This window comes from Metopolophium dirhodum, chromosome 2 (assembly GCF_019925205.1).
Source record: "Metopolophium dirhodum isolate CAU chromosome 2, ASM1992520v1, whole genome shotgun sequence".
NCBI lineage: Eukaryota > Metazoa > Arthropoda > Insecta > Hemiptera > Aphididae > Metopolophium > Metopolophium dirhodum.
In genome coordinates, this window is record NC_083561.1 from 25,031,334 (window position 1) to 25,319,691 (window position 288,358).

Below are 288,358 nucleotides of genomic sequence, written 5' to 3' on the forward strand. Positions count from 1 at the left end.
AGGCTATAGGCTATATAACACTACGCTACGACCAATTAATAGAAGTGCTCAAACAGGGATTTTGAGATTTACGATGGAAATATTTATTTAAAAATGGTTGCTATTGGTTAATCGGGCAGATCAGGTACAAACATGCATCAAATCGAATTTTCACACATTGCCTACCAGGGTGGATGAGTTGCACTTACTGCAGTGAGTTACACCAAAAAGGAGTTGAACAATCACAATTTGTATAAGAGTTGTCATTTTTTACGGGACACAAAGTGCGCAGGATCAGCTATAGCCTATATTATATATAAATTAATGTTTGTGTGCAGATCTCTGGGAAGAAGATAGGCTAATTTAAAAAGGATTAAATTTGGTATTTTTATTTGTCGGAATTTAGTACGGTTAGGTTAGGTTAGGATTATGTATTAATTGATTACATTAATCCACCGTATTATATTATCAAAATAAACTTGGTATAACTTTGATACTTTAGAGTTAAACCATACACTTACGTACAAACCGCACTGGGTCCGCGATCTACCACAGGTAGATTGCCTACCTGATAATATATTGCTGCAAATCAAAATTTTCATTCCAGGCAACAGAAAAGTTAAGATAAATTTTGAACACCGTACACCGAATATTAAATAACTAATTGAATAAAGTTTGAATTATACAGAGTTGGTACATTTAACAGGCAACGAAGTGCACAGAATCAGCTAGTATAATGTGTGTACTGTGTAGTACCTAACTATATACCTCTGCTGCGTTTATATATGAGTAAACCACTATATACCTATATAGCTCAGAATATGTATCTATTATAGCGGAAATGTGTTTCACTTTAAAATACATGCTCAACTTATAATACAAAAAATATGTGCTGCATCTTGCTAATACAACGTGTTGCTGTGTTGGTAATATATAAATTATATACCTATATTATATATATGCGTATAAACATTACACGTTTTTTATGATTTGGATCCTGCAGCTATATAAAAAGTGGTGGATATTATAATAATATGTAGCTGCAGTGCAATTTATCATCGAATTTAGGCGTCACGATGTCGATAAAAATTATTCTATGTATTGTAGGTATGTATAGGTATAGGTATAACGTACAATATTATTAGATACATACATAATTACAGACCGCATATTAGAGTATATTTAGGTACCTATACTTATAGTACCTACAATTATACTCGCTGTGTATACAACATACAATATAATATGCAATAAAAGGTGCTGCAGGACGCTGCAATATCAGTGTTAATAACACGGACAGGTATTATGATATTATTTTATATTAGTCTCTATGTAGTACTATAACCTATGAATCTTCGTATATTCTGGATGACTGAATACCTATATATTACTTTTATAATATATCATAATTTATAACGATTTATATATATAGATAGGTATCTATAGATTTACCAACAGGTATACACTTACAGACTCTCTGTCTATATTTATGTACACTGCAGCGAAACTTACAAACTTACATATTTAACAAAATACTTTTGAACACTTTATAACCAAGCAAGGACCAAATTATGTATGACCAATGTATTTATACTTCTAATTGATGAACTTTTCTATGGGTAATTGTTTTTTGTTGTCCTTCGAGACATAAATATGGAAGTTTCACTAATATTGTGTGTATAATGTTTATGTGTATGCGCAATGCAGTTCAGTGGCGGCTTGTGGTATAATACACCCATACAATATAATAAATAATAATATACCTTTAACCTAACCCGCGTCAAAATTCGCCCCTCTCATCCCAATGGGACCAATGGCCGCTGTAAACCGGATTGTTAACATTCTTCGGGTCGCGTGTGTGCATATATATATAACGAGCTGCGAGATATTCACCTCATATATAGGTACATATAAGTGCATTCTCATTGCACACACACGAACATTTTATTATAATTTAATAAATGTATTATATGGGTACCATCCTATATTATAATATGCGTGTATATACAGTATATATCTAATATATGCACCAGGCGCGAACAAATAATTCTTTTTTATTGGACCTTGTAGTTAAACGTGCAGTATAATACGCGTGTACCTACGATCCGTTGTTGTTTTTCTTTCCGTTTTATATATCACCCCGGCCACTGTTTTATATTTTTTTATATGTATTGTGTATGTAGCATGCATAATAATATTATACATAATATCTATACTAGCACAACAGCACTGCAATACAGCCACAATACGCTTTGCGATCTGCAGCGTATGCAATGCAGAATAATTCGAGTAAACGAGAGTATAAAAAAATATGAGTGGATGAACGTAGACACCTATGTAGTACATAATACATTATATATATTATAGCCATATAGAACGCCTAACACAGAAAAAAGTGTAAGTCGAGTTAAATGAAAAAACTACATACCTAGTTATTGCGTTGCATGAACACTGTACTTACCTATATAATATTATATATATAGTTACTCAAGTCACACTTACATATTATTGTATGTTACGTAATATTTTCAGTTTACTGCAATAAAATATATAGGTATATGGATATGAATAAATGGTTATACTTATTTACAAAATGTTGTAATCATATCTTGAAAATTATAAAAAAAAAATAATAGTGATTCAATTTTTAGATCAAACACATATTTTTACATAATAACATGGTAATAGTCTACTTTTACTTTGCATTTTGAATAGTATTCTTTCATTTAAAAATATATGATACATTATTGATAACCCTAAAACTGTAAACATATTATAGACACTTGCAGGGCTTTGAATTTATTTAATTGTAAATTATACAAATATCGACGAAATGTATATAATGCGGTTTATAACATAAACGTTTTTATACAACTATATGATAATATTATACATTATGACAACAATGTATTGAGCTATTGCATTAAATTAATATTGATTATTAATTTATTATTAGATTTATAGGTAGTATTCGAATCTATATAACGCTATGCGCGATATATCGTCTTTATTATAATGATATAATATAGGTTTGCGTGGTACCTATATATACTATACATTATTATATAATGGTTTCGAATGGCAACGAATATGTTTTCTATATTTTCTATATCATAATATAATAATATGTTATTTCCCTAAGACCAATTATTTTATAATCACTGTACCAAAGTATACGGTTATTTGGAAAACGTCACACAGTATAGGTAGGTACAATATTACAATATAATTATTATGATATGACCGTGGTGAGATCAATCGCATCATGTTGCCTGATAGAAATAATATATACACGTACAACAGTCAACAACTCTGTCCATAATACAGATTATAAAATATATTATTACATGAAACTAAAATCGTACTAATGTCTCTGATTATAGACATTTAATGAGGGCTCATTGCAGCGGGTGTACTGGCTTATCATATTATTATAATTACACGCGTGCTGCATTATAACATAGCATTCGAAATTTTGAACTATAGATAATACGTGATAGATCAACGGTATACGGTCGCGGTCGGTCCCTGTAGGATACAATATTATTAAAGACGCATCTGATAACATTTTATTGAACTGATAATACGATAATATAATAATATATATATATATTATGTACCTACATTATAATAGTGTTATATAATAATATGAAGCCAATTAAAATTGAAAACGATTAATTTGACTTTTCATGACACGCGTTATCGCGGACTATTATTGACTTATAAATTATCTCCAGCTCTGCACATTATAAGTATAATACAGAATGTAATAATTATAATACTAGGGATTTAAATGTGTTATTTTATTTTGCGTTTTGAGCACCACCGCTTGCGGATTATTATTACCGGTAATACCTATATTATACAGCGACGATTTAAAAGTATTTTAGGTACCTATACGTGGGTATAGAAAAGAAATAAGAATAAAGTTTCAAGGAAAATTAAACTATCCTAAAGTCTAGTTATGTATTTACATAATGTCAATACAATCTGAGTAATTTTAGTATATTATATTATTCGTACAAGTATAATAATATATATTATTTGACAAAAATATCAATAGGTATGTTATGATTTAAATGTTGAAATTACAAATCTACAAAAAACTCACAACAAGTAAATATTTATCAAAAATGGCTCTGCGTAAGGTTTACTACATCATAATATCATATATATATATATGGTTCCTAAATCATTATGTATCAGCATTCAACAGTATACTCAGTATACTATACTGTTATGTGTATGTATATTGTTCATAAATCACATTCATAAAATTATCATAACATAAAATTTATTAAAATCAGTGATTGCTTACCTATTTTTAATTTAAAAAAAACTATTTTTGAATGCTATTTATAAACATTAATTTATATTTACTAGGAAAAAAGATACAAAAATATAGTTGGACTAGACAACTTTAGAGTTCTGTGTTTTATGAATTCAACACACTATTTAATTTGTTATATATTTTGATTTATTAATAGACCAAAATCCCATTAAATCGCTAAAAAAATATACAAATCCGACGTGTAATATGCTGAATATTTTATTCACATGACATGTGTTTATAAGTTCAAGCTTCATTCAAGAATTTATACTAGTAGAACTTCGTAACAATTTTTAGTTTCTACGTAATAAGCTCATAAAAAATGAGTTAATAATAAACGTATTAAGCTACATTTTTTAACATACCTATATAGTATTATTATGGTAAATAAATGATTTCATGATTGATGTTATTTTTAGACACATTGCGTTACAATATATACAATCAGTGCAGTGCAATGTTAACTTTTTAAGTCCCACACAGTGGAAGAATATTGAAATGCCCATCTTGTCTGCAGTCGAGTGTGATAGGAATACAAGACATATTTTGGAAAAAAATAATTAAGTAAGTATTATTCTCTCATAATTAACCTTCGTTGAATTAAAAAATCATCGGGTTAAGGATTAACTAAAACAAAAACATTTACTTGAAAACACATACCGCAAGGTAGAAATATATGTGATATAATACTATATGCACTATGACATGCGCGAGATTTACTTTGAACAATTTCCATATAATTGTTATTTATAGTTCATTGTGTTTTTTCGCATCACGTAATAGTGAGGCAGGACAATGGGCGCAAACAGACAGCAACGCAACTTCAATTTTTCCACTGATTTAAACGTGAAAAATAAAAACTAGTCTCGACGAAACTCCTATCCTGAACATATGCGGTATTTATGAATGTATATAATAATATGCAAGCATACTGTATGAAATATAATATAAACAATTTCTAACAATATTTAATATGTCACCGCAGTGTGCACATTCACGTAAAACCCATTAAAACAATGAATAATATACATAGTGTATAACGCGTTAAATATCCATGTCGGCGTCTTAGTTAATTGAAATAATGACGAAAAATCTGTCGTTTTCGTCGTCTAAAAAACCACAGCGGATATACATAATATATAGGTAATAAGTATAGTTATCCTAACATGGTATATACCTACAACCTACTACCTACATATTACATGAAGGTTATAGTATATACCAGGGGTGGTCACTAACCTTAATTTTGGGAGCCGCAAATTTATAAAGCTAATTCGAGGCAGCCACATCATAAAGCGATGTATATAAAATTAAGAAACATTTTTAATTTTATATCAATTTATTTTTGACACTACAAATACACACTACTATATTTAGATTTAATGAATTTAACTATTTAAGCGTTGTGTACAATGATTCACATATATAAGTAGTCCCATTGATTGAAATAAGTCTCTTATTAGCACTGCACTCTTTTATTACTGGGTATTTTTCTTCTGGAACATTGGCTACACAATTTGGGCTACACATACTAAAATTCACCGCCGCCGTTCTAATCTATAATAATGACTGCAATGATAACGAAACCGACGGCGATAAAAACACTACCTTACGATTCTAACGGAATTATATTTATTAATTTTAGTCTAAGCTTGGTTCAAGAGCCACACGAAACTGATTTAAGAGCCGCATGCAGAGCCTTCCTCTTATATATAGGTTATATACTTATATATGAATATATTTACTAAACGCCCAAATAGCAAATAGTATGATTTTTATGTCTGATGGTTGATGCATCATTAACCATGGTTGAGAAGGGCGGAAAAGTTAATTTTTAAAATATTAATTTGATGAAAATTGAATCCGAAAGAATATAACATATTGTATTCTAACTGACCATAGGTATTTGCACGTTTTGCACTTTCTACTACAGCCCTGCAGTTTTTACTGTCTGTTGCCTATATAGCTCGTATATAACACATTTGAAAACAACAATATATTGAATATATATGTAATAATCTATGCATTTGTAAATGACTATAATATATTCGCTATAATTATATATTAAATGGTTTAAAGTTACGATTTCTAGTTATACGTATATGCTAATATGGTATTTTAGATACATGCGCGTATCGGTATTTAATATAGGTATATAGACGTATGGTATAAAATGTAATAAATGTATCCACTAAAAAAGGGAACTCTCTATAATTTAATTACCCATATTGTTCAGTACCCTACGCACATATTTTGAATTCTATTTTTGGGGCATGGAACTAGACTATTGGATCATCAATTTCCCGCAGACAGAATTCTAAAATATGTATAGGGTACTGAGTAATATGTAGGTAATTGGGTTATATAGTGTACCCAGTTTTCGTGGACATACAGTGTATATATGTACCAAAAGTAAATACTCGTGTGTTGTGTATTTGCTGCAAGTCTGGGCCAGATCTCTGCATCGACGGTGGCGAGAAGGCCCTCGATCAGTCCAAATATTATTACAATCTATTATACGACTTTATATAGCTCTCGTGCAGCGTATCTATATACGAAATGTTTGTATACTAAACACTCACAGCCGACAAATAACAGACCGCTGTGTACGATACATAATACTTTATAATATTATACACGTCTGCCGATGTGTGATGCCATAGATCCGACAGATCGAATTAATTTATTGCGAGTTATTATTGGTTGCATATTATTCATAGACAGCGGGCAAAAACTTAAACACATCAACCTTATCGTCCCAGCCTAATACGATAGGGAGTTGGGGACCAGGGAAAGGAGTATAACACTATATTATATATTACAACCACACGAAAATGTATGCATATACCGTATACAGTACCTATATACTTCGATGTAGGAATTTGATGGAAACCGCACACGAAGTGATAACTTAACAGACTGCACGTGCAATAAATATAGCGGTAAGATAATTATGTTATTTTCAGATACTGAAAATATGAATTTAACCGTTATTTTTTTTTTATGTTCTAATCAGAGTTTTTAGAAACGGTGCCAAATATAATAACAATATCTAAATATTATATGGGTGCATATATCATCACTAGCGCATAGGAGAAGATATGGGGCAAAACAGACACGCTAAGGATTTCATATGGCTAAATTGTTTATACATATATCACCACCAGCGTCCAGTATACACAATTAAATTACCACTCCAGCAGTGATGCTAAGTTTCAGAAATTTAATTTTTGGGAATATTTTTAAAAATACATTTCCTAAGATTTTATAATTCCAATAAACCTATTTAATAGGTTGTTGTTGGGTCTAATTCAAATTAAAAATATAATCCAATTATATAAAAGGCACTTATTGTTACGTATCAAAATATTAAGAAACATTTTTTTTTAATTGAATGCATAATAAGTACAACTTTTCACTGCAGTCTGCAATAATATGTGCACTTTGCAAGTATAGATATACATATATATGGTATATTTGTTGCAACGATACCACTACCGTGTCTATTATTTAATACATCAAAACTGAAATTATATACGACAAATAAAAATATTATTGTTGAATAAATTAAATAAATAGTTTTATATTCTATATGTAATAAATAATAAAACCAGTCGTACTTATATTTATTATATAATATATATATTACATAATATTATTTACGTTACTTTGTACAGTTTATGGCATTTAAATACTTTATAATTTATACAACTGTATTATATTATACCTACTAACGTTAATGAAATACATCGTTATAAGACGGAAAATAAAATTACTATAATATTATAGTTAAACAAATTATAGTAAATATAACTATTTAATAGGTAAAATAACTAAAATGATTTACTTATTATTACTATATAAATATAGCTATTAGTTGTGGTTAGGGTTACTATATTTTATAGTTAATGCAGTTTTTAATGTTTAAATTAACTAAAAAATATAGTTAAAATAGCATATTTCAGTTCGAATAACTATAATAACTTGACTATAATATTTTAGTAAATCTGATTAATCTTATAACTATCCCTATAGCAATTATAATGTACAGTCAATCCTACTAATTTTTATAGTACAAATAACTGTTTTATTTTTTCCATGAATGGCAATTATATGATTATTCAAGCATATTAACCTACCTAATTTACTTATTTACGCCAAACGACATTTTGCCACACATCATAACAAATATCAATAATAGAAATTTAATGAAATAAAATAAACAACCGGTATAACAATTTAATATAATAGGCACTATACAGTTTAAGGTGGTCAATGGTCAAAAGTATATAGATAATAGCTTACAAATTTAAAAAAATGTAATATTTATCTACTAATAAAATTTTAAATGTAGGTAACCGAAAATATTGTTGTATACATAGGTGGATATTGTGAAGATTTAAAAAAGATATATTAATGTACAATATAGTATTTTAATTCTGTTCGTGTTTTATGAATGTTGAAATAATTTTATTTGAATACATTTTATATTATACGGTGTATATATGTACATATTAGGTTAACTATAAATATTATAATATGATATGAATATGCTATATGACTATATCTGTAGACTCTATTTGTATAAAATATATAGTTATTTAAATATATTTAAAAGAGTTAATGCCGTAAAACTGGGTCAAACACTCAAATAACCAAATGTAACAAGACATATATGTACAACCATAAAGTCGAGAGGGAATCTTCTTTTTTTTGCACCGTGTTTTGGGTTATTCTTCACGGTATTTGTATAAGAACCGCATAATGTTAGCCTTTCGGGTCACGGGTTATCGTAAACATAATATTATATTTTTTTTGTTTCTTTCAAATAAAGTGTAGGTACGCGTTTATATATATATATTATATATACACACAAATATACCACATATCCACATTCCACATGATATATAATATTATTTTTTTTATATCATATTATACATTATTTTCCATTGACTTGACCTAGTTTCAAGATATTTCAAAGAGTGCAATAAACCTAACCTAACATACCTCACCTACCCTTACACGAAAACAAAAAAAAAATTATTTCCGATCATGTCTGCAGATAACGTTAAATTACTTAATGTGGAACAGATTATATCAAAATTATGAAACTGTTAAAGCTTAATAATTTTGAAGATTAAAAATATTAAAATGTTCGTAACTATGTAATTTTTAATCTAATAAATCATTCTTGTATATAGGCACACGATAATATATAGACAATCTACACTCATTAAAAATTATATAAATCCATAGTAGGTAGGTATATATTAGCAAGTATTATAAATTACAAAAAAACATTTCCAAATTTATAAGTTGACAGCTGTAAAATACAGTATATTATCATGCTGATAGCTGTGTACACTAATATGTTAATAAGTAAATATAAAGTACAATTTTTTGTTTAAAAAAATAAAATACTAATCCGTTTAATATAAGTTGGTGGAAAGGTAAAATTACAGGTACATAATTTAAACTTTACAAAGCTACATACGCAGTTACGCCAGACCGCATTTAAATTCAAATTATTTTAAAAAGTAGGTAGGTACTAAATATATTTACCAACTAGTTGGTATATTAGAATTTAGAATATTATGCATTGTCACTTGTCAGTATTCTTATAATGCAATATACACAGCTTTTCTATATCTTCATTTTATACCAATGACTATAGCTGATAAAATCTACTAGACGCGTTAAACTGTATAACGCTTAATTTTATAATATATAAGTATTAAGTACGTCAAATATCTGTAATTAGATAAGTAAGGTAGTATATTATTATACTGGTGTAAGACCGACATGTATATAGATAACTAACCTGCTCAGCTGAAAATTTCCTTTAAATGCCAAGAAGTATCGATAAGAAATTGTTTACTCGTTTGAACAAACCGAATTGAGTATACGCTATAACAAAACACAGTCGGATGAAAATCATTCAAGCACAAAAATACGGTTAAAAACAAATTTAAATTAAGAAAAATTCATTAAAACAGAGATTAAATTGTCTAATATACTTCACGTTGAAATACTAAAATTTATTATAAACGTAAATCGTAAAGCGAAACAATCAAAAATGAACTATAATTCGAATGGATAGGTCGTAACTGCGATCGCGATGCACTTTATATTTACATCTATGTGACGGTGGACTAAAATATAATGTAATTAATCTCATATACATTTCAAATGTATTCGTATAAAATGTAAATCCAATTCAAGGTTTTATATAAGTATCTACATACGATTGCCGGTACTATATTATAATATATACAAGAGGGAAGGTTAAATTTCGTGTCCGGTTATGTCCGTTTCTGTGCATACAATATTATGTATTTATATACATTTATATGCGTATACAACGTGTTTTGGGTGACTGCGCAGGTTTCCAAGTTTATTAGTAATAATCTAAGACTTTCGAAATTCTTAAAAAAAATAACAATGACAGTACATACTATACTACAGTCTTAAACGAGTGTTTTGGAAAACCTGCGATTTCGTTACACACATAAGCATACGGGTATTATCGGGAGGAGTGATGTGATGGGAATATGATATCTCTCATTGTATAGTATGCAACACGGATACAAGATATTTTAAATTTAGTACAAAATGATGTAATTAATAAATTGTTTATATTATTGTATTCTCATTTAACAAGATAATATTAAATGGTTGTAATATAGGCAATATACTTAATATACTATATACTCAATAGCCATGATGGACGCAGTTTTCCAAATTTCACCAAACCACCAAAATATGTCGCAAACACCAGATGTAATGATAACTATTATAGTTTATTTAAACTATAAATATACTACTCATACATAGAACTATTAGTTATAGATGCCTATATGCACATAATTATATTGTAACTTTACTCGTAGGTACTCATGTTATAAGTCCCGCGTCTTATAGTGACTCCTACCTAAACAGAATTATTGAAAAATGCATATGCAATATACGTATACTCCATTTAATGTATATATGACACAAGAATGTGTATGGAAAACATTATTGCGCGCGTAATACGAAGACGATCATCGCGCACGATGGACGACCGGTTTCGAAGGTTTATACACGCGTCGTGGTTATAGGTATACGTGGTATGCGGCGTATGTAGAAAATAATATATGTATTATTATGATTTATATAGAAGACTGTATATAGAGGTACGTCGTCGACCTAGAAAACCAACACTCAAGAAAATCGCACACCATATGTATATTGTATATGCTCAGGCACGAGCGGTGCAGACCTCGCAGAAGACCTCTCTGGACGAATGGCAACGGTGAGAGGGAGTCGGACATGATTATAAGTAAAAAAATAAACTCGAGTAACTTCGAATATACAATATTATACGGCGCAAGATAACTTCTCCTACTACAATAATCCTCCTCCTACCACTATACTTAACTCCTACTACTACTACTCCTCGTCGCCGTACGCTCGTATTATATATGACTTTTTGACACCGTGTACGACGCGCGAGTATTGTAGGTACGCGTGCAATACCGCGAAGACGTCGATCACTAAAGTATCACAGTAGAAGACGCTTATTATCAGGAACACGGTAATTTATACAATCGCTTTATCGAAACAAAATGTCTAGGGTCGGGCCCGGCCTATTACAAATAGATAAACAATCGGCTAATATCGACACATTTCACCTTGGTCCAAAAGTGTTCCTAATAAGCGCCTTCTACTGTATACCTATTTATATGGGTACGAAACATGTTTGTAAAAATGCGGAAAATAAGTGTTTGTATAGGTACTTACCAAGAGCCTTTGCCGAGTAGTGGTATCCACGGGGTTGCGGCGCGTTTACACCACTGGAGGTATAGCCGCGGTGTGTAATGAGGTGCGTACGAAGACCGCGACGGTCGACGTGTGCAGCGGCGTCGGCGTCGGGGTTGGCGTCCACGCGCGTCCGGGGTGCCAATAAACCGAGTAGTGAGCGACGGTGGCGATGGCGGAAAAACGCGCGCGCTGTGGAACCCGTCGTCGTCGTCGTCGTCGTTCTCGTCCTCATCGTCGTCGCGCCATCCCCTGTGGGGCGGCGTCGGCGGCGGGTAAGTGGAATACGATGGAGGGGGGAGGGGGCGCGAAAACCCTAAGGGGGTTGTTGTAAGACACCGCGACCGCCACCGCGTGCGTTTGCGCGCGCGCGCGCTTGTGTCAGTGGCGACTCGATGCGAGCGATACAACGCAGTCGTGTAGCGTGTGTGTGTGCGTGCGGTATATACATTTATAATATAATATTATTATGTCGGTAGCGTATAAAGGCGTCGCGAGCGCGCGCGCGCGCGCTCAAGTGTGTCTGTGTGTGTGCGTGCGAGCGGGAGTCGTAAAATTTCAAAAACGTCGAGGGGGCCTTTTTACGACCCCCTCTTGGCGGCGGCGGTGGCAACCCCCATTTTTCTTCCTTTTTTTTCCCATTTCGTCTCGCGTCTCGTCTCATTTTTTCGTTCCTTTCCCACCGCCGCCGCCCGGGGGTCACAAACGCACACTCACACACACACACACACACACACAGAAACACACACACACACACATACACACGCAGACATCACCGTCGGGTTCGCCGTGTCATAGGAGAGACGGCTGTAAAATCCGTAACCAGGGGAGGCGGCGGTGTACGGGGTTTTAATGTCCGCCGCCGCTATACATAGACGCGCGACGTGTAAGCATAATGTTATATATATGCACGACAACATGCGCGCGCGACCCCTCTCCACCGCCGAGTAGCGGTTTGCTGGTTGGACCAAAGTCCATAAAAATAATAAAATACAAAAAAAAAAACCGTCGATTTACGCAACTAACCCCCCTCTTGCCGCCGCGGGTAGTTCGCTTTTTCGTCTTCTCGCCGCCGCCGTCCGCTTCGGGTTAGAGAGCCGGTCTCTGCGGCAGTATGCATAACTATATACGCGCATATAGGATTAAATAATATTTACCGCGAGCGTAGTATGCCCTTCGTGCACATAATATGATACGATGATGCATGTATAATATATGGGCAAAACGATTTATGCGATTTATCGAGGACACGGAAAGTGTAAAAATATATATTATAATATTATAATAGTAGTTACCTAGGTGTAATATGCGTGTGAACGATAGCGGTTCTATACACAACACAAGTCATCTGAATGTGCGTCGAGGTATTTCCGGCACGGATTTTTTTCAGACGTGATATTTATACAAGTTTATATGACGATTTTAGGTGCATTATATTTTTATTATTTTTTTTGGACATATTTTAGGACATTTTCCTCGACAACAATTTCAAAAATGTTGTTTAATTTTTCCTAAACCAATGATATTCATGCAGATAATATACGATATATCCCTCATATTTATTAATTATTCTGTTTATATTAGCGACATAATATTCTTCAAATTTCTAAACCATAATGAATGTTTTAATAAATTCAATATCTCTATGCTATTGCAATAGTTAAATTTATGGTAGGTAGGTCATGTAACAAATGTCAAATTCAATCTTAATATCTATACTGTACCTATATATGTATACATATTACTTTATAATATTAATAATTGAAGTTTTACTATAGAAACCTAATCTCTTGTTTACATAAATATGAGTATTCATAATTATAAAATATTAGTCTGATATGTTTGCCCGACATTATTTTTCTGACTATGCAATTTCCCCACAGTATATTTTCCCGATAATTTTTTCTGTAATTGTGTATTATTGTCGGTCACAATCTTGAATGCTATTTTGCGATATTCGATCCCGAGGAAGCTGATAGGCGTCATGTGTAATCGACAGTAACGACTGTTGGTTTGATACATTATTTTTTTATTCGCCTCTCATTAGTATAGTAATAACACAATCCAATCGTTCGCCATGCCACTTTAATATTATACCCATTTAGGCCTATAAAATACTTAAATAAATGTAACGTGCATTTTCGGCAAATTAGCATTTCTGTTTGATTACGATTGTCATTCGTCATTACCACAGTGTAACAAATTTGTATAAAAATTGGAATACTGCAGACACTTGTCGCGTAACTGTTTCATAAAATATAAGCAATATAAAATTTGGTATCAGCAATCGTTACATAATGTCAAAATACAAAATATGGAGTTGATTTATATTATTGGTGTTGTGAACTAAAAAAATTTGGTTGAAATGGACTAGGAACTCCAAGAACTTAAAACCGTGTAAAAGCATGTGGCACAGGGGATTTAGAACTATCTTTGGAAAATGACATGTTGGTGTTTCTACAATTATCGGAGAGATTAAAAAAAAACAAATTCAAGTCGATCGAAGAGCTGAAGAAATAGTTCGTGGTAGGGTACATTATCTATTTGAGAGAATACCTACATTGAACGATAAAAACGTATTGTTGCTTTAAATGATAGAGAAAATCGTTAAAACTTATTATTTTTAAAAAGAATCGCTCATAATATTAAATTGTAAATTGTATATTTTATTATTTTAATACAATATTGATACACTCGTCATGTCGATGTATAGTAAACCTAAATGTCTACTGAATTATTTTGTGACAACTTTTTTAATATTTTTAAATCCCTGTGTACTTATAATAATATATAATAATAATAATAGATAGTTAAATTATTTTTACAAAATATAATATTAATAAGTATAAATAATAAGTATAAGTAGCTATCTAGTTCTCTTGTCGGACAAATTTATAGTCGAGAAAATACCTTGTCCGACAAATTATGTCATCAAATGAAGTGTCTGGAAAGGTATGTATACCAATCACATAAAATATTACAGTCAGTATTTAATACTATCTATACATATTTTATAATACAATACATTAATATACATATTTATATATCTAGTAGAGATGATCTCTACGTCTCATTCGAATAACAACAACAAAATTATCAATATATAATAACATATATTTAATATTTAAATTAGTCGTAATCTGTAGGCTAAATTTGTTCCATTATAACATTTTATAGCCTATAACATTAATTTGTTAATTATCATGTATAACACTTGTTATGGTGATTAAACTACATAACAATAATTTATTTTTTAACATTAGGCAGGTTCATACAGAGTTATACATTTGCTTTAAGCCTAAAACATTTTAGTAAAGTCTATATGAGACCAATTACATATATCGATGTAGGTATCACATATATTCATACATCGTTATATTATTATCATAATATTACAGTTATAGTAAAAGTTAACATTTCTATTGTGTACAAGCTGAAAAAGTGTGTATAATAATATGGCTGTCTAATAGAACATAAAACAGTTAGACCATATTTTAATAGAATAGTTTTAGTTAAATACTTAAATACATATAAATAGTTATACACGCAATTAACTACTTATAATAAAATCCGAACCTATGTATATACCTAATCTACGCTCATAGCAGTTATATATAATATAGCTTATGAATATACCCTACCTAACAGAACAAAAAATATATTATGATTTATGACACCACATTTTTTAATTCCCCAAAACACAGAAAACTATGGCATATACTAGATTATTCTGAAGTAGACAAATATTTTAAATAAACGATTGAATATACTAACCGTAATAATTAAACTTAAATACAACTATACATAAATCCAACACCCATAATTAAAATAGGTATAGATACGTAATATAATAACCATGATTATTATTTACATATCCCGTATTAAATAAAATATAAATTTTGTTTTTATTTTTTTAGTTCAATAAACCTACTGTAGGCGAGAAACCTAAAGAAATTTAGATAATTAAAATAAGTTAGGTATTGAGAAATAAAAAATGAAAAATAATGATAATAAATCTATAAGAGTACCTCTATATATAAGACAAGCAAAGTAAGGTACAGTTAGGTTGGCAATAATATATTATTATTTTCTTTTTCGACTATTTATAACTAAATCTTTAATTACCTATAGTCGTTTAAATTTGTCTATATTTGAAAGTTACTTACTTAAGCTATTATCACTTAAACCACGAATGTCGATCCCAAAAGTTAGCTGAATGTTTGATAATATTGAGTTAGGGATAAATAAGTATATAATATACAGTAATAATGGAAAATGTGTAACGTGAATCGATCGAATTAGTTTTGGAGAAGACCTTATACATATGAAGTACTTAAAAAGTTCAAGTGATATAAATATATATAGGTATGTCGTGCCACCTATACCTACCTAATTGCGATGGTGGTAATAGTTTGTTATTGGCACTTTAATATATAGGACAGGTAGTCAATATCGATAATATATATTGTATCGATATACCTACATAAATACATAATACGTCTGTAGGCATAAGATATTGTGGAACTATTAACTAAATGAAAAGAGTAGAATATTTTAAGTGAATATGTTATATTAATTGATTCGGCCCACTATATCAAAACCTTGATTTAAAGTTAGCCACTGGTTCAAAAATAAATAGGCAACTATAATATTTACGCATGCAGCCTAATTTATTTTTATATCGCTATCACACATGTAATACAATAAATAGGTACCTACCTACAGTTTTTAAATACTCAATTATTGAATTATGTCGGTGCATGATATAAATTATGGTATGTAAGTATACTGTGTATTCTACGCGTGAACTGGTGAACTACATAATTATGTATAATATATTTTTATTATTGATACAAATCGATAACCTCAGCCTTTTCCATTAGTTTATTATTATACTCAATACCATTTACAAATTAGATATTTTTAACTCTAATAAATGTCTAATAAGAAACAAAATACAATAGAATAGTATACTTATATAATATACCAATGCATAGTATTATACTTATATTATACTCTGCAGATAATAGATATATTATACTTGATTCACGATAAAAGGAAATCGCCCTGTATAAAATATATTATGTACGCGCCTATATTATAAGTGTGCGGGACGGTCGGCGAGCCGTTCGCAATTCAATTACCCCTCCACCCACCACCAGAAGCTGCCCAAACTCAATATATCCATATAAATATATATAAAAGGTTTTGTGCTATCGTCGGGCCCCGGGAGGTTGCTCATCGGGAGGGGGGGGGGGAGGTTCCGGAACTGCGCGTAGCTATAGATTTCGTGGGGGAGGGGGTGGTAAGCGGAAACAAAGGTCGATCCGCATTGGACGCGGGCCCGTTAAAAGCATTATTGCGCACCCGGGGCACAGTGCACATACACTGCCAAAGGTCATGCGCCACCCTCGGCCGCGCGATACCTACGCACACACACACACACCCACACCCACACACACATATATATATACATCGAGTGTGCAGCGCGAAACGACCGCATTCGCATATATTACGTGGGTGGGGATCGTGTGCGAGGACGGCGGCGGGGGTAGGATAGATTAAACTTGCGCGGGCGCTTTCGAAAATATTTATTCATAACTTTACGACGTGCAGCACACGACACACGCGCCGTGACGTATATTACATACATATATCACGCCGTAGAGCGTTTGCGCGTGTGTGTTGCGGGTCTTTGGTTATACATACGCGTATATAGTACATACGAATATATATTATACATCATATTCTAAATTATATATATAATATAATATGTATATTGTATATGTATTTGGGTACACGCATTGTGCACGGCCATTATGCAAATTCCGGACGGCTCGGGGACGACGCGCACATATACATCGTATTATACCGTTATAATTAACCCGCCGCCGCGTAGTGTAAAAGCGCCGCGAGCTTACGGTATAATATTATAATACGTGTATATATTGTATGTATATATATATATATATGTATGTATATCGTTCGCAGATTAAATTTTGCCGCGAGGGATCGTAAATCGGCGGTGGCGGCTCGTTTATCATTTTCTCGCGCGCGTAGTAATATAATATGCGATATGCATAATATAATATAATAAATAATAATACAATATAATATTATAATATTATGTGTGTGATAATTAATAAATATCACGTATATTTTGTGCTGAAATTTAATATCGGCGTACTATATAATATGAAAATACCGAATGCTCGCCATGCTCGTATTGTATTAATATATAATATACGAACGACACTGCGCTATTGTGTTTAATTCATATTACTCTATATCGATATGAGAAGCTCACGCCGAATTGGGTGGTGATGCATCGGAATCAGGTTCTAGTTTTCAATCTCAAGACCGACTCACTCAAAATTAAATTTTCATTCGTTAAGTTCCTCCACGGCATGTCGCTTCATTGTATTTTGGAAACCCGAGAACATATAACATATAACAATTTTTCGACTTAGCAGTGTTTTGCAGACCTTCGACTTATGATTAGTAAACACTTCTTATGGCATAATAATCAATATTAAAATCATTAGGTTGGTTAGAAACATTCACAAAATAATATTACAAGAGTGCATTCATATTAGTTTCCGATAGTAAATCTATTTAATTAATAAAAAAACTGTATTAAATTAAGTTTTGTTATAAAAAAACGTGGGTCACGAAAAGAATAAACAATTTTAGAATTTTTTTTACAAACTATACACTTTGATTAAATATGGTGGAAGGCGCGGTGGCAACCTGCAGACAGTATGTATAATGAATGATTTTGAATTACTTGAATTACCACTCATTGAAAATTCTTATAATATTATTGAGATATATATAAAAACACGACATATGAATCAAACAACAGAACATAATTAACCACAAGTTTTGAGGGAAAAACGAGTACCTAACTGTATTATGATATTAAGAAAACAAGATATGGTTGTTCTTGAAACTTTATATATTTTTTTAAGAATGGTTTTATTCGTGTCCATTGGCCGGCATGGTGTATAGGCAATTTCGGTACATCGACATTTAGGTGGCTTTTGAATGATATCCCGCTTTATTTTTTATAAACAATAATTAATAACACATTTTTATGAGAGTTTTTCGTTGCGATGAGAATAACACGCTTATAAGGTAAATATATATAGTTACTATACCCACATGAACACGTGCGGTTATTATTGTGTAGTGAACGACATCAAATTCAAAAATTTTCAAAACTGTCGATTATTGGTAGTATTGTTCAAGTTATGCCACAACTAAGTTTTTGTAATTAACAAGATATGGAGTTATAGATTCAGTGTGGCTTAACACTAGGTATAGTGAAACGCCATCTCAACGTTGAATGAATTGTAATAAAAATAAATTACTTAATTATACAATGCACCATTAGGTATTAAACGAATGTTGTTATTATAATTTTTCGGTAGTGATCGATCGTCGTTTCAATAATAAATAGATAAGCAACGCTATTGAACATAAAATAGTGTTGTGCTGGTGCTTAATATGTACTGGTGAAGATACGCTGTTCAACACCGTAGGCTGTTATGAAGCATTATTTAAGCTACCAGTGGTGGAAGAACACGTGAACCATCATTATATTCTGTGTAATTAAGTCATAGTATATTATTATTATAAAATATTGATGAGCCGCTTTAAAATTAACTTAATATTTACTTAGTTTAACATACTGTATAGATTGACAATAGTTTGTTGTTTGCCAACACTATACATCACTACACTACACTACACTACAACAGTACACTCCAACACAGTACCTATATATTATAATTTATAAACATCGGCAGCTACTATACTACTTCAAAGGTAAACTTACATATATTTGTACCATTTGTGGCACGTTTATGAAAAATATAAGTACGCAATTATTATTACATTATTATCGCAAATTGATAACCGTTTTAATGACTTTTGTTTCCATTGGGAGACATCTATAGACATATATCATAATAGTTTGTTAACAATGAGTTTTTATCGTCGCGGTTTCAACTTTAAGATTATAATAATATGTCAGACCATTGTGCGCCAGCGATATGTGCAGACCTGCGGATTCCTAAAACTGTGAAATTGATTTCAAACGCCGACTTTAAATGTGCCGTGGCCGATAAGTAGCCGTACCTATGTACGTAAGTATATGTGACATACCGTTAAACACGGAGACCTGCAGCCACCACAGTTCACGAATGTATGTACGATTGAAAGAAACGGTTTTTTTTTTTAGATAGACGAAAAGTGCGAGTTTTGAAAACTATAGTGGTATACCTGGTATGATTTAAAAAAATTAATCGGTACCGGTTAACCGTGATTATTTAGTTACCCCAGTGAATTTTTAAATTATTTTATTTTAATCAATTATTATTATTATTGTTATTATTATTATTATTATTCGTTTATTTAAACGGCTGAATCCGATTACAATTATAGACATACGTGTAGGATTTACAATAATATTTTGTTATTATAGTTACTAACTTACTATTAATCTCAAATATAATACAGAAAGACGAAAGTACAAATAGTAATATAATTGGTATATACATAGGTTTAAATATAATAATATATGCGATGTTGTAAAACATTTATAACAGGAATAATTCTCTTAAAGAAAATGGTTAAAAAATATATGAAAAAATTTTAAGATAATAATTAAATATTGACATAGAATGTAACGTTCATCCAGTCAAAAGACTATTTAGATAAATTTTTAAATCATTTATTGAGATACAGGAAAACAGATCAATATTTAAATAGATAACAAGTTGCATTAGTCTATTTTTAGGGGCATTTTAATAATTAATATATCAATACATTACAAAAATTAACTAATTATTATATTATTCACACTCATCGTTAAGAAATTAACTTTGGTAATTTAGAAATGTTTAGAATATAAAAAAAATTTAAAAAAGTAAAGAGTGAAATATTACCATTGGTAAATAGTTATCTTTAGTGAAATTTTACCACCAAATATTTTACCCAAAAATATTTGCTAATAAAATTTACAAATGTATGAACACTTCCACACGGTACATAATAATATAATTACTGGTACACCGGTGTCGCGTCGTTTGTAATTTAGAATCCTCGTCAATCTTGCTCTGCAGCGGCGATCATTCAGCTTGTATTGTTATTAATATTATATGTACATTGTACATTCTATAATAATATTACATTATTACCTAACTAATAAATATATTATGTTGTAAGACTGGACCACTATAAAGGGTTATAAATTATCAATAAAAATAAAATATCTTTGACGGGTTCAATAGGAGTATACCCGATATTTAGTATGAAAATTGGATATTAACTATTATAATTCTAACGTACGACACTAATTATTTCAAAAACTTGTATCGTTTTTTAGTTTTTGCAAGTATTTTTCAACTTAGTTTGAATATATTTTCTTAAAAAACAATATTTTTTTTTAAATTGAAAATATTTATAAGTCATATAAACAGATAAGTCATATTATAAATACACGCATTACTGGAATATAAAAACCAAACAAATCCAAGCTTGGACATTCTATATCTAAGTAGATAATAATATATTATTGTAGTTTTAAAACGATACGTCAAAACGTCATATTTATTGTTCAGTACATTTTACGTTGTATATTACCATACAATATATTTTTTGTAAATATACATTTAATTTCGACCGTCATCTTGATTATTCACCATACGAACATCAATACATCAATAAAATTTAAGTCACTAACGCTCGTTAATTGTTACACAATAATTAAGCAGTACAAAAATATGATTTTATAATATTCTATGTAATTAAATAATTTCAACAGCACTAATATATAGATGGATATATAGTTATTATAGTTTTATAACTACCTATTTTAGAATACAATAAATATCATCGTGTTTGGTTAAAAACTATTAGTTTTGTACTTGCACTGCCGTACTATTGCAATAATATTATAATATTATTATTATAGAGCCGAACAATAATATCATTTTATCAGCAATAAACATGAAAATTAAAATACATGACTGTTTATATATTGCGTTTTATGAAATAAAAAGGGGTAAATATTAAGTAAACATGTGACATAAGAGAACCATGTGGGATGATTTATCATTCTTTTCAAACCCGATAAAACGAAAACTCCACTGTCCTACGCGGGATCGAACGCAGCCAGTCAATATAAATATATAATAACATAGTTAAATGCCATTAAATCGATTTAATTGACATTTTAAATTAACCAAATTAGTCATATATTGTAGGAAGTACTAATATCTAAATAAAATAAATTACGAATTGTATTAATAAAATAATAAATTAGCTTAGTTGTAAAAACATCTTTAATACATAAACATTTCTAAGCGATTTGGTTTGATTAGTTCTCATTTAACAATAATCGTTTGAATTGTATTAAATTGAATTTTAATGCGGTGGCAATTTATTCATTTAAATTTATCTATACAATAGTTCATCATACATTTCAAAATACATAATACATGTTCTTATTAACATGATATAGTTTGTCCGAGGTCCACGGACGCTCGGAGTAAATCAATTACATAATTAAGTCGGAATTAAGACTTACTTAAAACGAAATTTTAAACCACTCATTAGAGTATTTACTATACGTGTCGGTTGAAATATTATATTGGACATGATAATTTATTAATGATATCCAATACGGTTGCTCTTGTCCGAATCACGGGTCACCGGTCTATTGTGCTGAGAAATCACCATAACATTGCGAAAGTTTGTTCCGTTTCGGTTAGGTTAGGGTTAAGGTTAAGGTTAAATAGTCAAAATTCAGAACGTATTAGTATACATAATAATACAATAATACTATACACACATAAGTACATAACTATATTATTATGCGAATTACCCGTACAAATCGATCGAGTTATGCTTAATATGTCCAATGATTTTTAAACATAATATTATTATTTATTGTACTGGTGTAGTGTTGTAGACTGAAGTTTCAAAAATCGCCAGAATGAAAATTCTTAGCACCGCCGCGACGGTGTGCAATAATATAACGTTTTACGGTCGACACGTAGGTATAGGTAACCTACCTATGCTATATTATGTATATTGAAGGATATCACGAAACGCTATATGTATATATTATTGTACGGTTCGTGCGTATCGCCTAGTTTTACGCTTATACTTTTTTACGCTGTTATCGGACTTTTAAAAAGAAAGAAAAAAAGCTCCATATTAATATATTTATCGAGAAAACCATAATAATGTGCTCATACTGGCATACCTACGCTCCACTCGGATAATGTTATGAATGTGTACCGCTCGCCAACTTCGTCAACTATCGCACCGATAGTTATTGTTATACCTCTATACCGCCGACACAACATCGAGGTTATGTTTTATGATATCGTATACGAATTTTCAACGATGGATTTCACTTGGGGAGACGGAAAATCGGAAAATCCTGAGGTCTATTCTCGAGTTCGATAAGACCTGTGGAATTTCATGAAACATCACGGTCACTGCAATGGTGACAACCCGACCGCCGTCGAAATCAAAAGTCGTTCACTATTAAGCAGAACGAAAAACAAAATAAAATGAAGAATAACGAAATAAAATAATGACGAAAAACGAGGAGAAATTCGAGCGCAATATATTCGCAGACAATACGATACGTTCCCGTATCGGTTGAATTGATATTCCCGTCAAGAGGACGCTACACCCGCATGTGTTGTCTCCGTCTTACAATTAATGTACAATATAGCAAAAACTGTTTTGCGCGGGAAAAAACCGATGAGAAGGCTACAGTCATAACTAAGAAACGAGATTTTCACCACATACAAAGGAGAGTCTTGGCTGTGCAACGTTGTTTTTATTTATTTGATATCATTTATGTGAAAAAAGTTTTTCAAGTTTGAAAAGTACAAACAATAATGATTTTTGAAACAGTAAGAACTTTTTTCATATAAGTGATATCAAAAAAATAAAAACAACGTTGCACAGCCAAAGTCCTCCTTTTTATGTGGTGCAAATCTCGTTTCTTAGTTATGACTGTGGCCTTCCGGGTTCTTTCCCGCGCAAAACAGTTGTTGCTATGTTGTACATATTTTGTAAGACGGAGACAACACACGCGGGTCCTCTTAAAAGACCGCTGTCCGGCTGTGTCGGGGGGACGCTCGAAAGCGATGCGCTCGCCGAGGACCAGGACCGCATGAAATAAGGATTAAGACAAAATAATATGACTATCAAGGACGCGCAGAGAAAACAGAGAGAGCTCCGTGGTGACGATTTTTATGCCTCCGTAGCTACCAGGACCGCATGTGCCCCGGTCGTCGTCACTGCCGCCGCGGCCGCCGCCGAAACTGCCACTGCCGCCACAGCAAAATAATAATAACACGATAATATTATTATTATTTTATAATAATTTATAATAATATCGAGTGTGAACACAAGTCGCACAATGTTAGTGTTAGAAAAATATGTTATGGGCGGCCAAAATATTATATCACATAACGTTTTGTTCATTTTATACGTTACGTGTACGGGAAACAAACAGAAACATAATATTAATATTCTCTCGGAAAAACGTGCCCGAACGCGATTTTCGTGTTCAATCCCGACACACTTGCCAGCGATTGTTTCACAGGAACAATAATTATTACTATTCGTTTCCACAAAATGCCTACGCAGCTACGCGTTTCGTATGTTTCGTATATATTATATAAATTATTATATAATTACTCGGCTTACAACTTACTGTTGAACTATAATAGTACGTATCGTTGTATAATAGTAATATTATTATACGAAGCGGCTCAAACCTGCCGCGGTGACTTGAAATAAATCGGTAACTATTTTAGGCATCAATATGATATACTTATTGAACTACTTATACTACTATTGAACGGCGGAAGTCTTTGAAAATATTAAACCTGCAAATCGTATAGTAAAATAATATCTTCTGGGGACTATTTTATATAGGCTCGTCTTGAATCCTAGAATCAAAAATATTTATAAATATCAATATAATTATTAATTAAGTATTCCGACCGGTTCTCTTCGTGAATAAATTAACGTAAAATTATATTTTAAACGATTTCAACCTGTAAATAATCGTTGAAATCCAGACTGATACAATATAAATTGTGTGCATCTTACTTTTGAATCAAAATTTAAGTTTTAGTTTTATTATAAAACGATAAAATGCATAGGTATTAATGTATCGTATACATACTTTACTGGAAGAAAAAATTAATTCGCTGGAAATACCGGAAAATACCTAAAATGTTGCCGCACCGAAATTTACATTTAGTATAATATCTATCAGATAGATTCTATCTGTTTATTATATAATTTCCTCATTTATTTGTTATCATTGATATGTTACCTATAATAGCTATAATATTATTTGTCATATGACGTACTCTCCTCTGGAAAAAGAAAAATTAAAACCATAAAACATATTGAATTTCCTAAAACGTGTTTTTATGGAAAATATTGTCAACGTTATATGATGGAGTTGCGTCGTGACATCTACGTCGTTAAGCCGTGACAAAATCTTGCAGTTAATGAAGTACAAATCCGGATTCAATACGAAATCGTAGTATTATTACTATGAAATAAATAGATTTATTTTTCTCTAAACTTGGAAAAATAACTCGCGTCAACATAATAATATGGCTCAAACACGTATTATTGCAACTTGAACGACTATTTAATATTCGTTTATAATCCGAACTGTTGTTAGTTACAAATTATTTTTATTATAAATTATTTCCGAGTATTAATATACAGTAATGCATACACCGAGGTCTGAACATATTTTTATTGGCTCTATATTACAATATAGAAGGTATATGTTAGGTATATATATTATGTTAGCCGTTAGGTATACCATATAATTTGTACGGGTATTCTCGATAGTTACAATATTTTGTATGTTAATTGTTAGCGATTGCCTATTTATTTTTAATAATAGATTTTCTTTTCAAATTTGACGTGATATAGTGAACAAATTACATATTCAGACGACGAACGACTGCTACTGATTGACACAACATAATAGAGTATCATCATTGTGGAATTTAAATCATAAATAATTAACATTTAGTGTTAATGATAATAATATTATAAATTATAAATGTGTCCTCAATTTTTGATTGAAAAAACATCGATGCACATTTTACAGCACATTTTTTCGCTGTCGGTTACGTCTTTTGGCTGAGTTTCGTGATCAGGGGCCAAGCAAGACACGCGTGGCGTGGCGTTCGTGTACCTTCGATAGTGCAATCTTGAAACTTATTTGTATAAAATCGACTATAATAATAATTGCAGTCGTGTTTCTATTGTTGTATGTGTCTATTTCGCTTGGTGAACCGTTGTTTTTGGTGGTTTTGATAAGGACCTTTTTAATGGTGTTTATTCCGTAACAATTATGGTATTATCATTGTTAAACGAAATGCTTTTGTTTAAATCAGTCATTATCGGTAGGGTTGTCATAATCAATATTAGATATAGGTAATAGGTACTAGACACTAGTATTTAAATACTTAGCATAAAAGACAATGCAAAAGCCGACCAGGAAGCATTTAAATGAGGTATTTCCTCTACTGATACTCCAATTGTAAATTTAAACACGTACGCTGACACAAAAAAAGTCTACAAATTATGCTCAACCACTTATGAAAAATCTATCAGATTAAAAACAATAATAAAAAAAGGTGGATAAGTGTATGTCGCTCTGCTGTACAGTGGGTTACAAGAGGGTCACTGTAATGGATGGTGTTAAATTTGAATGCAATGATATAATATCATTGTATAAGAAAAACGATTCTGAGCGAAAACGGTCAGTCAGCCTATGATTTTACCAAGTATATTTGATGATATTATTGTGAATAAAGTAATTTATATATAACCTATTTACGTGGAGCCTTGTTTTAAATTTTCAATCCTTAGCCATAAAAGTTAAACATTTTATACATTTTTAACCACAAAATAATTATAAATTATAAATTTGATAAATGTTGTCAAAATTTGAACTTTAAATGCATATAAAAAAAAATTGTACCTATGTATTTTTAATATTTTTCAACTGCTATTAGAACGATATATCAGGAACCTTATATTAAATTTTCACGCTTTTTTACCCAACAAAAAAATTTTTATTGATATTTATAGAAAAAAAACTAAAAAAATTGAAAACTGACAATGTCCGTAAACCGCTCAAAAAGAGTCAAAATATTTTGTAAATTTTATGGTGTATAGAAAATGCTAATATAAAAAAAAGTTCAGCAGACCAAAATAATAATTATTACAAAATTTGTACTTTTATTAATTTTAATTAACAATTTTATTGTGTATAGGAAATGCAATTATAAACATTCAGTCAAAATTTCATGTCCCTACGGTCATTTGTTTTAGAGTTACACCAAAAACCAAAATCGATTTTATCGAAAACAGATTTTGCGTAAAAATTCCCGTTTTTTCTTAATTTTTCTTTTGTTTTTCACGTCGCTTTTGAAAACTACTGGGAAATTTTTACTTTTAACCCCCCAAAGTACCAACTAGATTCACTTTCCTATCAGAAAAGTTACTGTTAAAGAAAATTCCAAGTACTTTTACTGTCCTAAAAGGTGATGACAGACACAAAATTAAAAAAAAAACACAAATCATTGTAAAATCAATACATTCATCGCTTCGCTCAGAATCTAAAAATACACAAATATGGTATAATCCGTATGTTAAAAATGAAAAATGAAACTAACAGGTGATAATGATGCACCCGTGAATAGGACACATCATATTCATATAACATACGACTAGATTACGTCAAATACAAACTATGCCTATAGTAGTATACAGTGTTGTAAAGTACTTGAATAAAAGTTTTCAACTTTTTAAGTATATACTCAAATACGTATTTTAAATACTTTTGAAAAAAATACTTTAACAAAGTACCTATTTTAAATTATTTCTTAAAGTTATCTGAATTTAAATTAAGCACTAATTTTCAAGTATGTTAAATAACTATTTTTAGTTTATATATTATTTTCTATTTGGAATAAATTGTAAAACTATTGAAAAACAAAAATAAAAATGGAGAATATATAGGCACCTCTTAGTAATATATTTTTTTACTGTGAATTCTACTCAACCGAAAATCAAATACTTCGACAAAGAAAACAGTTGTGTGATTTAAAGTTCCACCGAATGATACGGTATAAAATATATGGTCTATAAAACTAAAGTAAAACATGATTATCGGTTCAGTTAATTTAGAAGGTGAAAAAAAATATTTTATAGAAAATTTGAAAGTATTTGCATTTGTACTGAAATACTTTTTCTGCTGAATATTCAAATACGTATTTTAAATACTTTTCAAAATAATTATGAATCTGTACTTGAATATTTTTTAAAAGTATCTTTTACAAGAGCTTATATGTATATATGCTTATATGTGAAACGTGTGGAGTAAATAACACATTGAAACATGGTCAACGAATACCAGACATATACGAGGAGGACACAAGAAATAAACACCACATTCCACAACAGATCGGACTACCTCTGGGACCGGATTTACAATCAATTAATTTTCTAATAGCAACCAAACTAGGCAATTCTATTTAATGTATAACCTGCAAATACTGTTAATTTTATAAATAAAAAAATATGTTATGCTTATAATTATTTATATGAACCAATCTTGTAAAATATATATTATACATACACTACAAACTATTATAAAAGCTGCAGATTTCTGCATGTTGGGTATATATTTCTAATCAACAAAAAAAAAGTTGCTCTTCTGTTGTAGATGTAGTAGGTTTAGAAGAGTGAATATATATTATGATATTTATTATTCAAGAATATAATGGGCCTCACTGAACACCTTCGTAGGTAACGTTGAATCGGTCACAATAATAGATGAATTATATTTAAATTCAATATTATGTTAAATTATCGCATTTACGAAAAACCATTCTGGGCGGAGACACGCAATCGACCTCATCTATACTCTATTTCTAAGGATATTTGTTAATTTATCAATATAACTATTAGTTATTTATTTTTATATATTATATTGTATAGTACCACGGTACGTTCTGATTTTAGGCTCTATCAGGGAACAGTGGTGGATATATCCTAGTTTTGAGGGGGGGGGGGGTAGGTTAAATTAAATTTCAAATGACGTGCAAACCCCTCCCATTTCTTATATTTGGAAAGATATAACTATAATCGGTATAAAAATATAAATAACAACACTTTTTTTTCAATATAAATATTTATTTAAAATGTAATAAAAGTCAATATTTTTAGGTATTACATGATAAAATAAAAAAATACGTATTGAATATAATACAAAAATGTATATTAATAGGTAAGTAAAATTGAAAATAAAAATATTTGCAATATAAAATTTTTATTCCGGTTTTTCATTTTTGCAAACATGTAAATTACATTCTTAATAGTAATGTCAATGTCTCTATGCACATGCAACATAGCCAAACTACTAAGACGTTAATTTCCCATTTAGGAGCGTAACCATGTTTTCAGTCTAAATAAGCAAAGCAAAACGCGAAGAAAAAGTAATAATCGCATGTGAAGTACCTATAATAACCTATTAGATTCATTTCATGCATCAACATACTATTAAGTATTATCTTATTATAAGCAAAGAGTTAAGCCAAGCTATATGTTAATATTATTAACAGTACATAATATGTTTTTTTTTATATTTATCTTCTGTGTGTAGAAAAGGTGCGCTCAGCAGATGCTACACTGATTGACAGTGAGCATATAATACACAAAACTCCATGTAGAATAGGAAAAACATCATGATGACACTCATCTAATGCATTTTTACCTAAAAAAATAAACATAATATTTATATAATATTAATTTTATAAATAGCACAAAAACCAATTATAAGGCAGGTACCTTCTGTTTCTCGTTTACTCTATTTAGCATACAATCCAAGAGATCTTTTGATCCAGAATTTATATTCCCTCTATGAGTTTGAAGACCAACAAGCCTAGGCAATTTAATTTCTACATCAAGTTTCTCAAAAATTAACTTGCTTTCTTCAAATAAACATTTGAACTTGTCTTCACAGCTTGACCGATACGTTTGAATCATTTGAATACTTTTGAATAAAAAACAATAATTTTGTACAAGCGAAAAATCAATCAGCAGCTAGATAACACCAGTATATAAATATTTAAATATTTATAATCAATGATTATAGCCAATATTGTCATAATGTATGGTCCACAAATTACCCCCCATCCCCCGATATCAGCCACTGTTAGGGAACTTGAAAATTGAATATAAGATCCCACACAAGTGTTGTTCTTATAAAGCAATTTAAAAGTATTAAAAATACATAGTCACAGTTTTGTAATCGGAAGAAGTTCAACAAATTCCAACGAATAATTTGTTTTAAAATTAAAAAAGCTATTTTAATAATTTTGTTTTATTTCAAAAAATATTAATCGTAAGGACATTCTTCACCACTATATATATAAATATATGGTGGACGTCATTAGTGGTTGTAGATATACGTACCTATTTTTTTTTCACCGGGAAACAAACAATTCGTGTTTAAATATCTATAAAAATAGATAAACCATTTGTACGTCAGTATAGCATCGTCGATCTAAAGATGTATTTTGACTAAATAAGCTCTCCAAAAGCTAAACCCTCCGAAGCCAACTACTGAAGGCGTAAGTGCCGCGCTGGAGAGTTAGATTAGAATGCCACATCTCTTTTTTACATTTTTCAGTTGTACGTTTTAGAAAAAAATGGTTATTTAATCCGTGTTATGTGAAATCAATCGATTTTAATCAACAGGTAATTAAAGTATACTGTTTGATTCCCGCCTAAAGACGAATTTTTTAAATTTTTTTTCAATATAGAATAATTATAATAATTAATTTCGGTAAGAAGTATACTTATACCAGAATCGTTCGATTAGAACCCCCATATTTCTTTTATACATGTTTTGTCAGATAAAAATAACAAAATAAATTATTTTATAAGTTATCATATTATAGAACACCTCAGAAAAAATATCATGTTTCAAAGTATTAGATTTATGTATATATTATAATATTATATAATATGCTTATTTTCAAAAAAATTTAAAAAATTACAATCTAAATAGAAGCAATAATAATATATATTATTTTAATTTGTTCGTAAAATACTGTCTTGAAATAGTTTAAGAAAGAGATTTTCAAAACCGTTACCTAATACTTTTAGAGATAATGCGAGTGTTTTTCTTAATCGTTCAGCAGTACCTACCTACCTATTTATGTTTATTATATCATGTAAATAATAATTTTTTTTTTACCTTTTCCTACATTAATTGATCAATCTGTAATCGACCGGTTGCGTAACACATTACCAGCAACCTGTACTATTAGGTACCTACCTATAATATGTCGCAGTATTAGCTGCCAGCTAGCAGTAGCTACTTCCAATCCTGCGTATATGAACTATATAGGTATATTAGAAATAATGTATAAAGATTGTAAACATCGTGGCGTGGTAATGTACATACGAGTTCAAAGTAGGAATATCATTGCTATATATATATAATATACTATATACATAAATAAAAATGTACCTATGGTGCAGTAGGTACACTAGAATTTATCATAGATATCATCGATTTTATTCGGTATAAACATAACATTTACAACGAGTTAGATCGAAATCTGTGTCTAATTCAGGGTCTTTTAGCCATTTCAAATTAATAATATGATCTCGCATGTTTTGCATACTTGAGATGTATGTGTAAATAAATTTATAAATACATAATATTGTATGGATAGGTACCTACACATTTTATTTTTCATTTATTTCGAACTTAATTAAAGAAGATGTCCATTACCATATAACTAATGTAAAATATTTCGTTTAGCTGCATGTAGCTAAAAATGATAAGATTATAATATTATATATTGGTATACTCGCGTACTTACCCTTAACATTAATTCAATACCTAATAATATATTATGTTCCATATTTTTGTACAAAACATTACATTTCTTTTAAGTAATATGTATATATTTATATTTTTACTCCTAATTGTATCTCCTGTTCCGCATTTTATGATCTTGTAATTTTATAACTTATTATCTAAAAATGTCTCAAAATATTACCACCGTGATATTGTTATTTTGTATCTAATCGATGTAATATACAGTAAAAAGTGCAAACATTTAAGGACTACCAAGACTCACAAAACTGTGAATATATTATTATTTATTAGTTATAATAATTTAATTTTAATTTGTTAATTATTATTATTTTGAAAAAAAAAATAATGTAATCTATGCTAGGTAGTATAGGTACCCTTAATTAATTAGTTCTAAACATTCCAGACTGTATTAAATTTTATTTTATTATATAATAGATATATTTTATTGTGTGATTGAATTATAATAATTATCATCATAACTGCATAATATATTATATAAAAATTATATTTATACATATAAGATTTACAGATAATAAAGGCGACGAATTTAAAATTTAAATAATTCTGTTATATTCTTCATTGACATACCTACTTGAGAACGGAATAAAAATACGCTCATGTATTAGATATTATATCGAAATAATAATATATTATAATACTTGTCAAAAATAATTTAAACTGCACGTATTATAGATAAAATACTATTACCATTTACCAGGCTTTACTTCATATTTTGATTCTTGCGTTTACTTGCAGTATAATTATATATGTAATAATATATTGTGGTATCGATAGTGTTGTCTTTTGAACTTTGCCGGGCGATCTTAGCACTCGTAAGTGGTTTCCTAAATAATATTGATATACACTCGTATATATTATTAAATTTTCCGCAAAATATAATGTAGGTATGATTTAGAAAAATTATGAGGACTGCCGGTGAATATTTTAATCATGTCAAGGTCACCTGGATTTAGCCTTACCCATATTAGATATGATATCTTAACAGTATAATAAATATATATTATATACGCACCTGCGTCTCAGAATGGTTCGTTATTTACCAATCGTGACTCTGTGTTATTAAAAAATGCCTTACACAAAAATATCTAGCGCAGTATTACCCAGTAATCTACATACCAATAATATTATGTAGGTATACCAATAACACCTATGTATCTTCGACAATTTATACGCCATAGCACACATTGCAATGTATATCTATAGGTTCCTTAATATAGTGGTGGAGTGGTGGCGCTAGGATTTTGCGTGGGAGGTCCGATCTTGGTCCATCTAATATAGATCTAGTATTGATCACGAAAAAGAGGTGAAGGGGGAGGGTATTGACCACCTCAAAAATCAGTAAAAACGATAAAATTATAATAGGATAAGATAATAACATATTTGGTATACAATAACAATATTATCAACTTTGAATATTTACAATTTTGTAGGTTTATGCTTTAATTATTAAACGCATAAATTCTGAATTCGTATAGAAACAATCTTAAGTCTTACAACGCGCGTTAGGGAAAAAATATCATGATATGTAGGGCGTAGGTATATTATATACATATGTACTTATATAGTATATATATATATAATTATATTAAATATACGTTGCCGGAACACGAGTGGTGTTTCATAATATCTTAATAAAGAATAATAATGACAAACGACAATCAGTGTATAGTTATTGTTTGGAAGAAACTGGTATTTTTTTTTTTATTAGCGTTTTATCATTATTTTATAACCGATTAAAATTTTGGGCCTAACGAATCGTAGTCATATTATAACTATATTATAATATATAAGTAAAGTTACGCCTGCAATATTTATATTAACACGACACGTCTTACAGAATATCATAATAAAATAATACGCACACGATATAAACGCAATAATACTGCAGGGTGTGGGTGTCTCGTCATTTTCGTCTCCGTCATTAATTTTTTTTTCAATCGATATTTTTGAAATCGTATTTCGAATAATATTATCACGTCGTCGGGGAGCCACAACCGTTATAGTACGTCCAACTTTTTAGATTACTCAGACAGTTAAAACAAAATAAACTATGAGTTATAACATAATATACGTACTTCGCTCTCGAGTTTCTCAACCTACTTCTTAGATTTAAGCTGCAACACTTTAGTAGGTATATTTAAATACAATTTATTTTAAAAGTTTAACCATTACCGACTTATTTCTATCAGAGTATAACGTATAGTCCCATATATAGCATCGCAAGTCTTAAACTTTGGATAGGAGGCGGGTAGAACACGATGTGTATAATAATAATATTATGTATGAGGACAAACACGCGGTGGTACATCGTATATACCGTCTCGTATATATATATATTAAGGTTTCGCGGGTTATTATACGCGTTTATTGCCGAAAGATATGTACAAGGATTAAAGGATTACGTTGGTTTTTGGCTCTCGTACTTCGGCGTGCGTATAATAATAATATATAATATAATAATAATACAGTGATACGCGACCGTAAACTCGTTCGTCCGGCGGATTCCGTGCGTGGTATTATTATGCGCGAGTGTCGGTTATTTATATAATAATATAATGTTATTATTATGATCATCGTCGTGCAATGGTATAGCCAATGGGAATATTATTAACGATATACCTATAATACCTATATACGACGCCGGCCTACGTCCGGAGGAAACAAACGACCGAATAAATCCTTTTTACCGATTCGCACGCGTTTATTTCCGTCCACGGACGTGTGTGTTCGGTTCCAGTTATTTACGTTCCACGCTCCTGGTGCTGCTACCGGTATTATATTATATAGGTGCATAGGTACCTACCAACGTGTTATAGGTGGTATCTGGTTTTTCTGACGTCCCGTCGTCGACTGAGCAGCTCGGTTGTAATAAATAACGATATTAGACTTGAGGCTGACTGTACGCAACCACGACGGAAATGATGTTGATGTGATGATGACGACGACGACGATGATGATGATGATGATGACGAAGACGACGACACGAATTTTACGCGTTTATATATAGGCGTGCATAGTTAAGATATCGTATTTCCGACCCACCTGTGATCCTCGCTCGTCGTCGTCGTCGTTGCCGATCTGGAAAACCTAGATGGCGCTAGAAATCGGTACAAGACCGACGACTAAATCCCAATAAAAAAGACTGCGTCCATGTAGTGTGTATAGTGTGTAGAACATTATATAACGTTGTTACGCGGGTACGTGACAATGTGACATGGTCTACTGGTGTACAGATGCAGATTTTCGCTGCGATTAAACCCGGTTTCGAAAAAAAACTTAGCCAGAAACCACATTCCGTATCGACTGCAGCAGTCAATCCAGGCGATGTATAGGTAGTTTGATATAATTCCCATAGATAATAATATATTATAGTATAATATATAGTATATTACTGTCCATGGTTAATTACCGTCGAAGACTATTCTGTATACGGAGACGCGAACGGACTTTTCTTTCTGTCACGTCGTACATTTGAAATAAATTACAAACGATTAGAAACAATCCCTGTGTATACAGAACAGTATCGGCGGTCAAAAATTATTTAAATTATAAATTAATGTAAATGGCCCAATAAAACGCATTGTAAATCTATCTAGACGGTTTCCTCAGACCCACTACGTCTACAATCAGGGATGGTCACAGGGTGCAAATTATTATCATTGTATCCTATACCAATCAATTAAATGTGAATTCTGCGTCCACATCAGCTCTCAACAATTAAACTATTTTATTTTTAGTTTAGCATAAGTATATACTTACTGGGTTGACTGTAAGGGGAAACCCTTTAAGAGTTAAAAAAAAAAATTGGTGAATTCAAAAAAGTATAAATACCATGTTCAAAAACATTTTAAAAGCCTCTACATGTCCACATGTATATACAGCATGACTCTATGACCTATACACGAAACGATTGTTCATAATTAATACCTTTTTAAGTGCGAATTTTTGTTAATTATCACTGCAGCATCTACCATAGCTGGCACTATATAAACTAATAAACTAAAGAAAAAATTAAAATTGTTCGTTTTCGAGTCACTCACAAATTATAAATGACCTTGTTCGTTGGCTAATCGACCTCGGTATTCAAATCAAGTCTAGCCGAGAGGAGAGCGTACTTACTACTTACCTATACGTATCTATATATCAAGTGTAATATGTATCTTACTGCAAATAGCAGTCGATATGCCACCGAGCCGATTGCCGAGAACAAACACGCGACTTGATGCATCGAGGGAGCTACAATTTTTGCAGATAGATACAAACTTACAATCCACAAGCATAATAATATGATTTATGTGTACCGTTGGTAGTGGTTGTAAATTTATATTACAATGTTTATTTTATAGTATTTAATATAAGAGCGATCACCATCCATGTAAATTGATAATATGTATGTAGGCCACATGGCGTAATCGCAGGTATTGAGGTATACCTTAAACCTAAATATAAATGCCCAATAGTGCAATGCATTGTTTTTCCTGTTTTCCCAGGTTTACCCGGTATGGATTGTAATAAATTGGTTTATTTTGTTATATACATTATTATGTTAACACTTAACGGGAATAACTCGCGTTACCACCAAAACTGTACATTCCCCTTTCCACTATATATAAGCGACTTGTATAATACGCACGCATGACACAAATTAATATTTAAATTCAGTGACATGTGCCGCGGAAAAAATATAAAACTTGTTTGATTTTTAAACTATATATTTGCAGGTTTTAATGCAGAAAATAGAATTTGTTAATGTTCTACTATTACTATTACTATTACTTTACCTGTATCATGCGACTATACGTTGACAAAATCCAAGTCAATGTCGATCGAGACAAAAGTATTTATTATATTATATTATTATACTTACGTGGGGTATAGTGGGTGACATCCTCGAGTACGAGGATACACGATATGTATTATACATATGATATTATTTTGTCGGTGTCCGTTCAAGGTCCAATCGTCACATCACGCGAAACAATAATCGCGACGATTTACTATTATTATAATATAATATATGACTGCACGGTAGTTGGACGCGGTTATTAATAAAATATTACCTATATTATTCTTATACATATTTATGCGCGCGTTTCCTACACGCCACATACGCGATACGCTTCGTTTCAACGATTATAATAATAATAATAATAATAATAATAATTATTATTATTATTATTATTGTTAATTAACGATATGTATGCATAGACGTCGACGTCGGACACCCACAGCTGCAATTCTGCCCACCGACTCTGAAGGTAAGTATAATAATATTATATATATATAATATTATGTATTACGTAGGTACCTACCTAGGGGGGGGGACGGCTGAATCGCGGCGGTGGTCTTGGAAAATATTTCTGCGCACACTCCGAATCCGACTGTCGCATGACGATGTTTAATTATTGTATATTATTATTATAATCAAACAATAATGTATACCACGTTGTGTATTATCTAATGCGTGTAAATAACAACACCAATGGTTAACGCTGATTTTTTTTCTTATTAAAATACTAATATAACAAATCGGGTTAATATATTTAGGACAAATAGTAAATAATATATAATAATATGTAAATAGCAAATTTTGAAATAGAATTCAATTTACACGTAATTATAATAATAATAATAATATGTAGTCTACTTATTAGCAAAAAACAAAAAAAAAATTACACTAACTTACAAATAAATCAAAATTTACAAGGTACAATATTAATAATAAAAAATTATTATCCGTTTCGTTTTTTTTAAACATTAGTACATATAGAATTGACGCGAACCGACTATAATCAAAATTTTCGGTTTTTCATATTGCCCATATTACATTATTACTATGCGTAAGTATTGTAATATATTATAATATATAATATTATAATTACGCTCGAATAACATTAAATTATTAGTATACTTAGGTCGATACACAGATGACGATACATAGTAATATTGAAAATAACATTTCGGTCGCGTAAGTTCGTTCATTAGGTAATACAATGTCATAATAAATTACAAAATTTTTTTTTTTTACTTTTTATATTCCCATAATCTATAATATCAATATATACAATAAAATCATTTTTTTCCTGAAATCTATTTTAAAAAGAAAAACTTGAGTGCATTCGTTTTTTGTATAATATAATATTTGCTTACCTATATAAAATATAACGACGGCACATTAAAAATACCTATTATATATTTATAATATATATATACGTTCTACGCGACGATTTAAGCGTGATCAGAGGGATGGGAGGGGGGGGTGGTCACATTAAAAACAATAATAAAATAGATTTTGGCACCAATAAATAATGTTTAAACACTAAAGTCGAATCGAACGAAAAAAAAAATTATAATAATTATACGATGAAAATAATTATAATAATAATAATAATAATAATAATAATAAAAATAATAATAATAATAATAATAATAATGAAACTAATACAACAAAATAATAGTCATACATAACCAGAACACAAAAAAACGTAAAAAAAAAGAACAATAGAAAGAAAAAATACATGTTTGTTTATTTTTCAGATGTATTTCACACATAAATCGCGATGTATAATAAATTAATAAGACTTTAGTCGTATAATTATTATTATTTGTAACGAAAAATGTGTGTATAATATCTATTATACAAAGGATTGCACGTTTGCAATATAATGCCGTAGTTATAATGTGTAAAGAAAAAACTTAACAAAACGAAAGCCGCGATAAACCGTTTGTCGTGTAGCTATTGTATTTTTGTTATTCATTTATATTGTCATATATCAATAAATTCTGAAATTATTTTAGGTATATTTATATAGGTATTCGTGTGTGTGAAAAACGTTTTATAATATTAATACTATAGGGGAAAGATTGATAAATCGAAAAAACTGACTACTATCTATCGACTGCAGTATAAATTAGACATAATAATATTATAATATTATGCATACGACTTGTATACGATATCTATAATATGCGTAATGCGTATAAATATTATATATTTAGTTATTATTTAGTCATTATATATTACATATTTACACGTCACATTTATTATTTATATATTAGAAAAAAAATATAAGAAAACGCTAAAACTTGCTTAAAGACGGAGATCGATAGTTTTTTATCTAAAAAAAAAAATTATAATAATAATAATAATAACTATATTAAAACCACTGGTTATGTTTCGAGAAACGATCTATATAGTTTTATGTATATCATTATAATCATTATATTATTACCATTACATTTATTATTATTTAAGTTAGATGCTAAATAAAAAAAAAAAAAAGAAAAAGAAACGACAACACTTTTTTAAATAAAATACCTACGACGATGCTATAATAATAACAATATCATCGCATCACACTCGAACGCGTCCAACTCGGGGACTACTATTATTATATTCTACATCATTATATTGCGGCATATACACGTTTCGTTAAATACACATATACATAATATCTATAATATAGTAAAAACACATTGCGTTATGTATTGTATATTTAGCCTAATAGTATAATCTCATATATTTTATATAATACATAAACGTAGTAACTTAAATTGTATTTTATGTATATATAATATATAATATGTATGTACACGTTGAAACATTATGAATTTTATAACATAATATTATAAAATGTCGACACTCTGGAGCCGATGTATGTATTTTTTTTTTTAAATATACACCTAAAAATATGCTAAGACAATACACAATAATATTATCAACCGCATACGATTAAAATATGTGTATGCCTGCGTACCACGTTTACCCCACCGTTTTGGAATGTCATACCTATATTATTATAAGTATGTATATCATATTTTGTTTTCTAGTGATGAGTTTTATTTTTCCGACAGATTGACTACATAAAATATATATGAAATTGTTTTTGAGCGAGATTCGGGATAAGAGACGGAGCTCGTCTGGTTTATGGAAGAACTATGAATATAATATATAATATATATATATATATACGAATAGCCGAGTGGTACGAGTTTCACTGCAGTTAACGGACCCATGGCGTGCAGAGACTTGGTCGTGGGAACGGCGGCGACGGGAGAGAAGCCCTTCCCGCGATCGCGTCGTATACCGTGGCGAGATCTGTTTCGGAAACTCATCGATTGACGTTATGGGGACCTACTTAATTACTGTGACATCGTACAGGAAGATTTCCGGCCATCCGTAAATATTATATGATGGACATGATTTGTTTGGGGACGAAAATTGACGGAAAACCAAAAAAAAATTATCGGTCACGTTATATACGCCCGAAACCAAAAAGCGATCGATCCCTTCTCCGCGAATGTGTTATTACTATTATGTAATGTGAAATAGGTCAAGACTTACGTCGCACTCGGACTTACGCCCTAAGTACTCAGACGGATTGCATCGGGTAATGATGGTGAAGGTGGTGCGGCGGGGGCAGCGGCTGTAGTTGATGATGAATGTGGTGCATGTGCATCGGTGGGTGGGCCGCGGCGGCAGTGGCGGCGGCGGCGGCTCCAGAGTAGTGCGACGGTCACTGATGGTGTTTGATGGGCCCGTTGCCGTGGTGGCCGCCGATCACCTGCATGTGATGCTGGTGATTGGCGTTGGCGCTGCCGTTGCTGTTGTTGTTGTTGTTGGACTGCTGCTGTTGTTGTTGTTGCTGCTGCTGCTGCTGTTGCACGGCCTGCCGCTGGCTGTTCTTCTTGTTCTTCATGCGCCTGTTCTGGAACCATATTTTCACCTGGCGTTCGGACAGCGCCAGGTTCCTGGCCAGCTCCCAGCGCTTCTGTTTGGACACGTACGCGTTGAACAGAAACTCCTTCTCCAGCTCCAGCGTCTGGAACTTCGAGTACGGTTTTCTCTTCTTGCGCACGGTCACCTGACCCGTCCACTCCAGCGGGTTAGTCCCGACGCCCATACCGATGCTCGACAACGAACCTGCGAGGGAGCAAAACGAACGGCGTTAGTAAAAAAATACCCATATAAATAATATTATGTGCTCTTAAAATTTTCATAAGAAATATTTGTGTAATATGTGCGACGATAACACGCAAGTTGCATTGTTTTATTATTATATTTTAACCCCTTTAATATAATATTTGAATTTCTAGTAATTATTATATGTACATATTATAAAATGTATAAATCTGCAGCGTCTACAGCTGTTATGTAGGTTTTTTTCAATTTAATTAAATTGTAATAATATGCATTACAACGTTTTGGAATTATGAGTTTTAAAACGGTTTGTAATAGGTACTACGAGATGGTTATTCGAGGTGACCGACACGTCTAATAATTCAATGAAAATGGATTACTTTTGATAATATTATTCGGAATGTTGGATTAAATTTATATTGTAACGCTACTTAAATAGATACGGGTCAGTATATTAACGTTATCCCTATCACTATCAACGTAGCGAACACTGAATAATATTTATCGCTATAATGCAATTACGTGATAGGCCCTGTATAATTTCATTTCACTACTCGTTTAGGGTCTTGTGTTAAGATTATATTGCAAGTTGCAAAGCAAGATCGAAAGTATAAATCAATTTTAAGCCAAAACGATGGTCGATCGTGTTATTATTTTTACTATCGTTATTATTATTATTAATCTACAACTGTCCCGAGTCCCGACATACATTTATTATTTTTTTTTTTTTTTTTGTAAACGGATTGAAAACCTTTTTTTATTTTTACAACGATATAACATTAAACACGTCACGGTCGATTTGTACAAGTATTATATAGAGTGATATGTTTACGGCCGATTCGGCGCCGTTGGACCAGCTCTCGATCAAATACCTATTATATACAATATCGGCGATCGGCGCGGTCAAATGGCTATCTATACAATACGAATTGTAATGTATATGAATATATATACCGTGTCTGTACAGACCGTGCGCATACCTGTACACGTCTTGAACGTTGGTATTAATTTGAATATTATTCTTATTTAAACCACTCTGTATATAAAAACTTTATATACTGAATAATATAATATAATGTAGCCATATAGCTGGTACATTCGTCGATCAACGCATGGTTATAATAATATGTAGGTTCACAACGAATCCGGTGCAGCGGGTGATCGCTGCACGGTTTAATATGGGCCTTATAATAATATATACCTAACGCATGCCCTCATATATATATATAAACACATTTACACCATATATATTATATATATTGTGTAGGTATATAGGCGAACGCCGCAGGTAAATATATATATATATATACGGCGAGCGTATATAAATGGGCGGGAGAGTTCCCTCGTCGCGGTAATTTGTTGGTAGGACCGGTGACGATTTCGTTGGAAATCTGCAATTTTTCGTGGTATTTGGTTCTCGTCTGCGTGTAACATCCCTCGCGCGGTTGGGGTGAAATTCGCGAACAAACCGCCCCTGCTGCTCGCACAGCACACCCGCGGCCGCGGTATACACGATAAAATGTGTGTACAAAACGCGTTTTTATATACGCGCGTAGATCGTCGCTGTCGGTTTTTTTTTCTAGTAAATTTCGAAACGCGCGTTAATCTAGTATTTTTTATCTATAAAACACCCAACGCGTACACTTACTCTAATATTATAATATTATGTTGTCAGTGAATCAATTTTGCGCCCGGAAATAGTCGTTAGGTACATGTTATATTATTACCTATGCAATAATACATGAAACGTGTTCGACTGTATATATACAAGCAGCATGCAGATCGGATATATTATACGGCGTCAAATCGGTAGGTACAGTATCGTATAGGTATAATGTTCTGACCGTCGCGCGCATCATAAAGGGTTGATTCTTGTTCGGTTTCGTAATGCAACGTCTATTGGGATTCATCCGACGAAAATATGCGCATGTGTCGTTCGCGTCGCCGCCGGCTTATATTGGCTTCCGAGTCGGAAATCACCTACGATGAGGTTGTGTCGTGTTACACAAAGTATAAACCTACGCACACGATCGCACGTATATATATATAATACATAATATTATATATTAATGTGGGACAAAATAATATATATATATACGGTCGGACGGGCGCCGCAGCTGTCCTCCGGGGGGCACTACGCGCACACCCCGTCGGCAACTTGGAAAATTAAAAAATGGTTTTTTTTCCCGCCCGACATATTATACTTACAAATAATAATAATAATAACTCGTACGATATAGAACAAAGTAACGCGTAGGAGACGCGCGCGTGTACCTATATATAAAATATTATAAAACACGCCCGGCCGACGGGGGCAGACGGGTCGCGCGCGTAGAAACTAATAATAATAAGCAGATGTTATATTGAAGTATAAACGGAATTTAAATTTTTCTACGCGCGCACACGCTCTCACGTTTATGGGCGTGTGTGTGCGTGTGTGCGTGTGTGTGTGTGTGTGTGTGTGTGTGCGTGTGTGTGTGTGTGCGGCACACGCGTTATGGTTGTAATATTATGTTCCTTCGAAATGGCACTCCAATAGTGTCGTCGGCGTACACACGTATATTATTATGATGTTTAGTAATAAGTAATAACAATCTCGTGTATATACGGAACCGTCGTCAGTGGTCGTCAACATTTGCGTATATAGTAGCGATAACGACACGCAGTAATATATTATGTCGCCTGTGCTCCTATATATAATAATAATACGCGTTGTACTGCAACACTGATATCGGGGCTTTAAGTAAGCAAGAAACAACCACGGGGGGGGGGGGGCACTATGACCTCTATACAGATTTTACCGACGCGTGTATTTTGTATGTCATGACGTGAGGCCTATAATTAGGTATACAAAAAAATGAAGAAAGTTCATATAGATTCAAAATGAGGAACATTAGTAAAATATTATAAATTATAACGCTTATAGGTAGTATAGTCTAGAGATACTATTTTATACTAGAGAGATCACAGTTAACACGGTGAAGCTGTCGATGGAAAATACCTTTGCCGTTGTTATCACAATACTATATTATTCTGTTTTAACAAACTTTACACCACCGATAGAATGAAATGTATTTCTCGGTAAGAAGCATTTTCAAAAATAAAGAAAGGTTTTCGGTAAAGACAACTATTTGAAGTCGCCCGGTTGAGTGTTAAACGTAGCTTTTTGAGAAACGTTAATGTCGACTCTTTTTATTTATTTAATCGTTTCTACTTTAAGCCCTGTATCACCATATTTTTTTTTTGGAGGTAGTATGTGTAGGAAATAGGAATTGCCGTGAAATGTATATAACTATATAAACGCGCGGCTACTTAAGTGACAAAAAATAATGAAAACCTGTTTGCGACCTTAACCCATTTATCGAAAAAGTTAAAAATACTTGTTATTAAGGCAGTTAGTATTAGAAGTAACGTCTTGCCGAAAAACATAACCGTTTTCAATGTACTTTTTTAAATCTTAAACTCGCGGCACAGCACAAACGAACGATATTTTTAGAATTTCCATCGAACGAAAGGTTGTTCCCCAAGAGCCCACGGAAATAATTTCTGTATTATTTTTAATTTTAAATCTAAATTCGCTATACGATTTAACTATTATAACCTAAGCGATCGTGATTTTATATGGATAACGTATGATATATTATCAGTGGCGTGTAACATAGGGTCCTAGTGTTGCCCAGACAACACCTTAAATATGGGTAGGTGGGTATTGATAGAAGAAAAATAGGAAATTTTATAGGTCGGTAGCAGTATTATGAGGGGTAAGTCTGCACCTAAAATTATTTGAGCGACACCAATTTTTTTTTATGATACACGCCGCTGTATATTATACTTTAAACAAAACAGCGCTTGTCCTATCGTTACACGTCGCGCACCGAATTTAGTACGTACGATTATATATATTGATGCAAGCATACAATATATATGGGTACCTGCAGCAGTGTGGGCATAATCGTTGGCGAGTTTGCAAATTAAAAATTGTTTTCCGTCTCCGACGGTATTATAATATTGTATAGGTACCTAATATTATCATATATTATTGTACGGCGGGCGGCGCGGATCGACATGCATCGGAAGCACGGGCGGCGGTCGCAGTTGTAAAAAGTGTCTCGAGTCGTAAAGCTGTCAAGAACCGTGGTAATAAAAACACCTAAGTATAGTTTAGTCGAGTATAATATTATATAGTTTCGACGTTTGCGCGCGCGACCGCGGTCGACGTTATATTCAGTCATTTCGGACATAATATGGTGCGGGCTATACCCTAGTATTATAGGGAGGGTGGTACCTGAATGTATCACATAATATCATACAATATCATAGTATGACAAGCGCGGGACAGAAAATTCAGATACAGAGGCGGCGGCGGGGGCCGAGCTTTTAATCCGGAAAAACTTATGGGTCGTCGGCGGCGTCCGCGATCCTCCGGGGACCGCCGCGCAGCCGCGCCGATTCGATATCATTGTGTTATTACGGTATTGTGTAATATAATAATAGCATATAATGGCCGCGCGAATTTGTGCAAACAAAATAATATAACAATAACATCGTACGACAACAACAATAATAATATAATCATAATGGTTTTCAGAATTCGTCGCGTGATGAACCACATACCTATATGTCGCATTATGGGCGGCCGAGTGCGCAGGAAAACCGGCGCATTATGTTGCAGAAGATGCGCCCGGCCGGGACAAGGGTGCGGACGCCGCGGCCGTACTACGCTTCGCCGCTGGGACAGCTGCAAATTACGCGCGGCGGAACGCGACATCGGTCGGCATCGGCGGCGACCCGACCATATGCGTGCTTACAATATTATTGTAATACCTTTCGATTTTAACGTTTTTTTCAAGAGCGTTTTCTATTTCCGCGAGTGCTGTTCGCGCGTCATCGAATCGCCCCGATGACATTTTCAAATTATATTATTATGTCATGAGGCGGTTTTTATTTTCACGGCGGTTCTATCCCCCCCCCTCGCCGTTTTGATCTTCTTCTGATCGTGTTCGGTGCTGCTGCAGGGGTTGTATTTTATCATAATTTCATGAGACAAATAAAATATAAGCATAAAATTAGCCGTTCAGATGATACCTAGATCGTTTGGGACGGGCTGTGCGGCGGTCGTCGGCGCGGCTCAAACCCGCGAATCGCGCGTATTTATAATATAATATTATAATGTAAAAAATTGGTTCAATGATAATTTGTACAAATATTTTGTAATTCAAAATCCCTAATTATAAGTACTTAGTTGTATTATATTAAAACATTAATCTAAATTGATTACTGTATCCTAAATTCTAAAAAATTAAAAATGTTTATTTTTAAATTTACTATAATATGATGATTGATGTTACACTAGCTCTTTTAATTTCTTATTGTTTTCATTCTACGGGTACTTGAGATCAGTATTTATTTGTAATTTTGTATTATTTGCTTTAATTAATTGTTTTTTTTCCTTGTTATTTTAAATTACATCTTGATAAGTATATTCTTGCTATACGGTAAGAGGTGGTAATAACTATTTCGTGTATTTATCTATTATACTTAGTGTACATTACTACTTTCTAGCAAATAAAAACAAATTATTATTATATGCACCGGTACCGCGTTTTAGCGATCCGCCAAACTATATACACACAACTATTTAGGCACGCGATTCAATGATATCATAATATTATAATGACGTGCGTATCACACGTAGATTTGAGCATAATATTATGTATTTAATATATCGAGAATAAACCTCGCAAAAACTGGTCTAGAGCGGTAACAGCAGCGCGCGCGTTCACACGGCGCAGCCGAAATCGGAACCACCGCTGCTGCATTTGTAGGTATAGGTACCTACCTAATATTTATTATTATTATTATTATTAGTATTATTTAAATTCGTACACGTCATTATTAGGTGGACGACGAATTCGGTAGCACCAGGATGGTATAATCATCGTCATCGTCAACGTTATTATTATTATTATTTTATTATAATCTGGACCCCGCACGCTGTATATAGGTAGGTATTATAGGTATATACCAGGCCGTAACGACGACGATCCGACCCGCGATGCCGCTCTGCGTGAATGCTGCGCAGGCCGTGTATAGTAAGTATAATATGTATAATACACACACACAATGATAATAATAATATACGCGGCGGCATCGGCATCGAACTGCCGCAGAGACAGCTGACCTACCCGTCCAATAAAATCGTATACTTTACGGCCGCCCGTCCTTTTGTGCGCGGACGGACGCCCGTGCACGTATCGCCTCTGTCGCTCGCGCCGCACAATAATAATAATAATATTATAAACCATATATACATACATATACTTACACATATACCCATATATATATATATATATATATACGCGGCCGATGCAGGTATATAATATTATATATATATATACGTCATGTACAGTGCTACACGGTATATGCATAATATAGGCACACCACCCCTCTTCAGCGGCACCCACTGTGGTATATGCATATTATATATACGAGGCGGCACACATTTACCTATACAGTATATATGTACTGCACAGTGCACACGCATATTATAATATTTATATATAGCGGGCGTGGAGGAGAAGAAGAAAAAGAATAAGAAAAGGTCGGTTATATATTACGTCATTACGCACGTCGTGTTTGTTTTGAAATCGTATATTTATGTCCAAAATTTTTATACAAGTCTCCGACCCCGCAGCACGTAGGTACCTATATATATATATATATTGTACATCGTTCTCAGAACCCGCAACCGGGTCAAACGCGAAGTTGTTATTATTATTATTGTTATCGCTTCGTCCCCGAGAAGGTAAAACGATGTATCTACCTACCTATATATTTTAAAGGTGTGACGCGTACATTATTTTTTACTTTACACAAAAAAATTTGCCGAGTCGTGGTGCGGTATTTTTAAATTGCCATCTATACTATCAATAAACGTGTACGTACCTGTTGGCGGGTAAGGCGTCGACGTGACGGGATCGTGTGAGCTCCCGTAATTTCTGAGCGGCAACGACGTCGGAGGCGGTGGCGGCGGCGGTTGGTACGCGTTGTCGTGGCCGAACGGGCCGGCGGCAGAACCGTCGGCCGAGCCGGACGTCATGCGCGACGAGTTGTTGCCGCCTCGGTCGTCGCCGGGGCTGCCGGACTGCAGGTACGTCGGCTGCGGCGTGTCGGCCGGACCGCCGCCGGACGGGTGTCGGGACGCCGAGGCAGCGGCTGCGGCTGCGGCCGCGGCTGCCGCGGCCACGGACGACGACGACGATGACGACGTGGTGGTGGTGTATGGTGAGTAGTTGGTGCACCAGGACTGCGAGAACTGGTGATGGTGGTCGGCGGCGGACGGCGGTCCGGCGGAACTGCTGCACGGCGTCACGCCGCCGTTGGTGTATTTACTGGCCAGGCCGCCACCGCCACCGCCGCCACCGAGGCCACCGCCACAATAGTCAGTGGCAGCGGGTGACCAGAATGGCAGGCCAGTGGGCGGTTTACGGCCACCGCCACCGCCGCCGTCCATGGACGTCCGGTGGTGGTGATGGTGGTGATGGTGACCGCCGCCAGCGTCCGCGGCCAGGTTGTAGTAGGTCGGCGCGGCCGGCTGGTGGTGGTGGTGGTGGTGATGAGGCGGCGCGGCGTACTGGTCGAACGCGGCGTGGTCGACGACGGCGGGCGAGTACGCGTTCCACTGGTGGTGCGAATGTCTAATGACGCCCGCCGAACCGGCGGCGGTGTCCATGCACTCGTACCCGCCACCGCCGCCGCCGCCACCACCGCCAATGGAATGAGACTGCAACCGCTTGGCCGGTATGTGCAACAGAGGCGGTGGCTGCTGTTGCTGCTGCTGTTGTTGCGGAGGCGGCGTGATGGACGACGTGATCGGCGTGGACGACGGCGACGTCTTAATGACGGCCGCCGGCGCGGCGCGCGCGATGTCCACCGACGACGGCTGCAGCGACACGGACGATGGAGGTGGTGGTGCCGGCGGGCTGTCCTCGTACAGGCCGCCGTTCATCATCGTCCACCAACTCAGCCCGGGTCCGGCTGTCGGGGTCGGGCACCCTGCTCCGGTGGTAACATCGTGTTCACCGCCACCGTACAGCGTACCGACGGCAGCGTCCCCGAGGTCGCCGATGATGATAATTGTTGTGGTTTCGTACGGGGTTTAGGTGATAGACGAGCGCAGGTGGAGGAGATTTTGGTGCAGGAGACGATGTCGGCGGCGTCCAGACGTCGGTGGTGTTAGGTCAGGGTCGGCAACAGAACACAAGAAGACAAGTCCAGATCAGTTTAGAGTATTATATTATTATAATGATATATATATATATAGTATTATAGCGGCTGTGCTTATTATATATAATAATTCCCGTGGACAGTTGTATATATTTTATTTAATAATAATATAATATATATTATATTTTATATAAATCGCTGCCGCAGGTCTGCCGGACGAGGCAGGCGCGCGATTACTACAACGACGCGATCATGTGCGACCGGGGATTCTTTTGGACGTCGAACATAAAAAAAATTCAAGTACGTACGCATAAGCTCGCGGTGAATAAAAAACCGTTGGGAGAATAAAATATGTCGCGCCCGTTTCACTTTTGAAAAATTATAAACAAATTTTAAAATTATTATAACAAACGATGGATAACTAAAAAAAAAAAAAAATTAATAAATATCGGAAAGGCAGAACTTCGCGGGAGACGACGATGTTTTAATGTTATTATCGTGTATGCGAAATACGCGACGGAACTACCGAGACCGCGGACGGCGCGTGTGCGTGTGCGGCGGAGGTCCGAAGTTTCGTACGCACGGTGCACGAGAGCGGACTGACGTGAGAAGTGACGACCGCCGATGACGGGTGACGACACACCGCGCCCGACGGCTCACAAACGGGCCGACGCGAGCGCGTAGTAGTAGTTGTCGTTGGTGTTTAGCGGCGTGCACCGTCGCCGCGCGCCGGTCCGCGTGCGCGTGTGTGTGCGCGCGCGCGCGCCGCGCTCCCGTCTCTCGCGTCCGTTCGACCGGCGCGCTGCTCGGCGGACCGGCCACGGACTACGCGTCAACGCCGTGCGGCCGCCGGCGCTCTCGACAGCGCTGCTCTCGGAGCCGTCGTGCGGACAGAACCGCTGCTGCTGCTGCTGCCGCGTCGCTGCCGTATACTACACACACACACGACTTACAGAGTCGAAATATTATTATTATTATTATTATATTTTTCATGTCCGCCGCCGTCGCCATAACGATATCAAAGGCGCCCTTTCGTCGCGGCAAGAAATTATATGATGATGGCGCGCGCCCTCCAACTTTTTAGTCGTTTCACGAGCATAGTATACCGTATACATACAATCACAACGAAGATTGAACCTACAACTACTGTCGGACCCTGTGAGATCAAAAAATTGACTTTTATAATATACCGAGTTGATCACATGGGCTCAAAATAATATCTACCTATAAGTTAAAAATACTCTTTCAATTGTATACTCTATAGTTATAATACCCCCAACAATGTGGGTACGGTTTGATTTGACCGATTAATATTATGATTAGGTACTAGTAATTTTAACCATTGAAAAAAAGTATTAGGTACCTACCCTAAATAGTAAATATATTTTAGTTTAATGGCAAAGAAAAATGTCTCATACACGCGTTTAAATCTACTGCTAGAATTTATCTTTACTTTGATTTTGTTCCTAAATTTGACGATTGAACAAAAATCTTACAACGCTAGATCTTTTATGATCTGACCCTTATTTATTCAAAATTCAGAAGTTTATAGTCTTCGAAATGAACAGACATTATATTCCATATTGTACCTACTGCAGCAGTAATATTTATCATACCAGACAACGGGGATCATAATTGACTTGTTGACGTGTTTTAAACACGACATTTTTATGCGTATTCCTATTTGGGTTTTGAAAACCGGCAGATGGAAACCAGCCTATATAATGTATTAACATCTATATTTTATAACGTGAAGAGTGATTTAGAAAATAATATAAGTATAATATCTGAAACCTGCTGCGGATTTCGTAAAGGTTATATTATATAGGTACCTGCGTATATATTTAATGATGTTTATATATATATATATATATAATATTATATGTAAAAATGAAGTTAACAAATCCGGATTCCGGTTCTATATATTTAAATTTCGTACATAATATTATAATAGGATGACTGGACTGTTTGGAACCGGCTCGTCAAAAATAATATATTATTATTCGTCACGTCCAAAAAATTCTAAGACGATATTATATTATATTATATCGCGTACAAAACTATTAGAAAACGGTGAGCGGCGCACGAGATATACCTATATAGGTATGTATAGGTATTTACAATCCTTCTGGAAGTAGGCACTACCAGTATTATGAGCCTAGCTATGTTATATATATATCATGAAAACCCATTACGGACGACGGTTCGGCGGTAAAATAAATTGTATTTCTGACCTCAACCCTTTTAGAGTTTACGAGAGATAACGGTCATCATTTACCTACGTATGTATAAGCTGCAGCTATATATATTATATGTATGTATATAGGTATATTATATATTATATACATATTATGAGCGTGTGTAGATCGATATGTGGCGGCGGCGTGTATATATTCCGGACGTCTGACCGGCGACTTTTGAAATACGAATTCGAAATAACGGACGCCATATAAGCTGGTACCTATTTATACGCTATAATACAGCATGACATATATTAAAATGGAATGTGCAGTACACATATATGTACATATATGATTATATTGTGCATTATTGTTGTAATCGTTAAAATGCACTGCAGTATTATACCCATTATATATACCTATACATTACGCGACAGATTAAAGGTGTAAGCGTGGACTTATATTTATATATGATATAATACGACATTTTATATGAGCTGCAAGAGACGGACGGATTTGCACCGGTGAAGAAATGAATAGAGAAGCGCCAAAAATTTGAAGGGAATAAATAAATAAAAAGGAAATGGCGCGTGAAAAGACGCGTCCGCGCAACGCGTGCGCCCAAAAGCGCAGCGAACCTAAACCTTACAATATATACCCATAAATATCTATATACAATATTAACAGTGTGACAAAGGTCACACGCAGACAGATTAGTGCTATACATAATATATACAGCATATACACGGCGAGGGACGTTAAAAAGGGACTATGTCTAATGTGTGTGTACCTATATATGTATATACATTGTACCTACGACAAATTTTTCTTTTTGTACCTATATGTTATATATACATATGCGACACAACAAAAGCAGTGTTGACTCTCGAATCGCGGTGCAGTCGACGCCGAACAGTGTAGCAGCAGTAATACATGTATGTATCTATATATTTTATATAGGTACCTATATATACATACCCATTGTGCGGAGCAGCAACACATATTATACTCGCCATTATATATATTATATATACACACGCCTATACAAAGCATCTTCGCGATCCGCCTAAGTAAGTATATATATATATATATATATATATATATATAGTTAGACATTTTTAGTCACGGCCCCTCGATGAAAAGTCAAATATTATATATATAGGTATATATATATATATATATATTGTACATATGAGTATATGTCGCGAGAAAAGAGGGCGCGCGATAACAAAAACTCGAGTAAAGGGAAAACAAAAAATTATGTATAATATAGGTTCCTATATATAATAGGCGCATGCAGCGGCCGAGGGAGAGTTTTCATAGTCTGTTTGGCGATGGGTAGTTGTGGGGGGGGGGGGGGGTGGCTGTGAAGATCGGGAGACGGTATAACACTATACATGGCGTCGTTATTACATTATAACCGGTGAGATGGAAAATTGCGCATTGTGTCGGCGGCGGCGTCGTCGTCCGACGGCTAAAGAACGACGGGCGATATATATATAGACAGTATATACATAATAACATACATACAATATACATTCGTACATACGCACATATACATATATAATATATAACTATAATAACTGACTTTCAAAATCATTATACATTTGTGCGTCTCGCGATAGGGGATCGTCGCCGAATTCAATCTGCAGTAAGTGCGCGCGAGGTTGCAGCAGGCGAACGCCGGTGCTCGAATTTTATGATGCACGGAAAACAAACGACCGAAAATAATATAATAATCTGTATATATATACACTTAGTGTCTCGTATCTCCCTCACCATCATGCTTGCTCGAAAAACAGTTTTCTATGAAAAAAATACAAAAACATTTCTCGGTAAATAATATATATTGTAAGTATATATTATATAAACTATAGGTATGATGTATAATGGGCGGTGGACGAGCTGCAGATGAGACGACCGAATTTTTAATATATTTTATAATATATATATATATAAAGAGCTGCAGGTTTCTGTATACGAGGAAAATATAAAGATGTTAGACGCGTACCTATGTTTATACCTATATATAATGTATATAATTATATTGAGATGTCGTCGTTGCGGTCCACCTGCGCCGGTCGACGCGTATAATATTATATCCCTCAAACATAAAATAATATTAAATTATATATTATTATGTAAGTAAAATAATCGTACAGACGACGACGACGACGATAATAATATTAAATCGTCTATGACAATGATAGTAACTCTGTAGCTGCATCGGCGGCCGCCGCCGACTGTATAGATCTCAATCGGCTACGACCGGTCGAGGCGGCGGCGGCGAACGCCGCCATCTTTGTGCGCGCATGTCGGCTCATTATACGATTTTCGACTGGTCCGCAGACGCGCCGCCGCGGGAGGTCCCGACGTCCGGAGAGCGCACGCACGCCACTGCGCTCGTTATCTACTGTATACATTTACTATTTTTGTGTATTATATTTATACGAAATATGATTTAGTTATACAATGTTATTTGTATTATGTATTATATTAAATTAACGAGTATGTATAGACGCACCATATATATTATAATAATGACGTATTAATGTTATATGTATAGCTGCAGAATATACCTACGCGGAATCATGGTAAGTATAAGGTATATATAGGAAACTACTACTGCAGTGCTCAGTCGATGACTTTTTTCTATTTTTAAAATATATACATTTTAGAAAACACTTATTATGATATTGTGTATTATTATTGTAGGTATACAATGGGCAATAGTTTTTATTAATAAGGTATAGGTATACAATCTTTTATAATTCACCTGAACTCGAAACACAAAAACTGAAATAGTTGTCCTTACGTTCTATTATAATACCGAATATAAGTAAATACACATAAGGGTATAGTATAAGAGTGTCTATATGTATAAATAGTTAAAAAGTAGATTATAGGTATACCAACTAATTTACATTGCTGCAGATTATATTGAAATATTGTAGTTAGGTATATATTAGGTTTAAGGTACATAATTATTATGTAGGTACCTTCGTTCTGAACTTAGAAGATTACTCACAGCAATAGAGGCCGTGGTAAAGGAGTGTATATTATTATTGCACCTATATAGACGGGCGGGTGTGTATATAAGAGAAACAAGGCGAGTTACCTTGCAGCGTATATATAATATAATAATAATATATATACCTAAAGCCAAGTTATTATTCGATGCACTGCTTAGTGAAAATAATAAAATATTTTCTAGGAATAAAATTAACTTCGTGGAATACCTATGCGGTATACATATTATTATATTGTTATAGGTAGGTATGCTCGGGAATTATCGCACGCGACCGCTCACTGCTAAATTGCATAATATTATTGTATATATGTGTGCTCCTTTATTATTTTTAACGTAGGTTTATATAATATAGAAACAAATAATTATGGTAATATTATTAAAATTATTGCGCGCTTAAAATGTGAAACGAAATTAAGTGAAGTACATAGATTTTTGAACATGGTTTCGATAATTACCTTGGACGCTGGCCAGAGTGATAGCAGGCAAGAAACAGTGCAACCTGTAAACAAAAACAAATAAACATCTTTGATTATTATGCAGTCTTGGTAAAATTTACATATTATATATACATATCATCATGCAAGTGTCACAAGTACGATATTGAATGTACATGACGTTTCCACACGATCGTGTATAATAATATATTATATTCGCGTGACGGAAGGGCCCCCCCCCCCCAACGCTGCTGCACGCATCGCTGCACTTTGCAGTGCACTGCAGTATGCATCATACACGCGTGGACAACACGAACATATTAATATATACACATTATAATTCAACGCGTGTGCTATTTATATTTAATTTGAACACGATACTTTTATGTAGGTACTATATATATATATAGGTACGTATCCACCTATATATATATTATATACTATTATACTCGTATATTTGGTATATGGGGCTGCGATATTTATAATTTTGCTCCCTCGGGAATGCTGCTGCTGCAGCTTATAAATATCAAAATATACAGCCATATATAAATATATACAGGCCAGTTTAAATTGGTATTCTGCAATATTCACATTGTTATAATATATATACCTACTCTTATATTCAGGGCCGTGGAGAGAGAAACCCGGGCCCGGGGGATTATACCTATAGGAGGCCCCACTATTTTTGACTACATATCATAAACTTTGTAAGGTTACTGTAGTTGGGAGGTAATTTTTTTCGTTGTATTCATTAAATTCTTATTTTTAATTGTTCCTTTAATTGAAAAAAATGTAGAAGTCCCAAATTTTATTTCCATATGACCGCACAGAGAATGCAAATACAGTACATAACATTATATAAATATAAATTGTTGTTAAATTTCCACGTCCAGTTTATCTAGCCACAGTTGTGCTGCCTCGTCTGACGTTGAGTGTATAGATCGTCGAGAGTTCCGGTAAACCTATCCTATTTTCACATTCACCAACTATGTCAAGCATTGTCTGACAACGATAACGTGATAGTATTTAATTTACTATATAGAACGTATAATGTATATTATATTATATTCATGTCCCAGACAGTTGACGGGTCTCACGCTATAATGGCCCACGAAAATATGTAGTTACGTAGGAATATGTATGGGGGCCGAGGTATCGTTTACATTGGCATGTGTATATACAATGTAGAATATCTATGGGTATAGGTATAACATAGTATGGTTTATGTATAAGCCTTAACTCTTAATACATATTTTATATATTATAATTTACGGCCAACCCTATAGCTTCGCCGAGATTCATGAGATTATATGATATATATTTTTCGTTCATTTTATTTTGTATACAGATTTGAAGTGCACTTGAGCATATTTTAATGTATGACATAAATATATAGTAAAGTGCCATAGTATCTACCAGGCTACCTATATACATATGAATGTAATATGTTATTATGCCATATAGACATATAGCTATATTATACAGCTTTTTATATACATTAGGTAGGTACCTACATGGCTACATAATATAATCACACTGCACACATTCGAGTGCTGCTGGTCAGTGGCGGCGCTAGGCGTGGGCGAAGTGGGCCATTGCCCACGGCCTCGCACCTCAAAGGGCCTCGCGTTTCATAGGGACTTATAATTAACCATAGAAAAATATGGGAGAAGTATCTATACAAAAATTTTTGTATCCATGAAATTATTTTATTAAAAAAAAAATCATAAGCATAAATGTTATATTTCGTCATATTTAGTCATTACTAAAAGTACCAGATCACACTATGCGTTTTGTCGGTTGCCGATCGGCAAACGACCGCGACTATTCTATAATTAACATATAAACCGCGTTATCGGGGCCAGACTGACCGATTCGGCGAACCGATTTTATCTAAACTCGATAACGTAATTTCATTTTGACAGTTGTTGTTAGTTCAATTGGTTGTGTTTTATCCTCGTTTCTGTATCGATCGATTACCGAAAATTATATTCAATTTAATAATATTTAACGAAGCAAAAATCATACCACACGTACCTAAGTTGTAAGTATAAAACTTTATTAATTGTGTTTACATTTTCCATTGTTTTTTTTTTGTTTTATGATATTAGTTATAAAATTATTTTATTATAATATGAAAATAACATAATCAGTATGGAAAACGATTTATTGTGACAGAATAGATATACCTATAATAATAATTTTTTATAATAGGGAAGTATGGAAATAATATATTTTAGTATGTTGTATTGGAAATGTTAGTTAAAACTTTAAGAACTAATAAATAATTGTAATTTGTAATAGAATATTATTTGTATTATAAATATAATTTAATAAATAATAAAATAATAATTTTATAAATATTACATAATAATTTATTATTAAAATATAATTAACTATCCATATGTAGGTATCATGTCTGGATCTAGTAGAGACAGAGATACTGGTCGGAAATGGGAATCTGGTGCTTCCAAAAGAAAGAGAAAAGCTGAAATGATGCAAGTGAACCAAGCTATGAGTACTAGTATGATGAAATTTCTAAACAAAACCAGTACATCAACAACTACAGACTTAGACGAACCTAATGCCAAAATGGATTTAAATGAAGGAATTTCAAAATACAATGAAGAATTGACAAAAGAAGTTGAAACTAAGTCTGATCTTGAAACTTCTCCGCCAATAAATACTTTTGAAAATAAAGAAATTACTTTTTATGTTAACTCTAATATAAATAATATTTGCGATTTAGAGATGCACAAACAAGAAATTGTTTTAAGTGAACCACTAATGAGTTTAGACCCAGCTACAGACTTAGACGAACCTAATGCCAAAATGGATTTAAATGAAGGAAATTTATCCAATAAAATTTCAAAATACAATGAAGAATTGACAAAAGAAGTTGAAACTAAGTCTGATCTTGAAACTTCTCCGCCAATAAATACTTTTGAAAATAAAGAAATTACTTTTTATGTTAACTCTAATATAAATAATATTTGCGATTTAGAGATGCACAAACAAGAAATTGTTTTAAGTGAACCACTAATGAGTTTAGACCCAGGGAAATGGGTGTTTCCGTTATCAGGTTCACAGCGTCACGATTTAGTTCAAAATGGTCCTCAACAGATGCTAGATACTTGCGATGAAAATTATCCTTTAGACAATAATAAGAGACATTTTTCTAACTTCCACTATACAAGAAAATTAAGTAATGGCGAAACTCAACATCGCAGATGGCTAGTTTATTCTCAATCTCAAGATAAAATATATTGTTTTCCGTGTACAGTTTTTTCTAATTTACAAACACAAATGATTCGTGAAGGATGTTGTGACTGGAAACATCTAAGTACAATTTTGCAAAGACACGAAAAGAGCAAAGAGCACATGGTGTGCATGATTAAATGGGTAGAATTTGACAAACGAATTAAACTCGGGAAAACAATAGATCAAGAAAATGAAAAACGGATTCGTGAATCACAAAAGCATTGGTACAATTTGTTTGAAAAATTAATTAATGTAATAAATTTCTTAGCCTCACATAATCTATCATTTAGAGGTCATCGAGAATCAATGAAGTTAGATGATAGCAATAACTCTGGAAACTTTATTGATTTATTAAAATTATTGTCCAAATATGATCATTCATTACAGAACCATTTTCAACTAATTAATGAAAAACAACTGGCACAACATTATTTGAGTCATGATATCCAAAATGAATTAATTAAACTTATGTCTAAAAAAGTAATTGAAGAGATTATTAGTAAAGTAAAACTAGTGAAATATTATGCTTTCATGCTCGACTGCACTAGAGACATAAGTCGCGTTGAACAGATGTCCATTATTTTAAGATTTTGTAATACGTCAACCGGTGATATAGAAGAACATTTTATTGGATTTATTGCTGTTGATTCCACAACAGGGGAACATTTAACAAACATTATTCTACACGAGCTAAAAAGTAATGGTTTAGATATTCAAGACTGTCGTGGACAAGGTTTTGATAATGGCGCGAATATGGTAGGAATAAACAAGGGTGTTAAAACACGAATATTAAATATTAATCCAAAAGCATTCTTTGCGCCTTGTGGTTGTCACAGCTGGAATTTGATTTTAGTAGATGCTGCTAAGTCTTCCATTACAGCTACAACATTTTTTGGCTTTATTCAAAAAATTTATTTGCTCTTTTCAAAATCTAGTAAACGATGGGATCTTATTAAAGATAAATTAAAACTAACATTAAAGTCTTTATCTGAAACAAGGTGGGAAAGTAGAATTGCTGCAGTCAAAGCAATATTATTTCAATTTGACGATATCATTGATTGTATAAATATACTTAAAATGCAAATAGTAGACGCAGAAACTCTATGTGATTGTGAAGCCATTTTAAAAGAAATGTTAACATTTGAATTTATTGTTGCAATACATGTGTGGTATGAAATTTTACTTCGTGTAAATAATATAAGTAAAATCTGGCAATCAGTTCAAGTTAATTTAAAAATGGCTGTTGATTCTTTAAATAATTTTTGCAATTGGATTCAAGAATATCGTGATATAGGATTCAATAAAAGTATTATAGAATCTCGCCAGTTCATAGAAAAAAGTAGTTATGAAATAGAATTAAATTTTAAAAACAAGAGAATAGCAAAGAAGAAAAAAATGTTTAGTTATGAACACACTGATGAACCTATAGAGAATGGTGAAAAAAAGTTTAGAGTTGACTTTTTTAACAGCATGATTGATGGAATTCTACATGACATTAAATGGAGATTTAAATCATTGAATGAATACTTTGAATATTTTGGTTTTATTTATGATATGAATATTTTAAGATCCATTTCCAAAGAAGATCTTTATAAGCATTGTTGTGATTTAGGTACAGTTCTTCAAGAAGGTGAAAAGAGCGACATTCAATCATTTGAATTATACGAAGAATTACAACTCATAATTTCAAGTCTACCAGACTTTATTAAGGATGCAAAACAACTCATCAAATACATAATAGAAAATAATTTACAAGAAATATATCCAAATGTTTATATAACAGTCAGAATTATGCTCACTATTCCTGTCAGTACAGCTTCAGCAGAGAGAAGTTTTTCGAAGCTTAAAATAATTAAAAATTACCTACGAAATACGATGACACAAGAAAGACTCTCAGCATTAGCAGTTTTGTCCATTGAAACGAAAATTGCAAATAATTTAAATTACGAAGATATACTTAAAACATTTAGTGAAGCAAAAAGCCGAAAAGTCCATTTCTTGTAAATAAAAAAAATGAAACTTCTAACAGTATTATTAATTTAAAAAAATATGTATTTAATTTTATAATTATGTTTAAATAAAATTATATTGACTACTTTGCAAATAAAAGGTTAATAATTAGAGTTTATTGTTTTAAAAAATTGTAAATCTTAATATTTATTAAATAACTATTGTTACTTAAATGTTTATTAAAAAAATTTTAAAAAAGGGCCTCTTTAAGTCTACTTCGCCCACATATTAATTTTACCTCGCGCCGCCACTGCTGCTGGTCCGTGGTATACCTAATATAATATGGATTTTCGTAGACATATTACATATTATATTATATAGGTATTCATGTATTATATTTATATATGTACAACTATACGTGTTGTGTCACATTAAATACCGCGGTATACAGCAGTCGTGGTCACATATGTTTTTGTCGACGACGACAATAAATCATCGGGGTAAGAAATCGTCGTCTTCACTGCAGTAATAGTGTAATACGCACTCGTTGAATAACGGTTAGCAAATAAATCACTTCGACTCGCATATACAATACAATATAATTTATTATATTTAAAACACTGTTGCAATTTACGTGCGTATATAATTATTATACAGAGTCATCGTCAAATTGTTCTATATAATAAATAATAATATATTAATATGGTTATGAGATATACGAGTGTAGTAGTGTACCTGCACCATCAATTATTGTAATAATGACGAATTTATAGTATTATAACACCGATGACAATATATTTTGTCGAGCCATTTTACTTAACCTTTATTGTAATAACTCGTTGATTATATGAAAACCCACGGCTAGGCGCATAACATTATGGTATATAAATATCACGTGAATTGTAATCGGTTTAATTATAAAACGTTATACCGCATGATGTCTATAATCTAACGTCCTTTCATAGTTACATATTATATATTATATTAATTGTAAATAGGTTCGCACATGTAAGAGCAGGCGAACCGTGTTTTTCGCTTATCTAAATATCAATACTAGAAAAACGAAAAATCACGGTGGGCCACATAGGGTTATCGCTTTGTCACTGTACGGCTGTATCTACATAATTATAATTTATTATAACTACATAATCACGATATTCAACGATAGTATATAAGTATATAGCATAGAGCCTATAATCTATATATACATATAGGTATAAATCATAATCATTATCTGAGACGGAATATGCGCTGCACGTGCAGCAGCAGCAGAGCTGGTCTCGGAATACAATTTCCGGTCGCGGCGGCGTTTACGACTTCGTTATATATATTATATGGTATTATTGTGGTTTGTACTGTATTTGTATTTTAAACTATATTATTGTTAATGGCGATGATGAATTAAATGAGGTTTTCATTAATTTTCATTAATTTTCACTTTATTATAATACTATTTGATTTTGTATTTACTTAATTTAGATAAACATGGTCATTGAAAACTTTCTGAATCACTAAAATGTCCCTCCAAAAATATTAGGCATAAATTATACTAATTATAGTGACCCTTGTTATATATAATAGGTAGGTATCTATAAACTATTCGGTGGAGTAACCAGAATTTTGGAATGCTTGTGGGGGCGGGGGGGGGGGGGGGTAGAAGGGCAAAGAAAAAAATGAGAATAAAAATAATAACATAGATAATAACATAAACATTGTCATACCTAGTCAAACAAATTAAAATGAGTACCTATATGGCATTTTTTTAACAGTTTTATTCTGATTATTTGTAAAAACAATGGCCGTAGCCCGTAACATGTTTTGGGCACAATACGATATTTTTCAACGATTGGGAACACACGTTTAGGATCACATTTTTTCAAAAATGAATACAACGATTGGGCACCAATACGTTTAGTTCAAATTTTTCAAAAACGTCGGTAATATTTCACATTCACGATTTATACTTTTCAGTTTAAAAAAACGAATCAAATTGAAATACTGAGTGATTGAATGAATAAAGAAATCTATGTAATCTCATATATTATATTGATGCAGGTGTAATAAAGATTATAGTAGATGACAATTGACAGTATGATTATATGTACCTAATACGTAAAAATTCGTAGTCTCGTGTAGGTACTATACGATAATAATATAATTTATAATAATCAAAATAATATAATTGATTTTAATTAGTTTTGAGATGAAGGATCTAGCAATAAAGTTGAGTACAGTATAGTAGTAGTAGATAATATAGATATGCTATTGTATATACTATAGATCATGCATATAATAATAATATTATATTTATCCATACGTGTCTGGTATATATTTAGCAGGTAAAATTATAAAATACCTTTTATTCTATGTGTCCAAACATCGTGTCGATTTGTACCTAAACGTGTTGGCTTTTAGGTCAAAGTGCAAAAACGTTCAGCGCCCAAAATAATACAGCCGATAGGGGGAAGACAGAGCTCCCATTTCCCCCCAGCGTGGCTATGTCACTGGTATACTACCTAGGTACATATATTATGCATAATGTATAAAATATTATTCCTCTTTATACTCGAAACTCAATAAAATGAAAAAATAAAAATAAAATTTTTTTTGTATTTTCCATCCAGTGGCAAGCGCAGAGAAATTTTAGGAAAATTTAAAAATGCTATTTGTCATGTTCTGAATATCCGTAATATATGCGCATTAGACCAATACGTAACTATAGTGAACCTATATATTAAACATTTTAATTTGTATTAATAATTGGTGCATAAGTCTAAAATGTTATATACCCATGACGTCATCAGCTTAATAACCATATAATGAATATGAAGGATTCTATATAGTTATAAACCTATACCATATTTATTTTAACAAAATATCAGTACCCCTCTCAAAGCAAAATCTTGGCTACACGATTTCGTCGAGTTCGACGCGAATATTATAATACGTATATCGGTATATAAGACTTATGGGTATGTAGATATACATGTACCTATACCTATATATATATCAAGTATAGGTACATATCTAAAAGATTTACTTGAATAATATACCAATAATAGTTAGGTACGTAAATGAATTAAAAAATGAATTATTTGTTTTTTTTTTCATTGTAGATTTATATATAGTAAAATTAATAACGCAACTTTATTATTGTTTGATGATTTAATTCTTATATAGGATTGTACTATAAATACGACACATATAATATATTATAATGTATAATTTGTTATCAACGTAAACATATTAATTTCTAATGTTTTTCGGACCCAAAAACGGGCGATGTAATTTTATAAATTTATTATTTTATAGCTATACAGATAATAATATATATTTATATATTATATATTGTATTGTTTGTTTGTTTGGCATCATTATAACGATCGTCTTGGGTAATGTAAAAATATAATATTAAAGTTGTAAAACGATATAACAATATTAATGCCTTTTTTGTCGTCAAGTCGCGTATTATACGTTCAATAATATATATTATATATATATATAATTGTTATTTATATTAGTTATTCTATCCTATTCGCGACTGCGCGACGCTCGTCGTTTTAATACTGCGATTATCATATATACGCACGATTTGTGGAATAAATTGACGACGAATTAAAACTATAAAAAAAAGTTTGAAGTAGTTTGAATAATGTTTTATACTGTATGTTATATATATATCACTGCATGGCGATACGCACAGCGTTTCGATAACGAAATTCCGATGCGTATATATTGCACATTGAAATAGTTTGCAGTGAAAAGTTTTCGTCCATATAATATATATATATGTATATTACTATATCGTCTATCTCTTTAGCATCACGTTAAAAGTTTGTGTCATGTATTTTTATTCCAATCTTTAAATTTCATTCAAATTCAACAGACCGTATTTTGTGCACAAAATTTAAAATATAAAAATATAAGGAACACGAACGAATCTAACAAGCCATATCATACAGTTTGTATGTTTATTTTAGGTATACCTTTTTTTAAAATTTTTTTTCTGATTAACTGACAGCAGAGGACTAGAGGAGTAGTAGTAAGGAGCCAGTATTGGTAATATATAGGTATAATGGTATATATTCATATTGTTGATAAGGACGGTGAGATTAAAGATGAAAGTACATTATAGGTATTATTATTGCACGAGTATTAAATACAATATATATACCTAATATATATTATTATACACGCATATTATATCCTTGAATTACAATATTATATTATAATTTATGTTCTATAATATTATTATAATATATAATAATTAATATACTTAGGTATATTTTATTATATATTATATACAGCACACGAGTGACCTAGCAGGTATATAATAAATTAAAATAAATAATATTATTATTAGTATAGTTACCAATAACATAATCACTTTTCAGTTATAATATTGATATTATGTAAATACAGATGCAGTAACAGGAAGACTGAACAAAAAAAGAAAAATTTGCTTCTTAAACACGTATGAAAACAATTGTGAAAATTATAATACTTAAACGCGTATGACAACAATTGTGAAAATTATAATAATTTGGGTTAGAAATATCCTCATGTCAGGAAATTCCCAAAAATAATATTTTTAAAAAAGTTAGCTATTATATACATTCTAAATTAATTTACTCAAAAAATATTGATATTTTAAAAAATAACTCAATAATGATTTTAGTTAATAAAGAAATTTCTAAACCATATTATTTTATTTATTTCAGGTTGCCATTGGTTAAACTTCAGAATAAAAACAAAATATTTGTTATCAATTTATCATATTTAATTTGGTATTGTCACGGGAAAGAAAGTATCATATAAAAAAAAAGTGGGTACGTGGATGTTGCTCTGCTGTACAGTAGGTTACAAGTGGGTCAATGTATAAAGGATTTTATTAAACTTGAATTCAATGATATAATATCATTGTACAAGAAAAACGATTCTGAGCGGAGACGGTTTGTTAGTCTGGATATTGTTATTATTTATTGTATCTTGTAAGTTGAATTTATATTATAATATGTATTAAGTATTATTTTTTGTTCGTTTCTATGGTGAAAAACAAAGTGTTCGAAATTAAAATCCCATTTTTAGCGGTTTTTCGTAATTTGTCGGTGATTTTTCCTGTGGCATTAAATAACTATTGAGAACATCAAAAAATGACTTCGAAAGACCATCTTGATCCAATTTGATAAAAGACAAGGTACTATATGTTGAAATCGAAGCACTCCTTCTGGTAGATATTTTGTATACAGGATATAAAAAAAAAAAAATAATAAATAAACACTATTGTAAAACCGCTATAGGTTCCTCGCTCCGCTCAGAATCTAATACGTTTCTGGTTGTTTATTATTCTTTTTTTTTCCTGGCAATATCTAGTAATACTATCCTTTATAGTTTAATATATAAATTATAAACGGTTTTAATATAATCTATATATAGCGTTTTAAATTAGATATATATTTTACACGTCGATCAACTATCAGATAAATATATAGGCATATTGTAAAAAGTTTTTGAGGGATATAATAATTTTTACGTAGGTAGGTATATGTATGTACGCTATAATATACATAGTATATTATTATATTAATGTGGCTGAAACTCCATGTTTTCCAATAGCCGAAGAACTCAAGGCTATACGTATGATAGATACACGTGTTTGTGAGTGTGTGTATACGAACACATATAATATAATCTATAGTCTTTAATAAATATATCAGCTATACACTGCACGACACGACACACGTGCAGCATACACGTGTAGGTTGAATATATAGGGGAACACACTTCAATGATTTTCTCAGATAACGCCATCTTCGACGATATAATATATTTTTCACGGATAATTCTATTTTTTTTTCATTTTGAAGCCGTTGATGCACAAAAAGGGCGTATACACGACGCCGCGATGTTGTATATATACATTTTATTTTTCGGCTTATTTTATCGGTCTTTGGAACACGTTTTTTTCGTTAACGCTTTTACATAGATTATATTACATATATTACGAAAATTAAAAAGGAAAACATTTTTCGACACATGTGCAGCAGCTATTATATCGCAACCGACGAAATAGATTTTTTTTCTACTATATTTTGTACACGGGGTTGATTAGAAGTTTTAACAACGCATCTAAGTATATATACGTATACATAATGTCTGGACTTCATTATGAGTTCTTTAAAAAAAATTAAAGAGAACGCGTTTGTAATACACAAGGAGGGACTTGACACAAAAACGCGGTATCCTACGTGGTCGGTTAATCTTACTGGAAAAAAATACGAAAAACGTGCGTTCTTCTACCAGACACATAAACTACGAAAAACTCACATAAATAACTCGGAGAGGAGAGATAGGGCCTTGCGTACATTGCGTATACAACTACGCATCTAATATAATACATAAAATGATATATATTTTAATTTTAGATAAGAATCTAAGAAAACCAGTCTCGTTGACGAGAAAAACAAACACATATATTATACTTTATTGTAATCAAAATATAATATAATATAATATAATAATGTTCTCTTCAACAATATACTTTTCGATATTAATCAAGAATATTCCAACCTTTTTTACTTGTGTAATTTCACGAGCTTGAATTCAAAAACAGGTATTTAAAAAACATAGTAGGTAGTAGGTACCCATACATAATATATAAATGTTATACTCGTGATTTTAAATTCTTGGCTGCCTTAAGACTTACACACTTTACCTTTAAATTAATATGTATATATAAATCTAGCAGTATTTATATAGGTTCCTACATATATATCCTGCAGCTTTGGCCGGTATCGTTCTAATAAAATATAGTATATATATACTGTACACCTAAATATTATATGTATTTACAAAATGATTGTATTACCTGTTTGAAAAATAACTCGATTGAAGTTGGGAGTCCACGATTAGGCGTTTACATTGGCTTCGTGCAGAAATCTGTGACCGTTTGTCGGTTGATGCGGCGATTCACCCTCTTGCTCACGGCGGCGATGTCTCCTCTAAGTCTTGGCCGTATCTAAAATTAAACACAAAAATGTATATATTTATATACCAGGAATTAGTTTTCGTATATTACAGGCGTACCTATATATACAATGCAAACACACACAAACGCGTACGCACCACGTTATGTATCAGTATACACACATCACACATAATATATAATATATATGCCTAAAGGTACGTGCCGCGCATATATAATATATATACACAAACATAGGGTTGAGATACAGCACTGCAGACTTATTCTCACGCGGGGTAGTTTAATTTCCTGCGCGCATGGGGTCCACGATCGCGAGCACTTGCACACGCGCGGGTCCCTGTAGCAATGCTGCAGCGTATATACAATATGTATATATATATAGTCGAAGTCGTTTTATCGCTCTACTCGAGAGTAAATTTTAATTTCGAATAATGCAGTATTTATATATATATGAACACAGCGCCGCGAAGAACCACGCCGTTTTACCGAAAAGCCCGTCGGTTGTAATCCCTCGCGGGAAACGCCGCTTTGCACTGCACGATCGCCGGAATTCGTGCAGGGACGGGCACTAATTAAAAACAGACCCCTCGTATCATGTTTATAAATATATATTATATATATAGGTACATATGTATATATTATACGACTGCTGCGGCGGCGGCTGCGTGTTTCCTCCCGACGTATTCACATCACAAACGCGCATACATTATTATTATTATTATTATTTTAGACTAACTATATATCCATTGGGGTGGTGAATGAAGAGAGATCAGAAGTCAGAGCTCTCTGCTTTCATATGAGAAAATAAAATATAGGTACATACCAACACAAAAATTATGATCGTCTCATTGAAAATACTAATTTAACTCTAAAACGCTGTCAATATATTATTTAGATTTTACGCGTACCATTTTGGAGTACCTATTGGAATAGTTACAATATATAATATATGATTATTTTTGTCACATATTATAAGGTATTATAATGATTGAATAGTTTGAACAACGTTGCTGAAATGCGTATTTTATTATATTTTTAAAGAGTATAATATATAGAATCAAAATAAGTTTTGATGTGCTCCTGAGTACTGGTCATGAATTGTCGTCTTTTCTTACATGAAAACGAAGAAGTAGAATTTTAGTGCCGGTACTTAAGCCTGTATAAGTACGTAGAATTATAATGATAATGTCATGACTTTAAGTAAATATTATAGTTTTTAATTTATTATAGATCGATGTTTAATTTAGGTGGATATATGAAATAAAAAAAAAATTGTTAGATGATTTAAAAAAAATAATATTTTGGATCCTTGTGTATATCCTTATATTTTATATTATCTGGGAAATATTGTTAAACTAGATTTGTACATAATGTTAACGACGCGTATACAACATGATTGCTATTATTATTAAAATATATAATATTATAATATAAATTATATTATCTGAGCGATAGTAATTTGAGCATCGTGTGCGGGCCATCTTGCATCTATCTCGTCCTACCGCCATCATCCGCTATAATTCTGGTGGTTATCGAAATGCGTATGTTATAGTATCGGGGGCCCCGTCGCCGAGGCCGCTGCAGTGGCGACGAATCTCCGCCTCGTCCCATATATATATATATATATATATATATACGTAATTATAATATATATATCATCTGTATAGTTGTAAACGCGCCTCGTGGTGATTATAATATAAAACACGTGTACCTATATGTATGGGCGCGTATATATATATATATATTATACATATAACCGAAGGGGAGAAACGCGTATTTATCCTGCTGCGGGACGCCTGTCGTTCCGGACGGTCGTCTTGCGACACACATGCGGCGGCGACGAATGATATATTATGATGAAAAATGTCCCATTCGAAAACGAAAACCGTCTGAATTTATTTTCGGTCGCGTGCGTGTGGTATGCGTCCGTCCGACCATCTATCGAGACTGTAATATAGTATAATATATACTATACGTCATAATATAATATACGGGGGATCTCGGCGCACTATTAAGTATAATATGTATATAATATATTATACGGGCGGCGATGATTGACACGGACGCCTCGATCATCGGCCGCGTACTATAGACCGCGATATCTATAGTAATACATCATGTGGAGAAAACTGCAGACGTGGGGTGCCGCAGATGCGCTCATGGAGGAGGGAAACTTTGAGTGGAAAAATGTATACCCACTACACTGCAGGACGAACGGGCGAGGAAAATAAGATGTCTTAACCCAAACATTTGGAAACGATATATATATATATCCGTAAGCCTCTTTGGTGCAGCAATGACGACGACAACGTAACAACGTATACGTTAAAAACGATGGTCTATTATATATTATAATATATTATAAACATCACTGCTGCTACTGCTGCTGCACCACGCATATATATCGTACGCTGCGGCCTAAAGTCTAGACGCCATTTTCCTCGGAGTATAATATATAATATGTTTATACACTTTTTTTTGTAAATATAAACACGCGTAGACTATATATAGATGATGATTTGTAAACGCGAGCGATATCGCATACACATACATTATTAAATAAGAAACAGCATATATAGGTACATTATAACTACACTTTTTTAAAAATCGTTTTAGACATGCATCTCGTGTTTTAAAGTGTACCTAGTACCTACCCATTTATAGGTACCTATATATTATTTTCTATGCTTATAAAGTGTGCATATTTTATTATATTCGGCCAAGGTAGAATTTTTCGATGAATCAAAAATAATCGATGTATACTACAGAGACTGAGAACGCCCAATATATAGGTATACTCGTACATTTATTAATTTACACAATATATAATATATACCATAAATCCTAGATATATATATATGTTTATATACCGTATGCATTATATTGCAAGGATATAAATATCCTTATAAAGTATGTAATCTGCAGATATAAATTTCGACAGCATTATATGCACACTTGCGCACTTGCCACTTTAATACATAATTGACCATGCGTATAATATATACGGACTTATAAGTTATATATATATATATTATATATATTATATACGTTCTTTATATGCAGCGAGCCAGCAACGAAATGTCTTAGGTATTTTATCTTAATATTTAAAAAAATCCCGGTATAATATAACTGTGTAGGTACCTATAATGCTGGATGATAGGTGATATAAAATGTTATATATTATGTAAAAATTATTCATGTTTCGGGATGATGTGATGCAATAATATATAACTTGTTTCCAAATAATATATGCATACATCTATGTATAGGTATATTATAATCACACCACGTGTGTTCATAATCGATAACATTCGAGATATATACTTAAATAATAAATTAAGTAGAAATCTTCCTTTACCTATATAAAATATTAAAAATTATTTTCTGACTAATATATATGATAATATATAATATATAATTGCAACAAAATTGATTTTTTTTATAAATATAATAGATCTGTGAAACAAAATATCCATGTGTTTATTGTTTTTGAAAATCTTGGAATAATCCGCTTATATAATTAGATGAGCATCGATATAATATGCTATATTTACACATGACGAGTTGGTATATAGGTACGATTACAGTTTACAGTTTACGCATAACGACGTATACATTCCACTTATAAATAGTAAAAAAAAAATATACTATTTGCTTAACCGCAATCGCATCACCATATAATAAACATATAGCCTATGCCTACCTACTATATACAGCCGGTATCTCCACAAGTATAATATGTATATATAGGTATAATTATGCTGTTATATATTATAAACACGTGCAGATTTATAGCTATCGTATAAAAATCGAATCTCGGCTAAATGGCGATCTACTATATAGCTGCTGCAGCCGACTGGGGATCGCGGTTTTATCGTGTGATGGGTCGCGGGCGGGCGGCGGCGAAGAGGATAGACGTGTATATAGTATATAAATGTACAAAATACTATGTCTATATATGTGGGTATATATATATATATATATGATGAGCTGCAAACGCACTCAAACCATAAAACCATGCTACCCTCATCCTATCGTCATCACGCTTGGGATTGTGTGTGTGTGTGTATATATATAATTTATATATAAAGCGGAATAATACCAGAGTATTGTAAATATATATATATATATGTGTTATATGCATAAGCCGAGGTAATTACGAGGCTGCTGCTGCAGCAATCTCGGTTGGATTTATCCAAGTCCCAAACTGACTTATACTCGCCACTATAGCTACTGAAAGTATATATAATTTCAGTAAACAATATATATATATATATATTATATAGGGCGTTTAGAAATGTGTGCATTGTATATATGGGTACTAAAATAGTAAAATTATGGTGGATTTACCGCGTTGAGCATTATACTGATAGATAGGTATAACCACTAGCAGATTTTTTATAAAATATATATTTGTAAACATTGTATGCGTTTGCAAAAAAATACAGTATCTATAATGTTTATTATTAATACAGATATATATAATAGTGACAGTGCTATATATAGTTTTTTGGTACTCAGCTTTTCTCTAAATGTAGGTATTGATATATATCAAATAGTATTTTTTGCACTCATTGATAAATTAATTTTTGCGGTACAGTATAAAGATTGCGAAGTTGATTTTAATAATTTTAAAACGTTAACTGAAAACGAATAGTCAATATTATATTGAGTATACCTGTACATATTCCTACATTATTATAATGGATATCTATATACAATTTAATAACAAATTATATATGTTATATTCTGAATTTTAGTATAGGTTATTGTACTGCATCGATATCAGCTGAACAGTGCACACACGCTGCATGTAGCTAATAGCTATACAATTTAAAGAACCGACATTAATCTTTATACTATATAGATATACGATATACCTATATGCGATTTGAATATATAATAACGATTAAAAAAAACATACTACTTTAGTGTATGGCGGTGTAAATATAATATATTACCCTATAAATGTGTACGTAGTATCTTAATATAACAACAATATTTAACATTGAATACAATATTATGTTGCCTATGTATAGCCGTATAGGTACCTATAGATAGATTTTCCATACTAACGAGATAAAAAAAATTGTCGAGATAAGTGGCGCAAACGCCGTGTGCATATTTTTATTGCTATGACCAAATTGAAACACCATAGTATATATAGGCTTTCAGACTTCAGGTACAATGTAATTTATTATTTTTTATAGGCGTATTGTATGCAGCCGGATACTGCAGGGGAACGCAGAAAAACAAAAAGATCGTCGGATCGTCGGCGATTTTCCGAGAGCAAATTAGTGAATGTACCGTGCCAGAGGCCAAGAGCTATATTATTATGTGTTATATAGATATATATTATGTATAATAATGTACACATTTTGTTTTATCCTTTAGCAGCGACCCTTTTCGGAACCGTTTCCGTCCCGCGATGAGAGACCGTATACTGACGACGGACGCGAGTGAACACACGCACGCTCGCACGCACGCACATCACTGCACCGACCGCCTAACGACCAATGGCGACGGCCATGGGTGTCGCCCCGGGGGCGATGGCCGCCGACCCGCACTACCTCCCCCGCCTATGGTGGTTGTTGTGCTCCCCCCCACCGCACTGCCACTCGAAAAGAATACGACGGGGAGTGTAAGGCAGCCGCCGCCGAGAGGACCGATTTATTTTCGTTTTTACTTTTTACCCGCAAGAAAAAAAAATATCGTTTCCCCAGTACACCACGCAGCGTATATCGATTGCCGGCAACAAAATTACTTTTCCTATAATATTATTTTTACTTATTGTGACGACATTTCCGTTGAAATTCCGTTCAAAATATATATGTTGTGCATCATAATGGCTTACAAATGTTCACCGCACACACTACTGCGTGGGGTAGATAACTATACTTATAGTAGTTTCAATATATAATATGATAAAAATAGAGCTTGATATACCTATATACAGTTTCCAGTGGTACACGCAAAAGTAAAGTTACCTACCCAAATATATGTATAACTACCTAGCTACTCCTAAACCGCTATGCGATACATAAATAATGCGTTCTAATATTTATGTATAGATAACTATAATTATACTGCAGGCATATTCTCATGACAGGATGGTTTAAACTTTAAATCACCACAGCATTAAATAGTTATGTCGAATAAATTATTTGTATGTTATACTCCATAGGAATTATTATTAAATATGTATTTATGTATAACGAAGTAGGTACCTATATATTACTTATAATAATTCATATTATGAAATTCCATCCGGTGTTTGTTCATGTGCATTTATATCCCATATTGTATGCATATAAATGTCTATGGCCATATATAGGTATATTAATACCATAAGTATACTAACTAGCTATGAGCTATAGGAAAGTAGCTGAGCACGTTGCATCGGGAAAAGTTACCTATAATATAATATAAGTCAATTAAACACATATACATTATACATATGAAAATTTCCCCATGAAAATTTTACAACACCACACTATTTAAAAACAAATCATACCGTCTATCATTTTATCCATAACACTACATATCATATTGAATTTTGTTCGTTGTTTAAGAGATATTCGCTCAATTGTGTATACGTTTGTCCGACTAAAAATAAATATTGATTTTGTACCAATTAACTATATTAAACCGGCGGTCTACAATAATTTCGATTACGCCACGGGCGGATGTTGGAACGATAAATGTGCTTATGGAAACTTACTATGGCGGTAGTAATTTCACACTGTAACAAATATTTTATTTTATTTTGCGTTATTGTAGTTACAGGTCTCATGCCTATTAATATTGTGGTGGAGAAGCTTACAGACTTAATTATTTGATATCCGGGTCCTTATTGATAACCAATCAAGAGACTTTGATAGACACGCCACTCAGAACATAATATACACAGACGTTCAGTTATATATCCCATATATATTGATCTATAAATTCCCTTATTTGTGTCTATTTGGTACTACCCCCAGAATTCATTTAAATTTACCTATTATTATTTATAATCAATGTTATTACTAATTATACCATCCACCGCCATTGGAATTTCCTGGGCATACCACTGCACACGCGTTTATATAAAATATAAATATTATACAAAGTTATTAGTATCTAATTACTGGGTAAGTATATGATACTAGAAATGCAAAATGTACCTATTTATTACTGATTATATATTATTTATTTGTCTTTCGATATTATTATATTATACCTACATTATGTCTATACCTCCTATAGGCTATAATTAGCTATATATATATAAATTATATCAGTCGTGAAATTCCTTCCGGTATTTGTCCTCGCTTATATAGGTACCCTGCATTATAATATAATATGGGGCCATCATATTATATTATGCGCTGCGCATATTATATATAACGTGTATATATATAAATTATAATATATTATAATATGCAGTGTACCTCTATTAGGTATATTATATATTTTACCAGTATAATATAAAATGGACGATTCATTATATGATACGGCTTATACGCGCGCATAAATAAATGAGTAAAATAAAAAATATTGGAAAAATTATTAAACAACGTATTTCTGAGCGTGTATAAACATAATTCATCGGATTACAATATATATGCACATAAGCGTTTTTCTATAACACAGGTATTATATTATTTAAGCGTATACAATATTACATACCTTGGTATAAATTAATAATATATACCTATAATATAGGTATAAGTGCGTAAACGTCGTGTGATAAATATTATTATTATACAAATTCATGTATATAGCGCGTTTTCTCGGAATAGTGAATCCGTCTATTACAACAAAATAATTCATATACAATAGGTATATATTATAATATTATTTTATAGGTAAACACTTAACACCCATAAACGCGTATCTTTGTCGCATATATACTCACTGCAGGACACGTGAAATTCGGTGGCCCTGGGAATTTACGACTTTTGACAAGCACGTCGCTATAGGTACCTATATCAATATATTTCATACGTATATATATATATATATATATATTGTAATATTGTACAATATTATTATATGTTACAAAGTCAAACACATCGATAGTATACATTGTACCTATAGGTATGTATAATATATATTGTCATTACACAATTTATATATAATAATCTCGTTGTATATAATATATATGGCGGATATAATATATAGTCACGATATTCACCCGGCCCGTTTGATCGTCACATATTATTATAATATTTTATGTATATTGCATTATATCGCAGTGTGGGTAGGTTATATATTATACGTACCTATAAACGAAAAACGCGTTTTCATTCGATATAAAAATATATTGTATAGTCCAAGGCGTGCAGCGTTTCGCATATATATAGGTACATACAACATGAAACAAAATTACAATATTCACCAATAATTTACCGATCGTATATCTTCGCATATATCGTAATATATAGGCACATACTCTGCACACGCGACCCTATATCGCAACATATTTGTGCGTCTACATACATATACTTTGTATATATGCATAAAATTGTGTTTTTAATAAATTATCGGCCATCGTAGGTAAATACCTTAAATATATATTATATTATACTTTATACGTGTCATATATAATAACACACAGCTATTGAAAAATATTATACGCGTATATTATCATTGCTATTATTATTATTACAGATAGGCGGGAGTAGGTATGTATATACTATATACCTATACATCGCGTGTTGGCAAAATCGCGTGATTTACGGTCCGGCTTGCAAATGGTATATTTTTTTTCCATTCTAAAAAAGTTTTAGGGGAAAATAATTCGTGTATATACCTACGCTGTAGCACACACACACACACACACACACACACATTATAATATAGGGACCTCTAATAATAATAAATTAATAAATAACATACGACTGAATATACATTATAATAATATTAACAACATATATATTATAGATAGCCAGATAGGTTTAGCGATATAGGTAGGTACTATGTAGGTAGTATATGCGGGTAATTTTGAAACGAGCGGCTCTCGTGTATTAAATATTATACAGATATATTATGTATATACCAGCTATATCTCTGTGGGATACGAATAGGTCGTCGTTCGGCGATGCGAGATACGCCCAGTTTTTTATTTTTACCTTAATAACAATATTCGGAATTATTATTATAATCCAACGGGTGGATATAATATATTGTAAGGTATATAAATTATACATAATACAAAATACGACTGTTTGACGGTGAATCGTTCTCCTCGGATTAAATTATGATACACACGGACCCGGTGGGTAATACCTCCTACCTATATATTATATCCGTAGACAATACACTAACAAAAGTGCGGTATATTATATTATTATATTACAAAAAAAATATACGATATTATTACATGCAGTAGGTCCTACATAGGTCTTATGATACGTATATATTTAAAGACGTTTTTGGTTGCGCCCCGCGGCGGACGATGACGATGGCGCGACGACTTTATAATATACACATATTTATTATTTAATATTTTAATACGTGGGATTGTGGAAGAATTTACAGAATTTACATTATTTGTATTTTTTTTATTTTAATACAGCGTACAGATTAAGTATAGATACAACAATGTTTCTGGAGAGTTATAATATATTAAACCTGTACGGTGTGTCGTATATATTATAATGTTGAACAAAGTGGGATTATGTAGATACATATTATTATAAGATTCTCCTAATCTATATATATATATAGGTAATGAATATAAATCGCATTTTTATATAACAAGATAATATTCGTGTATGCGTACAGCAATATATTTTTATTCACTAATATATTATAAGTATATAAATAAATTATATTGAAGTCAATGAACGGGCTGAATATTAATACCTATATAATTTAGGTAGGTACATATTATTATAATAGATATTATGACTCATATTTATTTTGATATGTATTGTCAAAACTCTGTATTTATTAAATAAAAGAAAACGTATGCGATGTACCTACCCACATACACACAAATACATAAATATTAAATAGGACACACAAATATCTTTAATATTCTACAGAATATTATTAAATAGAATACGATCTGTCCTAGTGTCCTGTCTAATAATTACTTATGATAAAAAAATAGTTATAAGTTAACTTACAACTTATATGTACCTAATATGTAACAAATAAATAATTAAATATTTAAAGAGAAAAATTGATTATATTTTGTATTTTATTGTTTTAAATTATTTGTATTAAAAACTTGAGTTGGTACCTATAAAATGGTAAGCGGAAAAAAATCCCTGGAATAAAAACCCCCAGATAAAAAATCACTGAATTGTTAGTTATTTTATTGACAGTTCACATTGCGTGTCACCATACTATAATAATACCTATACGTATTAAAATATTAAATCCAAACTATATATATATAGGGGTTATACCTATACTTATTGAAATATATTTTAATATAAAAATATTTAGAATATATTAATCAACTAAAAAATATTGTATTATCATTTCTATTGGTGTATTTTGTATAATTTTATGGTTTTCGATTGCATTATACTTTGAATCTACCTAACCTAACTCTCGTTTTAATATTTTATGTTATATTTTTCAGGTATAGGTATGTAGGTATATAACATGATTATGAAATAAATGTTAATAATATAACTAAAAATTAATTTTGGTTTCTAATTATTATATATCTATTATACCTAGCTATGTATTATGTATACCAATAAAATATAGTAGGTAGGTATAATATAGGTATACATTATAATAAATATCTGATTTATGCACACTCTATTTTACCATTTTTATTTTAATGCATTTTAATTTACTAAAATATACACACTAATATATACATTTCAATCCATATATAATAGATATAAATTTTGTTTTAATAATTTTGGAATGAAAATAATTAATTTAATCATCACTAATTTATTGATCAGCATATCAAAACTATAATACCTATATAATATATTACATGCCTAATACCTATAATTAGTATAACTAATTAAAATAAATAAATAATCATATATAATAATAGGTATTATATATAATAGGTATAATCTGATGCATATTATATCCATCATCCTGCAGCTGTCATAAACAATGTTTTACTGTATGGAAGAAAATCCACTACACTACTGATTAATATATTATTAAAATTTTGTTTTCCTTAAACTAATAATATATGATTAGACACAGAGTAAAGGGCGTTTAATTTGTTTAATTAAATTGAATAATGTAATGAAATCATATATACGCACGATGCAAATGATGAGCGATTACAAATCGAAGGTGAATTGTTTCGTATATTACTTTTATACTTCAATAGGGGAAACACATATATTATAATAATATGCACTTGGCCTATACATTGCAATTGGTGATGGGTACAAATGCAATACATACAGTAACACGCATATATATATATATCTATATATAAGCATGTGCGTTATATACTTATACATGTAAACCATTGTTTTTTACAATGACGAATATAATTTGTTCGCTGTCTCGTAAACAACAATTTGCTTGACATTGAACAATACTGTTCAAGTGACGTTTGTCCGATACGCGCTGAGTATCTGTTGGACATATAATACATATATATAAATATAAGTGAATTGTATATATTATATACATATGACGTATTCTGTATACAATACGTCTCCTCACATGAAACGTTGTACAATATAATAATTGAATTTTATCAATTTAAAATACAAAGTAGGTATTTAGAAATATGATTGGTATTGTAATAAATTTGACATATGGTGAAGGTTAAATAAATTGCACAAATAAGGTAGTGAAAGGTCTATTTCTCTTCATTCCGATGCGGTGTATTATAATGTATAAGTTATTATTTTATTTTCAACACATATATTATATATATTTTCACTACAATTAAAATTGAATCCAAAATGCAAATCAATAATATATTATAATACGTATAATGAAACCTATAATATTATTTTTTTTCGAGTTAATCGAGGGACGGCGGAGGAACCGCGTTAGCATTACTTCTCCTCTGGCCCCAAAGGTATAATTATATTTTAAGCGAGATAACACTAGTACAACATTTTGAATAAAGAAGCCACCCAATGATAACACTTTATTAATATAGGTACCTATTTCATATGGGGTAGTCAATTATTTCACAAACTACTTGGCGCTATCAAATATCGCATTTGATTGAAACTTGATATTTAGTTATTAGTATTATAAGATATATGGTATACTGATATCACAGCACTGTCATTAAATCGAATAAAACACGTTTTTTGTCTTTCCTAAACACAAAAACTCTGTAAGGGTTTATTTATTTTACTTATAAATAAAGTTTTCAAATTATAAATGTTATAGTAGTGTATAGTACCTACATCTGAATAGCTTATGAAATTAACTTTTAAACTATTATACTACAGTAATTAGGTAACTATTAACGTTATATAGCATCAAATTGTAATTATATTTTTGTATTAAATTCATGATGATGATAATATTGAATACTTCTTTGCATTCAATATGGGATACTATTTCTATTATAAATATTTATATTTATCTATATTTTTTATTTTTATTGATTTTTCATTTTTTATTATAATAAGACTGAACTGTATTCTTTTGAAATCGATTTATAATAAAAGTATATGTTAATAGGGTAAACATTAGGACTTAAAATATTTAATTTTATTCCTGTTAATAACCTATTCCATATATTACCAACACATTATTTTGAATGGTAAAATTCAAAATTTTTACATGATCGTCATTATATTAAAGTCGGTACCTTGAAGTGGTCCAACGACAAAATAATGTAGGTACCTATTCTAGAATAGTTTTAAATTAATATGATATTAATGGTTTTCCAATAACGTCAAAACTGAATTCACTGAAGATCAAAAACAAAATGGTGTTCCATATTCGTTGCTTCTCCTCTAATATATTCATTTATCTATTCCAAATGTCTTCGATCGACATCACGGGTCATCATTTCAAATACCTATTTATTAGAATGGGAATATTGTATGAACTAATGAATTATATTATAAACACATAATTATATATATTTTATAAATAAGAATAGAAGAAGGTATTTTCATAATAATTCAATAAATTCAAACAATACATATATTATATCTATATTCTATAATAAAGGTGTAGTTATTAGGTACTTTGATCAGCTTGTGCTACTTATGACGCCAACGCGGTCTGTCATGATTTATTTTATAAACCGTATATACGGTACCTATACCTAATAACGCACTTAACCAATAACGATATAGACGAGAGACAAGTTATAAAATATAATAATTATAATATTGTAATGATAATTAATAATAATAATAATAAGTAATGACAATAATATTATCGTTTTCATTATGCGAGCTACGGTGGTGGTGGCGGCGGCGGTGGCGGCGGCGGCTGACGGAAAAACGCGAACATAATAATAATAATAGTAATAATTGTTATTATTATTACGTCGTATGCGGAACTCTCTTGCGAAAGAGCGGCGAAAAATATCCCATCGGACCGGCGCCGTTCGACCATGGGGCCCTGGTGTCGTACACCGACACGCGTATGACGTTGTGCACACGTGTGTCCGCGCGGCCACTCCGGTCGCGCTCCGCCGCCGCCCGTCCTTCTTTCTCTCGCTCCCTCGGAGTGCACCGCTCGCGCGGACCGCGGCGTCGGTGACGGCGAAGCGGTCGTATTTTTTCCCTCCCGCCGCCGCATGGCCTGTACCGCCAGCACGCCGGTGCATCCGCGGATGCACTTTCGCGGCGGTTGTAAATGCACTCGCCGCCGCCGATGCGAATTCGCGTTGTCAGACGCCGCCGCTGTCGGCATCGATTTTTCGCGTCGCGCGTCTCGTTTAAACCGCGACTGCAGATTTTGAAATCACGCACAGGCAGGTAAAACGCACTAACCGTACCGTTCCAGTCTTACAATAATTCCTGTATACGAGTTACCCCAAGCTGGAAAACACTGTCGCGGATTAGAACAACCTATGTTTATATCCAACGATTATATGAATTTTTTTCCAATTTTTCGCTCGGATGAGGTGGTAGGCCGCGTCGTGCACACCTACACCGTCTTATATGCGACGATAATAATATTATTATCAAGTATTAAAAGACGTATAAAATAGGTATGGACGTTGAAACGATAATTCTTTCGGTAGGGACGACGTTTCCGGCGGCCGTGGCGGGCGAATAACGAGGCGATTGCGCCCACTACGCCCGTCCCGGGCCGTCCGCCGGTGCGTGGCTTTTTTTGGCAATAGTGTTTTTTTTCGGCGTTGGCCCGGGCGGGGACGCGGCCAATGGGACGCGGGCGCATGGGCGGAACGGCGTTGCCGAAAAAAATGAACGAAAACGACGAGGGAGAGAGACAGAGTAAGAGCGAGACCGGCCGAGGGACAGAGACGGCACATAATATAACAATAATAATAATAATATTATATAGGTAGTTCCAGAATAATATTATATAAGACTAGTAATAATGCGCGAATAAAATGTATCGAATGTTGGTATACATTATTGATATTTTACCGATACTATTAATTTTTAATTGCGGTAATCGCGTCGGAAAATAATCACCGGTAATGACTGACGGTTAATTTATTACTGATAAAACAATAATATTATTAAATAATGGGAGTACCGACCGATGCTGACCGTGCGGCGGCGGCAACCCAAAACCGTCATGAGATTGCTGTTATTATTATTATTATTACTTTTCCCGTAGTGGTTGAGTCGGTGTCGTTTGTCCGCGGACACTCGCCGTCAAATACCGCGAGTCGAGCGTGTGTGGCCGGCCGCGGGCGCCGCGGAATCGACGACCATCATGCATATACCGCGGACTGAGTACCAGGATACTATGAACCGGGCGCGCGCGTCGGGCGGCCGCCGCCCGAACTATCAGCCGCCGAGCCGTCACCGCCGCCGTCAAAAACGCCGCCGTCGGCACCACAATCGCTGCCGCGACGGTCGCTGCCCATCTCGGGACGATCAACGGACAAGTCGCGGCGGTAAGCGACGGTTGTGTACCAGGGGCGTAGCAATCGGCAACGCTCGTTTCGCGTCGACAACGGCGGCAGCGTAGCGTAGTGTTATTATTATTATTATTATTCATTGGCATTGCGATCGTTATTATACGTCTGATTACTTCTATATATTACTTCTAATATTGTAACGGCGTTCTTCGCACCAACAATATTCCAATTTACATTATTACATTTTGTTAATATGAATTTGTGCTGTCTAACTATGCGTTGCATTCTACTATACATATAGGATATGTAGGATAAAATGATATATTTATGAAATTTCGATGCCTATCAAAAAAATACTAAGATTTAGTATTTAGTATTTTTTTTTAGTTAAGGGGTACTTAGATTATTTAGCATTTTCTTAGTAATGATAACTTTATCTGAACGGTTTGTCTACAAAAACGAAAAAAATTATTGTTTAGTTATAACTTATAACTTATAAATACTATATTTTCAAAAAAAAGTGGGCAAGCGTACTTATGGTCATTGGCGGAAATCGGGAGGGGGGGGGGGCTTGAGGGGGCTTAGCCCCCCAAACTTTCTTGCAAACATAACAATTTCGTAGTTTCATTTCATGTATTATATTCTTAAAAAACAAGAAATATAACACATAATAATTTTTTATACTATACATTTGTTTGTATAATATTTAAATCAACTCATCGACATGCAAAAAAAGTTGGGGCTCAAAATTAAAACAATTGGTAGAATGAGCGATACAAGATGGAATTGTCGGTACAAAAATTGTGATGCTATTTTAGACTGTTACCAACCGATTATTCATGTCTTGCAAGAAGAAATAGAAAATGAGAACGACAAAGATGTTAATGAAGCTATAGGTAATATATAAAAAATGTTACACATATTTATTTACTATAATATTTTAAACAATCTTAATCCAACTTTTACATTTCAATAGGAATACTTACTAACTTGCAAAAAGGTTCTTTCATTGTAAATTTGGTTGTTATACACCAAGTACTTAGTACCATTAATATATTAAGTAATAATATGATGAAGGATAAAAATGCTACCTTAGGAAAATCAAGAGTGATAATATATAGTATTATAACAAGCTTTCAAAGTTCTCGGACAGCCGAATCTTTTATTGATATTTGGCAGTCAATAAAAAAATTTGCAGATGACAATAATATTTTAATAGATATTCCTCACCAAGCGCGAGGTTTGTTATCTAATTTGTAATTTAATTACCTAATTATTTATATATTACATTATATTAATATTAGTTAAAAAAATATATCCATATTCCATTTAGATTCAAAGAGAAAGCGAAGAGAGCCTAATAATCTTAATGATTTTATAGTAACTACTACAACAAGTCTGTTGAAGATTATTATAGAACAAACATTTATTATAAGATATTACACTCCATTATAGAAAATTTGAAAAGAAGATTTTCCCCAGAGAGTTTAAGTTTAGCTATTTCTGTTGACAAATTTATTTTTATATTTTTGAAGTAGATTTAAACATATAAAATAACATAAATTCAAAAATTATATTTAATTATTTTATATTTTAGGATTTATTGGATATTACCAAACTAAATATTAAATCAGAAATTACTGTTACTAGAAATTGCATTAATAAAATCAACAATGATTTTAACATTGACGATTTGAAAACAACAATAAAAAAAGAAATTTTTCCAAATATTTACAAAATGTTACAAGTAGCACTTACTTTACCAGTCAGCTCTGCAACACGTGAGTGATCTTTTTCGGCTATGTGAAGAATAAAGACGTGGGCAAGAACTTCTATGCATCAAGAACGCTTTACAAACCTTTCTATTCTTCACATAGAGAAGGATGTAACAAAAAATATTGATACTGAATGTATTTTAAACGAATTTTCTAAATCCTCAAGGATGGTGGTTTTAAAATAAAGCATTTATTGTAATAAGATATATTCAACAAGACTGTTATTTTATAGTATTTTTTTTCCTTATACAGTACCTATACTATATTATTATATATGTTATAAAATATTTATATTATTAAATTTCAAGTATAAAAAAAAATAATTTGACAGTAATTTTATATTTCTGTTCAGTTGTTCAGTAATATTTATGAGAAAAATCGTAGCCCCCCCCCCCCAACTTTTTCAATGGATTTCCGCCTATGCATATGGTATATGGTTCCTGTAAAGCATGTGTTAAATTTGAATTAAATTATATAAAATCACTGTTTACGAAAAACGATTCTGAGTGAAGACGTCCTGACAGCCACGTGTGTGAAGTTCCCCCCCCCCCCCCCATATCGGGCAAATCGATCCAGACCAATTGTAAGTTAAAGATATTCATTTGTAAGTATTTGTAGTTTTTAGAATTTGTAAGTCAAACCCTTACCCGTTGGTGTATTTCTCAAAATCCGTTCTAAGTGATAACTTCATTATAATTATATGATACTTCACCCATTCTCCAGAAAAACTGGTTTTTCGATTGTAGTACCATCCACTACCACGGGAAAACTAATTTTTATCTACATAATATCAAAAAAAATTGTCGAATAACATAAATCAAAACAATTAATTAATGAAACTATAATATGTCAAAAAAATTAATTAAACTAAGCTGTTAATAATATTTAAAAATAATTATGTTCATTTTTTTATGAATAGTTTTTTTTAACAAATATACATTTTTTATTCGACTTATCAAATATACATTTTTTTATTAAAAAGATTTTCTTAATGAATAGATTTTTTTGTCAAGTATAGAATTTTTAACTACCATTGATTGAACGTAGATTTATAAAACCTATTTTAAAAGCTTATTGCGACGGAATTAAGAAATACTAAATTTAATAAACTAAATTAAATAGATTTTTTAATGTATACTTATAATTAATAATAAATTGATACTTTAAAATATTAAAGAATGACTAAAAAAAATTAACTTATCAAATATACATTTTTTTATTAAAAAGATTTTCTTAATTAAAAATGAAATTCGCCAGAGGGTAGGGGCTTAACTTACAAACTCTGAGAACCAACTTACAAATACTTACAAATGAATATCTTTAACTTACAATCGGTCCGGATCCATTTGCCCGATATGGGGGGGGGGGGGGGGGCAATTTCACACACGTGAAAAAACTACATTCAACATAAACAAAAATCGATTTATTTCAAAACCTTAATTGCGTATAAATTCCCGTTTTTCCTTATTTATTTTTTGTTTATCCCGGCACTTAAAAAAATTACTAGGAATTTAAAATTTTTACTTATCGAATGCACCAACTACATTATCTTTCCCGCCAGAAAAGTTGCTTACGTTGTAAATTAAAGCATTATTTCAACTACTTATCGTGTATACAGACACAAACAATTTTTTTAAAAATCCTTAAGTCTGGTGACGAGTAGCATGCTACTCGATAATTTACACTTCACCGTTTCATAAATTTTATCAACCATAATAATTATGCGATGTATTAATAAGTAACCATAAATTGTGTACACATATACCTAGTGGGAATTAGATCATTTTTACATTTTATTCGTTTCTACGGTAATAAACAAAGTATTAGAAGAAATCGGTTAGAAAAATAAAATATCTGTACCCAGCCCAAAAACATATTTATGTTAAAATAAAGAACACATATCATTGTAAAATCATTATATAAATACATATTTTATAATATTATTTAAAATCTAAAATAGGTGTACCTACCTAAAGATATCAATAATAATAGGTATTATATAAAATATTACCATTTTAAGGGTTATTAATAATATATTTCATGAAACAAGAAAAATATCGTAAAAACCAATGAGAAATACAATATTATTATGACTGAGTTTGATATGAAGTAAATTTATAACTAACTTTCGGCATTATTGTCTCATAGACCATGATTGATCCCGTGTGACGTACCCTATACCAAACTTGTGATTCAGCGCTGTTAAATTTAAAGTTTCAAATCGTGTTCATATGAATACAATATTTCGAAATTAATTTCAAATATATGCGTGATCATTTTGAAAATGATAATGCAACGAAAATATTATATTTTTGCACTTATATAACCGTAAAATATATACCGCTAAATATAATATATTATAACCTTATGAAACGATGACTCGTAAAAAGAATAAACCAACATCGTGTAGGTATATAACGTATACCTAATAATATGTGAATTTGTGCATAATAATTTATTCTATTAAAAAAAATATTAAATTGTTAACTTTTAAAAAGCGCTTATATTTACATACCTGAACTTCGAGTTCGTGGTGACTTCCGATCGGAGACGAATTTATGAACTGACTTGCGCGTCATACTCGGCTGTGATGTGCACATAGTCGGACCCGAACAGTATACTGACGGACGGCAAACATGATAATAATATACTACACTCCCAGCTTCAAAAAGGATTGTGTCGACGGAGGAATTTTAGTATACGAGAAAAAAACCAACCATGGTATATTATAGGTAAAGTGTATACATGGGTTATAAAATAATAACAATAATATATGCGTGTCTGGCGCGGCGTGCGCATACTATAAAAGGGTCATTTTCGAGAAAATGTGGGTCGACAATATTATTTACTTATATATTTTTTGCTCAGCCCCGTCAATTTGTTTCAGTCTTTATGCCCTTGGCTAAATTACGTATATTATATTGTACTGTGTGCGTACCGGGTTACCGCGACATACGACAACAACGACGAAATGGTTGACCTAGATTTTTTTTTCTGTAATTTTTTTCATACTTTTTCCGTCCCGTCGATAGATGACAACGGTGTACCCCAATGTTTGTATACAATATAATATATAATGTTCCACCACGTTATGCCGTCACAGGCGAAAACCATAATGCGGCTGGTCGAAACATATAAATATATACTTAACATATATTATATACTTCATATTTGACCACTTCTATACATAATAATATACAAAATTATAATTTGAATATTCCCACAGGCCTGCGCAAGAGTTCTAAGTGAATTACGTTCACGACGAGGCAAGAAAAAAATTTCACGGCGATGTTATTATTACTATTATTATTATAATAATTTTTTTGGTATTTGCATCGACCCCCGCAGAGGGAATATAATACATATAAGAATGTGTACTATATAATATGTATAATATCATAGTATTTAAACAAATAATACGGACTATATAGTTAGTGTTATTATTATAAATGTAGGTGGTGTAAAAATTCGCGTATACACAAGTTATATTGTCTGTGGAAAACAGTGGAAAAAAATTTTATGAACTAATTTAATGTCGTTTTAACGATGCTATATAACGAGCACTAAAGCACACATTAAATCGTTTTGCTATTTGTGGCCTGTGAATTAAGATATACACGAGTATGTACAAGTTTAATGGTTCGGCGTAAGCCACAGTCGTCTTGTTTACATAGATAGGTATATATTATATTACTACAATATCAAGAAACAACACCTGTTTGAGTGAAATATGTTTTACCTGTAAATATTAACATGATATGTATTGCACCTATATGAGATATGTGCGTGTATAGAAATAGGTATATATTATATCGTTGTCACACAAATCAATAACTTATAAACATTAATACCTATACAATAAAAAATATAATTACTAATTAGGTATAGCACAATTTTAGATCCCGAGTGGAAGGATGAATGAAGCTATTGATTTTACAATGATGTGGTTTTTTTTTGTGTATCTAAAGACACTTTTAAAGTGCTTATACAAAATTGAAAATAGAACAAATGATTCAATTTCAATATCTTAAATCTTTTCTGCTGCAGGTACCTATATAGGTAGGTACTTATTATAGGAAAGTGAATATTGTTGGTACTTTAGGGTTCCAAAGTAAAAATTATCAGTGCCTTTATAGGTACTTTTCTTAATATAGGTAATAGGGAAAAAAAGGAATTAAATATTTACTCAATACCAGTTTTTGACAAAATCAATTTTGTTGTAATTTAAAAAGGAATACCCGTACAGCAGATCGGTTACCTACTTGGTAAATTTTAGATTCTGAGTGAAACAATGAATGTGTTGATTTTACAATGATGTGTTTTTTTTTATTTTTGTGTCTGTCATCACCTTTTAGGACAGTAAAAATGCTTAAATTTTTTTCAACAGTATCTTTTCTGATAGGAAAGTGAATCTAGTTGGTACAAAATACAGAAAAATCACGAAAATTAGCAAATTATTTTGAGTTGAGAATTCATTAAAATTTTTTTTTTTTAAATTCTAAGATTTGAAAATGTAAAACAAGATTATCCATAAGTTTGTCTACTTTTATCAAAAAAAAAATGTCTACAAGAAAGTCAAATTAAATTTTTATGAGCGTTTGAAATTCATATTTTTACAACATTTGATATTCACTCGATTTCTTATGTAACGATTTTCTTATTTTGTTGTAATTAAAAAACGTATGGCTGTAGATACTTGAAAATTCCACCGAATGTTTATATTAGCATTTTCTATACACGATAAAATTTCGAAAATAATTTGACTCTTTTTGAGGCTTTGAGCTGTTTACGGAAATTGTTAGTTTTCAATTTTTTTAGTTTTTTTTTCTATAATTATCAATAAAATTTTATTTGTTGGGTAAAAAAGCGTGAAAATGTAATGCAAGACTCTTGATATATTGTTGCAATAGCAGTTGAAAAATATTAAAAATACATAGGCACAATATTTTTTATAAGCATTTAAAGTTCAAATTTTGACAAAATGTATCAAATTTAAAATGTAATAATTAAATTATAATTAAAAATTTATAAATGGTTCAACTTTTATAGCTAAGGATTGAAAATTTAAAACAATGCTCCACATAAATAGGTTATATATAAATTACTCTATTCACAATAATATCATCATATATACTTGGTAATATCATAGGCTGACTGACCGTTTTCGCTCAGAATCGTTTTTCTTATACAATGATAATATTATATCATTGAATTCAAATTTAACACCATCCATTACAGTGACCCTCTTGTAACCCACTGTACAGCAGAGCGACATACACTTACCCACCTTTTTAGATTTGAGATATTATTAAAAAAATATTAACTAAATCTAAAAAACCTATAAGATGGTTCCTATTTAATTACTTACGTCTCAGTGTTACAAAATAATATTACTACGCGCGCTGACCAACTGAATGATGATAAGTAGTATGTACACATACGTCCTAGCTACAATTGAAAATCTACATATATACCCACAGCAGAGGTACATACTCCCTCGGTTTTATAAATATATTTATGATTTAGATAACTGGTTTTACAAATTGAATTATTAAAAGAAGAAAAAAGTAAAAATAACCGTGCAATGATTTATGTGCAAAAATAACTATACCTAATAATATAATAAAATATACTATTATAGGTACTGACGTATTATAAATACCTATTAAAACTACATTTCAAATTTTGTATTATTGATTTTACAAATTTTTTCCTAGAAATAAAAATTATAATAATATATATATATAATTTTATTATAAAAATTGCAATACTAATTAACATAGGTATTACCTATATCATATATGTAGGTATAAGTTTATAAGTTAAAACAAAATGATAATTTATCAAAATGTATTTATTTTTTATTTTAGTCTATAAACTATTTTCTATAATATACATATTATACCCTAACATTTTATTTTATTCCATGATAACATATAAAGATAAGATTATGAAAAGCATGTGCCGGGTGCCCGTGGGTATATAATATAATATTATCTACCATATAGGTATAATATAATATAATATAATATATTAAACACACTACATAATACACATGTTGTTATTGGAGTATATATTTTTATTTTTGTCGCAGTGTTATCTTCGCACCATTTCTTATTTTATCTTTATAAGTGCTATACGTGGCTCGTAAATTCTGTTAAATTCTATTAAAAAAATAAATAAATAGAAATTGATATCTATAGGTACCTAAGTATAATTATGTGTAGGGAGTTTTGTAACATTTTTGTCTTATATACCTATACCTTTTTATAGAAGAGTAAAAATTACGTTCACTATAAGCAGTTGTAATTTCTATACATGTTACATGTAATATAACACAATAATATAAATATAAAATATAGATTATAATAACTGGCCCTATGCAGCGTATTAGTTATATATGTATAATATGTAATATATAAGAAGTCTTAAAGATTTTTGCCATATTTACGTCATTACCTATACTATTGATTTATAAAGCAGTTTACAGCTCTAAAATCTATTGCCGTTAAGATAATGCACCAAACTTCATTTCGACGAAATTCGAATACCTATATATCTACTATATAATATTCAAATGCTCTTAAATATATCTATACCTAAATTTTCGGGAATGCGCGCACGCAAATTGAAAATTTAAATACGAGTATAAGTGAGAGAATGGATAATTAATAATTTTATGTAGTCATCTATGAGTAAATGAATTATCGATATTTCGTGTCAATCTTTTCCAAATGAATAAAAAGGGACATGATTAACAAAAAAAAAAATCATTCATATAGAATATTGGTCATAAAATAAAGCACGAACTTGATAGAATTGTTCAGTATTTCTGTTATTATACATAATATAAGTACGCATAGGATATATTATATCCACATAAATACATTTGTACGGCAGCATATTTGGGCCGATGCAGATCTGGAAACATATTGCGATGCTGCTGTGCATTTTTTTCATAAGGCAAACTTTAAAATTAAATATGTGTAAAAATACCCTGCAAATATACGGAGATGTATAAATCGCGCGGCATACTGGTTTCAGTATATTATATAGGTACATGTTGTACAATACATATACATTATACATATTATATTATATAGGCATAACCGTATAGGTAAAGATACAGTCAGGTACGTACAACGTACACACCTATACATCTAACTCTAACTCTATTACAATTTACATGTTCATTCACAATATATAGGTATAAGCGTGTTAAACGCGACGCGCATTCGCATTAATTTAGAGGGTTAGGAATCTTCGCGAGACGGAAAACAACCAAAGACACGTACTTAATCGCAGTACATAATTAATAATATAGGTATTCCTCTATTGGCAAAACAAATTAACACCGCGAGTGCTGTTGATAACTCTCGTATTGATGATTAAGCGAATTCCCCGTGATTTATCCTACTTTCGGAGTCGGGATACTATATTATCAGTTTGTATTTTCCCGACATTTCGTATCTACGTTTTCCTTTCTTAAAGTGTATTTGAAAATATTAGTAGAAATTGTACTCACCAACGTATATACTATATACAGTTTGCTATATCAGCGTATAAAGTTTCAATAACGAAATCAATTTATTAGAAAAAGTAAAATAACCAATATAAAACTATATCTAGATATCCCGTAATGGAAGGTATAAATTGTTTCCACCAGAACGCGTTTTGTTAATTCACATCCCCAATACACAATGCGTATCATTATACCACTGCAGGTGAAGCGCATATGTAATGAATTATACTAAGTTTATTATAATATTCCGCGATGGTTGTCGAAATTCGGTTTTTTTTCAATAACTTATATGTATGTTTGGATATTTAGTATTTACGAGTGGTTATATCTACGAAGTCTGCCAGTCCGCGTTAAGCTTATGCTCGTATATTGTACATTGGCTTATATATATAGGTAATGTTTAGTTCCTGATTCAAGACCCTTTTAGTCACTTTACACGACAAGTGTATTCGTTGGCTTGTTAATATACGTGAATTGGTAAAATTGATTTTTTTTTTTTATCGCTCTGGATATTTATTTAGTTTATACTATACTAAACGATTTATAACAAATATGATTTAAATAAGGTGTATTTATTTTATATAGTATTCTATAATACTCGCATTCCTAATATTACGTAGGTACCTATATGGATAAGTTTTTTTTTTTTTTATTATTTCAACAGAAACTAGGATAAATTTATATATTTTTTTATTACATTACTAGGTATTGATTAGTCGATTATCGACTTATATGAATTTGGTATATCGAGTTTCAAGATAAAATTAAAAATTATTGTTATCACCCGTTTATACTGCCACATGCATACAGACATTCACTATATTATTATAGTGGTGCCGATACCTTTAGGCCATCGTGTCGTCGACACATGTTGCTGCGAGGAGTACTGCGGAGAGAAAACGATATTATGGAAACCCCGTCGATCGAGTGACTGAGATCATTATACGGGTGACACCATCATCATCGCCATGTTTGTTACACCGCCTCTTTCCTGGTCCCATCATTGTTAATCTTACAGTCCTGCGCGACTCTCTGTTGTTAATATACAATACATATATATTATCGGCTCTGGTCGAGAATTATAGTACCAATTTAAACTTCTTAAACCATGCACCGACTAAAGTCGTAAAGACCAAAGTTTTTGGAGACTTGGGACGATAATAATGAACATTTATAATATGCATTATGCATGTTATAAATTAAGAAAATTATAAAGAATCTTTACTATACTGTATTATACATAGGTAATATAATATATTGTATAATATTTAACCGCAACAGCGCTATAATTATTTTTAATTGAATAAAATACGTGTATATTACACCTGTGGGGCTGTACCTATTTTATACATAATATGGCTGTATAATGTATAGAAAGTATCTATATAATGCTATACTCATTTGTAAACATTATAGGTATCACTAATTATTGCTGTGTTTGGAGGAATTAGGGAGTCGCGTAGAAACGGGAAACAAACGGTCGAGTTGATCGAAAAAAAGGGTGAAAAAAATTCTTAGCAAAAAGAAAAAATCTCCGTTCGCAAAACAAATCGCCCGTCGTCGCGTCTATATTACCCTATATATTATGCCACGGGTGTAGTATATACTACAATACACGCGTATAAACATTTTACACACGATTGTATGTATGTATAATGTATATATATATATATAAATGTTTTTATGCGTAATGCCATTACGCACTTTATGGGCCCATAACGTTCTCACGTACTCCTGTCCGCCGTATTTTTATGATTTCACTTTCGATGTACGACAATAATTAGCTGACCCCAGCTATAACGGGCCCGGAGGCTGATTTATTATATACGACGGCCAGATATCCCTTTTTAAGTGCGGCGTTTAACTTAAGTACTTGCGTATAAATATATAAATATTATATTATACTCACACACTTATACATACACAACAATATATATAGGTATATATAGAACTATAATGGTGCGAGGCGCTTATAACTACCATATACGTTTATGTAAAATATTATATATGTGATAGGTATAAGAGTCATAGGTAGATCGCTAGAAATCCCTATATACGCGTTATCCATTATAATATTATTTTAAATACCATATTGCTGTATATAGACGTATAATAGTGTACATAATTATAATTAAACAACGCGATTGCTGATGTATACAGTAATGTATATAGTAATAAAATAAATGTGTAATACGTTATACCTTTATAATATAGGTATGTATAGTCATAAGGCCATAAGGATAATCCCTACATTTTTAGTATTCTATAACACGCCAAAAATACTTCTAAGTAAAAGGTCGATCTTATACCCTGATTTTCATTGCAAATATGGGTTTGACACAAAATATTGTCTTTATATACTAGGTGTATATATTTTCTATATAATATTCGTATATATGTATATATATTATATTCGTATATAATATACTGTATGTAGATGTCCTATTTTTGACGAGCTGAGAACGTACCCATATATGAGTGGAGCTCAATAACTAAACTGTATAATATAATAAAAACAATTTTACTTATTGGTGTATTTTTTTTTTTATTGATCTTTAAAATAACATCGACAACAAAGGCCATTAGTTTTATTGGTGTATTATATTGAAAGAAAATATGAATTAAAAAAGTTATTTTTAATATTGTGATATATTTGGGCATATCTTAACCACCCACTGAGGTATAAGTAATATACATACAAATAGACTTTTGAATTCTGTATAAAATAATAATCAAGAAAATGGTCATATCATTTTATCTTTTCCCTCAACAAGACAGACCGTAAAGTAGATATTGTCACAACTAGAGCTAGAATTGGCCATACACATCCCACCCATTCTTTCCTTTTCGACCATGCCTTTTTACCTGCCATCAATGTGACCTACCACTGACAATCGAACATCTCACACTCCACTGTGCCAAGTACAACAACGAACGAATCATCTTAAACCACCCCTCCAACATCGAAGAAGCGCTTGGGGAGACCAACATCGATGGAATCTTCAACTTTTTTAATGCCATCAAACAATCCAACAGATTATAAACAATCTTTAAATACTCCTGTTTTTTTTTTTTTTTTTGTTTTTTCTTCTATCTTAAGATAGACAATTGTCTTATGATGTATATAATTATGTATAAATATTTCTAAGGTACCTAATTTCTTTCACCTTATCAATGTAAGCCTTTGCAGGCTAATGACCTCCGCTGTCGAAGCCTTTATTCTTGATAAAAAAAAAAAAAATTTATTATATTTATACAATATTAAACTCCTAGTATACTATAGGTACTATCGGACTAATCAATATGTAGAATATTATCTCCCCGTTGTCTGGTGAATTGTGATAAAAATAATAAATCATTTTATCATATTAATATGGTCTAAATATACAGCTCTACGTTATCAGAAAAGTCCATATACTGGTATATATAGACCTATAATAGGTAGCTTAGTAGCTATCGGTTTTCCTACAGAAACTATGTAGTTTGGAATAATGGATTTATATACAATATAATATGGTAGGTATTATATAATGTGTTTTTCTCTTGAATAGTTTAATACTATCGTTAAATAATTTCAAACATCATCATAATCTATAGGTATACGTATATTGGTACCTATAACACGTGGTAGGTATAATAATATATACCTACCTATGTATAATTTACGGATTATAATATAATATTATGCGTTCTAATGACATTCGATTAAAAATATATTTAAGACTATCTAATTTATGTCCTAGTGTCATAATTTATTTGTGTCGAGATTTTTCGACGCGATAGTTAACGTTTTTCTTTTTATCGTTAAACACGTCCTATATATATATAATACGCGTAGCTTTATGCATATATTAGACATTTACTTACATATACGACATATAGATACTACGGTGGGTATATCTTATAATAATATCATACAAAAATATTTATTTTTTTTAATTTAAAATAAAAACTAGAAATCCGTATATTTTTATGAACCCACAGTCGATGATAATACATAAAAGTCGTATAAAATATTACATATATACATACATTTGTATATATTATATACATAGGTACTACAGATTTGCTCGTCCGCGCATATGTACCTACCCGATACGTGCGTGTATAGATTTTATCGTCAAACATCTCTATGGGTCCAACATTTCGTTATCGAGATAATAATATGTTAATTAGCCTTCATATTATACTATCCAGGATTTCCCATGTGTCACCCAACTTTACGACGATCTCTTTAATAGGTTAAATACTAGGTATAATATAATTTCCAAAAAAACCAACTTTATCACATATTCTCTGTGGAACGTGCCACACACATTATAGGTAAGTGCATATATTATAATACAACATAGGAGAATATTGTCGTGATACTCGAGTATGTCTATCGTATATAATATGGCTTTGGGACGAAACAAGCGACTCTAATTGTATGTATGATATTTAAATTCTCACCGAATACATTTTGAATATATTAACGAATCCGGTGCAGGATTGTCGTCGCCCATACATGCTACAGACGTTTATTATTATATTGACGTAAAAGCGCATTACGAGTATATATACCTGTATATAGGCTTTGGTTTTGGTATATATATAACCTACGCGCTTCATGTAAGTGTTTTTTTCTTACGCCGTTGAAATTAAATGACTTATATTCGTATGTCGTATATATATATATATATATATATATTATAATAATTTATACACGGAGGAAAAACAAATTAAACGAAATATCGTTTAACGGTTAACACGCACTCAAACATATTATTATATATACGAGCGTGGCGTGATGTGTGTGTGATGCGTACGTGCAGCACTTGCACGGTATACGAGATGATCCACAACTCGGGTGGTACCTATGTATAATACGATGTAGGACGGACTATAGTAAGTGTATATAATTCGTGTGTGTGTGTGTGTGTGTGTGTGTGTGTACCTACGTATATTTATAATACATTATTTGGTAGGGATGAACGGAGAAAGCGTGTTGGCGGGGTGATACGCAATATGTATATATAGGCGATAAAGGACCCGAATGAATAAAACTGTAAGATTTATACGCACGCCGGACAAGTTTTACAATTTTTTTTCTTTTTACGCTCGGACGACTAGCGCACGTCAAAAGTGTCAAATAAAATTTGATTTTTATATTCACCGTTCGTTCGCATTATTATATTAATAATACACATTATACATAATATATATATATATATTTAAACGTACGAAAATAACACGCTTATATATATTGCAGCAGCAGTGACGATGTATATTATGTTATATAAAAGGCTGTGTGTATTAAATTGAATATATTATTTAGCGCGTGATTATAATGACCATAATAATTCTATTGGGATGATCGAGGAGTATACCAGCTAAATAGGTATGAAGGTATCGCGTCGTCGTTTATTATTATAATTATACCGAGGTCTACACGTTAAGTATAATTTATAAGTTTACAATTAAAACTCAATACACCGCGTGAAGATTTCTCCACACAAATTTTGATTTTAAAATGCCTACAATAAATTCTAATATAAATGACCTTTTTAAGACGAAAAATAATTAGTAAAAATTGTTGTATATTTTCTGTTTATTCGTATATTGTTATATTTTATTATAAAAAAATATCGTTTATGAAATCTGATATGAATTTTTTTTATGTATGTTAATTGATTTCTTTAGCAATGTTTATTTATGTGAAGGAAAATAAAAATACCAATTAAATAGAAAAAACTCTAATACTATAGGTATATATATATTATGTAGAAACGGGCATGTGCATTACGCAGGTACCTAAACCTGTAGTTTATATAGTACATCATATTTCATAATATTAGCTCTGAAACAACTTTCAACTTTTTACTCATAATTCACTTTGAAACAATAGTTTAATATAAAAAAACATTATGTGTTAATTAAATCCATGATTTACGCACATATTAATAATATAACTGTACAGGTAAAATATGTTAAGGTCATCAAATAACAACTATACTCACAATCATTGAACAACGCCACGTTTATAATAGTTTATACACATGATGGTATATACCGAATGATGCGTCAATATTTTCGATTCGTCGAGTTTAAAATATATCATAATATAAAATGTTATAATATAATCACTTCAGTTTACGTGTTGACGTATGAACCACTACCAATGAATTGGTCTGTAAAAACTCTTTATAACTCATAAACGCACATAAGCAATATAATCGTACATATAAACATTAAATAAAAAAATAAATAAATCATTGCTATATACATAATTACCTATAATAGGCACCTACTATAATATTACAACTTAACAGTAGTTAATTCAAATACACTACTGAACTACTCCCATATTAAATATGAGAGTTACCACATTTATGTCTTATCATTTATCTATATACTAAAATTGTGTAATTCGCATAGGTTATTATTTTTTTATGTGTGTTTAATTATTGGGAAAATAACCGGTCGTTTACATATTATAGTTTAATGCAAAGGTGGGTAATTAACTAGTTAAATGGTACATTTTTAAAAATTGTTTTAAATAAATAATTATTTGATATTCTAACTAACTAACTAATTAACTTTATAACTTAACTACATGGTTAAAGGCTTAAAGGTATCCATTATATTGGCCATTTCTCGTTAGTCTTGATCTGTATATATTAGGCGCACCAAAGACAATCTAAACGTGGAAATGAATTTGGCAGAAACTTCATTATACCGACTGTTGAAAAATTAGAAGATTGATTGCAGATAACAGGCGTTTCTGTAGATACATGCAGAACATATTTTATTGTTAAGCCACTATATAATATAATGTCGTGAATTCCATCGGGGTAAACGCGTTTAATGACAAAAATACTCGCTGACGACCTTAAATTACGACAAGCCGTTTGATTCGGTTCCAAGCGATGTAAATTAAACTGAAGCACAAACGCGTGCATATATAATAGAGATAATATATGGAAAGCATTAAATGGTGTCTGGTGGTACTTTGAATGGACGGTGTCCAACTGCAGCGTATACAATCAACGACGTTTGAATGAATTTTATTCGAATTTTTTCCACTCGTTTATAGGTGGGCGAGGGCAGGACAAATAAATATACGACGGAAGTGCTGCCAAAGCGGCACTTGGTCTATCTATTTATTATACGCAGAATAGTATAATACATAATAAATATAAACTTACTTATATATATGAATGGCACAAAATAAAATGGCAATAATGTATGAATGGTTCATTAATATATTATGTATTATAGGTATATTTTATATAAGCAAAAGAAAAATTACATTAGAAAATGTATTATCGAATGTTAATTCGGTAAAAAAAACTGGTATCGATTGATATTAAAGTTTATGTATAGCGTATTAGAATAAAATAACAATATTTCGAGTTGAAAAACGACTATATACGCCTATTAGGTACGAAAATACGGACGGAATTTTATCTTGATCGCGGTCACTGTATATCATACAAAGTTTAGGCGTTTATATAATATCAACCAACCTACGTTTTAAAGTCGGGCATACATCGTCGGCGGTGAAATAAGTCGTGGAAGGCGCTGACGGCGTCCGGCGATATAAAATATATATAATATAATATAAGGGCATAAAAACGTGTCCGACACGAGATTCGAGTCACGTATTTTTGTGAAAAGGTGACGGTCGCCGCGATTTTACGGCCAAAGTCGTCTCACGAGTGCGCCCGCTCCACACATATATTTATTCTCGGCGAGAGACTTTATTCTTGACGTCTGAAAGCTTTTCGCTGTAGTTTGGGAGTTATATATATATATATGAATGAACTCGTGTGTGCGTGAGCCTCGTCTCACTCGAATACACTCGACACGTGTATCCACGTATATACCTAAACGTATAGTCTAATACAGGGGTTACAAAAAAATGGAAACTTGTATCCTATTGTAACTTGTATGTGCATGTCAATTTTAAAAGTTTTCAAATAACGCGCAGTATATATTATAATATAATATAGGTGTAGTTAGTCGCACTCAGTCGTAATATAATATAATATAATATACGAGAATCTATATATATTTTCCTATAAGTATACGAAAACATTTTTGCAGAGTGTCCTCTGTATTTTCCGGGACATTTGTGTACGGAAAACAAATATATTATAGGGTTGCAGGGTTTTACGTCATGCCTCACCCCCCAATTCGCGTGCTCATATAGATATATAAATCACGATGATAAAATATATCGCACGCGTCTCGAAACGCATCATCCCCCCGTCTACTTTATAATATAATATATACACACGGGGGAGTACGCTGCTGCTGAAACGAGAGAGAGATATATTTAGAAAAAAAGCAAACACGCATCATATCATAATACTTAGGCATACAAAATATCATCCCCCTCGCGACGGATGATCGTAAACACAGACGCCGGCCGTGGTGGTTTATAAGCGCGTGTAATACAATTTTTCCAGGACGATGGCACACGTACGTTTATAAATATCATATATAATATATATATATATGTGCGTATGTAAAAGACGAAGACAACAATAGTATATCATACAGTTATACATATAATATTATATACATCCAAGTATAAAATTCGTGTGCACGAGAGTGGGTGTGTGTATGTGTGTTGTGTGTGTTATGACTTTTGGATTCAGACCGCGTAAAAACCTAAAAGAGATTTTATGACGTACGTATATAGTGGCATATATTATTATAATATATACGTATATTGTATTTGTCTACGCGAGTAGTACAGTGATATAATACATTCTCATGAAGATATACAGTTCGGTATTTTTATCAATTTGTATTATGATTGAGGGGCTGTGTGTACATGCTTTGCGAATATATAAACCTTTTTTGCACACGAGCACTATAATATTAATATATAATATAGAGTCACATGGTATATTATAATATTTATAACTATAAATAATATAACGTACCTATATATTATATACACATACATACGCCGTCAATATATTATATATACGTATATGCGATCATGAAGGACATTCATTTATTATTTTGTTTTTAACACGCGATCGCAGATGCGAAAATCCGTTTGATCTAATATTAATATGCTGCGTGATAAAATATTATTATATTATTATAGAGAAAAAAATCGTTATTCGATTTTCGTCGATCACGATCATAAATATTATACATTTAAATCATCGCGCCTGATTTGTATCGATTTATTTCGATTGATTTTATGATTTGTATTTTCACTGTGAAAACATTCAAAACCGTTTCAACAAATCTGTGGATTCAAATCGTATAATATTAAGGTATCTATACAAAAACAATAATAAAGGTACCGGCTCAAGTCTAATACTTAGTTTTGAATAAAAAGTGTAATCACTATAATTAGATAGGTATATATAGGTGTATATGTGTATATAGGTACAGAAAAATGCATTTGTGATGATTAACCATATTGCGCTATAAACTACACACTAACTACGATTTTAGTTACATTTTTTGATTCTGTTGTTAAAGTCACTGTTGTATAATTGTAAGCTGTAACTAATTTGTTTTTATAATCTTTGACCATAAATAAAAAGTGTATATTATATTAAACGGTAAATATATAAATAATAAATCTTAAGCTTATACGATTTTTTGTTTTTTTTATCTATTCAATAGGCAAGTACATAAATTATACATAAATTATAATCAAAACACACTTTTAGCACGCACAGAATGAAATATCACTGTTACTACCTACCCATATAATTAAATTGAAATTTTAGTATTTTTGGCCAGTGCGTGTTCATAAGATTAATTCGGAGTTTTCACTTGAAAAGCGTGATTTATAATATTTTGATTTGGCTATGTTTATAATAAACTTATGTAATGGATCATATAATTATTGTTATAAATTATATTATATACCGAGGATTTAGTATATTAACATACAATAAGAACCATATTATTATTACATTATATGTATATCGTATGGATCGCGCCATCTATACAGAGAAAAAGAACGTTTCGAATTTTCAATGAGGAATAAATTCTCCGACCTACTTACATGCCTATATTCTACGAATAAAGAACTTTAAAAATCAGTTGAAAAACTGCTACGTGTACAATAATGACTGTCATGCATTACAAAAAGAAAAAACTTTCTAATCACCCAAAAATTATAGAACCGATAACAATACTATGAATAAAGAATAATATGATGTGGCTCACCAAAATTCGAATGACATCGTACTCGATCGACCCTCTCGTTCACCTATGCCGCCCTCTATGTTTCGTCGACGGCTTGAATTCACCCTCGTCGCGTGATCTCTAGACGACGAATGGCAAAAGTGTACCGAATGTATCTGTAAACAACATACGATTTGATCAGTACAAGTTTATCGTGCGATCACTTAATATTTGCAATATTATTATGATTAATCACAGTTTGTATTGTTTGGCAGGCGCACGATAGGCAACTCAAACAGCGTTCCAATTTCTAATACGACGAGAAGGGCGATAAGAAATAGTTGGAAAAAAATAATACTTTTTTAGTTTTCAGCGCCGACAAAAACATTAACGAATAACTATTTACGTAATGATAACCAAGGTATATCAATAATATCGTAAAGAATCGTTTTGTAGTTTCGTACACGAAAAAAAAAACGTAAATCCTACATATATATATATTGAAATATTACCGTCGATGGCGACCGTCATTTTGCGGTGGTACCGAAGAATCGGTTGAAAACTACTGTGGACGAATTAAGAACAAAATATATCGAACCATAAATCATAATAATATATTATAATATTTTAATGTAGATGTGGAAACTTGTCAAGTTGAAAATATATACGAAAAATGGATATTAAATCATTGAAATTCCGTACCCCTAGTGCCATCTGGTGTAGCGGTGTACTCCTAATACAGATTTATTTTCCAACGCCCGAGTCGTTCAATTTCGAAATTTGTGGTACGAATATTATAATTTATAGTACGTGCCCATTTACAAATATACAATGTATGTTTAAAAATACATATTTAATTATAAGGGTTATCCGGTTAGGTGTAGATTTATGTTATGGGCAAAGTGGGAAATTTGTGCACAATGCCCGTTTTTTGAGGGTAAAGTTAGAATAAGTTAACATTGTCCGGGCACTGTAGGTTAAATATTGAATATATTAAAAATCAAATAAAACATTTTAGTTATTTTACTGAATTTTTTAATAATTATAAAAAAAACTTTAAATAGACGTTTTAGTTATATTATTTAGTTGTCTTTTAATAGTTTTTAAATCTACTATCCAGTATGGTACCTCCCTCCTACTGGAGAATTCATATTTTTATCTATAAGTGGTTTGACATGAACAAGATATGAATATCATTTATTATTAAATTATAATTATTTCAATAGTTCAACCACTCAGTTATTGTACTATTGTTACTTAAAAACATTTTATCAATAACACTGTTATACATAGTTATTCATTTCTTCTTTTGTATTTTCAAAAAAATTTTGGGAATGATGTTTCAATCTACTTTGGTTGATACTTTACGCTTTTTTACTTCAGGTATGGATTCATCAATTTTAGTACAAGCCATTTTGGCTTCATCACAAATTGTATTAAATGTTTTGTCTGATCTTATATAATTTTGGCAGTATATTTTGTGCTCACAATTTATTTTAAGACGACTTGGGGCGAGGTTAGTGAGCTCTGAATAAATATAAAACAAAGTAGTGTTGTTAATATAAAATCAAAAATTTTTTATTGATCAAAGTATAAAATATATATTCTTTCTGACATGAATTACGAATGGGATGTAATAATATATAACCTGATAGGTAAGACATACTTAAAATGTATCTTTCAAATGTTTACTTGTCTACATTAAAAAAAAATAAACACCATATAACTCCCAATCATAAGAGTAGTGTCAACGTAACAAAACCGATTTGAAATTTTTAAAAAAATTAACTAGACACTCACAATTGTATTGTAAGGTTCCTATAGGTGCAATAATCCGGATCAAGTGCGTACTCCCGAGTTCCGACGAAACAATATGTTCTACTTATACCGAGTGGCCAGAACGGCAAAACCTATGTTCTAAATGAAACATGATAAGTATAGAATGGTGTATATTAAAGTTGCCCAATTTACGTGAATATATTACGTATACATAGTGTTTATAATATTGGTATAATGGTATATACATACTTTAAACTAACAAGTCTTTATATAATATTTATATTATGATTAGGTACGATGGTCGACTACATGTTACACCGTATAATGGTTAGGTCAGGTTGGTAGATGGATGGTAGATATTTTTACAATACCATCATGTAAAATAAATAGTGAAAATATTATTTTTTTTATCGAGCACTAACGTCCAGCAGACTTTTATAATATCTGGCTAAAGCACAAAATATGTGATATCATAGATGTTTTTTGGTTACACATCACTATAGTGGACGACCATAAATAAACATTACAATATGTACGGATTTTTGCTTTGTCTCACTAATAAAAAATAAATATCATGACGTTTAAATGTATAATAATTCACTTAGTGTATGACCTGGCCTCTTTAGTCAGAATAACTCTAAAGTTATGTATACGATAATATTAATTATTTATTTAACAATGGATACAATGATATAACTGTACGCCGGACTTCAACTTAGATTAAAGGACCATATAAAGAAGAACTCAAAGAATTTAACGGTAATAAGATATAACTTTCAAAAACTGCAAAGCATACTATCGTACAAAATATATTATAGTTAATACACTAATGTATTATGTACAATAATAATATTCACATTATGAACGTATTTGAACCAAATATATCTTATGTTTAAAAAAGACAGATGATGACCCTTAAACACCTGCAGATGAAAGAACGTCTATTTAAAAGACAAAATAGAAATGTGCATTATAAACATGGACCCATTTAACACGACACTAAATTATATAGAGCGTAATAATAAATAAAATAAAATGTTCATAAAAATAATTTATACTTCAGTTATTCTTTCGTTTGGGAAAAGTAGAGTGGCACTGGTGTGACGTGGTAGTTTACTAACGTGTTCTGAGGTCAAGCATCGGCTGGTATCACTAGCTCCCGGCACATTTTCAGGATTTGTTCCGGCACAACCCCCATACACGGTGCCCACCGTATCCTGCACCGGCGCCACCTGTGTTTGATAACACTGTTTATTTCAAGCGTGCCGTTGTTTTGGTTGTCGCTTTGCCCGAGCGAGCCTGGTCTCAATTGCGGCTGCCGTCGTTTGCCATGTTTGTCTCGTCACCCCACTTAGCCGTAAGTCTATGGTTCCAAAACCACCTGAGGGAGCCTGATCCGTCATTTCTGTTGTTTCATATTGGCATTTTGATTTTTTTTAAATTGTTAAGAAATTGCCTATATAAAACGCCCTAAAAGCAGTTAAAGGTACTACTATTGTACGCTTCACACTATAAACTTATACACGCGCGAATCATGGGCGGGTATTAAGTCGCTTATAATCCGGCGCATTCACAAAGTAGGTGAACTAGTATATAATGATATTATAGTCAATTATCAATATATTTTGTCTTTTTGATTATCTATATAAAAATAAAATATGAATCTTGTAAAATAATAAACACTTTGCATATTATGATTTTTTTACAAATAGAGTAGATATGTTAGTTGTTTACCAACTTAATTAATACGTTTATATATAAATATTTAAATTATAATATTTAATGCATACACATATTATTTGGTGATGTGATTGATCGGGTAAAAAAGAAAAAGTTGCCCAAACGTGCAAAAGCGAAGCCTAACGTTTTCAAAAAACATTAAGTGTTGTCACCAGATAAATATTACACCTCGTAATGGAGCGATATAAATTCTTTGAGCATATCGCATGCATATAATAATATAATAGCAGTGATTGTCTGTTTTATTTACAATCTTGACGAGTGTAATGCATTATATTATATGTATATAAACACCGGATGCCTAAATATATATTACATGTGTGTATATCCGTCTAGGTCACAGTGCCGTGTTTCTTTTGAAGTCTACAGAGGGTGGGTTTTTATTCGACGTTTTATTGAACCGGGCCGAGTGTAAACACACAACACTGGCACCATATTATACTTACAAGATTTTTTTTCCCCATTTTTTTTTTTGCTCTAGTTATATCGTTATATCAGGGTCGTCCTCCGGCGGCTGCAGTAGGTATAAGGATCAGAATATTATACTATGTCCAGTGGATGCATATTGTTATTATGTATAAAATGATATTATATTATGTATATTATATAGGTACCTAGACGCGCCGATTACGAAATTTTGAAAACACAATGAGACAACTGTTTACCCTTTCGGTTTTACGACTGTTCACGTATTCAAGGTCACATGCACAACGAAAATATTTCCCTAACGTGGTTAACAATCTCAAATATCACAATAATCGTACATATTTTATTATAATATAACACCGTCACCGTCACCACGTAGCTTCGGGCTATCACTGTTCAAGAATATAGTTCTAAATCTGCAGTAAATAATATTATAGTTCCTATACATACCACGATTATAAGTGATTATAATAATAATTATTATGGGAGCGTATGATATTATTATTATTTTTATGATATCTTACTTCACGAAACTTTACGAAATACTAGACATTTATTATATAATATACACATCTTTATTGTTGTTTTGCATATTATACACACATCTATATAAACGCGCGTGACCATCAAGAAAAAACAAGTGATTATATTTTTATGAGAGGGAATACCATCATTATTCGAGAAAAACAAGTATAGGGGGGGGGGTATGAAATGATGCTGTCATAATCCTCCCTGCCACAGGGTCCTTCTGCCACCCTACCTACGCCACTGAAATAGTGGAATGATGGGTATAACGATTTATCAATATTTTTCTAAACAATTAATCTTTTCCTTTTAAAAATTAAAAACTGTGGTCTGTGGTACACATTTTACTTGCATCATTTTGATAATGCTTTTACTTAAATTCAATAAATATATTTAGATACCTATGTACTTAGATAATACTTCTCATGGTAAAATAAAACAATATTAAATCTACCTACCTAATTGTTTTTAAACAACATAATGTTTGTTAAGTTTAGTTTTAATTTGTATTAACATTTAACAAATTAAGAACACTTAAGTAGATATTAGTTCAATTTTTTAAAATGAAATATCTTAAAATATTATCTAGTAATATTAAAATATATATTATAATATTATTATATATTATAATAAACGTTGACGCGTTGTATTGTGTTTTGATAATCTGATCCTAAAATATAAACTCTGAAGTATAGCTAGGTATAGATATTTATATTATTATGTATACTGCATATGTTTATATAATAGTAATAAAATTGACATTGATAATGGTGCCTAATATATTATATTATAATTTATAATATATAATATATAATGTAATATTTATATCTGCAGTAGTTGTCGTCTGCGGTTAGTATACAAAAGACGAAACACACCTTGGTTTTCATGGGTAATATTAGGCAGTGGAACCGAACTTCAAAAATATTGGTCAGGTGAAATCAAAATCAACGGCCGTTATTAATATTATGCCCAGCCTTTAGTGATAAATAAATAAATTATAAATCTGTTGGGTAACAATTATTTGGAATAATTTTAATTTGTTCAGAGTAGTTCAGACTTCAGTATACCTAATTGTATTATACGACTTTAACATGTATACCTACATACTAGCTGATCCCGTGCACTTCGTTGCCCGTTAAATGTACCAACTCTATATGACTCAAACCTTGTTCAATTAGTTATTTAATATTCGGTGTATGGTGTTCAAAATTTATCTTAACTTTGTTGTTGGCCGGAATAAAAATTCTGATTCGTAGTAGTACATTATCAGGTAGGCAATCTACCTGCGATAGATCGCCGTTCACGTGCTGGTTGTACGTAAGTGATGATTTAACTCTAAAGTATCAAAGTTATACCAAGTTTGTCGTTTTTACTTAATTCCACCTACTAACGTAGTTATACAATATAATATATTGTATGTTTAATATATAGACAGAAGACGACGCGATGGTTAATTTAGAAGAAGGTTCAGTAGAGGAAGAAGAGAAAAACGAAAAAAAAGGAACTACATAATATATAATATACTATTATTAACGCAACTTAACGAAATTGAAAAAAAATTGTCGGCCTTCGAGAGTAATTAAATAATAAATTAATTCTACGGTATATAACAAGCGTTGTTCTTTCGTTTAGGAAAAGTTGAGTGACACTGGTGTGACGTGGTTGTCGACTAACGTCTTCTGAGGTCAAGCATCGGTTTTTTATCGTCATAGGCCGTTTGTGCATAATGTCCAGCATTTTATAATTAAATTGAAGAAGCACTTAACTAATTTTTCAAAAAAATTTCCCTTATCACACACTTGTTCCCTACGCCATAGAATATAATATACTTGTGTAACACGTTCCTTATGATATGCACACTGTAAGTTGTTTAAATAAATATATTGGGTAACCTGACCGTAGTATGTTAATATAATACGTAAATATAATATGTTATTTCTAATTTTATTGTGAACGCAACGTTGAAATGTTTAATAAAAAAAATACTGAGCTATTTTTTTTATTAATTTTCTATAAAGTAGAAGTAATATTATAATGTGTTTTGCGTAAAATTATTTAATGATGTTATTTTTATTTATAATAATACATCTATTTTTCCGAACTTATATAGTAGGTACCTATGAAATCAAATAAATGTCAATCGCGCCAGAAGTTTTTAGTCTTAAGTAGCTATTAGATAATATAATATAATATCTAGGGGGGTCACCAACTAATATTTTTGAAGGTCCACTTTAATATTTTGGAAATTGTTCGTGGGCTATTAAAATTGCAGACGTTGTAAGTAAAAACCAATGAACAAAAAATGATAAATTACAACATTAAACCTCCTTTTTGATTTCATTTTCAATCATTGTCGTAAAATAATTTTATTCGCCGAATCAAAAAACTAGTAAGTATACACGATAAAATTTTCAAAATATAAAATATTAACTACGTTAAGTAACATCAACACAAGTAAAATATAATCCAACTACAAATACTATAACTTTAGAATACCTACGACCTGCAGCCATTTCTTTATTGGTTGACAGAATATCACTTCATGCTTGAAACTTAGCACGCTAACTGCTAAGTGTTGGCAGTTATTTCAAGTCCAGGACAAATGGTTAAATTAATTGATAAAATTACTTTACTTTACTTTACTTAAACACCGGGATAACTAGTTATATATAAACGAAACTTCAAAAAGTTAAAGACTTATTGGATACAATTATATAAATATAATAATTCTATTCGATTTGACATTTACATACTATATAGACACAATTGTCGTCAATAATAAACACTATATTCACCAGCTTCTTATTAAAATTTATAATACGAATAATATTTGTAGCCAGCACAGTATTAGTGGTATTAGTAATATATTAATTAAAACAATTTCATGAAAGAAAAATGTATACGCGTCATGCAGGGAGTTTATATATTATAACATGAATATATAAGATGTAGCTTAAAGTCTATGTTTTGTATAGTGTTACCTAGTTTTATCCCCGATGATTTTTTATCTGCATACAGTAATAATAATTGTTCTCGTTTACTTTCAAACTGATTTATTTTAAACAACATGCGATATGTTTACAACACCGGCTATATATATCTATTTATTTATTTACATTATTTCTCAATTGATCGAAAAATTATAATATAATATGAATGGTGGGTATACTATAGTCTATAAGGTATACTTTATGACCACACGCTGCCGTTTTTACACCAATAGGTACAAATCTACCGATTCATACGCCGACCTCAAACCGTTCAATATATATATTATGTATATAGATTAATACGTCTAAAAAAGTAATACATAGCTATACGCTATAATAACATTTTTACAAAATGTTTACTACAATAATACTATTATTATAATTAAATTGTCGTGTTTTTCTGCTGTCACAGCTGATCAGAAATTACCATGTACCTCCATTAAATTAACGCAACATCCAACAATAAATTATGGAATACTGACTATCAAGATTACCTATATTTTATATTTTATGACTACTTGGAATTTTTTCATACTATTTAAAAGTAATATATACTTTATATTAAATTACATTATTATGGTTTTCGAACACAAAATGTAAAAATTTATACTAAACTGTAATATTAAATAAATTTCTATACATAAAAAATTATTTTTAACATATTTTTAAATTAATATAGATGACTGAAATTCAGATGAAAATAAATAAAAATATGACCAGTAGACCAGTAGATAAGATGAAATTTTCATCTAGATAAGACTCAACACTGCCTATAACATCGTTTCACAAAATTTTCCTCCACCTCCAGACTTTAGAGTATAGTAAAAATGATTGCAGAGCCTGTTATAAAAATAACCTAACCTAACAATCATAAATAATAATAATTCACGGACCCTCTACGGAAGGGTCGGCAATTAAATTCTATGGCGGTCCAGATAATTTGAAAAAAAGATTTTCGAGGGCCAGATAAAACATAATATTAGTTAATATAATGTGTTTATTTTTGTGTTAAAATATAGTTCAAGCTATTTAAAGCAAATTATTATTAATATAACATAATATTAGCCAGTTTTTTTTTTCAAATGTTGTACCTTCTCCTTGAAAACAACTAATGCGCAGAATGCTTTTAAGGTGGTTATCAGTTGATCTTGAACGATATATTTATAATTTATTCTTTAAAAACGTAATTTTGGATGACGAAGTTTCACATAATATGTATATGGAGCCAATAAACATCCAAATAAAACATCAAAATAGATCAAAATATATCTATTACCTATGTGCGGAAAACCAGAATTAAAATAAAATATTTTTAGTGGTCTGGTTATTTCCCCTCTACGGTTAGGTTAGGTTTGGCCCACCGGCCGCTTATTGCCGACCCCTGCTCTACGGTATTCACGCGGACCACAGTTTAGGAAACGCTGACCCATAATATCACGCGTGATTAAATCGTTGTACCCATCGAACTGCATTCATACTTTAGTATAGGTACAACAATAAACGCGTGTCGTGGGTTGCGAATTTCAGATGTGTGGCGGAAGTGCGTTACACACGCGTATATGATGTTGTATAGGTAATATTATTTTATGCGCACTCTGTACATACTAGGTAGATACCTACATTATAGACGGTCGCGATGGTTGTAAACTTACACGTTATAATATTTTTTTTTTTATTTTTTTTTTTTTTATTAACTAACCCGCGGCAACTTGGGCCATTGGGCGGTTTTTAACTGTGGGGGAGGGTACTGTAGGTTTTTGTAAACACGTGTGTTTTAGTTTGGCAGAATTTCAAATTCGGCACTCGTAGGTTTTTTCCATGCTCGGTCGGGGGACAGATGTCAGCCCGGAGAGAAGTGCCGCTTGTGACCGAGATTCGAACCGGCGACGGTGCGCGTCGCAACCGACACCTTAGTCCACTCGGCCTCTCCATCCCCATATAATAATTTAATGTAGGTATATACACATTCATCAGTGTAGTTATTGTGCACTGCGCAAAACATTCGTAATACTACGTATAGGTATAAGCAGACAAACAGGATATCAATGGTAAACGTGTACTCATGGTTAATTATTTCATAGATCAACAATATCGTGTTTCGATGTGCAGATTTTAATTGGCTTTGAAAAATGTCCTGACCACAGTTATAATTTATGCTGAAAAATGTATCAATTTTATATGATGTTATGTAACAGAAAAACCGACATCATTTTATATAGTAGTATAGATTATGTGCACCGCAAACGCGCTTATTTATCGCTGTTTAAAAATTAATATTACTAATACTTATTTTGTACAATAGGTATATACTATTGAGAGGGAATATATGAATATGCATGTAAAGTTATTATGCGTACAATTTTAATGGCATGTTACATAATGCGAACGTAGGTAGGTACTACCTTAGTACCTAGTAGTACTACTAACATACTATTGCTGGTATAGGAATATAATTTAATTGGTATAAGATGTATGTCGACTGAAATAAATACGCATATACATATTATTAGAATCATATTATACTCTACATGTATATTTAAGCCGGGATGGGCATTAATGCATTATATTAAATACTTGTAATTAATAGTTTGGGGTAATAAATAGATACAGAACTAAGCAAAATTTTTTTCAGAATTCAATAAAAAAAAAAAAATAATTGAATCAAACAAGTTATTATATTTTTCTCTTGTTATTCCCACATAACAAGTTTTAAAATATTTGCAGCACTTAGCAATGGATAGAACAAATTGTTTTTGAATTTATAATATAGCAAAATAAATATATAATATTATTGATCGCAGATAATATAATCGTGTATGTGTAGTCCGTTCAAATATATATTAAAATATGGTAGCTATAATTTATTGTTTTCATAACCAGGATTTCAGACAAAGATATATTGTTGTCGCACTCATCAGTCGTTTTTCTAATAGTTGTAGCAGTATGCCAGTATTATTAGTAATTTGTTTGTCAATGTACTTAAATACAAATAAAAACTATACAAAGTTCAATAAATAATATTGATGTACCTAGGTATTATATATTTTGGCAATTAAAATATTTAAAAAATTTATCTTGTAACTAAAATACAAAAAAAAGAAGTATCTTGTATCTGCAGGTATCTTGAATCTAGAGGTAAACATTAATGTACATCTATAGCGTGCCTTACATCTATAATAGATATTTTTTCAAATATTATGCCCATCCCAATATGTTTGAGTACCTAGGTATATAACGGATCTTCGGTACCTTTACGCTATTCCTACTATTTATATAACTAAACAAAATATACAGCTAGTAATATATTTACCAGAAAAACCAAAATATTTTGGAAATTGGAGTTGTTTAAAAAATATTATGACTGACATCATATATCTCGGATGAAACCACAATAATAAATTATAACAATTAGAAGTGCAGTCGTTTGATGCAGAAGAAAATATTATATGTTATATATATGCTATATTAGTACTCTGTTATCAAACACGTATACGAAAACGATATAAGATAATATAACTAAACGTAGGTACAGTACTACGCAGTATATTATAAAATAATTTGAACGAATTTCCGATGCCTAGTAATTTAACTAAATCTACGGAGAAAATAGTAAGTTAATTGTGTGGCAAAATTATAAATCTTGTTTTTTTTTTTAATAAAATAATTACAAATATGTTATAGAATTAAAAAATTGGTTGGATTCCACATTTTTTTATATTTTAGCATTTTGCTTACATATAGCTACAAAAACATTTGGTATTTCCTGCTGCATACATTTTATGCAGTTATTACATTCAATTTTAGAACCTATAAAATGTAATACCCATATTAAAGATAGTTTAATCAAGTTATATAGTGTTTTTTATACAACTAATTTTTGTATTATTTCAATTAATTATTGAAAAACAACTAGGTATTAGCTATTTTAACATAATATGAACAGTTAAATTTTATATAGCTCATTTTAATTATTAGATATGTTTGTTTTATTCAAATTTATTTGATTATTGCGTGTCAACATAAAATACTGCAATTGTTGAAATTTAATGTTAGTTCTATAACTAACTATACCTACCTAACATTAAAATTCAACAATTCTATTTTATTTTTACACTCAATAATCAAACAAATTTGAATACTTATAGACATACACTTATAATAAAATAATGTCTATTTTTTTTTAAGAACAATTTTTCGTCAAAAAGATGTATCCTTATTAAAAATTTTTTCAAACATTTCAACATAATTTATTCGTGCACATTATCCTTAACCATGGGCTAACATAGCCCAACATAGAATCAAAACCTTAAAAGATACTTCTCGGAGTAGTATAATATTGGTAGCGATCGTATATGGCTGGTCTTTACCCTTTATATATAGTTAATAATATACATTACAACATAATATTCAAACTCAGTTATATAATAATATCATGTAAATGTGGCTTTACGTATTTCCACCAAATAAACAAAAATTGCATGGAAAATTTATTATTGTACGTATCAACTATACATTTCAAATAAATGAGTAAACGGAGAGTAGTTTTTGAATTAAGTATATTATATTATTATTTTCTAAGTATTAATAGAAATGCGTGTGAACGAAAAACAATCCATTTGTAAGACTTATGTATGTATATATAGTATATTATGCCATTGTAAACCTTACAGAATTTGAAATAATAAATAAAACGTGATTTATACGTCAATGAAGTAATAAAAGAATCGAAGTCGTTAAATTAAAGTTATAAGTTATAACTCATAAAATACAATACTCATACTTACGCATCTTAAATAATACTATAATAAAACAATATAATATATTATGTACTATGTAGAACGATCATTTTATAAATTATATACACAATTTCTAATAAACATATTATACAATAATTAATTTCGATGGCTAGTTTGTTTTTTACCATATTATATGGAATTGGAAATGCAGTTTAAACAATTAATACGAAATGCAGGAAAATGTGTATAGTTTGTAATGTAAACATTCTAATTTCAAATGTATAAAAGACTATTCCTAGTCGTGTGAGTGCCTTTGTATTGTACAAGTAAACGTAAATAAGAGCAGATATTTTATGGAAATTATAATATTCCAAAAGAATTGCAGAAAGATTTTAAAAACTGTACGATAATTTTTTATACAATGTCCCTAAAATATTTCAAAAACACTGTACCTACTTATAATTTTTGAAATTCTATTTGCAAGGTGTGCGTAACAAAAACTAAAACAAAACAAAATAACTTATCATTTATGTGATAAACTGCAGATGACCAAATGCAGTCGTATTTCTATCATACCTATATAATATTGTATAGACGTATAGTATTTATTATTTTATAACATAATGCGTGAAATCGATTTTCCCGATTAAAAATTCCTCGTGAGGTGTCCGCAATTTATGAACAAGTCTCGGATACCTAGGTATATGACGTAAAATATATTTGTCACCGGCGCGAGCATAAGTTTAAATGGGTTTTACGACGTCAAATATATATTTCATGTACACGTGACATTTTGTCAAATAATTTAATATAGTACTTAATCCCGTCGGGCGAGCGTGTTTGACCTATAATGAGTAGGATCTAATAATAAATATATAAATATTATAACAATATAAACCGTACGCAACCGAAGAGGAATACATCGTTAGGACTATAAGTGATTTTCGAACTATTCAGCGATTGCTGCGCAGGTGCCTCCTACGTTATTATAAAATATAATTTATTATCATATATATGGTAGTAAATACTTACAGTGAATTCGACCGATATATTCATATTAATATATTAAACGGGTTTAGGTATGGGTTATAGGTATTATATTATATTATATGCAAATGAGATTCGACTCGTGCCCGTCAGCATGCTCACGAAAAGTATATTCGCGTGCGTGTATTATAATTTACGGTTACCCGTTCGATAATAATAATAATAATAATAATAATAATAATAATAATAATATATTATTATATAAAAACACATACCGCGTGCATGGTGGTGCATATTCGGTCGTAAAAAAGACGAAAAAATAACGCACGAATAAGGGGAAACTTGTGTTCTTTGTTTCGACCAGTTGACAAGTTGACAGGTTGTTAAGATTCCGTGTACGCACCGCCATGTTTTATTTTTTGGTTTTTATTTTATACGTTTTTTTCTTCATTCGTTCTGCTCGTTTCCACTTTGCGGTCTCTCGATAGACGTGACCGGTTTCGTATAATATATCAGAACCACGGTATATAGGTAGGTACCTGCTATATAGGTATATAATATATGTATATCGTATTCTTTTCGTTTTCCCATTACACGCGGCGTTTCTGTACTATATCCCTCCACTGTAATACAATATTTTATATACGTTGGTACATGGCACATATATTATTATGTGCGTACACCTATAGGCATACAATCGATATAAACACGCCCTCGAGAGAGATTTTTTAAACATTTTTTTTTCCTTTTGAGATAAATCCAATATAATATGAGTTCCCATGTGCAGCGTACATTTGGAACGCCTACTACGTTGTGGTGCAGGACTGTCGAAATGCATATAATACATATTACACCAACTTGAATTATAATATATAATTATAATATTATGTTACGAACATGTAGGTACAGTGTACACGTATTTGAACAACGTTTTTTTAACATGTGTTTTTAAGAAAACAGAATACCTTATACACTATAGGTACAGACATACAGTCTTCCTTAATCCTTAATTCCTTAGTGTACTATAATATTTTACACGTGCGTATTGCACTGGAACGGAAATTATAAATAATACGTACAATTAAAAATAATCGTTAATTAAACTACATAAACATTTTAATATTATGATTAAGACATATCTTTTTTTTTCATATTCTAACAGCGCACTATACTAGTTGAAGTTCCAATTTCTCTATTTTTAATAAATAGGTACATACGTAGCTAAGTCGTGTAAATTCACAATACAAAATAATAGTTTTTTTTAATTTAAATTGCATATTGAATAAACCGATGTATTATAGTCGCAATCGATTCGACATCTTATTATAGAGTTAGACGAATAAAATACCAACATTTAAAATTATCAATGAACATTAAACATATAATACATTATAAACTTTATTGTTTTGTTTATCTATCAGTCAGACGAAAAATTGTTATCTATATTTTTAAGTCTCTAACCACCTTGCAAGAAAAGTGTGATTAGTTTTATTTATTCATATACACTCATACTTGATTGCCCACGCTAAAATACGAGTGTGCGTCCTGTACCACTGCATTTTCGATAAGCTACTTTGTAGTTTTTAATATCAATATTATGTTAATAAGATAGTATTATATTATTATAATATTTTATCGTTCTGGTGGTGTGTCACCCTTTATCATATGCCTACTGTAATTCCATGCGATTACCAACCCTTTACTAACCGATTAGCTAATACAGTAGGCTCAATAAATATTATGTAATCAACAAATTCAGAATCAACAGAACTGTCTAAATAATTAAATGAGGAATCTCACGATTTTTTTCAACTTTGATCCATTAGTTAGCACTGACAGTAACGCTCAACAAAGTCGACGCTCTGGAACATCAGAGGCAGAAATATGGGTATACCTAATTATAAATTGTAATATAATAAATTATCATATTTTAAATTTTTGGTCCCACAATTTTTCAATAACTTGTCTCAAGACCTGTCAATATTTCGAAGTGATCAGCGCTATCCGGGAATCAAAAACATTTTTACGCTATACTACGCCACTGATGTCATCAGGTCCCGTTATTGAATGATTATTTTCATATGCAACTATGACAAATTTAACCTAATCCAACAAGCTATCAGATGATTTATTTGGAGAGATGGTACTAACTTACAAGTCGTTGTACATATTGTTGTAAGTTTATATAAAATCGTATTATTATAAGAATATAAAAAAAAGTTGGTCAATTAAAATAATTTTACATATAATTAGTGATATAAACTTACAACAATATGTGTATAAGCTCAGCTATTTTATAAATAAAAACTAAGCTAAATTTATATTAGGATATAGAAACTTGTAAGTTGGTACTATCGAGATACTATCGAAAAAATAATCAATTTTAATTTTGGTGCAAATTACAATTCCTATTTAGGACTACCTGAGGGTGGTGCAAATTACATACCCTTATTTTGGTACAAATTACAAACACTACTTTCGACTATCTGCAATGGTGCAAATTATATATCTTTAATTTGGTGCAAATTACAAACTCCCACCTATAGGTATCACTTAATGTATCTATATTATGACCAATTAGCTCTGACCCCGAAAATAACAGTAGTTGCAGAATAGTGAAATTTACAAGGCTATTTAATAATATGACGTTGTACCACTTATATACAACAACTACAATAATACATAACTTCCTATTACCTATATATTATATATTATATTGGATGAGATATTATAAATATATGCGATGATAATATAACATTTTATACTATAATAGGTAATTGATTATAATATACAGGTTGTAGGCGTAGGTACATTTAGTTAGTCAGTATACAATAATTGTAGCTGTTATGATAATGCATAGTTTAATGTATTATACATAATATAAAATCAAGCTATTGCCTTTGATGGATAATCGTTACCGACGAGAAGAATGGAATATAAAACTGATATTTAATCACTACGTGACGTATTTCCTTGGGACCGCTGCAATGTAGAGAATAATAATAAAAAAAACAAGGTTTCCTTAGAGAAATGTATAACTATACACGGTGGTGTCACGGTGAACGCGTTAAATTTAAATATAAAAAATGTAAGACTTAAAAGTTCAAAGTGACGCATTGTGCATAAATAAATTCAAATTATTAAACAGTAATAATATTATAGGTATGCACATGAGGAATTATATTATGCCCATATATTCGCTCGACCAGAACAGTAGTAAATTAAATATTGAATAATAAATAATGATAATGTATAGATTTATAAATGTATTTAATAAAATTAGATCACCTTGATTGCTGCAACCATTTATATTCATACGAGTAATGGAACATTAAATTGGTAACTAATGGTTGTATACTATTATGCTAGTGGTTTATATCTATTTTCCAAACAATATATTATTATTATCTAATATATAACTTTTTTAATTAAGACCATCGCACTTCACGAAATAAAATGATTTATTCACATTATATTGTTCCCTCGAAATCTCCAATTAACTCAACCTTTTATAACGTGTATATTTCGTACAAGTAGGTACATACCGTTTTTATACATGCTATACATGCGGAAAATGCTCAAAAATATCTAAATATCGAATTTATTTCGTTTTTTTTATTGTAAAATATATTGTATTAACGCAGTATAATATTCGTTTATAGGTTACAAACGCGTATTTTTACGTAGGTACTTAACTGTATGTATACATATTTAAGCGGTGTCGAATTATATATTTTTTATGCGATGGTCATACAAAAACTAATCATTTTTTGTGCTACAAAATATTTCACACTTTTTTCGATAAGGCCGTGCGAAAATAGTATTTATATATTATGAACGGACTATAATGATAATTAAGTTTAACCACCAGCTATATAATATATATATACATAAACATATTACAAAACAAGAACACTAAAAAATATTACGTGTTTTATTGCGTATTTGAAATGGTATAATAAATATTAAACGATGTACCTACTGCAGTTATTACCCATTAGTCTATTTATTACTAATAATTAATAGTACCTAAACAAATACTAATAAATAGTAAAAGAAAAATCTCTTAAACGGTTCGTTAACGGGTTGATTCAATGGATTTTAAACGGTAATAGTATTATTATTAATATTTTTATACAAACAATATGATAGTAAATAACCCAGTGTTTTTTTTATTTTTTTTATTAAACACTTAGAAACACATTAAAAATGTTTATTATTTTGAGTTTTATATTCAATAAAGTACTTAGGCACACGTTAATGTGTAATATACATATATATTATATCGGTTTGGCTAGCTGGTACAACAATAATATCGGCCAGCGTTATTTTGTGTATAATTGTATCCTGGATAGTATATACTACTATCGTGAAGATCATTTCGAAAGTGACAAATTATTTTATAGGTTTTATATTTTTTCATACACACGCGAGTAAAAATACGTATGGTATTGTTTTTGAAATTTAATTAGCACGCTTTTTTTTATATACCTATAAATGTCTTTAGATACTGCACGTAGGTAATAGGTATACAACAGATTACAAACTATACAATTATACAACAATGACTACTTTTAATCAACTATTTTTATTTTATGCTCAATACATTTTTTTTTATATTTTGTACAAAGTATATTTATAGGTTACATATTTATAAACGATTCTATTATGATATTTTTAATAATATTAATATAGGTATATAGTTAATACATTATTGTATAATATAAACATAATAGTGTTAAGTTTTATAAATATCTAATAGTTATTATAGCTATAAGTACTATAGATAGAAATATCCAGAATAAACACAAAGTTTAAAACTATTCTTATTTATTCATAAGTAAATATTATCTGTAAAAACGAATTTTAGATGAAACCCCGACCAAAATACATGTTTACGCCAACCGTTATTCTTCTATTGAAAATAATTTTGTACACACTAATTTGTCCTGTTTGAAATGTGAAAAAAGAGACAATCAAGACGTACAAATAATAATGATATTTATTGTAAATATGTATCTATAAAATATAATAACTTGACCTATTATGGGGTCCTATAATTTTTAAATTCGATAACGATGATATTGGTCATGAGAGGTATCTTCGTGAAATATCTGATGAATTAGTGATATTTTTTTAAAAGTTTATAAAGATTAAATGCCTATTTATCGGAAGAATACGAATAGTATACCTAAAGCTCCCTATTATTCACCGGAAATATCTTAATATCTTATGGATATTATAACGATTTCTGTACGTATATATACTGTAGAAGTATGTAAAATTATACTTAAATATATATATAAGTATCTATTTGTATAATATATAATCTGTATAGTGTATATACTTCCGCAGCGATGCACTCGAATATTATTTGTATATATAAAATATTATGTATTTTATGTAAATAACACTATACGCGCGTTTGTCGTCTGTAGGAATTAATTTTTTTTTTCTCCTTACCACTGCCGTCGGAAGCAGACAGATTGATATACGCGAGTGGTGAACTATATAGACGACTATCCTGCAGGATCGCCCATGGTATACAGCACCGGCGTGCGTGAGCACAGTTTTTATGGCCGCCAGTGTTATACAAATGGCCTCCATAAAGGACGATCCTTAAGGGGTGTGGGACGCGTACACACACACACACACACACACACACATACACACACACACACACACCATTAAATATATATACAAGTATAATAATATGATAATATGACCTCCAACGGAGAGTGTTTAAGGAAGCCCTGCTATAGCTATGTGCTTCCGTGTACCTATTTATATAGTGCGTGGCTGCAATATATATATGTATAAAATAATATAAATTGTTCAGTACACGTGCGCTTATGCGTATAACATCCAAAGGACCCCCGCGACGACCGGGGTGCTCGTGCCGTGACAAAAATACTCGTCCTTGCGTCAGACCTTGAAAACGGACAATGTAAAAGTGGTATGTAGAAATGAAAAAAAAAAAGGTATAAAGTATATTCTCTTGTCACGCGTAAAAGGACCTATGTCGTATAACTATATGTATCTATATATTTATGTATACCTAAAACCAATTCGCGCGATCACAATATAATCTTATAATATAATATATTGTGTCGGATACGCGACGATCACGCTAGTCAGTTCGCTGCTGTCGTAAGTGCGTCGTTCGTGTGACGGAAATTCTGCTCCTATAGGTGAGTACCAAAATCAGATTTTCTTTTTTTTTTGTAAGCAGGTTAAATTTGTATTTATATAAAAATATTGAATTTTGATGATAACCCAACCGTTTTTAATAGATTATAGATGTATTCAGTCGAATACTAGGTATGGGTATATTAGGTACCTATATATTTATATACCCCATACCAGCCCGGTATAACCCATTGTATAGTTTGTATTTAATTAAAATTAAAAATTATTATATAGATAAAATGTAGTAGACATTCACATATTATATAATAATCATTATAATTCATATACACTATTTTTTTTTTTATAAAATATTAATATCTGTCTAAGTTAGATACTAATAATCAAATAAGATATCGTAGACATTTCAAGTTCATTTTAACACAAATTAAAAATTAAATTAATATATATTTAAGTATGACGCCTCTGCTTCGGGATATGAAATTACAATTTGTGTTGTCTTTCAAAATAGTAAAAACTTAAAAATTATAATTTTTTACTTATAATGATGACTTAAAAATTCAAATAATTTTAAAATATATTAATTTTAAAAACGCAAACCTAACCATATTATATTATTGTATTAGGTAGGCACCTACATATTTATTAAATAATTTGTTTGTATTTACTAGAATTTGACAAAATTATATTATTTTTAAATTTAATTGTCTTACATTAATTCAAAATTATTAGAATATTGTTTTAATTAGTAATATAGTATAGGTAACCTACGTAATTATTAAAAAAAAGCTATAACTCACTAATTGGAGTCTTAATAAATAAATTCTAAGAATTAGTTTATTGGGTACCTAACCTAACCTGGTATATAAATAGGTAGGTACTCTAAAAATATTATACTTGATATAATAAATTCCAAGTAGGTATTATATACTCGTATTATAGTCAATAAATTATAGTATTTATAGGTTAGGTAGTAGGTACCAGGTACCTATGTTCTAAATAAATATATAATATTCCTTGTTAGACACATTTATTATTGTGTATTTATTATATATATGTTTTTGTTTTACCTAGTTATAAAATATAAATTCATATTTTAGAATACTGCGACAAAACAAAAATGTAATATTTTAAATTTTGGAAAAATGTGTAACTTGTTTAGCACAAATCAAACGTAATACTTAAAAAAAAAGGTAATACTAGCGAAATCTAAATTATATATAATTTACAGAGGATAAATGAAAAAGGTGAAATACATCGATGAAAATATTAGGTAAACCTACTTACACAATTTATTAGAAAATCGTTAACCTGCAATATTGGAGTGCAGATAGGTATATAAGTATAAATAATAATAGAAGTGATGTGTGATTAACCGACATTATAATAATATGTAAGATAGACCTACAAGCCCTGGATCAATTGGACTCCGGGATACCATACACTTAGTGGGCCCCGACCCTTTCGACTTCAAACAAACTGTATCACTACCTTTTTACAACAGTATATATTTGTTTTTACTATATTACCAAGTACCATCATAGATAATAAAGACATCGATGTGTACAGTGTACCTATAGTTCTTCACAACTCAGCCCATTTTATAAACTTCATCATGTTGTTATCAATTATTAGAATATCAATTTAATATTTATTATCATTTAGTAATTTTTCGTGCTATAAAATTAAGAACATTGTATAATAATTACTACCTACTAAAATAATTTTATTTTTTTGAAAAATGTTTTGAACGCATTTAAAAATAATATTTTATGGATAAATATGGCAAAAGTTATAGCAATAATAGTAGGTATATATACTCCATTATAATACATACCAAAAAAAATATTGTTTCATTTTTGAAAAATGATTAAAATATTAATATTAATAACTATGACTCTAGTAATAATAAATATTATATTATTTTTCGGTATTATAATATTATATAATTAACTATATTTTTTATATGGAAATTATAGGTACTTTTTTAAATCGGATTTCATTCTTTTTACTATTTACTTATTAGGCACTAACGCTATTTTTACTTCACTATATCATTATTACTTTCGCTAGATTGCCATATTGACATATTGGCCTAGATATTATAGTATGGTAGGTAAATACAATAAATATGTAATACAATTTATAGGGATTCGTTACGATATAATTTATAGATACCTACTTCATATATTATATTTCCTATAATAGGTATATCTATAATTAAGTATAATATACATAATATACCTAACGGCTAATATGCATTTTATTTTTATATAAAGAGGGTATATCATAATTTCTAACACGTTTTCAGGAAAATTGAACTTTTCACTTTTCACTTTTACGATAAAGACTATTTTAGATAGGCATTATATATAAAACAACAATATTATTGATAGGTTAAAATTGTCAAAAAATGCATGGAAATTGTTTGTTGTTTCTTTTTTTATGATATATTAACATTAGGTACTACATTAATACATTAGTTATAGTTATTTTATTATATACCTACCACTTATGATATTCTCAAGTCACATTAGTTTGTAATTGTAATGATAACCTCACATTTAATTATCTTACACTCATTGACCTTATATATATATACTTATCATTTAACCACACAGAAAAACTGTGAAAAACTGAGTAATACTTATAACTTATAAGATATTGTATGTACGAGTTTTGCAAAATAACAATGTAAAATTTACATGAAGGTAAACCAACACATAAATATGTATATATAAATCTAAATATAGATACCTACTTATATACCTATAAATATATGTGATTGTTACAGGTGTTAATACATATTAAACCGGCCATAATTATAGGTATAATCATAAATAGACCCAACTTACCCTAATAATATAGGTATTAATAATAATTATAACAAAACAAGATAAAGACTTACGTGATGACGACATAATGACGAGCGGTGTGTAGGTTGGTTTGTATAAAATTACAGCGGATGAACAATGTTGCAGTAGGTAACTGCAGCGGTCTATATGCAGTGTGACACTACGGGTAGTGTTTAGGTTCAGGTATAAGGTTTATACCTTAACGAATAATTTATACGCCTATACCGGGCGTATTCCGCGCATAACCGCCGGTGCGGGTTGGAGAACTCGCGGCGATCACGTGCGCGTAATACCTACGCGTGCCGAGCGACGAAACTACGACCGTACGTGACCCGGTATCCGGTATAATATGTGTGTGCACTTGTAGGTATATAATATATGTATGTATTCGCTCTAAGTATCTGCATAAATATATCCGTGTGTGTGGGTGTGTGTGTGTGTGTGTGTGTGTTGCGTGCTTGCTGTGTGCTTATAGCACCGCCGCGAGAGCAAAAAAGCTTTTCGGACGTTAGATATTAGCCGTATCGTACGATATATTATACCCGGTAACTACCGGTAACCACCGGTATATTATTATGGTACCGAGTGCTGGCGTATAATGTTAATGTTATAATGTGATGTGAATCATTGTACTCGGTGCGTAGGTACGAGCTGCGGCGAACGGAGTCGAATGTGCCGCGTTGGCAATATGATTTAGAATTTTGATGAATCCACGGGACCCCGGAAATAGCGCGGTTTGAAATTCGAAAACGATGCGTGCGCGGGCGATTTGTTTTATTCATAGGGTTGTGCGGTCGCCGTACTCGTCGGACTGCCTGCCGGTGGCCGGGGTCGTTCTAATGAAGATATTATTATTATCGTCGAAAACGGGCGCGTCCGCGGCCGGCTGGCTGCCGCCCGAACCGGGCGCCCGCGGTCCAAGATGGCCGCCGGCCAATGACGTCGACGCTCCCGCGGTGGTCGCGCGCGCGCCGCGGCAGCATTTGTTATTATTATTACTATTATTATTATTATTATTATTTTTATTATTATTATTATTATTATTATTATTATTATTATTATTAATATTTCCACGGAACTGCGGCCGCGGTCGCTCGCTTCGCTGACGACGAATTAGCAATTTTTTCCGAAAAACAAAAATGGAAATTTACTCCTAGCACATGATCCTATGTATTATATAACAAAAACTACACTGAATATTATTAAATAAATAGTAATAAATAAATTATCTATTTCTGAAATATTTACTCAGTCGTAGGTATATAATACATATAGGTGCGCCACGATATATGCAATGGCAAATTGCATATAATTATATTGGTAAATAGGTACAGTCGAAAAACTTTAAAACTTGTTTTTTATTATTTATTCCCCTCTTGAGGTTAGGTAAATTCAAGTTAGGTATCTTGAACAATACATATTATGTCGAAGCGAATATTCAACTTCGAATTATTACGATTTGACTATAATGTATTATAACAATAATATATACTACTAGCCGACCAGTCACAGCTTCGCTCGTGATTGGTTGTTTATTTTGTTTTTGGACGATGATAATATTATGTATAATTTTTATTTAAATTTTATCGTTTAATGTGATCGGCAAGTGAATATAAAAAACGGTTAATGAATACGTATTGAAATGTTTCTAGTGGTATTAATGGTAAATTCATTTTTATAGCAAGTCATTACCCGTAAAAAAACGCAAATCTTAAAAAAACTATGATTGTTCAACTACTTTTGGGTGTAACATGCTGCAGTCTGCAGTAAGTGAAACTCAGCAACCCTGGTAGGCAATCCGACTACGTCGGATCACGGACAAAGGGCAACTCTTTCACCAATCACCTTAGTAGGCAATTTTCAATAATTCGATTTGATGCAAGCTTGTACTTGATCTACCCAAAAAACCAATAGCAACCGATAATAAATAAACACAAATAATTTCTACTGTTGACTGTAACCAATGAGAACTATTAATAAATAAAAATCAAATTTTCAATGTCCCTGTTTGAACACATCTTTAAAATGTGAATTTTGGCAAATCCTTTCTTATTGCCCGGCGAAAATATGAGATGAACCTCTATTCCAAATTCCAAGTTTGTACGCTGCGTAGTTATTGAGTTACAGCGATCAGTGACTAAGTATTTTGATTTTATATGTATAGAGAGATTACCTATACTGTTCTATAATCTATAGATTCCTACTTATCTATACATAACCAAATCCATCAAAGATACCACATGCATAATATATTTAAGCTAATTAACATGTTGGTAACGATGTTGCCATTAATACCAATGGGTACGACATTGCACGACACAGACTATAAATATAATAATTTTAAAATTATAATTTTTCCATACATGTATAGGTTACCTGGTACCTATATATGAGTAGGCACCAATAGGATAGTTATATATATAATATATAGATAGGTATATACATGCGAAATAATATATTGGTAATACATATAATATAGGGAAATATCAATATATGTCTTATAAATATTATAAATAAGGTTTTTCTTACCTATAATATATGTATATATAGTTATATCACAGTATCGTACTTACTACATTAGTGCCTATATAAGATAATGGTTTTGGAAATGGTTATAGTATTTGAGCGTCGTAAAAATTCGGAGGTTGTAAAAATGTATAACGCCTGATGTTAACTATATATATAAAATAACATACGCTGGAGTGGAACTTTATAAATTAGGTTTATGATTTATTTAACTAAGTCGATATATAATTACCTACCAGATAAAATATTAAATCGAAGGCATAATATATTATTATACGTTTAATAGGTAGGTACCAATAATACCTACACAGTGCTCGCATTAATATATATAGGTACACAAGCTAATGGCTAATATATATATATTTAAAATAATGGACATATTTTCAAACCATATAAATATATTCTATAATATATCTATTTTATTTCAAAGATTATCGAATAATGATGAGGGATGTAACATAATATGTATAGTTGGGTTTATACGCCGCAGTATAAAAAAAAACATTTAAATTCTCGTAGGCCGTATACGGCTGTAACTATGTATATATTTATGTTCCCGTTTTCTTTTTATGACTTTATACATATACGCCATACGTATACACGTTAATCAGACGTTTATTCATTTATATAAGTAATAAATAATTTATACTGGTGTTTTTTTTTTTATTGCATATTCGTAAAATAACTAGGTATACCTAACCAATACGAACACAAATTTAAGCAATTATATATACCAACGGTATAGAGTTATATAGGTACCTATATAATATTATTATACTAAATAAATATTACCTGAATATACCGTAAGTATCGTATATCTATAATATTTGTTCGAAATTCTAACCAATTAGTAATTTTTTCGATTTTCAATTTAATATCAAATTAGTATTTTTTTTTAAAAATATTATAGATACTAATAGATAATAAGTGTATACTTGTATACCTATTTATGTGTAATACGCTGCAACAGATATATAGGTACCATACAAGGTATACAAGGTTATACCTTTACATATCAACAACAACATGAAACAGTTGTTGTTTCAATAACACTATACACATTCAGCTCAGAGGTAATTTTACATACAAATACACTTCATCCCCTCCAGAAATATTTTTTTAGTGTTGGTACCATCATTATATATTTATATATTTATACAAATACATATGGATAGGAGGTAGATATATATGCATTATATTACGCAATAAAAGTCTTTATTAAGTTATAATAGTAATTATATATTTATAGTATATACGTAGATAGGTACATAAATATGTAAATGTTTATATTTTATGTACATATCTATTCTTTGAGTTTTTAATAATTCATCTTATAAAATAATAATACTAAATACAGCAAATTATCTCTAACAAAAACTATGTTAAATGCAATGTGATAAATTAAAACCAGATATAGCTATTATTTATACAGGGCGTGTAACAGAAATAGCTACCTAACAATAAAATGTAATTAATACCTTTATTTATTCTATGGTTATTTTACATCCCCCATTTATTTGGTTTGAAATTATCTATACTTTTCTCTTGGACTATTTTCATATATTTTAGCTTTTAGGTATTAATTGTATTATTAATATTATTAATATTATAATTGCATTAAGAGCTTAGTTGATTTTTTTTATATATAAAAAACGCCTCTTAATCATTAAATATATTATGATTTCATAATATATACAATAATTGAATAGGTATATTTGTATAATCACTGACAATATAGTATAATATACCGATAACAGAATTTTAACTTTACTGTATACAACTTACAAAAACTGCGTATATACCTATAACAAATGTAGGAATTAACTGGATTCCTTACTTACACTTCGACCACTGTATCGTGTATATATTACATAATAATAATAATTATTATTATTATTATTATTATCTAACATGTCAATAACAAAATGTCTTTAAATGACGAAGATTATCATTGTTTCTATATAGAAGCTGAGTATATAGATATAATATAGTATTTTCGTCGTAAATATAAAATATGCTTGTAGGTATACAATATGTAATGCCGGATGTCCGCGATGACGAAATTCTGTTGACGACGTCATCGTTTTATATAGTACAGGAACCGATACATTATTATTTCATTAATAAATAATAATTAAATATGAGAGACAACATGGATAGTCTATAATAGTTTATTCTTACAAATTATTCAGAGCTAATATACAAGAAGTACACTGCGGGTGATATCGCAGAGCTAAAAAGATATTATTGAAAAAAAAAACCAGATTATACGCGATTTACTTTTTAATATATAGAACTATACCTGAAGTCTAGAACGTTTTGATTTCAAAAATATAATAGTATTATATACCTACATAAGTTTCAGATAATAATATAACTTCTTGAACCGACCAGAAAATTCATCATAATTTTTCTCGTGGACAACATTATAGGACTACGATTTATGTACTATATAAGCATCGTACTGCGCGGCGTAGTAATTATTCATTTGCCGGTTTATGTGCATATTAATATAATATTGTGTATTCGAGTTTCACACAACAACAACAGGTACATATTATTATACAAAGTAAAATAATGCGCCATAACCGCACAGCGGGCGCCGAGGGAGATATAATTATATATTATACGATGTAAACGCTGTGCAGTAAACGCACGCGCGTTTTATATTTTTTTTTTCTGCTGTTTTATATATATACTATTATTATACAAAATAACGTGGTCGTCAAAAAAAATAAATAAATAAATAAATAAGAGGGCGGTTTAAAGACGCGACATAGTATGCGAAAACTTTTCGTGTAGTAACGGCCTAGCGCGGTTTGTTATACGGTCAAACTTCGCCCTTCGCGTATAATATTTTAAGTTTTTTTCGTCTCTCTCTCTCTCTCTCTCTCTCTCTCTTTACGCGTCTCGTGCCTGTATAATAGCGGCAATAACAACAATAGGACTCGCGGCACGTAAGCCGCCCGAGCGTAATGGGAAAACTTTTGTGCGTATATATATATATGACACCGCATAGCGCCGTAAACTCTTCGGCTAAATAACGACAAATAATAACATCCCGTCGTAAAAGAAAAAACGCAAACAAAAAAGAAAATCGGGCGAAAAACGTTAGTGAAAAAAATGGCGGATGCCGTATAATACCCATCATATGCATAATATATTATATTAGGTAGGTAGGTATTTGCATAATTTGTATACTTTACGAAGAAATATATAGGTGTACGAAAAACGAGCTTTGCGTAAGGGGGTGGGGTGGTTTGAGTGTGATGGTACAATATATATATTATTATAAGTACCATAACTATATATACTTATACGCAAGTAATTTAATATTCGGGCGTAAAATACACGCTTTTCGCATGTTCGGTGGTGTACTCGTCTGCTGAAGTAGCAGTCCGCCATAGACTCTCGACGTTACCTGAATATAATATAATATTTGAAATATTTTGATGAAATAGAGTGCCCTTAAAATGTGACATTGCTGAAGAAAAGTGACCTATTTTATCGGTCTGCCATCATATAATAATGTGTTCTCTATTCAAATATAATATAATATAAAAAGTTTATTATTACAAATTGGTATTATATTTATTTTAGAATGTGTATACAATATAAATTATAATTTTCGTAAGTACCGTTCAAATGATAAAAAAAAATATACAATATTGAGCGCATAACATCATCGTACTGTACACAATTATAGTGTATGGACCAATATATAAAACAAATATTTTTTTAAATTAAACACCCTCTAAGTCTCAAGGTATAACTTTTTATTTAATATGGTCTATTAGTTTAAGTCTATTAACCATCCAATAAACCAACGTAGGTTAAAAATACATGAGTGACCAAACATAGAAATATTATATTAAGTATAAATTAGTATTTATTATCTAATCATAATAACAATATTATATTATATGGAACCTGGCATTCACTTATAAAGAAAAAACAATTTAATGAAAAATTCCATTTAAAAAATGATTTTCAGTTTTACCTGCATTTTTTAATTTTTCTTTGCTTAAAATCCTCATCATTTGGAATATTACCAACATTTAAACAAAAAATGTGAACCAAATCAGACAAGTCGTTTTCGATTGATGCGATTACCAACGGATAGCTTTTCATTTTTATTTTATATGTAAATTCGTATAATTATAGGTTGGTACGTTATTTTCTATCGTTTATGAACGAAATTCGATGCAATCATATGCGCAAATTGGGGGGGGGGGGCTAAGCCCCCTCAAAAACCTAGGACATACAATTTTAAAATGCTATATTGCAATAGTTTGCTTGCCTTTAATATATTCAGCCCCCCCCCCCCCCCAAGTCAAAAGTTGAAATTGCGCCTATGGATGCAATAATAAATCGCATATTATTACGTTAATATTTCATATACCTCATACAATATTTAATCGGTAGCTAGTATATTATACACGTTTCTTTTGTCTGCAAACAGATGGATTTTATTACAATACATTATGAGCTACACAGGTGTATAATGTATATTATTAGAATGTAAGTCGTATATAAAACTTATATACCTATTACGTCTACGTGGCTTATCCCGCAGTATTATAGGTTTATATTATGATGTAGAAATAATTTTCATTGTTACGCTACGCTCAATACCTAGGTATAGTTGTATATATGTAGGTACCACCTAGGTACTATGTTTATTCGAATAATATCAGCTATGCCATTATAATGATATGACGTATGCCCTAGAAATTTGAACTATACATTGTAATTTTCACTCGTGTGTAGCAGTGTAATGAAAACTACTATTATATTACAAATTTAATGGATTTTTGTGTGTGTGTTAGTTATGTACCTACTTACTATAAAATCGATAAACGTCGAATATGTTAGTATTATATAGAAACAAATATTATACAATTTGGACATTAAATAAAGGACATTTAATGTGTCTTATATACTTTTATTTATTGTATAGTTGTTTAATATTCGTATACGATTTTCAAATAAACATAAAGACAAAAAAGTTAACAGATTAGGAAAAATTATACTTAGCAAATATTTTGTATAAATGTATTTCAACTACTTATTCGATAATCCTTATGATCTAGTAAGTTTCCGTAAACAGATAGGTTCAATTGTTTATTAATAACAATTTGATATTATACCTATTTAATATTATACAAAGATAATATAATAGCGATAGTTAAAATTATAACTATTATATTATATTATTAAGAGTTAAAAATGTAACATTGTTAGTCCGTCCTCTAAAATTTTAGGAAAATAATGTAGGTACTTACATTGTAATGCAATATTTTTGTGCATAAGATATAATATACAGCGCTGTAAAATATTGTACAGCGTATGCACCAATGGACATAATATATATTATTATTATTATTATTATATTTTACATATTTAATGTACGCCTACGTGAGCATAATATATGCGTATAACATCAGAAAATACTAATCGTGTACAACTATTATATATATATATTATATAATATACTATGTAGGTATACCCACGGTAACGCTTTATTGTTCGTATTGTTCATGTGTACCTATACATAGTTAGGTAGGCATTTAACATAAACTATATCATATCGTGCAAGTATACGAAGTATAAATATGCGCTATAGAGGTACCTATATACTGTGTTCGGAAGATTTCGCCAGACTTTTGCTTTAAATACCCCTTGTTTAAAATTTACGATGACAAGACTGTTCATTATAATATGGGTATAAACTTGTATTAGTTGTATATATAATATATAATAGGCACGTATTTAACCATATAATATAATATATATTATTATATTGTACTTATAAGACGACGAAACATCGGATATTCGGATAATATAATATAATATAATATATTGGTATAATAATAATATAAATAAAGTCATGTGACGTGCCGACGTTGCGCGGTTTTGCTGTATTTTAAACAAATGTGTGTGTATAATGTAGGTGTGTGCGAGGCATGGGAACAGTATATTATGTACGAGAGATTTATGCTAGAAATTGATTTATAGGTACATAATATATAACATGGTAGGCATAAAACTACATCGATGCATCAGACAATTATACAATACCTATATATATATATAGGTATTGTATAATTTATTTTCTTTTAAAATCGCACTGACTTAATATGTATACATAAGCATAGCCATATAGGTACTGTAGTTTAGGCGTAATCTAAGTTAGGTATAATATCTCTCGGTGGAAAAAATGCTTAACACTAATAAACATATGAGTATAATATACTATATATGACTATCATAATATATGCAAATGTAAGAGCACACTAGCTATAGCTTTATGTAGAGCATCTGGTTTGCCAGGCTCGAAAGACCGGACGGTTATTTCGAAGGCAGCTAATGGAAATCCATATATACCTCCATATGTATATATATATGTATATACAATATGATATATATATACAGTAATACTTTAGTACATCCAAGTATTACTTAAGAACGCATAATAATTTATATTATACTGTCTGGTTGCAGTGGCGGCAACGGGATACATGGTATTATTCTTATATTTTTCATTTTCCGACGGGCTATGTATACATATTATATATTATATACCTATGTATATGGTAAACTGAAATATATGATATTATATATTGTATATACTATATAGTATATATAGGTATGGTGTTACCCTACAAGTTCTTATCCACTTACGGCTCGCATTCCGTTGCATTTTGGTCCCCTGTACGAACAGCGGTATAAATCCTTTTCGAAACGCGTTGTTTTACGACTCGTTTCTTTTCATCCGTTTTTTTTTTTGTTAATGTATATATACATACACCTTCAGTAATGCTGTAACCGACATTGCAGAGTTTTAATTATAATATTGCCACGTACACGCAGCAACACCACGACTTATAGTTGTATAATATGTATATGTATACGTATTAGTGTGCAGGGGCATATAAATTACAATCGTCGTTATTATACTCCACGTACAAAGACGTACTTGCGACGTATAAAAACGTTTCAACTTTTATCGCGATGAAGACATTACAAGAAAAATGATTTAGGTACGCCTAAAGTATAAAATATATAAAAATATTATAATTTTAATATGCGTACCTACGTTCAAAAAACACCACCCGCCGATCAGCTGATTGCGACCCCAGGCGCCGACGCCGCTGCGTCGTATTCGTACATGGGGTTTAATTAAATTTGAGCGAATTCAATTTAAAATCAAATTACTTTTTGTTTTAAAAAGAAGAAAAATTATCGCTCGAATAACGAATACTCGAGACCGTTGTTTGTTATATATTCGTTCATTTTCGGTTCTACTATTTTTCACTGTCACGCAAATACAGCTGAAGAGTATAGTATAATTATTTCAAACGTTTAAAGTAGATGTTGCGTAGCTTAGATAATTAAATACAATTTGTCTTATACCGACCTTTAGATTCATGTTATGAAAATAAAAAATGGTAATAACGTGGCATTGCTTAGCATGGCGTGTGAAGATTACCTACTGACCAATATTGAATCCTGCAGTAGCTAGTTTAAGTTCTCTGAGGTCTCTACAGTATTTACGTTTTAGGGGATGAGGTGGATTCTCAGAATATTATATTTTTTTCACTACAAATATTACGAATACTCGTTCGTTAATCATTCACTGTGAGCTTACAATAATATTTTGTGCATATTAAACAGTCTGGGGCAATCTTAAATACATCACTTAGGTACGTATCGGTATAACAATATATACGATATAACCTATTTTTAGCTATACCTATATATTTTATAATATTGTTGTTGTATCCTAAATATCGCTGATGACATAATATTACATTAAACCTGTATTAACAATTATACGCAGTCATATATAATAAAGGTCGAACAATATATTATGCTATTATGAGATAATATCATATAGGTACATATAATTTTTATCATACAACGTAACTACAACTAACAATTGTGGGTGCAACACAATATATAAACATAAATATAAGCACACTAAAAAAATAATTGTTAAAACCTATTAAAACGTTATATGATACATAATGTCGGGTGTTTAACTATTTTATAACTATATAATGGAGTATCGATTCAGAAAGAATTGCAAAAAGCTGGTTTAATAACTATATTATGATTAATGTTCGGTCGTATATACGACGTATATACATTTGTTTTTATTCGTAATTTGTGTCATTATAGACTATATTATATATTAAAGGCAAACGCACATTGATAATTTAAACGTAACACGTGAACGAATTATCTATATATTTGATAGGTATAGGTACGTATTTAATTACATAGGCACAATAGTTCAATTGGTACCTCCTAAATTTAATTATATAATACACATAAACATTATAGATACCTATTACCTATACGATATTATAAACAAAATACCCTTTAGACATCATATTTTATCGAAACAAAACAGCAAATAATGAAAAAAATATATTTAATAATATTCATAATAAAAATACGATAATTATAAATAATTATGATAATAGTATAGTTATGGGTACCGCAGTCTAAAGTATCGTAAAAAATTATAATATAAAGTTTTTAAGAGAACAGAGCAAAAAACTATTCTACAGAACATAATATTTAGTATACAATGTATCTACTATCAGTATGACTGATCACCATAATAATATGTCCATATGAATAAATACAGAATTTAGGTATTATACTATTATGTACTCTATCTCTGGCCGTTTTATTCCAACAGCATAATATGCATTTCAACATGAAAATATTTGTACCCGACGGGTCGACTAATCGATATATGTACACCCGCGCGTCCTATATCTCATCCGTGGTTTAGCCGGGCTCGAAGATCATCGGCTTTTGCGTAGGGTCCTCTATAATATATAATGTGATAATATGTATATATATACAAAAAGTGATATTGTATCGTTTCCATCGTGTGTATAATATAATATACATGTGCAAATACGTACGCCATAGCTGCAGAACGATGCGGAAAATACTCGGCCTTCTTATTTCTTTACGCTCGTTTTTCGTTCCCCTAGCTCTTGTATAATATATACGTCATATATAATGATATATAGGAACGCCGTTTCATTTTTTTTATTACATATACGACATATTATTATATAGGTGGATACTTTGTATGGGTATTGTTGTTACGTTACAAGATAGGTATATGATGTATAATATATAAATTCTATGCGTTCGAGTATCGCGTTTACGACATTTTTTGTCCTAACCACAGCCTATATATATATATGCGTGCATATTACAATAAATCGTTCGGCAACGATGTATCGCACATTACAATATAAACTTGCGTTTATTATTATATATACGTTCGCATATAAACTCTCTCGCGAATTTACGGACCTATAGGTACACGCCGTATATTATAAAGGTATATAGTCGTATATGCTCAAAGATGAAAAGCGTTAGTCGCGCAACACTATATTTTTCTACGTGACGAATACACGTATATAGGTACCTATATAATAATAAACGTATAATGTATATAAATATACATTGTATCTATTTTACAATACCTATATATTATTATATTATGTACAAAGTAAATGACAGTATATTATAACAAATCCAGTGGCGTAACAATCAGTTAGTAATATTACTGACTAAGATCATAGATTAATTTATGTAATTGCCTGTTTCGCATGTTTTAAAAAAAATATATGTAGGATTTCGTAGGACTTATGGTAAGGACCAGAGTTTTACAGCTCCGATAGCTTTGATTCAATCCTCAGACGTGTGTTTATAGTAACTCCCTTACTGAAATATTTACCTATTAAAAGTTCACCGTTTATATGTACCAGTCGACAAGTTACAATAATTAGTATAAAATTAATAATAATATGTCCAAATAAAAAAAACATAGTTGAACAGACGCTGATTTGAAACTATACCTGGTTAATTTTCTCAGTAGAATTAATGATAAATTAACAATAAACCATATAGTCAAATATTGATATTATGAAAATGGACATTCTACATACTTTTGTATTTGGACGACTATTATAATATAAGATATCATCATATACAATATAAGTACCTATACCTACCTACTACACTGGACCGAAAAAAAAATATAAATACTTGATACTTCCAAGATATAAAACGCGCACGTCCGTTATATTCGAGCAATATCCGAATTCGTTTTCTCCCCGTTTTATGTGCGCACGAGACGCCTGCCGAATTTATATAACATAATATAATTCTCGTATATTATGTATCATTTTTATAATATAATACAATCCCTCTCGTTGTGTGCGTGTTTTTTTTATCAGATGTCCGAGAAGTTCGATGGTATTGCAGCAAATAAAAACGTCCGCAGTAAAACTTATATATGACTCGAATTTATATATATATATATAATATAATATACGAAGTTTCGATGTAGACGCCGAATGAAGCTTCCACCTCCCCCCCCCCTGCTGGGGATCGATTGGGGTACTTTCCAATTTTGCAGAGGACTCTCGACTGCCCCTTGTCGCGCGCACACGCCCGTTCGCGTTGTATTGTATATACAATTTGCCACAACTATGTCGAGGACGATCGGTTTAAGCGCCGCCAAGTCATTACCACGGTTTTATGTGCTCATACGATAAAAGTCAAAACTGATGCGCACCCCCTCCGACGAGGGCCATCCCGTTCACCCGACCGTTTGTATCATATATGTATATAAATAAGTTTGTGTGTGTATTTGCGAGTATTACGGCGGGATTCCTATTAAACTATCCGACAGCAATCAATTGATATACAGTTTAATGTGCGTCTATATTATAGTATAATATGTACATTCGTTTTTTATGTAGTCACATAATTCGCCCTCGACAATACTATACACAATATATGTATATAATATGCGCCTAATTATATCATATATATTATATGCTATACTATACGCACGATAGATACCCGTGATAACTGTTCCAATGGTATTATAATAGAGTATTTTCCAAGTTACACTGATGCAGTGTTATTATATTGGTCCCGAGTGAGTAAGTTATATATATACGCCATGTATATACATTGTATAATAATATGTAATGCTGTAATCGCCGAATCGAATTTATTTATCCCGAGCGCAGAGTATTAAGTAGTTTTTCTTTTACTACTGTATACGATATTTTAAGAACGAATACTAGCTATGTTTTTATAGCCGACTCTCCAGACTGTATGTATTTGTAGTTTTACGCATTCGTTGTGAAATCGTGAACAAACGATTCACGAAAATTATGAATTTTACGTATTGTTTATAATTGTTTACTCAACGATCTCGCAGTTGTTGGTTATGAGAGTGACTTATGTGTCCATAATAATAATTTATTGAATCAAATCGAACGCGTCAAAATGTATCAATATTATAACATAACCTCTCTACGACGCATATGGTCAAAGAATTTCGACCGTTGTTGGTAGGCATACCGAGGATCGTCTTAGACTTTTAAATATTAAATTTCAACGCGATGCATTTTTGTAGAATAGAAAGTAGTTGCTACAATATGAAAATAAAAATAAAAATATATCAATCTAAATTCATAATATCGATAATATTACGAATTTAGCTACTACTGCAGCTTACTCATCTATGTGTAATTCGTCGTTGTTAGTAACAGCTTTATACCGTATTACTCAATTTTCGCCGTTATAAGAAATTATTACTAGTCAAATTCTAAATGAAATACAAATTAAACAATTATTGTTTGTATATAATATAAATGAAAAGCTGGTCATTGGTAACCGCATCAATCGGAAATGCTAGACCAATTTGTCTCATTCATTTTTTGACGTGTTCTTAATATTCCAAATGGGGTTTTTACGGAAAGAAAATTAAGAAAAGTTACTCGGAAATTTTAAAATTCGGGAAAACTGAAACTCCTTTTTTCAATGGGTTTTTTGTATTTGTTCTTTTTTATAAATAGTTGCTATTGGTTACATATCATAATACAGTACCTATAGTAGAAATTAGTATTTTTTTTCCTATATAAATGGTGGCCACTGGTTACATATAATATAATTGTTATCATGATTGGATATAATATACTGGACCGTTATCAATACAAGTTATATCAATAGATTCCTTGAGACTTGAAATTAGGATAGAGTTTTTATAGTTTATTTTTTTAATCCCTATACCTAGATAGCTTAAGGGAGCTCATACACAAATTAGTTTTCAGCTCATAAAAAGAATATTATTTTTTTTATTTATAGGGTTGCGATTATTTGATTACATCATATTATATTATTATACATTATTATTAGTAAATATATATGGTATAAACCAAATTTTTTTTTAGAGTATACCGATTTATGAAAAAAAACACAAATATTTAGCACGGGCAATGCTGGCGGTGGGACAAACCGGATAGCTATAGTAATATATATTTTCCTAAGAAGTATATTATGTTCTGTAAAACCGAATACATATACAAGCATTGTCATTCCGAATTCATATTATATTATTCCGTTAATTTTTTTTCCAGGTTCACGACTACGGGTACATCGGGACTCTCGCATGCGCAACACCTGCAGCATAGAGTATAATATATAATATTTTATATACATATATATTATATGGATGCATCGTCGAACTGCCAACAATACCTCAGTGGTCGACGGACGTATTTAAACCAACCAGAAATATGTTTATTCTTTATAATATTACATTTTTAAATCTTATATAATATATGAGTAAGTCGGAATGCACATCGACAATACCGAACGATTTACATGTAAGCATATGTTGATGGCTGTTGAGGGAGGTGTGTACGAGACTACAATAATAATAATAATTGTTCACGCATTTTTGCCCACGACACAATAACAGAGTGAACTGCGAACAGTGCACCATAAATAGGTATTTTAATAGTATACAACCCATAGGTTTGCTGTATAGCAAGGAAACGCGATTATGTATTTTGAGACACCCAAGACCGTGAATTTTTGGTCATAACCGAACCGTTGTAAAGGGGACGGCAAGAAATGTAGGGACGAGAAAAAAATGAAACGTGTAAATACCATACTTATATTATATATGTCTATGTACTCGGATTGCCATTTTTATATTTTCCCGTGCTTATACATAGGTATATTACTTATCATGCTCCCCTTCGGGTTCACTTCACGGCACAATGGTGACGGTGTGGAGACGGCGGCTGCGAATTTATCGAGTGAGACATCATCTTTTTCGCGTTTATATATTTTTATAATAGTGTGATTTCCTTTGTACCGACGAGGACTCCATAATATACTATATGCCTACCTACATAATCCGACTGTGAGTTACGACTGCGCTTATATATTATTATAGTTTCATATATACATGTGAATACAATATAATATATACCTTGTTCTTTGCAGGGTACGCCGCCATATATACGCTTAAAATAATAATAATAATAACGGTCCCTTGATGGGTTTTTATTGTTCTCGGCGAGTCGGCCACACCAGTCCCGCACCGATCCTCCCATCATAATATACCTAACCACCGAAGTCTTAGACGGTTCTGTTTTTGACGTTTTTCCCGTCACCCTATAATATAGAGTATACATAGGCCATGCACTTGAGATCTACACTGTATAGGGGTTGCCGGCTGCCTCACATCGTTATTATGCGTTCACTCCTTATAGGAATACATATAGAAATAAGAATGCAGCACTTGAATAGGCGTATTATACTACGTTACTGAGCGTTAAGCATACGTAAAAAAATGCGGTATAGGCTCCGCCTTTTTGAAGTAAAATAATAAATGGTATAAATATTGCGTAAATGAATTTGAATGCACGCCCGAATAAGAACCCGTAATATATACTTATACAGATTTTGACATTTTGACAAAATTTGAACGGAAAAATCGTTATAATACGTTGGTAGGTACATATATTCAAGAATAATTAGAATAAATTATCATATATCAATAAAGACGTGACCACCACGGCGCCACTAAGAAATGATTTTACTGTAGAGATGACTTACATCAGTATTTAGATTATTAGATAAAGTCGATGCGATAAAAACAATTTCAGAAAAATTTATTTTAGCTATAACTTACTATGGATCGGGTACTACTTGCATTTACATGTTTTTTTTTGTAGTGATCGTAGATTATTCCAGATAAGCTATAAATTTGTTTTATTAAATGGTGAAAATTAAAAAAAGTCTGAACTTGCATGTTTGATCATATATTTTGTTATATTTCAGATAAAGTGGATATTTGAGCAATTTTTAGCATATTCTTAGCATATTTTTGGTAACTATCTATTTTTGGCTATAAGTTACTATAACTATGGTAGGTAAAGTATACTAGTATGTAGTAGTACATTGTACACTCTAAAATAAAATAGAAATTATATAGGTAGGTAACTTATATATTATGCTTACTGCAGTGACATAAAATTACATTTTAGATTCTGAGCGAAGCGATGAATGTATTAATTTTACAATGATGTGTGTTTTTTTTTATTTTTTTATTTTTTTTTTATTTTTTTTTTTTTGTGTCTGTCATCACCTTTTAGGACAGTAAAAGTGCTTGGATTTTCTTCAATAGTAACTTTTCTGATAGGAAAGTGAATCTAGTTGGTACTTTGGGGGGGGGTCAAAAGTAAAAATTTCCCAGTAGTTTTCAAAAGCGACGTGAAAAACAAAAGAAAAATTAAGGAAAAACGGGAATTTTTAGGCAAAATCTGTTTTCGAGAAAATCGATTTTGGTTTTTGGTGTAACTCTAAAACAAATGACCGTAGAGACATGAAATTTTGACTGAATGTTTACATTAGCCTTTTCTATACACCATAAAATTTACAAAATATTTTGACTCTTTATGAGCTGTTTACGGGCATTGTCAGTTTTCAATTTTTTTAGTTTTTTTTTCTATAAATATCAATAAAATTTTATCTGTTGAGTAAAAAAGCTTGAAAATTTAATAGAAGGCTCCTAGGTTATTGTTTCATAGATCGATGAAAAAAATTAAAAATCCTTAGTCACAGTTTTTATTTATAAGCATTTAAAGTTCAAATTTTGACAAAATACGGAAAAATCACGAAAAATAGCAAATTATTTTGAGTTGAGAATTCATAAAAATTTTTCTTTTTAAATCTAAGATTTGAAAATGTAATATAAGATTACTCATAAGTTTGTCTACCTTTATCAAAAAAAAAATGTCTAGAAGAAACTTATATTAAATTTTTATGAGCGTCTGAAATTTATATTTTTACAACATTTGATATTTACTCGATTTCTCATGTAACAATTATCTTATTTTATTGTAATTAAAAAACGAATGACTGTAGATACTTGAAAATTTCACTGAATGTTTATATTAGCATTTTCTATACACCATAAAATGTTGAAAATATTTTGACTCTTTTTGAGCTGTTTACGGACATTGTCAGTTTTCAATTTTATTAGTTTTTTTTTCTATAAATATCAATAAATTTTTATTTGTTGGGTTAAAAAGCGTGAAAATTTAATATAAGGCTCCTGATATATCGTTCTAATAGAACTTGAAAAATATTAAAAATACATAGGCACAATTTTTTTTTATAAGCATTTAAAGTTCAAATTTTGACAACATTTATCAAATTTATAATTTATTTATTATTTTGTAGTTAAAAATGTATAAAATGTTTAACTTTTATGGCTAAAGATTGAAAATTTAAAACAAGGCTCCACGTAAATAGGTTATATATAAATTACTTTATTCACAATAATATCGTCAAATATACTTGGTAATATCATAGGCTGACTGACCGATTTCGCTCAGAATCGTTTTTCTTATACAATGATATTATATCATTGAATTCAAATTCAACACCATCAATTACAGTGACCCACTTGTAACCTACTGTACATCAGAGCGACATCCACTTATCCACCTTTTTAATATTCTCGTTGTATTATATACTCACTCCACTTAAATATATCTACACGGATTTTGACATTTCGGCGAAATTTGAACGGAAAAGTTGTTATAATACGTTGGTAAATGGTATTCTACAAAAATGATGATAGTAACTAATAGCCGCTAAGAAACGATTTTACGGCAGAGAGAACGTTTTTCGGTATTAAGATTATTAGATATACTGTCAATGCTATAAAAACAATTTTTGTATTTCCATTTATGCATGTACCTAAAACTACTGTAGGTAGAGTATCCATATATTATGTAGTATTTGTGGTACGTGCCTACACTCTAAGATAAAATAGAAATAATATAGGCAGGTACCTTATACCTTATCTATTATACCTCTACTGCAGTGACATAAAATTACATTTTTAATGTTCTCGTTGTATTTTGTACTCGCTCCACATACATATGCAATAATAATGTATGCATTCCATAGCTTGTACGATGTTTGTCTGACACTATTTTTCAGTGGACGCACGATGTATATTATCAATAATCGAACACCCGAAAGACTGTTTCGTTGTAAACGCATTATATACCTATACGTCCTATACATATTGATAAATATATAATATATATATATATTTACAATGCCAAGAGTCAGTCACGTCCGCATTACCGTAAAACATATTCGTGTCTTATATATAGGGTGCATGTATTATATAAATATATATTATTTCGTGTACAGAGAAATTGGAGGACGACCGTAAAAGCTCGGCGCGGCCGTGTCGTAAAACGTATTATATATAGCCTATACATACTAGTCTCGTCTTATTTTCGGGCCGTTATATATAATATAAGAACGGATTCATCTTATCTTATTCCCAATTCTTCTTATTATATGTACAGGGTGTTTCACTGTACGTATGTCTGCTGATAATTTTTTTGCCAATTAATACTATTTTACTACTAGATACAATTTTTGGAAAATTATTAAAAAGTCACGCAGTCCATTTGAACCATATAATATTTTTTGTTTTACTCAAAATCATCGTACGATAATTAAAAGAAAAATTAACAATTTCGATTTCACAGGTATAGCGTATGTTTATTAAATCTTAAAGGGCAGGATTAATTTTGGCAAATATTTTAAATTATTATAATATTTCTATCGTGTTTCCAAATAGTTGTGTAAGTTTTAATTTTGTGGCAGGAGTTAGATTTTGCTGTATTTAAAAAATACACGACTGAGTATAGACGTTGGCAAACACGGACTCAAGGTAAGTCACCCTATATATTGCACCACACATTATATTATTATTATTATATATTCTGCTCTCTCCGGCTACATTCACACGCATACATACTATACGAACTTCATGTATATACAACACTAAAAATGTGTAGAGGGATCGTATTTCATTCCAGTCCACCTCCCGAAGGTTTTACTCCCGGAAGGGTCACGACGACTGCTCCTGCTCCTGTTGCAGTAACGCTGCGTGCCGATACGATGATTTATCGTGCAGTCCGGAAAGATACCGGAGGTATTAGTAGTAAGTAACCAGGTTACGGCGGGGAGGGGGCGGGGAACTAAAAGCATTTTAACGAGACCGACTTCTCGCTGCACTCTTGGTATGTACTTTGAACCGAACCGAACAGTCACTTTTTTCAAGATATTATTTTTAAACCTAAAACGACAGTTGTTGTTGGTTTTAAAAAAATAATGAAATAAAAAAAAAACCACCTGGTTTAGATGGATATTTTATGTTCATTGACAGATTATATATATAATAATAATAAAAAAAACATACTCTGTAGTGCAGGTTTTGGGTGCCATTTTTCGTCACGATTCGTTTAGAGAACGAATTTAGATGTTTTTTTTTTTTTGGTGTTTCATCAGTGTATATTTACTATTTTTGAATTCCAACGTAATAACCTCTCAGAGAGAAAGTTAAATAGTGACTATAATTTATTACGACAATTTTCATACTGGTTTAGAGAGCTTAATGTATTTTTCCACCCAAAATGTCAACATGAAAAATAGTTATTGGTATCGCCCAGATAGAGTGCTCGAGGACCAATGAGAATGCAGAGAAGCAGTAGTTATTATTACTATTTACTATCAGATTTTTGATGTGTATATACGCACGATATATTTGAATAAAAAAAAATTAATAGTTGACTCTTAATAAATAAATTAAGCTGTTGCGGTCGTCCATTAAAATCGTTTCCAAATCGAATCTAAATATACAATATAATTACAATAATGTAGGTAAGTACACACAAATCAAAATGTACTAAAATCAAATTTTTATCAGATTATACGCATTGAAATTATTCGTGAAGCGCATACAGAGAATTTATTGTAGAAATAATAACACATAATTTGATTATAAAAGATTTAATTTACACATCAGTTATTTTATGATTGTGTAAAACACTACTGTCGTCTGTCGTGGTAGTGTTCTGTACTAGTGTGGTAGGTACAAGTGAAGACGTGGAAAATGTTATATAACCACGCTATATACATTGTTGTACATATTATACATATAATTGCTTCAAAAAATATTTAAATACTACAACTACAAAGTGGTAAGTAATTATTAATTAATACCTTTAAGGCATAGTGTTATTACCATCAATTAAATAAAATATTAAATTTTACCATTAAAAACAACTTCTCGTAATTGTGTGAGTAGTATATGTATACCTACCTAATTCAACAGTATAACCTGCAGATAATATAAAATAGTTAAATTTTTCAAATCATTAATTTATCAATAAAATAATAGGTATTATACTTTTAAATTGAATTTTCTAACTGTATAGTATAATATAATATTGTTATAATCAATCACGATTTTAGTTTCGTGAGTTATTAAAATATAATAGGTACCTTACCTGTCTATGAATGCGCTCATGCGTATTATATTATTATTATGATGATATCATAATTAACTTTTGGTATTAGTACGTTTAGCACACACTTTACATAATATATACAAAAATCGTATTGTCATTTTCGTGGACTCGTGGGCCCCCGAACACAAAAATTTTCAGCATTGCCATCGCTTTCTCCTCAAAGAAAATATAAGCAAAATAAAACAAATATAGAACATACATAGCTCGCTGTATAACCCGACTTCGCAGGAGACAAATTTAATAATTAATATAAAATACGGCGTTATATCGATGTATATCGATTTTAGTGTAACTCAGTTCAGAAATTACAGCTCTTGGTATATTCCGAACGTGGTTCAAACTCCTCTTTAAACTTTTCTGACATATCTAAAAACCATCTTTGAAAATTTGATCAAAATCAGTCGAGTAGTTTTTGAGTCTATAGGTAGCAAACATATAGAAGAATCATTTTATAAATAATAACCCTCATACAATTTGTTTTAAGATATAACTATTAATTGTTTGATCGATGCGAGGTCATAATATACGCGACGATTTTATGTATACTCGTCTGCCCGAGTAACCAAAGGCAACCATTTATATAAAACAAAAATACTAATTTATAATATTACAATTTATTATAATCTGTAACCTATTGGGCATTACCAATGGCGAGCATTTATACCTAAACAAAAATATTTTTCAATATTTCCATCATGAACCTCAAAATCCTCAGACCTCTTTAAAATTCAAATTTTGGAAAATACATTCTTACTGCACCCCTACATAGTGATACGAAAATACCATTATATTTTCAAGTCTATACAGTTATTATAGTTTAGGCTATACGTTTATCAGTCACTCCGACAGGACACGTCCGATAATTTATGTGTATAGATAAATTTATAGTCCTACATAATCGTTTGCCCAAAAATCATTTTCATGTTCACCTAGGTACCCGGCGATGGTGGCGCTGCTCGACCGAATGCTGCCGCGAAAAAGTCACGTCCAGGAAATCCGAGCTCGGCCACCCCTTCACCTCCGCCACCACACAGCCACACCCCGGGAGGGTGTCGTAAATCACGTATGCGGTCGGTGTACAGGGGCAGTTTCGGGCGGGGAGGTACACCGGCTACCAAGACCACTGCAGTACGGGGTTAAATCAATCCGTACGTCCATGTCTGCTGCATCAGGCCACGGTGGCAAGTGGGTCGGAAGGGACCGTAAAAATCGACCCTCGTGCGGCGGGAGTGGTTTTTTTGTTTTCTTCTTCTCGTCCTAATTGGACGTCTCTGTTTCAACGAGAAGACCGTAACGGCGGCACGTACTAGCTACGTGACGACCGCTATCGTGTGGCTAACGTGCCCGGCACGGCATACGGTTGTTCGTTGGAAATTATACTCTAGTTATTATTATTATATGTTTTATTTTCGTTTTTCGCTTTTCGTTCCCGATTTCAAATACCTACCACGCACGCACGCGCATATATTATTACATAAACTCTATGCAACATACACACACACACATACACGTTTACGTGCGATTTTATCGGTCTACCGAAGCCGGATCATAAAATCCCAAACATAGGTATATATTATATGTGTATAATAGTGGTATAATGTTATGTTGGATTTATACCTATATACGTATAGGTACGTGCATGTTTATAAATGACCCGAAAATGATATTTTGTTTCCATAAGTGGTAAAAGTGAATTATAAAATACTATTTATAATTTATACCGTATAGTTAATGGCTGCAGTTTAAACATGTACCTATGAGTGTTTCGGATTCGCAGTATATTATTTTTAGACAAAACCACATTTTAGTTTTTTTCCATATTTTGTTAATTTCAATATATCATTATACCGGGTCTAGGCCAAAATAGCGAAACAATTTACCGCGAATGTAAAAATCGCGAATCAATAATAGCGTAAATAAAAACAGCAAATTTCAAAATAAGCGATCATGCATAATAACGAAACTTAAAATTATATATCATTTTAAATATCTCGCAGGGAAATAAATTTAGGACAAAACCCTATGCAGGTAGGTCACAATAATATCGTTATACCTACTGATATCGTCAATATGCTATCTTAATTATTATTTAACTTATACAATGTCATATACTAATGAAAATAAGAACTTCATAAAAGGTATAGCATATAATTTGTCACTGAATGTCTAAATATAATTATATTTAAATTGAATATAATTATTTTATTTAAAATTATTATTATTGCTACTATAAATACTTATTATTAGAACTTAACGATATTATAATTATAATGAATGTTTTCAAAAAATATATAAGAGACAAATAAAACACTAAATATAATGATTTTTCATTTATATTGATCACTCCATATTTTATTGTATGCTTTACTTTTTTAAATTTATTAATCTCATTTATAAACTATGTATATCCATTTTTTATTTTAACAAATATGTTTGATTTTTACACTGTGTCATATAGTCAACCCGACAGACAGATGTTTCTCTTTTCGCTATTATGTATTTTCGCTCTTTTTTACAATTCGCTATTTTTATTTACGCTATTATTAATTCGCGATTTTTACATTCGCGGTAATTGTTTCGCTATTTTGGCCGGATACCCATTATACCTAGTATTATGTTTAAATAACCCACACACTTTTTGGACAAGAAAACTTATTTTTAAGATAATATAATATAATTATATCCATTTTGATTAATTGATCATTATTTTAATATAATAATAGGTACAGGGCAAAATTATTTTTAGTTTCAATTATGACAGATAAAACTTCAATTTGAAGATAGGAAAAATATATTTATTTAATTCTATACAATATTATAACGATTTAAAATATTTAAACTACCTGCATTGGACATAGAGTTCATAATAAACCTAAATTATTTATCATAAACATTGTATTAACTTCCATGTAAAAAATATAAGTTTTCCGTGCGACGTAAGTATTATGTTTTTTGGGCTCTCGCACAAAATTACGTTTTACTTAAGTCGTGCATTAGGTGTATTAAATAATAATTATTGTAATAATATATATTATAATAATGGCCTATATGAGTTTGGGAAACGTACTTAATTTTTGTAAAATCTGATTACAGGTGGTGATAATGGTTCTCACGCACTAGTCTGAAGCTCGTAAAACTAAAAAAAAAAGTAATTACTTAAATTGTGCAGAGCTTGGTGGCGGTGTTTCGTGTGGTCTACACCGACATTTATATATTTAATTACGACGGGCGGTGGCAGTATTTACGCACACAATATTACCTAACATTATACTACCTAACTATAATATATTGTTAATTATTATACAGTGAAACTTCCATGTAACAAACTTCCATTTAACAAAATTTTCTGTTTTGTAAAATTCTCTTTGGAAGAATTTTTTTTATGCACCATGATAAGTACTTCGTAACATGCAAGTTTCACTGTATTATATATATTATAATTTAGGAACTACTAGGTGAACCGTATATGCACAAGACCGAACAGCGCGATAGATTTCACTCGTCGTACCCAGATTTTGACGTTATTCATTAATATTATTATTATATAATATAATATAAACACCGCAATATTTATTTGGGCTATCAACCCAATTTGAGTCAACAGAAGAAAATCATACGTGATTCAATCAGTATATATTATATTACCTATGTTATAAAATTGCATAATACTATATTATATTAATATGATGTATGACCTAAGGTTATCAGTGGCATGTATGTTTTATGTATTATATAGTATTCATCGAAAAATTAAAAAATGCAATTTCATATTTGATATTTCAAATTAATACGCACCGCGTATAATATAATGTCTTCGTTTTTGCTGTAATTAGGTATATTATTAGCAGATAACCATTTTTTTATTATTATTATTAATTAAAGCCTTGGTGTCTAAAGCCATTGGCTTCATCAACTATATCATAAAGGTTCACATTTTATCTTAAATTACTTTAATATCAATATGCAAGTTTCAAGTCATAAAAAATTGACTAATTTGGTCTTAATTATAAAGGTAATTGTGTTTTTTATGTTGTCCGAATGAAGAGCTTTCGAGGGAATGTTTGGTACTCCTAAATAACTCTTTATAAGTGCTTAAATAGTATTATTTTTGATCGGTATGTTTATCAAATACCTATCTCATACTACAGTTATACAATCATTAAAATATATGAAATTATATTAATTATACTTAAATACTTAAATGTTGTGTTCTACTCGCATATATAGGTAGAATTTTTACCTATGTAAAAAAAGAGATTGGACAATAATTATAATATAATATAATATTATTAATCAGAGCTGCGCTCTGTTTTATAATACTCTAATGTTTTAGGTATTTTTTAAATTGAGTTTTGGTTTTAAACAGCCATCGCGTTTCACGATTATGTAAATTAAAAATGGAGATAGGTATGTAAAAAAAGGAAAAAAACACGAAACGATTCCAATGATGTAAAGCGGTTTTTTTTAGTGGCCGGGTTTCACAATGCACATTTCACACCACGACGATATATTGTAATCGTAATGTGTTCAGACGATTGGCAGAAGAAAAATGTCGTCCGAGCTCGAGCGCTGCACAAAACACTTAGGTACCAACCGGTTCTATAATATATATGAATACAGCTGGATACACGCTGCGATAATAATATATATATATGTGTAAGTAAGTATAGATAGATACCTCCTATAATGATAATACACGGCCACACGTCTGGCGAGGTGCACACTGCACACTAATAATAATAATAATATACGGAAAACTAGTTTCTGGGATAAAATCAAATCCTTATAAGCACACGCGTATGGCTTATATACTTTATACATTTATATATGGATAGGTATTATACACCTCTACGACGTACGATTCCAATCTCGAGTGTGCGTCTCGGGTGTAATTTATTTCAGACAAGCCGACAACGTCTGTATTATATATATATATATTATTTTTACCCGTACCGTGCACGTGGTATACACACGTATATTATATGTACGCATACGAGAGGATAAAGTTACTGCGATAGAAAAATGTAAGATGAGAGCTGGTTAGGGGGGGAGCCGTCAAAATATGTCTTGCGAGTGTATGTGGTAAAAACGGGTAATGCGGGGGGAGGGGGGTACAACGGTCGGTGGAGCGCAGAGGGTAATAAAAAATGAAAAAAGTCATTCCGTCGCTTTCCCCAGCCCTGGAGTCGTATATCATCTCGGACGGACCCGGCCGTGTACATGCACGTTCGAACATATAGGTATTATTATACCTATTTATTTTTCGACATCATTTTATAGTTAATTAACTATATTTTTCGTATGTGTTGTTTTTTTAATTTACTTTTACGATATCGGCCTGTCGATTGTTTAGGCACATGTACTGCAGACTACATATTAAACATAATATAAGCACGCCGCAAGACTTGTTGAAATTTATTGTCCGGTATATGGTATAAATTATATAATAATATGTAGGTGTATTGGTGTATATGTATATACACTGCAAGAAAAATAAATTCCACGATTATATCAGATTATATTATCATAATAGGTATTGTATTATACCTATATAAAAAAATATTATGTATTATAGGCACGGGAGCCCATAATATATCCGTCCACACAATCCTGCGGGTGTGGTGGGTGGGAGCATACAGCGTCGAATAGAAAACAGTTTTTACCTAGTATAATGCATTGTTGTTGGTTACTGGGGAAATTGATGTAAGATCCAACATCGTACCTTATAACGTTATAGAAGAGTACCCAGAAACAAATATTATGTATAATAAATCAAGAGATTTTATAGTAAATAATAATAATAATAATCATAATATTAATAATGGTTAGGTTATGATCTAAAGGCAATCTCTAGCTGTAATATAAATAAAAGTTAAAACACGAAAAAAAAACTGCAAACGGGTGAAGCCGAGTTATTCAGCCATAATTGTTATATCCATACAATAGAAATAGTTCCGTTCGGTTTTGTCTGTATAGAATATGAACTATGAATTATATAGACTATAATTCATAGTTCATATACCTAACCGTAGAGTCCATAGAGATATACGAAATACCAATAGATAGTATGAGTTATATTTTATATTATTAGTTATTACAGATAACAATTTATCAGAATCCTGACGTTATACCATATTATTATTATTGATATTTACGTTATATTACAATAATATTAATTTGCAATAGTGTTTGGAAATTGCCTATACATTACTCCTTGTATTCTACACACGATAAAAATATTAAAATACAAAGTTTTATGATAGGTAATTTTAAAATTAATTAAATATGTATTCTACATGTTTACAGTTGATCAGTAAATGTATATTCAGGTACACATTTCGTGGGTAGCACGCTCACGCAACCTGCCTAATAAGAATTATCTGTCGCGATCATAAAACAATGTGCAGCTTACAGCCAATGTCAATATCAATATAAATGTACACTGCGATAATTGATAAATACATCACCGAGTACATGCAAATAAAAAAATAAGTACATAATAAGTCTATATATAGTATATACATTAAACATATAGTTTTAAGATGAATTAAACTGAATAGAAGATATTAGTTCTCATTAAATTTTGTACGCGATAACAATATTCACAAATAATATAAAGATTACGATATTTTATTAGTATCAAATACAAAAAAATATTATTATAAACATGTAATAATAAATGTTATAATTTCGTGTAGGTAATAATTAAATTCTCTCGATATTTATGACTATTTATCATTGTTTTTAAAACCAAATATTAAGAGGTATTCTAAAAAATACTGGCTAAATGGTACCTTTATTTATTTAATTAAACCTGGTAATATTGATCATTAATATTTTACAAAACTATAACAGAAGGTCATACAAATTGTAATATTAATATTTAATTATATATTTCTTTAACTGTGAGTATAATATTATTATACAGATAATGCTGTACCAATGGCAATAACCTTGACTATACACTATAATACTATCGATAGTAGTTTGGTTAGTAATATATCATATTATACTTAGGAAATAGTCAGTTTTTACAAAAAAATAACGAGTTACGAAGATCAAGTGCGCTTGCAGGAAAAATCCCACCCGGGGCAATATGACAATATTACTTAATAATTAATATACATTTATTACAATCTAATATTAACTATAATGATATTGATATACAAGTAGGTACATAATATGCAGTTAAAAATTCTCAGGGGTAGGCCGTGGCCCATTCCCCCCCCCTCTCCTGAGGGCGCCCTTGATTGAGATTTGTAAACGTAATAAACTAAAAAAGTATCCTGCCTTTCATCAAACGATAAATTAATCTTGTATAAAATAATTCATGTCAAGTTATTTTTTGGTGTGAAATCTTTATTATAATATTTTTATTATAATCATTATGGTTTGAATTAATAATGTGTTGGACCCAGGCACATGCAGACTAGGTACTGATTATTTATTTTTTACGGATATTTTGAGTTTTGACACTACATTTTACATATTATTATACTTGAAAATATATTTGTACATCTACTTAAAATCCCAACTACACTTTATGTTCTAAAATCTAAATTAGAAAATATAGCAATCAAAATTATTGAATAATTAATTACACAAATAATTTACCTTACATTATTTTCAACTAAATTGGACAATAATTAAAGACGCCACTATATTATAATCATTCTAAAACTAATTTCCCTGTTATAATAATGAATTTGGTATAAAACTACACACTATTCAAATAAACCAAAAGATATTATTTAGAATAAATTGCTAACTTTACGATAACTTTGCAAACGCAGCACAAATCATAGAAATTTACCCATAAAAGATAGGTACAAGACAAATTATGTTTAATATTGACAGTACATGTACTAAATAAGATACTGAATAAATAAATTCAAATACTGCTGATATTTTCCTTGATAACTTTAATTAAATTTATTATGAATAAACTATAAAAGCAATAATTTACTTCAGACAATTTTAAAATATCAATAGTAACAACAAAATTATATACAAAAAGGGAGACAGTCTATTATTAAAAATTACGACACAATACATTTGTTCGTGATTTTTTTAAGTAAATCTTTGTTTATTGCCATAGAAACGAAAATAAATAAATAATTAATAAAATATATATTAAAAATCAATTTGTTATTCTTAATTCATTAAATTTCCAAAAAAATGTAGCGTGCTGCGAGATATTTTTCCACGACACAATACCCAAAAACATACTTATATCTTTGATACCTCAACTTTCCCTATAGAGGAAAAATATCTAGTAGCATCATAATTTTCACTGTGCTTCAAATTGTTGATATTTCGTTGTAATTTAAAAACTAATATAACCTTAGCCACTTGAAATTTTCACTAAATGTTTAGATTAGCATTTTCGATATAGGTACGTCATGGTAAAATTTTAAAAATATTTTGACTCTTAGCGATTTGAGTGCGCATTAATCATTTATATACAACTGTATTAAAATTAATTTATACATATGCGGTATGAAAACATTTTATATATTAATTAAGAATAAATCGATATTTAAAAATATAATTTACTGTGAATTTTAATTTAGCAATTCACTGAATTATAACTACCTACATTATTAATAAAAACTGAAATTACTGCTAGTTACTTGGTAATTGGTATAAATAGATTGGTACATGACTTCAAGAATTATTAATTAACTTAAAAATCCTGTGTTATTTTCATTTTTAAACAATTTTCCGAAATTTTCAAGACATTTTGAAATCGGTAGGTAATTTTAGTTTTATAACTTGTGTTTAATTGTTGATAATTTAAGATAGCTACAATATTGATTATACCATATACCTAATACTGTATGATACATTATAAAAATAAAACAACGTACTCTGCTTGAAACGAATCTTTACAAAACAAGCGATAATCCCTAAAACGGTCTATAAATGATTAATATTCGATATTGGCAATATTATTGAGCATTGACCGTGTATTGATCATGTTGCAATTTGAAAGTACATTCTTCAATAATATAATAAAATAACAAAACCATTTTGATATATCAATTGATATCAATAATATTTACCATTTATAATAGGCGGTTTATGACTCACGCATGGAGTGTCGAATCCTACAATAATAATATAAAACTGTAAAAATCAGTTTCACGCTGTAACTTGTAAGTACGTTTTAAAATATACAATTTTTATAATTCGAATTATTGCGGTGGTCTTAAATAGTATAATGTGAACATCAGAACATCGGAAACACTGTTTTATAATTACGACGAGTAAAACGACGGATAAGACCTGATGTTGGGAAATTCGTGACGGTTCGAAATCCTTATTCTTCACCGCGAGTCGACTCGAACGACAGAAAGAAACTGGACGACCGCAGATGGCGCGCTGGCAGTGCCATCTGTCGTCAGAGTTGGTCAACCGTTTGGTCGGTCGCTTTAGACCGGCAGACGGCGCAGCGAGTATGGCCGAAAACATTCGACGTCGTTGCGATGCTATTGCGCGACCGACGACGACGACGACGACAACGAGATGGCCGACAACCGTTGCCATGGCGACAGTGGTCGACCATCGCAACGCGTCGATCATGTCCGTCCGCCGTGTCGTCGATGGGCATCGCTGAGCGCAAACGTTACGTATCGTTAGCAACCGCCGTAGTAATAACGTGCGGTACCTACATGAATATTATAATATTATGATGAATTATTATTGTGAAAATAATATGAGTCGGCGGGAGATGCGAGATTTCAGATCAATCCGTTTATTAAACAGTTGATCAAACCTAAAATCAAGTAATCGGTATTACGTAGGCACCTACCCAGAAACGGCATTATTAAACAAAAATTTGCTGTCTGGGATACCTATATTTTCTATTTATTTATATGTATTATACCTACCTATTCAGATTTCAAACGCGTTCGCTTATGAAAGCAATGCATTTGGTCGGGCGGTGGTCGTTTGGGCGAATGTAATAATGTTTACCGAAAAATTAATAGTCACTTTAGGCGAGTATCATTGTACCGTTTGGGCTAGTGGAATTATTTTTAGATGCTCGAGGTAAAAACCTAGATACGGATGATGTCGCTGATAATCATTATAATATTAATCACTATTATTGAAAACAAGATTACGATTCAGTCATTCTGTACAAGTTTTACACCTAAATAATAACTAGTAAGTAATAACACTTCAGTGTGTTATGTGATGTGTTGTGTCTCGTGTAATATAGGTACTTTTATGCGGTATACTTTGTGCGTATGTTGTTAAAAAGTGTTAAACTAAAAATGTTATAATATTACTATACAATATGTAAATTAATTTACTAATAAACCAATTCAAACCTTATTATAATAAAATAATCTGTAGGTAATAATTTTCCAAATAAAGATCATGATTTCTAAATTTATCATCCTGCAATGTAATAATATATACTAGCTGTATGACCCGATATCCTGATATCGTCCGGGAATAAATTAACAATCGTAAATATCGCTATATCGATGCATCTCGGTTTTAGGGTGCCTACCTCAGTTCACTGGCAAATCAGCATCGGTTTGCCTAGCTTTGTGAACGAATTCTACCAATGGATATCAGGATATGCAAGGCATTCCGATTTTTGCGGATTAGATATTGGATATAGTACTTTGTTTACTTTAGAACGCGGTTCCGACAACTCTCTAAACTGCAGTCTATATTCCACTGATATCTCCAGCAAAAACAATCTCTGAAAGTTAAGTCTAAACGATCGAGTATTAGTTGAGTATATAAGCTACAAAAAATATAAACACGATGCCATTAATTGTTGTACATTTGAAAAACGAGCATAGATTAAATATTATTTTATTAAATTTAAAAAATCCCATAACAACGTATAGCATGGTGGTTCCTAACCTAACCTAACCCTTCGACTCTCAAGGAACTATCGACATTACTTTAATTGAAATCGGCTCAGTAGTTTCTGAGATTAACAAACATATATGAGTACTTCAGCTTTATTATATTAGTAAAGATATAGATAATATACAGTACCTGATTAATAAAAATTGTGTTACATTATATTTTATACATATTGTACGAATAATATTGAAATATACCTATAGCAACTATATAGGCACGAAGAACGAGTAGTCCCTGCAGTATTCTACAATCTGTATAGGTACTAAGTAGGTCCTGGGGTCCTGGGGTCTGTATTTTATCGACAGATTTTCCGAGATGAAACTTGGATTAATTATAGGCGAGTTATAACATCGTTAATACATCCACCATATTGATTGGAAAATGAAAATGCAATAGATTTCACGAATAGCTAAAAAAAACCTCCCTTTCTAAAACGCGAATTGCAGATTATCATAAATCATTCTCCCCTAGCAGTGCGTATAATGACAGCAACTAAAAGCGGCCATTACCACGAATGGTAACCAAGACGACACAATATAGGTAAATATTGTATTCGAATTTCAGGGTCCCAAAATAAAAAAAAACCAGTCCACTTTTAAGTTCAAACTATGGTTCCTGCATGGATACACAGCGCGTGGTCCACAACAATAACATTTATAAAATTAAATCGCATAATACACATATTATTATACGTATAGAATATACTCAATATAGATATCAAATAGGTATGTGGTAAGAAAATGATTGTATTCAAAAATATCATCGTGCGATAACTTTCGCAAAATTTTAGTTTAAATGTTTATTGTACCTTCTTAGTTCTTATTAAAGAAAATATAATATATATAGATTGAATATTAAAAGAGTGCCTAAATACTATAATACGATAACAAAATTAGCTTAAAATATTTTTGTTATACCTACATTCCGAATGAGACTACGACTTAAGTATACAGCCTGGTACCTATACTTTTGTATTGGTACATATAAAATTATTTTAATGAGAAACGTTTCACCTGTTTACGACGTTATTAAACAGCAGTGGAACACTATAGGTCATCAAGCAAACATTATACACATATATTACATCAAGATTATATAGGTAGTTACTACTTACATTATTACATATACCTATACCATCATATACGTCTTTAAAATAATTAGCGTAATAAAACCAAAGAGACGCGACTCGTGATGACGCGTGCTATAGGCGCCTCTGTGTATATTATTATTTGGATATTACCATACATAATAAACATATAATTACATAATATTGTTTATGTATATTATGTATGCATATCGTATATAATATATATGAATACATATACCTACACAGATTTAATATCTATAGAATTTATATACATATATTTTATATTATCTATATATAGTCTATAATGTCTATATAATATATTTTATCCCGTAACTATCCTTTTCTCGCTCACGAGACTACTATAAAATCACGCGTAAACCGTTTTAACGATCATTACCGTAAATATTCATACTATGTATTGGTACCGATAACCTATATTATTTTGTGTACTTTGTTAGTCTGTAAAGACAATGTCATTTGTACTAAACATTTAACAGAAGTTATAGTTTTTTCGATTCAAAAATCAATTTATTTAGTTACTTCCAATTTTTAAAAAAACTTTAATATACAATTATACGTAGGTATATCTACAATGAAAACTAAATAATATATAATATCTTCGATTTCTCATCAATAAAAACACTGAACTAAAACTTTTCACTAAGCTGCATAATTCCTTTTAATTTTATACTAATCAAAAGACAAAAACATACCTGTATGGCTTAATATTTTATAGATAATAATTAATAGGTAACACATAGATACCTAACTGTAAAACCAATACATTTTTAGATGTGATAATAAACTAAGATAAGATATAAGAATATATTTTCAATAGAATTGTTTTCAGTAAAATCAAATTTAGTTAATTTATTTTTAAACAATTTAATTTTGGTAATAGTTTAGAGTTCAAATTTTACAAAATCATGAAAGTTCAAAAATGATTATGTTGTTAAGATGCATATTTTTAATTTAAAGACCAAAAGTTTGAAAATTTAATACAAAATTCCTCATATTTTTTCTTATAGCAATCAAAACATATCAGAATATATAATTACAATTTTTTTCAGTTATTTCAAGTTAAAACTTTGAAAAAATTCTATATTTAAACGAAAAATAATAATTTTAGTTATTTTTCTATATAATTCAAGAAAATATTATCGTACTGTTTTGGTTGTAATACTGACGCTTATAAACCTAACATCCCCATTAATATGTGAAATGGTATTATAATTATTATTATACATATATATAATATGTATGATTTGTTTTTGATTCATAAGTTCAACTTAATAATAATTAGTTACAACTTATTAACTATATATTACTGATGGAATAAATAAATTAGGTACTAATATAGCAATATACATTTATCATAAAATAAACTTATAGTAATATATGCTGATAGACCGATTACACTCAAAATATTATTTCGTCTGCAATGATTATTATTATCATTGAATTTAAATTTAATAGATCAATTACAGTGAAATAATATACCGACTAAAATAGTACACGCGATATCAATTTTTGTTTTTGTATAAATAATAAAATAGGCACAACTGTTGAATATTGTCGACACTCGACTGTGGTCTGCACGTGGATTTTTTAGGTGGCTACTAAATACATGATAATAATAAATTCTAACAAAAAGGGATCGAATTTTAAATCGTCTATGTGATCGACCGTTTGGCCGCAATTAACACACGAATAGGAGATCCGAGATTGCATATTATATTTATATATAAAGTGAGTGCTTACCTGTTGACAAGAAGTTCGATTGAATTTAAAGGTATACGATTAGGTTTTTACATTGGATTCGTGCCGTTTGTCGGTTGCTACGGCGATGCATCCACCCGTCCACGGCGGTGGTCTCTCTTCTAAGTTTTATATAGTGTTATCTGAAACGAAACACACAAAGCACATTATTATTTATTTGGTATTGTCCCTAAGGCTATGATGCTGCAGCTTATATACAATATACAATATAATATAGTAGTAACCATTTTATCACTTTACTCGGGAGTAAATTTCAATTTAAAATAATGCTCGGTACATACATAATTTATTTTTAAGAAGATAATGTACCTTTTCAATATTTTCTTTTAAAATAACCATAATTTTAGCCTAACTATCCAGAAGATTGGCGAAAAGAAAGATACGGAGGTACATCTTTCTAATATAATAATATTATATAGGTACCAGCTATATCCTTCTATACCTTATCAGTCTCGTAAAAAATACTTTTGAAAAAGTATTAAGATACTCATACTAGTATTCAAATAAAAAAGTATTAAAAATACTTTTAAAATACTATTATAAAAATTGTATTTTACGAATACTCACAAAGTATTTGAATACAAATACAAGTATTTTTTTTTTAATTGTATGCTATATAATATGTATATATATATCGTACATCAGTATAGGTACCTATTATGTTACTACTTACCATATATTTTAACAATTACTATTAACATGTCTGTCGTCTGACTATTTTGAGATAAATACATGTTCACATATTTCATTCTGAATTTAGATATATTTCAACTAATATTGATTACATTTTAACGAAAAAAATAAAATAAAAAGTGGTGTTAACTTATAATATGGAACTATTTTAAAATTATTAGATTTTCAGTTTTCTTAAAAAATTCCAATACAGAAACCATATAAAATTTGATGATGTGGTATTTTTTTTTAATTTTAAACATTGTGATTACCTACTTTTACTATACAAAAACACATAATATTAGTTTGAACCAAAAACAATATTATTTTTACTGATATCAATTTTTTGTGAAAAATTATAAATTAAAATTAATAAAATGGATTTAATGGTATTTTAATTAAGTATTTAAATTTTGTTGAAAATTCTTTTAAAAAGTATTCAAAATACTTAAAAAATATATTTAAAAAAATTGTATTTAGAATACCAGTAAATACTTGTATTCGAATACTTTACAAGACTGTATCTTATATAATACATAAGTAAATTTAATAAATTATATATTATGTATAAATAACAAATATATATACGTAATCTTTGAAAAACAAATAACCGTCTACTATTTTCATTCAATATTTTAGATTCTGAGCGAAGCGAGGAAGCTAGTGGTTTCACAATGGTGTTTATTATTTTATTTTTTTTATCCTGTATACACAATTTTTACCAGAAAGAGTGTTTTGATTCCAACATATAGTACCTTATTTTTTAGCAAATTGGATCATGATGGCATCAATAGTTATTTAATGCCACGGGAAAAACCACCGACAAATTACGAAAAACCACTAAAAATTGGATTTTAATTTCTAACGCTTTGTTTATCACCATAGAAACGAATAAAAAATTATTATATTATAATATTAATTCAACTTACAGGATATAATAAATAATAACAATAAAAAATATCCAGACTGACAAACCGCCTCCGCTCAGAATCGTTTTTCTTAAACAATGATATTATATCATTGAATTCAAGTTTAATACAATTCATTATACATTGACCCACTTGTAACCTACTGTACAACAGAGCGACATTCACTTTTTTTATATTATGTTAACAATCTGATGGAAAACAAATATTAAATATTATAAATTAAACAATGAATCTTCGTCGATATTGAGATATTTAGATTTTGTTTCGATTACTTTTTTAAGTAGGTACAAATCGTCACAAATATTATAATTATTAAATCATTTTCATTTTATATATTTAATTTCTAAAAACTCGTATTTAAAACAGTTAAAATTATATGTCGTTTGAAAAAACCTAGAATAATAAAATTAACAATGAAAGGTAAATCAGCGATGAAGATAATGATTTCACCGAGGTTTGAAGTTAAGGCGCAATGAATGTGCTTAATATAATCGAATGTATTCTGACTGACTGACTAACCAACGTATAGAGCCTAAATTATGATAGTTAGAGACTTGACATTTTCATGGTACACCCTTGTACCACTAAGTAGCGGTGGACTAATAAAGAATTTTCCAAAAATCGCATTTTAAAGAGGTGTTCATACAAGAATTTTGAGGTTCACGATGGAAATAGAATTGATTTTATTTATAAATGGTTACCGTTGGTTACTCAGGCAGATAAGGTAAAAGCATGCATCAAATTGTCGCGTTTATCGTCTCGAATAAAGAAATTATGTACTTATATCTTAAAACAAAATATATGTGAGTTTATTTATACGATTATACCATTCTTCTTCTAAATGTTTGTTGTCTATATATACTTAAAAACTATGCTCTGCTAATTTTGACGAACATTTTAGAGGTTTTTCTAAGATCTATCAAGAAAGTTTAGATAGCTGTTTGAACCACGTTGGAAAATACACTAAGAGGTTATAATATCTGAACTGAGATAAGTACACTGAAACCGAGATACACCAATATAACGCCGTATTTTATATTTGTTCATTTTTTCCCATGCGAAGTCGGGTTATACACTTATACATCAAGTACCTACCTATATAACCTATACATATGTGTACGATATTTGGGATAACATTGGCTGATATTATATTCTCAACAATATATGATATTAATGTCGGTCTAATAGAGAAAGTTAGATACTTAATTGTTTATTATAATATGTAATATGTTTGCCCGATTCAACATTATAACAGGAGCTAATAGCTATATTAATTTAACACGAACAAATGCCAGCGCAACGAATAATTTCATATTTTTAAAAAACAATATATAATATATTTGCCTTTTCACAGGTGAAGGTTCTCCCTTGAAGTAACCCACCTCGTAATGGCAAGGGATGAGCTTGCAGGGTTAAATATCTGATACCAATTATTATAGTGATTAAAGTTTTATAAGTTGTAAATTTATATTAATATAAATAAAAATATTTTTAAAATCAATATTATATTTATAATTAGGTACGTCAATATTTATCAGAAGCCATTTAAACTAATTTTTCTATTTTATTTTATTTGCCCTTTCAGCCAAAAGTAATTTGAAGATTATCTTTTAATATTTTTTTGCCTATACAAATAATTTAAGAGATATTCAAAGTTCTAAAAAATGTTCAATACTTACAAAAAATATTAATAGGTATGATATAGGTCATACATTTTATTTTATTTCTTAAATGATACCTCAAAGTTATATTTATTTTAAATAATTTTGAAACATGTATATATATATACATATTATGTAGGTACATAATTATTTACCTTTAAATACAATTGTAGTAAAATAATTTTACTAGTAAATATATGATTTAATATTAATTGGTATTACTTAATTAGGAATTCAATACAAAATATAATTTTTAATTTATTCTCCAAGCTGCAGTACCTATTATGAAATACCACTACTATAAACTATTTATGTTTAGTTTGTGCAGAATATTTATTCAATCATTCTAGAGTCTAGAAAAATATGAAAAAACTATAAGTCATCTGCAGCTAAGTAAGTTGTAAATACCTATATAATTATTACAATTAATTAAGCGTTACGTTTTTAAATTAATTTGTACAGTATACTATAGGTATTGAATATTAATAATAAATAAAAGTAATAATAATAACTGCTGACGAGTTAATTATAGTAATAAATAATAATAATAATGAACTAAATGCATATATTATTAGGTGCATATGTTATTTAAAGTCATGGAAAGCGTATATAATAATTATTGTCATAAATCTTGTTTGCATAGGTACAATTAGGCATTAAAAATTCGTTTTATTGATCAAGTCCATCATCACGTGCTGGTGAATACAAATGGGTTGTTGATATTTGTTGTACTTACTGCTCAATACATTATTATGTTATATGATCCCCATAAAGATTTGTTGCATGTATGTAATATTAAGTACGTATATATAATAAAACAATTAAATTCACATTAAAATTTCGTGTACACCGCGCGTAATACGTTACGCGCGTGTGCAGGTTATTTCAAAAAAGAAAAACATTCAATCGTCATTATATAGCGCGAAACGCCCCACGACGTTCATGTAATAATAATAATAATAATAATAACAATAATTATTATTATGTCATTACGATGTTTAATGTTTTTCGATTAAACGTATATGGCCGGCGGTAAGGTACCTAAGTACCTAATATAATAATGATAATTAAACGATGTATATTACATACTTTATCGTCGCTGGAATATGCGGCGCGTGTGCCAAAGTCGTATCGAATATAATGTTTACGGCCGTTTATAAAAAAAGAATGCCGATTGAAAACGACATCGCGTTCAAAAAAATCAAAACTATATAACTTACTGTACTATAAAAGCATTACTCACCTATATCATACGAGTGTGTGTGTGTGTCAGAGACGCGAAACCGGGCGCGAGTCGGTTCGGCGAGTGTTGTGCGGCAAACGTTCTGCGGCAAAAGTATCGGCGGAAAATCGAAAAAAGTTTATTAGCGACAAACTTTTCCGGCGAATCGCGAGTACCGTACGGACGAACGGATATGATATAATATTATAAAATAATAATATGTTCTACGACACGCGTATACCTACACATACAGCAGCAGCAGCAGAATCAGAGTATATCGGTATATCCACGCAGGGACGGTCTCCGCGATAAATCTGAGAATTTTCCCGCGGGGCGACGCGCTCTCGCGTTGCGGGCGTATCCCACCGAGTGGCCCCTCACCCCCGCCATCGCGGACACCCCCGGCCGAAACTATCCAATAACCGCCCGCGCCCGAGTCGACCGGATTTTATGGCCGCGCTCGCGGGAGGTCCCGTAGTTCTCTGTGCGTCTATATATATACGCGTATCTATATGGGTATATAATATTATATAATGCGGGTGGGAAGGCGGGCTGAGACGGGGCGCTCTCGGAGAGGCGATCCGAGAAACGAAAAACTATATTACATTACATTTTTCGATGATTTTTTTTTTCCTAAAAAAAACCTGTCAGCCTATAATTTATCGCGAAAACGTCCGATGAATACAAGACGTATAAAAATATAAAATCCTCGGCGCGCCGCCGACGAATCAAAAAAAAAAAAACAATATAAAATGCGTGTATATTATGCCGTGGCTAAAGTATATTATGTACCTACAGTGTGTTTGTGTGTGGGCAATATACCTCGTATAGTAGGTACATGGTAGCGGTATAGGTATACCATTATATGGGTGATAAAAACGTATTTAATGCACTTATTATTTGTATAGGTAATATATTATTATTGTTATGTGGACACTTTTGAGAAATAAATTTACCATTTTTGTGATCATCGGCGAAGATTTGGTCTCTGGGTTTCATTTTTTTTTTCAGCATTCATGCAAAATAATATGTTGATATTATCAACCAGTACCTAGTTAAACATAATATTATAAAATATATAATATGTATGCAGTTATACCTATCTATATATTGTATGTAGGTACACAATTATTTCAATATAGAATATAATATAAAACCCTTTATCAGGAGGCAATCATTAGGTATAGGTATATTAAAATTACTAAATAATGGCGATACTGCAGAGGTTTGGCGGACTACAACTATTATGGAGTGCACGTTTCTTAAATTTTAAAACTTAAATTGTGCATTTAAAAATGATATAGAATACAGATAAATGATGCCTGATCTGCGAGCTCAACTGTCAATTGGCCTCGACAATTGTATTATTTTTGTAGTGATTCGTGTTTCTTGAAAACGATATTTCTATAAAACATGAGTGACGAGTTTGACAATTAATGTAGTTTTTACACAGAGTATATAATTATCAAAAATTACATAAATTTCTGTTGTACTATACCATTATTATATACGTGTAACAAATGAATTCTTCACCACAGATATAGATAGGTTATACTGCGGTAGTGCGGTATAATACGACTGAAATATCAAAATGTAACTATATTATTCATAGAATAAAGTATTTAACTAATGTATTAGGTTATTATACTAATGTATTGCTTTTTATTGAATTATAATATTGTTACTTATTTGTATTTATTTACGAATTTCCCGCGAAAATAAATGCCCTTAACTTAAATTTAAAATAAGAGAGTCAGCATTAAAAGGCTTCTCCGAATCAAATTTTAAATATTAAACCATTCTGTAAATATCACTTACGCGTATTATTCTTTTTATAGATTGTGTAAATCAAATAACAAATGAAAAAAATATATATAATACATAATGTCACAGTAAACACATTTTAAAACCATTTAAGATATTATGTATAATAAAATATATTAATATATAAGTATAATTGAGTTTTTTTTTAATCTATAAGTATTTTATATGATATTCAGGTAATATGTATAAATATATATTTTAACTACAATATTTAGAACATTATTTGGTCAAAACAACATTCTACGTTGTAAATCCATAAAATAAGTCTGTATTGAAGTATAATAAAAATTCGGTCTACCCTTTCACGCATACCTAAGACCTCAATATATGTTTCCTTATTGTTAGTCAACCCTTCCTTATTAGGTGTTTAAACATCACTTTAAACGGCCACAGCAGGTAACCCAAAACACTTTCACTATAAAATATAAACTCTGTGATTTAACCGACAATTTTTTTCTCATTCTTACCTAAACATCGTTTTTTTTCTCTCAAATCGAAAAATATTTTTTGTTCAAATATGTCCGTAAAGCCAGAACCAAATCCGTATCAAATTCGATTTTATAATCTGAACGAATTCTATGTTGCTATATATTTGTGTAGTGTGTGGTGAGTGGACAAATAACAAAACATTATCTTGAACCATCTAACATGAATGGATTTAAATATTCTAATATAAATAAATAAAAATGCATTTATGATAAGTGAATACATTTTATACAGCTCTCATTCAGTAAATTTTGGTTTTTAAAACCATAGCTGTTGTCTAGTCAAGATAACGGTAAAGAATAGGCCAAGCCAACTAATCAAGTATGGTATCACTATTAAGTTATGTAAAGGTAAAGCACATACATGTACCGGGAGGTTTAAAAATTTAGAATGTTCCTATAAATGTCATTTAAATACTCCTGTGCTTGTCGAAAAAGACCTGACGTAATCCAATACGTAAAGCTTCCACCAAATCAATATTTTTGTTTTGTAAATATTTACAATAAGATATTGCGTATATTTAAAAATGTTGTTGGGAATACCGAGGGATACATTAAATCATTAATTATAAATACTAGTAATTATAATCAATGATTAAATTCAGGAGATTGTAACGCCAAAAACAGTTGATTAGCTTTACTCGTTTACTCGATGTAATATTTTGCTATATTATCATTTTTTCCAAACAATAAATAATTGCTGGTAAAAATTCATAAAACTTTTCTATTGAGTAAGTACGCTCAACCGTATTACTGGTTCATTTTGATAAAATCTACAATAAGATATTATTTTTGATCACTACCTAATCGAATTAATGACTATTATCACATTATTAAAATTAAAAATGTTAATATATTTTTTAATTCATAAAAGCTTATTAAAATAACATTTTTTTTTTTTTGTAATTACTATTTTTATTTTTATTTCTTCCTATAGACATTTTATATAATGGTCACGGGCCGGTTGGAATACTTACGCGAGCCAGACCACTGGCCTATGCTGGACAACAGTGGGCCACGTGTTGGGCACGCCCGGTATAAAATCTCTAAAATATAACCACATTAAATTATAATATAAGTAGATACCTCACCATGGATATATTTTAGTTCACAAGAAATCATCATATCCACGAAATACGAATATGTATATATTGTATAAAAAGTATACCAAGGATGGCCCCTAGGAGGGGAAAAGGAAAGAATTTGTTCCACACAACCTTCAGTGATCATTTTAATTCTGAATATTATATTTTATATACTCTATAATACCTACGATTTTATTATGCACGGAGAAAAATATGTGCATTCAATACACTTCAAACTATATATTGTTTTACTCAAATATGTTGTGAAAATGTAATTTTCTATCAAATTGTTTGGCCATTCAATCGTTTGAACTTAATCTTGGCGTTTCTTAAGCTATTTTTATAATAATAAATATATTATCAAGTTTAACCTCTATACCTAGATCCAAGAAAATGATTTTATATATATAGTTAGTAATTTACTATAAGTTATACCTATATCATATAGTATAATCCACCTGTTTGTAATACTGGTATACATAAATCTATATTTATGTTTACTGTGGACCTCGGATTCTCGGTTCTGGCCATATACCTACTATATACGATGCACATAAGCACATTGTTCGCATTCGGATACACCTAACGTAATATATTATGTAATAATAATAGGTTTGTTTAAAACGGTATTCACATAATAATATATTATCGTTTATTCGTTTCCATATATTATACACTGCAGTTGCGCGGCCGAATAATAAAAGTCCGTTTTGATTTATGCGATATGGACGCGTTCGGCGAGGGCCGCTCTTGCGCTGCCGCCACCACAAGAGTTATAACTTAGAAGTTATAACCGTTTTCCCAAAGACTTCGCATTGGGCTCTTGGTCCTTACACTGCACGGATGCGCGCGCACCCCGAGTAATATTTAACAGCCTCTGCATGCCTCCCCGGTCTCCATTTTTTTCATTCTATCCCACAGCCGTCGCATAAATCACCGAAACGATCGTTCGTTCGGTCTTTAATAATAAAGAACTCTGTCCGGGGGACGAAAATAATAATGGGGAAAAAACATAAAATAGCTACGGAGACTTAAGAGATATCCACCGAGAGCAAAATGTCCGCCAAACGCAATGGGCGCAATATACGTGTATAGATAGGTATGCCGTGCTGCGCCGATAGAACGTAATACCTAGATACAATATATAGATAAATATATATAAGTACATTGCAATCATCTTAATTCAATTGGTTTGTAGAGTTATAATTATTTTATTATAATGTATAAAGTGGTTTTCTACACATAATAAAGGAGTTTTTAATTTTAACTTTATAAATACATATTATATCACGTGTAAGCCATGATAAAAGATACTAATAATGAGTATAATAAGTCATCGGATAATATATTGTTGTTAATTTTTATAAATTGTACAGATTATCCAAATCCAAATTTAATTGTAGATACATCCTTGTGACGTTTCAGGTGAAATCAATGACGTTCGGATTCACTAATATAGATACTGATTAATTATTCTATGATATATTATTTTTACGTATAAAATATTTGGTTTGAACTAATAACGTCCTGGGGGTCTATTCTCGAAAATAACGACCATATACGTTTACGTAATTACTCGTACACGAGCAATTTATTACCTTTGCTCGTTAATCCCTATATAAAATATAGTCAATATTTATAAGTCCAACTCTATAAATTATTTTCCTATAGTTATAAGTGTAATTTGTACAGTTGTATGATGAGATGTTAAATACTTAAATAGTATAATATTTTAATAATGTTTTTATAAAAAATTCCTTATCATAATATGAAAACTGCTATAAACAGTTCATGTAATACACGTTAATAGTAGGTATGCATTATGTACCATATACTATAAATCTTCATATGCGATTATTTTACTTATATTTTGTCAATGTTCAATTTTAATTTTACAAACATATACATATTCTTAAATACAATGAACTACAATGTAAATAAAGTATAATAAACAGTCGTGCATAGACAAGAAGAGTACGGTTGTATGAATTAATAACTGTATATTTCTACAGTAAGGAACCTAAAAATCATGTATAGGTGACTTATAGGTGTATGCGTTTTACCTTGACATGCCACCCAAAGCTTAATCCTGGAAAAATGTGCGGCGATTCTCGTAGGACTGTAGCTGGTAAAAGATGATGAGTGCTGACTGACGACAACTGATGATTTACAATATACGTATAATCAGCAATTGGAACTTAATTTTTTTATTTTAATGGAATATCTTCGAAACGTCATTGTTTGCGACACGGAGACGCGACAATGGTTTGTTTGAGAACTGAATGAGAATCGAATGCTACCAACGGACGTTGAGGAAAAGGTATGTGAATATCAATTATTTGAGGCAGATTTACGCGGCAATCATTTTTCAAAGGCTGGCCGACAGGAAATATCACAATAGGTACTCATTGTTTCGGAAAACACATTTTTGAAAATATTTTGTTCACATAATTTTAAGTGCGAAAACAATTTATTTTTAATGTTGTTTATCGTTATTATTATTTTTTAAGTCTTTACATTTTTAAATGACAACGTACATTTTTTTTTCATATTATGACGCAGAATATTATTCTGAATAATTTATCTATCAAATTTCGGACGAGTAGTTTTTTAGTTATATAAGTATTTAAAAACTGTATGAGCAGTGTTTAGTAATCAACCAAAATTTTGCAGGGTATTCCTATTATACCAGTATACCATCACAATCCATTCTGCACAACACAACTTTAAATAATTATAACTTATAACTCATAAACTACTGGTCCAAAATTTGATTTTCATAGATTTAAAACTCCAACTTCCAAGTATTCTGGTTTGGAGCATAAATTTAAAAATGATAACGATAACAAAATACAGTAAAAACAAATTATACGAAATATGATTCTGAGACGGTCTGGTCTGTTTGCCTAAGATATTATATATTTTATATTTGCCATTGTTAAATTGCAAATCCCTATATATTTCCTTTTCATCTCTTACAATCAATATAAGATTAAAAACTCATAAGGTGAAAAATAATTTGAATTATGTTCGCCACTGATTATTTATTATAGTGCTCAGCTGTGTCTATTCAATGAACGAGAAAATTCAAAAACAATAGTTTGTTGATACTTGATTGCAGGCTTCCGGGGCGTACTTTCATACCCTATATAATATATTTTAACTCGTGTCTCTGGTTAATAAACGTCAATACGTGTGTAATGAGTTGACTAGTTATTGACTGATGAAAATATGTATTATGGTTTATGAGTTTATGAAAATAACTAGCGTGAAAATATTAAAATATAGTAACGTATCGTCAAAGATCTTACTGCAGACTTTGTACCTTGATATTATTAAAATAAAATATATAGCACCGACATGGTAGTATAGCGGCTCAACTCGGATTTATTTTTATCATAATAAATATTTTTTTCGAATTCAATATCAGAAAATGTTTGGGGTTTTATGTGCCCAACACATGTGCGACGCCGTGGCGTGATGTTATAAATCTGAAGAAATTTTCAAGTTTTTACGACCTTTCAAAGGATTAGGTTTTCCTGAACCGTCTTGTCCTACAATACCCATTGTTTTGAAATGCCGATCCGTTTTTACGACCATTCATGGCCGTCGTTTTTATACGCGTCGCGTACACTCATACGAGGGGAGCTTCTTAATATTATATCATATACAAATACACATATAGGTAGATACGAACACATATATTAAATATGGTAGGTATATATCATTCGGCTCTTTTTTATTTCCAGTAAACGAAATCGTATATAAAAATAAATATAAAACATCGCTTCGAGAATTATGGAAAATATTCTGTACCGTGAATGTTGTACGTGGTTTTTTTTTTGTTTCTTTATACTACCGCGATCGGTATATAACTACCTACCTACATGTACTATACGTCTATACATATTATAATATATTATAATTTAATATCGTTATATACCAACAAACAACAGTACACCCGATTTGACCCGACTTATCATACAGCCATAATTTATTTCTCCAAATGGTCGTGGTCTGCGCCTTACCGATGGCCGACCTACTTGGCTGCCTGTAACCGTGCCAACCATCATATTATATACGTGTATTATTATAGCGACATAGCGACCATGTGGGCTTCTCGTGTGATTTTTAACCAATTATAATAATTATATTGTGATTTGTGTTGCTCTAATTATACTATACTATATGTTTTTTTATTTTATTATTTTATTCTATTGTTATACAATTTACTTGTTTATAATTTTATTGTGTTGTAATGCTTGTTAATACCATACAATAATAATAATAATAATTGTGTTGTAGAACTATGGCCGTGTAACTCAAAAACGAATAACCGTCGATACTTGGAATTTTCACCAGATATTTATGTTAACATTTTCTGTACACGATAAAAAATTTCAAAATATTTTAAAACTTAAAATTGTTAATGGACATTTCACTTTTTTGTTATTTTTCTTTAAATGTCGTTGAAAAAGCAGATCTTTACTTCAGTTACCAAAAAAACCGTAGTATACCTGTACAATATAATCACGAATTTCACATGCCGCAAAAATGTATTTTCCACTAGCGTGTTGACGCGTTTAATAATGACAATCGATAATAATATAATAATATCGTACAAAAACCAATTAAATAGGTAACATACCAAAACGTTTATTTTTTGTAAATCATAATAGAATTTGCAGTATAACAATCTTATAATCTTATAATCTAGCGTTTGAACGGCTGCAACCCTAGTCGGAAATACCCGATTGACGAGGGTCACTTTTTTTTTGGTTCAATAGTATTTGATACCTATATTACTTATAGGTTCGAGCGCAACAAAATAAGTGTCGGACGAATCGCTTCGTCCGTTTGCACATTTAGCGGCGCTTGGTTTTAACCGCTGTGGTTACCGGGCCTGTCCCATCCATAGACCTATCAACTAATGGACAGCGCTTAGAGAGAGAGACCGTTGGACGAGATACCAAAGAGAAAGAATTATGCGTTTGGGCATATCATGGAGGACCATTTACATTACGTTTTTTCATCCATACGTATTAAAATATTACAGCCATGATAAAGATATAGAATACAATATTATGTAAAACACATGGCTGAAAAAATATAATGCAAATAGTCCTCCGTTGATATGCCCAAACGCATAGTTCTTTCTCTCTCACTCTATATTATCATCTCCGTGAACTATTGGCAAGAGGGGGGGGGGGGGTGTCAGGCGCAGCCCATTAGTTTATAGGTCTACTATGGTCCCGTCACACCGGAGGATTACTGCAGGGTCCCGCAGGCAACTCTCGCGCACCGCAGCTGTCTGTACACGTGAGGTGTAGCTCGGCTGTTTTCAAACTCACGCGACGTCTCGACCGAAACTCGCGCTGGGCGTACACGACGTCGGCCGAACTAAACCTCACTGCGATTTCCGACACCTAACCTGCGGCGGCGACGAGACGGGCGGCGTCGTTACTGCCGTGTTGACACCAACGGTCAACAAAATGTATAATATAACGCAACTTTTGCCAGGGCCACTTAACGGCTCGACCGAGACCGTTTGCATCGAGGCGCGCCGGCAGACGGTGAATCGATTGAACTGGACCGGCGAATTCACCGCGACTTGCCGATGACACGATTTTCCCGGTCGGGCCATTTCTCAGCTCGTGCAGGAAAACTCGGCGCATCGCGATCGATTCGGTGAGCGAATCTCAACTTCGGACTATGTATTCTGTGCAGTTGTATTCGACATGATCGTGGATATACGCTATTGAATACCTATTGGCTATTGATATAATTTATTATATTATAATATTTAAGGAAAGTGCGCTATAACTTTTAGAGTATAATGAATAATAATTGTTCGTATATTGTTCGTTGACCGTTGTAACAATAATACAGGAATAATAATATACTGTGACACAGAAACAAACAATATATTTTTCAAACACTAGGTATATTATAGCCGCCCATACCAACAAGATTTTTAAAACATTATTTAAATGTCAAACATCAGTTTATCAACGTTGGTTTTTTTCATTATCGGATAAGTCAACATACTATTAATTGTATTATTATTATTATTACCTATTGTATAGACAAGTACAGTATATTTTTTCTTGAGCTATAAATATAAATAATATTATATATTAACTATACTATTACAAACTACGAAGTCATAATCGGCGCATGTGTATGTTCATCTCATTTATCCTATTTCATCAATCCTAAACTACTTTGGTGACAGGTCGGAATTCCGAGTCCAGTCGTAAACTTTAACGTCGTTTTATATACACAATATTATATATACAATAATATGTATTCGACCCTCTGGCCAAGAGGGTTCGTAAATACGCTCGATTTTTGGAGAGAAGAGGAGAAGTAATCATACATAATTCACGAGATGTTATCACAGAGCCATTCGATTCTTATAAGGGGGAATTTTCGAAGGAAAAAAAGCGTCGTTTTTATTACCTACGTCGGACCGTTGTTGTCACTGCGGACCCATAAAACGTGACCACTGCCTTAATTCTAGAACGCGCCATCTTGTAATTAAACTCTTAACGACACATTAAATCGAAATAAGTTGATAATATAAAGCCGAGGCGCATATTATATTTATATATATTATATGTACCTACGCTAAAGGGATTTCCGGATCGTAACTGCACTTTTCATTATGTGTACACAAACTTACGAGAGAGTATCGTACACATACATTTTATATATATATGTGTGTAATGTTTATATATTATATTATATAGTGTCGTATTATATTCGCATATATATATATAACTTCTTAGATGTACCATGTACATAATATTATATACTTGACGTATTCGAAACACCAAATTATATACTTACTTATATGTAAGTGTGTGTTTCTAAATGCATTCATTGTGAAAATATATTATTGCCAGTACCAGACTTGGGGGCTGCTTTCAAAGTACCAACTCTTTCCACTTTTCACAATAGATAATAGAACATGGATAGGCCATGGGTATATTAACACAATGGGGTGTCGCGGTTTTTTTTTGTGGGAGAGAGAAAATATATTTTATGAATATTCTCGCTCCTGCATGGAGCACTATTTAAGGTTGTACTCAAATAAAATCACCGATATAATCGTATTATCTATAATCGTCTATATATTATATTAAAATTATAATGAAAAATATTTACGCCATATAACCTCAAAATCGATAGTAATAAATGACCGCTTATAAGCTCCAATTGCCTATCATCTCTTTATTATCTATATGCTTACAGCCCGAAAAAATTAACCACATAAGTAAAGACTGAAGGATATATTTTTTATTGATCTCAAAGTATAAACTCAGCATCTGTAACCATATTAATTATATAGTTAAGTAATTTGCAGTTATTTACAAATATATACGTATATGAATAATTAGGTACACTACGGTAAAAGTAAACAGTATGGTAACTTTATTTATAAAGCTAATTTTAAAGGTTTACATCTTTCATACTCTTCATACTACATTAATATTAAATCAAATTTGGACATAACTTCCGTTGTTATTAGTTATATATTAATACAATATCAATTCTGTAATGTGTATCTACTAATGTGCCATACGGTAATATCCGCTTAAGTGTGCTCGTTTCGTTAACGTTCTCGTCGCGGTTCCATGGTGTAATGGTTAGCACTCTGGACTTTGAATCCAGCGATCCGAGTTCAAATCTCGGTGGAACCTACAATTTTTTTTGCAATTTTTTTTAACGATTTTCGTATTTTGATGTTTGATTTTGTTTTTATGCTTATTAATATATCTGTAATAAGTTACATAATAATTTTTATTCCTATATTAGAGAAAACTAAAAATTAAATTTCTAATAAAAAAAGAGTGTCTCAGAGTTCGAAAAATTGTACATAGTCATCTATCTTTCTGAATAGCATTGTTTTAGAATATACTGTAATAGTATTATTATACTAATAATTCTCCACATTCTTAGACACGTTTTAAAAATATATATCTAATTAAAAATGTTGAATTTAAATCTTAAACCGTGGTCTTAGGTCATAAATCATGAGATGACTGAGGACTGAGATGTAGGTGGATAAAATATGTAATAAAAATATAGTTGGTATTTATTATAATATGAATTTATAAAAGCCGTCAAGTATACTTGGTGTAATCACAGGTAACCACTCTAGGTAACCGTAAACAACGATAAGACCTTACTCGGAAATATTGTTCACATCCTCCGTACTCGATAACAATATTAATTCGATATTCGATGTAATATATATATTTAACATCAGAAGATGATATAAATTCGTATTATTCGATTGGAGATTGAAATGATAAATGAAACCCATTTAAAAGGTGTATACCTATTGTAAATTATTTCTCATACGTAATAGGTTATTTGAGTAAGCGGTGAGTTCATTGTGAATTTTTAGTGTTCACAATAATTGTCGAATTGTATTATTATTATATGTGGTCTTAGCACATAATATCATTGGCCCGACCTACATTAATAACTTACTTTGCTAAAATCTAACCATATTACTATTTACTATACTACACATGTCTTATAAAATATTTGTAAATTACTGTCTGTGGGCTACAGACTATAGTATGGGTATATTATACGATACAATATAATAAAGTATAAATAATTCTAAAATAAGTATGATGAGAACCCATATTATAGTCATCGTGACACAACAGTAATAATTATAATAATAATAATAATAAAAATAATAATGAGGACCATTTAGATCTCAGCCCATCAGCCCAATGTAATTAAGATAATATAAATTGTATTAAATAAGTACGAAATCGGTAACTTGGTGGTAGGTAGTTGTAGGTGCTCACAAACAAAGTCTACGTGCAGTCTGCTGCCTAATAGTTTCGAACAAATTATTCACAAAAAATAAAATACACAATTTACAATATTTTACTGTATACACACTTGGGATTATAAATTATGTAATCATAAATTTGACTATTAATTGCGACTATATTCAAACTGAACGATAATGATAATTATAATAATACTATTTTATATTATACCTATTGTAATTGTAGGGCTATATATAGACGATCTATTATAAAGACGATTATACAATTATTATAATCAAATACAAAAAACACATCAAGATCAAGTTTTATTGGATATTATAGGGTCACTATATATGCACAAGTACCTATGGCTATATTGTATTTATTTATTTATTATACATAAATAATTAGAATGGGGATAGATCGAACGATGGGAACAATTATTAATATCGACATGACGGCATTATACAGACGGAAAACTTTCAAATATTAAAATTAATTACAAGTGTGCGTGTATATGTGGTAGGTTATGCTTGCAAAAAAAAAAACACTCGCTTAAAAATCCTATTATCGCTTTTGCTGTGAATTGTACATTATTTATCCGGCGGCGAGTTTTCGTGGTACTGAGTGGTAGTGCATACCAATATATACCATCGTACCGGCTGGCGGCACAATAGGCCCTGGCCCAATTTCCGTTCAATAAAGAGAAGGAGATGAGGCTGCCGAGGCATATAATATTATAAATTATAATACAAACCAGTAACCACGCACTGATGATAATTATATTTCAAGTCTACCTAATTCATAAATTATAAAAAACGATGTTTATAAATTGTACCCATGCTACTGATTACAATTTATATTTAGTACTATTGTAATACTATAGTTAATATTTATTGTCAAGAGCCACTAGTGGGTGGCTTCTTATCACGTACTCATGTATTATGGTAACCCTTATCAAATATGCTTATTGTGCATATGTACATAATATATGTACAGATTGTATATAATATTATTGTGTAAAATAAAAAAAAATACTTATTAATCACTAGTTATTATGTATTATAATAAATATAGTGATGATGATGAATATTATTATAATATATTTTTAGAATTTGTTATGTTTTTCTTGATATTAAAATTGTACAAAAAATAAGTTAAAACGTTTAAAAATAGATTAGTCCTAAAGGTCGTTCATAGGCTATTTTAACTAGTGGGGAAAAGTTCAGCAGAGTGTACGGCTAACCATAATCTACTGTCTAGTTATTACACGTAAATATGTAAATCTAAAAATAATCATGCGCACTTATTTTTTTTTTCATTGAGATCACAAAACTACGAATAAAGTATACAAAAATCATAGGTCCCACCGAGATTTGAACTCGGATCGCTGGATTCAAAGTCCAGAGTGCTAACCGTTACACCATGGGACCTCGGTGAATGATAATCAATAAACGTTAGTATTTATTATAATATGAAAAGGTAGGTTAAACTTAAAGCTGGATTCACATATAGGCTCACAGCTACGTCGTGTGTCGTGTCACGTCGATCAAATCGTATTGTGATTGGACATTACTTTTTTTGGTAATTACCATGTAATAACCAAATTACAAACGAGTACACCAAGAATTAGAACCCAGATTTTAAACCAATACGGTTACCAGATGTAACAGTAGTTACCAAGCCCTCACACTCGCACAACAACACACACAGCGTAGATGTGAATCTTTATAATATATAGTTACTGGTTAGGACGCACGGTTAGGAAGTACCATTGTTATATGTATGTATAGCTGACCTATATTAAGGGATTTGATAAGGAACGATTTAAGGAGTTCGGTATAGGCAATTTTCTAAGTATTGGGTCGTGCAAATGTGTGCGTAGTAGAGCTGACGGTATTGAAAATAATTTTCGGTATTACGGTATACCGAAAACCCGAAGTGATACGGTATACCGAAAACCGAAATTATACGGTATACCGAAAACCCGAAGTGATACGGTATACCGAAAACCGAAATTATACGGTATACCGAAACCGAAATTATTCGGTATACTAAAATACCGATATGGTACGGTACTACGGTATACTGAAATAATAAATAAAATCTACCGTTTAGACGATATTTTACGGTTGCACCGAAAATGACGGTTTTTACGGTGTTCCATTTTTCAAGATTTTTTACGGTATTTCTAGGTATACTGTTTAGATGGTATTTTACTGTATGCCGGTATATGCTATGTATAGTATACCGAATATACCGTTAGCCCTAGTGCGTAGTAAGTGACGGTTAGTATGTGTAACTAATAACTATATGTAAAAGAAATTTCCGAGCATTCCCGCACGTGCATGCTAAGGTTAATAAGTAATACCTAACGCACTACACGAATATTAATTATTTTGTTTGTATCAATATTTTGCCGATTGTATTAACCAACATAGATTTCCGATATGGCGATATGAAATTTCTGAAAACCTATTTAAATTTGTTATGAAGTTACTTGAAATCGGCATTCTTACATTTTTAAATCAATGTTTATAGTTCATTCTTATAATTTTTTTAAATTTCAGAGTTTGATTTCAAAAAGGGGGAAAGTAAGTAACCGCTTGTTGACGTGTGGTAAAACTTTTTGTTAAATGAAGAAATTAATTAAAGTTTAGGTTTAGTACATTTTATAAAAACTAAAAAGGATAAAACACAAATATTAGTCTATTTAGAATCTCGAAAAATATGTCTTATGAACATTAAATTATTATTGGAAATTCCAAAACGTTCACACAAAAATCAAACTCTGCTGGCCAATCATGTAAGGTTTATCTAAATATGAAAAAATAATAAATTATTTATATAAGAATAAGATCAGTAATATGCTGAAACATAATAAATATGCAAAAACTCACAAAATAAATATTAATTGTTACTTTCGTATACACACCGCAGTACCTAGGTACTAATACTTCTGTATAACTTCATTAGTGTATTTCCGGCGTACTGTTACCTATAAATGTTCAGCACATTAAATTTCGTTGAAGTAAGTAGGAACATAGTAAGTACAAGACGTTAAACGCAACCAAACATTTTAGGTTTAACCTACATTTTTATATCGCAACAAATAATTACGTTTTCCATCAACATTCACCGCGGCCCCATGGTGTAACGGTTAGCACTCTGGACTTTGAATCCAGCGATCCGAGTTCAAATCTCGGTGGGACCTATGATTTTTTGTACACCAAAAGACCATAATACCTATGGTGTCTCGGTCGTATAATAAAATACTTCTATTAGATTGATTTTTATCTCCAAACGTCGTTTTTCTCTAAATATTTACTAAAAAATACACTTTTTAGACTGACAAATTAATCTTGTGTTAATTGTAATTTTTTAGTTTTAGTTATATACTTAATTTCTTAAGTTTTACCAATGTGTGTATATTATAAGTTATACCGAAGCATGAAAACAATTCAAGAACCTTTGATCCGTTGAGCTTATATTTATGTTATCTAACCTCATTATTTTAAATTTACGGGGCTTTAATTTTTTTCAAACTACTTTTATAAATAAGTTTTAGTTGGGTAGCACTATACTAAATTCCTTCCCAATAAAATTATTGCGTATATGTGAACAAAATTGCACATTTAAAAATAAAAAATAAATATATTAAATATTATATAATATAACGCTCAGAACGCTTTTTCTGAGAACAGTTTTATAATTTTTAATTATCTATTTCATAAGTTCAATTCAAAATTGTTCACGGATATTTAAGTTTTGCATTTTAGATATCATTTTTATCTGGATACGTTATTTTTTCATCTTCCATGAACATTAAATAACTTAAAACAATGTTTATCTAGATAAAATAAAATCAGTATATATATTATCTTGATAATATCAATACTGGACTAATAAAGTGCAGTTTTAATTATACATATGTTATACAAGGCTGGGAATAACCAGTTAAAAAAGTTAAAAAATTAAGTTATTTTTAATAAAGTTACATAACGAGTTACTTTTTTTAGAAGTAACTTTTAATTTAACGAGTTAAATTTTTTCCCCTGTTATGGGTTAATTAATTGTATTATCACCATAAAAAACCACAGATTTAAAATATATACCATTTTGTAATAATTAATTTTATATAAAAAAAAAAACAAATATTATATACAAACATAATAAGTTATAAATAATAATTTATAATAATGGTTATAATATTGCATATTCACACATTATATTTTATATAATATTATAAACAGAAAAGTTAGAGGTAACCGCGTTATTGAGAAAAAAATAATATAACTATTTACTCGGTAGGTATCCTATAAAGTATACAGTATACGTATACTCATTAATCATTATTAATTAATAGTTATTAGTTATTACTTATTAGGTACTTATAATTATACTTTTATTCATTTATAGAATTACTGCTGGAATTGAATAATATTTTATATTATATATGTGTAGGTAATAAATTATATTCTAATAATGAATTTGAATATTATATTTTAGCTGTGGACCATTAGGTAACCAAATATGTGAATTTAATTTAATAATTTTTTTGGATTTTATCATTGATTAAAGTATTAAAGAATATGATCAGGTATACTGAGCAGGTAGCTGGTTACAGCAATTCGTTTTGATAAATACATTTATTTAAAACTATAAGACCTGTAGTAAATTACTATGTTATTTGTTAGTTTTTAGAAAAAGTAGGTATGATTATTAATTGTATAAGAGTAAAAAAGTACTGAAATTAATTAAAAATTAAGTATTGTAACTTTAAACTTAACTTTTGACTAAGCATTTATCTATATTAACTCAACTCAACAACTAAAAAAATTAGTTAACTTGCCAAACCTTGTATGTATAAATATAACATTTTATCAAAATAATATAACGATACAAATAATTAATATTGGACAGTATAAAAACGTAAACCTCAAGTAGAATTCATACAATAAATATTATTTGTACAACAACTATAAACACAATTATATTTAAAAAACAATTGTATTAATTGTTATAACGCTTTGTGAGCGACTGAAGGGGTCAAGAACGTATTCATCATGAGAGATTATATAGCACATAATATTATACTATAAGATTATTGATATTTACAATAATATTATATGTGAGTCGCGTTTGGTGACGTAACGATAACATAATTTAAAGTTTAAAATAAAAATCAAATTATGGTATACAATAAATAAATAATAAATAAATAATTTCCATTTCATAATATAATCATACAACTTGGTTGTAAAATATTATATCAATGTTTTTTATTCATAACCAAATAAGGCAACGTTATGTACTAATTTTATTACAATGATAACGATATGGTATTTATGATTAATTACGTATGTTCAAGTCAACAACACAATGAAATATAAACTATATGCATATTATTAATATAATTATAATAATTTATTATTATTGATGTTTTTCTTTTAACTTTTTATATTTTCTTCATGACACAGTGTGCTCAGTCAGTGGCGTAATTAGGAATTTGTCCTGGGGGGGGGGGGATATATATTTTTTTACACACAAAATATTAAATTTTCAAGTACATTGGTGAGTATATAATATAACATGTAATATTATGAAGGCTCTGGGGGGGATCTATCCCTCTCATCCCCCACCTTAATTACGCTACTGTGCTCAGTTGACAGTCCCAATAATGAACTGCTTTGTGTTATAGAACGTAATATACTTACAAGTACTTGCAAGCTGGTCTCTATTATAATTTATAATATATACTGCTACCTATAAGGAATGTTAGTATTTAAATTTAAATTATCTGAACCATGGTTCTAATGCATTATACCAATGGTGATTACATTTTTGTAAAATAATTACTTAATTGTTTTTGTACAATGATTATTATTATAAAGATTATCTGACCGCGACAGACCATTCGGCTCGATATAGTTCCTTCGACAACTGTCACTCTTAACGTAGCCAGCTTAATACGTTACAACAGTTTCTTTTCAGCTTTTGGAGCAATACCCTGTCGGGCAGATTTACGCACTAGCTGGAAAGATAAACACATAGCATTGGGTGTTATCTATAATATTATATCCATTGTTTATACGCCGAAAAACTTGAATTCTTATTGTGCGTGATTTATAAATATTAAATAGTTCGATTAGTACTTGAATCTTGACTTGTTTATCAAATTCCTAAACATGTCACTCAAAATCATGAAATTGTATTCGCTATTGGTCATGGCAGTTCTTGTGGGATTGGTGGCATCAAATTGTAAAAAAAATGATTACTACTCAAGGGAAATCTGTGTCCAAGCATGTGAGTTTACGAAAATGTTTCGCAATCGTTATGTTGAAGGTAGATGTAAAGTATCAACTTCATATAAAATCAAGTATGGAGAGGCTATTACTGTCTACCATCATTGTTGGAGATGTACCTTCAGAAATTTGTATTAACGCATACATTTCGATCAGGAGGCCAAGATAGAAGCACCTAACTTTGTGTCATTTTCTTAGTTGATATTTTATAATATTCTATTTATGTTAAATCACTGCACAATTAAAAATGGCACAGTGATATAGAGTCTTATTATTATGCTTATTATGATATTGATATATTAGAATAATATATAGTTATATTTCTAATTTGTCTAAATGTATAATATAGATATTAGATAGGTAATACTATAGATAATATAAATTGGATTTAAATATAGTTTGTTTAGTGTAAAAAATAGTTTAGTCCTCTAAATTAACTGATATATTATGATATACAAATTTGTAACAATAATACTGTATGATATAAGAAAAAATAAAAATAAAAATGTTACACTTTCAAATTTAGAAACTTTGTATGTTGTCAGCCTGTAAAATAATTTTTATTACGTACTTACATTGGTCTTAAATCATTACTGCTTAAATACCACAGCTGAGTATAGACTTCTATATTTATTATTTTTTAAGTTGAAACCAAATAAATATTTAAACGTGGATGTAGTTTTAGTCTTTAAAAGCCCTCTACTACGAAAATGGTAAAGGTCGAAGGAAAAAAATCCAAATATTTTCCGCCCCACAGTAGCAGGTAGTAATTTTTTTTTATTGGATAACCCACGGAAACATAGGCCATTGGGTGTGGGGGAGGGAACTGTAGGTTTTTTTTTAATTGGGTAGGTTGTGTGTGTTGTGTTTTGGCAGAATTTCTAATGGGGCACCCTTAGGTTTCTGCCATGTCCCGGGTGGGGGGATGGCGGCACTTGTTCTCTGGACACCGTGACTTGCCTTAGTCCGCTCGGCCACTCCGTCTCCCCGGTAGTCATTTATTATTCTAATAATGTTATTAGTTATTACCTTTATCTTTATCTTCCTAAAATAACAATTAGTGTCTATATAATATATAATTTTAAAAATATAATCAAATAATATAACATAAATACTTACATAATAGCAACGATTTTATGGGATTTCAAATTTTTAAACATCAATAAATAAGGGTTAAGGTAGACTACACAAAATGTTGCATAATTTAATATTTTTTTTTATGTTATAAAAATATACAGTTAAACCTTAAACATTTTAACCAGGTTAGATTTTTTGTTGTACATATACTTGAAATTATTATTATAATATTATAACACACACAACCACGTGCACAATTATAATTAATATTAATATCTATAAAATGTCCGTCTGTATAATACTATAATGTCGATATTACTTATTTTGTTAATGCAACTCAAATAGTATCTTTGTGCGATGTATAAAAAAAATGCCAAATAGATATTAATTGTACATACCGTAGTGACTAATGGTTTTGCAAACTAATCTACACTTATTTGCGCCTATGCTCTTCATATTATTTTTTCATTACATTGTACGACTTCGAGACTCTCGCTGGCCACCACTGCACTACACTACCTATATCGCCGTCACTAGAGTCAAAATTCTGGGGTAGCAAAAAAATATTTTACAACATAAATATTATATTTTGTATATATTTAGTATATTTATAATTTTAACTGAATTTGGTTATATTATTAGAATATATATCTAGTACACATTGTAACATAAACAGAAATTGTTTTAACGATGATATTTTTTATGTTGTGTATTGCTGTAAGTTACGACTAACAAGTGTACAACTGTAAGAACAAATCAAATTTTTCGAATAATAAATATTGAATTTAATATTGTAGTAGCAAAATTACCCCTTATTGCGGTACCCCCCAGTGACGCCCATGCAGTAACGCACTCGGGTATGCGGTTGCTACGAACGTAAGGACGTAAGGTTAGTCGTTGCAAGTTTTGGTGGCACAAAATGTACTATCTCAAGTCTCAACCATCGTACTAATTATACCTATACAGCTATACTACATCAAGTATCAAGTATCAATGTCGTGATAAATGCGTACCTATGAATATGTTATCCGCAGAAGATCCAGAATACTACAGACTTCAGTATTTATAATCAATGGTACCTATTGCTATTAAAATAATTACATATATGTATTACAATTATTAATTTTTAATAATTATCAGCTCATATAGCTCACATTTTTGGTATGAATATATTTTTACAATATTGACAATAACAGTTATAGAATATATAGGTTTGGTTAATACATGCATGTAGCCCGATGTAGGTATAATATTGTACATATTGCACTACCTACTATAGATCGGAATAATATTTTAATTACAACTTTATTTATTGAAATGTTGATGATATTGCAAATATAATCTAAAAAAAGTGTTTGCACAATTTTGTTAATAATACAAATATAAGTAAATAAAAAAGTATTCATTAATTTTTTTTCCCTATGGCAAGTCTAATATTAAAGATTAACTTTGCTTGAATTGTCATTTACATATATTATAAAATTAAAAGAAAAGTGAAGAAAAACTTTTCTGTCTCATTTTTTTTTTATAAATTTTTTGTTGTGTTTTAAGGATTTGGATTATCAGAATGATCTCTGGATGGATAATGGTGTTTTATGCTATCTTGCTGAATATGTTCACCCTTTTTTTTATTTACTATTTTTTTTTTTTTATAGCAATATTCTTTCTGTTGAAGTAAACATCACGGTTGTGTTGTCTTTACAGTATGTTGATCTTTTCTATTCTTCACTCATGGACGTGTTTGACTTTATGGATTTTGTTTTTATTTAGCACCGGGAAAATGTTATTTAACGGCATATATGTTTTTTCTGAGTGAATATTATATGCATGTTGAATATATAATAATATTTGAAATGTGCTGGTATGTATATTGGAAGAGTTTCCAACTTTAATTTTATTAAGATTGCTGTTTTTGATAATTGGTTATCAGCTGTTATTGGAATATTGTAATATTCGAAGTTTTAGTTCGATTATGGCATTATACTGAGGTTTTATACTAACCTTCCAAATTAAATTATTCCCGTCACATTTAATAAAAATTGCTTATTGAACTTACTCATATTGTGTATAGATTGTAATTATTTACTTTCAATAAAAATATAAAATACATAAAATTAAGTTGTATACTAGTCACTTACGATATTCTTACATATGACCGTGTGGCCAAAAATATAGGTAAATTAAATATTGGGAATTTGGATTCCGCAGCCAGCCGCAGATCAGAAAATACATTATTTCCATTTCACATATTATATTCATACAATTTAGTGGTTGATTGTAAAATATATCAACGTTTTTGTTCACAACCAAATAAGGCAACGTTGTATACTAATTTTATCACAATAATTGCGATATGGTATTTATAATTAATTACGTTTATTAGTCAACCGCACAACGAAACATAAATATTAACTATAATTAACATAATTATAATTGTTATTGATATCTCTCTTTAATCTTTTAATATTTTTACTGTGAACGCAGTGTAGAAGTTACTTCAGTTTCTTTTTAGCTTTTGGAGTAATACCCGCTCGGGCAGACTGCTTAGGAACACACGAGCTACAACTTAGAAGGATAAACTTATACGTGTGGTGAGTTATTTCATTGTTGTACGCCGCAAAACTCGAATTATTATTGTGCGTTATTACTAATTATAAATACATATTAAATAGTTCACTTAATGCTTGAATCTTGTGTGCAGATAAAATTCCTAAACACCGTCAGTCAAAAATCATGAAATTTTATTCGTTATTGGTCATGGCAGTTATCGTGGGATTGGCGGCATCAGATTGTGGAAAAGATGAATACTACCAAAATGATATTTGTATGGAGCACTGTGCTTTTCCGATATCGGCAGATGATCGTTATGTTAGAGGTACATGTGTATTATCGTCTAAATATAAAGTCAAGTATGGATCGTCTGGTTTTGTATGGCAAAATTGTTGGAAATGTACCCCAGATGTTTTACGTTATTGATAAATTTCGATATAGAGACTCCTAACTTTGTGTTATTTTTTTGTTAATATTCTATTACATTCGATTTATAATGTTAAATAGCTAACAATTAAAAAGTCACAGAGTCTCAATATTATACTTTTTATGATATTATATAGTATTAAAATATCTAATGTATCTTTAAGTATAATATTATACTAGGTATATATTAATATAATATATAAACTGGATTTAAATATAATTTGTTTTGTGTAAAAATAGTTTTGGTCCTTTAAATTAACTGATATATTATGATATGCAAATGTATAACAATAATACTGTAATGATGTAAATCAGGGGCTAAAATACTGTGTTCCCTGATATACTTTGTGTCCCCTGAATAACAAATGACATGTGTGTTCCAAGTTTTATAACGTGTTTTTAGTTTTATAGAAATAACAAACATTAATCATTTAATATTTTAATTTACTAGTTACCTATTCTGTTAACTTAAGTTAATTACCTACCTACTTATTTTATTTCTATACTATGGACAAGTTTGTTATAAAAAAAAAAGAAGAAATGATAATGGGTCAATTCAAAGTAATTAGGTACCTGCTTTAGTATAAATTAACTAAACATGCAGGTACATAGAATATTTAAATTATTCTATGCTGTGTTTATTAAAATATAATATTGTTTATATTGTAATATCTACTGAAAAGTTGACTAGTAAGAGCATCGTAATTTATAGAATATTGTCATAATATTATATAATTATATAGGTATAGGTACTATAGCATATTATAAATATGTATTGATGTTTATTTTAAGTCTAAAATATATTAAAATACCGTCAAACGGCCGAACTTGGGGCAGTTTTGAAATTCTAATGTAAATAACTTTAAGATTAATTAATCTAGACATATTTTCAATGTAATATTATTTTTAAATTAAGGTTTGATACTTTGATGTATTGATATCTGTTGCATTTGAATCATACAAATTATTCCTTCTGTGGTTTTTTTTTTTTATTTTACTTTTTATTTAACACTATGTTAAATTTTTAAAAAGTACGAGACAATTTTCTGAATTTAACAAATATATTTTGTACCTGGTAAGTATATATTAACATATAAAAAAAAATAAAAACATTCTTGTTGACCAATTAAATAAGTCCTTATTATAATAATAAAAAAATAATAACATTCTTGTCAGGTATTCAATAATAGGTCGGTAACTTGCTTGTTTACCAATTAAATAAGTAGGTATTATAATATTATGTAAATAACATTAAAAAATCAGGGTTGAATAAAAGTGGACTAAATAATTTGGACTACTTGGACTAAATAAGTAAAACATAATTTACAGAAATATATGCCAGATTATAATATTTTATAATATCGAGTAGTAAATGAACACACATCCGAACATATTCTTTATTATCAATTTTTATGTAAAACGTTTAATTAAATGAGTTTTAGTGTAAGTTTTCGTACCTTTTCAAAACAATAGATATTAAACTAAAAATTAATACTTTCGTTTAAAATTTGATGCTGTAACACTATCAAAGTGATTTCAAATATTGTCAAGATAACAACAGAATATTTGTATCACATTAATTAATTGAAAAGAGACCGTTATGGAGATAAAACTAAAAGATAATATTTTTGGCCCCCATGTTAAACACACGCCCCAAGTTGGCCCGTTTGACGGTATTAAAAAATTTAAGTTATTAAACTGATTATTATATAATCATAAATCGGATTTTAAAGAATTAGATAGTTATTTTTCCTTATAATAAATATAACTAAAATGATCTACATACATAATAATATATACATATAATATTATATAATAAGTATAACAGTTTATTTAACAAACCCAATATTATTTTCTAAACATAATAAAATTTGTTTTTTAAAAACCTTGAATATTCTTATAAACTATTTTGTTACATAAATTATATTCTAAATTGATGGTGATAACATACAAAAATATTTAAATATTTTTCAATTTACTACACATATAGGCTTTTACTGCTTTTAGTGATTTAAAATAATTAAAAAAGTTACCTCACTAACTCACTTACAGGGTAAGTGGTATATTAAAGAGGGGGGGAGATTTTGTGTGTTACAACATGTTTTTTTGCTATAGAAAACTGTCAAAGCCCAAAAGTAACAGTTAAATTAATAAGTGTGTGGTGTGTCCCCTGAAATCAGATGTATTTTTTCGACCCTGATGTAAATAAATGTTATAACTACAAATCTAACAATTATGTATTTTATCTGACTGTAAAATAATTATCATTATGTAGAGTTTCGTTTGGTCGTAACTCATTACTGCTACAGATCACAGCTGACTAGAGTCTACTATATTTATTATTTGATCAATTAAAACCAAATAAATATTTTAAACGTGGACGCAGTTTTTGCCTTTAAAAAAACTACTACGAAAATGGAAAAGGTCGAAGGAAAAAAAATCCAGTAATTTTACTATCCCCATCAATAGATAGTAATTTATTATTCTAATAATGTTATTACTTATTCCTTCATCTTCTTTATATAACAATTGTCAATTATTAGTGTCCATAATATATAATTATAATTTTTCAATATTTATGTAAGCTAACCTTTGTATAATCGACGCTAAAAATATAATATAATATAAATACTTAATGACTTATATTTTGTGGGATTTAAATTTTTTAAACATCAGTAACAAATAAAGGTAGGTATTTGGTAGTAAATTGTTTTGAAAAAACTATGCAATAGTTTGCATTACTTAACAACTTTTTTTTATGTTATAAAATTATAGATTCAATTAAACATTTTAACTAGGTTAGATATTTTGTTGTACATATTTTGTATTATCATTATAATATTATTACACACACAAGCGCACGCATAATTATATAGTTAATTTTAATTAAACATATTGAAACTATATATAGAATATAAGAACCGTAGTGATATTCATAACCAATTATGTATTAAGCAGTAGGTACTTAGCCGTATTTTATATAATAATATAGTGAGTAGCTCATCTACACCTACGATTTTAATAAAGTTAAAAATTATATACAAATTATATAAAAATTAAGTATTTATATTATCATATTAGTTTTGCTCGAATTATAGTCGAAGAACAATTTATCATTATACCAATTTCTATTCAAAACTGGGTAAATTTAAATTGTATATTTCGTGTAGGAAAATAGTAATATAGGTACCAGCGGTGGCCAAACCACGGCTTGCGTCTTAACATCTTTAGGTACCTACTAATATAAATTAATAATAAGAAATAGGTATTTTGATGTTTTTCCTGCTCAATCCATATGTTAATTCCTACCGTCTGTAAAACTTAATAAAATAAAGAATTAATAAAATATTTATATTAACTATCTTACATATCTTGGTCACCTGGGTGTCTCAAAGTTCGGTACCTACCTATTTGCGCGAAGACATGGCCATTTTGCTGGTACTTCTCTATTATCTATAATTGATTATTACTCTGATACAATTTTTATATACAATACGAAATAAACGTAGGTATAGCTGTACCTATGTGAATTCTGGAAACCTGAAATTTTAGTAAGTAAAGTTATTCTTTTATTTTTAATAGAACACTATATTAGGTATAGTGTATTATATAGGTATATAAATAAATTGTGTATAATGTATTACCAAACCATCAGAGTCTGGAAAAATCTCGTCTTCATAAAAACATTGGACCTGATGATGACGTTGCTGTTTAACTAAAGTAGGTACCAATAAGATGAGAAGTATATCCATACAATCAATTTTAATTATATATATTTAAAAATATAATAATAGTAATAATAATAGGATAGGTATTAATACACAATAGCAAAGAAATATAATATGAGTTTTTGTACGTATATGCATTTTAAACAAAAAATACCTATAGAAAATATCACTCGTATTATTATATATTTAATATATATATTATATAAATCAAAACGTTCACATTTGTATCGTAATAGGTAGGTAGGTAAGTCATTTTTTACTTATAGGAGTAAATTCTTATTTTCAGTATTTCAGATCATTTTTTTTTTGTTATCAGTGGTCAACATTAGATAAGGAATGAAGATGACGGACACAAAAAAATAGGAATTTAAGGTTCTCCTAAAAAATTATAAAATAAGTAATATTTATTACAGCAATATGCTGAAAAATGAAAACTTTATAGATATGCTTTAAACTAAAATTAACAAAATTGTATTTTCATGCTATAAGTATACACCACTAAGTTGTTGGTATTAAGGTATCGGTTACTACTGGTTACAGCAGTACCTAGGTATAATACCTAAGTAATAAACTAATAAATAATAAGTAATAACGTACTGTTAAATAAAATGTTAACTAAATTTAGTTTCTTTTAACTTTAAGTAAGTAGGTACCTCCTTAACATCTAACTTAAGGTTTTAAGTTTATCGTACCATTTCATGCCTATAGGCATTAGGTAGATATCGAAACAAATATTTACGTTTTTCATCATCAGACATCGCGGTTCCATGGTGTAATGGTTAGCACTCTGGACTTTGAATCCAGCGATCCGAGTTCAAATCTCGGTGGAACCTTCAATTTTTTTGATTTTTTTCCATCACTTTTATATTATTATTTAAAATGTATTTGTTAGTTGTTACCACAGCTTAAATTTTTTTTTATATATTCTACTGCAATTACACCTAACAGTCTTACAGGTGGAAAATAATATTAATATTAGGGTACCTAATTATACAAAATAGAATATAATATAAGAAAATCTTCTAAAGAGTAAAGATGCTTGATATATTGTAGGTATATTACTATTTTATTAATTGTGTAATATTTTGTAGTTATATTGATAGATAAATACGTACACGTGACACGTCTGCAGTGAACAAAATAACTCTATTATACATAATAAAATAATCAATCTGATATTCCTGCGTGATTCATGTGAACACATATACAGGTAGGTATATTATTGTATTAGCCAATAGGCACCTATAAAGAAAACCTTAAGATTAGATAGGTGGTTGAATCAAAATACTACAATGATACATTAATGTATTATAGGTACTCATTGTCCACAATACAATGTAACAGAATATAGGTAATAGGTATAGTATATCATCTATTTTTTTATAAATAAACAATTTGCCGTTGTCCAACTTATCCGTTGTTTTACAGCTAAGTTTTAGTGAAACAGAAAATAATATTATAAATTTGTAATTTAAATTATGTAAATTAATATTGGTATTTTACATTGATACATAGTGCAGGTGAAATGAAAACGTAAACTCAAATTATGGGTAGGTACGCAATAAAACTATAAAAGCAATGGTATTGCTATACCTATAAAGGAAATATTGACGTTTGTCAAATATTCTCATTGATTATAAATGTTGATATTATAATATTATACGTTATGGGCATGGACCAGTTGCGCCCAAGGCCTAAAATAAAATTTGTAATTTAGGCAGTATACCTATAATATTGCACCGTTTATATAATTATATGTATCGGTCAATTTACCAATAATTATTGGGCTTCTCATTTTCACCGTCAACATATCGACAAAAAAATGATTATTGATTCGAGCCTCGAGGCCAATATTCTATAGTTAAATGTAAAATAATATAAAATATATAATTTTTATTAATACACATTTTTATAAAAATAAACTGTAATATAGAATAATATTTAAATATTGATTTATTTAATTGTAATTAAATATTTATGTAAATCTATATTAGATTAGAAATATGTATGATTTACCTTCATGTTCATTGTATATAATTGTATAATACAATTGTACATTAATGTTATATTTTTATGTACAGTTGAATTAAATAAATATAATTTGTTACCTAGCGCATCAATTATTGATCTATCCCTGAAAATTAGTAATTACCAAACGCAATATTGGTCTATCGGATCCAGAAAATTACCGAACGGAATAATCGGTATATTACAAAAATGTGATATTTTAAGCGCAATAATTGCATGAACAATATTATTCTAACGGCCTCCATACGAATAATGATAATTATTCATGATAATCAAAGGAACAAATTTGAATAATATACACACACAGGTTGAAAGTCCCTGAATTACCCTATTAATATATATTTATACAATATATTATACTCAATGCGCTATTATAGTATTATGTTTATAAATGTTGAATGCACATAAGATAATAATAATACAATGTTGAATGTAGGTACTATATATATTATAATCATTGATTCAATGCTATCATTTTGTAACAATTTATTTCTATAGCTACGCACGCTGCATAGACACTGATCGTTTAAGTTAGTTATATGGTAGTATAGAATATTATTACAATACTATTAATTATTATTTATTTGCAATACATAAAATACAACACTGTAGGTATAAATTATAATATTATACTATATTATACTATATTATACTATATTATACTATATTATACTATATTATACTATATTATACAATATCATAATATTATTACGCTGTAATAGTAAAAGAGAAAGTAGACTTAAATAACATTGTATTCCTGCCCCTCTCATCTCGGTCCCATGGTGTAATGGTTAGCACTCTGGACTTTGAATCCAGCGATCCGAGTTCAAATCTCGGTGGGACCTATAATTTTTGCAGTTTTTTTCCTATTTTTTTTTTTATTAAATTGAAAACTTATACACTACATATCACAATATTTATGTTATTATATTAAAATAAATCATAAATTGTTATTAAGCATTATTCGTTACACCTTACACGCAGCTTCGTAATAATAATATTTGGCACTATACCCACAGCTAATTTCAAATTACACAGGTCCATTTCAATGCCCCCCCCCCACTTTCGAAATTTAAACTTCTGACCACGCCAAACGTTTGTGCATCGTTTGTGCATAAATGTGCAACAAGTCCAATCGTTTGTGCACAAAAACTGAAAGCTCTATCCCTAAAACAAAATGGGGGGGGGCATTGAAACGGTGGCCCCCCCACATTGAATATTTGGATTTTTGAATGTGCCAAACGTTTGTGCATCGTTTGTGCAGAAATGTGCACCAGGTCCGGACGTTTGTGCACAAAAACTCCCAGCGCTATCCAAAAAACAAAGTGAGGGGTATTAACACGAGGGTCCCCCTTTTTTGAAATTTTAAATATTTGTCATATTAATAAATGTTGTTTACGTACCTAATAGGTTTAATAGAATTTTACTATTGCCATGTAAACGTCTAGAAATAGAAGGGCAGTAGGTTCATAATATATTATATTTAAATATTGTATTATAATAATATGAATAATATAATAATATTATGTTTTAAATATTCCTAGGTTATTTAAAAATTAAATACCAGTGTTTCTAAAATACAAATACAAAAATCTTAATTTAAAATATCTAAAAACATAACTACCGCTTATAAATTATAACCACAGGTTAGCAATACTAACTTAAAAATAAAAAGTTATAAATTAATATAATAATTGCTTAAGTCGTATACAACTTAACCTAATAACTATTAGTTGTTACATCTTATAATACGTATTTTGGGTATAACATTTAATTTTACACTTTTAATTTAATTCTGAATTGAAAATGTATCCCTCATACAGTTTTTTACTGTTACTAAAATAAACATTATTATTTATATGTAATATTATACCCACTCAGTACTCAATATTTTTATAATTGGCAAGAAAACATACATTTGCACCAATAAACACATTATCTTTCTTGAATTACTGTTAGAAGCAATCATAATAAAATATACAGCAAGTTTATAATTTAAGTTAATTTTTTTGAAAAATATTAAAAATATTATCGATTTCTTGTGTTAAATTAACAAAATTGTTTTAATACTATATTAATTAAACAAACAAATCTGAATTCTTTCAGTACACACTATACCAGTGGTCGGCAACCGGCGGCCCGCTTTAAATTCTACGACAACGACATTTAATCGAATATTATATCAAAAAAATCATATTGTATAAAATATATAATTGAACGTTTCTATCAGTCATATTTTATAATGGTAGATATACCTTGGCAGTTACCGATAAGATACCTAGAGTAGATACGACGAGTGTATTTGGATTATAATATTAATTTTCTATTCTGTTCAGTAAAGTAAAACGTTGCGTTTTTCAACTACTCGCCAATGCATTTAATATTGATTATGCAGATGTTGATGTTGAGCTTCAAATGGAAATAATAGATTTGCAGTCACAAGATATCTTAAAAGACTCATTCAAAGCATCTCCTTTACTTTTTTTCGTTGAACTTCCGGCATCGTTTTCAAAAATTAAAAATATAGCTGCAAAATACTTCAGTATGTTTGGATCCACTTACGTGTGTGAACAGGCCTTTTCTCATATGAAAAAAATTAAAAATCCATACCGTTCACGTTTAATTAATGACCATCTCCACCATGTACTTCGAGCCAGCACAAGAAATTTTAATGTGGAAATTTAAAAAAATAATAAACAATATCCAACAACAAAAATCAAATTAAGCCTAAAGCAGTTGTAATTTCCATACTTTTATATTATAATTATTATATTATTAAAAACTGTAATTTTTATGCTCTATTATTTAGTTTTAAACAGTTATTTTTTTCTTTTTACCTTCTTCAAAAGGTTGCCGACCACTGCACTATACTATATTAATAACTATCAGGCACATCATTAGAACTTTTTTCAGGGTGTTCTGAGTGGTTCAGATACATTTTGTACATGAACAATGCCACAACAGACTGTTTTTTTCATAAGCTACAGTGATTACTTAGATAAATAATTTAATTTATTTTAACACAACATAGGTAGAGTAGCACTGCACGTACTATGGTTTTAAATTTGTATTCTAAGTTATAAATGGATATTATATAATATGAACTTTTGATTTATTAACAATGCTTAAATAATACTATCTATATGACTATATAATGTTTTTTTCATATAAATAAGGATATATTTTAACACAGACGTTTAACGACTACATTAACAATGAAGTACAATTTTGACAATTTTATTTTAAATATTACTACTGTTAATGTAAATAATGAAAACAGTTAACAAATAAGTAATAACAATGGTTATAATTTCAAATTAACTCTGTGAATACCTAATTTATCCAAAAGGTATTATTTGTTGACTATAATAAACAAAAAATCAAATAAATAAATATAAGTCTTGTAAATATATTATAACTTATAAGTGTAACATAAGTCGTAAATGTATCCATATATAATACACTATATATTATATTCTGTATTCTAGAAAAAAGTTGTTAAATTATTATTTAAATCTATAGTCTATTAGAATGTTAGCTTAACAATTAATATAATACTTACTAGAAAAAATACTTTTTAAGAGTATTCAAATACAGATACCTGTTTTGAAAAGTATGTAAAATACGCGTATTCAAGTGATTAAAAAGTATTTGAATACTTTTGCTCAAGTGGGTACTTAATGAGAATTTATCATAGCTGATCTGAGTTCCAAAAATCCGAACTTCATCAATATTAGTCTTATAAACTTGAAGTCTTTAAGATACAACGCAGTCAAGCCTTTTAAATTGTTTGATATGTTTTTCAAATTCGTATTATATCGAAAACGTAAATCATTCAATATTGGTCGTATCGACTTAAAGTCTTCAAGATTCAAAGCAGCCAAGCCTTGAAATCAAATTTATATTCTAAAAAAAGTATGGACATTAAGATTGACAAACGAAAATTTTCCGCCAAAATAATTTTTGAATAATTTAAATTTTGAACACATATTTGAATTTATCACGTATTAAAAAACTAAAAAACCCAACATTCCCTACTAATTATACGAATGGCGATACCAATATAAAAATTAATTTATGTAGGTATTCTATAAAAAAATACTATTTCCATATTCAAATATTATTGTATAATTCAAAAAAACTTCAAAATCAATATTTAATATTCAATATTTATAAAGGCAACTATCATTAAAGAAACCAAAAAAAAATTTTGAACACATTTAACTGTAATATATTTAGTTCATTAAAGACAGGATAATTCAAGGGTACCCGATTGTCAGTTTAAAAAATTTGGCTAGAGGTAAAATCATAAAAAAAAATTGAAGGAGGGTTCTGGCACCTGCAGGCAAATGCATTTTAGAAAAACAAAAAAAAATTTTGAAAAAATTTAACTGTAGGAATACACATTACAAAGTACAAACCAAAATGCCCAGAATCTTAAACAAAAAAAACCATTGATTATATTTAGTTCATTAAACAAGGATTATTCAAAGGGTACCAGATCGTCAATGTTTAAAAAATTTGGCTAGAGTTATAATCATAAAAAAAAAATTGAAGGAGGATGTTGGCGCCTGCAGGCAAATGCATTTTAGAAAACCAAAAAAAAATTTTGAAAAAAATTATCTGTAGGAATACACATTACAAAGTACAAACTAAAATGCCCAGAATCTTAACAGAAAAAACTATTCAAAATATTTAGTTCATTTAAGAATGATTATTCATAGGGCACCAAGTTATCAATTTTCAAGTCAATACAAAATATTCAACTAGAGTTACATAACTAATAAAAAAATTGAAGGGGGGTTTTGGCGCCCGCAGGCAAATGCATTTTAGAAAACCAAAAAAAAATTTTGAAAAAAATTAACTGTAGGAATACACATTACAAAGTACAAACTAAAATGCCCAGAATCTTAAACAGAAAAACTATTCATAATATTTAGTTCATTAAGAATGATTATTCATAGGGCAACAAGTTATCAATTGTCATGTCAATACAAAATATTCAATTAGAGTTACATTACTAAAAAAAAAAATTGAAGGAGGGTGTTGGCGCCCACAGGCAAATGCATTTTAGGAAACCAAAAAAAAATGTTCAAAAAAATTAACTGTAGGAATACACATTACAAAGTACCAACTAAATGCCCATAATCTTAACAGAAAAAACTATTTATTTTATTTAGTTTATTAAAGATAAGGATTATTCAAGGGCACCCGATTGTCAGTGATTAAAAAATTCGGCGAGAGATTAAATCCAAAAAAAAAAATTGACGGAGGGTCTTGGCGCCCGCAGACAAATGCATTTTAGGAAACCAAAAAAAAATTTGAAAAAATTTTAACTGTAGGAATACACATTACAAATGACAAACTAAATGCCCAGAATCTTAACAGAAAAAACTATTCAAAATATTTAGTTCATTTAAGAATGATTATTCATAGGGCGCCAAGTTATCAATTTTCAAGTCAATACAAAATATTAAGCTAGAGTTACATTACTAAAAAAAAAAATTGAAGGAGGGTGTTGGCGCCCACAGGCAAATGCATTTTAGAAAACCAAAAACAAAGTTCAAAAAACTTAAATGTAGGAATACACATTCCAAAGTACAAACTAAAATGCCCGGAATCTTAACAGAAAAAACTATTCAAAATATTTAGTTCATTTAAGAATGATTATTCATAGGGCGCCAAGTTATCAATTTTCAAGTCAATACAAAATATTCAACTAGAGTTACATTACTTATAAAAAAATTGAAGGAGGGTTTTGGCGCCCGCAGGCAAATGCATTTTAGAAAACCAAAAAAAAATTTTGAAAAAAATTAACTGTAGGAATACACATTACAAATTACAAACTAAAATGCCCAGATAAAAAAAAAAAAAACCATTTATTTTATTTAGTTTATTAAAGATAAGGATTATTCAAGGGTACCCGTTTGTCAATGATTAAAAAATTTGGGTAGAGGTTAAATCATAAAAAAAAAATTGTAGGAGGGTATTGGCGCCCACAGGCAAATACATTTTAGGAAACCAAAAAACATTTTTAAAAAAATTTAACTGTAGGAATACACATTACAAAGTACAAACTAAAATGCCCAGAATCTTAACAGAAAAAACTATTCAAAATATTTAGTTCATTTAAGAATGATTATTCATAGGGCACCAAGTTATCAATTTTCAAGTCAATACAAAATATTCAACTAGAGTTACATAATTAATAAAAAAATTGAAGGGGGGTTTTGGCGACCGCAGGCAAATGCATTTTAGAAAACCAAAAAAAAATTTTGAAAAAAATTAACTGTAGGAATACACATTACAAAGTACAAACTAAAATGCCCAGAATCTTAAACAGAAAAACTATTCATAATATTTAGTTCATTAAGAATGATTATTCATAGGGCAACAAGTTATCAATTGTCATGTCAGTACAAAATATTCAATTAGAGTTACATTACTAAAAAAAAAAATTGAAGGAGGGTGTTGGCGCCCACAGGCAAATGCATTTTAGGAAACCAAAAAAAAATGTTCAAAAAAATTAACTGTAGGAAAACACATTCCAAAGTACAAACTAAATGCCCAGAATCTTAACAGAAAAAACTATTCAAAATATTTAGTTCATTTAAGAATGATTATTCATAGGGCGCCAAGTTATCAATTTTCAAGTCAATACAAAATATTCAACTAGAGTTACATTACTAATAAAAAAATTGAAGGGGGGTTTTGGCGCCCGCAGGCAAATGCATTTTAGAAAACCAAAAAAAAATTTTGAAAAAAATTAACTGTAGGAATACACATTACAAAGTACAAACTAAAATGCCCAGAATCTTAAACAGAAAAACTATTCATAATATTTAGTTAATTAAGAATGATTATTCATAGGGCAACAAGTTATCAATTGTCATGTCAATACAAAATATTCAATTAGAGTTACATTACTAAAAAAAAAAATTGAAGGAGGGTGTTGGCGCCCGCAGGCAAATGCATTTTAGGAAACCAAAAAAAAATGTTCAAAAAAATTAACTGTAGGAATACACATTACAAAGTACCAACTAAATGCCCATAATCTTAACAGAAAAAACTATTCAAAATATTTAGTTCATTTAAGAATGATTATTCATAGGGCGCCAAGTTATCAATTTTCAAGTCAATACAAAATATTCAACTAGAGTTACATTACTAATAAAAAAATTGAAGGGGGGTTTTGGCGCCCGCAGGCAAATGCATTTTAGAAAACCAAAAAAAAATTTTGAAAAAAATTAACTGTAGGAATACACATTACAAATTACAAACTAAAATGCCCAGATACTTAAACAAAAAAAACCATTTATTTTATTTTGTTTATTAAAGATAAGGATTATTCAAGGGTACCCGATTGTCAATGATTAAAAAATTTGGCTAGAGGTTAAATCATAAAAAAAAAATTGAAGGAGGGTGTTGGCGCTCGCAGGCAAATGCATTTTAGGAAACCAAAAAAAAATTGTTCAAAAAAATTAACTGTAGGAATACAAATTACAAAGTACAAACTAAAATGCCCAGAATCTTAAACAGAAAAACTATTCATAATATTTAGTTAATTAAGAATGATTATTCATAGGGCGCCAAGTTATCAATTTTCAAGTCAATACAAAATATTCAACTAGAGTTACATTACTTATAAAAAAATTGAAGGGGGGTTTTGGCGCCTGCAGGCAAATGCATTTTAGAAAAACAAAAAAAAATTTTGAAAAAAATTAACTGTAGAAATACACATTACAAAGTACAAACTAAAATGCCCAGAATCTTAACAGAAAAAACTAATCAAAATATTTAGTTCATTTAAGAATGATTATTCATAGAGCAACAAGTTATCAATTGTCATGTCAATACAAAATATTCAATTAGAGTTACATTACTAAAAAAAAATTTGAAGGAGGGTGTTGGCGCCCGCAGGCAAATGCATTTTAGAAAACCAAAAAAAAATTTTGAAAAAAATTAACTGTAGGAATACACATAACAAATTACAAACTAAAATGCCCAGATACTTAAACAAAAAAAACCATTTATTTTATTTAGTTTATTAAAGATAAGGATTATTCAAGGGTACCCGATTGTCAATGATTAAAAAATTTAGATAGAGGTTAAATCATAAAAAAAAAATTGAAGGAGGGTGTTGGCGCTCGCAGGCAAATGCATTTTAGGAAACCAAAAAAAAATTGTTCAAAAAAATTAACTGTAGGAAAACACATTCCAAAGTACAAACTAAATGCCCAGAATCTTAACAGAAAAAACTATTCAAAATATTTAGTTCATTTAAGAATGATTATTCATAGGGCGCCAAGTTATCAATTTTCAAGTCAATACAAAATATTCAACTAGAGTTACATTACTAATAAAAAAATTGAAGGGGGGTTTTGGCGCCCGCAGGCAAATGCATTTTAGAAAACCAAAAAAAAATTTTGAAAAAAATTAACTGTAGGAATACACATTACAAAGTACAAACTAAAATGCCCAGAATCTTAAACAGAAAAACTATTCATAATATTTAGTTAATTAAGAATGATTATTCATAGGGCAACAAGTTATCAATTGTCATGTCAATACAAAATATTCAATTAGAGTTACATTACTAAAAAAAAAAATTGAAGGAGGGTGTTGGCGCCCGCAGGCAAATGCATTTTAGGAAACCAAAAAAAAATGTTCAAAAAAATTAACTGTAGGAATACACATTACAAAGTACCAACTAAATGCCCATAATCTTAACAGAAAAAACTATTCAAAATATTTAGTTCATTTAAGAATGATTATTCATAGGGCGCCAAGTTATCAATTTTCAAGTCAATACAAAATATTCAACTAGAGTTACATTACTAATAAAAAAATTGAAGGGGGGTTTTGGCGCCCGCAGGCAAATGCATTTTAGAAAACCAAAAAAAAATTTTGAAAAAAATTAACTGTAGGAATACACATTACAAATTACAAACTAAAATGCCCAGATACTTAAACAAAAAAAACCATTTATTTTATTTTGTTTATTAAAGATAAGGATTATTCAAGGGTACCCGATTGTCAATGATTAAAAAATTTGGCTAGAGGTTAAATCATAAAAAAAAAATTGAAGGAGGGTGTTGGCGCTCGCAGGCAAATGCATTTTAGGAAACCAAAAAAAAATTGTTCAAAAAAATTAACTGTAGGAATACACATTACAAAGTACAAACTAAAATGCCCAGAATCTTAAACAGAAAAACTATTCATAATATTTAGTTAATTAAGAATGATTATTCATAGGGCGCCAAGTTATCAATTTTCAAGTCAATACAAAATATTCAACTAGAGTTACATTACTTATAAAAAAATTGAAGGGGGGTTTTGGCGCCTGCAGGCAAATGCATTTTAGAAAAACAAAAAAAAATTTTGAAAAAAATTAACTGTAGAAATACACATTACAAAGTACAAACTAAAATGCCCAGAATCTTAACAGAAAAAACTAATCAAAATATTTAGTTCATTTAAGAATGATTATTCATAGAGCAACAAGTTATCAATTGTCATGTCAATACAAAATATTCAATTAGAGTTACATTACTAAAAAAAAATTTGAAGGAGGGTGTTGGCGCCCGCAGGCAAATGCATTTTAGAAAACCAAAAAAAAATTTTGAAAAAAATTAACTGTAGGAATACACATTACAAATTACAAACTAAAATGCCCAGATACTTAAACAAAAAAAACCATTTATTTTATTTTGTTTATTAAAGATAAGGATTATTCAAGGGTACCCGATTGTCAATGATTAAAAAATTTGGCTAGAGGTTAAATCATAAAAAAAAAATTTAAGGAGGGTGTTGGCGCTCGCAGGCAAATGCATTTTAGGAAACCAAAAAAAAATTTTAAAAAAAATTAACTGTAGGAATACACATAACAAATTACAAACTAAAATGCCCAGATACTTAAACAAAAAAAACCATTTATTTTATTTAGTTTATTAAAGATAAGGATTATTCAAGGGTACCCGATTGTCAATGATTAAAAAATTTAGATAGAGGTTAAATCATAAAAAAAAAATTGAAGGAGGGTGTTGGCGCTCGCAGGCAAATGCATTTTAGGAAACCAAAAAAAAATTGTTCAAAAAAATTAACTGTAGGAATACACATTACAAAGTACAAACTAAAATGCCCAGAATCTTAAACAGAAAAACTATTCATAATATTTAGTTAATTAAGAATGATTATTCATAGGGCACCAAGTTATCAATTTTCAAGTCAATACAAAATATTCAACTAGAGTTACATAATTAATAAAAAAATTGAAGGGGGGTTTTGGCGCCCGCAGGCAAATGCATTTTAGAAAACCAAAAAAAAATTTTGAAAAAAATTAACTGTAGGAATACACATTACAAAGTACAAACTAAAATGCCCAGAATCTTAAACAGAAAAACTATTCATAATATTTAGTTCATTAAGAATGATTATTCATAGGGCAACAAGTTATCAATTGTCATGTCAATACAAAATATTCAATTAGAGTTACATTACTAAAAAAAAAAATTGAAGGAGGGTGTTGGCGCCCACAGGCAAATGCATTTTAGGAAACCAAAAAAAAATTTTGAAAAAAATTAACTGTAGGAATACACATTACAAAGTACAAACTAAAATGCCCAGAATCTTAAACAGAAAAACTATTCATAATATTTAGTTAATTAAGAATGATTATTCATAGGGCAACAAGTTATCAATTGTCATGTCAATACAAAATATTCAATTAGAGTTACATTACTAAAAAAAAAAATTGAAGGAGGGTGTTGGCGCCCGCAGGCAAATGCATTTTAGGAAACCAAAAAAAAATGTTCAAAAAAATTAACTGTAGGAATACACATTACAAAGTACCAACTAAATGCCCATAATCTTAACAGAAAAAACTATTCAAAATATTTAGTTCATTTAAGAATGATTATTCATAGGGCGCCAAGTTATCAATTTTCAAGTCAATACAAAATATTCAACTAGAGTTACATTACTAATAAAAAAATTGAAGGGGGGATTTGGCGCCCGCAGGCAAATGCATTTTAGAAAACCAAAAAAAAATTTTGAAAAAAATTAACTGTAGGAATACACATTACAAAGTACAAACTAAAATGCCCAGAATCTTAAACAAAAAAAACCATTTATTTTATTTAGTTTATTAAAGATAAGGATTATTCAAGGGTACCCGATTGTCAATGATTAAAAAATTTGGCTAGAGGTTAAATCATAAAAAAAAAATTGAAGGAGGGTGTTGGCGCTCGCAGGCAAATGCATTTTAGGAAACCAAAAAAAAATTGTTCAAAAAAATTAACTGTAGGAATACACATTACAAAGTACAAACTAAAATGCCCAGAATCTTAAACAGAAAAACTATTCATAATATTTAGTTAATTAAGAATGATTATTCATAGGGCGCCAAGTTATCAATTTTCAAGTCAATACAAAATATTCAACTAGAGTTACATTACTTATAAAAAAATTGAAGGGGGGTTTTGGCGCCTGCAGGCAAATGCATTTTAGAAAAACAAAAAAAAATTTTGAAAAAAATTAACTGTAGAAATACACATTACAAAGTACAAACTAAAATGCCCAGAATCTTAACAGAAAAAACTAATCAAAATATTTAGTTCATTTAAGAATGATTATTCATAGAGCAACAAGTTATCAATTGTCATGTCAATACAAAATATTCAATTAGAGTTACATTACTAAAAAAAAATTTGAAGGAGGGTGTTGGCGCCCGCAGGCAAATGCATTTTAGAAAACCAAAAAAAAATTTTGAAAAAAATTAACTGTAGGAATACACATTACAAATTACAAACTAAAATGCCCAGATACTTAAACAATAAAAACCATTTATTTTATTTTGTTTATTAAAGATAAGGATTATTCAAGGGTACCCGATTGTCAATGATTAAAAAATTTGGCTAGAGGTTAAATCATAAAAAAAAAATTTAAGGAGGGTGTTGGCGCTCGCAGGCAAATGCATTTTAGGAAACCAAAAAAAAATTTTAAAAAAAATTAACTGTAGGAATACACATAACAAATTACAAACTAAAATGCCCAGATACTTAAACAAAAAAAACCATTTATTTTATTTAGTTTATTAAAGATAAGGATTATTCAAGGGTACCCGATTGTCAATGATTAAAAAATTTGGATAGAGGTTAAATCATAAAAAAAAAATTGAAGGAGGGTGTTGGCGCTCGCAGGCAAATGCATTTTAGGAAACCAAAAAAAAATTGTTCAAAAAAATTAACTGTAGGAATACACATTACAAAGTACAAACTAAAATGCCCAGAATCTTAAACAGAAAAACTATTCATAATATTTAGTTAATTAAGAATGATTATTCATAGGGCAACAAGTTATCAATTGTCATGTCAATACAAAATATTCAATTAGAGTTACATTACTTAAAAAAAAAAATTGAAGGAGGGTGTTGGCGCCCGCAGGCAAATGCATTTTAGGAAACCAAAAAAAAATGTTCAAAAAAATTAACTGTAGGAATACACATTACAAAGTACCAACTAAATGCCCATAATCTTAACAGAAAAAACTATTCAAAATATTTAGTTCATTTAAGAATGATTATTCATAGGGCGCCAAGTTATCAATTTTCAAGTCAATACAAAATATTCAACTAGAGTTACATTGCTAATAAAAAAATTGAAGGGGGGTTTTGGCGCCTGCAGGCAAATGCATTTTAGAAAAACAAAAAAAAATTTTGAAAAAAATTAACTGTAGAAATACACATTACAAAGTACAAACTAAAATGCCCAGAATCTTAACAGAAAAAACTAATCAAAATATTTAGTTCATTTAAGAATGATTATTCATAGAGCAACAAGTTATCAATTGTCATGTCAATACAAAATATTCAATTAGAGTTACATTACTAAAAAAAAAATTGAAGGAGGGTGTTGGCGCCCGCAGGCAAATGCATTTTAGAAAACCAAAAAAAAATTTTGAAAAAAATTAACTGTAGGAATACACATTACAAATTACAAACTAAAATGCCCAGATACTTAAACAAAAAAAACCATTTATTTTATTTAGTTTATTAAAGATAAGGATTATTCTAGGGTACCCGATTGTCAATGATTAAAAAATTTGGCTAGAGGTTAAATCATAAAAAAAAAATTGAAGGAGGGTGTTGGCGCTCGCAGGCAAATGCATTTTAGGAAACCAAAAAAAAATTGTTCAAAAAAATTAACTGTAGGAATACACATTACAAAGTACAAACTAAAATGCCCAGAATCTTAAACAGAAAAACTATTCATAATATTTAGTTAATTAAGAATGATTATTCATAGGGCGCCAAGTTATCAATTTTCAAGTCAATACAAAATATTCAACTAGAGTTACATTACTTATAAAAAAATTGAAGGGGGGTTTTGGCGCCTGCAGGCAAATGCATTTTAGAAAAACAAAAAAAAAATTTGGAAAAAAATTAACTGTAGAAATACACATTACAAAGTACAAACTAAAATGCCCAGAATCTTAACAGAAAAAACTAATCAAAATATTTAGTTCATTTAAGAATGATTATTCATAGAGCAACAAGTTATCAATTGTCATGTCAATACAAAATATTCAATTAGAGTTACATTACTAAAAAAAAATTTGAAGGAGGGTGTTGGCGCCCGCAGGCAAATGCATTTTAGAAAACCAAAAAAAAATTTTGAAAAAAATTAACTGTAGGAATACACATTACAAATTACAAACTAAAATGCCCAGATACTTAAACAAAAAAAACCATTTATTTTATTTTGTTTATTAAAGATAAGGATTATTCAAGGGTACCCGATTGTCAATGATTAAAAAATTTGGCTAGAGGTTAAATCATAAAAAAAAAATTTAAGGAGGGTGTTGGCGCTCGCAGGCAAATGCATTTTAGGAAACCAAAAAAAAATTTTAAAAAAAATTAACTGTAGGAATACACATAACAAATTACAAACTAAAATGCCCAGATACTTAAACAAAAAAAACCATTTATTTTATTTAGTTTATTAAAGATAAGGATTATTCAAGGGTACCCGATTGTCAATGATTAAAAAATTTGGATAGAGGTTAAATCATAAAAAAAAAATTGAAGGAGGGTGTTGGCGCTCGCAGGCAAATGCATTTTAGGAAACCAAAAAAAAATTGTTCAAAAAAATTAACTGTAGGAATACACATTACAAAGTACAAACTAAAATGCCCAGAATCTTAAACAGAAAAACTATTCATAATATTTAGTTAATTAAGAATGATTATTCATAGGGCAACAAGTTATCAATTGTCATGTCAATACAAAATATTCAATTAGAGTTACATTACTTAAAAAAAAAAATTGAAGGAGGGTGTTGGCGCCCGCAGGCAAATGCATTTTAGGAAACCAAAAAAAAATGTTCAAAAAAATTAACTGTAGGAATACACATTACAAAGTACCAACTAAATGCCCATAATCTTAACAGAAAAAACTATTCAAAATATTTAGTTCATTTAAGAATGATTATTCATAGGGCGCCAAGTTATCAATTTTCAAGTCAATACAAAATATTCAACTAGAGTTACATTGCTAATAAAAAAATTGAAGGGGGGTTTTGGCGCCTGCAGGCAAATGCATTTTAGAAAAACAAAAAAAAATTTTGAAAAAAATTAACTGTAGAAATACACATTACAAAGTACAAACTAAAATGCCCAGAATCTTAACAGAAAAAACTAATCAAAATATTTAGTTCATTTAAGAATGATTATTCATAGAGCAACAAGTTATCAATTGTCATGTCAATACAAAATATTCAATTAGAGTTACATTACTAAAAAAAAAATTGAAGGAGGGTGTTGGCGCCCGCAGGCAAATGCATTTTAGAAAACCAAAAAAAAATTTTGAAAAAAATTAACTGTAGGAATACACATTACAAATTACAAACTAAAATGCCCAGATACTTAAACAAAAAAAACCATTTATTTTATTTAGTTTATTAAAGATAAGGATTATTCAAGGGTACCCGATTGTCAATGATTAAAAAATTTGGCTAGAGGTTAAATCATAAAAAAAAAATTGAAGGAGGGTGTTGGCGCTCGCAGGCAAATGCATTTTAGGAAACCAAAAAAAAATTGTTCAAAAAAATTAACTGTAGGAATACACATTACAAAGTACAAACTAAAATGCCCAGAATCTTAAACAGAAAAACTATTCATAATATTTAGTTAATTAAGAATGATTATTCATAGGGCGCCAAGTTATCAATTTTCAAGTCAATACAAAATATTCAACTAGAGTTACATTACTTATAAAAAAATTGAAGGGGGGTTTTGGCGCCTGCAGGCAAATGCATTTTAGAAAAACAAAAAAAAAATTTGGAAAAAAATTAACTGTAGAAATACACATTACAAAGTACAAACTAAAATGCCCAGAATCTTAACAGAAAAAACTAATCAAAATATTTAGTTCATTTAAGAATGATTATTCATAGAGCAACAAGTTATCAATTGTCATGTCAATACAAAATATTCAATTAGAGTTACATTACTAAAAAAAAATTTGAAGGAGGGTGTTGGCGCCCGCAGGCAAATGCATTTTAGAAAACCAAAAAAAAATTTTGAAAAAAATTAACTGTAGGAATACACATTACAAATTACAAACTAAAATGCCCAGATACTTAAACAAAAAAAACCATTTATTTTATTTTGTTTATTAAAGATAAGGATTATTCAAGGGTACCCGATTGTCAATGATTAAAAAATTTGGCTAGAGGTTAAATCATAAAAAAAAAATTTAAGGAGGGTGTTGGCGCTCGCAGGCAAATGCATTTTAGGAAACCAAAAAAAAATTTTAAAAAAAATTAACTGTAGGAATACACATAACAAATTACAAACTAAAATGCCCAGATACTTAAACAAAAAAAACCATTTATTTTATTTAGTTTATTAAAGATAAGGATTATTCAAGGGTACCCGATTGTCAATGATTAAAAAATTTGGATAGAGGTTAAATCATAAAAAAAAAATTGAAGGAGGGTGTTGGCGCTCGCAGGCAAATGCATTTTAGGAAACCAAAAAAAAATTGTTCAAAAAAATTAACTGTAGGAATACACATTACAAAGTACAAACTAAAATGCCCAGAATCTTAAACAGAAAAACTATTCATAATATTTAGTTAATTAAGAATGATTATTCATAGGGCAACAAGTTATCAATTGTCATGTCAATACAAAATATTCAATTAGAGTTACATTACTTAAAAAAAAAAATTGAAGGAGGGTGTTGGCGCCCGCAGGCAAATGCATTTTAGGAAACCAAAAAAAAATGTTCAAAAAAATTAACTGTAGGAATACACATTACAAAGTACCAACTAAATGCCCATAATCTTAACAGAAAAAACTATTCAAAATATTTAGTTCATTTAAGAATGATTATTCATAGGGCGCCAAGTTATCAATTTTCAAGTCAATACAAAATATTCAACTAGAGTTACATTACTAATAAAAAAATTGAAGGGGGGTTTTGGCGCCTGCAGGCAAATGCATTTTAGAAAAACAAAAAAAAATTTTGAAAAAAATTAACTGTAGAAATACACATTACAAAGTACAAACTAAAATGCCCAGAATCTTAACAGAAAAAACTAATCAAAATATTTAGTTCATTTAAGAATGATTATTCATAGAGCAACAAGTTATCAATTGTCATGTCAATACAAAATATTCAATTAGAGTTACATTACTAAAAAAAAAATTGAAGGAGGGTGTTGGCGCCCGCAGGCAAATGCATTTTAGAAAACCAAAAAAAAATTTTGAAAAAAATTAACTGTAGGAATACACATTACAAATTACAAACTAAAATGCCCAGATACTTAAACAAAAAAAACCATTTATTTTATTTAGTTTATTAAAGATAAGGATTATTCAAGGGTACCCGATTGTCAATGATTAAAAAATTTGGCTAGAGGTTAAATCATAAAAAAAAAAATTGAAGGAGGGTTTTGGCGCTCGCAGGCAAATGCATTTTAGGAAACCAAAAAAAATTGTTCAAAAAAATTAACTGTAGGAATACACATTACAAAGTACAAACTAAAATGCCCAGAATCTTAACAGAAAAAACTAATGAAAATATTTAGTTCATTTAAGAATGATTATTCATAGAGCAACAAGTTATCAATTGTCATGTCAATACAAAATATTCAATTAGAGTTACATTACTAAAAAAAAAATTGAAGGAGGGTGTTGGCGCCCGCAGGCAAATGCATTTTAGGAAACCAAAAAAAAATGTTCAAAAAAATTAACTGTAGGAATACACATTCCAAAGTACAAACTAAATGCCCAGAATCTTAACAGAAAAAACTATTCAAAATATTTAGTTCATTTAAGAATGATTATTCATAGGGCGCCAAGTTATCAATTTTCAAGTCAATACAAAATATTCAACTAGAGTTACATTACTAATAAAAAAATTGAAGGGGGGTTTTGGCGCCCGCAGGCAAATGCATTTTAGAAAACCAAAAAAAAATTTTGAAAAAAATTAACTGTAGGAATACACATTACAAAGTACAAACTAAAATGCCCAGAATCTTAAACAGAAAAACTATTCATAATATTTAGTTCATTAAGAATGATTATTCATAGGGCAACAAGTTATCAATTGTCATGTCAATACAAAATATTCAATTAGAGTTACATTACTAAAAAAAAAAAATTGAAGGAGGGTGTTGGCGCCCGCAGGCAAATGCATTTTAGGAAACCAAAAAAAAATGTTCAAAAAAATTAACTGTAGGAATACACATTACAAAGTACCAACTAAATGCCCATAATCTTAACAGAAAAAACTATTCAAAATATTTAGTTCATTTAAGAATGATTATTCATAGGGCGCCAAGTTATCAATTTTCAAGTCAATACAAAATATTCAACTAGAGTTACATTACTAATAAAAAAATTGAAGGGGGGTTTTGGCGCCCGCAGGCAAATGCATTTTAGAAAACCAAAAAAAAATTTTGAAAAAAATTAACTGTAGGAATACACATTACAAAGTACAAACTAAAATGCCCAGAATCTTAAACAGAAAAACTATTCATAATATTTAGTTCATTAAGAATGATTATTCATAGGGCGCCAAGTTATCAATTTTCAAGTCAATACAAAATATTCAACTAGAGTTACATTACTAATAAAAAAATTGAAGGGGGGTTTTGGCGCCCGCAGGCAAATGCATTTTAGAAAACCAAAAAAAAATTTTGAAAAAAATTAACTGTAGGAATACACATTACAAATTACAAACTAAAATGCCCAGATACTTAAACAAAAAAAACCATTTATTTTATTTAGTTTATTAAAGATAAGGATTATTCAAGGGTACCCGATTGTCAATGATTAAAAAATTTGGCTAGAGGTTAAATCATAAAAAAAAAATTGAAGGAGGGTGTTGGCGCTCGCAGGCAAATGCATTTTAGGAAACCAAAAAAAAATTGTTCAAAAAAATTAACTGTAGGAATACACATTACAAAGTACAAACTAAAATGCCCAGAATCTTAAACAGAAAAAACCATTTATTTTATTTAGTTTATTAAAGATAAGGATTATTCAAGGGTACCCGATTGTCAGTGATTAAAAAATTTGGCTAGAGGTTAAATCCAAAAAAAAAATTGACGGAGGGTCTTGGCGCCCGCAGGCAAATGCATTTTAGGAAACCAAAAAAAAATGTTCAAAAAAATTAACTGTAGGATTACACATTACAAAGTACAAACTAAAATGCCCAGAATCTTAAACAGAAAAACTTTTCATAATATTTAGTTCATTAAGAATGATTATTCATAGAGCAACAAGTTATCAATTGCCATGTCAATACAAAATATTCAATTAGAGTTACATTACTAAAAAAAAAAAATTGAAGGAGGGTGTTGGCGCCCGCAGGCAAATGCATTTTAGGAAACCAAAAAAAAATTAACTGTAGGAATACACATTCCAAAGTACAAACTTAAAAAAAAACTATTTAAAATATTTATTTCATTAAACAAGGATTATTCAAGAGGTACTATATTGTCAATGTTTAAAATATTTGTCTAGAGGTTAAATCCTAAAAAAAAAATTGAAGGAGGGTGTTGACACCCGCAGGCAAATGCATTTTAGGAAACCAAAAAAAATTTAGAAAAATACTAAATTTCAAACTAAAATGCCCAGAATATTAAACAGAAAAAACCATTTAAAATATTTATTTCATGAAACAAGGATTATTCAAAGGGTTCCAGATTGTCAATGTTTAAAAAATTTGGCTATAGTTATAATCATAAAAAAAAAATTGAAGGAGGGTATTGGCGCCCACAGGCAAATGCATTATAGAAAACATAAAAATAAATTTGGAAAAAATTTACCGTAGGAATACACATTACAAATTACAAACGAAAATGCCCAGAATCTTAAACAGAGAAAACTATTTAAAATATTTAGTTCATTAAAGAATGATTATTTACAGGCACCAAGTTATCAATTTTCACGTCAATACTAAATATTCAAGTAGAGTTACATTACAAAAAAAAATATGAAGGAGGGTGTTGGCGCAGGCTTGTCAGTGTTTAAAAAATCTATATAGAAGGATCCAGAAATATTCTTGTGTTTGTTGGGTCTACAGTCAATATTAAATTACAAACTATAAAGTCTAAATTCAAATAAAAACATAGTCAGATATCTGTTTTAGTCTTTGTAAATATGTGCGGAAAAAAGTTAGATTTAGTACAATGTAAAAAAAATGTGGAAAGGAAACCCTGAGAATTCTTTGACAATAGGATATTAAAACACAAAACCATATATTAAATTAAAACTATTGATTTTATACATTTTCTATTTACAAAAACTCATAAGTATTGAAAACCTTATAAAACCCTAATAAAATAATATTTTGTTATATTTTAAAATACATTTTATAATTTGTTGTGGTAAAAAAATCATTATTTATTGTTGGCTGTATTTAAGTTTTTAATAACTATACTGGTACAACTCTTACTGACAGTCTTTAAGACCGTGTTAAAAACTATGATAATTAGTTAACATCTAATTTCCTGCCCTATCCTAACCTAACCAAATTAATAATATTTAAATATTTTCTTTCATTGATATGTTTACAATATCGAATACCTTGATAGTTAGTAGGAAAAGATCATCGCAAAGCTCACGACCGGTGATGGTAGTCGTCTATCATTACCATAGCTTCAACTAACCATAGGTTTACCTAACTAACCTTCTTATGACTTATTAGGACACTTTGAATAAAAAGATCCTGATTTGCAGGTTGCTGAACTTAAGTGTTTGATTATCAAGTTGATCCTTAGATCGTTGACACCTTAATCCATGCTATGGATGGAGCCCATAGATAATAAAGATATGGATAGGCCACGCCTATGTTCAATACATTTGAGGCTGCGTTCCCGGAGGGGAAGGCAATAGAGGCTCCTTTATATTGATAGTCGATACTCGATATAGGTATACTTTATTTGGCCTCATTTGTTCCCCTCGAAGACCGCTGTTGGATACCAAATTCATTATTTTAAACTTCGCGCGACGTGGCCGTCACGTCCCGTGTCGCAACGTTGCCATCCTGGAGTCTATTGCCGGCGCGCCGTAAAGTCCACTTTTGTACCCTCGGAGAGGGGACGGTCGCGCCACAGTCGTTACTCCAGCGTCCGGCCGCCGCCGCCAAAAACGTCGTTGTGTTGTTGTTTTCGAGCCGTCTAGGCTAAGTGTCGTCTCTCCGCCGCCTTGGCTTAAAAACCACACGTTTGACCAACGCGACCAGGTGCGCCGTCGCCGTTAAAACCGCCATTATTTTGTTCCGTGCCCCCGAACCTCGCTGCTCACGAGTTCGTCGCGTACAACCGTTTACGCGATTCGAGTTCCGGCCGTCTGTGCCGACATTACGGCTTATTGTCGCCCATCCGTTCTTTTCGCTGTGCGACCCCAAGCCGTGGTCACCCACGTGACTACGTGTGTTTTTCGCCCGTCCGTTCGACGACGTGCGAACCCGTCCACGCGGTAACCCTCCGCGCCCCGTCTTATTGTGTTCCGTCGTCACCAGTACGACTTTCGCCCTGCGAATTTGTCTTACGCGTCCACGTGTCTTCCGTCCGCCCGCCCTACATCGGGCGAACGTGCCAGCCGTGACGTGTCATAGTGTTGTCGGTTGTGCCGCGTTTCTACGCCGCGACAACGGGTGCGTAGGTGCCGACCCTCATTTTGCCCGCGACGGCCTATTTTCATTTTTGTGCGACATTTCCACGCCATCGTTGACCACCGGACGCCTGTATTCGGTGCCGACGACCATTCCGCCGTTGTCGACAGAAGTGCTATTGTCGCATAACCTCGCCGACGTGAACAGCTGAAATCACCGTCGTTCTGGGACAACTGCTCCATCACCACGTTATCACCTGCTATCAACCTTAGGGTATCAGGTCGTACACACGCTCTATTATTATTATTATTGGTCGGCATATCCGTCGTGTTTATTATTATTATTTATTATTCGTCGTCGTCTTCGACGTACATTTTGTATTTTTTTTATATCTATTGTTTTGTTTGGCCGATCAGCTTGTGATCGCGCACTATTTATATTACTAACCCTAGCGTGTAAGATTTATTGAATTGCAGAAATATTATATTAAATTGTTATATTGTATACTGCCAACGATTGTCTTATGTTTGCATTAGGGTATCTCGCATCATCACCACAATAGTTTTAAGTTCTTATTTCAACCAGCTCCTATTTTATCATCTTTTCGTTATATACAGTCCACTCTCTCCCTCCTTTACAGGGCTATCGACGACGTATTCTTTTTGCTGTGACGTAAGTAATCGCACACGACGGGTTGCGTGTAGGTCGCCGCACATAAACACACATACCCGTATACTCGTCCGCCGGCTTCTTGTGCAGCCCTCTCGCACATTGTTTGGTCCTTCGGGCCGGATATTTTCTGTGCGACTACTTCGTCACGATCATACGTCAATCTTGTAATTTAACCTAATTCCGTATTTCTGTCGTCATGCCACCGAAAAAAGAAGGGACTCCCGAGAATGATCTAGCTCGAGCGCGCGTCAAACGCGACAACGTTTAAATTCCATTAAAAGTATTCACGTCACAGCATTAGCCGCGCGTGCTGATGCCGGTCAAGTGCCGTCGTTAATTATTCACGTTAAAATATTTCACGTTTATTATTTAATTTTTTATAATGTACTATAATAAACATTTGAACATTTATTACAATATACGTATATTATACATAGATTTCAAGTATGATTTTTTTTAGATTTTTTTTTTTGAAAGTTACCCACCTACTACAATACAAGACACTTTATTTTTATATTTTGAAGCAATATATGTTTTGGATTATTTACACCTATATAAACTAAATTTCAGACCCATAGTTTAGTATTTAAAGTTTGTATGATCAAAGTCGTGGAACCAAATTTTATCAGACTACTAGAATGTTGTAGTTAAATTAAACTATAACAAGTATGTGGAATAACAGTACCTAACCTTCTATGATAATTTGTTATGAATATAATATTTTAAGTAATAGCTCAAATTTAGCACTTTACGGTACTTAATACATTTTCCTAATATTTTAACAGAAATTATAATAATAATGCTTTTTAATAGGTATACTTTTTCATAAATTAATATTTATTACAGTTGTCTTTTATGATTTGTTTGAAATATTAGTACGTATTTTTTTTGGGAGATCCCTATTATTACAACACCGTTACCAATATGCGTTTTTTTTTTTTTTGGTTAGTTAATATAATTGCATGTTTTCATGATTTCTTCGTATTTATGCTTATTTTCTTAAAATGTTTTTATATTTTCGGTTCATCTGTTACCTACCTACATACCTACCTACCAAGTGTGTAAATAAAGAATTTTTTTTTGTAAACCAATTTGAATTATAATTTATTAATTTAAAAATTTTTTGATAAAAACGTTTTCATTCAGTATTTTTTTGAATTTTAAGTGCATATTTTTGAATATTTCAGTGCATATATTTGCCTGTTTTTAGTGCATACATGCAGCCAAATATTTAACACTTTTTCATTGCATTAAATTCACAGCCCTGCTAATTACTTTTACTTCCAATCATAATACCTACCACAGTTAATGTTAAATGTCAAATTGTCAACAATCATTTGCTTCTTCAACTTGATAACACTAAGAGGATGTCAGATTTTTAGCGCACCATTTATTTCTCTCTCTGACCCAATCATTTTAGTGTTTTCTTAATCGTACAATTGGTATGCTACGCGTGGGTCAAAGATGGAAAACAAATAGTGCGCTGACATCCCAACTGGCAACAAGTTTAAGACATAATGGTCTTATCAGCGGTCTTCGAGGGGAACAATAAATTGAGGCCAAATAAAGTATACTTATATCGAGTATCGACTATCGACTATCAATATAAAGGAGCCTCAATTGCCTTTCCTCCGGGAACGCGGCAACAAATGTATTTAACATAGGCGTGGAATATCCATATCTTTATTATCAATGGGCTTCATCCATAGCATGGATTAAGGTGTCAACAATCAAAGGATCAACTTGATAATCAAACACTTAAGTTCGGCAACCTGCAACTCAGGATTTTTTTATTCAAAGTGTCCTAATGAGTCATAAGAAGGTTAGTTAGGTAAACCTATGGTTAGTTGAAGCCAAAGAGTCAATAGGGCCTTTGCAATTCAAGATCTTTTCCTACGTATTCGGCATTGTTAACATAACTATTCTACCTTCACACTTTTTCTTCCCCCGTCTCTCACAGCTATATACAGGTTCAGCCACTCTCATTCCACACCTCCATATGATCGGCATTCTGTCTATCCATCTCTTCTTCAGTCTTCTCGTCCATCATTTCTCCCCTAAATTAACTTCTATAGCCACTCTCACTATCTCTTATCATACAGTGACCGAACCACCTAAACCTATTCTCTCTTGTTTTCACTACAATATGTACACTACCCTACACTACCCTTAATTAATTAATTTCTTATTCTATCCTCTTTTGTACCTTAACACCTTACTTATTATTCTCATATCTGCTACTCTCACTCCACTTACCTACCCTAACCTTACATTTCTTTTTCATCTTTCCCTTTCATATACCAAACATTCTGAAATCCTGTTGACCCATTTCCTTATCTTCGCCATATCACACACTTCCAAATTCCTATTCACTCAGTCTCTAGTTAGGTACCTACAAGTCATCGTACTTGATTATCGGTGAAAATATTTAAATATCATTGAGCGAATTCCCTACTCGAAAGAATTGCTTAAAAAAATATCATACCTGACCAATTTTCTAATTTTGAACACGACTTTATTGAGAGCCCGAATAGTGTTATACCAGTATAATTACAATACAAATATTGAAACTTTACATCCCCTGATCAATTAACTATAAAAAAAAAAACCTACTGAGAAATAAGAAAATACATACCCCGTGACGGAATCAAAATTTGCTACTAAACTTAGTCTTCGAAACACTGAAACGTTCACACATATTATATAAACCTACCAATAAATACCTAATATTAATTTTTATTACACAGAGTTTGTATTTTTAAATGTTGTATTCAAGGATTTATTAGTTTTATTTTTATACCTAACAAAAATTACATTTATTCACAAGTCAGTTATCAACTAGAACTCGACTACGAGTAAGACAGCGTTTGGATTGTTCGGACTGGCGTATAATTTATTATTATTATACATTGCACCTTTGGTAGGCAGTAGTAAACGTATATGCTTCTACATTACTTAGTTAACAGATTTTCCGCGACAATAAATATTTAATTCAAGTCTAAAAAGTAAATGTAAGACCAAAATAATATAAAAATAAACTTACGCATAAACATCGACTCTTCCAGTGAAACCTAGCTGTACTGCAGCACACGCTGTCGTCGAAGAAACAGCTATCTTCATCCGTCTACATCTCGCTAATTGAAACTTATCTAGTATACAATACTAGTATCTTTATGATCTGTAATATATTCTGGTGTTCGATGAAAAAGATTGAAATAAGATAAAAATACATATTTTTTTGGTTTTGAATATGAAAGCTGTGAGATGATCGATATGGATTTTGTGAGAAATCTAGAGGTACTAGAAAACTGAGACGAGTGTGTTGAATGAAATCAATTAAAAAATTGATTAACACAACAATCGCTTAAAAATTAATTTAATTCAAATAATGAGATGAACCTTATTAGATCATTTAAATTTTCCAGAACAAGCCCCCAGTTGTTGGTCGCATGCCAATTTTAACCATATACTAGACCACAAGTGTACAGACATTCTATAATACATTCTGCTGCCGGTGGCCCTAGACACTGTTGGGGAAATTATATTTCTTTAGTAATTAAATTACGATACGAATTATAAGTTACGTAGGTACTTGTCCAATACTCGACTACCAGAATTTAAATTAAAGAATGTGATATACCTAGGTAACATATCGATCGATTCTATAACAGAAACTTAATCTAGGTACAAATAATATCACAATATCAAATAGTGAAATGTGAAAATTTGAAGAAAATTTCCTATAGGTATATCCCGTATAACCCCCAAAATAAAACGTACGTTTGAGGTGTTCTCTTAAAACCCAAATATGTAATGCCCGTATCCCGTATGCATAGAAAATGTAAGTTTCACATTTAACGAAAACTAAAACTATCGTGACGGAACTGAATTACGAAGAACGTATAAAACAAAAATAATCGTCACCAAGTGATAGGTATAATCTGCTATGTACTTACAAATCATATTAAATAACATTAATCATTATGTATTTTCTTATTTTGTTAGGTAGGTATAAAAACCTACCATCCTACTTATAAAATCATTACCTAATCATTGATTTAAAATTTTAAAAATTATTCTACTATAACAATAAATTAACAGTTATAGGCAAAGTATTATAATTTAAGGTATTTTTCAAAATATTCTAATTTTTGTACACCTATAACAACTGGATTTTAAAAACTACTCTACGTCTAGCTGGTATATAAGTTTGTCTGACAATAAATATTTACATTAGGTCTACCGCGTCAACAGAGTAATAGGAAAAAACTTACGTAATTATTTATTCTTCCGGCGAAACGCGTTCCCTTCGAGTGTATAATATTGTCTAGTGTCAGAGCTGTGCATCTCCGCCAAGGAAAATGCAGCGCGCGTCTTCATATCTCCGATCCAAAAGTTCAGTCTGGAAGTATTGAGATTAATGACATTTATAAAAATAGGCACCTAGTTTAATAACCAGAATGGAACGAAATATGAGAGTACGTATTGGAATCGCTGTTCGTCTCAGACGATTGTCATTTGCCATAGATTATTTATAATTATAACCTCACCGTCCTAATCATAGAAAATATATATATGGTCCTAACCGATGGATGATGGATATTTTTACATTATCTTCAAAAAAACATTTATTTGTTTCTACTAGACGCAAATGCGGTAAATTGAATTCAAATTTATAATATAGATAACGGTTTTTTTACTTGGTAACCATTTATTTATTACTTGGTTTATAAACAAATTCTAATTGATATAAAATAGTAATTATATAAATATAGTTTTATTGATCCCAATATTTAAAAATAATGTTTCAAATAAAATAATAAAAAAAATTTAAGAAATACCTATTAATTAATATGTATTAGGTACCTAAATAACAAAATAACTAAATAAATTCGTGTTTTTTTTAAACATTTTCACGCCCCCCCCCCCCCCCCTTACGAAATTGTGTCACTCCTCCTTAGAGTGGTGTGCCCCTTAGGTTAAGAGCCCTTGAAATAGTGCATGTTAAAAAATCAGTCATATCCTCCCCCTCCTACCCCTTGACAAAATCATTTGACTCATTTAGCTACTTTATGAATTAAGAACGATACATTGAACGTACAAAACTGTACCTACCTACATAATAGTTATCAATAATATTATATTTTTTATTGTGTACACTAATCGATTGGTATATACAAAATAACGTTAAATTATAAATAGGACGTGGATTTAAATGCATTAAAAATAAGAAAAATGCCTTAAAAATACGATTTAATGCACTTATATTACAAAGCTTAATAAAATGGCCAGAAAAATTAAAAGTCCAATTTAAACGAATATAAAATAGAATTTAGATAAGTGTATAGGTAGTGTATTCGTTATATTTTGAGTTTCATTATAGCACATCAGTCGATCAGATGCTATTTAATATTTTAAAATAAAAAATTCGACAGTAATTCCATATTGGCAAGTGTTGTTTTCTATAACTGAAGACTGAAGTTATAGTATCGAGCATAATGGGTACGTAAAAAAATAGAAATATAAGAAAAAAAATTACCTTTATTTAATTGTATTTAATTTTTTTCTAATAAGTTTTTTATAAATTAACTTTATCCCATATAAATGTTCTAATTTCATTTTTCAATTCGTTGATAATATATGAAACGAATTCTTTGCTTGGAAATCAATGTTTTAGAAAATTCAGAAAATGCAGTTTATATTTAAATAATAAATAATAATTTCTGTTGCATTGATGCGGAAGAGTGAGGGGGTGGACAATCAGCCGAACCGAAATCTAACATCTTAAACACTTAATATAAACAATTTTTCACACATGCGTCATGGTATGAAAATAAAAAAATATTTATAATTCATATTTATACCGATTTTCTACCGAAAAAATAAATTACTTTAATCTCAATATTATTTATTAGTTAACGATATCTTTGCTCAGAATCGTTTTTCTTTTGTTCGTTTTGTATTTTAATAATTTATACGTGGATATATTATTATTACTAATAATTATAGTAGTTGTGTTTGTTTTATTTCATTAATTTATTTAGTACTATACCAATAAATTATATATTAATTAATAATTTTTAAAACATTGTGTTCAAAAAAATAAAAAAAAAATGTGATTTTAATTAGAGTCTTGTAATGTACCTACCTATATTTAAAAAATAAATAAATATAATAATAACTGTTGAACTTTTAGGGACATAATAGGTAACACATTCGTGTATGTAGTATTACACTATTTATATACCTAAGCGAGTATATGAGTAGGTATATTATTCATAAGTGCGCACACGTCAGGATAGGCAGTTGACCATTCCGTGAATATACTTTTACGTGTACATGGTTATACATCCCTAATCCCTATGATATAGAATATAGATATTAGGTGAACAAAAGAAGTTAAGTATGTGACACTAAATTAATAGTTACCTATAATTTATAACGTAGTATTTGGAAAAAAAATTACCAGTTATTAATTAAAATTGTATCTTATGACTATTATCAGTTATAATTCATAACATATATTTCTATAAATTAAACCAAAATATTTATATATTTATATTAAGTACCCTGTCTAGGTATGCACCTATTAATTATAATTATTCTACAAACAGGGACTGGAAAAACGACGACGGCGTTTATATCTCGCGTATTTTATACATTATTTCTAGTCCGGAACTAAAATATTCGCCTACAACACTTGGATAGCACATTTTTCGTGACATTAAATATTTTTTCTAAGTCTTAAAAGTAAATTTAAGCCCCAAAAGAATATAAAAACAAACTTACTTTAATTATCGACTCCTTCGCGGAATCCGTGACGTGTGTGAACTACGACGCCCATGAGGAAACGCTCCAGAATACAGCCAGAACTTAGAATATTGTGATTTATGAAAAATAAAATTATACGAAACGCAGTAAGTTTTTTGCACATATCTTCTTTGCTTATTGAAATTTTAGAATTTTTAATCGACTGTGTCTTCTGCAACGACTTTGAGATTTGCCATAGATTAAATAAATAAATGATAGATATTATACTAGGTACGTCAATATGATGAATCCACGGATATAATATAATGCAACTTTTTATATCAAAGAGTTCTGTGTTAATGACCAATTTGTTCATTGAAATTTGATATGACAATAAACCAAAATAGTTTATAATTTTGAATTTGAATTATAATAATATGATATAGGTATTATTTAAATTATTATTTTCGTTTATCAATTTAATTATTGATTAAGGTGCTGAATAGATATCAGAAGCACAAGAATATTTTTATAAGAGCATATTGTATTTTATGAATTATTAAATAAAAATGTGATTACTGGATTTTAGAGTTAACATAAAGCCACAAACGTATACAGTAAATTCATCAAATACTATAATACCAACTATATTTTTACAATGATGCGTGTTTTTTTTTAAAAATATTTTGAATTATTTTTTCTTGTTGTCTGTGTAAACGATAAGTATTCGTAATAAAGATTCAATTTTCATATATAATATTATATTATAGGCACTCAGTATGTAATCATATGTTTATTTTTAGTTTAATTTAATTGTAGGTATTTAGTAAATAATAATAGGTATACGAAATTGTGTTTTCGAATAGCAATTTGTTGTTTGTATTCATACCTTTTTTTTTTTTTTTTTTTTTTTCAGTTTATAACCGACGACGCCGCGGGAACTGCTTTCGCATTACTTCCGCGGCGCCGCCATCGTTTATTGAATTAGATAAATGTAACATTTTATAATTTAATATTCACACCTTTGAATTTGTCCCTTAATGGGCGCACATTGAAGTTATTTTTAACATTTTATTAAGAAATGACATTGTTGGCTTAAGGCCCGCTGGTTGCTTTGGTAGACTTCTCGACCCGGCTTTGCTGCCCGCCAGTCTCGAAGTCACGTTCGTGGTCTTCCCGGCCCGGCTTGTTAGCAAGTCGGCCTAGGGTCTCGTGCGTTGCCGTTCTCCTTCCTTTGTTTTGGAGTTCGCGTCTCACCGGTGATGGTTTGGTCAGTTTTCCTTCTGTTTCCTCCGTTCGTAGATCTTTCGTGCTGCTCGGTGCGTAGACTGACCGGTCGGCGGTTTCTTGAGGCGTTCTGACTAGCGCCCTTTCTCATCAATCGCGATCGCCCGGACGGTGACGAATCGTGCTGCGGGCGTCCTACTAATGCCCCGGCGCACGCCTCCGCTGGTTAGGTCAGGGCAGTTTCGGATGATGATACTGGGGCGCTGAGTTTACTAACCCCTGGGTCCCCGTCTAACCTTCCCGGTCGTCTGTGCTTCGAGCCTTCGGCCTGTGTTGTTGTCGGTGGTTGGAGGGCGATGTTGGCCCTCTCTGGTCGCTGGTGTTGACCCGCCGGTGTTCGGTTTTATACAGTTTTCCTTCTGTTTCCTCCGTGTCTGGTATGCTGCGTGCTGCTCGGTGCGTCGACTGACCGGTCGGCGGTTTCTTGAGGCGTTCTGACTAGCACCCTTCCACATCAATCGAGATCACCCGGACGGTGACCAAGCCGTGCCGTGGGTGTCCTACTAATGCCCCGGGGCGCGCCTGCCGCTGTGGGGCAGTTTCGGATGATGGTACTGAGGCGCTGAGTTTACTAACCCCTGGGTCCCCGTCTAACCTTCCCGGTTGTCTTCGCATCGAGCCTTCGGTCTGTTGTCGGTGGTTGGAGGGCGATGTTGGCCCTCTCTGGTCGCTGGTGTTGACCCGCCGGTGTTCGGTTTTATACAGTTTGCCTTCTGTGCCTCCCCCGTTGGCCGGAACCGGAATTCCGTTTCCAGTCGGCACCTCGTGGAGGTGGGGGTAGGACTCTGCCGACCTGTTTGTATTCATACCTACACCATAATACTATAATAGGGAACTAAAATTTTGTAAATGATGTACAAATGTATTTTTGGTGTTTTAAGGCTGCTGTAAGATCAATTTATGAGAATCCTTGCATTAAACTGTTAGGATTATTTGATATGAATAATTATTTTATTACATATAGGTTTATTACATATTGGTAAGTCGATCAGAAACTATATTTACACTGAATGTTAATAGTAAAAAGCTATTAAAAAATCTATTATTTGTATTTATTTGTTAATAATAATTAAGACTTAAATATTAGCAGTAATCTTGTTCCTTTCACAAAATGTTTTTTAATTATTTTTAATTTAATTAACATTTATCCCAAAGTGATCTCTGAATAATCATTCAATGATGAATTTAATAGTTACATTCTCGATTACATTAATTGGATTATAAATTAAAATAAACTACAGTTTCCAGCTTCTACTACAACATTATTTTATATTTTATTTTATGTTTTTAATTTTTTAAACACAGTCTGCACCTTGTGTTGGTGATTTTACACGTAATATAATAAAATTGATACTAGTGATGAGTAGGTAAGTACCTTATAGCTTAATCAAATTATTTACACGATTATTAACTAAAAAAATATCTATGAAGTATAAACATCCGCATTTCCATTAACTATAAATTCATAATTGTATGAGCTATACATGTTACATATATTTTTCGAAAAAACTATTTAATAAAACAAGAATAATTCCTATTTGATGTCACACGGGTTGATCTAGCAACTGACTGCTACGACAACTATGCAATTTTTTTGAAGCATAATACGTTTTGAAAACGTCCAGAAAAGAGTTTGTTTTAAGACTGTCTGTCTTGATAACAACTAATTTAATTTAGAGTGTATTGTTATATTATATTATAATGAAATTAATAATTATAGTAAAATATATAATTGCAAGACATTTAATACCTATATCTATAGCTATCTAGGGTATAAACTACACTAAAAAAGGTGTAAGTATGCTAATAAAATATATGAGGTATATAATGTATTTATGTATATAAAAATATAAAATATAAAGATTAAGAACATTATGTTGTTTTAAATACTTCGCGCAAACCTAAGGTGATACCCGGCGTATAGTATAACATGCAAAAAGGTGCGTATTAAACTTGGCGTGGTGAAACGAAGACGGTCTCGCGTATTTTATACATTGCGCTATTGGGATTAAACTTATAAATGCTTCTACGTCACGTAGTTAGCAGATTGTCCGTGGCAATAAATATTTAATTTAAGTCTAAAAAGTAAATGTAAAATAGTAGGTAATAATATGAAAACAAACTTACTCGTAAACATCTACTCTTCCGGTGAAACGTAGATAGAGTGCCGCCATCGCCGAAGAAACAGCTATCTTCATCCATCTTTATCTAATCATCTAACTCCGATGAGCTGAAACTTGAAAGTATCGAAATATTTTATGAAAATAACCTGATCAAACGAAATTTGCGAGTTTGTATTACAACTTATCCGGTTTAACGAACTGTCCGTTTATATTTGTGGCCTATTATTTTTTTGTTTACTGAAATCAAAATATACAATATATTATATTTATAATACAATAGTATTGCTGAAATTATTAGAATTGTTAACCGTCGCCGACGAATTTCGACAATTGACGATTGCCATAGATATCATAAAATATATTATTTACTATGATAAATCCAAAGAACTTATATATTATTATATAAGTACTCAGTAAACCTATACGGTATATTTATAAATCGTATGTTCTTTTACAGAAATCTTTGTGATCTGCAATGCACCTATTATGGTTTTCTATTTCAATTATAGTTCGCATGCCAAATTTAACTATAAAAACTGGTCCGCAAGTTTATAGACATTCTAATATATTCTCCCGCCAGTGCCAATAGACAAAGTGTTTGAGAAGTTATATTTTTTTGGTACCTAATTAATTTACAATATGAATTATTATAAGTTACCTATGTAAGTACTTGTCCAAAACTCGACTACCTGCAAATCATTGGTTTTTATGTTATAGCCTTACGAAGTTCACGATTTTCGGTGTTTTATGCACCCGTACAACGCTTAAAGTTTACCGAGCTTATATATTACAAATTAATTTTTTTTTTAAAACACACACGTCTATCCAGATAATAATAAATGCAATTATATTATATTGTGAGCAATGAGCATTATATGTGAATCGTTAAACGCGTCGTATAGCCAATACAATTGGGTATGTGACGAGTTCGACCCATAATAAATGCTAGAGTCATACTTATATAATATTATTACCAAATGAATACCGGTTAATTTCGACGTATATTATAATATTATACACTTATTAAAAAAAACAAGAATAATAATGTAGTATGTACCCATCATCAGGACCATTACGTTTTAGTCACCCCTCGTAAAACCGTTTTATTATTTCAATCGGTCGACGACGTGCCTACACAATACGCCTCTATTACCTATATTATTATAACTATTACATATTAATATGGTTATATTTATGTGCACCCCCAAAATAGTCAGATTTGACTTTTTTTCATTGGCGAATTTAATGTTCGCATCTCCAATACCATACGTCTTTATCGTTGTTGGTTTTCCCTTCCCCTAAACCCACTATCATTTTAGCCCAAAAGGTAAATTATTTTCATTCCGGCTGCACTCTCTCGACACCGTGCATGGGGTACTGCAGTGATCACGACGATCAGACGATTATGGCATCGCCGACGACCGCGACGTCGCTTTAGATTTATTATAATATTGCAGTTTATTTATTAATCGGACGACGGATTTTAAAAATCGCAACTGTTCGCCGGACGGTACGATTATAATATTACTAAAATGTTACAGGTTTCTTTTTTTAAAAGCAAAAACCATCGACTGTGTGCCGTAGTAGCCGAAAAGTAGTTGGAACGAATGGAACAACAGCTCCGCGTAATAGCCAATAGGTATTATTTATTATAACGCCGATAATAACAAAGATATTGTTCGACGATTATTTAATATTTTTGAATGATGTGGCAATAATAACAAAGAACATTTGATTAGGATTTTTATCGTCCGCGGGTAAAAGTCTCGGACGACGACGTACGGCCATGTCACCCACGACTTTGGCGGAGATTTCGATTTCGATTCGGTGAGTTATTATAGAAAACACACTATATTAAATAATAAATATATTACATTAGACATTTAAATTAGAAACCTAAACGGATATACGTGTTATTAGTATAGTTATAAAATTTTAGATGGTGAGCAGAGCGATAAATGTATTTATTTATATGATGTGTTTTTTTTATTATTATTTTTTGTGTCTGTCATCACACATCACCGTTTGGGGCAGCAACACTGCTTCGATTTTCTTCAACAATATCTTGCTCGATGGAAAAGTGAATCTAGTTGCCAGATGGGCATTCGGGAGGTCAACATTTGAAATTCCCAGTAGATTACAAAAGTGCAGGGAAAAACAAAACAAAAATTAAGGAAAAACGGTAATTTTTATCGCGCAAAATCGGCTTTGGTATTTTGGTTTTTGTTGTAACTCTAAAACAATTAACCGTAGTCCGTAGAGATATGACATTTTCACTGAATGTTTATATTATTATTTTCTATACACGATAAAATGTTAAAAATATTTTGATTTGTTTTTAACTGTTTACGGACATTTTTGGTTTTCAATTTTTTTAGTTTTTTTTTTTATAGATGTCAATAAAATTGTATTTGTTGGTAAAAAAGCTTCAACATTTAATTCAAGACTCCTAATATATTGATACTATGGTTGTTAAAAAATATTAAAAATATGTAGCAACAATATTTTTTTATAAGCATTTAAAATTTGAATTTTGTTGAAATACGTAAAAACCACGAAAATTTCCAAATTATTTTGAGTCATAAATTCATAAAAATGTTTCTTTTTTAATCTAAGACTTCATATAAAGTTTATCATAAGTTTGTGTACTTTTATCAAAAAAAAATGTTTAAAAATATTTTGATTTGTTTTAAGTGACTTGCGGACATTTTCAGTTTCCAATTTATTTAGTTTTTTTTTTATAGATGTCAATAAAATTGCATTTGTTGGATCAAAAAGTGGGAAAATGTAATATACAAGGCTCCTGATAGGTATATTGTTACAATAGCAGTTGAAAAATATTAAACATACATAGGTATGCACAATTTTTTTTTTATAAGCATGTAAGTTCGAATTTTAACAAAATGTGTCATATTTAAAATTTAAAAACTATTTTGTAGTTAAAAATGTATAAAATGTTCAACAGATGTTTTAAAAATAAAACTCAATGAAAATATGCAATGTGTAAAAAATATATTTACGACGACAAAATCTCTGGTCTTATCAACAGTCCAAAGACTAACCCATTGCACAATGTTATGTACTTATGTACGTCTTATGTGGCAGTTAGGTGGCAGATAAAAAAGAAATCGTATTTTTTCGTATAGTGTTTGTGATGCATCTACACTAGATAGCGCTACAGTATTGAATATCGATAAAAATAACATAGTACCATAAACTTGGAAACTAACCTTTTTAAAAATATTATTTAGGCATATGGTTATTTCTAATTTCTAATCCATCATCCATTTAATACATATTTAAATGCATAGGGTTAAAGTTTAATTTTGAATGTTGAAAAACTATCTGTGAAATATCTGACCAAGTGCTCTCGTAATATTATTGAAACATTAAAAAGTTATAACCTAACGGTGAGTGTCATCAATGTATAACTGCTCACATCAAAGTACTGCATGCAATAAAATTAGTATCTATGTACTAATCCGAAGGTATAGATTGTTTATTTCTAACAAAAAAAAAAAAACTCATAATCTATATCTACGTTCAATTACAGCATATTAATATATTATACAAGTCAACATTTAAAAAATTTAGTTTTTATATTATACTTTTTTTTAGTTTTTAAGACCTGAACGTTGATAACATTTCAATTTTAAAATATTCTGAAGTCATTATTTAAAAATTGTGCATGACTGACAAAATAATATTTTATATATTTAAATATTTTTAAACACAAACCTACCGATGTACATATATTAATAATAACACCTCTACATCTGGGTCATCTTTGATAAATTTACGATAATTTTGTTTTTTTTTAATCACTCCTCTTATATAATTAAAATTATTAGGGTATTTTCTTAAATATATTTAAAATATCGTGCTATGCAGCCATATTGATATTAATAAGTAAATTAATCGTATTAGTGATAACTGATAATAATGTAAATTAATAAAGTTTAATATTGTGATGAGTGAGAATTAGACATTTATTTTAATCAAATTAATTTTACATTATTAATAATTGTATATCTAATTATTATAGATTTTTTTCCATTGAACCCCTTGTTTGCGTTTGCAATGTACTGCCATTTTGATCATATTATATTATTTAAAATCTACTGACATTTACCATACCTAATATTAAAAATATTTAATATTTTAATGATTTATCGTCTACAAACCAATTTATTTTAATATTAGTATATAATATAGCTGGTTTATCTTAGTTTCAAAAAATTGATACAATTAGAACGTCACACAGAAATCGCAGCTATAAACACCTTGACTTCGAGTGCATTATTATAGTACTATGTGCAGACAATAATTGTTGTACGTTTTAACAAAAAATAATTCAATATAAAAATATAGCAGTAGGTAAACGTCATATTTTTAAGAATTTTTTTCGGTGATTTTAGATTCTGAGCGGAGTGAGGAATGTAATGGTTTTACAATGATGTTTATTTCTTTTTCTTTTTTATTCTGTAAACATTTTTTCTCCCTCTAAACTTGCTCAAAAGTATCAAGTATAGCATCTTTTCTGAAAGGTAATGTTTTTGAGCTGGTACTTTAGAGAGGTCATTTTTCGATTTTCGAAACGCTACTTGAAATAAAAGCGGTGAAAGGAGAAAAAACGTACGATTTCACGATTTTATAATATTAAATAATTATGGACGACGTTTTCTATCAGAAATATTGCTTCAAATGAAAAATGACAAGATATATTTTTTGTTGTATTTTGGATTTTGTTTCTTACGGTTTAAAGTTCGGAACATTTTAACCATTTTTGAGCTATTTATAGACATTTTAATTTTGGGAGTTTTTTGTTGTAATTCGGTTAAAAACATTCGTAAAAACTTTAAATTTGGGTTGTTTACTTATATTAGCCTTACCTAGATATGGTAAAATTTTCAAAACATTTGAGCAACCTATGAGCTTTTTCTTTTATTTTATATTTTTTTTCATTTTTATAATATTTCCTAATTATAAATTACCTATTTATATAAATCGTTCTTAAGCTGTTCTTAAATCACTTTGTTTATCACCATAGAAACGAATAAAATTAAATAAAAAAGATTCCCTCGTCCGCTCAGAATCGTTTTTTAACGAATGCAATTATTGCATTCAAATCGAATACAGTAAATATACACTATCCTGTCCGAGGCCTGAAGGGACGATGGATAAACATCCACCACCGAAATTCGCTGACCTACTTTTTTTATAATTGATACTCGTAAAAATATAATACAATGTTTGTGTGTGTCTCATTTATATTTTCTAGGAAAATAAAATTGTGACGCTAACCGTTATTACTTATTAGTTACCTATACTTATATCAATACACACAATGAATTATAATACCTATGTGTTACTGTACTAGATATCACTGTGTTTTTTTATAATGTCCCTGCAATAATCGTTCAATCGTTGTAATAATGATCAGTCAGTTTGGAACAATATATTCCCGATTCCGGCTTTTAAAATTGTATATACGTATCTATGTTAGTATTCTGTGGTAATTAACAGTTAAAAGTAAAATAAAATACCTACTTTCTTGCTATTATACCAATGTCTAATGTCAGTTGTTATGCTATTAGGTACTATTTTCATACACATATTAATATAATTAGTATTAGTACATAAGTTAGTCAAATTTCGGCATTTTGAGATTTTGATGTATTTTATTTCTAATAAATATAATATCTTTTTTTGTAAAATCAGATCAAGTCGAAAACTTTTTGGTGTGAGGTGAATTTGATTTAGCTCTTATGAAATTATATCTTATGATAAACGGATCAAAATGTACCCTTACCGAATATTACGTATACAGAGTATATTTTATAATATTGGTGTACATACTTTAAACTAACAAGTCTTTATATAATATTTATATTATTATTAGGTACACACCTTAAAATGGTTTTTGTAAAAATCAATGGTAGATACTTTCACAATATCATCATGTAAATAGTGAAAATAATATTTTTTTTATAAGTCCAGACTTATGGTCCAGACCTATTTGGTTCTCACTCGTCGTGACGTGTCCCAAGCAAGATTGGTTAAAGCACGACCGCCGTTGCTGAACATTCGCCGTGCGGCCCCGACGCGTTTTGTCCGACAAGACGTCTTCCTTTTCGTTACGTTCGGGTCTTCGCGTGTGTCAAGTCGTCGTTCTGGTGTAGTTGTCAGACGACACCGCAGTGCACTGTACTATCGTTATCTGTTATTTAGAGTCCGCTTGCCGCCGCGTTATTTCGTGTTTCGACGCATTTTTTGTACTTACCTGCAATTATTGTTCTGTTAGGTTTGCGTATTCGCGTTCTGCCGTCGTAATACCGACAACGGCACCGTATCCTGCACCGGCGCCACCCACCCGTATTTTCTGTTGTTTCATTATACTACTCGCGTACTTGTGTCCGCCTATAACAGAGCGTGTTAGCCTCTGCTCGCGACCGCCGTGTAAGTTTATTATGTGCGTTAGTTATTACGTCACATGACATGTTAAAATATGATTTCGTTAGTTAAATAAATTGTGTCCGCTCATTTCGTACGTTGTGTTCTGCACCCGCGGCTGTAAGTTGTTCCGTTCGGTTCGCGTATTCGAGTTTTGCCGTCGTTCTGGTGTTGTCAGACGACGCCGCAGTGCACTGTACTATCGTTATCTGTTATTTAGAGTCCGCTTGCCGTCGCGTTATTTCGTGTTTCGACGCGTTCTTTGTACTTACTTGCAATTATTGTTCTGTCAGGTTTGCGTATTCGTGTTCTGCCGTCGTAACCCACCCGCATTTTCTGTATTGTTTCGTATTATGTGCGGCGCCCGTTAATTATTAGGTCATGACTTCATGTTAAAATATGATAACAATATGTTGTTATTATTATTTTGTTATGGTCAAATATGTAGTGTGATAAGATGATAACGCTGTCTGTTTGTATTAAATATTGTAGTTTGTTTCATATTAATCTATTGATTCATGTTCATTCATTTATGTATATTATATTAATCTATTGCCATGTTTATTAATTATGTATAATATTATATTTCGAAGTATAATAAAAGTGTCAAAGTCAATTATTTGTATTCGTTTTCTATAAAATAGCAGTAAAATAACATATATTTTGTTTTTGTGTAAAATTATTTATGCTGCAAACCGAAACGAACTACGTTTTCAATATTTTAATCTCAATCTGTATAATCATTATAATGTCTACAAATAAGACAATTTTATACTTATTATTATAAAATATTTTACACTATTATTTGAAATAAAACACAAAATCAGTTTTCAATGCGATCTGTAAAAGTCTTCTTCTTTTTTTCAGATAAAAAATAGTCTTTTTTGTGAGTATGGTATACCTTATATACCCCCCCCCCCTCTAAATATGTATTAGACAGTCGATAAGTGTTAAAATATTATAATTAAGGTGGCAACTAAATTATAAAATACTAATAAAAATTCTAATTCGCAGCTGTATATTATTAGGTAGGCAATCTACCTGCGGTAGATCGCGGACCCCGTGCTGTTTGTACGTAAGCGTATGATTTAACTCTAAAGATTCAAAGTTATATCAAGTTTGTCGTTTTTTACCTATATTAATATAATCAATTAATACAAAATACTTACCTAACCTGTTGCATCACTGTTGTATTTTTGACATCCAGATTTCCTACTTTTCCAGTGGATTTTCCTAAAATTTTCTTTCGTAGAAATCTTTTCCGTGATATACTCTTTCGTTTAAAGAAAAAAATCAAGAAGATCTGATAAGTAGTTCCAGAGTTTACCCTGTACAAAGATTTTCATTTCACATTTATATAGTTAGAAAATATACTGACAAAAAATAATAATACAAATCAACAAACATGCCCGTAACCAATAGCAAGAATATACAATACACTATTATTATTTTAATCTGCAACAACATTTTTTATTATTTAGTTTAATTTTTTCTGCACAGATGGCGCTACTATTGTATATTTGACATCCAATTTTTCCGGTGGATTTTTCTAAAATTGTATTACATAAGAACCTTCTCATGGCAATTACGAACACAACAAAAAAAAATTAGCGAACACGGTGTAGCCGTTCACGCGTGATGCGATGACCAAGGGAAACAGGGATCCATTTATATATAGAGATAATTGTATATTTGTATGTATATAATATATTATAATATAATATATTATGTATTCTTAATATATATATATTTTTTTTAATTGATCCTGAAGTCCGGCAACTAAGACCATTAGCTTGTTTGTTTTTTGGTTGGTAGGAGAGAAATCGTAGGCTTGTAAACATGTGTGTTTTGGGTTTGGCAGATCCTTTAGTGGGCACCCGTAGGTATCTGCTATGCCCATGTGGGGCATGGCGCACTTCTCTCCTGACACCGTGACTTATCCGAAGAAAAATGCCACCCACGGCCGGGTTCGCACCGGTGTGCGTCGCAACCCACGCCTTAATCCACTCGGCCACTCCACCCCCCTACGAATATTATTATATTTAAATATAGATAACGACATTTTCGAAATATTTATATATTAATTATTTTAAGCCTATAATATAATAGCGTATAACGTACCGTATTATTTATAAGTAATAAATAACAAGACAAATATACCAACTGCAGTGACTTAACTCAATGACGGTAGGTTCACACAACAGTCAACACATAATATACTGTAAAGCAGAGCAGTCACTTACTTTCCCCTTTTTAATGTTTTCATTATGCATTTTGCATACCAATTATATATTTTTATGTAGGTACCTCCTGTTTGAAATTTAATTTTTAAAGAAAATGATTCTATTTATAGTCATTAAATTGTATTAATGCTCTTAAATTATGATAGTTTTGAAATCGTATAGACTGTTATAATATATACATAATAGGGAATAGCTCTGATATTTGATTATGGTTTGCTTTTAGTACATTATTTTGTATTTACCTATAGGCACACTCTAAATTCTGAAATCACGCCTCTGCCGTTGCCTGCTTAATCTGTACTTATGGCCTGCAAATATAAGTTTAATAATGACGTATAATACGTCCTTTATTAGTAGGTACTCACTTATAATGGTACTTCCCATTTGAAACGCGACATACGTGTGTAAAACATGCACCTATCTAGAAATGAAAAAAAATGTGGGGGGGGGGGGCTAGACGAACAAAATATTTACTATTTAGGCATAGTGAATAAAATTCATCACACATGCGTAATAATAATTACAAAATTTAATAATAAAATTACATTTTATTGCATGTATTATTATTATACAATTATGCTGGCAGGAGTGAAATATTTTCAAGTACCTAAGGCTGAAGTCACCTTGTATCCACGCTTGTGTGCAAGTTACGTTCCTCGTATTATAATATAATGTCGAGTGAAAAATATGTCCTGTTTCACGTGTTTTTATGGTTATTTTCCGGAGGACACCCCCAACACGATGACAAACCGAGTATAGGGTGACATCGACACGCCTTAGTCGTAGCGGAATAACGTTCTGCCGGCCAATTATCACGGCCCCGAAGGGGAAAACGCGGGAGATGTAGAGACAATAATATTATAATGAACGCCGCGTACAATGGTATGGCTCACTTTTCCAACTTACGACCCTTTGCTCGTCCTCGCCACGATCGTTTTTGTGATTTTTGATTCATTTTAAATGTACAATACTGCATAAATGCATCAAGCTAGATATTACGAAAAACAAATTGTCGACAATAATATTTGAATATAATATTAAATTAATTTTGTACGACTTAAATAATATGAATATTAGAAATATACATACAACAGGCAATAGAAGGATAGAATAATAGATAGGTACGAAAAAATTTCGTAATACACGCATATCCGGGACAATGAAAATATACGCGAATAAATCGACGTTAAATATTTCAAATTCAGTTCAAAATAATACCTACATGAATTTGTTCTGACGATCGTGTGTTTATTGTTCCTAAAGTTTATATATCTGTACGCACTGTTTTTATTATTTTACTCGCTTCCGGTCTCGTTATTGTCGGTTAATTCGAGCCAATTTAACATTTTAATGCTGTTTAAATTAAACCAAATAAAACACGTTCTTCTGCCATTGTTATTCATAATAAATAAGGTACCTACGCGCTGTGTTACGGTTTAATAACGATCCGAAAAGGCCGTTTGGCATTTCAAGTGCACACATAATTGTCCCGATTGCCGATCACTCCTCCAACTTTAAAATTATATTTTTCTCTTTGCCTCGGTGAAACAACGTCCGATTGATCGCGCATACCGATCAACGCAACGTCACCGCAACCGATCTTCTAGTCCTAAGTAAGTTTTGTGATTTTATTTGTGTACTTAGTAGTCGCATAGTAGTTATATAATGCATAATGAAAAATTAACATATTTTATAAGGAACTTCGAATATTACGCGGAAGGAATGCGATTTCTTCGGACGGGCCGGTAACTATAATAACGGTAATAATTATACAATTACACGTATATTCATATTCTGGCCATTTATTGTTAACAATAAGGCATTAGATAAACGTTAAAATTAAATTACTTTCTGCAATTACATATTTATATAATAGACATATTTTAGTATTTTACAATATTATGTTTGTGACATACTGACATTGTCCAGTTGTAATTTAGTATAGTAATAATGCATTCATATTACGCGATGTGTAATATTTTATTATTTTATATATAATTTATTATATTTTATATGACAATGATAATATTATATTGTGTTGTTTAACATAAAATACAATACATAAAATGAAATGTGCATACAATTTATTTTAATTAGTATAATCGATTAAAGTTTTTGATTATCATTGCTCAGATTATAAATAAATACGATAATAATTAATATGTGATCACTGATGTAATGTTTTACAATTCGTGAGTAGTTTATATTTGATCTTGAATCCGATTTCCAAATTCTTGAGGTCGCTGTATTTATCGGTGACAATACCCAGGAATAGTGGAAATTGAGTTACAACTGAATAAAAAAAAAAAAATCGATAATAATAATAATAATAATCAATTAATTAATCAATAAAATATTAATTTTTGGCGTGTAAGCCACCTCCTCCTGGTTTACCCTGGGTAACTTTAAATTACTCGGTACGCACTTGGGTGATCCCTTATTCCGGACGCACTCGGAACGTTAAATAAGGATAATTTGGGTATATGCACTCGGTAAAATCCCATAATCCCATATGGCTACTTGCCACATTAGTCAAACTAATGAATTAAGACATCGGAAATAGTACAAACTATTTAAAAACTAAAGGTATTATAGTGTATCTAAAAGTAGAGAAGAGTGGAGAAATTAGTAGCATTTTGTAATGATTATATTATAATATTATTATAACAATGTTATACTAATATTATAAACACGAAAAATATTATTATAATGTTATAATAATATTTTTGAACAAATAATTGCTACCTGTTGCTACTATTTTAGTTATAGTCATTAAAACTTAAAACCAATCTAAAGTAAAACAAAAATCTAGTCGTCGAAATTGTAACTGTAAATTTTGTAATACATAATACACATATTACATATATTATTATGTTACGGTAAAAGAAGCTATATAATATAATACGATCCAAACCATTTTTTTTTCTAGTAATTATCGATAACCATTACTAAAAGTAAATAAACTATGCAAGTATATGAGTAAATTATATAAAGTAGGTACATATAAGGAAAAAAAAAACCTAACTAAAAATTATCCCTATTATAAAATAATAGTGATACCTTTTAATAAATGTTATTATTATTTTGCTTTAACTATTGTTAACTTTAACATGGAATGGAAAATGTTGATTGTTGCAGCTATCTTAAAGAGTTATATTTTAAGGTGTTAAATACCTATAGTAATTTCCACATGATAATATGTGATTGATAATATATTCATCTATATTTAGTTGATTATTGTAGTTACATATTGTGTACCTATCAGTCAATTTTGTAAATTGCATCTTTTATATAAGTACAATATATTTTGTGTAAATCTTTCAGTTTTCACGATACATCGTTGGTATCCACCTTTTTTGTTCATATTATTTTTAGTGTAAACTATTTTCAGTTCTCATAACATTTTGTTTTCTTTAATTTTTATCATTAATATAATTCAATAATTCAATATTGGATGAATTCGAAATGAAAAACAAATTTAACAATATTACATCTAATATAATTAATAAAAAAGTTTTGTTGGCACACACGGCTTTCAAATATGTAAATTTGTTACTTTAGCGGTGTAAAAAAATAAATTCACCACCTGTAGTTGGTTATAGTTGGGACGTTATCCAAATTCTAAATTGAAATACCACGGTTCTTTGCCGTATAAAAATAAATAATAAGTTTGCTTTCTTATTATATTATTAGGTATGTAGCTAATCGTTTTTCAATACACATATTATTCAATTATTGATTACCAATTTAATTTTTCATTTTGTGAACAAAATTATGATTTAATAGATACTCGTGTTTTATTATAAATTATAGCCGTGTGTCTTGTCTAAAATTACCATTTTAACATCATCAACTATTTTTTTCGGAATTAATTTTCTAACTGTAAATATTACGTTATAAACCTTAAAAATTATTCATTATTATTTATTAACGTAATTTACTGTTTACTAATGTTATTATAAATTAAACGTCTTTACACTTTACAGTAACATAATTATTATCTTTATAATATATAAAACTACTATTTTCTATATCGTTAAAATACTGTTTTTCCCGAATATCTTTCACAAATTAGTCACTTATACAGTTATACCTATTTTATTGAAAAATTTAAAATATAAAATTAAACTTTTTTTTTAAATTTTTTTAAAAATTTAAATAGTTTTTATAGTATCTAACATTTACAGCTCAACAATTATATTATACTTACATCACCGTCAAACTGGGTTACCACAAAACAAACGCACGCACGTGTGAGCATTTTTAAATAAACTAATAAATATAGCGCCAAAATAAAACACGTGTATTATATGGCTATATTCCAACTGTGGTCTGTGAATTAACACAGACGTTCGGTCGCAATCGTACGCGAAAAATCGTGACTGTTTAATTCTGGCGCGTTCGGTCGTGATCTAACGCTAAAATTAAACCATTTCAATGTATACATATTATTACTATTCACGCTCGTATGTGCATTTATTTCGTATATTTGTATTATAATGATCTTAAGTCAAATCGCGCGCTTGTAACTATATATGCGACCGGACATCAAGTTAAAATGACTACGAGCAATACATTTATAAGTGATATATCGCGACTATGATGGTTATGCGGTCATCAGGTGTACTAAGAGTGGATTTCCTAGTTGAAATAATGGGCGGGATTCAGAATTGAGTACTCGAGTCTTTTTTAACCTATTCAGTAACCATGTAATATATACCTTTGCTGCCTTTACTGCGTAAAAAAACTCATGTCGGATAACAAGAAATCTGTTAGTATATAGATACAATAGATACATATTTTGGCGTCCGCAGGAATATGTCAAGGGGAGGGCAAAATATTTTCCTTTTTACATTTTTTCTTTCACTATTTTATTAGTGATATAAAGTATTGTTAGTGACATGTTTTCTTTCATATAGTAAGGGAACACAAATAGAATAAGAAGTTTAAATTTTTTGACGATTTTAAATTTTAAGATAATTTTTTGAATTTTAGAATTTTTTTTTAAATTCAAGTTTAAAATTTTATTTTAAAATTTGCACATACTTTTACATGATTCTTATAATAAATATATGATCTAAACCTATAAAAAAAGGAATAATTTATTTTCAGATTAAAGAAGTCTAGAACTATTAGTTCTGTCTGTAAAACTTTTTTTATAATCCTTTAAAAGTTTGAAATGTATATTATAATTTACACTAAATTTATACATGTATATTAGAATTTATATCTTTTATATTAAAAATAAAAATAATTAAGTGCACTATTTAGAATTTTTAGGGAATTAAAATCATCAATAATTGATTATGATAATCGACCCAGACATAGCCAAGGGGAGGGGGGCAACTGCCTCCTACTCCCCCCCCCTTTGCGGACGCCCTTGGGTACTATGTATATGTACTGCGGAAGTACATCGTATTGTGCAAACGTGTAGTAGAAATTTGGAACGTGGTAAAAATTATAATATACTTACTGACGTGTGCCTATACATGAGTATCAGTATGTATCAGTTATCAGTACCTATATATAATATTATGTACAAAAACAGTTACTATACCTACCTACTGAGTCGTTCTTAAAAAACCGTGGTCGAATTTACGACCGGACACGACTTACCTACGACTTCACTCAAAATCCTTAGCGATCTGCCGCAATACTTGGAAGCGTGAACACTCAAACCGGCGTCAACGGTCGACAAACCGTCTGGTATGACCACGTAATCCATATTGATAGGTGTGGTGCCGATGATCGCTGTCGGGTGTTTGCTAACTGTCAGGCCGCTGAGCGTGTCACAATCTCGATCCGTGCTTTGTGACGAATTACCGTTCGTGGCGAATTCGAAGTTGATTCCGATGAACCTATGTGTACGCACACATAAAACATCATATTATACCTAACATATATCAACGGACATTATACCTACTTATAAAATATTTTAATCTATGTAAAGTTCTATAGTTGGAAAAGGACGCGGTTCATTGGCCGCGGGAAGCGTCGTCAATGGCCGAAATTAATTAACAGTTATTTATAGGGAAATGTTGTAAAAAACGAATTTTTGTCTATCAGTTAGTTGTCTTATGATCATAGATTGCAAATTGATCGACTCCACATCCCTCCCACACACACGCACACCACATCAATCAATAATTTTATAATATATAATGATAGCTTTTTACTATGACGTATTAATTTATTAATACAAAATTATAAATAATTGACCACAAACGACATATAATGCATGTGAGGGTGCTGATTTGGAAACCAAGGGTGCGTAGCACACAAATCCCCAAAAATTGCACCTATTTAGTTCTATTTTCATGATTATGATTATGACTATTGCCTATAGACTATAAATATTACATTCGTATTATACTGAAAATGATTTCATTACCTAATAAACTATAAAGTGAAATAAGACATGACTGTTGTTGTTTTATATTTATGTCATAACCATTAATATAACACTTATCAACCGATGAACATAACAGCTGAACGACGATAAATGCTGCAGGTATACCTGCACGGGCCGGAAAATGTATGAAATTTCGGTATTTTGAATTTTCCAATGTTTTCAGATATATATTACCACATTTTCCGGTCAATGTCGTAATTTCTCTAATTAACGTCTTTGACCGTAACAACTATAATATATAGGTGGTATATATTACCCATTATATAGGACATATAATCGTTGTATTCTAAAGCTTTTTTGTATTTGTTTTTTGTTTGTACAGTTAACGGAACCACCTTAACTGCACCGTGGCCAGATAATCCCGGCGCGCGATAATCGAGTGTTCGCGAAATTATAAAAATCTATATAGATATTTACCGAGATAGGTATGTGTTTTATAATATTATTGCGATATAAAATAATATATTTTAATATGTTTTTAATCGTTTATGAGGTTAAAATATTTTTTTCTGTATATTCGCATTTGGCAGTTTCGTGTATACGATTTAGGTATACGATCAAGCGTTAAACGTAACACACTAAAATGTATATTAGGTATATAACGTTTGGTTTTCTGTTATTAATTTAGGTATTATGATATTTTTTATTATACAGTGAAACCTTATTAAATAGCGGGCACCTCCGAATAGCGGACGTTTTCTTGGGAACTAACTACAAACTTTCTACAAATTGAAACCTCTGAATAAGAACACTTTCTCGAATAGTGAACAAAATGTCAGCGACCGAGAGTGTCCGATATTTAGGGGTTTCACTGTTTATATGTCTCATTTTGTCCATTATTCGGAGATGACCACTATTCAGAGGGTTCGGTTAGTAGAAAGTTTATATAGTGGGTTTCAAAGAAAACGTCCACTATTTTGAAGATCCCGCTATTTAGAGGTGTCCGTTAGGAGAGGTTTTATTATATTATATTGAGTATGACTTCGCTATTCGATAGTTACGACTTACGAACGTCACGTTTCACTTACTTGATTCCGCACGTGTCTGGATATCGTTTAAAACATATTGCGTAATTTAAATCACCCACATAATGACCTTTACCGTTGAAAAAATTAAGGCTTTCGATTATGCCTTTTTTTTCAACATGATATTGCAAGCATCCGTCTGGGGCTGAAACACAATATTAATTATTGATAGGTGTAAATGTATTAATTTATTATACATCGTAAAAGTCTGGCTGCGACTTCGGTTATGCAAAAATTAAATTGTAATATATATATGTAAGTGTTTTGTCGTGAGTTCTAAATTGGAATTCACTTAAGAGGACGCCACTTAAGAGGATTTTAAATATTCAAAACAAATTCAAAGGAGCTGGGGAATAAATTCTGTACATTTTGATTCAAATAACTGACTGTTTACAATCCCCTTAAATCTGACGACATTAAATAGGAACTGCTGAACTCGAATTCGCTATGCTGTGTATAAGGTACCTTTGTAAGGAGGAGACAACCCATATGTGTGGGTAGGTAATATAGGTATGGCTTAAAATAAATTATATAAATCTATTGTAGCATTGTAAAAATCGTTTTAATCGTATATTTGTAAGATAATTATTAGAACAACAATACTTCCGTGTACGAAAAAAATTCCTATAAGTACTGCAGTACTTTACTAGAAGTACATTTTGATATTTAATATATCTGTTTATTTCTAAATAGTAGCAGAAAAAATTGAAATTCAGTTCAAAACACTGATAAAATCTAAATAATTAGGTATAACTCGATAGCGTTATTTTCTTTTTTACGTTAGAGATCCATATTATAGTTATTGTAATTGCCACCGAAATTGTCATCAATATAATATTTACATTCGTACACTCTATTACTGTAGAACGATGAAAATACACATTCAAAGTTATAAAATAATAATAATAACAATAATTAATTGTCAATATTCGAATAAATACAATATATCGGCTGCATTGGTACTATATATTATATTATAAATATCTAGTAAAAATTTTATGAAAAAAATGCCGCTGATGTACCTACTATCAACAAAACAATAAATCAATATTTGAATGTATAATAAGTTAATCCCGACATAACTATGTATTTATTTATTATTTGAATGGGAACTTTATATTATAAATGTATGAAACATTTTTTTAAGTCTTATATGACTCAGTTAGTATTAAAAGTTGGACTTAATTAGTATTTTATTTGAAATCTTATAAAATGACTCAATTATTATAGTATGTTTAATGTATACCTAAAACAAACCGCGACTCAATTCGTTCTAAACGATTTTTATTGTGACTCAATACCTGAATACTTTCACCGTACGTACGCATCCAAAAAACGTATTATAAGCTCCAATATGCTCGATTCGGTTTCCTATCAGTAAAGATGCTGTAGTCGAAAATCGGAGTATTTTTTTAGTCCAAAAGTTGACGACAGACAGAATAAAAACACCCATCATTGTAATACTAATGGATTCATTCGCTTCGCTCAGAATCTAAAACTTCTTTTAGTTTCTATTTTTGTCCTATCTATGTGTTCTAAATTGACGTATCGGTTAATAAACAATAACTGTGATTATAACATAATATTTATGTGGTCTATTGTTTATACCTATAATAGAGTCAGTCAAAACTATTAGAAGTACCTAATATCTATTCGAATGTCATTGTCTCAGATAATGAGATAAATTTACCTATTAATATTATAATAATGCGTTACAGACGCTTGCACCGTGGAAAGACATCCGTCAGCTACAGTTGACGCGTTAACGGAAACATTCGAAATTAATTTGGGCGTGCCATTAATTACCTATAATTACGACAATAAACAATAATAATAATAAACATGTACGAGCTTACCTAGGCTGTACTTGGGGTTTTCCGCAGCGTCTTCCTTCGTTCGGCCCAGCAATTGCGACAGCGTTATGTTCCACAACTGTTTTTCGATTATTCCGAGCTGCACGAGGGTAACAGTGAGAATTATTGTTTTCGTAATCGGTGACTCTAATATCGGCACGTCGCAATCCTTCACCTGCAAATACACTAGACGCGATGCGAATTCGAATTAAATAAATACCTACCTTTCAGTTTTCGCGTATAAAATTATAATATCATGCTGTTTGATTTATTATATTATTACAATAATTCTATATTATATAGCATGTTTTTAGAGTCGAGACTCGAGCCGTATAGTTTCACCTTGTTCGCCATTTTATCTATTATAAACGCATATTTTTAAATTGTAATTTGTTCACGTATAAGAGAGTTACTGCAGCAATATTGCCATATTTTATAATCATTTTTGGTTTGCTTTAAATAAAAAAAAAATTAATAAATATTTCCAAAAATCATATCAACTATTTAGTTTCTATTTAAGTCCTCAAAATGTGGATGCCAGGTGGACAGAAGAGTATAAGTGTATAACATGTAATAGTATGACGTGTGGACGAAGACAAACACAGTGAAATACTGTTATACTTATATATATATATATAAATATATATATATGTTTATTGTAAATATTTGTAATATTTTTTAGTTTACTATGTTGGCCAGATAGTTCACCGCATAAAACGGACAGTTTAATCGGCTGTACTTCGGGCTCCATTCGAACCTTGAGAACATTTAGACCGAGGTCACAGGTATATGCCGAGTTATTATCCTTTTTTGTGGGTTGATTAAACGAAAACGTTTCTAAACCGATCCTAAATAATAATATAATAAAAATTTTACTCAAATATTAATGAACTCACAATAGTATTGTATATTTACCGTACGCCACAAGTATCTGGTCTCACGATAAGTTCAAAAATGTAATTTCCTGGCAACGGGTCCTGGTCCGGATTTTCGAAATTTGTTTCGAGTGCATCTGTCGTTTTTTTATACACTGTCTGAGTGACTACAATAATAAGTCATACATTATCATCCAATAATTGGGACAAATATAATTAATATTTAATTCTTCGTTACAAAAAACAACGAAGGTTTATACTTTATAGTTTATACTAAACAATTTACACTGAGGCGGTAATTATTTTGATTTAGAATTTTCGGTTTTGCATATAAAATGAATATATTATGTATGATTTAGTATTTCAAAAGTTGTTCTCAAAAAAAAAAAAGGAATAATTTTTGCGGACAAGTTAGGTTTGAATAAAAATATTGATGCACAGAAAAATTTTATTTTTTTTACCTTACTATAAGACATATTCTAATAACTTAGAATATTACCAAGGTATATAATAATTCAATTTCCAAACGCAGTTAACTTACTGATAGTACTATAAGTTTCGGCCGTCAAAAAAGTCAAGCCCGAAATAAAAACATGCAATATTAACATTTTATTAATATAGTGATATTTTGTCGACGGAGATTAAGATTCACATAGAGACCCTCGTTCGAATAGTTGTCTACGCTTACTTAGTAATTTTCAACATATAAAAAGATAGTAGGTATTATTCAAGTTTACAGCTGTATATAATATATTATAGCCATATAATAGTAGTAAAATAATTATTAAAATACGCACAAGGGTTATTAAATATATTATAAAGTTATACTATCAGCATAATAAAATCGATTGCTCATCTTTATAAAACAATAATTATTGATAAACACAATAATGGCAATAACAATATTTATATATTATGACTTTATTACCAAAACTGTTGTGTGTGTGTGAGTGAGAGCAGTGTGTTGATAATTTAAAATGTATTCATCGTTATTTTAACAATATTCAAGGAGTCGTGTCAGTGGCAAAAATAATAAACACAATTCGTTTTCAAATAAATAAGTATATATTATTATTATCTATAATAAATTAATAAATAAAATTGCATAACAAAATGCTTTTGTAGTGAGTTTTGTTAGTGTTTAAAATAAATAGAGTTATGATTGTATAATGAGTTTAACACCCAGTGTTTGTCAATGAATAGTCGATCTTGTATCCCTTTTCCACGTCTTCGTTAGAATTCGAGTAATCGTCGCTGACAAATGCCACGTACAGGGGCCCTTGAGTCTTGACTGAAATGCGTAAAAAAAGGAAAATATTAATTTTTTTATTTTTGAAATTTCCCTATATTATAAAATAAGTTCTGAAATAATCATTGAGCACGATCGGTCCTTAGATCCGTTCTCGTACCTAGTACCTTCGGCCTCAACCCAACCTAAACCACCACCACCTACCTACCATGCAGTTGGGTGTGTGCCTTATAAAAAAAACAACGAAATAAAAAGGTTACGGTCGTGGTTACCTGTGCTGTCGTCGATGTTTTCCAGCGACTTGTCACAATATTTAGACGCAAACCGCGAGCCCGAATATAGACCATCCGGTATGAGCAAGTAGTCGTTGTGCACGCCACGTTCGGACGGCCGTCTCCTGCTACGCCCGTTCGTCTGCGGTTCGGATTCGTCGTCGTTCGGTTGTGCAGTCGTTCCCTCGGGTGGTGAAGTGGTTTCCGCGGGTGGAGTGGTCTGTACCTGTGCGAGCGTGGTCAGCGCAGAGTCAGCAACAGTGTCGCAGTCCCGGTCCGTGGAACTGGTCAGCCTTTGGTTGTACGCCATTTGGAATTTCACCGCCTCGTATCTATAAAGGGTTGGCAGTTTTTCGGTTAAAAAATAAATATAATTTCTACTATTTTAGTGGTATAATTATTGGTACCTAGGTATGTGTTTACATCGACCTAAATAGGACTAAATGCATGTTTGAAAACGTTACTTTTCTCAACGAAACCCACCTTTTTTAATAACTCTAGTCTCTAATGAATATTGTTTTGCTTTTTGGGAGTAAACAATTTTTGTTGACAACAAAAAAATGGTGTATATTATTAAAATAGTTGTCGTAAACGATTTTTATTTTACAATACACCACATGAATTGAGCGCATGAATTTTGGACTATTAGGTACATGGTTTTGTTTTCATAGAACTACTATATTATGTGTTGTTCAATCACTTACTTGATTCCACATGTGTCTTGATTTCTTTTGAAGCACGTCGCGTAATTTAAGTTTCCCAAATAGTGTCCCATGCCTCTGTTGTAGTTGAAGCTTTCGAACGAACCACGTCTGTCAGTGAAGTATTGCAAACAACCTTCTGGCGCTAGAGAAAACAAAAGTAAACAAATAATAAATTGACGTATTATCCGACAACGTGATAAACAAACACTTCGGTGAATATAATAATGTGTTGTTATTTTTTGTGTATATATTTATTTAGCTGCAGGTTTGGCGCTTTCTCTGTATTATCCTCCTTACCTAGACTGTACTTGGATTTCGAGGCGTCTCTCTCCTCATCTTCCCAGTCCCAGACTTGGCGTGCGATGTCTTTAATCTTCCACCAGTTGGTCGACGTCGTTTGGCATTCCAATTGCGTGATCTTCAGTTTCCAAAATGGTTCCGGTTCAGTGTAGTCTTCGTCCCTGGCGGTCAACTGGAATTTTAATGTCAACTGTTGCTTGTTGTTGTTATTGTTGTTGTTGTTGTTGTTGCTGCTCCTCGATTCTGACTGCTGCTGGTTCACCGGCACGTACACTGCAATAAAAATTAAATGCGTGGTACAGAAATAGAGAATCTCGGCAACCATTATTAAAATCCATATTAAAATATTATAAATAATAAACTCTTAAACGGAAAATTGATTTTTTTTTCATTATCTTACCGTGTTGACCGGCATTTTCACCGCATAAAACGGGCACGTTTATCTTGGTGTTGCCGTTCGTAATCAATGTAAACTCGTCACGTTCACACGTATACGCTGATTCTGACGTCAGTTTGGTCGGTTGGCCGAGTGAAAACCTCTCGAAATCGATTCTATTAAAGGGATATAGTTTGTATGATATGTATGTAACCATATTCAATAAGGATCTCAGAAAAAAGCCGGCAAGTCCACGTTTTTATAAACTATGATTATATACCTTATCTGGCAAATGTTTCGTCTGACGTTGATCTTGTACGCGCATACGTCTTGAAATTGTTCAGGGCTTTGGAAATACGTGATGCTTGAACTCGAATATCCACCGCACGAATTAGGGGTAACTTAAAAATAAATAAAATATCTCGTGTTCGATTAAAGTCATCGAGAACAAATTTAGTTTATCTTCATAGTACTTATATACTATAATATATTATAAATAAATTATTATAATATTGAAAAATTTAAAATACACAAAGCAATATACTTAGTTAGATACTTTTATATGGATTTGACAAAGTTAATGTAAAGAAAGTTCAATATTTTAAAGTTTATTACTATATGTATTGTTATGATAATAATTATCTAAGGGTAGCCAACTATGAATTATTATTTTATAAAGTACAAGATTTTTAGTTTTTCAAATCTCATTTTATTTATTCTGTTTTTTATTAATTAAAACAGTTGTATTGAACTGTTTATGTTATTGAACCCAGTGTTTTAGTGTTAGTTGTGAAATTTGTAATAGATTGAATTCCATTATGGATTGTCAAAGTAGGAACTTTGTGTATTGGACCAATCTATAGTGCATGACGTATAATATAGGAGTGGAGTGCTATATATTTATAACATTATCGCGAGCTTACAACGAGGTAATTGGCATTATTTTTGCCTGTTCTCTAAGAATGAAAAGTTTGTACAGCTTCAGACCAAAGTAAAATAAAGAAAATAATTTACTGCATAATATTTGATCGAGGTGACTTTTTTGATTGTGTTTTTGACGCCTTTATATTATATTTTGTTTTTCTAATTCAAAACTAAAATAAAATGGTTAAATACCGAGCTCATGGTAAAAATTAAGCTCATATATAAGTACCATACTACTATATATCATGCATATATCGTTCAATTCTACGCTTTTGGTTTTTGAATATAAAAACCTTTTGGATAATTTGAAAATTAATTACATCTATTGTAGCTCATACAAATAACGCGACCGAACACGCGGACGAACGCGACATAAATAATTATAATGAATTGACCCATGTAGGCGCATATAATGCGTTATTATACATATTATAATATTGACAAACGTCTAATTTAACTTATGTATATAATCAATTTTACTATTATTATTATGATTTTATCATCGTTACCCGAACAGCAAGCATCGAACGGGAAACACCTGCCCACTGATTTTCCGTTAACTTCGGTGCACTCGCTTTGGCCCATGCATATACCTGGTCGGCCGTTCAACCCGACGCACGAACGTTTGCCTCCATCCAGCATATTATTCCACCCTGAAACAACATCGATCGAGACGGTTTTTTTTTTATATAGATCGGACGAAAAATGTAAATGAATCGTCCGAACGGTCGATCACGGTGCAGTACAACACGTATAAGACATAACCATGCGTCACCATATTATAACAATAATATAATAGAAGTATAAAATATAATGTATAGGTGTTATTCGTACACCATCGCACACGCACCTCTGCCTTGACGCTGGTCGTCGTCGCCGTCGTTATTCGTCGCCCGTCCGACGACGGCTAATGCCAAAGCCGCTAGAAAACACACTGTCGCGAACATTTTAACCATTTTAAAATTCCGTCACGGTAACAAAATGTGCTTTTTTTTTAATAACGTAAATCGCAAGCCGCGAGCGTAAGACGAAAAACTGAAAATACTCTGTAAGTATATGTGTACGCGACGAGCACGGTCGGGCCGAATGTATGGATTGTGAGTCGGGTTCGGTCTTATATAGTCGGCTGCTCGCACAAATTGACGCTTATCTGCTTTAGATTTTTGGAAATTCCGTATAGCGACCGATACAAGAAACCGCGTCTGTGTTTGCTAGCGTCAAATATATTTTGTCGCCAACCCGAAGGTAAACATAATAATATATAGGTACCACCGCGTGAGTTCGGCTAATTGCTGAAGATAATGAAAAATAGAACACACATCCATAGTATGCGTATTATCGTATCCGGTTCGATCCGTATCGGCGATTTTTAGAACGGTTGCGTAACATATGATGTGTCTTTTGGAAACACTTTTTTTTTTTTACTCAACATATATTTAATATTATACGCACAGGCACGATATCATCCATACATAATATAGGTATTATACGTAAATTGTGTTTGACTAAAAATTATTTTATCAATTTTTACTCTGCAGACAATTTCTTACCGCTTATTGCTGCATGTAATTTATACACGTACGACTGAGCAATTAACAATATATGCATGTAGGTATACCTATGCATATAATATAGGGAGGTATGTGTCTTCACTTTATTCACAATCATCGTAACTCCATTTTTTCGATTTTAGGATAATTTGCGATTAAGATTAAGAATAAAACGCATCGTATAAAGTCATAACTCCGATTTTATAATTTTATCCTCCATCAAATTGCTAGTTAGAAATCGTCGTATCTCCGATGTATGATTTTAAGACCTAAAAAAAGTCGTATCTCCATATGATTACTATAATAAATTATGGAGATACGACCTTTGTGATTTAGGCTGGCGGTGTGTTATAATGATCGTAAATTGTTATTAATTAAGCCTTCAATCATGTAAAATAAAATAATACCCGTGCTACGAATGCAGTAAAAAATTGAATGTTTGGGCATGCGGCATTAAAATAGTAACAGAAGGGTGGTCGATATAACTGCGTAGGTACAGTATAAATTGCACTCATATCATTGGTGTAGTGATGTGCATCAGCCAATTATTGTCATTTACGCTGTGAACATTTTTATTATTACGTACGAATTTACAATAATGTATGGTAAATGATATAAAATAATAGCTAAAACGGATGTTGTGACTTGTGAAGCACTCACGTGATTCAGTAGGTTTATTATTTTATTATTATATGGAAATTAGTTCATAACATCATAACTAATTATACTTTTCGTTTATTTAAAACGCCATTCCCTGTTTTACATCACGTCGTCACCTGTTGTGCTTTTCAAAATTCAAACAGCTTTTATACTGTGTATTCGTATAATATACCTTTTACGTTAAAATAAAAATAATATCCACAGACATTTCAAACACAAACAAGTTAGGAAAGTTCAATCTGCGAGCGTGCATTTACCCACTTTCCAAACGTATTTTAATACAAAGGAGTAAACTATAATTCCAAATGCAATTTAAAATAATTTGGTGACTTTAATATTTTCCTACTTGATTGTTTTTGAATAGTACTTGTGCATCTATATTCAATTCTTATACAATAAGTAATATTTATTATCTTAATATCAGCAATAAATTGTAATTAAATATCTTAATACCTACCAACAATCGTAATAACTATGTACTGGTACCTAAACCTAACTAACAAACGGACACGACGGGGATAAATCTAAGGTGTTCTAAACTTAAAACGATATGATAAAAGTAATATAATTTTGCTTTATTCAACATAATAGATAACCCTTGGGCCATTGCGAGTTACATTTATTTTCATATAGTATTTTTAAATTTTTATGTGGATGATATTTTTTTAACATAGATGTGCATTTAGGCTGGACACAACTTTTGTTTCACCAGCCGATTTTTCTAAACAATTTTGCGTAACATTTTGTCCATCGCCATAGAAACGCAAAAACATATCAATGACTCTGATTTTTTTTTTTTCAGAGGAAAAATATGTAGTTGCTTAATGTTACTATAGTTTAAAATGAGAAATACTTAGGCACAGCAAATATATATTTTATAGTATTCAGCCCGATCACGTTGGCGGACGATCGCGTACGACCATCGTTCTCCGTGGTCTGCAGTGCGCTTTCGGGGGGAGGGCCTAGCAATCACCCTCAATTCCGACACCACATCCACAAATCGCGCCTCTCGTCGATAAGGTCTTTATTTTCGTATGTACTGCACCATATATTATACCGAGAACGCAAACATCCATTTGATTATATATATATATATAAGTATTACGATTGATGTATATACGACTATATAATATTATTATTGTACCGTATTTATACTTAAACAGTTAAACATACTATATAGTATACGGCGTCGGTGTATTTTACGATCCTCGACGGAATCATTATTCGCGTTTCGGGCCGACGTCTACATTATTTAATCGACTTTGCGGGGATAATCCTCCGGTCCGCGAGTTTCGGTTCGCTCTCGCGCATAAATATATACAATATACATGTAATATATTTAACGAACGCGGCGACGGCCATGGCCGCGGTCTTTATGGTTTATATATCTTATATATATATATATTATATACGCTCACTGTCGTAGTAGGATATCGCGCATATACTATAAATTATAATAACTGCGCTTTACGAGCGGCGTTCCAATCGGAAAATCCTCGGCCGCCATGACTATATAATAATATAATGTCATAATATCATATATATTGTTATATATTATTAACACACGACGAGCGACGTGACGTGCGGTGCAATAATAAAATGTATTATATTTTTGTATTTTATACGAGACCCGTCTCCCCGTTGAGAAGTAGAATGCGAGGAACGAGCCCGAAAAAAAAACTGCGATCGGCGGAAGACATCTCACTCCGATAAAGGGCGAAATGGACGAAATGCGTGTATTATAAAACTGTGATGATATTATATATATATATATACACAGGGATGTGCCGAGTGGTGTGTGCGTGCGTTTTATAACAAAAAGTGACGAGAAATAAAAACGTTTCGTCGGCGATAATAAAATATACATAATATAATATGTATTACTTGAACAAAAACCGTTTACATAATTTACATGAGAGATATATGGCGCGTCGGAGACTCATATTATTCTAGACGCATAACGTCGCTCGATGGACTATTATCGATGAGTATAATAATAATATATATAGAAGGTAAAATCGTTTTGGAAAATACGATTTTATGGGACACGTCACGTTATAAAAATACGAGTTTTCGAAATAATAAATACGAGATGGGATGCATTATACCGCGCGTCTTGCCCGTCTCGTATATAGATTATATTATATTGGAAAATAATATAATTTATAAGTTTATGACTGTCTGCAGCGTAAGGGTTTTCATTCCGTACAAACGTCATGGACAGGGTAGATTCGGCGTACCATACGTTCGTTATGTTATTATTTATCACGTCGTTATATCGAGTTATTTGGGAAACTTATAATATTACACAATATATTGTTATAATCGACGGGGTAAATATTCCATTCACGTGTCAAAAGTCCGACGCAGGTGTACAACTGGCCTGTACATACTATAATGTATGATATATAATTTTATAAATATATAATAACGACCAATGAGAGTACAACTTACGATTTCATGCGTTTGAGTTATCGAATATCAAGAAGAAAATCAATTTGTTTTGCGCTGCAGATACGAATGCAGTAGGTAATATTATATTATGTACATTATTGCAAGATATATGTTTAGGACTTAGTTACTATACGTATAGGTAGTAGGCCAGTAGGTATAATGTATAAATAGTTTATATATGAATAATATTATAAATACCTTTATTGAGATTTGAAAACTATAGATTCATTGTTTTTATAATTATTATTCATTATACGTTGAACGTATGAAACACTTTCTGAATAATAAAATAATTATAAATCCGTAGATACTTCGAATTTTTAAGAAAACAAATATTTAAATACCATTTCCTTTCATGAAAACATTTTGAAAATATTTTGACTCATTTTGACCTCCTGATCTTGTATGAGATTTTGGATTTTTTTTTTTTAACGAATGTCAATAAATACATTTTTGCATAAAAAATAGTTGACCATAAATCCACAGAGTGTCTGAAGGTAGATAGTGTAGTGGTTCTATATTATATGATTAACCATATCTGTTGGACGTGATCCAGTGCGGGAAAACCAGGGATTATTCATAACCAGGCTTACTATTTTCTTAATTATTTTGGACGAAAATTGTACCCACACATCTATTTAATTTAAATATTTTCGTTTGTAAATTAGCGACAGCTCGCCTAAGTAGCGGATTAAATCAAAGTATGTTTTGCCATAATATTCATCATTGAAAACAAAATTAGTGAATTGCATAAATTAGTTTTACGTAGTTTTTGACTTAAAATATTTGTATTAAGTACATTTTTGTTAAAATAATATTAAAAAAAAATTGTATGAGATGCATTACAAAATGTTGTCATCTTTTATTCTATATTTTATTTTCATCAAAAATCAAAATAAAATGTATTGAAGTATTGAACTGTTTCAAAAGCACTAAGCTGTAATGGTATAGCATGTATAGGTGGAAAACTGTTGTTTGGCGAAAATTTTGGTTAAACCTACCTCTCTCTAACAAACTAAGAAATGTAAAATTATTTTATAAAAAATTTAAATACTCTCCTAACACCAAACGAAGAGAGGAAGTAAATATTACTTGAGCTAAAACAGGCCACTCACATTTAACACATGCTTATCTCATAAGCAAAAAACCAGCCCCAGTATACGATACTTGCAATGAAACATTAACATATAATCATAAATTGCGCCAAATACATGGAAGCCCGCAAGACCCTCAAAAACCCCATCACACTCCACCAACCACTCAACGAGGACAATATGGACGCAATCAATTCATTTTTCCATAATATAAACATAAGCCATAAATTGTAATCTATCTTAATCATGTCAATAACTGTATAAAGATTCAATGTACATTTGTTTATATTAATGTAGGCTAAAACCTTTGTTGTTGAAGCCCTAATAAATGTATAAAAAAAAACTATTGTTTTCGATACATCGTAGTTTTCTAGAAGATTTGCTTCAACATAAGATATTATTGATAAACATATACATTTTCATTTGGAAAACAATTGCCGAATATAGTACGTAGACGTAATTATAGTAGGTATATTAATCGCCGTTGTCCGTCATGACAAAATCGTCACAAAGAGAAAACTTTTCCGTGCCTATATTAAACTATATTTATGGGTTAGCGCAAAAGCATTTCGAACCTCGATTTAAGCGTTTTTAAATGTATCGTAGAGGTATATACACAATTTTATTATGTGCACCTGTAGAGAAATCTGAACGGTCGAAAACATTACGCGGAAGACATTTAAGTGTTGTCCCGTCAGTCCGTTGTAAGCGATATTCGCCAACCGCAATTATAATTGTATTAAATACGGTTCGATATATAATATACCTTTTCGTACATATTTTATTTATAGGACCACGCACTGCATAGGACCAGGCCATTTTTACAGCGATCGTCAGACCAACCTGAAGCCGTAAAACTGCACCAGACAACAAGAAAAAAATATGTTTTCCACAAAATTTTTAATCGCGTTTGCGCTTTACAGTCTGGTCTTGGACACCGCTTCGGGAAAACCGTTTGCCGGTAAGTGTTTTCGGTCGCGAAATAAACTACCTATAAGGATACCGTTAAATAAAACCGAAATTTGACCTAACTTAGTACGAACATTCGGTGTATTTACTTATTTATAATAATATTGTGTATACGATTTCACTATACGTATACCTATTTCAGAAGGACTGACGGCGTGCAAGAGAAGCGATCCGAAATTGGACGAATGTCTGTTGAACATGCTCAGACAGACTAAACCTCAGCTCATGCAAGGTAAGTGTGGAAAAAATAGACGTAGTTATAATAATGTAGCTGTACATCCGTTTATGTAAATTTTTTTTGAGCATCTAACTACCCTCAGTGTAGTGTGGTTAACGTTGCAGCGACAATTATACTGTAACAATAAATTGAAATCCCCATTCCAGTCTGGTTAAACTTCCAGTAACTTCAGCCATATATTTTTGTCGAACTTGACGAATTTCCTTAAGAGGACGATACCCATGCGTTTGAAACAGCAAATATTTATAATAGGTCAATTCACTCTAGTAACAAAACTAACAGCCCACTGTTGAAACTTGTGAACGAAAATTGTGTGTGTCGTATACGTGTGTAAGACATGGGTAACGTCCTCTCAACCCTACGTTTTGGTTAAATTGCTTATACGCTCAGACGTTCGATTATTATTTGCAGGTAACCCGGAACTGAATCTGCCGCCGTTGGACCCTGTACACATCCCCAGGGTTTCGGTGTACAAAAACTTGCAAGACATCCGGGTGACTGGAGAGCTATCCAACTTGACGGCTAAAGGAGCCAGTTTGATTACTTTCAAATCGTTAAAGTTCGTATATAAATAAATATAAATATGTATACCTATGCAGAGTGTGCAGATCAGCAGCTTAACACGATACATAGTAGTATAGTAGGATATCTACTATACTATAATAATGGGCGCTATTATTAATTAATGTATCGATTCTTCGATATAAAATCTTCATCTAGATTCCGATATCTCAATAATAGCGTAGGCATACATTTTCTCCGCATCATCACTATTATAATATATTGTATACAAAATACAAATATCTCATTTTCACATTTATATAATATTATAATATATAAAATTATGATAAGTATATATTCATTGTATAGCAACTTTCGTATAACGTATATTTCCACACGACACAATAAAAATAAATAGTTTGTGGCTCTAATCAAGGAGTTACCTAGTATGTAATTGTTTTTTTCGAGAGTACGCCCTCTGTACCACCTATATGTGTATATAGTACCGAACACCAAAAATGTTGGTATCGCCAAACTCTGTACAACCAACATAAAATTATAATCCATTTTCGTTGTTTTCGTGCACCACAGAGTCAATTTGAGAGCAAATACGTGGGACATGGTCATAGCGATTCCCCTCGTCACGTTCGTCACGGACTTCGATCTGAACGTCACGTTAAAAGTTATTCCCATGTCCGTCTTCGGAAATGGACTGTGTGACGGGAAAATCAGTGAGTCTTTGATTATTATTATTATTTGTTTTTTATCATCAGAACCATGTTCGTGGTACCTAAGGCCATATGGCCATAAGGGCGTAATGTTTTGTACACATATTTTAAATAATATATTATATTATTATATATTACACGAAGAAAAATGTTTATGATTACATTTTGAAGTTTTTATATAAATTACATAATAAATGTATACAATGTTATATTGTATTCGTAAATCTTTGAAAATCCTTGTTTGTATTGTGTTGGTATAGATCAATTATCAGGTTAATATGTAAAATCGACATTACACTATGTACGTTAAACGTACGTATAAACCCATTCGCAATGGAAGAAATTGTTTAAATATAATTTACACGACGTGTCAAAAAAAGTTTAATGTATTTGCAATATCACTGACTATCACTGCCTATAATATGTGTACGTAACTTATTGTACGCTTTCAGGTCACAGCGTCGTTCGATTTCACGCCAACACCGAAGTGAAAGACGGAAAATTGAAGTTAAACGATATTAAAATCAACCTGAACCTCGGCGACGTGGAAGTGCACATCATCAAATCGCAAAACCCAGCATTAGGTGAGTCCGCGATTTAACTTAAAGATTACATCGCCAGTGTTTCACGTATGTCGATACCGGACCTATACCGTGTGTCCACAAAATCAGGGTACGCTCTGTAACTGGGTTACTTATATAGTTATAATATATCATTCTACTAATTACTCAGTACTCAATACATATTTTTGAATTATTTTTGCGGGATATGATAAACTTAACTATATTAACTTATCTATTATTAATTTATTAACTTTTTCTGTGTACTCCGTTTTCGTGGACAAGCACGGTATATTATACAGTCTCGCACGATGTAGGTACATACTATAATATATTAATATAATAATTATTATTATATTGTGTACGTGTTGTTGTTTTTCGATTGACGGTCAATGCCCTTAATCGTGCACTATACTGCATCTTATCGCTTGTATATAGGCTACGACAATAATCGCAACAGTGCACATAATATCATGATACCTATTATTATATTATGTTCCACTATAGAATATATGCGAGTATAATGTATATTTACTTTACTTTTAGATAAGTGTGTACGTCTAGTCAATAAAATAATATTTAAACGGCTAATGGTTCGTTTGCGCGCGCACTACGGTTAAATTGCGTATACATTAGATAAAAATTATGTGATGTGCATTTATACCATTATTAGGTATATTATACTAATAGAGTATATACGGACTAAATTACTTAAAACGAATTATCAGTGATTTCCGAGGAACGGTGAAAATATTAAAACATTATCTACTAATATATCGTTCTCGTAAAAATGCATTTATTTATGTATTTACATAGAAAACTGGTTAGTTTCAAATGTCGATATACGATATAATGTGTACCTACCCATCTATATTTAAAAATTTTGCATATTATTATAGTATAGGTACAAATAGGTAAAATTATATTCTTTATTACATTTCACAATAATTATAAGTAAAAAAATCTTATAAGATTTGCAGTAACAATAAACAAAAATCAATGTTTACATCTTAAGATAGATGTTGATATGGTTTAAAAAGTAAAATAAAAAAAACGAATATTGGTCCTCGTGACAATATTTGTAAAAATATAATATATTATATAAAATCAAAATTAAAAATCCATTTTCATTGAAATTTATTGTATATATAAGTTACCTATTTAAACTATTATTCATATACATAAACTATAAACACAAGTATTGATTTCTAATTATAGTGGGTACGCATTTGTTGTGTAAACTGATATTATATAGTGATTAGTGCGGTATAGATGAAATAACAGTACCTACCTATATTATATTATTATAATATGATTAATAAACATTTAATATGAACCGTATATGTATATTTTCTGGGTTAGTCGTCTCGAAGTACTGCATTAGTGCACTTTATATTTTAAATGAATATAATGCTGCAGCAATTATGCGTTTAGCCTGTTTGTATACTCGTCGTCGATATCTTTTTTCCATATTCATATTTTTGATATATTATGTATGATTTTGGATATGTATAAAATAGCCCCAACTCTCATGACTTTTGGGTTGATTTAAATCTAAAAAAATAAAACTAATCTATTTATTTTCTGAGAATTGTAACTCCGTTTAATCGTAATTGAGTGTATTCAAAATTCAAACATACAGGGTTTTGCACTTATATGCATATTGGTTCTAGACAGTATTTTAGCTTCTGATCATTTTTCAGCACAAACGACTTCGCAGTTTTTCAACACAAACAAGCGCCTGGTTCTAGACTTGGTAACGCCGGTCGCCGAGGACGTGGTCCGACAGATGTTGCTCCGGTTCGGCAACAGAATTCTTTCCAATGTGGAAATCTCAGATCTCTTGATCGACTGAGTCGTCGACGTCTTCGAGGGATACATAGGGACGGTTATGTGTCATATATACGTGCAACAGTCATTATTATATTGTTATATTATCATTAAGCACCTTCCTAGACCTAAACAAGTACCACGGTATTATATGTTATTATAGACTATTCGATTGCAGAGGCCCTATTCGATCTAAATCCCAATACTCCGATATATGCGATCGAGTAGGTATTATCACGGGTTGTAGTATCACAATTTGTTGTTTGTATGAATTGTATGTGTCGCAAAACCCGTATAATAACAATAACTTAGGAATATACTATAGTATGTCCATTTTAGACACGAAACTACGTAACGCGTTTAGTCATATAGTGCGTATATATGCAGACTTACAGTATACCTATACAATAATATTAACATTAGTACCGATTAGGAATACGTATCGTTGTACAGTGTTGTGGTATATTAATATTAATACTAAATATGAATTAAGTTTATATAATTTTTTTTTTTAGACTATATTTTTAACTGTATTATAGAGATTTATTATCATAATATGTAACCCGTGTAATTTATTATTTATTACATGACATCTTAACAATATAAACTTATTTATCGTATATTATAATATATTTTAAATGGGGTGATAATTATTGCAACACTTTTATCGTCAATATTGTTTTCTATTTGTTATATAAATATAACCTGACCTATATAATGCGTGGTAATTATTGATGATAATAATAATATAATGTATTTATGATTTTTGTTTTGTCTTATCGATAATATTTACTCCTACACATAGTTTGAGCAATATATATGTAGGTATATTATTATGATAACTTGAAAATTGATAAGATATATTGTCATTTTGGTACACATAATAATGTTTCTGTATGGAAATAAAACGCAATATCATACTATTAAAACACTACCGCCGTTATTATTTAATTTATTACGCTCTGGTAATGCTGCAAAGTCCCTTAATTGTCCATATAGTAATATTATAATAATATGTACACAAAGTGTTTCGAATGAATTTTTTTTACGGTCAAGTTATGTTATTCGACTTTTACGACGAGTAATAACTACCGTACCCCTCGCCTGCAGTCGGATCCACACTTGTATACTACTTGCAAATGAAGTACACATAAAATATATTTAATTTCTATCACATGCTGTATTCTTTTCTTTTCTAAACGTAGGTACACATTTACAACAATACATATAGATACTAGACAGCCGACTATAATATCCTGTAATATTATGCTGTATGCTGTAACAAGATCACAGTACACCAACGCAGCAATGTCGATAACCTACCCTGCGGGTACTCTTGTACTTTTTTACACTTTAAATTTCTCTCACCATCAGTTGTTGTAGCCTGTAGCTCGGGGCGTTTAAATTAGAAAATAATTAGGCATTTTTGCAAACAGCAGCACGGAGATGCGGGGAAATCGAGTTTTATTACATTAAATAAATATAAATAATCACATAGAACGAATGATAGAATATTATAGAAGCGACACTCGCCCGTCTACTTTAATTTGTTTTTATTTCGTGGCTGACTAATTATTGGCTAATCAATTATTGATGTTGAAAGCTTGGCGGTAAGGCATGATGTTAAGAACGCTTTTATCGCTGAAACGGACCACTCTAGACCAGCCCGCCAATGTTTAAAAAAAATAAGGTCACTGCATACTACCTTAGAATAACTAACTATATATATAGTAAAAGTAAATAACTATGTAATAATAATATTTTAATAACAGACTATGTACCCATATTATTTTATGATACTACCATACATATAAAAACTATTATAAACATATTTATAGAAAGATGATCGGGGCAAAAAAAAAAACCATAAATAAATTAAGAAAAACTGAGATATAAGTTATACATTTTGCAAGGACTATCCCATCTCCTTCAATATTTCGTTTCTTTAATGTTCTAGTGTAATATCTGCAAGTAAAAATAGATAAATGTTTTTGGATATTTTAAATTTAGTGTCATATTTTATGTTTTTACTATTATTATTTTACACATTTAATATTACCATTCTGAGTGGAACGATGAATGTATTGATTTTACTATGATGTATGTTTTTTTTAAATCTTTTTTGTGTCTGTCATCACCTTTTAGGACAGTAAAAGTACTTAGATTTTCCTTAACATAGTATCTTTTCTGATAGGAAAGTGAATCTAGTTGGTACTTTAGAGGGTCAAAAGTAAAATTTTTTTAGTAGTTTTCAAAAGTGCCGTGAAAAACAAAAGAAAAATTAAGGAAAAGCGGGAATTTTTACGCAAAAATAACTTATTGCTAAATCGATTTTGGTTTTTGGTGTAACTCTAAAACGAATGACCGTAGATGCATGACATTTTTACTGAATATTTATAATAGCAAATATTAATTTTGAACAGTCGCCTCACAAATAAAACGTCATTAATAATCGATTGAGGTATAATATTATGACTCATTATAAATTATAATACCAAAATTTACTGTACCATGAATTTTTGTGAAATACTAATTTAGACTGAAAATAGAAGTCGATTACGCGTGGGGAACGTCATCAGATAACGTACCAGTTCAAAAGTTTGAGCAACACTTTCACGAAAATTTCGAATCTCTTCAACCGGAATACTACGTCCAATGTACCGGGCAGAGTGAACTTGATCGGCGAACATGTAGACTATTGCGGTTATTCCATGTTGCTGATGGCCATCGATCAGTGTATCCATTCTCTGAAAACGGCGTACTATGTAGGCAAAATGTATACGATGAAGTATTTGTTTATAGGTGCCGATCAGTAGACTCGATCTGGCAGAAATCAGCGCCAAATACGAAAGATACATCGGCACGGCCGGCGGCGGCATGGACCAAGCGATATAGCCGTGAACGCCAAACAAGATGACCGAACGTGTATTATAATGAATATAATATTTTTACATATTTATAACCATATTTTATAAATGTCGCGTTATTTCATTGTTATATTAATATTTTAATTAATTGTTGTTCCATGGCATATTATTTAGGTTATGCAGCCCGCATCGAGTTCAATCCGTTCGCGGTCAAACAATTCCGGATTCCGGCCACCGCCAAGAACAAAATTAATTTAAATAAAAACAAATATTAAAATTTTTCTTGGAAATTTCCTACTAAATATTTCATAGTATAATTATTTTAAATGACGTATGCCAATAACTAATAAGGGCAATCAGTTCCCGATTTGACCGATCATTCAATCATCATATTAACCATTTATACTTAACTAAACGAAAATAATATGTTGCATGAATCTGAATTGCAAAAAAATACCATACATTTCTTGGCCACCCTTGTTTCGTAGGATGACTGATTCTATAATAGCTTAGAAATTTAAATAAGATATTTTTATCCATAATTAATACATTTTTTTAAACCATTCTAAATACATCTCTATAGAAATATTAAACAGAAATTGTTTTCTTTTAGACAGATAAAAAAAAATAAAAACCCCGTACAAAATGCGATACATAAGACGTTAATTAAACATATTTTTCTTCAATACAATAGGTACTATACAATTATAAATATATTGCGAATTGGACATTTGTCCGTAAATAAGTAGAAAAGAGAAAAATAAAGATTAGTTACTATAGATTAAGGTCGGCACACTCAAGTACCCTCTCTCCCTCCCCCCCCCCCCCCCAGTGTGGTGGAAGAGCAACAGTGGCGGCCATGGTTTGGATCTCCCCCAACCTGGGACCATCTATATATGAGTATTTTACCTTTGTAATAAAACAATATTTATTAGCAAAACCGATTAATAAGCAGTTTTAACGATTTATCTTAACCACAACCAGAGCTAGCGGAATCCCTAAAACAATATAGGCACCGGTTGTCGAGTCGGAGATTGAAGCCGATAATTATTTTAACGGTAATCAAAACCGAAAACAACATTTTTTTTTTTATACCGGTTAACCAATTTTTATATTAAATGATTTATGATTCTTATGTTATTTTACATTTAGGAATAACCAAACTTAAAACGAGCATCGATATAAACTTTAGACTATACAATTCTCTGTATAATATAGATTGAATTCCACTATCCACTGATAGTATTATTGCTATGTAAATTGTACATCATTAATTGCTGTGGCCAGTGAATACCGTCTGTTAAAATTTTAATAAATGAAGGTCGGAAGGGTTATCGGATTCGCAAAAAAATAATGTAAAAATATTTTATAATACGGAACTATAAAACAATAAAAAAAACCCAGCCATAAATAATAAACCATAGTTTTTATTTATTTTTTAATAATTATTTGATAAAAAGTTTTTTTATTATTAATAGTAACGGATAATTTACGTATAATTTACGTACGGAACTTATTTGAACATGTTAATTACGATAAACTGGGGAAATTATGATCTAGTTGAAACACGCAAACTAATATGAAAAAAGCCGGTAAGTGGAAGTCACTTTGCTATACACTGGGTTACAAGTGGAAGACTGTAATGGATGGTGTTAAATTTGAATTCAACGGTATTATTATATCATTGTGTACGAAAAATGATTCTGAGCGGAGACGGTTTGTTAGCCTAAGATATTTTATACTAATTTATATTATTAGCGGGTTAAGTTGAATTATTATTATTTCTTTATTATCATATTTGTATATAATAATATACTTTAGAATAGTTTCAATTACCCACGAATAATATTTTTAAATTATAACACAAAATTAAAATCGTTGTTCTTCGTTTACACCAAAATAAGAAAATAGTTCCATGAGAAATCGAGAAAATATCCTATGTTGTAAAAATGTGAAATTCAAATGCTCATAAAAATTAAATTCGACTTTCCGGTAAATTTTTTTTTATAAAGATTAGGTTAAGAATCTTGTATTTAATTTTAAAATCATAGATATACAAAGAAAACTTTTCATTAATTTCAGACTTAAAATTATTTGAAAATGTTTGTGATTTTTAAGAATTTTGTCAAAATATATGGAGGATTTGCCCTCAACTTTTTATTTAATTTCCACTAACATCAAATTATTAGGAACCTTGTATTACATTTTCAAGTTTTTTGTCCAAGCGAACATTTTTTTATCGACATTAATTAAAAAAGCTAATAATAATCAATAATTGCACATAATATGTATAAAAAGCTCAACATGAGTCAAAATATTTTGAAAATATCATGGTGTATACTGTATATAAAATGCTAATATAAACATTTAGTGAAAAATGCATGTAAATACATACGGTCATTTTTTTTAGGGTTACACCAAAAACTAAAACCAATTTTAAGTGAAAATTCCAGTTTTTCCATAATTTTTTTTTGTTTTTACCGGTGCTTTTGAAAAATACTAGGAATTAACTTCCAAATGCACCAACGAGATTCACTTTCCCATCGGAAAAGATACTGAAGTTGAAAATCGAAGCATTATTTCGACTACCTATCGTGTACTGTACAGTCTACAGACACAAAAAAAAATTATAAAATAAAAAAACACACATCTTTGTAAAATACTAAAATCAAAACATTCATCGTTCTGCTCAGAATCTAAAATAAAATAAAATGTACCATAATATAATTATTTTTCACGGCGTAAAATTACACAGCACATAAAAAACGTATGCCTACAATAATAATATAAAATGAGGTATTTTGGTCTGTCTATCAGAGCTATATAGATACGTCGTTTGGTGTCGAGAAATCCGTGACAATATAATATTATACATGCGTATACAGATCATTAAAAGCTACTCCTTTAGTATATATACTAATATATTATACGATTAAAACTATTACAGTGGCGTGGTGAAATTTTTTTACCTATGAGGCCAACAATATTTGGGACCTATAAATCAAAAACTGCATTTTTGAGGAGGCTTAGAGAACCAAGCACCCCCCTCAAAAATGTATTGACATTTAAGGGGATTTTAGCGCTCTGTTTTTTTCCTCTCTCTGGCCAACGTGCGACACAGACAAAACGCATTTACGCGAATCATTTTTTTTATGTTTTTGAGTAATCTTATAGGGAAAAATCACTCATTGCAAAAATGATGAATAATAATATTTTTGAGGGTGTGACATATCGGTTTGTCTAAATATTGTCTCAAAACATTTTAAAATCATTTGAATTTACAAATTTTTTCTTATTATCATAAAACGACACGGTCGAAGCTCCCACCATGCTAAATTACGATGCAAGGCGAGACGGTGCGTCGAGGTTGGCTGTATATAAAGGCCGATCTCTCATTCTCATTCTACGTTACTCTATCCGTTTACCGTCGTAAGAGCATCATCGTTTTTTGAGCTACCACCGTGTATACCGCATTACCGCTTATCCCGTGCAGTGGTAACTCATCACGATTATTTTCAACGTACCTACCTGACGTATTACGTGCCTAAATTATTACAATAGATGCTAATATATCACCAATTAAGTGAAAATTAGTGTTCATTTTTTTGATTACAAAAACCAAGCGGTGCTTTTCTAACGGATTTCCTCCATCGTCACCTGATCACCACACGGCACTCTATACGACCGGTCTACGTGGATCCTGCACAGTCACCAACCAAGTCTGCGTCGGCCATCATGAGATTATCATTTGGGTTTTTAATTATTATGCTAACCCTCTACATCAGCTTTCAACAAGTATATTGCAATCCCAATGAGTTCAGCAATATGAGTGAGTGTAATCATAATTGTATGGATACCTGCCGTGCGAGGAGATTCAAAGGATATAGATGTTCTCGAGTCGGCAATGGATGGAACGCAGAATGGAAGTGTAAATGCATAGGCACTCCCCAAGGAAAATAAAGGATGTTTAAAAAAATATTTTTTTCTTATCGTAAAAGAGTATGAAATAATTAAATAATTAATTATAAGTTATTATAGCTGTGAATTTGCAAGAAAATGCATTCTTTTTAGCTGATTGTAAAAACCATGGGTGGAATAGGGCACTGCGAACTATTCGGCCGCATAGGATGGTAAATTTTTCGAAGGTGGACAATTTTAGTTGGAATAGGGGTGGTAAATTGTTAAATCCACTCTATGTAAAACACAGTTTTCTTATTACAATGTTAGAGTTAGGTACCAACGAATTCAATATTGAAATTGTTCACACATTTTTGATTTTTATGCCGTCGACCAGTAGTAGTGTTAGTAGTAAATAAATAATTTCTGTCATAGTCTTTATGGATGACTTTATTCACTGATTTTTATACTTGTACATTCTTTGTCTCCGATCTATATTATTTAAAGCACTGTTTTATTAATGTATTCTATATTAAATATTTCAATATTATTGTTGTATAATTATTTTGTTTGTATTATGTACTTTATTGTTGAGCAATGGTGGATACATCCCTTGGGCTGTCCTTTTTAACGTTATTTTTTACTATAATATTTGGCTTAAACAAAATGGTAATTTAATTTTTGAAAATTCGCCCCCTCCCCCTTTGGGTGACTTCTGGATCCGCTACTGTTGTTAAGGTATAATTATATAGTTTTGTACATACTAGAAGCTGATAAAAAAAATGTACCTACCTACATAAACAAAATATTGAAATCTGTAATCACAAAAATGTATGTAAAACAAATTATCATTATACAATTAGTATGTAAAGCAATAAACTAATGTATTATGACAAATTGACTAACACATATTTTATTTAGGTACCTATGCCAAAATAACTTGAAAGATTTTTGTGTTGCTGCAAAAACGTAACCTAAACTAACTCTAATGCTTTTATTTGTCGGTATCAAAAAATAAACGAACAAATAGTTAATTAAGTAATGTTATGGTTATTATCCGTAAACCTAATTCGAGTAATATTCCGTACATTCAGGCACATTTGAATTGCCATTCAGCCAACGATGGATCCAGGGGGCAGCCCCCCCCCCCCCTCCCCAGACATATTATTTTATAAATTTAAATATTATATATTAAATAACAAATAAACAAAATCTAAACTTCTTTTCACATTGTTGCTTTATATATTAAATAATCAATAATTTATTTATCACATTGATTACCTACTTACCTATACCTACTATTATGACAAAATTTTAAATTAAGAATAAAATATAATATTTTATTATAATTTTATTGTATTTGTGTTGTAAATAACTGTTGCCCCCCCCCCCCAGATCTTTGCTCTGGATCCGTGCCTCATTCAGCGAAAGTTGTTTTCTAGCTTGCATCAATGTTTGTACCACATCATCGTTCAGTTGGTAATTATTCTCGTTATTAGTATATATATTTTACTGTAATATTCACTGACATTATCTGACATTCACAGCTTCCATGCTATAGTTTAAAGGCAATAAAAAATATAGATCATCGGTTAATGTTATATACAGAACAAAATCTAAGGTTCATGTTATTAAAATGTTTCACGAATTATAAATTATAATTGATATATATTTTTTTAAACATCATTACAGTTCATAATATATTAGTATGTATGAATACACATAAATAATATGTATTCATTTAGTATTAAGAACAATTATAACATTAGCAACAATAATATTAACATTTAATAATAATAATAATTTAACAAAAAATTAGTACAGAAAAAATATTAAAATGTAATAAAAACTAGTTTAATAAAACATTATATTTTGTACAGAAAATTGTAACAATATTAATATTTAATAATAATCAAGTAATAACGATAAACAAGCAATAAAATAATAAACGAATAATTTTAATTTATATTATTTCAATAAATAATTTTAAATTTAAATGAACAATTGTTTATTTTTATGCAAAAATACAAAATGTTTCCCATTATTGGGTGATAAGGAAACTCTTTGTCTGGTTACTATATGTTACCAATAGTTTAAAAACAACGTTCACTGGTGTAGCCGGAATATTATACTTTTTAGTACATTTACCTATTGCCGGATACTGTGGTTCTGCTAAACGGTTTTGAAATTCTTTTTTGATATAATTTTCTTCTACCTTGTCAATATCACTTATTAATTTTGATTTTGTTGGTCTTAAGAATCTATAGTTATTTCGTTTGAATAAAACCCCCCTATGGACACTTCATGAATATAATATAATAATATTTACTTACAAATAATTATAAAAAAAAAAAAACTGAAAATTAGTTAGCACACAACACCGAAAATAATGAACTCTGTAAGGCTCTATCATAAAAACTAATGATTTCCAGCCATTCATTTCTGCACCATGGTTGTACATGAGTGTCCGAAAAAAAATTTTGAAATTCGCGAGGGTGTTAAACTAGATTTATAACGCTAAATTTAACAAATATATCCAAAAATACGCCAAAGCCTAAAATTGCCTTCGCATGCAGGTTATAATATGAATATAAGATGTAACCAAAAGTGGTATAGATTTCAGTATAAATGATAATTATTACATTGAGATAAAATAAGAATAAAAATATGTAATCACGGCAAAGGGTCTATGCAACAACCAGATTATTCTACGAAAACAATTTCATGAAAGAAAAATGTTTACGCGTCATGCAAGGTGGTTGTAATATGAATATAAGATCTAACCAAAAGTTTATGATTTCTAAGGACCGTGGTATAGATTTCAGTGTCTGGTTGCGCCTAGAATACGCGTGATAATTTTTGCGCCCAGTACTTTTGGGGATTTCCATTTTACCACCTGGCAATTTTTGGGATTTCTACTTTACCACCCGGCACTATGGGGATTCCCACTTAACCACCCACCGAACGGGAAAAGGACGCTTTCCCACGCTTCAACCGTCATCGAAAACTAAACTTTCCGCGCAGGCGTGACAAAAACCTATCTTTATTGTAAATATAAGTTAACTATTTAAACAATACTATTCATATTCATGTACATAGTATGCACAAGTATTGATTTCTAATATTGTAGTGGGTACATTTGTCGTGTAAACTGATATTATATAGTTATTAGTGCGGTATAGATGAAATAACAGTACCTCTTACCTATATTATATTATAATATGAGACATTTAATATGAAACGTATATGTATATTTTCAGAGTCAGTCGCCTCAACACTGTATCGTAATAAGATATATAATACTATACAATGTTATACCACATAGCATTAGGGCACTTTATATTTTAAATGAATACAATGCTGCAGCAATTATACTCAGTTTAATCGTCATCGAGTGTATTCAAAATTCAAACATAAAGCCATATAGAGTTTTGCACTTATATGCATATTGGTTTTAAAGCCTAAACAATATTTTAGCTTCCAATCGCATTTCAGAGCAAAATATGACGTCGAAGTTTTCCAACACGAACAAGCGTCTGGTTCTAGACTTGGTGACGTCGGTCGCCGAGGACGTGGTCCGACAGATGTTGCTCCGGCAATAGAATTTTGTTCATTGTGGAAATCTCAGATCTCTTGATCGACTGACCCGTCGACGTCTTCGTGGGATATATCGGGACGGCTACGTGTCATATATACGTTCAACGGTCATTATTATATTATTATATTATAATCAAGCACATTTCTAGACTTAAAAAAGTACCATGACAATGTATGCAATTATGGACTATTCGCCTACTGAGGCACTACATATTATTATGCCGTGCCTTCGACCTAATCGAGTATTGTCACAGGTTTTATAGTGTCTCAATTTATTGTATGTGTCTCAAAAGCCATATAATAACAATAACTTAGATATTATAATATTATAGACACGAAGCTAAGTAACACACATTAGCCGTGTACTGCGTATAATGTATATGCAGTCCTACAGCAGTATACCTATATAATATAATCATTAGATAGTACCGATTAATAACACGTCTTATCGTTGCACAGTAAAGTTGTGGTATTCATATCAATACTAAATATGAATTAAGTAAATGTAATTTTTTTTTAAACTACATTTTTTATTTTATTAGAATTTTATTATCATCTGTAACCCATGTAATTTATTATTAATAATTACATGATATCTTGACAATATTATAAAATATCTTATACATCGTATATTATAATATATTTTAAGTGCGGTAATAATAATTAAAACACTTACATCTGCAATATTGTTTTCTATTTGCTATATAAATATACCCTGACCTATATATAGTGTGGTAAATGGTAATTATTGATAACAATATAATGCATTTATGATTTTTTTTTTGTCTTATCGATAATTTACTCCAACATATAATTTGAGCATTATATATGTAGTTAAATTATGACAAATTGAAAATTGATTAGATATATTGTCATTTTAGTACACATTAACGTTTCTGTATGGAAATAAAACGCAATAACACACTATTAAAACACTACCGTTGCCGTAAAACACTCAAGTACTTACCTCCGGTTCCGTCATCGCCACCATTTTATATTTAGTAATATCACGCTTAGAAATAATGAATAGTGATTTTGTAATACCAAGCAGAAGCTATATATTATAATCTACGAATAGTTTTAAACTTTTTCTAAGATCCGTTATTTTATATAGCCACAAAACATTATGTTGTCGACGAATGCTATTATACACATGGAAAATATAATTCAAATCTGTCGAACCAGATCTCCCTACGAACTTCCCATGTAGTATCAACGAAGGAGTTTAACGAGTGCATCCCAAAGTGACCCTTATTTAATGTCCCGAGTGCGTCTCAAGAAAAAATCATATTTTTAACGTAGCCCGAATGTGACTCAGTTCATTTAGAGTTACCCATCATGGTACACCACGAGCAGGTGAAGTGGCTTGCATCCCAAAATTATTTGGTTATTATTATTTATTTTATTATTTTGGCTTGCACTCATTTTAAAAATTTGGATATGTGAACTAATTTTTTATGGTAATTTTTCTGATTTTAAACAATGATCATAGTCCATCGTCAGATGTGTACCTTAAAAGTTTTTAGCTGATTAATTTATCTTAAATTGGTACGTTGGACTGAGAACGCACTTGCACGACTATTCAATTTAATTTGTCGATAACACCGCCGACGCACTAGGGCTACGGAAAAGGTGAAAATTGAAAACGAGACGCACTTAGTATATCCCTATATCAACAATATCCTTTGTCACAGTTGTGTTAATGAAAACATAATGGACAATGTCGCTTGTATTGTGATTTTACTGTTAAACTAAAAATCATCTATATAATATGACTGTAGGTACCTATGTCCTACATATATAATATATATTCATAACAAAGTAAGACTGTTATATTCTATTCAACAACATTAGTTGTAGACTATTTTTATTATCCGAAAATAATGCTAAAACATGCATGAGCGTCATTATATATTGTTCTATACCTTCAAAAATATTATGGTATTTACATTAACGTTACGTCAAAAATAAAAATAAGTTTCTCTCAGCAATACGTATGGCTATATTATTATTATTATTGGTACCTATAATACACTATACAAATACTGTAAAGCAAAAAAAATTACTTATTGTACACGTTCGTTTCGATTAAATAATACTATTTACAAAATGTTAAAGAAAGTGTGTTCGTTTTTTTTTAACCGTAAAAGAAGATGTTCCCAGAAGCCCAGCATTCAAAATATTAATCGAGACCGGTTTTTATGAATAGTTTATTGTACAGCTGATTTCAATGTTTCCCAAAACCACTGTAAACATACCTGTCTGTAAACATATTTCTCGGCGTGGCGGCGTGTATTTATAATTTCTAGAATGAGATATTTTGGGTTTAAACCCGTTCACTCACGTTTTTCCATTGTGGGTTTGTTTTTTAACTTCCTCGTCTCGTAATTTTTAGTTATCTACATATTATACTATACTATACTATACTGGTCTTTAAAGTCGTGTTCATAACTATATGATTTGGAAACATCTTCTCACTGAAATACTGAATTATAAAGGGCCTTTGTTCCTAACAGTCGAGTAATTGGAGGAGATATTAGAGAGGTATATATCTCTCCTTTTTATATTTTTTTTTGTCTTAAAAATATATATATCACAAATGATTATAATATATAATTATGACCGCAGAATAATTATGTAGCCTGTCATACATCTGCTAAAAAAAATACACAACCCGTTCATTTTTTTTTGCGTGAAACTAGGCAAGACTTATCTTAGAACCACTATAAATGACGTTAGACAAGTGTATATTTTCCTAAATAAACTAACAATTACTATAGGTATTATAGTTGCTATTTGTTAAGTATATGAATTTAATTTTAATTTCAAGGAAGATTAAACGGACTAGCGATGTTGTCCGTTCCCAGAACAGTACAAATCATTAGAGTATTATTGATATAAATTTGCAGAGAATGACAGGAAATTACAATTTTATTGTATAAATATCAAAAATATAGGTCTATACTTATATAAACTATTAATCGACTCTTTTTTAAGCGTGTAATTTTTAAAAATTGTTCATACTAAAATCATACTATATTCTTAGGTACCTATATAAGAATCTTATCCTATATCTAATCCTATATCTTTCAATGTCTGCCCCTTTCCACAAGTCACCGAAATCTGGTCCTGCCTGCCATATCGGCGAAGCACGAAGGCGACGGTGGAGTCCTACGAGTTGCATACCGCGATCGCGAAAAACTTAACGTGATATATACATATTATTATAAAATAAATCAAAATACAATATTTATAGGCGCCTATAACGGACGACCGCTTTCGGTTTTGATATATTATTATTATTATTTTTTAGCTGACCGAAGACAAAAACGTCGTCGAGTGTCGATTGAATCCGGCGCCACGCCGCCCGCCGTCCGGTGTCGTCGGCCGGTCGGGTGGTGGTGGCGACGGCGGCGCGGGCACTCCCGTGTTCCAAGCAGCAGCTGTTTGTAGTCGTCGTCCGCGTACAGCGCACGTCCGACCTGCACGCGAGCCGAACGTTTCCCGACGACGACGACGCCCGCTCGTGAGTATATATACATAATATTTAATATAAATATATTGTATTATTATCTCTAATTGTTATCACAAAAACCACCGACTTCCGTGGGGAGGGGCGGTGGTAAATTCCACGTACGCAAACGAAACTCGTCCGCGTCCCTATGTGGTGATAAAAATATTATTATTTTTTTTTTTTGCTCTTAGTTCAATACTATTACAGATCTGCGATTAAAGTTATTATTATTACAACGTTATTATGTAAATTATTATTATTATTATAATTATTGTTATTATTAATTATTATATTATAATTATTTGTAGGTTTATTATGCGATTTGTACGTCTGATTTGACATAACAATATTGTATGAAGGAATTTCGTTTTGACTTTTATAATATTATTTTCTCAAATTAGTTTTGAAGGCGTCCGCAGGTAGATATTATATAGTGTTCTAGGCCGGTAATTTTAATATGATCATTAATAATTAATTAATAATAGGTACAGTATGAATGGTAAAATCGTCAAATTGATTTAGTTTAAAGAAATGTGTATGCTACTGGATAATAAATATAATACACAATGACAGTTTTATGGTTTTCTATAGACGACGTGTTTAACAATTATAATTATTATTACCTGAACGTGACAACTTTTTAAGGCATTTTACATGTTAGTTGTTCTTATCTGAAAATGTTTTTTTACACAAAAAAAAAATTAATTAAGTTTACGATCGCTGTACAAATTTATTTTCCCCAACCCCTTGATTATTTAGTACGAGTATAATATAATATTTTTCAATATTTGTACCTATTTGAAATATTATGTGTCTGTGGCCTGTGCTTCAATTAAGTTTTTTCTTGATCATAATATTATCGTTTCTATATCACATTACCTACATAATAATATACTCATAACTGTTAATGATAAAGAAATAAAATATATATATTTTATATTACCATTATATACCATATATACCACCACATAAAGTGTAGTGGTCTGCAGAAGCGAGTGTATTAATATTATTTAAGTATTATATTTTACGTTATTTTCGTTGCACAAAAACATTTATACACTTTTTTATGTTTCGTTCTCTGTACACGTTAGCTACGTTATTGTTTTTTTAACGGACGTTGGGTCATATGCGAAGTTATGTATCATAAGTCATAACATTACAATATAATAAATTGTTTCGTGCGAACGAACGTCCAGTTTACCTGCCACATATTAGTACAATGAAGTTTTATTAAGGGTATCACATCTTGTTTCGTTGAACTGCTATTTGTAATACTTATCTTGTTATAGATATACACATCCGAGTTCCGACCGTAATCTGCTGTATTTGTGGACATTATTTAAATTATTTCGCTCTCGTGATGCGGCAAAGTCCCTAAATTTTCCATATAGAAATATTATAATGTGTATAGGTACACAAAGTGTTTCGAATGCATTTTTTTTACGGTCAAATAATTATGTTATTCGACTTTTACGACGAGTAATAAGTACCGTTCCCCTCGCCTGCAGTCGGATCCTCGCTTGTATATTACTTGAAATATGACATACACATACAATATATTTAATTTCTATCACATGTTGTATTCTTTTCTCTGCTAAATGTACACATTTACAGTAATATATAGACAAGATGCGTGCAGTGTTATGCTATATTGTGTTGAAGTGAAATCGCAGGACACCAACGCAGCAATGTCAATAACCTACACCGCTGGTGTCCTTGTACTTGCCCAAGTTTCTACGGTTTAAATCTTTCCCACTACCAGTTGTCGAAGATTGAGTCTTTTGGATTTGAAAATAATTGGACATTTTTAGTGCTGGGGGTTACCGAAGCACGGACATGCGGGAAAATCGAATTATTTTCTCGTGTTCGGGGAGGTGTACAAAATTGTGTATGTATAGGTTGTACGAGACTGTACAAAATGAAGCAAGCGCATAATACTGTCCAATTGAAAGTATTGTTATTCGATTTTTACGACAAGCAATAATACTACACCGTTAATCTCACCATCATTCAGGTTCCACGCTCGTACTATACTTGCAATACGACGTACACATAAAATATATTTAATTATTACCGCATATTGTTTTCTTTTCTTCGCCAAATGAAGGTATACACATTTACAATACATAGACATCCGACTACAAGACGCGTGTAATAATATTATGTTGCATGTTGAAGCGAAATCGCAGTACGCCAACGCAGCATTTAAGATGACCTATTATATTATATATAGGTATTAATGGGCAGGCTATATCCGCATTGCATTACCATTATTATACATAACGCATATCGTCGACGCTGTAATATTCACATTGAAACGTCTCTCGTTAAACGATACAAATTGTATTTATTGGGTTTTTTTTTCATATTCGCCAAACCCGACGATCCATTATATACATTTCGCCACTCAAAATCCAACGGTTTCAAAGGCGTACCTGTACGGTGCTGCAGCAGTTTGTTGAGATTGATGATAAAACCGTTGTCAATAACGTTTCGATAAGAACTATTTAATTATATTATATAGACACTTGCTCCCGCAGACAACGATTATTATTATTTACTTATAATACGTAACGCGAGTATATGTTTATCTTATCTCGACAGGTAATTTGGTAGTTATTGTATTAACGTCTCGCTAGTCGCAGTGCATAAAATATTATAATAATTTACAAAATAATTGTATACATTGTTCACGTACCTACGAACTAATCCACCAATCACTATAGAGTCGTGTCCTATTCGATATATGTTGTACATTAATTATAATTTATATAACACGCACAATATATGTCCCAAAATTACCAAATCACCCCCCAAGTATATTATATCTGCGTAGTCAGTGACACATCCGTATATTTGAATGATGTTTATTCAACGGTTAGATAAACGAGAAAATTCCAATTCAATGACATACATTTTCTTACATGATATATAGATAACTTACTTATATAGATTACTAAAAAATATAATTCAAATATATTAATTTGCCATGGAGACAACTAGGATGATACGGGATTTGTATCATACAAAGTTTGTTTTAGTTTATATTGGGATACACTGCAGTAGTTCTGTATACTATTGAATACGTTTTGTTCAAAGTTTAATCTTTCAAGTACAATAACTTATAGAATCATAAGCTATCAGAGTGTAATAATACAGTATCTAATTATACTGTGATAATTTATAGTGTCACCAAAATTTTTTTAACAAATCTAATTATTATTAACCGGTTTTTACAGTTGATCAATATAGGTACTGTTTGGCATTAAATATTATAATCAACTTAAGGTTTGAGACTCCTGAGATGTAAAAACGTCGTAAACGTGTGGTTTACCATCAAAACGAAAGTCCATCATTGATATTAACAATGCTGTTTGTTGGCCTTATGTAAACAATGATTTTGTTGATTTGACTGTTATTTTTGTAAATTATTGTCATGAGGTTTTTCGTTCTGCAATATAAACTTTGCTTTATAAGATAGGTTTATTTTAATATATTATATTATAATATCCAACACGGAAATTTTGTAATAATTTGCCAAACACTAATAAAACACGTCTTGTTCTGTTACCTAATAATATTATAAATTATAATCAACTTGGTAACCATAGACTGATCTCGCACGAATTGTCGTAGTTTATTCCTAGGAAATGTTAATAATTCGGTGAAACTTTCGGACCTGGCTCCATGTGGCGTCGTGAGGTTTTACTACAAATGTAATATAAATTAAAATACTCTCTCCGTACCGAAACGTGTTGAAAACACAAAACTAAACGAGTTAACGATGATACTCAGTATACTCTATAATAACGTAATAACGAGTTATATTATTGTTATTACTTATAATAACTTATATAACCAATAATTCAATAATTGGTGTTCACATTTTGACTTCCATCGCTGTTTCTCAATGTCATAATATTGTAATATTATAATTAAATTATTATTGAAAACTACGATTATTATCGTATTATTGTTAGGTATTATTTTAAAATTACAAAATTGTTAAGTTATGACTTATGCCAATACTTATAATTATAACAAATTATATCAATAATTATGTTGGAATTTTATACATTTTCGCCTGTCTGTCGGATAAAAATATGTTCAAATAATTGTTGTAAATAATTATTTTAGATTGAAAATGGAAGTCGATTACTCGTGGGGAACGTCATCGAATAACGTACCAGTTCAAAAGTTGGAGCAACACTTTCGCGAAAATTTCGAATCCCTTCAACCGGAATACTACGTCAAAGTACCGGGCAGAGTGAACTTGATCGGCGAACATGTAGACTATTGCGGTTATTCCGTTTTCCCGATGGCCATCGATCAGTGTATCGTAGTGGCAGCGAAGAGGACAACCGACCGGCAAACCGTGGAGTTGACCAACCTGTGTACGGAGCGGTACGAAAACGTCTCGGAAAATATATCGGACATAAGGTAAATAAATCGAACGTGCTGCGACGTTCTGCCCGTGAAAAATATAACCTCCGCATGAACTAAAAAATATCTATTTATCCGAATGCAGCGCTGAGTCGTTGGGCAAGAGTCCGAGTTGGTCAAACTATTTTATGTGTGGCGTGAAGGGAGCCCGAGAGTACCTGAACGATAGTCAGCTGAAAGCCGTCGAAAGAGTCGGTTTTCTATTCGCGATCACCGGTAACATTCCCGAGAGTTCGGGATTGAGCAGTTCAAGTGCACTGGTGACGGCCGCGGTGATGGCCACCCTGGTCGGATACGGAGTGGGTATATCTATTATAATATTTATATTACCTATTTGATATTCATATATATATCATGCAAATAGAAACAGTTTTCTAATATAATACTAGAGCTATGCAATAATAAATGTAGAACAGTTAGGAAGGGTCACTCCGTGAGCGTGATAAATTCCCGATTTCTAAAACGTATTAAAATACAAAGCAATCAACTATATAATTCCAAGAACAGTTTAACCATAATATTTTGGTATTTTATGAAACTATATTAAATACTAGTAAGTAACTAATAAGTAATTAACTTAATATCAACAGTCGTAACTATGTATACTGGTAACTAACGGACGGACGGACAAACACAACAGGTACATAATATAAAGTGTTCTAAACTTATGTTTAGAAACCTGAAACTACCAAAATGTACGCGCCTTAAGGCTTCATAACAGTAATATATAAACGTAATATATGTACATACGAGATAAATATAACGTATACTATATGTATATGTGTATGCATACCCTAATGTTTTTTTAATACTCAAACTTGACTATTATTTACTTGAATTTGTTTAAAAAATAATCGTTTGTATACAATATGTAAAACAAGGACGTCACTTTCGCTGTATTTTTCGTATTATAGTATCACAATCATTGCAACAGTGATAAAAAAAACATCAAAATTTACATCTTCTCAGTTCTCTGAAGACGGCGTACCGTGTAGGCAAAACGTATACGATGACGTTTTTGTTTGTATAGGTGCCGATCAGTAGACTCGAGCTGGCAGAAATCAGCGCCAAATGTGAAAGATACATCGGCACGGCCGGCGGCGGTATGGACCAAGCGATAGCCGTGAACGCCAAACAAGGTGACCGAACGTAATCGTACCTATATATTGTTGTATTATTATAATTTAATATAATGTTTTTACACAATCAACCATATTTTATAAATGTCTCGTTATTTCGTTATTATTAGTATTATAATTAATTATTGTTCCTCGGCATGTTATTAAGGTTACGCGGCCCGCATCGACTTCAATCCGTTGGCGGTCAAACAATTCCGGCTTCCCACCGACGCCAAGTTCGTTGTGGCTCAGAGTTTGGCCGTCAAGAACAAAGCGGCATCAAACGACTTCAACACGAGGGTAGTGGAATGCAGACTGGCTTCGCAGGTAAACGTTTCTTCTGGAATACGCCTAGAACCCCATACGATATTCCATATTCCATCCGCATTTACATATCAACCAATAACTGGAAAAATCCCTAAAGTTAACAAATATTTGACACAAGAACCGTTGTTTTCGAAAGAAAAATACTGGATATTTAGAGTTCTTAAATCCATGTATTTTAATATTATGTTCTGGGTAGCTTTGATTCCAAATCGTTTATTATATTATTTCTTTAAATTAATCGAATTATTGACGAACGGTGAAATTGTCGAGACTTTGAGTGTTTCTATCAAACATGATTTTACTAACTTAACCAGCTCACCGGAAGAATATGTATAAATGGAATCTCAACTCTTGCAAATTTATGTTTTTCGAAACAAGTGGATACGATAAAACTAATAGAAGGTACACGACATATGTTATTGCTCATCGTGCGTTTTTAAAGAACTCAAGGCATGCAGATCAATACACATAATATTATATTTCTGTCCATAATTTGATATATTTACATGGCGATATAAATCATGAATTACATATTATTTTAATATTCATATTTGAAATCAATCGATTATAAAATATCGTTATCGTGGGTTTCAGATAATCGCCAAACAATTGAATCTCGAATGGGAGCAGATGACCGTTCTGGCGACGCTCCAAAAGCGTTCGGGCAACTCGCTGGACCGAATGATCGAGTTGGTCCACCAGCACTTGCACGTCGACGGATATTCCAAGTCAGAGGTACGACGACGGTTGATCGATATACTGTTACGCCTGTCGATATAAAGTGCTCCATTTATGTGCAACTTGATGACTTGAACGATCGTTTTTTTTTCACATATATATTTATTGTATAGGTGTGTGAAATCTTGGCGGTGTCCGAAGACCGACTCGACGAGCTCAGTTTGACGGCCAACACGACGAACGTCGCCGAATTTTACTTGCACCAGAGAGCTCTGCACGTGTTCGAAGGTGGCGATTTAAAATGTTATGCTTATATAATATAGAAGGCAGTGGTGATGGAATTATGAAATATCGGCTTAATCTAGCGACCGTTTTAGTTCTCAAAAAGTAATTATGTACAGAAAATGCATCAAAAATGCCGAAACAGGCGAAAACAAAACCGAATTTATCGTTAAAATATAAAATAAAAATAATAGATTTAAACGTGTACCTACTACCTACCTATAGTTTTTGCGAGATAAAATGTAAAAAAATCCCAAATAAGATATTATAGAAATTACAAGTAAATATGTGGTGCAATAAAAAATATTCTACGTAGCAGTCCATTAAACTAGATTTTATGGATAGTTATTAGTTTAACAATCAATAGGTATGAAGAAGTGCACCAGTGTCCCTACTCTCACACCATCCTGTTTTTTGTTTGTTCCAAACAACAAAATATCTACTTTTAATTTTAATTTTGCAAATTTTAAATTGTAAATTGTATATTATTTTATATAATATATGTATATTTTTTAAATAAAAAAAAATTTACAACAGATTAAACAGTATACTTTCAATATTAATTATTAAAAATAAATAAAAATTTTCGTTATTACGAACGAAGTTTAGTTTTTTTTTACTAACTATTTGTCTTTTCCTGCAGAGGCCAAGCGGATGGAAGAGTTCTGCAGGCTGTGTGAAAACTCAGGAGCAGCGTCGGACCTCGGGAGACTGATGGACGACAGTCATTCGTCACTGAGAGACCTATATCAATGCAGTCATCCGGACTTGGAGGAGTTGGTGGCACTCTGCAAACGGGAAGGCGCGTACGGATGCAAACTCACCGGTGCCGGGTATATAATATTGTATATTTGTATGTTAATTACTAATTATTAATTACACGATAAACTCGTAGATAAAACAATTTATAAAATTATCAGTTAAAAGATCAATTTTTTAATACTCGTGTGAAACACAGTTGACTCAGATTACCTATGTATAATTTATCATATTATTATATTATGTATATTGTATGAACTATATGTATATTTTTAATTTTAGGACAACCGTATAATATACCTTAACATAGTTGGAACACTGTACGGCTATTATTTACGAATTTTATAAAAATACTTTATTTTTAAGAATTTGAGTTTATTCAATATAGTCGATTTTAAAAATTAAGTCACTTAATTCTCACCATTTCTCAGTGTGTGTTTAACCAGACCACTGTCATTTTTTGACATTATAGATAATATTATACAATACACATAAATGGGCACATAATATATTAATATATCAAATCATTTCTATTATAATATTTATGTAACACTTTCGTTTCTAAGAATTCAGTTAGTACAGAATACAGTTTTAGACTGATAATTTAAAAAAATATTCGAGGTTAAATAATATTAAAGGGTATGATTGCCAAATAATAAATTATTGATTTCATTTAATCGTTATATTATTTTTTGTGAGTATAAATACTATTCTAAGTTAACAAAACTTTAATTTAAATGTATTATAACTTGATTAACTGGATTACACCACATAAGAACTGCAGTAAAATTATCCCGGTCCACGTTTTTCAAACTACAGTTACTGCTGCAGACAAACAGCAATATGTAAATTTTTATGGTGCGTTTCAGTTGGGGAGGATGCGTCGTGGTCATGGTGCCGTCGAATGGCGCCGAAGGATTCGTGAAATCCGTAAGAGATCAGTACTTTTCGAATAGAGAGACATGTGGTAGACGTATCGATGAATTGGTGTTCGCCACGAGTCCATCTGAAGGTGCTTGCTGTGTTCATGTCAAGACCACCTCCATCAGTGACGGAATCACCGACCAACTTCCAGCTCTGGTGCACTTATGAAACATACTCAAACAATTTATTCTGCATAGTGCATTTGGTCAATAATCAAATCGTATATTTGTCCAATAAAATTGGGTATTATTATCGTGGTAAAAAAAACATAGATTTCGACGGTTTACTATGTATTGTTTTAATAATTATATATTATATGTAGGTATAAGTATATGAATATTGTTACAATGTTGTTGTTTATGTTATTTTATAATTATCACTTCGGTCAATCAGTGTTAAAAATATAATTAATTTATTGAAAATAAATCAAATAAAAAAAATTGGAATAGGTTTGCTGAGTTCTCGTATATTAAATTGTATACATAAGGAATTTCTTCAGAATAGCAATATAGTAGTAATATTAGTAGGTACAAATCTTCCAACGACATGAGTGTTGACAGTTAACTGCGAGAACATAATAATATTATACCTTACATAGTTATATATTAGAATATCAAAATTGATATAGATAATTTGTAGAAAACAATTGTTTGTACAACTGTACTGGGTTGGCTTAAAATTGTTAAGTGTGCACTCATCCTGTGTCTGCCGGGGGCTGATTGGGAGGTACACGCGATTCAGTGTTCTAAGCGATGATAAAAACTAGTCAAAAACTATTCTATATCAATATTTTTAACTATTTACTAATTTTACAGAGATGCATCCATCATTCCTCAGATGTACCACTGGTCTTGTACTCTTGAAGGATATTTGTGAATAAACTATATAATCACCTCATTGCGATATCGAAATGATTAAATTATAGCCCCTAAAATTATTAAACAACATCAAACTGAAATTATCTGCATTTTTGAATCGGCCCAGTGTGCTACATTAGCATACCCGGCTCAGTCTGGCCTCGTCTATTTGTCTTTTAACTTTTTCATATTTATTTTTATAGAGCGTTCGTTATTTTATTTTCTAGTTTAACTCGCGTATAGATCATCGTACGTTATTCAAACTTTACGCATAAATATCACAACGTGGTATGTAATTACTATCTATTATTATAATTTTTTTTTTTTAGTTCTTAGAATTAATAGCACACGTTATTTTCAGTGAAACGAGCTTTGTTTAAACACTCAATTAAGAACAATTTCATAAATGCGACGATACATAGGTTTTTATCGTTTAAAAAATTACCTTAACATTACACTTAATTGAGCAACTTATCGGCAAATGTGTAGATTACAAGCGGTGCGAGAAATTACATATAATGTATTGACGTTATTACAATTTACAAAGAAATTTAAAATTTGATTCACTAGAAAAAAAATATATTTACATTGAAATCTTTATCAAATACGGATGAAATCTACAATGAATAAGACAATTGTACTTTTTGCGACATCAGAAATAATAAATTATTTGATTGCACTGTGATTTAACGAAGGACCACCACGATCTATTCGGGAATAACATGAATAATACAATAGTAAATTAACTATATTTCTACGATTAAAAATATTACTTTGGATTGTAGGTTTGCCAGTTTTGAATAGAGTGGCTAATTATTTTCCTGTTATATCTACGGGCACGGGTATAATTTATGTTAGTGCGTAATTAAATTGTGTAGAAGTATATGTATTAATGATAAATGAATAATTGGTAACTAGTGAGTAATAACTATTACCTATTTTTATATATTTTATAGGACAAGATAATTTTGTAAGCAATTTTATAAAGCTAGAACCGTTTTGTCATGACTAACATAGGTATATAATGTTACTGCAGTATATATACTGCTCGTAGATGGGAAATTAGACACACGCTACTTTAGGATTGGTATTTTTTGGATTTTGCCAAGATTTTCAGGAAAATTGCCAAACCTACGTGCAAAAGTACTAAATAAAAAAACAAGAACTGTTACCAGTAAACGTCCACAGGTGTGCCATTTTTAAATTTATTTGAAAAATTGTGCCGGATTTAAAGCCAATGTTTTCCTTCTCGATGTACCTGAAATCGTTTCACACCGCAATATAAAAATTAAGTCCAAAAATACGTATATGTCCGATGTCGCTTTAGTGCTAAATTTAAAATATTGATTAAGTTCAACATACAAAAAAAATTTGACTGAATGGATATGAGTGATATAACAGCGAAAGCGTACAGAACGTCTAGCAATTGTTAAGTCAAATTATTAGTTAATGTATCATCAGTAAAGATAAAAAGTCCAGGTTTGTAATTAATAATTGGCCACTTAAATGTGTACTCGTTATAATACGAATTTGTATTAATTTGATACGTATATTTACTAATTTTACAATTCCACAAAACGTCGAGGATTTCCTATGTAATATTTACAATATGGATATACGTATATTTCGCCTAACGAAATGGGAGAAAATAGTAAATTACGCCCAAAAGTTTTTTTTTGTGATATTGTTTTTACGATAATGTTATTTACCATTACCCGTCATGGGACACCACGAAAAAATTATTAATTTTTTTGATTAAGTAGTATAGGTAAATAATATTAGGTTAACATTATTTTTAAAGTAAATTATACTTAGAGTTTTTTTTTTTTTTGTTTATCAATCCAAAGATATGGTTTTTTACTAATTGTTCACAATAAATGCCTTCTCCATTTTTCTGTATCATTCACCATATTCTTGAACTCCCTGTAGGAAGCGACTCCTGCATCCTGCATTATTTGGCTAATGTATCTCGTCCTATATTTAGAGTACATAATAATAATAATAATAATATTACCTATATATTTTGCAAATCACTCAAGTAACGCGACACAATTTTCACTTATTGATATTCTATGGTGTTGCACGAACAACTAACTATTACGTAAAATCATTGGTATCGATAATATCGTCATAACTACAATATTGTACTCGGTACAGTTATTATTGTAGCATTAAACGTTTGGCTTTTACACCAATACATCTACCAACAGTGTCAAAAATAGATATCGATGAATTCAAAAGGTCAATAATACTATGATGGGCGCAAATTACTTTACCAATTTTAGAAATCGAAAAGTGCTGGTCGCAATTTACTATACATAGGTAGGTACTATTTTTTTCTAGGTACCCGCAGTTCACTGTAGCTACTATGCAATTTACAAACGGCCGTTTACATTGGTTTATTATTATTTGTAAATTATTCGACTGAAAACATTTTGATGTCACCTCCTCTAACAATATATTTTTAAACACAATAGGGAAAAAATATTTATTATATTTTCACCTTGAAAACAATAACTCCATCTTATACCACTGCTCTGTAATGATTTCAGAATCACCAGGAAATATACTAAAAATACCTATCTATAATATGTATAAATCTATATATTATATAAAATAGTAGCACCTTTTTTCTATGTAGTTACGCGCATGTATCGAAAAATACTCTACGCAATTCAATAATGTTTTCACAAATAGATCGGTTGAGTCACAGGGAAGGTTTCAATGTATAATTTGTCTTGGAGAAATAAATTGGGTGGGAGAAAATAATAACAATCTATATAATCGATATTATCCATATCAAATATCATATAATATCCATATATTATCCATATCTACAAAAATGAATGTTTGTCTGTATATCACTCGGACTTATCCTAAACGACAAAAGGATTTGAACAATCACAATTTTTTTACGGACAATGAAGTGCGCGGGATCAGCTATAGTGCTGTATAACGAGACAAATGCGTGAGAGCAAACGGAAATAGACATATTGAAATTCGTCCTGTACAACAGTTTAATTTTTAAAATACGAACACCCCCAGTGCACCTCACCCCCAATCGATCAACTATCGATATTATATATATTTCATCTTATACGACTGTCATTTGAAATTCGTGTAAAAACAAAAATGTAATTTTTTACCTACGTAGGTACAGTATACGTTATTATTTTACACAACGTCTTATTTTCCCGCGCAAATTACAAAAAATGAACGTCTTCCGTATTGACGCGTACAATATATTATGCTATATTATTATTATTTATTATTATTATGCACGAGTATAATAATAGGTCAACGGACAGTATAGTGATTCTGTACAATAACACATTTTGCGCGTTATTTTCACGTCAAATTCAGTATTATCAAAACGTCGCCATCGTTCGTGGGTATCCGAATATGATGCGCTCGTTATTGCGAGTTATTTAAAATCGTGTATACATTATTATTATTATTATTATTATTATTATATACGTCTTTACATCGGATCTAGTCGGATTATATTCACCCGGCGAGGCGTAGATAATTTGAACGCGCAATGAAATTTAATTCCCCCGTCAAATAATATATACCTAGGTATATATATAATATAGCAATATTGATATATTCTACGTCACCTCCGTATACATAGAATAATATTAATGAAAAACGAATAAAAAACTTCACACAAATTTCGCTTACCCGGGTGCTGCTGCGCAAAAACATAATAAAAATATATACAATTGCGTAAAAGTTTCGAGATTTCCATCGGCGGCGACGGATATGCTGACGGACCGTATACGGGTTTCTTGACCTGACGAAAGGATAAAATATATAAATCGCGTTGCACAAATAATATCTATATATATATATATATACAAGTTTTCAAGTATAAGTACGTGGAGTTCAATGTCATTGCACGGTATAATATTATGTATTCGTATCGTGTGAGAAATATGTAGGTATATATGGGCGGCATGCGTTGACACGTCTAAATCGAAATTGTGGTGAAGACGACGCAGTTTTGAGAAAAACCTATATCGATGTATAATATTATTTATATATAACATCTATACCAAGTATAATGTTGTATTTGATCGGCGGTGGCAACGGAGGTCGCTACTGTGAAAAGGTCGGGTATTGCCTCCGTCTTAAAAAGGTTTTGGCTACGACGCAGAAAGTACATGACAAGTATAATATTATAAAGTTGCATTTAAAACGAGTCAATATAATATAGTCTAAAGTCTAGAGTAAAACTAAAAAAATAGTAGATATAATATACTTAAAAAACCATAAACCGTCAACATTTAGTAGGAAGATTAACAAAAATGGTAAGCGTTTTAAAGATTGTACACTATAAGGACGTGTATAGTGTATACGTACGAAGACATACTATGCGGCATTTTGGGAGTAGTCCATATTTAGTGGACAACTTATCCGTATACCACGTGGGAGACCGTTTTTCGAACGCTTTTTCGTTTTTTGTTTTTCGAATAAATAAATATAATTAATCAATTTGATAAATAATGTAGGTGTTATATTATGGGGTTGTGTAATACGAGCAGCGCGTGTAACCATAGAATGTATAATAATAATAATACTATGTATTGTAATTTTTTTAACTACTCATATATTTTATGATTAAATATAGAAGGTAAACGTAAATGTTAATTGATCGCCGTTTTATTTCTAAGAATTTAATGCGATTACTGCTCACACACACACCTACGGTTTAGTTGCAACTAAGCATGCTTTTCACACATATTATATATAATGCCTAAGCAGTCAGATAACGTCCATAATTCCACATCGAATCAATACCATAACAAAACACTACTCTTCATGAAACGCATTGACGCATTATTGTTCTAAGAGCCTTTGACCGTTAAACTGACGATGTGTTCCCCCGGGTAATCGGTCTATGAAGAATGATCACGACGTCCAAACGTGAAAACAAATTCGCGCGATTTAAACTTTTTCGGTCCAACGACTCGATTGAATGCTTACGCTTTAAGATCTTAACCCAACCCCCTCGAAACTTATACGACAACTACCAAAGGTGGACATTAACTTGTTAAAAAGTTAAAGTCAAGTTAAAAAGTTATTTTTTTAACTTACCTAACAAGTAAATTATTTTTGTGTTAACATATTAACTTATTTAATTTAAATGTTTATTGTATTATAACGTAACTTTTTATAGTCGATTATCATTATCGTGCAGTTAAGTTAATTTTCTTTTCGTGTCAGCGGAGCCCACTAGACAATACTGATTCGATGACTCTTTTTCGATTTTGGTAATTTTTTTTCTAATATAATAATATATATATACTGTAATGATCTAATTTTTTACACAGTGTTAAACGTCTTGATAAATGTTTGCGTGAATCAAAATAAATGGCAGTTTATGATTTAAAAATATTATCTTGTTTTTTTTTTTTTTTTTGTTAGCTTTTAACTTAACTGAAGGCAATTTAATTTAACTAACTTAACTGGTCACAGTAATTATTTTCATTAACTTGTACATGCGAATCATTTATTTATTTTTATCTGTTTCTGTAGATTGATCCATTATATTATAGCTGCTATCAGACCTATAAGCGAGCGCCGATTATATTAATACACTCAATTCATATAACTTATATCAGTCACCTATAGGTAAAAATATCTTTACGGTATGTACCTATATTATAAAGATAAGCGCAAATACGTAACATTATAAACCGTACGCATTATTGGTATTACCTATACAATGATGTGCTACTAATCTATTGAGCACAAAATTAAATCTACACTTATATAACTCTTCAATTTTCCTAGACCCAGCCGTTTGAGTGTATATAAGTTTACAATTAATGACCCTATAAACCTACAAAATACCATATTATATCACCGTATTTGCACACTTAAAATATCTACTATAACACCGGAATAACAATATCGACACGCAGAGTACACGCGTAATAATTACGTAAGTCATAATAATTATTATAAAAACTGTTCCGCGCCCCCATTTCATTATTATTTAGGCGTCATAATAAACTAACTGTGCGTATATTATAATATGTCTATTATTTATATTTAATTTGAGCATCAAGTCTCGTATAGACCGTTACGATACATTGGTTTTTTACGTTAAACAATCATCGGCTGTACTCGATTTCAAAATACCGAACCGTATACGATGTATATGCCGCGTATAATATGATGTACCTATAGTGGTCCTACAGTACGCATCACGAAAACGTGCGGATGACCGCAGCGCGCTGTGTGTCGGTTTTTCAGTAAACCAGTGGGCCTCAATATTTGATCCATCACAGGTGCGTGCCACTGGCGCGACGGGTACTATACGTTTTGAAAAAAACAACTAACCTGCACCTTTAAAAATGTCCCTGTCTTTTGTTGACTTTAATATCATTAAATACATACACATAATTTATTTATATAAAAATACGAGTTTTAAATTTTATATTTGGCGCGAAACAGTTTGGCCACCACCAACGAGAAATTGCCACTGGGCGCACGGCGGTCATCCGCACGTTTTCGTGATGCGTACTGTAGCGACCTAGTGGTATATGAGTAAAATAATTACGTACTAACAGCAAGATTCGTGAGGTCACGTCTACAAACGCCTTGTGTCTGCCGATCGAGTTTCAAGAGAAATTACTGGAATAGGGTTCACACGAAATTTCCACCCCTTCGTAATCCGACAAAACTTTTCCAACATAAAGTTGTACTGTTCGAGTAGTATGCACAGTTTGTAGGCAGCTCAACATTGATAAAAGCTTTCTCGGCGAAAATAAAGTCCAACCAATTCTCGATGTTCAAATGCAATGTCCAAAAACATGCTACCAACAAATTAATATTGTATTGGATGCATTTCATAATGTTATAATATGTCTGTTATGGTTGCGTGCTTTAATCGGCCTGTATATGAGACGGTCCGCGATTTGCGAATATATTGTAAACGGTGAGACTGCGAGAGTCTCTAATATGAGTTTATGACTTTCGTGCTGATCGCCATATAAATAGTTTATGTTTAGGTAAGCCAGCCATTTTCAATCCCGTGAGTCTGCGATGAAGAATTCAAAGCCCGGCACGTCGATAATAATAAGTACGATAGGTAACCATTTTATTCTACAGGAACGTCCAGAACGAGAACTTTTTTACCAAAAACAACAATAAAATGTATTACTTATTATCATTTAATGGAAAAATATTGAATCTCTATACACACATCTAAACATTTAATTCTATATGTTTTGTTTAAAACAAAAATTAACACACAGAATTAAAATCAAACTTTACAACAATATGCACACAGGTATATACCTACTATTATTGGTTATTGTTTAATGCGTAATAATATTAATTCTTCATTGTTTATACAATTCAAACGATTACATGTAAATATGTAATAATTATCTAATGTTATATATTATTTGATCACAACAAATCTTTAAAATTATAAACTACAATTCACGGTTGGTAAATTTAGTTCCGGACGAAAACATTGTTTAGAACAACTCGAATAGAACAATATTGTTGTAACAATATATTATGTTAATTCAAAAGTCGAATTCGATAACGTGAATGTTTATTTTTACGAAAAACAGATCAAAGGTTTCGAGATAATTTTAAAATTTAATAATCAACATGTATAAACATGACGGACGCTTCAAAAAAGATAAATATTCTCTTTAAACCGTGGGTCGGTAGTTTCATTCCATCCTGTTTGAATCGTGTTACGTACTATTTATTTTATTTTATTATTATTTTTATGTAACAAAACCTTTTTAGCGATTATTTCTCGCAAGTCCTTAATAGGATATCGTTTGGACGTAACGGTACTATCATAATTGTAACAAAAATATAATACTACTGTCACAATTATTAATGTAATATAATATAGTATACCTAAATAGCAAACTGGCGAGACCGGACGAATTTAAATCAAACATTGTATAATAATAGATTAAACTCTGCTAACTTCAAGTGTTTCGTTTTAAATGTTAATGTAATATCCAAAACACTTATGCATAGTAAATATTATAAATTACAAATACTATATAAGTCGGTACACAACACTATTAAGTTTAAACATTTATGAATCTAAATCGCTTATATGGGTGTACAACCACTACAACAGTACACAACTGTTGTATTTGCGTACCTATATCAAATTTAATGTTAAGAATTTTTAGATAATATACGATTACCCGTGTGATTAACTTGTTATAAATCAATAAATAAAACATAATAGGTATTTAATAACATTATGTAATGTAGGTACTGTTTAAAGTGGCGAGATAAATAAAATGTATTATTTTAAAACTGTTATAAACATTA

General features: G+C 30.8%; 5 protein-coding genes, 1 long non-coding RNA gene and 5 other non-coding genes across 17 annotated transcripts; 7 read left to right on the forward strand and 4 right to left on the reverse strand.

Annotated features, from left to right (window-relative positions):
- Positions 1 to 37,630: 37,630 nt before the first annotated feature.
- On the reverse strand, positions 37,631 to 163,405 carry LOC132938656 (homeotic protein ultrabithorax-like). Of its 4 annotated transcripts, XM_061005613.1 has the most exons (7): positions 163,249 to 163,405; positions 158,726 to 158,865; positions 101,558 to 101,691; positions 66,979 to 67,128; positions 54,921 to 54,964; positions 47,974 to 49,083; positions 37,631 to 41,031 (listed from the first exon to the last, which is right to left on the reverse strand). In XM_061005613.1, the coding sequence occupies exons 6-7, from the start codon at positions 49,037 to 49,039 to the stop codon at positions 40,625 to 40,627; spliced, it is 1,473 nt and encodes a 490-aa protein (XP_060861596.1). In that variant the 5' UTR covers positions 49,040 to 49,083; positions 54,921 to 54,964; positions 66,979 to 67,128; positions 101,558 to 101,691; positions 158,726 to 158,865; positions 163,249 to 163,405; the 3' UTR covers positions 37,631 to 40,624. The 4 variants fall into 4 exon arrangements, with proteins under 4 accessions (XP_060861596.1, XP_060861594.1, XP_060861597.1 ...); XM_061005611.1 differs by lacking the exons at positions 158,726 to 158,865; positions 163,249 to 163,405 and adding an exon at positions 123,754 to 124,520; XM_061005614.1 differs by lacking the exons at positions 101,558 to 101,691; positions 158,726 to 158,865; positions 163,249 to 163,405 and adding an exon at positions 86,360 to 86,452.
- Positions 163,406 to 174,255: 10,850 nt separating this feature from the next.
- Trnaq-uug (transfer RNA glutamine (anticodon UUG)) lies at positions 174,256 to 174,327 on the forward strand. Its single transcript has one exon. It is a non-coding gene; the product is annotated as a tRNA-Gln (tRNA).
- A 2,456-nt stretch (positions 174,328 to 176,783) lies between these two features.
- Positions 176,784 to 176,855, reverse strand: Trnaq-uug (transfer RNA glutamine (anticodon UUG)). The gene has a single exon. It is a non-coding gene; the product is annotated as a tRNA-Gln (tRNA).
- A 1,709-nt stretch (positions 176,856 to 178,564) lies between these two features.
- Positions 178,565 to 178,636, forward strand: Trnaq-uug (transfer RNA glutamine (anticodon UUG)). Its single transcript has one exon. It is a non-coding gene; the product is annotated as a tRNA-Gln (tRNA).
- A 6,397-nt stretch (positions 178,637 to 185,033) lies between these two features.
- Positions 185,034 to 186,754, forward strand: LOC132938615 (uncharacterized). The gene is made up of 2 exons (XR_009663923.1): positions 185,034 to 185,395; positions 185,506 to 186,754. It is a non-coding gene; the product is annotated as an uncharacterized LOC132938615 (long non-coding RNA).
- A 3,515-nt stretch (positions 186,755 to 190,269) lies between these two features.
- Trnaq-uug (transfer RNA glutamine (anticodon UUG)) lies at positions 190,270 to 190,341 on the forward strand. The gene has a single exon. It is a non-coding gene; the product is annotated as a tRNA-Gln (tRNA).
- Positions 190,342 to 192,309: 1,968 nt separating this feature from the next.
- Trnaq-uug (transfer RNA glutamine (anticodon UUG)) lies at positions 192,310 to 192,381 on the forward strand. The gene has a single exon. It is a non-coding gene; the product is annotated as a tRNA-Gln (tRNA).
- Positions 192,382 to 233,595: 41,214 nt separating this feature from the next.
- Positions 233,596 to 257,441, forward strand: LOC132938771 (uncharacterized). 3 transcript variants are annotated; one of them, XM_061005789.1, is made up of 8 exons: positions 233,596 to 233,806; positions 238,928 to 239,030; positions 252,733 to 252,902; positions 253,053 to 253,142; positions 253,560 to 253,707; positions 254,241 to 254,380; positions 254,830 to 254,961; positions 256,641 to 257,441. In XM_061005789.1, the coding sequence occupies exons 3-8, from the start codon at positions 252,824 to 252,826 to the stop codon at positions 256,790 to 256,792; spliced, it is 741 nt and encodes a 246-aa protein (XP_060861772.1). In that variant the 5' UTR covers positions 233,596 to 233,806; positions 238,928 to 239,030; positions 252,733 to 252,823; the 3' UTR covers positions 256,793 to 257,441. The 3 variants fall into 3 exon arrangements, with proteins under 3 accessions (XP_060861772.1, XP_060861771.1, XP_060861773.1); XM_061005788.1 differs by lacking the exon at positions 238,928 to 239,030; XM_061005790.1 differs by lacking the exons at positions 233,596 to 233,806; positions 238,928 to 239,030 and adding an exon at positions 233,852 to 233,953.
- Positions 234,155 to 243,277, reverse strand: LOC132938770 (uncharacterized). The gene is made up of 7 exons (XM_061005787.1): positions 242,900 to 243,277; positions 242,399 to 242,525; positions 242,171 to 242,331; positions 241,487 to 241,669; positions 239,634 to 239,775; positions 237,810 to 238,051; positions 234,155 to 234,485 (listed from the first exon to the last, which is right to left on the reverse strand). The coding sequence occupies exons 1-7, from the start codon at positions 242,964 to 242,966 to the stop codon at positions 234,361 to 234,363; spliced, it is 1,047 nt and encodes a 348-aa protein (XP_060861770.1). The 5' UTR covers positions 242,967 to 243,277; the 3' UTR covers positions 234,155 to 234,360.
- LOC132938769 (uncharacterized) lies at positions 243,401 to 247,284 on the reverse strand. The gene is made up of 8 exons (XM_061005786.1): positions 247,034 to 247,284; positions 246,693 to 246,836; positions 245,540 to 245,660; positions 245,284 to 245,435; positions 244,881 to 245,156; positions 244,584 to 244,725; positions 243,880 to 244,211; positions 243,401 to 243,649 (listed from the first exon to the last, which is right to left on the reverse strand). The coding sequence occupies exons 1-8, from the start codon at positions 247,137 to 247,139 to the stop codon at positions 243,534 to 243,536; spliced, it is 1,389 nt and encodes a 462-aa protein (XP_060861769.1). The 5' UTR covers positions 247,140 to 247,284; the 3' UTR covers positions 243,401 to 243,533.
- Positions 257,442 to 270,509: 13,068 nt separating the features above from the next.
- LOC132939395 (N-acetylgalactosamine kinase) lies at positions 270,510 to 279,623 on the forward strand. 2 transcript variants are annotated; one of them, XM_061006535.1, is made up of 9 exons: positions 270,510 to 270,654; positions 274,780 to 275,082; positions 275,171 to 275,384; positions 276,116 to 276,224; positions 276,373 to 276,530; positions 277,125 to 277,265; positions 277,382 to 277,496; positions 278,134 to 278,323; positions 279,119 to 279,623. In XM_061006535.1, exons 2-9 carry the CDS (start codon positions 274,787 to 274,789, stop codon positions 279,339 to 279,341), a joined length of 1,446 nt encoding a protein of 481 aa, XP_060862518.1. In that variant the 5' UTR covers positions 270,510 to 270,654; positions 274,780 to 274,786; the 3' UTR covers positions 279,342 to 279,623. The 2 variants fall into 2 exon arrangements, with proteins under 2 accessions (XP_060862518.1, XP_060862519.1); XM_061006536.1 differs by having other exon boundaries at positions 278,134 to 278,343; positions 279,119 to 279,319.
- Positions 279,624 to 288,358: the final 8,735 nt, after the last annotated feature.

Excerpts from the sequence above, each read along its gene's own strand:
- LOC132938656 (XM_061005613.1), bottom strand. The coding sequence starts at position 49,039 with ATGATGAACGGCGGCCTGTACGAGGACAGCCCGCCGGCACCACCACCT. Across the intron at positions 41,032-47,973 it reads GACGCCTTACCCGCCAACAG|GTTCGTTGTCGAGCATCGGT; the intron begins GTACGTACACGT and ends GCTCCCTCGCAG.
- LOC132938771 (XM_061005789.1), top strand. The coding sequence starts at position 252,824 with ATGTTTTCCACAAAATTTTTAATCGCGTTTGCGCTTTACAGTCTGGTC. Across the intron at positions 252,903-253,052 it reads TTCGGGAAAACCGTTTGCCG|AAGGACTGACGGCGTGCAAG; the intron begins GTAAGTGTTTTC and ends TACCTATTTCAG. Across the intron at positions 254,381-254,829 it reads ACTGTGTGACGGGAAAATCA|GTCACAGCGTCGTTCGATTT; the intron begins GTGAGTCTTTGA and ends GTACGCTTTCAG.
- LOC132938770 (XM_061005787.1), bottom strand. The coding sequence starts at position 242,966 with ATGTTAATATTGCATGTTTTTATTTCGGGCTTGACTTTTTTGACGGCC. Across the intron at positions 242,332-242,398 it reads CCAGATACTTGTGGCGTACG|GATCGGTTTAGAAACGTTTT; the intron begins GTAAATATACAA and ends ATTATTATTTAG. Across the intron at positions 239,776-241,486 it reads AAACCCCAAGTACAGCCTAG|CCCCAGACGGATGCTTGCAA; the intron begins GTAAGCTCGTAC and ends ATTGTGTTTCAG.
- LOC132938769 (XM_061005786.1), bottom strand. The coding sequence starts at position 247,139 with ATGGTTAAAATGTTCGCGACAGTGTGTTTTCTAGCGGCTTTGGCATTA. Across the intron at positions 245,436-245,539 it reads CGAAACATTTGCCAGATAAG|AATCGATTTCGAGAGGTTTT; the intron begins GTATATAATCAT and ends TCCCTTTAATAG. Across the intron at positions 244,726-244,880 it reads GAAATCCAAGTACAGTCTAG|CGCCAGAAGGTTGTTTGCAA; the intron begins GTAAGGAGGATA and ends TGTTTTCTCTAG.
- LOC132939395 (XM_061006535.1), top strand. The coding sequence starts at position 274,787 with ATGGAAGTCGATTACTCGTGGGGAACGTCATCGAATAACGTACCAGTT. Across the intron at positions 275,083-275,170 it reads GAAAATATATCGGACATAAG|CGCTGAGTCGTTGGGCAAGA; the intron begins GTAAATAAATCG and ends ATCCGAATGCAG. Across the intron at positions 275,385-276,115 it reads CCACCCTGGTCGGATACGGA|GTGCCGATCAGTAGACTCGA; the intron begins GTGGGTATATCT and ends TTGTTTGTATAG.